This window comes from Anastrepha obliqua, chromosome 1 (assembly GCF_027943255.1).
Source record: "Anastrepha obliqua isolate idAnaObli1 chromosome 1, idAnaObli1_1.0, whole genome shotgun sequence".
NCBI lineage: Eukaryota > Metazoa > Arthropoda > Insecta > Diptera > Tephritidae > Anastrepha > Anastrepha obliqua.
Window position 1 is genome coordinate 104,224,354 of NC_072892.1, and position 229,337 is coordinate 104,453,690.

At 36.9% G+C, this 229,337-nt stretch overlaps 14 protein-coding genes across 25 annotated transcripts; 8 read left to right on the forward strand and 6 right to left on the reverse strand.

The window, feature by feature from the left end:
- The first annotated feature begins 6,825 nt into the window (after window positions 1-6,825).
- LOC129236336 (epidermal growth factor-like protein) lies at window positions 6,826-7,518 on the forward strand. The gene has a single exon (XM_054870674.1). The coding sequence runs from the start codon at window positions 6,826-6,828 to the stop codon at window positions 7,516-7,518; it is 693 nt and encodes a 230-aa protein (XP_054726649.1).
- An 18,548-nt stretch (window positions 7,519-26,066) lies between these two features.
- LOC129236342 (von Willebrand factor D and EGF domain-containing protein-like) lies at window positions 26,067-27,473 on the forward strand. Its single transcript, XM_054870685.1, has one exon. It carries the CDS (start codon window positions 26,067-26,069, stop codon window positions 27,471-27,473), a length of 1,407 nt encoding a protein of 468 aa, XP_054726660.1.
- Window positions 27,474-90,844: 63,371 nt separating this feature from the next.
- On the reverse strand, window positions 90,845-102,693 carry LOC129250794 (uncharacterized). The gene is made up of 6 exons (XM_054890388.1): window positions 102,231-102,693; window positions 96,366-96,611; window positions 92,055-92,164; window positions 91,843-91,983; window positions 91,563-91,769; window positions 90,845-91,395 (listed from the first exon to the last, which is right to left on the reverse strand). Exons 1-6 carry the CDS (start codon window positions 102,617-102,619, stop codon window positions 90,869-90,871), a joined length of 1,620 nt encoding a protein of 539 aa, XP_054746363.1. The 5' UTR covers window positions 102,620-102,693; the 3' UTR covers window positions 90,845-90,868.
- A 6,986-nt stretch (window positions 102,694-109,679) lies between these two features.
- LOC129253487 (nicotinamide/nicotinic acid mononucleotide adenylyltransferase 3) lies at window positions 109,680-122,891 on the reverse strand. Of its 6 annotated transcripts, none has more exons than XM_054891884.1 (8): window positions 122,801-122,891; window positions 122,507-122,641; window positions 122,252-122,409; window positions 121,951-122,190; window positions 121,775-121,876; window positions 121,557-121,708; window positions 115,369-115,759; window positions 109,680-110,275 (listed from the first exon to the last, which is right to left on the reverse strand). In XM_054891884.1, exons 2-8 carry the CDS (start codon window positions 122,619-122,621, stop codon window positions 110,234-110,236), a joined length of 1,200 nt encoding a protein of 399 aa, XP_054747859.1. In that variant the 5' UTR covers window positions 122,622-122,641; window positions 122,801-122,891; the 3' UTR covers window positions 109,680-110,233. The 6 variants fall into 6 exon arrangements, 3 of the variants coding, with proteins under 3 accessions (XP_054747859.1, XP_054747860.1, XP_054747858.1); XM_054891885.1 differs by having other exon boundaries at window positions 115,369-115,561; window positions 122,507-122,661; XM_054891883.1 differs by having other exon boundaries at window positions 122,507-122,661.
- Window positions 122,892-128,201: 5,310 nt separating this feature from the next.
- LOC129253488 (protein phosphatase Slingshot) lies at window positions 128,202-137,402 on the forward strand. 2 transcript variants are annotated; one of them, XM_054891886.1, is made up of 8 exons: window positions 128,202-128,399; window positions 131,098-131,141; window positions 131,205-131,397; window positions 131,471-131,946; window positions 132,013-132,078; window positions 132,140-132,334; window positions 132,397-132,666; window positions 132,730-137,402. In XM_054891886.1, the coding sequence occupies exons 1-8, from the start codon at window positions 128,289-128,291 to the stop codon at window positions 135,968-135,970; spliced, it is 4,596 nt and encodes a 1,531-aa protein (XP_054747861.1). In that variant the 5' UTR covers window positions 128,202-128,288; the 3' UTR covers window positions 135,971-137,402. The 2 variants fall into 2 exon arrangements, with proteins under 2 accessions (XP_054747861.1, XP_054747862.1); XM_054891887.1 differs by having other exon boundaries at window positions 131,098-131,131; window positions 131,270-131,397.
- A 1,041-nt stretch (window positions 137,403-138,443) lies between these two features.
- Window positions 138,444-142,677, forward strand: LOC129253489 (oxysterol-binding protein 1). Its single transcript, XM_054891888.1, has 3 exons — window positions 138,444-138,602; window positions 138,868-140,572; window positions 141,345-142,677. Exons 2-3 carry the CDS (start codon window positions 138,932-138,934, stop codon window positions 142,092-142,094), a joined length of 2,391 nt encoding a protein of 796 aa, XP_054747863.1. The 5' UTR covers window positions 138,444-138,602; window positions 138,868-138,931; the 3' UTR covers window positions 142,095-142,677.
- A 4,504-nt stretch (window positions 142,678-147,181) lies between these two features.
- On the reverse strand, window positions 147,182-150,036 carry LOC129253491 (uncharacterized). The gene is made up of 3 exons (XM_054891889.1): window positions 149,820-150,036; window positions 148,915-149,756; window positions 147,182-148,808 (listed from the first exon to the last, which is right to left on the reverse strand). The coding sequence occupies exons 1-3, from the start codon at window positions 149,906-149,908 to the stop codon at window positions 147,571-147,573; spliced, it is 2,169 nt and encodes a 722-aa protein (XP_054747864.1). The 5' UTR covers window positions 149,909-150,036; the 3' UTR covers window positions 147,182-147,570.
- A 1,123-nt stretch (window positions 150,037-151,159) lies between these two features.
- On the forward strand, window positions 151,160-153,011 carry LOC129253492 (3-oxoacyl-[acyl-carrier-protein] synthase, mitochondrial). The gene has a single exon (XM_054891890.1). The coding sequence runs from the start codon at window positions 151,400-151,402 to the stop codon at window positions 152,756-152,758; it is 1,359 nt and encodes a 452-aa protein (XP_054747865.1). The 5' UTR covers window positions 151,160-151,399; the 3' UTR covers window positions 152,759-153,011.
- Window positions 153,012-167,608: 14,597 nt separating this feature from the next.
- On the reverse strand, window positions 167,609-188,615 carry LOC129253493 (metastasis-associated protein MTA1). 5 transcript variants are annotated; one of them, XM_054891892.1, is made up of 13 exons: window positions 188,363-188,615; window positions 186,176-186,337; window positions 174,759-174,866; window positions 174,080-174,306; window positions 173,617-173,937; window positions 173,352-173,540; window positions 172,861-173,136; window positions 172,577-172,776; window positions 172,247-172,497; window positions 171,606-172,160; window positions 171,386-171,513; window positions 171,210-171,325; window positions 167,609-170,323 (listed from the first exon to the last, which is right to left on the reverse strand). In XM_054891892.1, exons 1-13 carry the CDS (start codon window positions 188,388-188,390, stop codon window positions 170,155-170,157), a joined length of 2,730 nt encoding a protein of 909 aa, XP_054747867.1. In that variant the 5' UTR covers window positions 188,391-188,615; the 3' UTR covers window positions 167,609-170,154. The 5 variants fall into 5 exon arrangements, with proteins under 5 accessions (XP_054747867.1, XP_054747866.1, XP_054747869.1 ...); XM_054891891.1 differs by having other exon boundaries at window positions 174,080-174,309; XM_054891894.1 differs by having other exon boundaries at window positions 171,615-172,160; window positions 174,080-174,309; window positions 188,363-188,614.
- Window positions 188,616-191,322: 2,707 nt separating this feature from the next.
- LOC129253494 (protein transport protein Sec23A) lies at window positions 191,323-194,676 on the forward strand. Of its 2 annotated transcripts, XM_054891897.1 has the most exons (6): window positions 191,323-191,730; window positions 191,792-193,041; window positions 193,104-193,257; window positions 193,350-193,898; window positions 194,114-194,134; window positions 194,373-194,676. In XM_054891897.1, the coding sequence occupies exons 1-6, from the start codon at window positions 191,452-191,454 to the stop codon at window positions 194,460-194,462; spliced, it is 2,343 nt and encodes a 780-aa protein (XP_054747872.1). In that variant the 5' UTR covers window positions 191,323-191,451; the 3' UTR covers window positions 194,463-194,676. The 2 variants fall into 2 exon arrangements, with proteins under 2 accessions (XP_054747872.1, XP_054747873.1); XM_054891898.1 differs by lacking the exon at window positions 194,114-194,134 and having other exon boundaries at window positions 191,324-191,730.
- A 1,072-nt stretch (window positions 194,677-195,748) lies between these two features.
- LOC129253495 (calcineurin B homologous protein 1) lies at window positions 195,749-197,770 on the reverse strand. Its single transcript, XM_054891899.1, has 3 exons — window positions 197,592-197,770; window positions 196,180-196,443; window positions 195,749-196,125 (listed from the first exon to the last, which is right to left on the reverse strand). Exons 1-3 carry the CDS (start codon window positions 197,656-197,658, stop codon window positions 195,887-195,889), a joined length of 570 nt encoding a protein of 189 aa, XP_054747874.1. The 5' UTR covers window positions 197,659-197,770; the 3' UTR covers window positions 195,749-195,886.
- Window positions 197,771-200,857: 3,087 nt separating this feature from the next.
- On the forward strand, window positions 200,858-202,478 carry LOC129253497 (mediator of RNA polymerase II transcription subunit 27). The gene is made up of 5 exons (XM_054891901.1): window positions 200,858-201,113; window positions 201,480-201,749; window positions 201,821-201,908; window positions 201,965-202,180; window positions 202,238-202,478. The coding sequence occupies exons 1-5, from the start codon at window positions 200,944-200,946 to the stop codon at window positions 202,373-202,375; spliced, it is 882 nt and encodes a 293-aa protein (XP_054747876.1). The 5' UTR covers window positions 200,858-200,943; the 3' UTR covers window positions 202,376-202,478.
- On the reverse strand, window positions 202,406-209,394 carry LOC129253496 (gametogenetin-binding protein 2-like). The gene is made up of 5 exons (XM_054891900.1): window positions 209,012-209,394; window positions 206,406-206,972; window positions 206,113-206,288; window positions 204,942-205,992; window positions 202,406-202,789 (listed from the first exon to the last, which is right to left on the reverse strand). Exons 1-5 carry the CDS (start codon window positions 209,111-209,113, stop codon window positions 202,568-202,570), a joined length of 2,118 nt encoding a protein of 705 aa, XP_054747875.1. The 5' UTR covers window positions 209,114-209,394; the 3' UTR covers window positions 202,406-202,567.
- Window positions 209,395-212,994: 3,600 nt separating this feature from the next.
- On the forward strand, window positions 212,995-217,687 carry LOC129253499 (DNA damage-binding protein 1). The gene is made up of 13 exons (XM_054891902.1): window positions 212,995-213,180; window positions 213,454-213,602; window positions 213,663-213,925; window positions 213,983-214,188; window positions 214,260-214,342; window positions 214,401-214,554; window positions 214,620-214,875; window positions 214,939-215,170; window positions 215,242-215,593; window positions 215,661-216,665; window positions 216,733-216,922; window positions 216,980-217,376; window positions 217,438-217,687. The coding sequence occupies exons 1-13, from the start codon at window positions 213,120-213,122 to the stop codon at window positions 217,516-217,518; spliced, it is 3,429 nt and encodes a 1,142-aa protein (XP_054747877.1). The 5' UTR covers window positions 212,995-213,119; the 3' UTR covers window positions 217,519-217,687.
- The last annotated feature ends 11,650 nt before the right edge of the window (window positions 217,688-229,337 follow it).

Consider the following 229,337-nt stretch of genomic DNA (forward strand, 5'->3'; position numbering starts at 1 on the left):
TAATCTGTCCCGACAATATTTCGAATTTACCTTGACGCCAGGCTCGATAAAAACGATTGGAGAACACCCATCTCCGGTTACAGCGGCCCAAGCCATTACGTGTGACGTACACATTGATAAGTCTAATGAATCACTAATTAAAAATGTTTTTAAAAATTATTCATAACAGAATATACAAGAAATGTGAAATAGTCAACATCGCTCCACACGTGAAAGCTGTTTTAAAAGTGTGTTAGGATTTTGCAGTGGCGAAAATGTAGCGATCGTTGGAACAACGTTACTCGATCAAGTTTTGCGTAAAGCTAAACAAAACAAGTACCGAAACCATTGGGCTACTCAAGGAGGCTTACGGCAATCTCTGTCCAGTACCCAAGTAAAAGCACAAGTCGTTCAAGGAAGGCCGGGAGGACCAGCGATCTGGAAGGCCTTCGACGACGCAAACAGACGAAGATGTGAACCGGGTTCGTGAATTTTTGAACACTGACCGTCGTACCAGTCTACGTGAGATCAGTGAAGAGTTAAATTTAACGCCTGAAAAGAAAGCTGAAGGGGAGGCGTTTCGACTCCATCGAGGCGATCCAAAAAACTGTGACAGCCGAATTGAATACGATTCCGGCGTAGGGTCCTATTTTGAAGGGTCCTATTTGGAAGAGTATTTTTTTCCATAATATTTTAATATAATCCGTTTAGAATATGTCAAAAAATTTTTAGAACGTTAATTTAAGTATTTCTTATATTATAGATCGTCAACCGTGACGACTTTATTCTTTGCGTTCGAGCGCTGGGAGAGGTATAGTAACGTTGTATTCAAACTTTAGACGCGTTTTTCTCAAAACTATATTTTTCGAATTGCTGTACACGATAACTCAACTTACTTTCTATGTGAATTTACAAGTTTTCGAACATTTTTCAAAAAAATAATTTTTTCGAAGCAAACAATAGTAGGAAAATTCGCCCCAAAATGATTATTATTTTTTTAAGCATTTTATTCCGCGAATTTTTTTTCATTTTTTTTTTATTCATATAGAAATTATGACATTAATAAAAAAAAATGTTTGGTTTTTTGTACTCAGGTCACTGATGCTACAATGCCCGCCGAATGAGAAGCCCGCCGCGACCTTCCTGGTAGAATTGAGTGTGCATCCGACATTTTAAATAATTAAAATAAATAAAAAATTTATATTATTTTAATGTACAAATAAACTCTGTGCCAATTTTGAAAAAAATATATTGACTGCTTCATTTTAAATAATTTTAATAAAAATCAGGGAAAATATGGCCCCTTAACATCTACTCTGAAAGAATTTTCCAGGAAGCATTACAACATTCGGATGTCGGTATTAAAGTAAACGGTATTAATAATAATAATATCAGATACGCTGACGACACTACCCTTCGAGCAGACAGTCTGAGTCAATTACAGACACTGGTCAGCATTGTTGCGCACTGTAGCAAGAATTATTGCTGGAAAATCAATCAAAAACAAGAAGTCCATGATAGCACAAGAAACACTAGCGTATACTTACTGGGAATATTTTCATTCTACAGCCGTTTTAGCAGGTAGATTCGTCCCGCGCGGCCTCAATGGTCGCATTATCAACTCTCAAAACTTTAAACTCATTTATCTCGAAACGACTTTTTTCGGCCTGGTGTTGTCAAAAAAAAAAACTATTCAACCGAATCGTCTGAAATTTTAATATGTTGTTCAAAACACCAAAGGCTATCGCCCGTACTAAAATCATATTATTATTTCAATTATTTCGTATTTCTTTGATTATAAAACTGAACAAAAAAAACCGATTTTTAGAGTGGAAAACTTAAAACCGCGCCGTTTTGTCAATTTTTTTTTTCTAGTACGCGGCATACCTACAGTCATACTGATTAACAATGTTTTTGGTTTTTGTGTTTCAGATACATGGAAGAGCCAAAATGGACGACAGCGTCCAGGTCCAATTTTTCGGAAGGATCAACTTCAGCGCCATTTTTCAAAAACACTTTAAAAAATTTATTTTTGTAAAAGAAGTTCAATTAAAAGCCTAAAAAAATTAAATATCGTTTTACATTTTTTATTGTAAAAAAAATTCCTGAAAATACCCTAAATTTTCGAGCTCTATACCAACGGGACCCCTTAAGTAAGGGGAAAGGAATGAAGTGGCCATTAGACTATTTGAGTACCGACATTAAAAAACTTAAGGCGTTCATAAAATCCAGTTCCGTAATTGGTCTTCTCACTACTTTCTTTCAAAAAGTATATCATGGACACTGTCAATTGGGGAATACATGCAAAAATGCTGTTGAACATTTCTTTAGTTTATGGTTGGTTATGTTCACATGCCTACTTACATATATATTTGCTTTTTTGCTTACAAATTTACGTTTCATTTAAATTGTTCGCGCATATGCATGCGATCGTGTTTTGTTTTAGCAAATGTTCTTATTTAATATCTGATTTGGTTTGCATTCTACCAACTCATTAGTATTCCAACACTCAACTTATGCCACTCTGATAACGAAATAGGTCAGCTGTTTGAAATTTTAAACAAAAACGCAAATTTCGCAATCAAGAATCTGCAAACATTTTGCAAAAACTCAGCAAACAAAGTTTATGGCTTAAAACTTGCTTGACACAAATGTAAGATTACATTTTTTAATTGAGAATGCGTAGCAATCGGGCATTCAGATCCAATCAAACGTCATATATGTCGGCATGTATGACATTAGGGTGCATCAGTCTCGATTCAGAAATCAATCGATTAAGTTTTTCCATCAGAACTGTAAAATTTATTATATTTGAAGACTTCCGCCAAAATATTTTGCAAAAATATTCAGATTTACGTGAGCTGGACCTATTTGAAAATACTTCCAAAAGTAGGGTTGTTCGTAATGCTTTTTAGTGTTGAAAACTATTTTTTCCAAAAAATCGCAGCAGATTATAAAAGAGACTTAACCGCTTAATAACCTAGAACGAGCAGCGCTCGCGTGGGGTGGACATACTCTAGCGCACCAACCCGACTGCACCTCGCAGGTTTCGACATATTTTTATTACATACGGCACATGAACAAATCGTGCCTGCTAATCGCTACTTGCCATTTGTACCAACTTCTGGATATGGTTTCTTTTCCTACATTTTATAAAACTTTAAGCATAAGTTTAGTTCGGAAAAATACTTTTATTGAATTCAAAGTACAAAATGTGTGAAAATAATACAAAATTAAGAATCAATTTACTTTTGCTCGGTATGACCACCTTTTGCCAGAAACGAATCGCAAGCTGCCCGAATGTGACTTGCAGATATTTTGGTCCACTCGCGGATGATGGCTTCTTTTAGCCCCCCTCCTTTAGTTTGGACCCAGCCCTCCAAAATGGTCCAAAGAGAATAATACATCAGGTTCGTGTCTGGTGAATTTGAGAGCCATTGTGTGGACATTATGAAGTTCGGAATGTTGTTTTTTAGCCACTCTTGGTTCACTCGAACTTAGTGAGACGATGCCGGTGTTTGTATGCCCACATCTTCAAAGCAACCTCCAGAATACTCTCCCGACAATATTTCGAATTTACCTTCACGCCAGGCTCGATGAAAACGATTGGAGAGCACACACTGCGGTTACAACGGCACAAACCATTACCTGTGGCGGGTGCTGCCTCCTGGTGGCCAATCGATGACTCATATGAACGGTCGGTCAAATAAGCCCCATCGTTTTGGAAGTTTACGAATTGTTTAATTTCAGAACTTTTCTCGCCAGAAAACACAATGTTTCGCTTCCGCCAAGCGAAGCAACTCCTTTGCTTTCTCAAGTCTGACTTGTTGCTGTTTTGGTGTGAGATCATGCGCCTTTTGGATCTTGTAACGCTTGACTGTGGAATCAGTTTTCAGTATGCGGCGGATGCTATGGTCAGATATTTTCAGTTCTTTCGTCATTTTATTGGCACTTCGTCGGGGATTTTCCTCAAGTCGCTTTTCACTTTTTGAACCATTTCACGTGACATTGCAGTCTTTTGATGATCACCTCCATGACGTTTCGCGATGCTACTAATATCATTATAACGAGTAATGGTGCGATAAACAAAAACTTTGTTTACTTTAAGGTGCTCGAGCTCCCGAACAATCGCTGGTTGTGATTTTCCAGCCAAATATAATGCAATCCCACTATTACGTTTGAAATCCATTACTGATTTTCTTTTTTCGCGTTTACTCTCGCCAAATGCTTCCACGCGCTTGTAAACAATACTCTGGACTGTCATTTAGCCAACTAACAGACAGCTAATGCCCGTAACGTTTACAAATCGTACAATTGGATTACGAAAATCGACGGTCTGTGAAAAGTGTTTATCGCGCGCTCAGACCAACTTCCGGTATTTTTGGCTTAATGGCTACGTCAATAAGCAAAATTGCCGTATTTGGGCGTAAGACAAAGCCAGTCCATTAAAAACAACCGTTTGGTGGGGTCTATGGGCTGGAGGAATCATCGGCCCATATTTCTTTAAAGGTAATGTAACAGTGAATGGCGAACGCTATCGCACCCGCGATCTCCACAACATTTGGCGCTACTTGCCATACAGCCCGTGAAACGTTGTATTTACTACGTTATCGTTTCGGTGAGCAATTCATCTTTCGTCTCGGACCAGTAAATTGGCCATCAAGATCGTGTAATATCACACTTTTGGACTTTTATTTGTGGAGGTATGTAAAGTCTTAATACTTTGTGGATAAACCAGCTTCGATTGAGGCATTTCTTGGAGGCAAGCCTAGATGAGTACAGTTATTCACGAGATGCCGATCGAAGTCCTCCAAGTCAATCAAAATTGGTGTTTACGGAAGGCCGAATCACGGCGCAGTTGCGGCCAACATTTGAAAGGATTATCTTTAAAAAATAAATGTAATGAATGGTTCTACACAAAAATAATAGAGATTGTCGAATCAATTTGAATTTTCGTTGCTTTATTTCACTTTAAAATTCGTAATCTCTAAATTGATCACCCTTTACTTGTTTTGGATTACCTAAAATATCCGAAGTAGGGTACTACTACCAGTATGAACTTTTAATCGTCAGATCGCCAGGGTATTTCCAGTTCAAGGTTGACCCGGTGTTGCGTTTTAAAAACTACACTGTCTGTGGAAACTACATTTTGCAAGATTGTACAAGAAAAGCTGAAACGACTTTCGCATTAAATTCAACAACAATTAAGCAACCAGTAAAGTTTTCTACTGATAAGAAGTTTTTTTTCATTTCGTAAAAGCAAGAGATTGTGAATAAATTTAGTAATCTGAACAAAATGAATTGTTGATTCATATTTTTTATATAGGTAGATGCACATGCGGCCGCCGTAGCCGAATGGGTTGGGGCGTGATTACCATTCGGAATTCACATAGAGAACGTTGGTTCGAATCTCGGTGAAAGCAAAATTAATAAAAACATTTTTCTAATAGCGGTCGCCCCTCAGCAGGCAATGCCAAACCTCCGAGTGTATTTCTGCCATGAAAAAGCTCCTCATAAAAATATCTGCCGTTCGGAGTCGGCTTGAAACTGTAGGTCCCTCCATTTGTGGAACAACATCAAGACGCAACCACAAATAGGAGGAGGAGCTCGGCCAAACACCCAAAAAGGGTGTACGCGCCAATTATATATATATATAGATGCACATGTGTACCTTGGCATTTAGAAAATAATGAATCAATGCTGGAATTATGACGCGATAATTGATTCTATCTCTTAATCAAATGTCATGTTTTTTAAACTAACATGATAAATTGGAATCTAAATAAAAGGGGCGCCTCTTAGTTTTACAAGAATTTCTTTAAGTAAATATTAATCTAATAAAATAATGGAAAGGTTTTTTTCGAAATCATTCTTTTCGGATTCTACAAAGAATACTAAGAAAAAACCCAATAAGACATGGGTAGATAATTATACTAAGTAAAATGTTTGAAGTAACATACCACTTTGGCACTCCCCGAGCAGCACTAAAGCGCCGTTTTGATGCCATTATGAGACCTCCATCAGGCAGATATCTACAGCCAGCCAGGTATAATGGAAAAGACTGATGGGATTTAGGTTGGCGCACAGGTTCAGGTCGTCAATGAAAGGACCACCCAGTCACTTTAATCGTCTAGCTGCCAGACTCACACATTTACAGAGAAAGTGCTCAACAGTCTCCTTCTGATAAATGAAATAATAAACCTGGCTTTTTCGCGTATGTACCGATACACGAATTTAGAAATTGAATGGCGTGGGGGAATAGGGCATAGCTCTGCGGTAATTTTCAAGCCCCCGCCAATTTTAAAATGAGCTATCTTTAATTAATCCAAAAATGTAGAGAAGTTATGGCTCTGAAGATAGAAAGTAAACAAAATACACCTCCTGTTGAAAGGAAAAAGAATCTAGAAACAAAATAATTATAAATACGTTGTTATTTGTAAAAAAAACACATAAAAATTAATGATTATATACAATTCATAACGATTTTTAGATGAAACGAGTTACTAAATTAAATTCCGAAGGTTGAAGTGCAAGATTTGAAGGGAAAAATTCAAGAAGAGTTCTAATAAAAATACTGCTTCTGTTCATTTGAAAGAAGTTTAATTTTACATAAATCTTTTTTATAAATTATGCATCCCTGAAATTTTCTTATCTGCACAAACAGTAATACAAACGAAAACCACCCGTTTTAGTTGTTATCGCACTAAACGAATTGGAACGGTTCGGAAACTACGAGTCGAATTCCATCCACTTAGTCATTCAGTGGCTGGCAGTCTGTGCGCGCATAGCGCGAGTGTAATATTTTTTTTAATTTTTAAATCTTCAATATAGAATTTTGGTATCAAAATGATGCCCCCACTGGTGCTACTCTCATTGAGCTTCGTTATCGTCCTACCGCTTTCACTGGACGCCGCATTGCTCACCTGCCGTATTGAACTAGTCGATGGGATGATCAAGAAAGTTTGCCGAAAGCTCGAGTGTCCCGTGGATTGTTCGAATGGTGTATGCGACATGTATTTAAAACGTTGTATTTGCCATGCAGGTTATGAATGGATGAACGGTAAGTGGATGCCTGTTTGCGAAATGCCTGCCTGTGAGGAAAATGAGCATTGCACTGAGCCAAATAAATGCAGCTGCAAAGAAGGATACTTGCGTAATGGTGGTCAATGCCAGCCAGTTTGCGATACAGGGTGTGGCGAGAGTAAATATTGTGCTGCGCCGAATAGCTGTATCTGCAAGGATGGCTACACTGTTGCAGTGGATGGTAGCTGCGAGCCTATTTGTCCCACGGGTTGTGGTAAGCATGGGCGCTGCAAGTCGCCAGGCGTATGTGAATGCGATGAAAATTACAGTGTAGAGGCTGGAGGTGAATGTGCACCGATCTGTGATAAGGAGCTGTGCGCCCATGCCGACTGCCTCGAGCCCTATAAGTGCATTTGTCATGAAGGCTATTCACTTAACTTTGAGAATGGCAAATGTGAGTCGCTGCTGGACAATACAAGTCTGTGGATCGATGTGCGTTTTGGAACGGACGAATGATGGCTATTGAAATTGAATTTAAGCATATAAGTATGTTAGAGTATGTTCATAAACGTCTTTTTTTATTGTAAGAAAGCAAGATGTATAATAAATATATAAAACTACGAAGAAAAGTTTGAAGTGAGCTGCATTGAAATTGTTCCATGCGAAAAAAATTTTAGCGGCGCATATTTTTGCAAAACTTCTGAAAGACGTGTTCCTGACTATACAAGGAGATAGCAGAGAAATGAGGAATAAGTTACAAGTAAACAATTGTGCGCCGTGAAAGACTCTAAAGGTTCGGATGCTATATTCACTAAAGAGCAATTTTTGTATATTATATTTACCCTGATACCTACATATATTAGGGCGGTCCAAGCTGCAGTAATTAGCATTTGTTGCGGCACATCCAGTCATGGTAAATGTAGGGAAAATTCCCTACATGTAGGGATATTTGCCGAAAAAGAAGGACAGATTTTTTTAAATTCTGTAAATGTAGGGAATTTTCAAAAAGGACAGAAAAAATTTTACAATAGCGGGAAATATTAAAAAAGTTCATTTAAAATAAAAAGCCGCAGTAAGATTTCATGCCAGTATTTTTTTCCTTATGACAACATACTTTTAAAGCCTTAATACGGCAACATTGCCATTTTTTCTTCGTTAACGCTAACGCGATTTCTTCTTCGCACGAAAATTGTTAGTTGTCCCGCGTTTTTTTTTTTAGTTTTAGCTTTTTTTATATTTAAAATTTATATATTTTACAGAAATGAGCTCCTCCTCTTCGACTGACTCTTCGGAGGAACACCAGGAGAAAAATTCAAGTATCGGAAACAAAAGTTCAATAACAAGTGGCTTGACGACGACAATTTTTAGTGGCTGGTTGAAAGCTGTGGCTAACGATCCATTCAAATGCAAATGCGCTGAGTGCGACAAAGTTTTGAACTGCGGCAATTCTGATTTGCAGAAGCACGCCGAAGCAAAAACGTACCAAAAAAATATGAAGGCAATAAAAAAGACACCTAAAATAAACAGTTTTTTTTAAGAAAAAGCCGAGTAATCCAAATGGTTCCAGAAATTTCGAAATAAGATTTAGCATGTTCTTCGCTGAGCATAATGTCGCGCTGCAAGTGGCGGACTGTTTTATCCCAATCTTAAAAGAAATCGTGCCGGATTCTGAAAAAATAAAAACTCTGCATTGATTTAAACAGAACTGAATGTAATGAAAAAGTGTAATTTTTAGTCTTTTTGCTGAATTTTTCTTCATATATGTGTTTATAATATAATAAATATGTGTATTTATATATATTTTTGAAATAAAAAAGTAAGGAATTTTTTTGGACTGTATAGGGATTTTTCAAAAAATCATTTACCATCACTGGGCACATCCCTTTTGATATTGAAAAAGGAAAGGCACACATGTTTTTAATTTTAAAAAGAGTTGGTATTTAATGGTGGCGCAAAGCCCATGCAGTTTCCATGTGTCGAGTGTTTTAAGCGCCATGAGAACTATCGATATCGATAACTATGATTTTACAACTGAGAATGGCTTTTCTGTTCAATAATGTTTGGCAGGTCATCATGAATCGTTTAACGCGAGAACAACGCTTCCAAATTGTGGAAATTCAAATATTTATATATATTTATATCATACTCTAAAAATAAATTAAGTTATCAATCAGATTATAGTAAAAAAATTCGTTGCAACAATACTTCTGTTTTGTAGTATCATTTTAAGTTCTCAAGCCCTAAAAAACACACTCGATATTTCAAATGGGAAAAAATTGTTTTCAAATCAGATATAACTGTTATTCAAAAATGATCAAACTATTAAAAATTATGAAACTATGAAATTGTGAGCTATTAAAAACTTATAAAAACTCAAAAAACGTATAAAAACTATTCCAATAAAAAATAGTTTAAAAAACTAAAAAACACGCTTTTATTGCTAATCGAACTAAAAAGTAGAAAATAAATTTTAATGACAAAGGGACCTATAATGAAGTAATAGCAAATCGAACGATCAGTCATAGTCAACTTCCTCAGAACAGAGTTATAACAAAAATTAAGGTACAAATAGAGTAATTCAAATTAGAGTTAAAAGCGTGGGATGCTTGATATAGTAAATATTAATAGGACCATGAATAAGTTCGTGCGGTTTTACAACAGATGGCGTAACTTGATTATTATTCCATCGATCCACATTTCCAAACATTCATTGGAGAGCTACTGTCGTAAGGCACAAACGTCAGTATAAGTTTTTTATTTGAAGCGTAAACAACAATATTTTTACCACACTTGAAAATGTCGAATTTCGTGCCAAATAATGTGTTTTTGCGGGGAATTCTTCTTCATTATTTTAATATGAAGAAAAAAGCAGCCGAAAGTCATCGTATCTTGGTGGAAGTTTATGGTGAGCATGCTCTAGCTGAGCGAACGTGCCAGAAGTGGTTTGCACGCTTTAAAAGTGGTGATTTTGGCTTGGAAGACGAAGAACGCGAGGGTGCGCCGCCAAAGTTCATGGATACCGAATTGGAGGAATTGCTCGATCAAGATCCGGCTCAAACGCAAGAAGAGGTTGCAAAAACTTTGGGAGTTGATCAATCAACCATTTCCAAACGTTTAAAAGCCATGGGAATGATCCGAAAGGTAGGCCATTGGGTGCCGTATGAATTGAAGCCAAGAGACGTTGAACGCCGTTTTATGGCATGCGAACAACTGCTTCAACGGCACAAAAGAAAGGGTTTTTTGCATCGAATTGTGACTGGCGATGAAAAGTGGGTCCATTACGACAATCCAAAACGTCGGGCAACGTATGGATACCCTGGCCATGCTTCAACATCGACGTCGGCGCAGAATATTCATGGCCTGAAGGTTATGCTGTGTATCTGGTGGGGCCAGCTGGGTGTTGTGTATTATGAGCTACTGAAACCGAATGAAACGATTACGGGGGATGTCTACCGACGACAATTGATGCGTTTGAGCCGAGCACTGCGAGAAAAACGGCCGCAATACGCCGATAGACACGACAAAGTTATTTTGCAACATGACAATGCTCGGCCACATGTTGCACAAGTGGTCAAAACATACTTAGAAACGCTCAAATGGGATGTCCTACCCCACCCGCCGTATAGTCCAGACCTTGCGCCATCCGATTACTATCTCTTCCGATCGATGCAACATGGCCTGGCTGACCAGCACTTCCGTAATTACGATGAAGTCAAAAAATGGATCGATTCGTGGATTGCGGCAAAACCGACCGAATTTTTCACAAAGGGAATCCGTGAATTGCCAGAAAGATGGGAAAAAGTAGTAGTAAGCGATGGACAATACTTTGAATATTAAATTTGTAACCATTTTACGTCAATAAAGTTTCAAATTTCGAAAAAAACCGCACGAACTTATTCATAGTCCTATTACAATCATTCTATTGGCAACTACCTATGTACAGAGGGTTATGAAAGTGAAGCAAAATGCATCCCACGCTTTTAATTCTAATTTGAATTACTCTACTTGTATCTTAAGTTTTGTTATAATTCTGTTCTGAGGTAGTTGACTATGAGTGATCGTTCGATTTGCTATTACTTCATTAAAATTTATTTTCTACTTTTTAGTTCGATTAGCAACAAAAGCGTGTTTTTTAGTTTTTTTAAACTATTTTTTATTTTTAGTATATGTAGGTGTTTACGAGTAATATACTATTACACAACCGCACACTAAATACTAACCCCAATGGTGGTGTGGAAACTAAAAATTTCCAATTTTTGTTTAAAAAAATACTCAATTCATGTTTCTACCGGTGTGGCAATATTGGCAAATGTTATAAAAAATGCACATTTTTCAGCGCTCTCACGAGAAAAAGAGTTTCCCATCTAGTCATCTATGTTGTGTGTTCCGAGTCGATCAGATTTTTAGAACCCAGTGAAAATTAAGCTCAAAGATTCCGTTACATTCATTCATACATACAACCCGAGCTAATAAAAGTGTGTTAAAAAAAGAAAATATTAATCCTGGCAATCCTAATAAGGATAATGGAAAACTTTTATCAAATTATTGCATTGTCATCGGTCCTTGATAGGTGTGCAAAATTCCAAGTCGATCAGATTCTTAGAAGCCAGTGAAAATTAAGCTCAAAGATTCCGTTACATACATACATACATACAACCCGACCTAATAAAAGTGTGTTAAAAATAAGCCCATTTCTTCCAAATGCGCCCTCTCATGGCCAGCCATGAAGCCCACATGAACTAGTTTTTGCTTCTAATTTCAATTGGATAGATAAATTCAGATCAAGCTTGAAATTTGGTATTTTGATAATGGAAAAACATTAGTATAATGTAACACGCTTTGAAAAAAAAATAAGGTTGTAAAGGTGGGATAAAAGGGTGTATCGCCATCTTAAAACTGAAAACCGTACCCTCCGGTGACTTATAGTTTTTAAGTAATTTATTGTTAAAGTTCTGTAATTTACCGAAAAGTTGGTGTTGCCAGACACCTCAAATAAGAACGAAGTTCTCATGCAGGGACGTTCAGTGGCCGCACAGTGGCAGAAATGGTCAATCTAGCGGCGCTTTAGCGAAATTTTTAAATTCAGAATTCTCCAAATTTTGTTTGTTTTATTGAAAATTTATTTCCTAATGGTGTCTTTTCTGGTTTCGTTTTTGTTTCGTTCCAAATACTCGCATATCTGTGAGCTTTCGAATTTAACACATGTTTTAACAAGTGCAATAATTACTATTTACCTATTTTTAAGTGCAATTTTGTTGAACTGAAAAACTTAAATATAAAATTTTTTAATAAGATTTGCGACTTAATTATCATAATTTGGTATGTGTTAAATAAAAAAAAAGTCTTTGTGGTCTGTTAATATATCTTTATCTATATCAAAGTGTTTTTATGTATGTAATCCAATGTTCCGTAGAAAATAAGTGTGGTGGATTCGATGGGATTCGATTCAATGTTTGTATAATATAATTTGTTAAAATATGTTGTGGGCTACGTCTTGTCAAACAATTGGCTGCAAGTATTTTGCAAGTTACTGATTTTTTTCCTTTTTTAGATACTATGGCAGAGTCCAAGCGCACCCTTTTTTTAATATGGCACAGTGAACCAGTACCAACAAAAAAATTTCTCATGGTTTAAAATCATATATTTTCTAACGTCATTGATCGCTCACAGTAAGTATAGTGAAGAGCAAACTCGCAAAATTCAAAAACAATTGAGAAATTTCATAAGCAAACTTGTAGAAAAGTGGAAAGAATGTCATAGGGTTATGTCAGTGTTCGAAGAGCGAAATAAGAAATGGTTGGATGAAAATATAATTTTTTCTAAGCCAACTGATCACCGTATACAAAAACCTTTTACAGAGTGTACAATGAAAACTCAAAAAAAAATCATCAATTGTTAACGAAACACCTAACCAAGAGTTAATGGTAGCGGCAAACGTAAGTCTTTACAAAGCTGGAAAAAGAAATGCTTCACAGGTTGTTTCAAAATTCTTTGCAGAAAGTTCGACTGCTTCAAAAATTCTTAAGTCTGTAAACTCTGAACAAAAAACCCCAATTCCGTATACACCTGAGGAAGCTTTATCTCTTTATATAGATGGCGGATACTCAAAAAGGTCGTACAAAATAATGCAGTATGGTACCAAAGAACGAAATCTTTTGAAGGTGTTTTGACTGTAGGCAATATTAATGACAGCATAAAAGCAATACATATTTAAATGGGGCTGTGACGGCAGCAGTGGTCACTCCACTTACCGTCAACGATTTAGTGCTTCTGATTGTGAAATAACTGATGAGTATTTATTTGCTGTATGTATTGTGCCTTTACAAATTAAAACAGGAGACGCTGTTCTATGGCAAAATAACAGGCCTTATTCAACTCGGTTCTGCAGATCCATTGAAATAATTTTTGAAAAAGAGTCAGCGGAGTTAGTTAAGGTTGAGATAGATAATATTAAAAGGCAAATTGTAAGCATTGTTCCGACAAAGTTGAGTTTTTTCGAAGTAGTACATGAATTCCATTTAACAATGATTGATGGGAATGTTTTTAACACTTTTGCGGGCTCATCATCGCTGGCCTGTGGAATTTGTGGAGCAACTCCAAAATTGATGAATAATCTAAATAATGTTCAATTGAGACAACACAGGAGCACTTGTATGAATATGGATTGTCAACACTTCATGCTTGGATACGGTGCTTTGAGAGTATAATTCATATCGCCTATAGGATACCCATACAAAATTGGCAAATTCGTGAAGAAAATAAAGAAATCGCTCAGCAAACCAAAAGCAAGATTCAACTTGAGCTAAAAGAAAAAATGGGTATATTGGTGGACATTCCCACGAAAGGTTCAGGCAATACAAACACTGGGAATACTGCAAGAATATTTTTCCAGCATTCAATTTTAGCCTCTACAGTACCTGGCGTAAAAGTAGAACTTATAAAAAGGCTTGGTATAATTTTGCGTACTATGGCATGTGGGTATGCAGTTAACATAGAGGCTTTTCGCATATATGCTTGAAATACAGCAGAATTATTTGTTTCCAAATAACCTTGGTATGCCTTGTATATGCCTCCATCTGTACATAAAATATGAATACACGGAGCAGATATTATTGAAAAAGTTTCGCTACCAATAGGAATGATGTCAGAAGAGATACTTGAGGCAAGAAATAAAGATTTTCGCAGTTATAGCGAATAAACTCAAGGTTGAATACAATGGAAGACTTAATACACACTCTTTTAGTTCCTTCAGATCCTATTATTACATCTAAGTCTAAAAGCACCTCCAAGTACTCCAAAAATCACATTGAAATAGATGATGGGTCAAAAACCATAAGAACATAGAAATAAATAATTAACACATATTTTTAGAATAAAGTAATGTATTTTTTCATTGTATTTAAGAAGCTATTTAGAAAGCGCCGCTAGATTGACCATTTCTCCCACTGTGGGCCGATTGCTTGTAAATCTACAGTATTTTTTGCTTTAGCTTGGAAATGAGAAACATTTTTGAAAATACATTCCGTCGAAAAAGTACCGGGAATTGTTCAGTAAAGCTCAAAATAATTGTTTAAATATTAAAATTTATTTTGTCGCCTTCAAAATAAGCTTCATTCGAAGCAATCATCAAAACACCTTTTAAACGCGCTTCAAAAGATATTCTTCAGCTCTTTCAGCGAATTCTCCTCAACGGCCTCTATCACTCAAAGCGGCATCCACAGAGTGGCAATTTAAGTTTTGGAAAAAGGAAAAGGTCACAGGGGGCTAAATTCGGTGAATACGGTGGTTGCTCGATGGTATTTGTCAAGTTTTTGGTCAAAAAAGTGTTCACAATATGAGCCTTTTCTTGCCACAAATCGGGTCCTTTTCTACGAGCATTCTCTCTCAAACGTCGCGAAGCATTTGTAATGAATTCCGAGTGCACAACACCATAATAATCAAAGGAAACGAGTAGCATGACTTTCACTTTTGACCGTCTTTGACGTGATTTTTTGGGTTTCGGCTCATGTGGATAGCACCGTTCAGCGCCTGACTGGTTTGCATGTCAAACTCATAAACCAACGTCGCATCACATGTTATGATGCGCTCAATAAATTTTGGATCCGAATTCTCTTGCTCAAGCATATCATCAGCCGCCTTCTTTCGAACTCTCTTGAAACGAGTAGAGCAGCCGTCTTGGCCCCTCATGTCCAATTGATTGTGTAAAATGTTGCGAATTAATTAGTGAGACACGCTAAGGTCACGAGCTACCTCCCTCAAATTTAAATGATGGTTTTCCAGCTCCATTTCCGTGACTTTATCGACGTTTTCATCCGTTGAAGACGTTGATGGGCGACCAGATCAGGGCGAATCTTCCACGACTTCTCTCCCTCTGCAAAAACCGTATACCACTCGTAGACCTGTGTTTTTGATAGAGCCCACTCGTCATGGGCTTTCTGCAACATTTTCAACCATTCGGCATACGAAATCCTGTTCAAAACACAAATTTTAAGACAAATTCTTTACTTCATAGTGAAAATCGCAGAGCCCACCTGCGGTTGACTGATATAATTAAATGCCAAAAACAAGCTAATTGACAGATCACGCTCAAATTCTGCAACTCAATAGAGGACAGTTGTACCAATATTTCAGCAAAAACAATTTAGACATTTAGACGCGCGCTTTTTAAATGAACAATTCCCAATATTTTTTTGGCAGAATAAACATAAAAACAAAAACGCCACAGGAGGAAATTTGGAATAAAAACCGTGCGATTGTCTGAATATAGTTATACACGTACTTACATAACTCATCGAACCTTAAAAACAACGATATTAAAGGTTTTGTAAATTTGTAGAATTTTTGCATAGAACTTTTATTCGCGTGTGCGACTGTTATTCGCGGCCGCGCTTCAAAAAACGAACCCTCTTCAGTCCAACTCCAGCTACGCCATTCAGAGTATTTTTGCGTAGAACTCCTTTCCACGTTAAAACCATTGAACCCAAAATTAAAACGTCATATGAGTGTGTGTAGTAAGGAGGCACAATAACCCCCATCTCATTATCAACACTGAACTGAAATACTTCATTTTTGCTCATATTTTTATTTTCATTTGCAGGCATCCGGCAACACTATACTGTTGTCAATTCCAATGAATTGTTCGCGTATTTAAATTGGAAAGTGATGATATGGGTAAATGCATTTTCATTTATTTTCAGTAAAATATTTCGAATACGAGTATAAAAATAAGTAAAAACACGCATAAATTTAAGTGAAGTTTTAAGTTTGAATGTGGCAAACTATTGGGTTGGTAACTAAGTAATAGCGAATTTTTTTAAAAAATCAAAGACAATTTTTTCATGGAACTACATATATAACTTAATTCTGTAATGTATTGCTCATTCTTATCAATGACCTTTTGCCATCTTTCAGGCAGCATCATAATCCCACGTTCATAAAACTTCTGGTTTTTATTAGCAAACAACTGAATCAGATACGATTTGACATCATCATCATTATTGAAATTTTTATCATTCAAGGAGTTTTGTGAAGATCGAAAGGTCAGGACTATATGGTGGATGTGGCAAAACATCCCAACCAAGCTCCAATAATTTTTGCCGAGTGGCCAAAGATGTGTGTGGCCTTGCCTTGTCATGATGGAATACAATACTTTTTCCATTTGTCAATTCGAGCCGCTTTTCTTCAACTGCATTATTTAATTTAGTTAGTTGGTCAATGTATGATAGACATCAGAATTGATCGTTCGGTTGGGTGGTAAGAGTTCAAAGTAGGCAATTCCTTTGTAATCACACCAAACCGATAACAAAACATTCTTTAGATTGATATCAGCTTTTAATGTTGTCTGAGTTAGTTCACCTGGCCTGCTCCACGATCTTTTCCGTTTTAAATTGTTGTAAACAACCCATTTTTCATCGCCAGTTATCAATCATCAGTTTCAAAATGGATTACTTTCATTACGTTTCTTTAGCAAATCACAGCTGTTAATGCGTTGCGTTAAATGCGTTTCTTTCAGTTCGTTAGGAACCCATGTGTCGAGTTTTTGAACATAGCCAAGTTGTTTTAAGTGAATTTCAATGCGTGTATGTGATACATGAAGCTTCTCTGCAATCTCACGTGTTGTACTGTGGCGATCCGAATCGATTATTGCTTTGATTAGGGCGTCATCAACTTCAACTGGACGACCAGAGCGTTTTTCATCTTTGAATGAAAAATCACCAGAACGAAATTTGGCAAACCAATTTTGACACTGCCGTTCTTTGAAGGCTTCGTCACCATAAACAGCACATAACTTTTTATGAGCTTGCGATGCGGTTTTCCCTTTGCGGAAATAAAAAAGCAAAATATGACGAAAATGTTCCTTTTGATTTTCTATTTTTCAACGAACGCCAAACGAAAACTACGCAACCGATCAAAAAACTTTTTTTACTGATTGACAGCTGAATTGCCAACTATCAAATAACAAAATGTGTTTTACATTTGTACTACGTCTGCAAACCGAAAAATTCGACTGAAGCCATCTATGAGTGAAATCGGCAATTACTTAGTTGCCAACCCAATGCAATGAAGTTCTCGAGGGCACTTTGAAGACACATAATTACAAAACTATTATTTCCGGAATAATTGGGAGTTATAAGGGTAGTGCCTGAACCACTCCCTAACATCTCCACCAAGTTTTATTAAATAAATCATTATCTGCCTAAAATTGCCCGTGTTACATCATACCAAACCCGACACTTGATAATTGTTTTCCAATAAAAACAAATCTATTTTTTAAACATTCTAAAGAAATTGTATTTAAAAAGAAAAGATATTTTCCCCATATACATAAAATACATGGGATTTCATAGGCTTTGAGGCACCTCATTCGACTTCCTATCGACTTTTTATGGACTACCCTAATATATATTTATGTAAACAACAAACACAATTGTGATAAAAATTCACAATTGATATAAAATAAAATAATATTCTGCAAAAATAAATAAAACAAAGCAAAACTTTCTTTTGGCGGACACTTAACGTCAGTCACCTTTTGTCCTTTAATTATATCATTCAAACAAAAATATTGATGTATTTTTTCAAAAGCGCATATTTCATTTATGTGAATAAGTGCATATAAGCCAATACGAAAAATAAAAATTAATATTATAGTATATTTCAGTCAATAAACTACAATACATAAAAGTAGGTACATATGTACATATATTAGATTGGATTTGGCTTTTCATACTTTTTAACAATTCGAAAGCCGCAAACAAATCGTTTTAAGTTTGAGATTGCATTCATTAGATTTTTCCGTAATACTCTCAGTGCCAGTACTAGATTCGTCAATAGTTTCTATGTGTTCATCAGTAAAAAATCCTACCCGAAATCTAGGTTTTCGTTCCATGTATTATCATCTATTGTTATAAATTCATCAGAATTTGAATCAGATATTAATTCAATTGACGAAGCAAACGTTGGAAGCGGCAAGTCATCTTGGGGTTCGAATCCAATTGACGCGTTTTTGATTTTGTCAAACCCTGCTTTTTGAAAACAGTCGTTTAAGGGGGGAACCTGCTTTAGAGGCTTCAAAAATCACTTTTTGTTTTATTTTCTTAGTTTAACTAGAAGCTATACTATACTAAAATAAAATTGTTTGGGGTTTTTGGTTTCAGATGAAAATTGCGACCTGCGTCTTTCGCGCCGCACAATACATGCACACTTAAGGCGCCTCGGCAAAATGCTTGTACCAGGCATAATATGACATATGTTTTAATAAAAAAATTTGTGAAGACTGTTGAAACATAAAACAACAAAACCTGAAAGTTTCGTTTTAATCGAATATTTCTTTCCTTCCCAAAAAAATCCACGAAAAAATCGATTTTTTTAAGCCTCTTAAGCAGGCTCCCCCTTAAGTTTCCGTTTGAACCATTTCCAGAGCTTTTTTTACGAAATCTTTTACCTCTAAGACATTTATAATTAATTCTTTTAATCGAGCCAGCCAAGATATGCCTAACTTGAAGGTTTCGATAAAAAATTTTCAAATTTGGAATCAGTCCTTGATCTAACGGCTGGCAAACCGAAGTCGTGTTACTACCATCAGTCATTGTGTCATCGCTTCACGAGTCATCAATGCCTTTCTATTTGATTGCCAATTTATAGGAAGTTGTTTAATATCCATTTGCGTCAGTGGGATGAGCAGCTTTCCCAATAAAAAGCGGTTTTTCTTTTTTCCAGTTCTTTTGCCTAAAATACAAGGTGAAGTCCAAAATAAACTAGACTGGCGTTTGTGCGTTGGAAAATATATCCCTAGCTGACTTCGAGTGAAAGCTTGGTGACATTCGGTTCAGTGTAAGCGAAGTTATTGCAATTCATGGAATCAGAGTTGAATATCTACAATACATCGATTTATCGCATTTTAACTGATCATTTGGGCTTACGAAAGGTCTCTGCACGTTTCATTGCGCACAAGTTAACTGGGAACCAAAAATTGCTCAGAATTCAACATTCGAAAGACCTCATTAAAGAGGCGAGAAAAGACGAGAACTTCCTTTACAACATTGTAACTGGGGATGAAACGTGGTGTTTCCAACATGAACCTGAAACTAAGCGTCAAAGTGTCGAATGGAAGGCCCCAGACGAGCCATCACCCAAAAACTCGCGTTTGGAGAAGTCAAAAATCAAGTCGATGCTCATTTGTTTTCACGATTCCAAGGGAATTGTCCACGGGCCACCGTCAGTGCAGTTTTCTATCATGGCGTTTTGAAGCGTTTGTTGTATTGCATTTGTCAAATTCACCTTGAATACCGCGAAGGAGGAAGCTGGCACTTATTGCATGATAATGCACCATCTCGTCTTTCCACTCTTGTGACTGATTTTTGACTAGAAATCGCATTTTAACCATCAATCACTTACCGCATTCTACCTATTCGGAAATTGCATTTGGCCATGAAAGGAAAACGTTTTGCGTTCGTAGAGACCATCGAAAAGGCTTGTACTTACATCTTGAAGGACATTCCGGTCAATGACCTGAAACACTCCTTCGAAAAGCTTTTAGAACGCGCTAAACAGTGTATCGTGGAGAGAGGGGACTATTTTGAATAAATATATTCGAAGTTATTAAAACAAAGTTCCTGTCGTTTTTATCATATTTTAGCTCAGTCTTGTTTATTTTGGACTTCAACCTTTCCTTTGATAATTTGTGAGGAATACCTGATTTTTTGAAGCTCTGAAGAAAAGGCCTATCTCACCAGTATAATACACCAAATGTAATGGATTTATTATTTTTTTTATTTGGAAAAATTATGATTGCAAGATTTGATTAGTAAAACTTACCTAGCCAGTAGGACAAATTGTTTTCCTCGTAAGTATTAATAATTTAAATTTTCCCCTTGGTGTGAAGATTTAATCTCCCCATCGCATTACAAGTATTCGCTATAATTGAACACAAATCAGTGCACAAAACAAACAAAATGTGGGTATGAAAATACATCACACTTTATACGGGAGGTCCCCTTTTTCCATTTTTTATATTTTTTCCGTGAGCAGTTCACGTCCGTTGAACAGAGGTTTTGCTTTGATTTGTTATAAAAAAATCTGAATGTCTTTGATAAGAGGTTCGCGTCCGCTCCATAGAGGTTATTGTGTCAATTTTATGAAAAATAACTGCCCGTGTCTGGCCTAGAGAATGTCTGCTTAAGAGAAAACAATTTGTTCCACAATTTACAGTTAAAACTTGATATAGAAAAAAATGTCCGCACAAGGGGAATGCCCACATTTTAGCGGTGTTCGTTAGGAGAGATTTCACTGTATTTAGAGATTCACTGTAGATCAGGAAATAAAATTTGATTCACTTCATTCAACATTTCCCGACTTTGTATGGACTACCCTAATATATATATTTAAGCTCAAAATTCTGGTAAAGAACACTATATTCTGCAAATAAAACCGCAAAAACGTTTTATTTTTCACATGACTCTACTCTTAGCTCGATTCATTCAGAGCCAGCTTAAGACTATGGGCGCCTCCATTAAAGTGGAGAAAAAGCTCGGCCAAACACCTATCGCTGTATGTATGCACGCACCATTCATATCAGAAATTCCCATTCCACTGCGAAGCATGAATTCCTTAATCCGCTCAAAATCAAAAATATTCATACAAATTTCAGTGATTTACCTGCTACAAGCATACAAACATAGCGTACGTCGGGGCACGCGCTGGCAATGAGAGTGCGACTTCCTTCAATTACTGTTTTCTCGCTAATTTGCACACTCACATACATCACAGTTTATTTTATATGCACAATTTTTTGAAGAACTTTTTGCTTTATTTAATTTTTCTAATAAAAGATGACGCACTAAGCCATACGGGGTTTTATCTTTCTCCTTTTGGGGTTGCGGATGTGCTTTTCATAACTTTTTTCGTACTTAATTTTATGTAAATAAAATTATTGTAACTTCAACAATACATGAATACAAAAATTCTAAGCACAATAATAACTGGTATCGTAAAGTCCGATTTGAGTATTTTTATGTTTCATAGGCGGCCGCCGTAACCGAATGGGTTGGTGCGTGATTACCATTCGGAATTCACAGAGAGAACATTGGTTCGAATCTCGGTGAAAGCAAAATTAATAAAAACATTTTCCTAATAGCGGTCGCCCCTCAGCAGGCAATGCCAAACCTCCGAGTGTATTTCTGCCATGAAAAAGCTCCTCATAAAAATATCTGCCGATCGGACTCGGCTTGAAACTGTAGGTCCCTCCATTTGTGGAACAACATCAAGACGCCCACCCAAAAAGGGTGTACGCGCCAATTATATATATATATATAATATATAAATATTTTTCTAATTCACGAAATGAACTCGCTTATCTCTGCCTATTATGTCGGTGAGCGCATACAGCCCAACATTCTGTAGTTCACCTTCTCATTACCTTCCGCCAAGGGTTAAACATGGAAGCAGATGGATTAAAAATTCACTGAAAATCAGAACTTATTGATTCACGAGTACGAACTCAAATTCAAAATCTTGATTATTAAAATGCTTCTTTCAAAAGAACATGCGCTAATTTTCTATCAGATCCTCATTAAAAGACGTTCTGCGAAAATTTTTCGTATTTTATATGAAAATGAGCACAAAAAAAATTCTTATATTAAATATAATGAAATGTTACGAAATTATATATTAAATATAATGAAATAGAACGAATAACTTCCTTTTTTTGTAGTAATTAAAGATTTCGTGCAACCATTTCAGGGATTTGTGTACACAAATTCACAAAAATTAGTTCACCCTCATGGTTTATAAAAGGGAAGAAAATTCCGCACCTTCACCTGGTCAAAAAATATAAAAGTTCGAAAAAATAGAACACAAATTTTATAGCTCTAACATATTGCGAGAAAAATTCCACCATTACTTTTGTGAGAACAGCCACGAGCATTTTTGTAAAAATGAAAAAAAGTGAGTCTCCTATGTTAGCAAAAATAAGAGGTTTATAAGTATTAGGAAGACCCTTCACCATCGATTGGAGCCGATCACTGCTGCAGCATGCTGGCCTACTCAAGTTGGACGCCTAATTCTGGTCGTTCAACAGAGGTCGCCACACACCGATGATATTGAAGGTTTAGTGAGTGAAGTGGCGCCTGGTTTGAGGGCTTATCACAAGCGCTTACACCCTTTTTGGGTATTTGACCGAGCTGCTCCTTCTTTTTATGGTGAGCGTCTTGATGTTGTTCCACACATGGAGAGATCTTCAACTTTAAGCCGACTCCCAACGGTAGGTACTCAGACCCGGAGGTTTGCCATTGCTTATCGAGGGGCGACCGCTATTACAAAAAACTTGTCTATCTATTGATGCTTCATACCCGGAGATTCGAACCTGTACACCAATCCATTCGTTTACAGCGGTTTCTAATTCTCATGATTATAATTATTTTACCATTAAAGTTCTGTCGGGATTTTACTTCTTCTTTCATCTGTATCAGTTTTTTACATTCGGGAACACACTACTAAAATTTCCTATAATTTTTACAGCAAATTTTAGTTCTCTAATTGCTTTTTTAATGGAGTTTCAAGACGCTAGGGTGTTAAAATATTAAAAAAAAATGGGTTGTTGAGATTTACTATAAGTCTTTGAAAACGGAGATTATATTGGAATCGTTCATAAAAAAAATAAAATTTTATTCTTGAAAAAAAAGATGGTGTAGTAGCGAAAAATCCGTTTGGTCTTTTACTACTAAGTAAGGTAACTACTAAGGAACTACTCTACTTTTCTAATAGCGGTCGCCCCTCGGCAGGCAATGGCAAACCTCCATGAAAAAGCTCCTCATAAAAATATCTGCCGTTCGGAGTCGGCTTGAAACTGTAGGTCCCTCCATTTGTGGAACAACATCAAGACGCACACCACAAATAGGAGGAGGAGCTCAGCCAAAGGGTGTACGCGTCAATTATACATATAGGTATATATATACAGTCGGAAACTTCAGCTTGCACAACGAAACATCCGGTAACTGTCAGAGGCTGATCGACAACGTTGGGGCCCGAAACATGGTAGTCCGCAGCACCAGATTCCAGCATAAGAGGATACACCAAGCTATGTGATTGTCTTCTGATCGAAAAACCCCAAAACCAGATCGATCATGTTGTTGTAGATGGAAGGCACGCTTCTAGTGTTTTCATGTACGTACGGCGGCACCAGCTAGAGGTAACAGAGGAAGACGAAGGTCTCCTCTGCGTTTGAAAGATCAGGTTGAGAAGGACTTGGCTTTGCATGGTGTGTCCAACTGACACCGGTTAGCACGAGAAAAACAACTGGCGCGCTTTGTAAAACTCGGCCAAAATCGCGTAAGTGGTTGTCGCGGTTATCCGCTGTACACAAATGGGTTGGAGCATAACTACCCATGCACGAGTTCGAAACAGCGGTCATGAAACATCAAATGGCAGAAACTTTTCTTCTTTTTTTAAACCTCCGAGTATATTTTTGCCATGAAAAAAGTTGTCATAAAAAACCATCCGCCATTCGGAAGCGGCATAAAACAGTAGGTCCCGCCATTTACTTATCAGCATCAGGATATGTAACACAAATTTGGTTTCGGGAAAAATAAATCCATTATTTTCTCGGTAGTAGTCATCGATATCTGCTAAAGTATCGATCAAACAATTTTAAATTTATGCTCATTGTAAAGGTGAAATTTCACATCAAAAAATTCTTTTGCCATTAGTTTGTTTTTGTTTGTTCCACTCAGTTGAAAGTTACAGGCTGTTAACAAAGGGAAAATTCGGTACATTTTACAGTTTTTCTTTGATAAAGACGAAAATGCAAGCCAGGTCGCACAGCCAAAACGTGCAATTCTCGTTTCATCGATTCCGTTCAGGCATTCTTGGTGTTAAAGGAAATCTCGATAATGTCGATAAAATCAAAGAAGTAATGGAAGTCAACTTTTTATTCATGTTAGTAGTCGTAGCATCTCCCAGGAGATCGACCATAAAATAGTTTCAAAACATTTGCGCAAAGCTGGATGCTGGTTTTGGGTGCCACACCAATTAATGCCAAAAACCATGACGAATCGAATTTCCATCTGCGATCCCTTGGCCAAATTGAATAAAATCGGTCCATTTCTTAAAAGGGAGGTTAACAGGAGATGAGAAATGGGGTACAGATGGCAATATTGTGCGAAAACGATCGTGGTCAAAACGTGATGAAGCAGCTCAAACGGTGGTCAAACCAGGACTAACGGCCAGGAAGGTTCTACTGTGTATTTAGTAGGGCTTGATAGGAATCATTTATTATGAGTTGCTTTAGTTTTTTCAAGTACTAAATTCAGATCTCAACTGTCAACAACTGGACCGTTTGAAACTAGCGATTGATCAGAAACGTTCAGAATTGGCCAACAGAAGAGGTGTAGGTGTTTATGTTTCGTTGTGTTCCATCAGGACAACCTTTTTCGCTCATTGTAAAACTTCCTGAATGACAAGAAATTGGGGTCAAGAGAAGATTGTGAAAATCGATTACTAGAGGTTTTCGCCAATAAGGACCAAGGCTACCTTTGAAGCTACCTTTAAAATCGCAACAAATTACACAACAAAACGGTATTTGACCCAAATCGGACAGCATTCGATATTTTTAACGTGAGTACCTCCCGACGACGGTCCGACACCAAAGTGCCCGAAAGTAACAACGAATCAATGCGTTGATCAGCACCCCAAAAAGGCAAAAGGCATTTAACAGTACCAATTGGCAGTGCGGAAAGTACACATTAACCTCCTTGGTGGGGTTCGAGGCCTATTTAAACCTCTGCCGTACTATGAGTCCGGCACCCGGTTGCAATGCAACTCCACATCGAACCAAAAAGACTCTAACCATATTTGGGTGTTAAACCGCAATCATCACGATACTCCCCGAAAACCTACCTCAAGAACAGGTCGGAGGGCTCCTGCTCCCCGTGGTACCAGATTTAAGTCTCAGGTCAAACTTCGTAGTTGAGCTTCCATACAGCTCTGGACTGGTGGTCATACCCCAAATCCCACAACAGCACTCACAAACTAACACTAATCAACTAAACGAATAAAAATTCCTTCGCCATCTAAAAACTTCACGCGCATACTGACCTAACAGTTCGACATTCCGACGGACAATCCGAAACATCTTAAATAAAGTTTTAAGTTTTACTCAAAAACAATGTATTTCTTTTTCCTCAAACTAATATGAGGAGGAGCTCAGCCAAACAGCCCAACCAAGGGTGAAAGCGCCAGTTATTATTAAGGCAACTAACTTTTGGAATATATATGCTTGCGACTTAAAAGGCTTCTTTTTTAATTTTTTTTTCTTTTTGGTATACGAATCCAGGCAAGCCTTCTATTGTACGCCCTCTTCAAAATTCTAAATCATACAATGCCCTCTTCAATATAACAATATATACTCCCAAATGTATGTATACATATGGAATAAAATATAACGGTAACACTGTTTTATTGTTATAAATTTACGCATTCAATAAATCGCTTTATTGAGTCATTTTGTTTGGATATTTAGTACACTGAAGGCTTTCAACACTCATAGACATAAAAGTGCTTCTATCACAATGCATAATTCGAAGTTAAATTCGTCAATATTTCACTTCATTATACTCACCTTCGTTTTTGTCAAACCTGGTCAGGGTAGAGCCAACTTGTGTAAAGCTCTAACAATTCGAGGAAAATCGCAAATAATTTGTCAAGCCATTTGTGACGAGAATTGCGTGGATGGCATTTGTGACTATGTGCCAAAGCGTTGTATTTGCAATAAAGGTTACCATCCGGAGCAAAACAAATGTCAGCCGGATTGTGCAGCAGGTTGTCCGTCAAATGCCACCTGCATCTCGGGCAGCAACAATTGTTACTGCAACAAAGGCTACGAAACAAACGACTTAGGCCAATGCTCGCCTCACTGTGAGGAGGATTGCGACGAAAGAAGCTATTGCGCTGCACCCAACGCATGCCACTGCAAAATGGGCTACGAACAGACCAACGATGGTTGTCAGCCAATTTGCGCCGAAGGATGTGCGGAGCACGCGCACTGTGCCACGCCCAATACGTGCACCTGTGACGCTGGCTATCAACCGATGGCCGATGCCAGCGACAAATGTCAACCCATCTGCGATGTTACACGCTGCGGCGGCAATGCCACTTGTCTGCGACCGGGCATATGTGAATGTGCTGCGGGTTACGCACGCCGCAATGACAGCATTGATTGCCTACCCCACTGTCTGGATGGTTGTGGACCAAATAGTGCCTGTATAGCGCCAGACCATTGTGAATGCGTAGAAGGTTATTTGCGTATCGGTGACGCTTGCCGCCCGAAGTGCACAAACGCATGTGGCATCAACGCACACTGCGCTCTACCCGAAGTATGCCAGTGCAGAGCAGGTTTCGAGAACAAAGCGATCGTCGGCTTTGAGCAGAGCTGTCAGCCAATTTGCTCCGTGGCTTGTCCGCTTCATGCATACTGCGCGTCACCAAATCATTGCCGCTGTATCGCCGGCTATACGCTCGTCGGCACGAACTGCGTGCCATACTGCAAGGATGGGTGTGGCAAGCACAGCAGTTGCATAATGCCCGACACCTGTAATTGTAATATCGGCTATTTGGATCAGGATGGCGAATGCGTGAACGCGGCGCAATTGCAAAAATGTTTGAAGGAAATGAAAATGCTGCTATTTAGCGTGCACGTTTCTTGCGATACGAGTTCCTTTGTTATATATTTGATATATGGAGCGCTGATTGGGCTACTACTGGCATGCACACTAATCACCTACAAGGGAGTCCAGCTTTTGAGGCATAAAAGCACAAAGCGATCCGGGAATCACACACAACCGCCAACGAATTACATAATCACTTATCAGCCACATAGTGGTGAAAGCGGGCAGGCAGTGACGAATGACGAGTGCGACATGGCTAGCGCAAGCTACAGTCAACCGCCCGCCTACAATGCGCTTACGATGAAATGTTGAAAATATTGTCGTTTTTTTGTTATCATTTGTACTTACATATAAATTAAATAAATATATTTACTACAATTATGTATGAATTCGTGTTTATCATAAGACTCTTAATTGATATTACCTTTGGCGCTTTCATTACGGTTTTAATATTCAATTCGAGTTTTTCAGAAACCCTTTACAGCAAGAAAGCCAGCCAGGAGCTGCCTTTTCCTAGCTGACTCTTTCGTGAGCTGTTTGCAGATATATAATTGAGGGCTACTAATATAAATTTTTTGTTTAATACATTTGCACTAAAAACATGCCTCCTCTACTTTTGGATTTTTTTCTCAACCCCGGGACTGCTTTCGCATTGCTTCGAGGTAGATGTCCAAAACGAAGTCGTAAGAAGGACACTTTCACTGACTCCCCCTGCGTCAAGGGTCGCCTGTTTTGAAAAACATGTGCTAAATGCTCTTCGGCAGAGGTTCCATTTCATGCATAAATAATATTCTCACGAAATTTTCGTGTGCATACCATTTTTCTTCGCATATCATCATTTTCTAGATTATTCCTTAAGGTGTACATACACCAATAGTTCGTTGCAGAGCTGTTCTCTCTGTGTTCCACCTATCGCATTTGAAGAAGACGGGCTCCGCATCATCGTATTCAGTATCTCCATAAATGCAATTTGGTAGGTTCACCTTTCCTATTCGCCAGAAATACTTATGAAAGGGCCCGTGTCCGGACAAAAACTGTCTGAGGTAACTGTTAACTTCACCGTGCTTTCCTTCTATCCACTTTTTAAATCCAATATTAGTCTCGCTGTCTATCTACGGTACTGTTCAGAGTTCCATCTTGTTTGCCAAAGTGTGAGCGTTTGAATTAGAATGTCGGAGAAGCATGGCCTTGGAATTTCTGAAATTTTTGCCTCCCGTCTCCGTGTGTGCTGTTGTGCTAGAAAATCTGGAAAGGGAATGGTTCTGCTGATAGCTAAAACCGCTACTTCTGATACTCTTCTGTAAGAAGAAACCACTCTGAGAGCGCAGGTGCGTTGCACAAATCGTAAAACCGGCATTTCGCACTTAGCGAATCTACCCACAATTGGCAGGCGTGTAGAAGAATCGAGTTCGTCGTGTGCATTAAAAGCTTCCGCTTGCTGTAAGTTGGACCTCGAAGGTATGCCGTGAGCTTACACATGCCGCTTACTTAGGCGAGAGCTGTATCAAGGAATAGTAGTAGTAGTAATACAGTGAGAATAACTGACTCTAAATGATTACTCCAAGATATCATTGTGCATTTTTAATGGTTAAGTTATCATATTTTAGAACTTAGAAGTAAAAAAATTAGTTTCATTAGTAAAAGCCTTAATTACTTATTATCAAAGCTAAGTTGCTGTTTCACCCTTCACATTTTTGCGCGCGAAAATAAACTCACCTAAATTGGAAGACAATACCACAAGTATCGTTTGCAACTAATACCGTTTACCCGACTAGAAATTTTAGTAAGGCGGTGATTAGGCGCAAATAAGGCAGACCGCATTTCAAATTTGCGCCTCATAAGGCAGCCAAACTAGGCCCAAGTCCCGAAAGGTATCGCCACACGTCTGCCTCATTAGGCGCAGGTTCGAAAAACCGAACTTCGGTAATACTCCGGATGCCCTTGAGAGACACTGCCACAGATTTTCGTGACCACAACCAAATTTGGTATTGTTCTGGTATGCCAATCTTTGCCTTGCCTAACGTGGGACTGGTAAGGTAATAGTGAGGCGTGCCTCAGTGAGGCCTGCCTAATTCGGGCCTAACTGATTCTTCAGCATGCCTCACTGTAATTCTAGTCGGGTGCTCAAACAATGCAGAGCTTACGAGTTCAAAGACATTACACTTCATAATCATTTCCTGGCCTTTTCCACCAACTTAATAAATTTACTTTTCTAAACAAAACGAAATAAATAAATAAATATCGACGAGTATTAGAATTCCAACGATAAAACCACAGACCAAAAGAAGAGTGCAAAATGATGAAGTACCCTGAATTTGGAATATTGTACGCTGGAGCATACTTCACGGTGGTTTGCGTAGAAGTACAAAAACTGCTTCGGGCAAAGTTCGTGGCATACTCATATTGACCATAAGTGTCGTCTCTCATTGTGCGATCGCATACTTAATTGCTTGCTTAAGCGCCAGTTATCTAACGGTTCAATTTGTTCGTAGCCTCCTTTTAGACAAAAATGAGATTTATGCAAATTTTAAGTTCTTAAGTTTAAGAAAACAGAGAAAACACAGAAGCGGTTTTTACCGCAATAGCCGGCAGTAAACTTACGATCAATTTATACTCATCAAAGACAAACACTTGATTGCAAAGCATTTACGTGCATAGATACACACATATTCACCGCAACAAATTGTGCCTTACTTGAGTTTTATTTTTTTTTTTATAAATGAAATTCCATGCGTTTTGTGCGTTAAATATTGTAAGTAAATAATTTGCGCTTATACTTCTGTTGGGTGTTTGGCCAGGCTCCTCCTCCAATTTGTGGCGTGCATCTTGATGTTGTTCCGCAAAGTGAGAGGCCTACAGCTTCAAGTCGAACGGTAAATGGTTTTTTATGAGGTGCAGAAATACACTCGGCTGTTTGCATTGCCTGCCGAAGGGCGACCGCTGTTTAGATATTCTGCCCTAAATATGGTTAGTCTGAGACTTAGCCGATCAAATAAATTTTATAAGGATCGTTAAGCGCAAATTAGCTTATGTTTTGGTTATAAGCATTTCTAAGATTCTGAAATTGGTTTTCCATCTGATTTCCTGGAATTATTTACACTCCGACTTTTTTGTATTGGCTTGTTCGGAAAGTAATTTCGTTTTTTCCGACAAAGGATTTAATTGTATTTTTTCACAGCTATACTTAAGTCGCATTGTTAGTATATATTTTGAAGGCTGATATAGCAAGGCTTGTGTGTGAATAAGTTCAATTGATTTTACGCAGTAGTTTTTGGTCGGTGCCCTTTTAAATATGGAGAGCAATAAGCAGCATTTTCGTCATATTTTACTTTTTTACTATAGAAAAGGTAAAAATGCTGTTTAAGCCAGAAAGAAATTAACAGATGTGTATGGAGAAGGTGTGTTGATAGTGCCAGAACTGGTTTGCAAAATTTCGATCCGGCAATTTTGATGTCGAAGATGCACCACGTTCTGGAAGTCCAGTCGAAGCTGATAAAGACGCGATAAAGGCATTAGATGCAAACTGGCGAATAACAACACGTGAGATCGGTGAGAGGTTAAATTTATCGAATTCAACTGTTTATGAACACCTGAAAGGCCTGGATTTAACCTCGAAGCTCGATATATCCATAAAAAAACGCAATTACTTTTCGAGCATCCCAATAGTTGTTTTACATTCAAGTCAACACTTTTTCGCATAACTCAAAAGCGACTTCATATATTTTGATTCCGTTGATTTCATTTTTTAAGAATTGATTACTCAATTCTTCGATTTAACAAATAATTTTTTATGATTTAATTCTTCTAGTATGTCCTTAGTAGCCTAAGATCATTTATAAATGAAGTTTTTAATGTTGCTGTTGTTGTTTCATGTTCTTTATTTCATATTAAATTCAAATAATTACAATATCATAATAATAAATAAAAGAACGTAAGACTATAACAAAAGATGTCAGTAATAAATAAAAATATTATTTTGTCACATAGTTAATTTTTTTATTTTTTGTTTTGTTTTTTTTTTTTATTTTTATTTTTTTGATTTTGTTTTTGTTCTTCGACATTACATATTATATTATATAAAATGAAAATATAAATTAATTACTACACCACAAATAACAAGCAGATTACGATAATTAAGAACAAGCACCCTGTATTTGAGGCAGCTAGATAAGAATTTGTACAGAGCTTTATAATCACTACCGTTCAAACCCATGTTACTATTTAAGACATCCAATGTATTTTCACCAAAATGTTCACAACGAAAATTTGTAATTGTATAGACAGGACAGGTACTAATGGCATGCTGAATATTTTCTGGACAAGCGGTTGAAGTTACTTTCTTAAAAGCTCTTGCATTTAGATTAAGCAGCCCTCCCTAGTACGAAAGATCAAACTTATAGCATAAGCAGACAAGTCGTCACTGAAATAGTTGATGTTTGGAAGTGACAGACCAGGATATAAATCGTGAAATGTAGATTTTTTGGCTGAGCTTAAAAATACCGAGAATTCTTAGGCATTAAATTTTTAAACTGCGGACTGTATGTCCTCAAGTAAGCAGAATAAAATGCATTTAGAGGCTCCTTATTCAAAGTTTGCGATAAATCTTTCTATTTTTTAATCCAGGGTACACCAAGGCGCACAGTTTTTTTAGCAAGGGTATGCGAAAGTTAGACATTCCGCATCTGCGGATTAAGGACGCCGAAATATAGGCTACACACAGCGGACTGTGAAGGTAAATCAAGGTCTTATATTATGGCAAAAACAGAACTAACCACAGTTATGATCCACAAATATATAATAGCAATTTATACACAACCACGATATGCTGGGAGACAGATGGTAACAAGTACCAGCTATCGTCTTTCTATATGGCGCACGGAGATCCAATACCGTCGAACCTACTAAAAGAGCTGATACTGGACAGCGAAGCCACGGCAACATACTGCTAATGGGAGGCGACGCAAACACCCATCACACTACCTGGGGTAGTTCAAATATTAACGAGCGAGGTGAGTCACTCTTTAATTTTATTATGAGAACCAAATTACTGCTGTGCAATCGCGGTAATGAGCCTACTTTTATTGTACGTAATCGTCAGGAAGTTCTTGACATTACGTTGGTTTCAGACTCAATTATAGATAGAATAGTGCATTGGAGGGTACTCAATGCACATTCATTCTCTGATCACAGATATATAGAATGCACACTCCAGGAAGAGGGCATTCATCCTAAGGTACTAAAATTCAGGAACCCTACGCAAGCAAACTGGCTAAGATATTCTCAAGAATTAGCAAAACGTTTGCCCACGGATCCCCCTTCCAACCCTTCTAGCATAGAGACATTAGATAACATGGTCAATAGACTGACTAACTGCTGCAACCAAGCCCTGCATAAGGCTTGTCCAAAAGCTAGGCATAGAGGGAAGAATAAGCCACAGTGGTGGTTACCCGAACTGAAAAAGCTACAAAAGAATTTCTGGAAACAATTCAACAGAGCCAAACTCTCCCAAAGCGAAAACGAATGGGACGTTTATTATGACGAACTAAAAATATATAAAAAAGAAATAAGGAAAGCCAAAAGGACTTCTTTTTGTGGGGAGATCGAGACTAAGGTAGAGGCATCTCGACTGAGGAAAACATTATGACTAAATTACGTCCCCCTAAGGTGGAGGGAAGTCAGAGTGGTTTTCATACCAAAGGCTGGTAGAAGCTCGCATACGAGACCTAAAGACTTCAGACATATTAGCCTTTCCTCATTTCTATTAAAGACGCTAGAACGCTTAATAGACGCGTTTATAAGAGAAAACTTGACATCGTCACTACTCGGGAATTCACAACATGCATACTCTAAAGGTAAATCCACAGAGACAGCATTAAATTCGAAAATTTCGGAGATAGAGAAATCAATAGAGAATAAAGAGTATTCTCTGGTAGCCTTCCTAGACAAGAGGGCGCTTTCAACAACATCCTACCGGAGGCCATAACAAGCGCAATGACTTATTTGGGTGTCACTGAGGGGCTTGTGAAACTTATAGAACAGTTGCAATTAGGCATGTTCGTAATTTGGACATTGGGCCCCTCGACGATACTCAGATCCGTCAAGAGGGGCACCCCTCAGGGCGGTGTACTTTCTCCTCTGCTGTGGATTCTAGCAATGAATCAATTGTTGAAGAATCTAGAGGAAAGGAGGATACACGCAGTGGCCTTCGCAGATGATGTTGCAACACTAATAAGAGGGAAATTCCCAGATACCCTATGCAACCAGGAAATGCAGGACGCCTATTCTAAACCCCCCTACCCTTAAGGGAATCACTCTGTCAATCAGAAAAGAGTCAAGCTATCTACGACTAGTATTAGATAGGAAGCTGTCGTGGAAACATTAACGATTAATGATAGAGTAAAAAAAGCAGCCACAGCACTCTATACATGCAAAAGAATTGTGGGGGCTGAATGGGGCCTAACCCCAAAAATAGTTCACTGACTATATACAGCAGGGGTAAAGCCTATCATGACATACGGTGTCTTAGTATCGTGACCAACACTCGAGAAAAGAACAGCAGTAAAATGCCTAGAAAGTATTCAAAGGGGTGCTAGTCTCTGCATAAGCGGGGCACTAAAGACTACGCCCACGGCAGCGATGAATGTCATGCTGCACCTATTACCGATTGAGGCCTACAGCAAACAACTGGCGGCGAAATCCGCACTTAGGTTAAAAGAATCGTCCAACTTAACCACTAACAGAAGAGGTCACGCAAGTGTCGAATACCCCTAGTCGAATACCCCTTCCTACATCAAGCGACAGACTTTTGTAGCTCAGTGGAGTTGCATTTAAACACATCCTTTACCACAACTTTCCCAACAAGAGAAGATTAGGAAAATGGGGTAATGGACAACGAAAGCGGAATCACCATCTATACTGATGGTTCCAAGCTAAGTGATCAAGTAGGCGGAGGCCTTCATTCTGAAGGAATGAATGCCAACATCTCATTCCGGTTACGGGATCACTGCAGCGTATTTCAAGCTGAAATATTGGCTATCAGAGAAGGCCTGCTAGCCCTAAATAAAAGTGTCCTCTCAACAAGAGATATAAAAATATATTCAGACAGTCAATCGGCCCTGAAAGCTTTAAAATCACCTAATATTAACTCGTTTTGACAGAACTATCACAGTACTTTGTAATAAACCTGCTCTGGGTACCGGGTCATAGAGACATAGAAGGCAACTGCAAAGGAGATGAACTGCCGAGATTGGATACCACATTACCGATCCAACCAGACAAAGCAAACCAACCTATACCTTTAGCAACTGGCGAGATGCTTATAGAGAAACACACTATCAGTGCTGCCAACAGGCTATGGTCTCAGTCCCTGACCTGTGCAACTAGTAGGATGACGTGGCCGGAATGGAACAGGGGCCGCACAAACCGACTGTTGAAACTATACAGGAAAAACATGAGAAATCTTCTCGGGGTCCTAACAGGGCATCATCTGATTGGCAGGCATGCCGGTAGACTGGGAGCGTCCTATAACAACTATTGCAGAAGCTGTAACGACATTGAAGAAGAAGAGACTATAGAACACTTTCTATGCGGGTGCATTGCTCTGGATAGAAGAAGGTTCAATATTCTAGGAAAAAGCTCCCTGAATAACTTGGCAGAAGGAAAAATATAAAAATAACAAGTCTTGTTAGATATATCAAAGCCACAGGTTGGTTCAATGAGGACGATGTAGAGTGAGGAGAGGGGATAGCCCTGGTGGTATCACAATGGGTCTACAGCAGGGCTAGGTGTGTCAAACGACAACCACCATACGTACCTACCTAGACATTTGGCAGAGAAAAACAATGCAAACTATAATACACTAGAGCTCTAAGAATATGCAAGTATTGCAGCAGCAGATTGATTTCAATGTGGCTCATGTAATTCGGCGTTTTTGCAGGCACAAAGATCAGTTTTTTAATAAATAAACGCGAAAGTCTCTACTGGCTTACAGTTTTCTACACCACAAACCTGTGCACAGGCACACATAATCGATTTTCAGCACGCATCAAAGATTTTTAGTTTTTTAGAAATGGAAATCTGAGGGTTATTTATATCTTTTAGCCTTTTATTGCTGTTTTAGAGTCGGCAAGCTTTAAATCCAAATACTTGGTGTAAGACAGGTTGTAGTTAATCAACAGAAGTTGTTGATATGAGCAAAAATCAAGAAGTTTTTAATGTAAGGAAAAACTTTTCTTTACTACATATGTACGTGAAAAGACTAAAGACAAACATTATTCTTTACTATGTATGTACTATGAAAGTAGTAGGTTAAGCTATTAGCTATAAGTTGCAACTCATTTAATTTTTAAGTTATTTAAGGGGTAAGACCGCTTTGAAAATATCAAAACATTTTTTGTTTTTTTTTTTGTTTAATTAATTTTAAAATACATATTCTTAAAAATACCTTGCGATGCTTTCGCGCAAAATATCTTAAAATAAGTACTTATAAAAACATTATTTACAGAATAATTTTTAGCAAAACTAGCTTCTATAGTAAATAAAAAAATGTTAAGTTCGCCTCATCATACTTTAGTTGTTTCAGACACTAATTTTGAGCCTATCATACCCACCATTAAGGAGTATCCTGTAAAAACTGTCTCAGGTGAAGCTGTGGCGATGATAACCATTGAAAATTCCCCTTTTTTGCAATACCACCTTGATCAAAAAGTTCCCGGAATATGTTCAGAAGATTCAAATTACAACTTCATTTCTCGTCTACTCCCCATTAACTGCAACGCCAGCTGTTAAATAGTATTCGTTTCGTTTTTGGTCAAAAATTCACGGATAGTAATGCCACTGTGCGACAATGAGTTATCATGGTGCGCAATTCCCAAAAAGTCTTTATTTTTTGGCGAATTGCTTCACGTAAATGTCTCATAACGTGCAAAATAATAGTCCTTATTAACTGAATAATCTTCAGGCAAAAATGTGTGGTCTACAAAACTATTACAATTCTTAAAAATCGTGAACATCGGCTTTTTTTTTAACTGAAACCGACGTGGTTTTTTGGGTTTCATTCCGAGCCTTGCACTCATTCGCCTAATGTTCAGATTGCATGTCGTACTCATAAACTCACGTCTTGTCTCCAGTGCACTTGATGAATGTTAAGTTGGTTTCAAGCGCAAACACAAATCATTAACTGCTATGCCCACAACGGATTCATAGGTAATATTGAATTTCTCTACCAGCGATTTTTGATCAACTTTTCTTTCACTTTTATATTTTCAACAGTTTTCGATGCCGACGACCTGCCACTGCTTTCGTCACGATCTCTTCTAAAGAGTTTATGCCACTCGTAAACAGCTGTTTTCTGTAGAATATCATTACCTGAAATAGTTTCCCTATATTTGCAAGGTTTTCGCACCATTGAATCCATTTTAGCATCCTTTATTGGGTGTTTGGCCGAGCTTCTCCACAAATGTGTAAGGTGCATTTTGTTGTTGTTACACAAATGGAGAGATGTGCAGTTTATGCCACCTGTAAACGACAAATGGTTTTCTATGAGGATCTTTTTCATAGTAGGAAGAAGTTTGGAAAGAAATTTATCTATCATTTGCTGTTTCACGGCGTCTCGAATCCGCGCACTTCCAAATGGTAGTCACGCACCAGTTGGCTACGGCAGCGCAATATATCTAATACCTTCGGCAAAAAAAAAAAAAATTATATGTAACTGCCAAATTTTCATGGTATCAGGTAAAATAAAATAATATCAGTTACAGCTTCAGGTGTTGATTTAAAATACTAAATATGCGATTTGAATTTCCGATTTCGATTTGAATAAAAACCAGCCAAATAATTTCGAAATGATAATCCCCCTAATTACTTATACGCATAGGTACATACCTATATGTTTATGTATGTAATAAAGTTTATTAAATGCTATTCATCCGCAATTCTAGTGCAACAAGTCAAAGAATTTCTCTTTTTATAATCGTGCCTTCTAAACTACAAAACGGTTGATGCGTTCTGAAATGCCCTCAGGGCAACGTAAGCGCAACGGCTACTTAGAATATAGCGTTGGGTTGTTTTTTTTTTCATCTGAAAATATAAAAACAAAAATACAATGCAGTAGTTGCGCGTCATTGGCAGTTCAACTGGGCAACGAACTCTTCCGATTAAGGTATTTGCACTTTAGCAAGGTGACCAAATGTGAGCAACGCACCAAAATCACTTAGTGCTCTTGCGAGTAAGCACCGCCAAACTTTTTTCAAATTTTCATGAATTTTTTCTACTTCTAACGAAACATCATTCAAATACACAATTTTGTTAATTATACGCCATATCAGCTAAGAATCATTTATTATCTTATAATCACTTATGCTAAGCAGCTCCAAGTCATCCCCTGCGAGATTTTATGATATCTTTTACGTGAGACTCTCTACACTCGCAGCAAAATAAAATTTTTAAATGTTGTAAAAGAAAAACAAAATCCAAATTCTATGAAGCATTAAATCTCACCAATAAGAATCACCAAGCAGAAGCCCCAAGCGCATTCATAATTCAAATTCACTAAATATAAAAGGAAAGCTGTATAAAAATCATTTAATGTGCGGAGCAATCAGAACTTAGAAGCAATGAAAGAAATGGAGCCCAAACTCACGATTCACTCTTAACATTCCTTGATTCCAAGGAACTGGCGCATGGCTCTCAGACTCGCTGACCACACGCATACCAACCGTCTCTGATTGTTATCATTATCGGATTTTTTAGTGCCCATTCTCGTTTAGCTGCTGATGTGTTTGGTTTTTCTTTTCCTGTTTTTGTTTTTATTTTCCATTCGTTGTTGTTGTTTTTTTTTGTCGGCATTATTATGGTTGTTGTTATTTAATAAATGTATATTTGTTGTGCTACTGTTGGCGTAGTAGAAGGTGTACAATTGCAGTAAAATTAACTCGCAGACAACAGCCGCTGTGTGTTTACACCGCCCAGCGCAAACTAAACCATATTTCAAGCTATTATTTAATGGCAGATTTTATAATTTAAGTGTCTTCACTTTTCCTTTTGCTGCCTCTTCCAGACGTGTAGTTGAGGAAGTGTGAAAATCTCTAAGTAAAGGCTTTAAATGCCGACGTTGCGCAGCCAAAGATTAGAAGTCTGTTGAGATGGGTTAGTAGAGAAAAATCATTTTCGTAATAGCAGCCAAATACAGGTTGGTTGAAAAGTATTGAAAGTAAAAATACCAGTGATGTGTGCGCCTATTCGTCATATATGTATTCATGTTTTTCCACAGATAGAGGGAAGAACAGTTTTATGTCGCCTCCGAATGGCAGATAGTTTTGAGTTATGAGGAGGTATTTTTTAATTTTTTTTTTTTAATTTTATTTATTTACAATGATTACAAGAACTTTACAGACTAAATAGATGTGTACATTTATGTAAAATTAATTCTTACATGCTGGAAAATCTACAATCGACCAGATATTCACATTACGCCAAGTCTTGGAAAATACCCATGAAAGGAGAATCGACACCATCATCATCATCATCAGTCAGTACTACAATCCGGGGCAGCTTTGGCTTGCTCTACTATTGCCTTCAAGGCTCCTCTATCATTTTCTAAGTAGTGAATGCCACTTTCTCACGCAGTCTAGCCATCTTTTGCGCGATTTTCCCCTTTTAACTCCGCTATCGTTGTGGTTGTTGTTGTTGTTTTTGTTGATATAATCCTAATTAGTGACCAGCACCGTTTTACTACCACTGTACCGTGTGATGATGTCTTTATTTTTTTTTTTTTTGTTCCCAAGTCAGATCCATTTAGTGAGGTCCAAGTATAACAGCAAATCCTTTATCTCGATGTCTGAGATCTACTTAATTTGCTGTAAGAAAGGCTTACCGAAGGAGCGAAGTCGTGCCCCAGCTAGCTTCGGGCATTCATATAAGTAGTGGAAAAGACTTTCCTTCCCCCCTTTCGCTTGACAGCTTCTGCAGATGGGATTAAAGGGGAGGTTGAGTCTGGCTGCATGCTCCCCTACTTTCCAGTGACCTGTAAGGGTTGCAGTGATGCATGAGATGTTTGGCCAAGAACATCCTAACAGGTGGTTAGTGCTTTGGATTTTGTATGACGGCCATGTGTTTTTTGTTGTAATGCATGTAGTTTGCTTCCATCTTCTTTCGGCTAAAGCATGATAGTGTGCAGCAATGGATGCTTTTAATGTGTTGAGTGGGGTGGAGACTTTCTGCTATTTCTAGTGTCGAGCCTTCTCTTGCTAGCTCATCCGCTATCTCATTACCCCCTATGTTCCAATGACCGGGAACCCATATCAGAGTGATTTCAAGCCAATGACTAAGCACTTCCAGCTTATCTCTCTCTCCGTAAGACTAGTTTGGATGAAATGGAGTTGGCCTTTATAGCTGCTTGACTGTCTGAGAAGATAGCTACTCTAGCACCAACTTCCTTGTAGAGTTTTAGTGATTTGCATGCTACTCTGATCACTAAAAGTTCTGCCTGGAACACGCTGGCATAATCAGGGCCGTAGAGAGCATATCTGGGTCCCTGAGGAAAATTGCAAATGCTGGCCCCTCTCTTGTCGGGCCTGGGCATAGTCATAAGTTAGTATTGGCCTTACAATGACTGTGAGGGATCAATTGGATAATTTTGGTTGGAGAGCCCATATTTTACCCAACATTCTCTTACACGTGTAAAGAGCTATATTCGCTTTTTTTACTCTGTACTCTACGTTGGACTTCCAGCTGAGTATGGTGAAGGATAACACCTAGGTATTTTGCCTGTTGGGTTAGCATGAGACTAACGCCGTTTAGGTTTGGGGGATCAAAGTTTGGTATTTTGGTTTTCTTGGTTAATGGCATCAGTTCAGTTTTTCTTGGGTTTACACTTAAACCACAGTTCGTGGCCCAATTGCTGAGTAATACCAGAGCTTCTTCCATAATCTCACTGATCTCGTCCGCTTACGCCACTACTTTAATTCTCTTTCGGTTGAATTTGGTAAGGATATTGTTAACAACTAGTACCACAACAGAGGGGATAAGACTCCTTCCTGAGGGGTTTCCCTGTTGACAGAGCATTTTACCGTGCTGCTGCCTGCCTCACCGATGATTATTCTAGTTTTAAGCATGTTCTCTATCCATTCGTTGAGACCTATGTCTGTGCCTAACATATTGTTGAACGCCTCTTCTATGTCGATAAAAGCGACTATTGAGTATTGTTTGTATCGGCTGGTAGTCCATAATGGTTTTTTGCGTACGAGTGCTTTCCTGCGATTTAATTACCTTGACTATGTCTTCTCCGTTCATTAGACTGCTTCGAAGCATGTACTCACTTCTCTCGTTTCGCTTCTCAGGAGAGTCATCACATATCATCTTTTTGCCGATTTTAAACCTGTATTCGACAGCACGAAAAGGAATTGCCTATGTGCCGCGATGTCTGAACTCGGTATACCCGCAAAACTAATGCAGCTATGCAAAATGAGGCTGCTCAATAAAAACAGCGCCGTCAGAATTGGGAAGGATCTCCCCGAGGCGTTTCATACCAAACGAGGTTTCAGACAGGGTGACTCGGTGTCGTATGACTTCTTGATGTTGGAAAGGATCGTACGAGCCACAGAACCTAATTTCTCCAGCACAATTTTTTACAAGAGCGTACAATTGCCGGCGTATGCCGATGATATTGATATCATCACATCACCGTTGACAGTTATGATTTCGAAGTTGTAAAAGACTTCGTTTATCTAAAAATCCAACGGAGAATCTCTCTTGCCAACAAGTGCTACTATGGAGTGAGTAGGTAACTGAGTATTAAAGTCCTCTCTTGACGAACAAAACTAACTCTGTACAAGGCTCTCATCATGCCTGTCCTAACGCATGGCGCAGAAGCGGAAACGATGACAATATCCGATAAACCGTCGCTTGGAGTGTTTGGGAGAAAGATTCTGCGGTAGATTTTGGACCTATGCACGTTGGTGACGGCGAGCATCGTAGGCGATGGACCAATGACTTGTATGAGCTTTACGACAACGTAGATGCAGCGGAACATACCATCCGAATGTATACAAACGCTCCAACTCTGAAAATATTCGATACAGTACCAGCTGGTGGTAGCAGAGGAAGAGGAAGACCTGCACTGTGTTGGAAGGAAGGAAGAAGGACTTGGCATCACTTGGTGTGTCCAACAAGTGTCGATTAGTGCAACGACCGGCGCGTTTTGCTAAACTCGGCCAAAATCCCTTAAGTTGAAGAAGAAGAAGAAGGATATAAACAATTTAAAAACAAATAATCAGCAATTATGCTTACATACACATATGTAACTTCTGCTCAAATATGAACGAGACGTTATCAATAAAACGGTCCGCGGATGACATATGACAAAAATAAATTTTTTGTTTTTTGGTAGGACTGTTATAAGCTTACATGGCAAATTTCAGCGTGATATGTCACATAGTTTGTTTTCTGTGCTACTGTAAACAAGTCACGCTGAAATTTGCCATGTAAGCTTATAACAGTCCTACCAAAAAACAAAAAAATTATTTTTGCCATATGTCATCCGCGGACCGTTTTATTGATAACGTCTCGTTCATATTCGAGTAGAAGGTATGTGTATATAGTATATGCTTACCTATACTAAAATATTTATTTTTAAAGAAATTTATAGCGAACCAACATCTTTGAAACTAAGAGCTTATATACCATGCACAAATATACTCATAGGAAATTCCAAATTCCAAGATTATCAGACTGTATGAATCATTTTTCGGGTAATCACTTGGATGCTGAGAAAGCAAAGCTTTGTGCTTGAATGATTTTGATTAATATAGTATTTAGGTACCTTTTTGTTTTGTTTTAATATTTGAAGTACATGTTTGCGTATGCAGTTAATTATATACATATGTCCATATTTTGCCACTCATATCAGCTGTTTGCAAATGAACTACTATAATTTGTACGAAGTACCAACAATCAAACTTGAAAGTACTTGTGCACACACACACACACATACACATGCATGCACGCAACAAAGGAGGGGCTTGTGGGGTTCAAAAAAAAACCACTTCTCATCGTATTTAACTCGACATCATAAATTGATAAAAAATGCATGCAAGCATTGATCAAAAAAATTATACTTCAAACAATATTAAATAGTGGCAAAAAACATACAAATTTCTTCTTAGACGTATAATAGTTTTTCCATTTGACAAAGCCACATACTCGTATGTTAACCAGTTCAGTTTTATCATATTTTTGCAGAAATGAATTAATTACAAAAACACTTACGATTTCAGAACCAACAATCGTTGAAGCACAATGTCGCATGTCTCTGTACTTATATAAGTATATGCCATTCTTAGATTAATTTCTACGCAATTTAAAAAATAGGACAAGACATTTTGAGAAAGCATAGATAGAATGAAGTCTTTATTAAAATAATAATATTACAATAACACTGTGGAACAGCATTTTTTGGTGCGCAATAATTCCAATACAGGATGAAAGCCCTAAACAAATATAGTAAGAGCTCAAAATCGCTTTGCATTCTTTGGTCGAGTTTATTTGATATGGCTATTTTATATTTTAAATACTTTGCCTAAGTGTTTTTAAAATAAATGAAAAGAAGAATTAAAATACATACATTTTGGATAAAAATATGTTGTTAAGGTGCATATAATGAAACTTTACGAGGAATAATTTTGTAGAACATTTTATCCCATTGTACGAAAGGGTCGTTTTGGTCCCTTTTTTAGAAAGTCTAAATAATATTGACACATCTTTTACGAGTGCGGAAACTTATTCCCATACCCAATAATTAGTAATCGTTTGGTCATTATCCTGCTTCTTCCTCCTTTTCCTTTACGGTTTTTATTTTTTTTTTTTTTTGCCCCCTCTGTTTTTTCTCTGTATGGCATTACAATGGAGTTTGACTCTTTGTTCCAGTGTGCCCTCATTTGGGCAACCAATTGTCCTGACCTAACCAAACCTTTATTTGTCTAGATCTTTCAGCTAGGGTTGGAATAAATCCGCCTCAGACAATGACCCTCCCATCGTTGCATAGTAGGTATAATTTGCAATATGAAGCCGAAAGAAAGGCCAAACACATTTATTAACAGCCATCGAACAGAGCCGAAAAGATGAACTGCAGAATAAATACAATTTATTCCAATTCCAATAATTATTTCCTTCAAAACTTGCGATAATGAGTACTCATAAGAATAAGTGATCACAAGAGATATTGCATGGGGCGGCACATCTTTGTATATATACGTAGATGTTTTACTCTCCGGGTTCGATTCTTCGGACATGAAACACCAAACTATAGAAAAAGTGTTTTCTAATAGCTATCGCCACTCGGCATAGGCATTGGCCAACAAGTGTATTTTTGCCATGAAAAAAGTTCCCCGTGAAACTCATTTCTCATCCGGAGGCGACATAAAAGTGTAAGTTCTTCCATTTATGGGGCGCACACCTGGCCATTATTATTCATTTTTATTATTTTATTTGTAAATATAAAAAAATTGTATATATAAAAATAACGACAGCCTATTATTTTTTTATATTATTATTAATTTTTTTCTTTTAGAACTCGGATGTGTTGTTTTTTTCTTTTATATGCATATTTGTGGTTAAGTGCCTGAAAATGTTTGTCTATTTTTAATTTTTGTTTACTTTTTATAAATAAAATATTATACGACAACATCTAAATACTATAAATAAAATAAATAATAAAAATAAATAAAACATAAACCACCACTAAAAAAGGATGACAATTCATGGGCTGTTACAAAAAAGGAAAAAGCGAAAACATTGGCAAATTACTTCGAAAAAGTCCTATCAAATGACGAAGAAAAAAAATCAACAACCAAATCAACTTCCACTATGATTTTACAAAAATAAAAAGGACGAATACACACGAAATAATAGCTTGCATCAAAAAAGGAATAAAACATAAAAAAGCACCCGGATATGACATGATAACAGGAAAAGCATTAGCGGAGCTACCAACCAAGGCATATACCTATATAGTTGCGAAAAGTTTTTAATGCAATGTTTCGCTTACAATACTTTCCGAAGCTCTGGAAAGTGGCAGAGATTATTGCATTGCCAAAACCGGGTAAAGATCTAACTACCGTATCATCATATAGACCAATAAGCTTATTTCCGACAATATCTAAAATTGCTGAAAAATTACTGCATGATCGAATAAGCCAACTTCTAGACCAAAAACGTATAATACCGGATCATCAATTTGGATTTAGAAAAAAACATTCGACTATTCAACAGATCCATAGAATTACAAATAAAATCCAATCAGACCTTGAAAACAATCGATACTGTGCGGCAGTATTTTTGGACGTAGCTAAAGCGTTTGACAAAGTGTGGCACAAAGGCTTACTCCACAAAATAAAAGGAAAGCTACCTTTTGACTACTATCTTTCTTTAATTGCTACGTTCGCAGACGATACAATACTATTCGCATCAGACAAAAGCTTAATTATCGCTACTGAAAAACTGCAGCGATACACAAACGCAGTTAAGGAATGGTTTGATAACTGGCACCTAAAAATAAATGGAGATAAAACCGTACAGGTTATATTTACTAACAAAACAAAATTTACCGCAGTTCCAATTAAAATAAATGATAAAGCAATTACAATAGAATGAACTACTAAATATCTAGGTCTTCACTTGGACTCCAAACTAAATTGGAATCACCACATAAAGCAAAAGGTCAAACACATAACTTCGACAACTTCATTGGTTAGTCTGCTCTAAATCCAGACTCACTACACAGAACAAGCTGTTAGTGTACAAAACTATGATTAAACCAATCTGGCTATATGGACTACAGGTGTGGGGAACGGCTAAAAAAACTCATATAGAAAAAAAGCAATCTAAGATTCTTCAAATTTTGACCATGTCTGACAGGTACACGAAAAATGATGACATCCACAGGACTTTTAATATAGCAAGAGTAGACGAAGAAATCAAAAAGATAACAACAAGTCACTTTGAAAAACTACACACACACAGTAATGCAGAAATCAACAAACTTTTTGAAAGGGAAAGAAACGCAAAAAGGCGTTTAAAGAGAACCCGACCAAGCAACCTAGTATGATAAATACTAAAAAACCATAAATATGTAAAAAGAAATAATTAAAAATAGTTAAAATAGTTGTAAAATGTAATCATGTAAAGTGAAACTTATATTGTATTATTGTGTATTATTTAATTGTATATTATTTCGTTTATTTTAATTTTATCGCGTTTTGACACATTAAGCGATGTATATAAATCCTGACCAAATTGTTAAACAACATACTTAATGTCAATGGACAGATGTATAATATAAAACAAAAACAATATTAATGATAGGATTTGATACAAAACCCCTCCCGAAACAAAATCCTGGCAGGCGCACATGCTTCCATGCTACAACAGCTGTAAATCAGCAACATTGGATAAATCAATCGGATCTACATATATATGTACATATGTATATATTCCTATGTACATAATTATATAAGCAAGCGTGTTTTGTAGCAGCATCAATGGCGCAACGAATGCCAAAACGTTAAATTCTCTCAATTGCTATTTGTCAAATTGGTATGAATAACTTATGTGGGTATTTATGTATGGGTAAGTATGTAGCCAACGCTTTGCATATCGCTAATCAGTTATTGAGTTAAAGCGACGGTTAGTCACTCCGGCGTACCATCTTCCCAAGCGCACAAGTGATTGGCTACAAAAACAAAAATTATATTTCGCGAACATCAACTGATGACTTCATAATTATTTTTACTAGATTTTATTATTTATAATTAACAAATTTCATTGTATTTACAGGTAGTAATGCTTCTTTTTCTTCTATAATACATACCTCACACAGCAACACATGCACACATACATATATTTGTATTGATGACTTTTTGTTTACGTTTTTTTACGCTTTTGTTTAGTTTTTGTACAGCAGTAAAAAAGAAGATATCTGCGTTTGAAGTTCCCAATGTTTCCGTATCAAAAGTAAGTGATGCTCCAACCAATGTTTAATGGTTTGGATGTATGTTTGTGTGTATGGCTGCAGATATTATTAGGAATACTTTTAACTTAATGTTCAGTCATTCGCGATGATTCAAATGAATTTTGTTTCGATAATTCAAACGGAATCTTGTACATATTTATATGTACCTGTATTTTGGCTAGGCTCCAAAAGCAAAAAAAAAAACAAAACGAAGTACGTATGTTTGTTTGTGTGCAGTAAGAAAATAAAATAAAAACTAGCAACGCATTGACGCAGACAAATAGTTATTAATGACGAAAGAATCATCAACATTTGCTATCATTAACTTCAACAACTCTTTGCATTTATTATAAACAAATCAATTTGAGTTTTCATTTATGTTTTCGAGGCAACATGAAATGTTTAGTAACGAATGTTTCATTTTGTTTCTATTTTTTTAATATCGTATTTTTAGTTTTACGTGCCACTCGAACTGCGAATAGCAAAAAAACAATGTTTTTATACTACGAAAAAAAGTAGCGTCGCAGCCGACCAGTGCCCAGATTCGAAGCACGGGGCATGAAACATCAAATATTAGAAAAAGTTATTTCTAACAGCCGTCGCACCTCGGCACGCAATGGCAACTTTTCGTGTGTATTGCTGCCATGAAAAATCTCGTCAAGAAAAACTATCTGCCGTTCGATTCCTCCATTTGTGGATCAAGACACACACACACTGCAAATCGGACGAAAAGCTCAACCAAGCAACAAAGAAAGCGCCAATTAAATATATCCGGCGTTTTGAGCGCTTGAGAACTTTATAAATAAATAAATAACGCTGTAATAAATTTTTTTATAATAATCTGGTAGATAATTTCTGGACATTTATATTTTTAATATGATATCGGACACACCACCTCGATCAAAAATCAAAAGTTATATTATCGCCTTCAAAGTACTCCCCATCAACTGCAGCTCACTTACGGCAGCATTTGATCCAGCTTTCGAAACATTTCTGGAACTTTATTTTCGGTATTGTCATCAGAGCCGTCTTCGATTTTTCCATTACTTCCTGTCTACTGATAAAATGCATTGCCCGTAGTGAAATCGATGGCATTCGTTTCATTCTTGATCAAAAATTCACGGATAATGATGGCACTGTGCGACTGTGAGTTATCATTGGAGCAAAATCCGCGGGTTGTTTTCCCACAAATTCTTTCTTTTTAACGAATTGCTTCACGTAAATTTCACAAAATTCCCAAATAATAGTCCTTATTAAATAGTTTTCTGACCTTCTGGCAGAAATTCGTGGTGTAGAATCCATAAAAACCGTGAGCATTATTTTCTTTTTTGATGAAATTGATTTTTTGACGTGGTTTTTTAGTCTTGGTTCATTCGGAGCCCTCGGTTCATTTGCCTGATGTCTAGATTGTGAGTCATACTCATAACCCTACGCATTGATGCGTTTAATGAATGTTAGGTCGGATTCAACGTTGGAAATCATATTTTAATGATATCCCTTTTTGCATGAAAATTCAATCTGAGACCAATTTTGCAGAAACACGCTGCAAACGTCATTCATTAACTACAATGTCCTGAACAGATCTATAAGCAATTTTCAAGTACTCTGACAGCTATCTGACGGTTAATTTGCGATTATTGATCAACTTTCCTTTTACTTCATTGAAGTTTTCATCAGTTTACGATGTCGCTGCGATGGCCTGCCACTACGTTCGTCATCCTCGATAGGCTCACGACTTTTCAGAAGCGTTCATACCACTCGTAAACTGTATTCTTTAGAGTATCATTACCGAAGGAGTTTCCAAAAATTTCATAGGACTTAAATATATATGATATTATATATAGTTATACGTATAATCTTTTAACTTCTATTGAAAGCCAAGGGCGTCAACTACTCCTCTTCGCCAACGGACACGGTTTTGTGCTAGGGTTCTTAGTTCGTTCCACTATAATCCAAAAGACTGCATTTCAGCTTCTGTTAAGCGCCGCCAGGTGGTACGCGATCTGCCAATCCCTCTACCAATTTATTGAAATAGATTCCAGCGCGGCGCTTGTTTAGCGACATAAGGGTCCTTTTTCCTTAGCGTGTAGCTTAGTTGACTCAGAGAGCCACCTGACGACTGTTGGGCGAACTTTTTAATCAAGGTGGTATGTCTGCTACGGCTATGAGTTACATGGTCCATTCGATTAATCCAATTTTCGAATACTTTTGCCAATAAATCAGGCCATATGGCGTCAATGGCGTATTGAGTATTGCAATAAATTAGTCGCAAATATCGTCGATGGCTAATGATTGTGAACAAAAGTTCAGTCCATTTGGCTCGATAGCGTTCGCCATTCACCGTAACGTCAACTCCTTCCTTATTTCGAAAGAAATTTATTTCGAAAGAAATAAGAACTGATGATACCGTCACTGCTCTATGAACTTCGTGAATAGATTTATTTTTGCCTTTTTTTGGTTTTTCAAAGCAAATTTCCACAATCTTGAATTGTTGTTTCAGCGTTAAACGAATCACGTTGGCTTGCGAGACCTTACTGAAAAAATATTAACACAATTTGCCATTCTCAGCTGTCGAACCATTGTTATCGATAGTTCCCACGCTGCTAAAAAAATCACACAATTTATGTATAGATAACAAAGTGCTGAGCCAAGCTTTAAATCTGTTCAACAAGTACCCGGAATTTCGTAGTAAAACGAGAACGCTTCATTTATTTATTGATATTTATTTTACTACTATCAAAACAAAGTTTGCTGCGTTACCAACACATACATACTAGGTAAGGACAAATGGCTGTCTTACAACACACCTAGGCCAATAGAGCCCTAAAGATACCACCGGAACTATGGTATCCTTACTCCCCTTGCTCCTCTTTAAACCATCCTGTGGACTTTATAAGACTTGTTAGTCTAGCTAATTTTATATATGTAACATCCGGGAAAAGCGATTCCAAGCAAATTCAACCTTCTTCTACACAGAGCCATGCATTCACCGCTTCCTTTTCTACATCTTGCCAGCCTCTGCAAAAGTCAAAATAATGTGCCTCAATTATACTGGCATGTCTTCCTGTTAGACAATGCCCAGAGAGGGCTCCTACTAATATTCTTTAGTCCTTCCTATTAAACTTACGTGAACCAGCATATAATAATATTCCAACGTTTCTTTGAATCTTCAAAACACATTTCATAGAACAATTTCTAAAACACCGCCAGCTCCTTCTGTGTATTCTTCTATAGGCTTATTCAATAGGTGCGCTTCAATTTTTTTCCGATAGGGAGGGCGAACGACGCAATATTTTTTATTTTTCGCTTGTCATTTGTAAACTTCATTAGTATACATTTCATCATGGAACGCTACACACTTGAGCAACGATTGCAAATCGTACAAATTTTTTATGAAAATAATCGTTCTGTTGCTGCTACTTTAAGAGCATTACGGCCATTTTACGGTCCATTTAACAAGCCGTCCCGTTTTGAGGTTATGTGAAGTCATTGGTCTACAGTAACAAGCCGGCGACGATTTGTCAGCTCAGAGCCAATATTGAACGCGAAATTGCTGGAATTTCGGCCGATTTATGCAAAAGAGTGGTCGAAAATTGGGTTCAACGATTGGACTTTGTAAAACGTGCACGCGGTGGTCATGCAAAAGAAATCGAATTTCATACTTAAATGTATATGTTCAAACTCGATAATAAAAAAAATTAGTTAAAAAAGTCAAACCGTTTGTGTTTTATTCAAAAAAGTTCAAAAGTTGAAGCGCTCTTACTGAAAAACCCTATACATCGCCTCATTTGCCGAAACTGCTTTATGGGGTTAGGAATAGTCAGAATTTTCAAGAAATTCAATTTTTTTTGTATTTTCTTAAAGTGTAATATCTTAAAAATATTGTGTGAAAATTTGAAGTGAATCCGACAAATACTTTTCGAGTTGTTCAACAATTAACAAAGGGCGTTCGGGCGCTCCGGTGCGTTCGTAAAACTTTCGTGCCTTTTTTTCAAAAATTTCGATTTTTTTTAACAATTAATTGTCGGTTTTTTCTCGAAAATCTGAAAAATATTTCCTGAGGCCGCCACATTGTTAATTTTGAAAAAAAAAACTTGCATCAGGCACAAGTGTTTCTCTTAATAAAACTAATTTCTCTTGTCCGTTTGATTTTAGATGAATCTCCAAGGACTTGAGGGACTTCTGGAGAAGCGGGCTCCACACAAACAGGTATAACTTTTACAATTATTATTTTTTTTTTTGTTTTTGAAATTTTGGTAAAGTCAAGTCGAAACATAATGTATTAATCCTATATTTTTATTTTTGTAAAATAAAGCAATTGATTAGCAAAAAAAGTTATTGCAAATCATGATTTTTTCGGGCCTCTCACTACCCCCAAGGCCTTATGCAAAGTGGTAACTTGAAGCGTAGAAATTTAATGGCAATGGCAATAGCAAATCATACTCATTGTCATAATAACCAAGGTTCATTATTTCCTGCTGGGAGGCATTGAAGTATGAATGAATGTGTAAAATATTTTGAGTTATTGGAAAATTAATTTGTTTCGCTAAATCAACTACGAAAGAATTTCCTCTTTGTAAGATTAATTAAAACAATAACTTGAAATTAATAATAATAAGAAGCTTATTTAAATTAAGAAAAATAGTTTATGGTTCGCATCCGATTGCAGCTAACTAATTATTGTTATTTTTTATTATCAATAACATTTTGCCTATCCATTTAAATTAGCACAACAAACAAACGGACATACAAATATTCCCTTCAATGTAAAAACCACTGCGCTATGAATTACATTGACATACATACATATAAACATATTATACATATATTTATGCATCTTCGTAGATTTTTACATCCAACAATCTTAAAACGTTAATAGAGAAAATCAAGTAGAAGGAAGGCTGTAATTGGCACGATCGCAGGCAAATGAGTCACGTTCGGCGGCTTCTCGCGCCACTCATCCCCAAAGTGCCTAGGCGCCTAGGCCGCAGACAGCCTCATCGACGGTTTTTTTGTAAGTTCTATAAAATAATATTAAGTAGGTATTATATTTTTGTTTTTATATATTAATGAGTTGAAGTATGATAATGAATACCTACTTACCTACATAAGCAAATATTGATGTGTAAATAAATATGCACACACTTTTTCATAAGTATAAATAAATATATTGAATGAGCCTATCAGTTTAATACCCCTTGAGCCCATTGAAAATGTTCTATGTTTTGTTGTTTCTTTTTTCATTTGTTTGAGTTTTCAGCCATAAATTATTGTGGTGTAATTACTATAAAAGCAACAAATTATAAACTTCCACTGGTGCCGGTTGATGAGCTTTGCATAAATAGCTCGTGCTTAGGCGGCGAATATTTTTATGAATAAATTTATACTAATTGTTGCTAAAATTAGAAACATTTACGGATTGTTTGTATTTACAAATACATTAAATGCTTTGAGCTCTCTCGCAACCATTAAAGCTTTTCATAGTTCTAGGTTCTTCGCCTAAGATCTCTTCTCTTCAAATTGCCTGCCACTGGCTAGTGATAAGAGGGTTTTGAGTTTTATAGCCCAGGTCCTATTATATGGCGACCGCCGTAGCAGAATGGACGGCTCTGTAATTAGCATTTAATAGTAAACACCGCGCATGAAATACCAACTGATAGAGGATTTTTTTTCTAAAAGTGATCGCTCCTTGGCAGGCAATGACACTCGAAGGTTGTGTATTTCTGCCATAAAAAAACTTCACATGAAAAATTAACTGCCGTTGGCAGACGGCATAAAACTGTTGGTCCTTCCATTTGAGGAAAACATCACGGAAGAGGAGCTCGCCCAAAAACCTAAAGAATGAAGTAGTAGTAGTAGTAGTAATTCTTTATTTATTTATAAATATTTCATCTTACATTACAATAATTTTTACAATAATTCGTTTAAATATACATATAAATACATAAAGAAAGAAATAATAAAATATTGTGGCAATAACAATGTTGTCTTTCACAACTCAAAAATTGAACTCTGCAATAAGAAAATTTCTATAGCGTAAGGCTGAGTATATAAAGCAAGTTAGTATTTTCCAATTGTGGCCATTAAGTATATCTATTACTTCTGCTTCATTTAGCTTCGCTGCGTTTAGGTATTTTATTCTGATCTCCTTCAGTACCGGACATCTTCCTAAGAAGTGCTGCATATTTTCTTCCTCGTTTAAATTGCAGAGGGTGCATATTTTCTGAGCATTTCCATACGTAGTTGCATTTAGCTTCAGTAAACCACATCTTGCTTTGAAAATTGTCGTAATATCAGCTAGCCGCATATCTTCTTTAATATATGATTCCCCTTTTGAGTAGTCTAAATGTTTATAAATTCGATTCGCGCTTGACTGTGTTTTTTGCCTTGCCATGTTGATATCTTTTACTCTCATTTCGGTAAGAAGTTGCACACAGCGATCTTGCCAGTCTATAGAAGTGATGTTTTCTTTAAACTTCAGACCGAACTCCATTCCCATGTCGTTCAGATGTTTAAGCCAAAACACATTTTTATTTAAGATGCCTTGTGTTAGTTTGTGTGGGAGTCTGTTGCAATTATATTTGTAAATAGTTTTCCAGATATACTTCATGTGTAATTCTAAAGAATACATGTGGCTATCTTCCATATTAGTTTCTAATGTTATTGCATAATTTGGAGTGAACTCGGGTAGTTTGAGGATTATTTTAATAAAGTAACGTTGAAGTTTATTTACCTCATCGAATAAGGCATATCCCCAAACTTGCGCTGCGTAGGTTTGGATCGCTCTGCATACCGCTTGGAACAGCTTCCATTTTGATTTTAATGAAATGAATGGCTTCGCTAAAAAATCGTTCCATGTGCAATTAATACTTGCTTTTGCTGAAGTATTTCTGGCTTCTAAGTGCTCGCCGAATGCCATTTTGGGTGTGAGAATGACACCAAGATATTTATATTCGGCCACCAATTTAATTTCTTTACCTTGGTACCACCATTTTTCAGCCTGGGAAAGTCGTCCACCTCTTCTAAAGACCATCATCTCCGATTTATTTGGGTTTACTTCCATATTCCATTCAGCGCAGTATTTCTCCAGGTTATTAATCATGGATTGCATGACTTTAGGGTTATCCGCTAGGAGAACAATATCATCGGCATAAAGGAGAATACGTATATTCATGCCCTCAACCAATAGTCCACCTTCTAAATAGTCGTGCAAATCGTTTAGATATAAAATGAACAATAATGGCGACAACAGACATCCTTGAAGAAGAATGAAGGGTGTAAGCTACATTTATATAAACACAAGGTGGCGCAAAATTAACCACCCTATAGGAAGATTTAAAATTTTTGAGAATGGCAAATTGTGAAGTAAATGGCTGCAGACAAGCGACAGAGCGGGTAAAGGCCAAAAGAAAGATTTCAATCAACCAAAACCATTTCTTTTTTTCAATTCCGAAAAACAATTATTCGAAAACAAAACTGGATGATTAATTTTGCGTCACCTTGTATATTCTATAACTTATGCAGACAAGCGGAAGAGAGGGTAAAGGTCAAAAGAAAGATTTCAATCAACCAAAACCCATTTTTTTTTTTTTTTCAATTCAGAAAAACAGTTATTCGAAAACAAAACTGGATGATTGTACATATAAGGTCACTCCATAAGTTCGTGCGTATTTTACCCATAATTTCACTTTTGTACGATTTTTGCATATAAAAAATTATTCGCGGAATATAACGGAATTATTTATATTTTCCTTGATATATTGAGCATTCAACAATTGATTTTAGTCGCGGATAGAAGCACGTGTTGTTAAAAAATAAAATGGAATCTTCGAACGCGTATAAGAGGCATATTTTGTATTTTTTTTATAAAAGTGGCAAAAATGCAACAACACTGTTCACGGAGAGGATACCGTGAGTGTAAGGACTGCGCAAAAGTGGTTTTCAGAATTCCGAAAAGGTAACTGCGACGTGGAGGATGCCCCGCGCGCTGGACGTCCTGAAGTCTTTATTGTAACTCCGACGCCTAGCTCGAACTCGTGGAAGCTGAGCCAAATTTGACAGTCGATATGATAGCTCAGAGGTTGAATTCATCGCATGGAACAGTTCACAGGCACCTGGTTCAGTTGGGAAACGTTTCAAAGCGCCTACCTTCAGCAGAGAGTGAATGTGTGTTCTCAGCTGCTGCAACGGCTTGAAAATGACAATGAAAGTTTTCTGAACCGTATCGTTACTGGTGAAAAATGAGTCCGTTGCAAAAATCCTGTTCGCAAACGCCAATGGTTAGATAAAGATAAAAAACCAGAACCGACCCCTAGAGAAGGCCTTCACCCCAAGAAGATTCTCCTGTATATTTGGTGGGGTATGGCCGGTATTGTTTATCATGAAATTCCGGAACCAAAAAAGACGATAACTGCTGATTATTATTCCCATCAGCTATCAAACCTGAATGAGGCACTTAAAAAAAGTCGACTGTCTTTAGTGAATAGGCGCAAAGTTTTGTTTCACCACGACAACGCAAGAGCTCATACCGTAAGGCAAACAATAGGCAAGCTGAACGAGCTCGGATGGGAGCTAATACCACATCCACCATACTCTCCGGATATTGCACCTTGTGATTATCTCCTTTCCGTGGACTTCTATCCCATATGGGTAACAAGAACTACTCCTCAAAAGAAGCTATAAAAAGCGATATCCAAGCGTATTTTGACTCCAAGGGCAAACAATTTTTTGAGTAGGGAATTACAAATGTGACTTATCGTTGGAAGACATTGTAAATAATGAAAGAAAATATATTATTGATTAATAAATACTTTAAACATATTTTTTATTAATTTTAAAACCACCTTTAAAAAACGTACGAACTTATGGACTGACCTGATATTTCAATACCCTTTAAATTCTTAAAAAAAAGTCGTCTTGGGAAAAGAAAAAACAATAACAAGCGAAGAAATCGCTCAGGTTCATGCTCAGGTCTACAAGGTCATTGGCATGTCTAACAGAAAAATTCTATTAAATTGAACGGCTCGCCCTCAGCAATACATAATATCGTAAAACTTAAGGGATCCCGGTGGTCTAGAATTTTCAAAAAAATAATTTTTGTTTTTGATATTTCTAAAGTATAGACCTTTACGAATATACTGTCAAATTTTTGGAGGGATGTTCAAAGATTTTTCGATTCTACAGCCGTTTTAGCAGGTAGAGTCAGATTCGTAACGCGGCGGCATTAATTGTCGCATTATCCTCAAAACTTTAAACTCATTTATCTTAAAACCATTTCTTTCGCACTGGTGTTGTCAAAAAAATTGAATGGTCTGAAATTGTTGAAAGTTTACAACGTCAATGGCTATCGCCCGTACTGAGAATCATATTATTATTTCAATTATTTCGGATTTTTTCATTAAAAAACTAAAAGAAACCCCGATTTTTAGAGTGTGAAACTTAAAACCGCACCATTTTGTCAAACTTTTTTTTTATTCTAGTACGGGACATAGCTACAGCCATACTGATTAATACTTTTTTTGGTTTTTGGGTTTCAGATAAATAGAAGAGCCATAATGGACAACACTGTTCAGGTCCAATTTTTCGGGAGGGTCAACTGCAGCGCCATTTTCACAATTATTAAAATAAATTTTTTTGTTTTCATTTTTGGTATGTAAAAGAAGTTAAATAAAAAGCCTAAAAATGTAAATATTGTTTTTAATTTTGTTAATTTAAAAAAAAAATCCTGAAAATACCATACATTTTCGAGCTCCAGACCACCGGAACCCCTTAAGGAAGAGTATAACACAAAGCGCTCAAATAAAAATAACCAAAAGTTATCTCCGCGACCAACATCCGCTATCTTTCGGGCTGGTCCGGAATAAAATGCAACGGCATCGAAAATTGCAAGCGATTTTAACTTACCTGCTATGCGACATTATAGATATTTTTTGGAGAAAGTATTGCTTCTTAATTTAATACTAAATCCGGTCCAGGTAAAAAAACAAAACAGAATTTCATACGCTCGTGATTATAGACATTTTGTAAGCTTTTTTATTGCATTAACAGCTGCATAGCCAATATATCCGAGAATAATAAAGAAAAAAACATTTATTTTATTTTATTTTATTTTTATTACAAAATAAGTATGTGTGTGTATGATTATTAGCATACGCGAGTTGCTAAATTAATAAAATGATGTAATTAATCAATGATGAGTCGATTGGCAGACAGCAGCGGCGACTTGTAAAAGCAAACAGCTCTGCTTCATTTTATCTTCATGCAAATATTGTCAGCAGCAGTAAATCAATTTAAAAGCGACATGGCACCAAGTCAATAGCAAAACATTGCATGAAGCCGTTATAAAAATAATTATTCAATGCGATGTGCTACGCTTTATGTGGAGGCCGTTGTGCAGTTTGCTGCTGAAGTCTTTCGTTTTGCAGCAGCTGTAAAATGTTGTATAAGTATTTTAATTATGGTTTGTTCGTTTTTTCCTTGATCAAAATTTTTTCGCTTTATAAGCTATTTTAAGTTTTTGAAGTCTTCTTTAAACAAATCAATTAATGCATAGTTTTTGAAGAATTTTCTTTGTTATTTTAATACAGTTTGCTACTTTAAGCTATTGAAAAAAGTATTATATGGAAAAATTGTTAATTGCAAGCCAAGGCTACTAAAAAGTAGTAACAGAACTGGCAGTTTTAAAAAAGTTTTTTTTTTTTTGAAGTAGATACAAAAAGCATCAGACTATATTACATTGCAAAGATTGCGATATCTCATCTTAATACGGCAAATTTTAATTTTTTCTCACATATGAAAAAATCGATGTGTACGCGATATCATATAGTTTTTCACCATCACGTGAAGATTTTTTTGTAGAACCTCAAAATTTTCAGTTATATTTTTTCACCAAAAAAATTGAAAAAATGTGTTTGGAAGCTTTTGTCCTTCAATATGCTCGAAAATATAAATTGGGGAAAAATAAATCCATTATCGATATATTATATGTATGCCGGTCAACTCCAATTACTCCTGTGATTTTATCGACATTTTCTTTACATCAAAAATGGAATCGATGAAATCACGTAATTAGCTGTACGTAATTAGCTGTTACAGTATTGACACCATAAACTGGCTGGCTGCATTTTCGCCCTTATCAAAGAAAAACTCAAAATGTACCGAATTTTCTCTTTGTTGGCTTCCGTTGTTCACACCCTGTAACTCACAATTGAATAGAAGAAACAAAAAGTAGCCAACGAATTTTTTAGTGTGAAATGTCATTTTGACAACGAGCATAAACTTTAAATTGTTTGATAGATACTTTACGGGATATCGACCATCTGCCAACTACCGAGAAAATACTGGATTTCTTGGGGAGCAGCACCTGCGGCAAGTTTTGGCGATGGACGTGGCCTAGAATTTTACTTGCCGCTTTTTTATTCAATATTTCAATAGTTGTGCTAAATTTATACCATTTGTATTGTTTTTTTTTTTGGAAAATTAAAAAACAAAATTATTACATTGGAGATGAGCGTGGTTATACACAGACTTAGTCCATTTTCAGTACCAACCTACCTTGAGGGACGAGTAATATTTCAAACAAATTTCATTGAAATGCATTAGCTTTTGCTCGAGATATCTGTACGGACAGACAGAAGAACCTGGCTAAATCGACTCCCTTCATATATCAGAGCATTTTAGTTTATTCTTTATATGCCTATATCTACTATAGCGCCTATACCCCTTGGCACAAGTGCGTGGGTATACAAATCACTACCACAACGTCCCCAGACTTACGCAGCGGTGGTTTGAGTGGTTTGAGTTTTGGCGGGAGAAGGTTATAGGTTTATAGTGTCAGGCTTCTAAAATAACACAAAGAAATCTGCATTTAGCATTTTATTTTTTAGTGTATCATCTCTGCTTGTTTTATTCTTCTTCGCTTCAATAATACACTGCTATAAATAACAAATAATTACATGAACTTTTAAGTAACCTCCAAGTGGTACGTCGGATACATCACGAAATTTAGTTAAAATCTTCGTAGTACTTTCACAATTTAAATTTTTAATGAAAAAAAAGCTTTTTCGGGAGGTTTCATACACCTATTAGTTTGCTCACTCGCTGTCATTCACGAGCTATTACTCACTAAAAGCTAAATTTTGAATATTTGCCTACGAACTCTTTTTTATTTTTTCCTCCCTTATATTTTGCTTTGTTCCAGCTACAAATAATCGGCTTTTACAGCCTAAATTACTAATTCCATTCATAAATTTCTTTGGTGTGAAATTTTCACTTTTCATTCTCCACTGACCCAATTAATAGAATTCATTGTGCTAAATTTGGAGGCAAGCACATCAACTCCCCAAATGTTTTAACACTGTGCAGAACAGTAAATTGGCAAATCGTAGAGAAAAGCCAGCCAACACAAATATAAAAACAAAGCTTTTGGCGATTTCTTGTAGTGTCCAACCTTAAATGGCTATTTTTAAAGACGAAAGAGATGAGTTTAGAAGAGAATGTGTGTTCTATTAAGACCACCTATTTTGAAATTTGAAAAAAACCGCATTGTTCTGTTTTTTTCCTGACGTTTTTCTTGTACATAACATAAGATCCTATGAATGCCCGCCTCGTGGCGCTGCCCACTTTTACGAATTTTTCAGTCACACTTGGACAAGGTGTGGATTCAATTTCATCAAGAGCGCATCAATGCTCCATCTATCACTTAAACAAATGTTTTAGTTTGATAGTCATACACCTTTCTTTCAAAAAAAAAAAAAACACAATACGTACTAAACGTACGACTATGATGGTCCCCACACTACGATGCGACGACATTTTTGACCTGTTTCCTCAAACCCCTATCAGTTTTGTTAGTGTATTTGCACAATTTTTTTTCATTGTGCGATCGTGCAATTCACCATAGCAAAATCTCAATGCTCACACGTGATCGCTATCACACAACAACTCTGCATGCTGACTCAAAAAATTTACGCTAAATTCAAAATAGGTGAATTTAATGGGTCACCACACACATACGTAAGTACGCACTCTTGAATTCATTGTGAATATGTATATGTATTAGTGAGCGCAATTGGCACAATTTCGCCATTCGATTGAATACTCATTAAGCGCACTCTAGCCGCCCCACTGCTCATATAAGTATGTATGTATGCTTATGCATATTCACAAGTGTTTATAGATTATTTGCATATAACTGCGGTTATGTTGAAATTTGTCCCACAATAGAGATAATCAAAAAATAAACGAACTCGTACATCTGTAAATATGTATGTGCTACATACTATTCATTGAAGATCTTACATGATAAATAAAGGGTAGTCTACGGTTGGCTTTCTTTTAGAAATTAAATGAAAATACCCTTCAATATTCTTCAATGAATATTTTATTTATGTATTTTTTAAATTTTTTTTTTATCGATTAAAAGTGCCATATAAGTCCACTTGATCATCCAAACAGCCCAATTTAGCGCCATGACTCCGATGATTTCAGTTTTTATTTAAGCAACCTCGCGATCAATATCGTTTTCAGTTACGTAGATCGTTTCATGATTGTCGGTATCATATCGATCTTTTACAGCCCAAAAAATGAGGTCTAACTCGACCGTTCCGTGGGTGTTTGAATCACCAAAATGACTGACAGTTATAGGAATTACTGCGCAAAAGATCGAACGTTTATCGATCGAACGTTTAACTTGTGCGGCAGGTGGTCGAAACATTTTTGACATTTTCAGTTTCGAAGCCAAATTGGTTATTAATACTGCAACTCCGAAACCCCAACAACTAGTCACACGATCAGAATGCAAGGACTTGCCTATTCTAGGTGTGGAGCCGCCAAGCCATAAATATGAAAAACTATATTAGCTTGTTAACGTAGGGCGTTCCTTCTATATTAATCTGAGACCAGGCTCATCTCTGAGCACATAAGCACTGCCTTCAAACGTTTACTAACAAATGCTATAGAATTATATGCCGCATTTTTCAGCCAAAGTCAGTATCCGATCCTGACATTCTTCCACTCACTGAAAACTACCCAATCAATCTTGAAATTAAGAGACGGAAATGGAACTAAATTGGGCATACTCTCCAGAAAGAAGACGACAATGTTGCCAAAATGGCTTTTCAATGTAATCTACTAGGAATCTGACGCAGAGAATGCTCACGACAAACTTGAATGCGTATAATCCTAATTGAGAGCTTTTACACCACCACTTGGCACAAAATTAGACATTTAATGGCTGACAGAAATCATTGGAGAGCCTTTCTTTTCGCACTACGGTTCGACTTATATTCGCTTCGGAGTTGTAATATTTGCAGAGAAATGTTGTTTTATTTATTAATTCTTTAGTTCTTCTTAAAACTGTCATCTTAAAGTATATACTATATTATCAAGGAATAAAAAAAAGAAGGTAGCCGGCAAGATAGAAAAGCACTTCATCTGAAAATATCACTTTTTGGCCGTCATTTTCCAACTGCTCCAAATCCCTTAAGAAGAAACTATATCGAAGAAAATTATCGTTTGCCTTTAGTTTGTGCACTGATTGAACTTTTTAAGTTAATGAGCCGCAGCCTTTATAGGGAATTATTCTGATGTTAGTGCAGTCCTTGTTGAATTGTTGAAATGTGGAACGAGGTGATGTTATGGAACTCATGCGCGCACTATCGAACATGAAGATAGATTTGTGAGCTGAATTAACCATTGAACTATGACCATTTAGATTAAGAAAATGTATGTGCAAAATCTTTACAAATAAACATAATTAAACATACTCGTATATAACCATTTCTCTAACTATGGTAAATTCCACGGCATGAATGATAGATTACCAGGTTTGACCTTCAGCTATGGGGAAAAAGTAAATTCTGAGAATAACTTCGGCTGCCACGTCACCTAAGGCTGATAGATTTACCGTTTTTGCTTTTTAACTATGGAGAAAAAGAAATTTGTGAAGGGAAATTCGGCTGCCACGTCACTTAAGAGATTCAGCCGAATTCTGCACGATCATTTCACACATATTCACACACTCGTCCAATCAGTCATTTTTCAGACGGCAACGAAATGTCATTGGTTAATTTTTTCAGATATCACCAACATGATCTCATTTTTTTTTGACGTGATAACGTCTTATAATTCGATTTAACAGGCTGCACGCACGAAAAAATGTGTCGTTACCTTGCTCATTAGTGTTACCTTGCTTGAACAGCATGTTATGTTATGTTGTGTTATGTCATGTTATGTTATGTTATGTTATGTTATGTTATGTTATGTTATGTTATGTTATGTTATGTTATGTTATGTTATGTTATGTTATGTTATGTTATGTTATGTTATGTTATGTTATGTTATGTTATGTTATGTTATGTTATGTTATGTTATGTTATGTTATGTTATGTTATGTTATGTTATGTTATGTTATGTTATGTTATGTTATGTTATGTTATGTTATGTTATGTTATGTTATGTTATGTTATGTTATGTTATGTTATGTTATGTTATGTTATGTTATGTTATGTTATGTTATGTTATGTTATGTTATGTTATGTTATGTTATGTTATGTTATGTTATGTTATGTTATGTTATGTTATGTTATGTTATGTTATGTTATGTTATGTTATGTTATGTTATGTTATGTTATGTTATGTTATGTTATGTTATGTTATGTTATGTTATGTTATGTTATGTTATGTTATGTTATGTTATGTTATGTTATGTTATGTTATGTTATGTTATGTTATGTTATGTTATGTTATGTTATGTTATGTTATGTTATGTTATGTTATGTTATGTTATGTTATGTTATGTTATGTTATGTTATGTTATGTTATGTTATGTTATGTTATGTTATGTTATGTTATGTTATGTTATGTTATGTTATGTTATGTTATGTTATGTTATGTTATGTTATGTTATGTTATGTTATGTTATGTTATGTTATGTTATGTTATGTTATGTTTTCTTTTGAAAAATGCAACCATTCAATCAGTATTTTCTTATGACGTTATCACGTTAAACTATCGTCAGTAAACCGACTTTACAGACAACCTCTTTTTTTGTAAACACAATTCCAAGTGACATCAGCCCATCAGCTGAGTCTGTCAAATTCAGTCAGAGCCGAATAACGGGCTGCTAAAGAGCACACATTTAAAAATCGTTTCACCACGGCCACATAACAGAGTCGTCAGCAGCCGATTTCTGCCCACTCAGTTCACACGTATTCACCCGGTCGTTGTTTAGACAGCAACGAAGTTAATTGTGTGCAGACTGTGTTGATTTTTTTCGTACATCACCAGCACAATCGAAATTTTTCGTAAACAAATCGCTGTCATGGCCCTGCTGGCGTCAGCTGGGGCTGACTTTTTCTATTCGCTGTTAGCCGGTTAACGGTCTGATTGTGGTCACACCTCTAAAATCTTTTCACGATGGTATGTAGGTAGCAGTTAAGCAAAAGCAATAAGATAAGCAATGTGTTTTGTTTTTGCGTTTGGCCCCAGTAATGTCTAAATCTATAAGCAAAGAGTAACAGTAATTTAAATAAAATTTGACTATATACACATAGCCCATAAAGCCTGCATACACCTTGCAAATATTTTTAAACTGATAAATAAATAAATAAAACCGGAATATGAATTTATAGTTGAAAATATACTTTAGTTATATATTCTTTCATTATATTCTTAAGTTACAAAGCAAAAAAAAAAACAAGATTCCTCACTTCATTGTTAACGTAACGGTAAGTAATTGCAGCAACATGTACATATAGCAACCAGAAAGTCTGCGTACAGTTCTAAAACACATGAAGAAAGCTTCATAAATAATATAATATACAAAAACGAAAATGAATATTTTTTTGGATAGCTACGATGTTTTAGGACTTCAGTTTAAGTTGACCAATTTCCTCAGTTGTAATCTTCGCCCATTCTGCCCGCATAACCCATCGCAAAAACACTTAATTTGTTATTACATGCTGTCGAACTCTTTTTTCTAATAGATCGCTCAGGTGCTCAATAGAATTTGTATGCGGCGTCGGTGGGAATGTATTGAGCAGTTTTGGAGCGTCGTAGAATAGCCACAGCATAGCGATCTCGGCTGAGTGTTTTGAGTATTTATCTCATTGGAACCCAAACGCTCTTGATAAGCCGAGATTTTCGTCACTCTGTTTCAAGTTCTCTTTTAAAATGTTCACATACTCCCATTTATCCATTGTCGATTCAATAAATTCTAACTGACCCACAAAACTTGTCGTCTTGCATTCCCACAACTTAAGATTTTGTTCCTCAAGAGCGGTGCCCGATTTGCGCCAAACAATTTGACGACCTCTTATCCCAAAAAAATAAAATTTATTTTCGCTTGAAAAATGACTTGTTTCCAAAACTCTGGAGGCCTACTTATATAATTATTAGCAAATTCAATACGCTCTCGTCCATTACACAAATCAAGAAAACGGCTTTCTTCCAGAGACTATACCATGGAATCTAGCTTTTTGTGGTTTCTGCACAAATACTTTTTTTTTAATGTTTGGTTAACGTTTTAAAAAAATTTTTAAGTAATAATTCGAGGGTCAGGCGCACTTCCAAAAGGTGTCAGAAGAAAAGAACCGGGTTTTTTTCTTGTAACTTCAAGATAAATTTCGTTCTGCTTTTTGCTGCGTAATAGTCCCACTCAAGGGCTATGACGCCAGTGCTAACTCAGGCTAGTGGTGTCCGAAACTTTCCCGTAAACGCAACCAAACAAAAATGAGTGAGAAGTACACGAAGCGTTTCGAGGCGATATTTTTATACACGCATTCGAAAGGGCCGAAATTATCTCATACCGCGGCTGCAAAAGTAATTAAAAATCAAAAAAGTTTGTTGTGTTGCGGAATCAGCTTTATAAGGTGTACAAAAATTTTGATGACTTTCCGAGCGCGGCTTGAAGTGACGACAAAAAAGGATAAAGTGATCGTCCAACTTTTTAAGTGGGACCCTTGTTTGTGACTACGCACGATCAGTTCTTGCTAAAAAGGTAATAGATGTGACTATCAACACTATCGAACTTCGAAGGAAGGAGGCAAACTTATCCTATCATCAAAGCCACTGTTCTCAGAAAAAAACATTAAAAAACAACAAAAGAAGAAAATTGCGTCAGAATATTGGACTGGCCTTCCCAGTCCCCAGACGCCAACCCAGAAAGCCAGTCCATAATTTAAAGCAACTCGTGCATCAAGTTCGCAAAATCTAGTCCTGTTTGTCGACGAGCTACGTAGAAAAGCTGGTTCAAAGCATGAAGAAGATGCCAGGCTATACTCGACAACGATGAAGACTACACGGCTTATTGAGTAATTGCGACTCGTAGTTTTACGCATAGTAATTTCATGTAAAAAAAAAAAATTAATATATTTCTTATATACTTCATGAATAATTTCCGGTACAGACTGTAGTTACTCAACAGCACATTTGGCTACAATTTAGAGACCAAATATATAGAATCAGCTGCTAAACTGCTGCAACCTGTTCAATTTACTTTATCACGACAGAAATTCGTTTTTGAAATTTGTAGAATTTTTGCAACACCCGCTTTGGAACTAAGTTTTCAAAATGTCGAAATATTGCTCAAGCTTTAGCTGCCACAACGCAATTTATTTTGCGATTTTCTAAGTTACTGAATTACTGAGTTTAAGCAACTGATGCAAAAAGAAAGCAACCGAAGACCCACCCTTTTTATATATTATATACATACATACACATGAATTTTTTGCTTTTCTTGTAATCGCATTCAGTGCTCGCTTTGTTGCTCTTTCACTCATCACCTCGCTCTTGATGCGGATGATGATTCTTTGATTTGATTATATTTCATGGCACTTTCATGCCACCGCCAACAATCACACAACATTTATGCTCTTCAAGTATCCCAACTTACCTCTTTCACTTGCGCTAACTACGACGGTCATAGCTGTGGGCGGCAACTGGCTCTTCTTTGGTCACCCCTTCACCACTGACTATTATTGTCTATTGCAGACACTTGGTTTGCTATTTTGTGCATTCTTGTTGTTTTCGTTGCCTGCAGGCTATTTGCTTACGCTGATTTTTCGCTTCATGCAACATTATTACAAGATACATTTTACCCAATTTAGGTCTCTTTTCTCGATTGGCTTGTTGGTCAAGCATACTTTTATTCCTTATTTCATTGCGGCTTTCTTCACTTCTTTTTTATTTTATTGTTTTATTATATTTAAGATTTTAGCTATCATTTGCTCTTTGATTGTCGCGTACGATTTTTCGCTGCGTAATGCTTCGTGAGGCGTGGCGTGAGTTCTACATCCACGTTTTCCTTTTAGCGATGCGACCGGTAAACGAAACTCTTTGCCGCCTTAAATAAAATGAATTTTAAGTAAATAAAACGAAATAATCAAAACAAAACATTAAGCGAAAGACAAAAAACAAAATAAAATTAAATTCAAATCAATTAAGAAATGTTTAAGCTCAAGCAAAATGGAGTTTTATGAACCCGACGCACGACTTTTAGATATGCCGGAAAAGTCGTCCGAGATACTTAAGAACATTATTATTAATATACAAAACTAAACCGGTTTCAAGATTTTCGATTTTAAAGATTACACAGGCCGACAAAATTTAACCAACATTCAGACCCAGAAACCAGACTATATATTTCCGAAGGTTTATGATGCGCTGAATCCAAATCTGGCCTCAGAATAGCTCTATCAGCTCTGGTTTTCGAGATATCCTAAACTAAAAGTGCCAAAAACACCGTTTTTGTCCATATTTGAGGTTATGTAGCCTTGCAGATGTTTTCTTTCACCATCCTTTAATTTTGATGAAAGAAAACATCTGTAAAGCTACATAACCTCAAATATGGGCAAAAACGGTGTTTTTTGCACTTTTAGGTTAGGATATCTCAAAAACCAGAGCTGATAGAGCAATTCTGAGGCCAGATTTGGATTCAGCGCATCATAAACCTTTGGAAATATATAGTCTGGTTTCTGGGTCTGAGATGCTGTCGGCCTGTGTTATTTTAAGAAAAATTATTTTTTGTGCTTTTGAGCAAATGGGCGTTCCTTTTTTATTATATTATATTTTAATTAATTTTTTAAATTTTTATTCAAATGGCGGGATGAGAATTCCATAACTCCAGAGTACTCCACCGTCTGTGAGATCACTGGTGTGTAAGGTAATGCTAAAACTCAATGTTAGTTTCTTTAACAAACGAAAGCAAATTTACTGAGTACTTCTCATTTTATATATAATTGACGTGAATACCCGTTTTTGGGTGTTTGACTGAGCTCCTCCTGGTATTTGTGGTGTGCGTCTTGAATGTGCAGTTTCAAGCCGAATAAGAGCTTTTTCATTACATAAATACACTCAGAGGTTTGTCATCGCCTGACGAGGGGCGACCGTTATTAGAAAAAACTTTTTCTTTTTTGTTTTGGTGTTTCACCGAGATTCGAACCTACGTTCCCTCCTGATTTCGGATGATAGTTACGTACCATTGATAACACTGATTTAAAGTCTTTATAGTAATCAAATAGTTTATATTTACTTCTTCTTCTTAATTGGCGCGATAACCGCTTACGCGATTTTGGCCGAGATTAACAAAGCGCGCCAGTCGTTTCTTTCTCGTGCTAACCAGCGCCAATTGGACACACCGAGTGAAGAATAGAGTTTATATTTACTCCTATTGGCTAAAGTCTCACAGAGTGAAAAACAAGGTGTGTATAAGAGTTTACCCCTCCGCACTCACACAGCTCCGAGTCGATGGCACGAATTATGTGTAAGTAACTGCCATCGTAAGTGTGGCTAATTTTTATTGATTCTGTTGATAAGTTTTATATCTTTAACATCGAACTTACAATTTTTGAACCCCGTTCTTGCTGGTCGCATTGTGAAAATTTGTACAGAAGGCGTAGGTCGATTACTTACATATGACAGAAAACCATCATCCCATTCAGAGAAAATGGTACTGCGAATCATTATCAAAGCTTCTTCAAAAGAGTATTCAACTTCGATGACAGTGCCATTATCTGCTGCTTCTTTAGCAATTTGATTTGCCTTTTCGTTAGTTGTTCAAACTTTGAGAGCAATACAGTAATTACTGGAACAATTGTTTCTTAAGAGCTCACAGGCTGTTTGGTTGTACGAGAAAATAACAAATTTGTCCGCGCCTGCCTCATGAGCTGCATTTAATGTGTTTAGCAATGCCCACAACTCTCCAAATGTGGATGATGCGCAACATTCTAGTTTAAAACCAAAACTTTCGTTTTTGTTCTGATACCAAACTCCGTAGCCCACCGAGTTGGCCAAGGCCGAAGCTGCAAAAACATCAAAGCCATCAACTAAATACTCATTTAATTGTATTGTGCAAGGTAGCTCTAATTTCTGCTGTGGTCACCTTGCTCTTAACGTACGGGAGGGTGTGGTTGTCCACGCATAAGTTTTCTACAGCCTCGAACGGATCACCAATCTTGGTGTGGCTGAAAACGTCTGAAATTGTTTTAAATATGGGTTTCGTGCCAGTACTTTTGACAATTGTGTCATGCATTATAAATGAATTGTTTTAGCTTTATGATTTCTTGGGCAGTGAGCTACATTCCTCTTCAGCTGTAGGGAGCTCGAGCGCGAGCACATTGAACAGCGCGACAGGAGTTGACGGGGGACACTAAATTTCTCCGAAGAAAAGAGCTTTGAAAAGTTGAAATTTTTTTATTTGTTGTTATCGCACTTCTACAAAACTCTATTTTTGTTGTTTGTTTTGCTTTTTTGTTGTTTTGCTTTTATTGTTGTCAGCGAATTGAAGAGATTAGAATTGTGTTTTAACTCCTCAATTACATCAACGTAGTGATCACTTACTGCCAAGATCGAGCTGATAGCTCTCCCTAAGAAATCAGCCAAATTATCTATTCCAGAAGTCTTAACGAAGCTACAGGTTTGTAAAATACTTAAGGTACGTCGGAATGAGAGAGATGTTAAACTTTTTCCGATAGTCAAGCCGCAGTCAAGGCTCTGACGGCACCATGAAATTGAAATTTGAAAAGATCGAGCCAAGGAGATTTGGTGGCTAAAGAGCCCATTGTATTTAAAGCTCTGGAAAGGGGGTAGATAGTCAAGGAGGGAAGGAGAAAAGTATCAGAGAAAGAGATAGGAAAGAATAAAGACAGAGATAGAGATAGTTAGTCCTGTGAGAATTTTCCAGATTCTTTGGCAAATCTGTAAATATCCTACAGTTTTATAGAACGAATATTACTCATTCTCATGACATCGGAACCCAATACTCGTAGCCGTGCTCTAGCAAAGGCAGGACACTCACACTCACAGAGAAATTGCCTCCTCCAAGCATGACAGGCATACCGGGTCCTCGATGATTCCAATGGTGGTCATATGCTGACCCCATGGGTTGTGTCCTGTAATGATGCCGACCATCAACCGAATGTCTTTCCTTCTAAGTTTTAGTAGAAAGTTTGACAGTTTTCTGTTCGGACTTGTCACAAAACACTTTGCAGCTCTGCAGCGTTCTAGACCGGACCATCGCTCTTTATGTAGATTGTCTAAATAATCGCTGATCCAATTCTTGATTCCTGCGGAACTGATTCCGATTATTGGCTCTGGCCCCTGTGGGGGCACCACTGATCTACGGTTGGACAATTCGTCGGTAACTTCGTTTCCTTGAACACCGGAGTGTCCCGGAACCCATATTAGTACAAGCCTGTTTTGTCTTGCGACAGAATTAAGCTTCTTCTTACATTCTTGAAAAATCTTTGAGGTTTGCTTCGCGTTCTCCAGGGCCTTCAATGCAGCCTGACTGTCACTGCAGACTCCAATCTGTTTCCCGCTCCATCTCCTCTCGATTATCCATTCGGCTACTTTCAGGATGGCAAAAACTTCTGTTTGGAAAACAGTTGCCATTCCCCCCATAGCATATCGATACTTATTATTATCGTTTAAGTACCATCCGGCTCCAGTCCCTATTTCATTCTTGGACCCATCGGTAAAGAGAATATCCTCCCTGCATGCATTCTGGATTGCTGACATCAAATTCCCTTCCAAATGAAGCTGTAGGTATCAGGTCATCTTTAGGTGCCAGAAACAGTGGATACTGCTCCGACAGCAACTTAAAGACTTCTCTGTATCCCGAAATTCCATCTTCGTGCCATAAACCATATTTATGGAGTCTACACATTGCTTTTATTGCTTCCTGTTGTATCTTAAGATCCAGGGGGAGCAAATCAAGCATAGCATTAAGGGCATAACCAGAGGTTGTACTCATGGCACCCGTGATGCATAAACATACACTTCTTTGCAGCCTGTATAGTTCCCGGATTTTGGACTTAACCATGCTCCGTCACCACCAGACCACAGAAGCGTAAGTGATGATTGGTCTGATAAGTGCTGTGTATATCCATAGGACCACAGCAGGTTTCAGACCCCAGGTTTTGCCAAAGGCTCTACGGCATTGCTGAAAAATCTTCAATGCACGATTCACCTTCAGTGAAACGTGTGTCTCCCAAGTCAGCTTCTTATCCAAGATTACTCCTAGATATTTAACTTCATTGGAAAGACCTAGTGTCACACCTTTCAGTGTTGGAAGACTAAGTCCATCCAATTTCCATTTTCTCGTAAACAAGACTATGGTTGTTTTTTCGGATTAAAGGAAAGACCTTGTCTCATGCACCAGTCATTGATTTTGTCAAGAATCCTCTGCACTTTCGTGCAAAGCCTCCTTAAGGATTTAAGCACCATGGTGCAAATCCAAACTAGTCAGCTCCTGCAAGGAGGAGATTAAATCTCTTGGACGTGGTGTAACATTTCTCTGATCTCTGTTCCAGGGCATACGAACATAGAGCGAAATGAAATTGCTGATGAGCTTACTAGGAATGGACGCCAACTGAATTGACCGACTACCCAATCATCGGCAACCCCTAACTGTTATTAAAGGTGATTTGCTCAACTTATTTCTCCATTTCTTCATGTGATATTTCGAAACCTCTTTGGCCCCAATACAATAGACAGAAGACCAGAACGCCATGCAATTTCCAAACTCGTAGCTGTGGTCATTGGACGATCGGCACACACGCAGAAAAGATAAGTTTACCATTTAACTCCCATTTCAGAAGCTGTGGGGACCTTTCAGAGAAAGAGACTGTTGAGTACTTTCTCTGTAAACGACCTGGCAACTAGACGATTCAAGTCACTGGGTGCTTCTTCGGCAGCCCTGCGACAGTGCTCCAACCCAAATACCATCTATCTTCTCTATTACATCAACAATTCTGGCTGGCTTTAGATATTTACTTGTTGGAGGTTTCATAATAGTATCAAAATGGCGCTCTAGTGCTACTTGGGGAGTACCAGAGTAGTACTTCAACCATTTCACCAGCCTACATATACCTCGAAGTAATGACTTAAGGAAGTCAAGCGGAAGGAGCGAAGGAAAGTACTTTCCACTACTTATGTGAATGTCCAGGGCTAGCTAGGGCACGACTCCGCTCCTCTGGTAAGGCTTTTCTTCCAGCAAATTAATGAGATCTCAGACATCGAGATAAAGAATTTGCTCCTATACTTGGACCTCACTAAATGGATTTGACGTAGAACAAAAAACAAACAAAAAAAACACCATTATACGAGGACGGTGGTAGTAAAACGGTGCTGGTCACTAATTAGGACTATTTCAGTGGAAATACTCAACCACTTCAACAACAACAACAACAACAACAACAACAATGGCTTAAACAAACAAGTGAGCTAAGCGGCTATAAAAAAGTCGGTTGGTTATCACAAAATTTTTGTTGCCTTCACTGAAAAAATTCTCGCTTAGCGAACAGCAGAATTCTCTAGCAAGCAGAGTAGGTATTAGTTAATCGAAAATGAAATGATAATATGATTTTACTTTTTCTTAAGAAGGCGTAGTAAATGTAAACCTCTAAATTTTCTGTAATTTTTGAATTTCCCAGTTATGACATTTTTCCAACACACGAGTGATGTAACTGCTTAGTCATTGCAATGAGCGTAAAAGTTGAATAAGCCACTAAAATGGCAAATCTGATCTCAACCCACAACAGACAAATAGCCCCAAATTTGAATCGAAAATTACAATGAGGCACTAGAATAGCATATAAAAATAAAAGTTCACCTATTATTAGATGAAAAACAATAAACGTGGCCATTACCTAGTATAAGTGCAAAAGCTATTTGAACTGCCAGGCTCTGCGTCAGAATGGAAATCGGTAAGGTAGTTCCACTTTAACTATTATTTACATTACAGCTGCCCGTCCATTAGTAAAATCGTTTCAAGCGTACAATGGGAGGGCATTTACGACCAGATAAATAAAATGTGTTATCTTTTTTTATTGGTTTATCGCTACTCAAAACCACCTGAATTCGCCTGTGTTGTAGAGAGATATCTTAAAAGTCCATTTGTGCAGAAGTCACTATATTTTTTATAAATAAGAATTTAATCCTTTATTTTCATTTTGATTTTTATTGTTATTAATTTAAATTTTTCTGTTTATACAATAACTTCACTTGTATTTATGATCTTTTAATTATTTTATGGGTTTCTTAAATATAGTCAAAAAACCATATAAAACCATTGTACAAAGCTTTCCTATTTGCCATTTGCTAGAATCCGATGCTAAAAGAAGTCAACGCAATTGCCACGCAAACTAACAAGCAAGTGCGTGAGCCCACCTCAAACACACATTTACATACGCATTCTCAAAGCCATTCATGTGTATTTGGAAGCAAAGTGGCCAGAGCAAAGCGAAATGTATGCAAAATAGGACATTGGTGTGCTGGATCTTTAAGGACGTTATTATTCAGTTTGAAAACTTAAATGATTTTGAGAACGTCTTAATTAAATTAAAATTAATAAAATAGCCGTGAAATTAAAAATTTACTTTGAAACAAAAGTGCGGATTATTTATTTTTTTTTTTTGCTGTAGGGTTTTATGCCTACATTTAAAATTTCACTTATAACAACGAATACGAACTCTTCCGCATTTTTAGCGAAGCGTAAGAGCTTCCTGCGCGCCCAGTACTGCACTTGCTTCGCGCCGTCGCACATTGCCTTCTGAACGGACAAAAATCAAAAATGTTGTTTTCCTAAACATAGACGTATTTGGTATTGTTGGAATGGTTCAGAAAGAAAAAATTGTAAACTTGACATAAGACTTACTTTCATCGAAAATATAAAAGCTATAAAAAACTAATTCGATGTTACGGTTCCACTAAGTAACACACTTTTCGCAAAATCCACCCAAGTTCCTATTTTCCTCAACTTTTTATAAGAAGCCGTAGCACCCGAAGTTTCCCGCCACTTTTATGATTTTAGGTGTTGTGAGCAACAAAGGACATGCCAAAGGGGTTGGGACTTCTTTACCTAAAAATTTCGAGTGAATTCTGCTGGTACATCGAGGTTCTAGAAACAGGGGTGAAGCCATGCATTGACAGTGTACGCGGTGACATATAATACATCTTTCACACAAAACGACGGCGAGAGAACAGTGGATGACTGAAAGTTTCTATGACGACATAACACCGAACTTATAACCTCCTAACTATTCAGACCCTAACACCCTGGATTACTACGTATGGGGCGTAGTCGAGCATGAAACCAATAAAAATCTTCATAAAACCATTTCTTCTCTGAAGACTGCAATTAATATACTTAGTCTTGCCACAAATTCTGTAACAAATTTTTCAATGCATACGGCAAAAACAAATTTGCAGAAAAAGTTTCGTTATTTTTGCTTGTGTTCGTATGCATTGTCTACTCATAAATTATACTGAGTTTCGTGGCAAATTTCGCTTGTTCACAATGGAGTGGGGAGTTAGGATCAATCGCATTGCAGTGATTGCATTACAAAAGTGTGGTAAAAGTGTAAGTGAGATTGAAGAATTGCAGAAAAAACTTAATGTTTCGAGAATGTTTGATTACCGCACGATCAATCGTTTTTCCAAATGTCAGAAGACATCCATGTCAAGACTAATTAGTGATGAGCTCCATATAAAAGCCTTCCGTCCCTCAACTGGTCATCTTTTGACAATGCGTTTGGAGAAAAATAGACTCGACAGATACCAGCAACTTCTTCGGTGGCACACGGTAAACTGCCATGAAAAAACTCTTTTCACAGATGAGAAAATCTTCAGTGTTGAAGAAGTCTTCAGTGGGCATAACGACAAAATCTATGCTTAAACTTCTAAAAACTGTTGTTCCAAATATTCAGCTTAGCATCCGTAATGGTGGAAGTGGCTTGGAGAGTGGCTTGTAAAGGCATTACATCTCTTCATCTCTGCAAAAAAGCGGTTAATACCGGGGCAAAAGTGTAACAGGAAGATGTCTTAGAAGGCGTGGTGAAGCAGTTGAGCAATGGAGAGCATTGGATCTTCCATCAAGATTCCGCTCCAGCCCACAAGGCAAAAACCACCCAGCAGTGGCTAAAAACCAATATTCCTGGGTTCATGCAACAGAAGATTGGCCGTCTGGAAGTCCAGATCTGAATCCATCGGACTACAATTTTTGGTCAGAATTGGAGAACATGACCTGTCGAACACTTCACAAAAATTTGCAGAGTCTCAAACAATCTTTGGTTCGAGCAGAGATGTCAATATCCATGGAAACCGTGCGTGCTGCAATAGCTGAATGGCCGAATTGCTTAGAGTTTGATATAAAAGTAAATGGTGACCATTTCGAATGAAAGTGAAATTTTGTTTTTAATATTTACTAAATCATGTAAAACTAACTTCATAGAAAAAAGTATTATTTATAATTTCATATCTATAACGGACTTAACTTGTAGAACTTATGGCAGGACAGCATATATTATATATAATATGTATATAACTGGGGTGGCGCTTACACTCTGTTGGGTGTTTGGTCGAGCTGCTCTTCCTATTTGTGGCGTATGTCTTCATTTTGTTCCACAAATGGAGGGACCTACAGGGACCGACTTCGAACGACAAATGGTTTTTATGAGGAGCTTTTTCATGGCTAAGGGTTGCATTGCCTACCGAGGGCAGACAGCTTTTGGGAAAAACTTTTTTTTTTCATTTTGGTGTTTCATGCACGGAGACTCGAACCTATGCAATTGCGAATGGTAGTCATGCCCTATCCATTCGACTGCGGCGGCCGCAAATATATATTTTTATTTAATTAATGCCGTTTCGGTTAATATGAGTAAGGAACTTTAGATTCGGATATGCAATCCAAGAGGTTATAGCTGCTAGTGGAAACTGTATTGAATGATATTATATGTAAAAATATAATAAGTTAATGTTGTGTAAAGAATGTCTACAGTTTCATATTACACTCAGTTAAAAAAAAAAGCTATTATAATTCGTTTTACCTCCAAGTTCCTCTCAAATACCGTGCGCACCCTATATTTAAAAACAAATGAAAAACAGTTGAAAACAACTACCTACGTTCACTCAGTTCTTATAATTCCGTTTTACCTACAGATTTTTTTTCTAGCACTTCGAAGTCGCTGAGCAATTTAATTTATCAAATAAGTGAAATTACAGAATTTCTGATTTAAAAAATTTTTCCACCAAATTACTAAAACCCAAATTTTAGTCAGATCCTAATTGTTAAAATTCTGCCAATACGGCAGCTCTGTGTGAAATTTATACAGCTGCCAAAATATGTAAATATGTATGGACAAATAGTAGCACCACAAGTCAACCGCATGCAGCCTTCATAAACATTTACGACTAGAAACTACGTTCGTCGATGCTTAATTGTTTCTTTTAGGCTACAGTTTAATCAACTGAAAGAGCTCATCTCCTACAAATATGGCTCTAAGGCACTAATTGACAGTAACATCAACAAATTACAAGAGCAGTAGAATCAACGACAAAGAACAACAATAAAAAATGTGAAATAAGAAATAAAAAAATTGAAAGTAGAAATATGAAAAAAACTAGCACGAAATGTGTGAGTGTCCTTGAGAAGTACGTCTTTAGTCACCGGAGACCAGATATTATTTGAACTTTGCATGCAGACTTCACAGCTGCGCTGCATCCCATCAGCGCCATCATTGTGACGCTGCACGCCGCCACACCAAGATGACCTGAGCAGAGCTGTGTAGAGTGGATCGGTGCGCTGAACTGATGTGAAATAGCACTTGTCCTCAAATAGCCAGTGTGGCTCAACCATCTTCATTAGCTTAGTTCATGTAGTCCACTGGGGATTTGGTACATCGCCTTCATTAAACTCATTTCACATACGCTTCTCAACCACCACGTACACACACCCATAATGGTTTTACCCATTTTATGAGCAGCGATACACAGCCTATTGTAAAAAAGAAGTAAAACTTTGGTCTTATAAAAATCGCATTATGGCATGCGATACTTTGGTAATTTCTTGGAAATGACAGCGCACTGGGGAGTAAAATGCATAGTTCTCAAGCAAAAAAAAGCCAAATAGTAGTTTGGACATTTGCTACCTGAAAGAGAGTTGTTAAATCTCAAAAGTCAAATTATGTATTTCTTGTTCTATTTTTACATACACACATACAAACGCACTTGGAATGATCAGAAAAACTTGCCTACAGCCATTAACTGTTGGAAAACAGCTTCCTGCCGGCCAGCAGTTGCACAAAAGCAAAAAATAAATATCTTCCCTGGCTAATAAAATGCAATAAAATATGCAGAAATCAAATAAATCGCTAAGGCGCCTAACTCCATCCTTGGGGTCTACTCGCCGCACATACTCGTACATATCGTAAGTGTTGGCTGGCCATTCAATATTCTTTTAAGTCTTAATTTAATGACTCCAAATCCGATGCTGTCACTGTTCTTACAAGCGCTTCCCTCTCCCAATAGCACTGCCGCTGACATTAAAGGATCACTCTGTTACTTAATATGAATATATGCATGTATGTAGGTATGTATGTGCGCATGTTTGCACACACTAAAGTGTTCGCATCAAGGCATTTTTACGACCATCTTTGGAATTTTCACAGAGCATTGTAAATCATCCAGCTATCTGCCTAAGTGTGTACACTTCTAAGGAATTTGCGAATGAGGCACTTAAATATTTCTTTACTACTGTAGCATTACAAATATCCAAGAGAAACTTGAAAACCACAAGTATTGATATTGATAAGTATAAGCAATTGAGTTGAAATAATTAGTGATAACCCAGATCTACATTTTTTGTGTTTAGTTTTTTTTTTTGTGCATGATTGCGACGATCAGAAGTGATGTTCAAGTTTTGATGTTTCGACATCAACCGACACAAAGTAAATAAACAAATTAATTTCTTTACCGCTATTTTGGAGTTCATTTCTTTTCCAGAAGCCAGTATGGCCTTCTACTCCGGCAATTCTCTGTTCGGCAAAATATGTGGATTCAAGGCACTGGTCGTTCTTTGAACGATTTTAATGGTAGGATGCCTGGTTTGGCGGCCGCCGTAGCCGAAAGGTTTGGAGCGTTACTACCATTCGGGAATGCGTAGGTTCGAGTCTCCGTGCATGAAAGAGCAAAATGATAGAAAGTTTTTTCTAATAGCGGTCGCCCTTCGACAGACTATGACAAACCTCCGAGTATGTTCCTGCCATGTAAAAGTTCCACATAAAAACTATTTGCCATTTTGAGTCCACTTAAAACTGTAGATCTCTCCATTTTTAGATCAATATGAAGACGCACACCGCAAATAGGAAAAGGAACGCGCCAGTTATTTGTTTTTTATGCCTGGTTCGAGAAGAAGCCCTTGGAAGGGCTATAATAACTATAATAAACTAGGGAGGATGCAAAAGACTTCATGCATTGGCATCACCAGAGCATGTAGAATTTGTCCCAGTGCTGTCCTGAATGTCATTTTTCAATAACTTCCCATCGATTTGTACGTTATTTCTATTTACGTACTTCTCTAAACTTCGTACAGATATCTCTAGTCGCAAACTGGGAATTGAGGGTCGTTGCAGGGCACATACTTTCCAAGCAGGCAAGGTTGGAACTAAGGGAAAAGCTGCGCAAAGCTGGTACCTCTGTCTTCACTGGCGACTCAAAGATGAAATTGAGTATCCAAATCAGTCAATTTATCTATTTCCTTAAAATTGCTAATATTTTTCAGGTAGAAGTCTTTGCAATCGTGCAGGCGTGCAAAATGCTTTGGGAGCATGGGAACGTGATGGTGCAGATCAAAACTAGTCAACTCCTGGAAGGAATTTCTCTGATCTGGATTCCAGGTCATGGGAACGTAGAGGAAAATGAAATTGTTGATGAGCTTGCCAGAAGGAGGTTATGACTAAATTAGTCAATTAGTCTCAGAGATCTCCTCCCCTGTTATTGGCATCCCCCTGATTGTAGTTAAAGAGGAATTGCAAAACTTATTTCTCAGGAAAGCGCAGAAAAGGTTGAGCTCCATTTCTTCATGTATTATTTTGAAAACCCTTTGGCCCCAGTACAAAAGACGCAAGACTCAGAGAGTAGCTGTGTTTACCGGCCGTTGGACGATCGGCACAATCAAAAGAGAAAAGTTAAGTTTACCATTTAATGCCCATTGCAGACGCTGTGGGGACCTATTCAGAGAAGGAGGCTGTTGAGTACTTTCTCTGTAAATATTCTCGCGTTTTGGCAGCTAGGCGCTTTAGTACTACTCAGGAAGTGCCTGAGTGCTACTTCAACCATTTCTCCTCTCTACCCACCTTCCTTCTCAAGCGAATAAAATTATTGAAAATTAGTAAAGAAAAGCAGCAAAATTTAAGAATACTTCAGAATCATCTGAAAACATTGAGAGCTGCCTTTCATCCTTTGGAAATTGATGACACTTTATAAAGAAAATTTCATGTGATACACTATTAAGTTCCTCTGCAACATTTTTCCAAAATCTGTGCACCTCTTCTTTTTAACATTTGGTGTAACATGTCGAAATTGTGGACATTTTTGCATTAACTGCAGCAGCCAATCGTTTAGGTGATTCTAAAAAAATTTCTTTAAGGAAACCATAAATTTTTCAATGTTTTTAATTTAATGCTCACATTTTTCTAATCTATTTTTCTAAATGGGTAAAATAAAAGTAGTTTATTCTTCTGAATTTATGAAACAACCTTAATCACGTACACCGCTAGTAGGAGGAGGAGCTCGGCTAAACATCCAAAAAGGGTGTACGCGCTAATTATAAATAAGAAAATCCTTCTGAATTTTATGTCGAAACTTTTCCCCGGCAATCAAAACACGTCGTAACAAATTATTTCAAAAATCTACGAAATGGCGCTACGATCGAACTCAGTCTTAGAATTTCAATTCACGGCGTAGTTTTTCGAACTTAGCGAAAATATCTAAGCAAATCGTGCTGTAACTGAAATAAAATAAAATTTATTGCAATAACTAAAATAGAATTGATGAAAAAATTCCTACGAAATGGGATTTTTCCAAGATAAGAAAGAAGAAATTGATTTAAAAACTCCTCCAATATGTGGCGTGTGTCTTGATGTTGTATCACAAATGGAAGGGCCTACAATTTTATGCCACATCCAAACGGCAGATGATTTTTTACGATAAGCTTTTTTCATGGAAAAAATGCAATCGGAGATTTTCTATTGCCATTGAAAGCCGCCAGCTATTAGAAAATACAAATTTTCATAATTTCGGTGGTTCATGCTCACAACGGGTTTCGGACCAGTACTCTTCCGGATGGTAGCCACGTATCCACTAATTCGGCTATGGCGGCTGTGGATGTAAAATACCTACATCGATTTGCAAAGGTGAGGGCACACGCGCGCTTTAAGGCGGCATAAAAAATGCTCTATTCTGAGTTCTGGTATTCACTTTCTCATATACATTTTTGGAATGTGAAAAAGAAGCTGTCTAAATCCCTTTAACAATAGTTTATCTCACCCAGCTCGTGAAGGGAAATCATTAGTATTATGAAGGTTTTCTTTTTTTTTTTTTGTTATTTAAAAAATTTCAGTTGCTCATTTGTACCCCATAAAAGTTTTTTTTAACAAAATTAAAAAAAAAAATATTTATTTTTGCCATCAAAGAATTGTAATGCAAAATAATTTAACGACTCACTATGTCTTGGGAATTGTCCAATTAATTTTAATTTAACGTAGTATCGCTTTTCGAAACATAGAATGTCTCTAAAATAATTTACTGCTTATTACTTTTACTTTCTTTGAGGCATAAAGTGCTTCTGAATAGCCGTCAACTATTCCCGTCAACTATTCCCTCTTCAAAATATTTTTAGCCCTGAAGTTCGCTTCCTAAGTCTTTTGTTACACGTCGCATGGATATTAAGAACCAGAAGAGTAACTTCTTAAATTAGCATATTTTAGTAGACCAACTAACTTTTTTATTTCAAAATCAAACAAACTTCCCTTTCAAAACTTATTAATTTTAATAATCTCTTCCACAAAAACAAAATTACCAGAATCGGATTATTTGGTCATGCTTTTTCCACGAAATGTAAACAATTCAGTTATTTAAAGTCATTATATTTTTATATTATCTTGTCTTCGCATGGTTTCCCAACTTTTTATTGTGGTTTCTCGCCACATTATCAAAACAATACTTTTAATTATCACTTTTACTAAGTTTTTCTAACAGCCATTCAAATGACAAACCCAGTCAGATTTCAAATTCAAAAAGTTGACACGCTCATTTGTAGCGCGTGATTTTTTTCATGCTAAGCCGTTAGAATTACACATTTGAACCCGGAATTGAATTGGAAATGAAAAATCTTCTTGATTAGTCACCCGCAAATAAAACATACATACAAACATATATGTAAATAGTAATAAAAAATTTAAAAAATAATACAACTCCTGAACGATAGTCAAAATTAAAAGTAAAGAAAATAAAATAAAATTAATCAGTTACGCAACGAGCCAATGTACCAACTGGTTGAAAACATTTTTTGTAACACTTTTTTTCGCTCTGAAATTTACAAGTTTTCTGTTATTTCACACAGAGTCAAAGGTTTTGATAAATTGAAATTTAAATGATTACACTATCGCCGATATAAAAATTGGAGAAAAAACCGCGTGGTATCCTCTAAGCATAGCACACATAACCGATGGATATATTTATGTATGTAATTCGTAATTCATGTGAACATGAGTGTTAATGTTTGATGGCTATAGAAGATAGAGGGCAATCTCACCTACAAGCATTAGGGCTTAGACATAATAGCGTAAACCTATTCACAAATTGCCAACATAAAAATTACAATACAATAAAACTACAACAACTACAACAAAGAAGAAGAAAATGACGTTATAGATCGGCGGCAATGAACTTTGTATGAAGTGGTAACAAAGTAAACTGGTATCTTTACGAATAATCTGGCATTAGAATGAAAAGGAAAGGTAAACTATCCGTTTAGTTCGATATTTATCATACTTCGGCAGGTTTACATGATAATTGAATTCTGAGACTAAGGACATGTGGCATCACACTAATATAATTCATGGAAAACGGAATTGTGTGGTGTAGGTGGTCTATAGTAAGGCATTGGTCATAACTTTAATAGATGCAGAAAGAAACGACATTATATTTCTTCTTCTTCTGCTTACTTCCTAGGTATTTAATGTGCTCGAAATTGAAATTTGAAAGGTCCAGCTAAGAAGCACCGAGAGATTTGGTAACTCCTAAAACACTCAAACGAACTTTGCTCGTTCTCATGACATCGGAACCCAAAATTCCCAGCCTTGCTCCGGCAAATGCAGGGCACTCAGAGAAAACATGCTCAGTGCCATCCGCCTTTTCTAAGCAAGACAGGCAAATCGGATTCTCAACTATTCCAATGGTGATCATATGTCGACCCCATGGATTGTGTCCTGTAATAATACCAACCATCAACCGAACGTCTTCTCTTCCAAGTTTTAGAAGGAAGTTCGACAGTTTGCTATTCGGGCTTGTCACAAAATACTTTGCAGTCTGCAGCGTTCTAAGCCGAATCATCGCGCTTTATGTAAATTAGAGTCAGGGTATGAAGGCTCTTCTTCTCTTTGGAGTTCGGCACTTTCTTCTGTCAGCAGCCAAATATACAGGTAAATATTCTATCGATATTTACCTTTAAGCAAGCTTGTCGGCTCAGCAGACTACTGGGGTGAGGACCTAATACTTAAATGGATGGGTAATGGAGTGGCAATTATGCATATTTATACATAGTTGACACCTATACCCTTTATTGGGTGTTTGGCTAAACTCGTCCTCCTATTTGATGTATGTGTCTCTATGTTTTTCCCCACAAAGGGAGGGTCCTACACTTCCATGCCGCCTTCGAACGGCTTTTTCATGGCAGAAACACACTTAGATTTTTGCCATTGTTTGGCGACCCATTGGGACGACCGCTATTAGAAAAATCTGTTCTATCATTTGGTTTTTCATGAACCGTCCAACTTTTTAAGCGGGGCCCTTCTTTGCGATTACGCTAAGCACACACAATTCGTGCTAAAAAGGTAATAGATGTGAGTATCAACACCATCGAACGTCAATTGAAGAAGGCGAACATATCCTATCGTCCCTCATCATCAAAAGCACTACTCTCAGAAAAAAACATTGAGAAACAACAAAAGAAGAAAATTGCGTCAGAATATTGGACTGGCCTTCCCAGTCCCCAGACGCCAACCCAGAAAGCCAGTCCATAATTTAAAGCAACTCGTGCATCAAGTTCGCAAAATCTAGTCCTGTTTGTCGACGAAGAAGATGCCAAGCTATACTCGACAACGATGAAGACCACACGGCTTATTGAGTAATTGCGACTCGTAGTTTTGTACATAGAACTTTCATTTAAAAAATGTTTAAATATATATCTTTTATACTTCATGAATACTCACAGTTCATTTTTTCTGACACAGACTGTATATCAAAATATAAAATATCATTATTCGATATCTGACTCTAGTTGACGAAACTGTAGTGGAGTGAAAGTTAGAGTGGCTACCAACCAAAGTCAATGCGAAATATTATCGGAAAAGTATTTTGGAGGTTGCTTTGAAGCCGTGGGCAGGCAAACATTTCAGTGGCAGACCATGGACGTTTCAACAGGACTCGGCACCATCTCACAAAGCTCGAGTGAACCAAGAATGGCTAAAAAATAAACGTTCCGAACTTCATAATGCCCACACAATGGCTCTCAAATTCACCAGACGCGAATCCGATGGATTATTCTCTTAGGGTCATTTTGGAGAGCAAGGTCCAAACTAAAAGATTCACCAGTCTCGAGGCGCTGAAAAAAGCTATTATCCGCGAGTGGGTTAAAATATCTGCAAGTCACAATCATATCTGCGATATTCTTAACGACTGAATAAATCGTCAGATCGCCAGCGTATAATAGAAAGTTTGCAAATGAAAATCAAGAACGAAATTTATTTATGAACAGAATAAACAGCAATGGACGCAGAATACTACCTTGTGGTACGCCAGAGGTGGCGAAAAAGGTTCATATTGAACATCATAAATCTATTTGCGTTATTGCTTTACTGTGTTTTCATTATTGCACGCAAAATACAAATGCCAATCTTCGTATTTCTACTTCAAAAACTTATAAAATAATATAGAAATATTTATAGTTTACTTATTTTCGAACTGAATTGCCGTGACTAAATTACATTACAACTTTTATTTATTTATTTTATTAATTAATTTTTTTGTTTATATTTTAATTGACACAAATAACTTCACAAAGCGAAGATCTATGTAATGTCCTTGCCCCACCTAAACATTACGAATTCCTTTTCGGCAAGCCCAGCCGGTATCCATGATCCACATATCTCTCACAGATCTGTTATCTGCTGTTGGTCACTGGCTAATATTTTCCAAACCACTAACGCATCACAATGTCATCCATTGGTAGGGAATTAGTCATATTTTATACTTCATATGCAAAACACTTACATATTCGTATGTATGTATGTATGACTGTATGACTGTACACCTTCTAAAGATGTCAATTTCGATATGCCGGCTCGTTTTTTTAATAGTCCCGAAATTATTTGTCAGCAACGCCGGCATTTTCCGGATTTGCGATAGAAGTTCGCTGCATGTGAAATGGAGGCAGAGAAATCCTCTTTTCTGGTAAAAAATCAGCATTGAAAATTACTTTGCTTTTACAACACTTTTGTAGTAGAAGTCAGCTGGGTGTTTGTGTTCAATATTGAACTCTTCAAATTACTGAAATATCACTATTCGCGATGTATCAAATAATATTCAAATAATATGAGTGAACAGTCATCCAGTTCAGTGATGCATACAAATAATAAAATTAAGTTCTAGCTTTATCATTTCCAGTTCAAACCTTATTGCACTAGTTTCTCCCACCAAAAATGGAATTAGAAGATTCATCTTCCGTTTTTTTTATGCACCGAGCTTAATTCGGCACTCGCTGGGTCCTAGCTGCACTTTTCCCATTCATATTCCTTGGAGAGAATAGTCGCTAATGTGCAACATGTAGAGACATAGCATGGCTAAGATGTTTACGGATGGCTCAAAGCTGCGTAGTAGGATTAGTCGGGAAGTATTCTGCGAGGTGGCCGCCTAACCAACCAGCGGAGTAACAGCAACCAGCCGATCAGAGATCTGAATGGTGCTTTGTTGACTTCCAATGATGACCAGATCCGCAGATGGAAGGAACACTTTGCAGCAACTAGCAACATATCTCTTAGCAGTAGCTAGCTTCGAAGTGGGCAGCACAACAACAACCAACAATCAAATAGCAACAACCTGCCCCAGCCTAGCGGAGATTAGGGATGCAATTAAGAAGCTGAAACTCAACAAAGCGGCGGGCGAAGATGGCATACAGCCTGAGCTAATTGCCGACCCGCAAATATCCGCGGAAATTCTTCATCCCCACATCACCGCCGTCTGGAGCAATCAAAAGCTGCCTCCATCCTGGAGAAAAGGTATCATAGTGAAGCTGCCCAAGAAAGGCTACCTGCGTGACTGCGGCAACTGGCGAGGAATAATCCTACTTAACACCATATACAAAATTGTAGCCGTAATCATACAAAGCACGCTCAAAGATATCGAACGCTCCTTAAGAGACGAGCAAGCTGGTTTTTGCCCTCACCGAAGCTGTGTTGACCAAGCCAACACACTTCAGATTACAGTAGAATAATCAGTTTAGTGGTGCTCCCTGCTCTACATGCTGTTTGGAGACTTTAAGAAGGCGTTCAACACTATCAAACGAGACGCAACACGCACGCACTGTCGGACTGGAGGTCAACATCACTAAGACCAAGGCCATGAGTAACCACAATAACGCAAGGCAGATACTGGTTGACAGATCTCCGGTGGAATTCGTTGAAAGCTTCTGCTACCTCGCCTGCATCATTACGGCAGAAGGTGGATCAGATGAAGATGTCAACTGTAGGCTAAACAAAGCAAGGGCGGCATTCGGACGAATGCATACGGTATGGGGGAGTGAGCAAATCTCCAGGCGCACTAAACTACGAATATTCGGCTAATGTGTAAAGGCAGTATTGTTGTACGGAAGTGAAACATGGCTGGTCTCTAACACCATCACACAGAGGCTACAATCCTTCATCACCAAATGCCTCCGCATCATCTAAAGGCGCACTGTAGAGATTAACGAACGAGAAACCCATTCTTAAGCAAATCAAATGCAGAAAGTGGCAATGGATAGGTCACACACTGAAAAAACCACTAGATAGCATCACGAGAATGACACTTGACTAGAATCCGCAAGGGAGCAGAGGTCGCGGTCAGCCAAAAAACACTTAGAGAAGGTCGATGCTGCGCCAACTAGCAGATGCCGACATCTCATGGGACGTTGCAAAAACAACAGCACAGAACCGTGTAAGATGGAAGAGTCTTGTCGAGGTCCTATGCTCCCGAGAGGAGTGAACAAGGAAAAAAAATTCTGCGAGGAGCTCCCCATCAAGCTCAAATGTAGGCTACTGGACGACTGTAGTGTTTTCTAAGTGGAGTTAAAGAAGCAGTAAATTGATTGTTTACTTCTATAATTTCTGTAAGGTAAATATCTACTCCAACAGCCAGGCACGAATTAGAGGTCTGGGCGCTTTGCCGTAAGTCGGGGAATGGCTAATTTCTCTCTCGATTGCATCCGAATAGTTTGACATTAAGATCATTTGGCTTCCCAGTCACAGTGGCACAGCGAGAAACCGCTGGGCTGATAAGCTGGTTAAACAGAGGGCCCTGGAGACGGTTTCACCACGAAATTAGAGGATAGGGGTCCCTTTGAGATCCTGCGCTATACTCCTGAAAAGATGGGCCTCCAACTCACTGATCTCTGGGTTAGTGTGCAAACGTGAAAGGTTGCGACATCCTTCTGGCCACGGGTAGTTCGGGCGCGCTCGAGGGAACTTCTAAAGCTAACAAAGCCGAAGCACTCGAATTTGGTGGGTGTCCTTACCCGGCATTGACCGTTAGATATCTATGCGGGGGGGGCTTGGGGTTGCTTGAAGTCCTTTCTGCAGAAGCTGGCTGGAGAATGAGGTGTATTCATCTCAGCACATTCATCTTACCAGCCCAGCTCTCGTCGGGCTAAAGATCAGGCATCTGGACTTCCCATTTTTGCGAAATAAGGTGAATTTCATCAGTAGCTTGAAGTGGTTAATACAAACTTAATTAGCCATCGTTGTTCATCATCCTCCGATTCAAAGCCCCTTCTTCCTTTTTCTCGCTGGTTGGTTCTTTGGTTTCCTTATGCCTTTCCTCTGTATGGCATCACAATGAACGAATTTTTGATTCTAAAATGATCCAAGTGGGCCGCTTTCGTGGGGAGCCATTTAGCCTAACCTACCTCGGCACGCCTTTGCTTTATCAGATATTTACACGCTAAAGTGTTATGAAAGGCATATAAATTCAACAGTTCTCTTTTGTTTTGTTACTTGAGAAATGAGTTTCACTTTAAATGAAAAAACTATATTTAAAATCCATTAATTTATTATTTATTATATCGTGGAAGAGCTTCTCAAAATATTGTGTAAGAATTTTTTTTAGCTAACATTTTCCAAAATAATAAATATAGCAACCGCGAAGCTATTCCCGAAAACCAGGATTGCAATAAAGCTAACCTGAAAATTCCGGGTTCATAAAATTCGATCAAATTTACATCTCTAACGCCATCACATCTTGGCCATTTTTTCCACACAAGTTTTGTCGATGACGTTATTTATATTTTCATATTAAAATTTTTATTAATTGTTTTGCATGTCTTTAATTTCAATTGAATTGCAAAAAGACAAAAGCAATAAAGATTAAATTAAAAATAAAATAAAATGTGAACAAATATTATATTAAAACGGCAAATCAAAAGAAATTTAAATAATTCGTATTGCCGAGAAACGTGATAACATTGTAACAGAGAATTAGCACGAAAGAGCAACAACAAATGTAATGTTAAAAAGCAGCCATCGACAGCAAAGCAAAACAAACCAAAAACAATATCACAACAGTGCCAGCAATTAAAAAACAGACTAAAAGCAAAGGCGGTGGCACCAACCGCTTCAAGCAACTGGCGCAATTTAGTTGTTTTTGGTTTTCTGACGGCAGCAAATCCGCAACAAAGCAACAAGTAACCACAGCTGCCGCATCAACTACACAACAACAATGGCGCGTCATCAGCACAACAGCAGTCAAGGACGTTGAAGGCCATTCATCAACATTTTACATTTGTTATGATTGCGGCTGTTGGCATTGTTGATGTTGTGACGATGAGCTTGTTAGGTGGTATTTTTTTTTTTTTTTTTGTTGCACACTTTTGTTAGCCATTTATAAAAATCTGAAAAGTCTGGCAAACTCACTCATCTTCATTATTTATATGCATGAGTTCGTAATTATGTATGTGTTAGTGGTTTTTAGGGGGTTTGCACGGAAGTGCTCATCTAATTTTTCACACCTAACATCGGAGGCGTAACTTAGAACTTGGGCCTGTTCTATTGGCTTATGTTAGTCTATCTACGCGTATTGGAGTCATTAATTGTGCCACAAGACAATATTTCATAATCAGATTATACATTTGCGAGTAGAAATCAATTCAACAAAAACTAATTTTTTATACTTCTCTTACTTGTTAAGAAAATAATATAGTAAAGCATGTTTCCTGCTTTTAAGTTTTTTAGAGTTTAATGCTTCAAATTCAAGCAAAAGATATAAAGAAATATTAATGTACAATGGCAAACAAATTAATATTGTGCGTATTTTCAATAACTTTGAAAAATATTAAAAAAATCATTTCAATATTTTATATGTATTTCCTTTCCATTTTTTATTACAAAATTATTAGATTTGCTAGTCAGATATGACTTCTGCCCCTAGAAAAAATGTTTAGCGAAATTATTGCACTTTCCACTTTCTTGGAACGGCAGTTGAGTCCGCAAAGCCTCCGAGTCTGACGCATCACCGCTGGCGGAACGATGAATGGCGCACTGCGTCATTTTCGGAAGGCAATATTTTTCTCATAAATGGTTGTCGATTAATGTAAATTCAGAAAACTATGTTAATACAAAGCAACACAGAAAATTCTAGAGGAAAACTCTCCGGTACCAAAAGTTTTCAAGATATAAATTCCTATAAGAATAATAACATTCACCGCATTTCTCTTCTATCCGCGAACTGGATCTTGGGGGTCGGGCCAGGGAAATATTTCCAACCAGGCAGGATTGGAACGAGGGGAAAATCTGTACCGACGCTGGTACCTCTAGTGAACACAGACGGCTCCAAGATGGAATCGGGAGTTGTAGCAGGGTTTTTTGCTATAACAGCCAAGTTCTCTTTTTTAGTGCTGAATGTTGCTAATGTTTTTCAGACAGAGCTCTTTGCGATCTTGCAGGCATGCAGAATACTTAGAGAACGCGAAAGCGAGGAAGATATTAATATTTTTGGCGATAGTCAGGCGGCTATCAAGGCACTGATAGCAGCATATGATCGAGCACTTACGAACCAGAGCTTGATATGAATGGCTATACCAGACCGATTGTGACTGTAAATAATTCCTACTTATGAGTGGTAACTATTGATAGTTTGCTCTCCTTTTTTGCGTTCATTAAGGGGTTACATCTAGTTAGAATTTTCAAAAAATCGATTTTTTTTTTATTTTATTTTTGTAATGTACATATATTTAAGTAAACACTATGAAAATTTCAAGTCATTCCGAAGATTATTTTTGAAGTTATACGCATAAATGTAACGACGCGTCAGAGCACTTTAAATTAGCTTTTAAAACTTTAACCTTGTTTTTCTCAAAACTATGTTTTGAAAGTCGGTGACCACGATTTCTCGGAAACGGCTAAACCGGTTAGTCTGAAATTTTTACACCGGCTTCTGAACTATATTTTCTAGTACTTAATCGAAGCTTTTTTAAAACCGATAAACATTTTTTTGTTTATACACAATTTAAGGCCAAAACTATTCCAAAAAATAGATTTTTTTTTTTGAGAAGCCGCCATTTTGTCAATAAATTTTTTTTTGCTTATTCCTTCGATTAATTACAAGAATATACAATACTTTAATCAAATCCGTTAGGTTTTTTCATTTCAGATAATCCACTTCGGAGATATAGTGGTCACCGTAAAACGTCTTTTTTTGGAGGGGTTCCTGGAAATCTGCTGTAGCAGCTATAAAAACTGTTATTCTTGCAAATAAAATTTTTTTAAATATTATTCAAAGTTACCATAATATGTATACAAAGGCTTAAAACAATTAATTCAGAAGTTTTCTCAGGAAAATTTTTTTAAAAACCTCATTTTTCAGGGCTTCTAACTAGATGTAACCCCTTAACACGGTCATCAGAATACAGAACTTCCACAATTTTCTCCAATCAACTCTTAATCGTTGAGACTGCTTGAGACTGAGATACAGAAATGATCCCGGCGACATATAAGGAGTAAAGGGTTTTCCAATAACAGGTATTACACGTGAATGGATTGGGCTATCGAGAGATGATTAACGATTTTGTATGGCCGGAATTGGATGGTATTGATGTGGACAACGTTTATTTTCAACAAGACGGTGCTACGTGCCACACAAGCAACGAAACCATTGATCTTTTACAGGAAAATTTTCCGGACCGTGTTATCTCTCGAGGTCTTCTGATTTAACACCTTGTGACTTTTTTCTTTGAGGCCACCTGAAAGAGAAGGTCTACGCCAACAGCCCAGGGTCGATTCAAAACCTCAAAGATGGAAGTCGTGAGGCTATCGAGGACATAGGGCAGCAACTTTGCAATTCGGTTATGGAAAATTTCATGAAAAGGATATTGTTCTGTAAGCGTGGTCGTGGTGGTCATATGCCTGATGTTATTTTGCACTATTAACGGCATACCTTCCTCTTTATAATGAAATAGACATCCGATCATTTATATTACAAATACCTTTTTTTTAATATCAAAATAACACTTCCTATTAGAAAACCCTTTTGTTAACGCCAAGGCCATGAATTAACTTACAAATTTGTCAAAATACTACACACAGAGCCGCAACAGCTTAGCATCTTATGTTATCACAGATGTCGCCACACGATGTGACATGTCTCAATACTTCATGTTAAGAGGCTCTAAACACAATATCTGATATTACCGTAAGAGCCGCCATAGCAGGTACCTGCTGGATTTAGTTCAGCGAATAAAGGTCTAGCATTGTCGTAGCATTAGCCGAATGGGTTGGTAAGTGATTACCATTCGGAATTCAGGGAGAACGTAGGTTCGAATCTCGATAAAAGACCAAAAATGTTGTTTCTAATTGCGGCCGCGCCTCGGCAGGCAATGGCAAACCCTTCAAGTGTATTCCCCATTGAAAAAGCTCAACATAAAAAATATCTGCCGTTCGGAGTCGGCTTGAAACTGTAGGTCCCTCTATTCGTGGAACAAGATCAAGTCCGGTAAAGGCATGTTTTTGCCTACTCAGAAAAAAACACAAAATATTTCGAAAATGTATCTATCTTTTTCTGGCGCACGCATTTCTTAATACATATTAACATTTTAAGTAGGCAGCTGATTTTCAGTGCGATCAACTCCCCTGGCAAACTTTCTTATGGAAGAAACGTAGCCGGCAATGAAAAAGGAAGATTTTTTGCGGGAAACAAAATCGGCAGCAGAAGTGTTTGGAATGTCCGTCAGCAAATGCAAAACCAGTCGATATAGAGTTATGTGTATTTGTACTTATACAAGGTGGCACAAAATTAATCACCCTATCGAAAGATTTATAATTTATTCAATCATTACTGATGATTCATTTTGCGCCACCTTGTATATACCTCCGAGCCGTTTAATGAGAAATAAAAGTTCAGGCAGTCAGTCACTTCTTATTACCTGATTTTGACGGAAAATTAGTCGCCAGGGTACTAAAGTGATGTGCTACACAAACACATGTATTTCAGTGCTTTCACCCTCTTTGGGTGTTTGGCCGAGCCCCTCCTTCTATTTGTAGGGTGCGTCTTCATGTGTTTCCACAAATGGAGGGCCCCACAGTTTTAAGCTAACTCCGAACGCCAAATATTTTTTTATGAGGAGCTTTTCTTGACAGAAATATACTCGGAGGTTTGCCATTGCCTGCCGAAGGGCCACCGCTATTAGAAAAAACTTTTTTTCATTTTGGCTTTCATGCACGGAGATTCGAACCTACGCACTTCCGAATGGCAGTCAACAACCAAGCCACCGGCTACGTTGGCCACAACACACAAACATCCAACTATAAAACCGACCAATCTTTAGAGTTTTCAGTTTAGCTCTCATTGCTCTAAAACCAAAAAACTAAAAACAAGAATACCATTTAAAAGATATGGAAGTAAATCTTTAATACTTTTGGTTTTTGGCAACATCTTTCGTCATATTGAAGAAACACGTCGCCTCGTAGCGGAAAAGATCAGTAATACTAAATACATTCAAATAAGTTGAAATTATAGTGGCCAATGCACCAAAAAGCATCACCGACAAAGACACGGTAAGATCGCATTTCAGACGATACCAACACTTCAAAATATGTAGCCAATATTTGCGCATACGCAGACGGCACGATAGTGGCACGCCATTCCTTTGTTGTTGTTCCAGCATCAATAACTGTTCCATGTCCGAATGCACCGGTTCGAAATTCAAATCGAGTGGTATGCTGCCATATGAAGACTCCGTAGCGACGCGCTGGTGCAGCCTTTCCATGTGACTAATACGACGATAGAGTAGTGGCGGTAGGATAAAGACCAGTGGCGCGACAATTGTGCCGCCTACTATATCCATGAGAACATCAAAATTAGGCACAAATTCGGCTATGAGCACTTCGAGGCCGACAACAGAAGAACGCAAAGCAATGCGCTTCCACGAAAAAGCTGAGAAAAAGAGAAGAGAAGAGGTGGAAAAATGTTATTTGTTGGTAACAGAGGAGATTGCAAAATGGCAGGCACAGGTATGTGGAAAATTTCAGTATTTTGGATTAATATTTGCAGTTGAGGCTGCAAAATAAATGTAAATAAATTATTTTAAATAATTCCTCTACCTTCTTTAATTTGTAGATAATTTTCAATTTGCAAAAACATCGCCGAGCTACCCACAATAATCGAAAAGCACAACTGCAGTGCGATGAGTATTAGCAAAACATATAACGGAACACTCTTCGGCAGAGACTCGAGCAGATTATCGGCGATCATGGTGCCGAACTTGTAAGCCGCAATAATGGAACCGAAAATAGCAATGGCGCATGTAACTGAAATAAGAACTGGTATTAGTATAGGTGCATATGGTATTACATATTTACGGGTATGGCATAGCAAACTTACTTGTGATGCCACTGAAGGCGGCCCAGTAAACTTGAGACTTGTGCTGCATATCGATTTGCAAGGTGAGTAGCATTGGATGAATGTCGAACTGGAAAGCCAAAATGCTGTAGCCATTCAGAAGCGCCAAGAACGATGGAATTTCTAGAGAATTAAAAAAAGTATGTCGTACTATAAAATAAGAGTCAATGAACGATTCTCACATTTGAACGTACCAAAGTTGACGCCTTCGAAGGGTTTACCCAACGGCATTGAGGCGAAGAGGCAAAACCACAAAAGAATCACAATCACAATGAGTACGAAGAGCGAGAAAATCGTCAATCCACTGCAAATAAAAATAACAGCTTAAACAATGCAAGCCGCAGGCATTAGAATGATATAAATGCGCACAAGCTTAACTAGTTATTGCATAACGTAACATAACATATGAAGCATATCATATAGGATGATTTCCGAACTAAGCGTTATTGCAAAAATAAGTGCTAGTAAATACATACAGCCCGGTTCACTTGATTAGGGGCAATATTTGTATGAAATTAACTCAAGAAGCAAGCATAAACTAAAATATTAAAAACTAGTTTGAATTGCCCTTGAATTGTAAAAGAAAGTGGGGAAGGCCGTCCAACAATAGATATGCAGCTGCTTCCGCGAAGCGCTCAACTGACGTGGCCTAATGGGCGGAACTTCTGAAGGGTCTATCTCTTAGAATTTTACTCGGATCGACTTAAAATTTTAGGAGAGTATTTTAATCATACTGTACTATTAAATGAGACAAAAAATCGATTTTTTGAAATTTTCAAACCCTCCTAACCCCTTAAATGGCTATTAAAGCAACCATATTTGATACACCTATACAAGAGGTTCTGATAATTCAAGTAAAGACTAAACTTTTCTCGAAAGTAAAGATGCATCAAAATGTTATTCCATCTAGAGTCTCTCTCCCCTCAATAGCAGGCACCCCGTTGACGCTCTCTGATAGAGTTAAGTACCTGAGACTTGTCCTTGACAGAGGGTTAACGTGGAAGCCTAACATTGAGGAGAGAATTAGGAAGGCAACAGTCGCCTTGTATGGCTATAGGGGCGCTATCGGCAAAAGATGGGGCCCTTTGCTGAAAGTTACTTTTGGGTTTTATAACACAATAATAAAGCCAATTCTGCTGTACGGAGTCCTTATCTGGTGGAACTCGCTGGAAAGTATAACATCAGTTAAACAGCTGGAGAGGGTTCAAAGGTCTGCTCTCATTGGAATCAGTGGGGCGCTTCGGACCACACCTACTCTAGCACTCAACGCTATGATGAATGTGGCACCCGTGGACATTGCAGGAAAAAATGCTGCTGCACGCGCCACAATCAGAGGTGTTCGGACCATAAGCTAGACTTAAGCTACGGACACTCTAGCATTCTGAACAACTTTTAGTTCATCCCCATGGTGCTGGATCATTGTACACCTTCGCTAGGTCCGAGCGGAACTTCTTCCATTCATATTCCTTCAAGGGAAGGGTGGGCGAGGTGCAACATTTGGAAACGGAGCATGGCTAATATGTTAACGGATGGCTCAAAGTTGCAGGAAAGAGTTGGTGGCAAAGTATTCTGCAAGGAGCTCCCCACAAGCTCAAATTTAGGCTTCCGGACCACTGTAGTGTTTTCCAAGGAGAAGTAGCCGCAATTAAGGAAACTGTGGATTGGCTGCTCGCTTCTGCAATTACAGTAAAGGAGGTAAATATCCTAATCTACCTAATCTAATAGTGTTTCATAGCAGCAAAAAGCAGCTGTAGCACTGTGCTCTAAGTGAATCTGAATGAATATGTATGTGGCTATAATTTCACAAAACCATTTGCAACTTAACTCATACAGTCGCTATATGTACTAATCTCATCGATTTAGAAATCTCTAATTTTCTTAATTGCGATCATTCATTCGTTCATAAGGACCGCCTTGAGCTGGAAGCATCAAGCGGCGACGCTGAGCCTGTTGCAAAATGTAAAAATCATGGGGAACGTTTTGACACTATGCGATCTGCTGAATTTATTCAACAAGCACAAGCGATCATTGTTGAGGATTCTTCGAAATCAATTAGGGCTCTTGCAAGAAATCTTAAAGTTTCTGGGGTTCTTATCCGTCGAGTTGTCGATGAAGAGCTCTGGTATAAGTCCCACATTATACACAGAAGACAGTTTATGTCGGAGCAAACACGAGGACTGCGAACAAAACACTAAACAAAATTAAACACCCTGATCCTCCTGAGATGTTGAAGTTTTTTCCTGACGAAAAAATGTTGACCAACACCAAAAGACGAACGGCAAAAATGGCAAATGGTTATGTTCTAATCCTACAAAGGTTTCTGTGTTCATGCACCCGAATTTTCCCGCCACTGTTGTGGTTTTAGGTGTTGTGAGCAACAAAGGATATGTCATGCCACCACACTTCTTTACTCAATGATTTCAAGTACATTCTGCTGCATGTATCGAGGTTCTAGGGGCAATAGTGATACCCTACGTTGATAGTATACGCGGTGGCAGCCCATATATCTTTCAGCAATACTCTGCTTGCTCACAAGATTGAGTGACTGAAAATTTCCATGACTACATAACTACGAACTTTTGGCCACCTAACACCTTAACACCCTGCATTACTATGTATGGGGCGTAGTTAGGCGTGAAACCAGTAAGCATACTCATAACACCATTAACATGCCGTTACAGTCAATATGAATAAGAAGCATTTAATTCGGGCAAGCAATCGTTTCCGGACCTGGAACGAGGAGGTTATTGCAGCTAATGGGAATTCTACTGATTTTATTCTTCTTCTAGCATCACAGTCCTTGGTGAACCATTGCTTCATTCATAACCTTGTGCCATCAAGCACGCCTCACTATTACCTTACCAGGCCCACGTTAGGCAAGGCAAAGATTGGCATGCCAGAACAATACCAAATTTGGTTGTGGTCACGAAAATCTGTGGCAGTGTCTCACTTAGGCATAAATTGGAATCCCTAACTAATTTGTAGAAGGGCATCCGGAGTATTACCGAAGTTCGGTTTTTCGAACCTGCGCCTAATGAGGCAGATGTGTGGCGATACCTTTCGGGACTTGGGTCTAGTTTGGCTGCCTTATGAGGCGCAAATTTGAAATGCGGTCTGCCTTATTTGCGCCTAATCACCGCCTTACCAAAATTTCTAGTCGGGACGCCACACGTTTAGCTTTTCCATGCCTTCGGACCATCTCTTCTTCAGCCTCCAACAGCGCGTAATTCAACTGTCTTTCGAGTTGTTCTCTCCTAGGACATTTTTAACACGTGCCCGAGCCATCCTATCATCTGAGATTTTATAAATCTTTTCACAGTTTCATTTTTTGAATGATTTTATAGATATGTAATAGCTTTATGTTGTGTAAAAAATTCGTGAAGTTTCATTAAATTTTGTTCTAAATAAAAGCTAAATAGTTTTACTCTTAAGTTGTCCTCAAATACCGTACGCAACCTGCACGTACGGGGTAAAACGTCTTGAGCACATTTCAATTAAGGCTCTTATGCCTCTTGAAAATATATTAAAACAGAGATTCCTTACTATGTTACACAAAACATCGATATCACACGAACCTCAGTATCTCAAGCATAAACTCATCACACCAAGTTAATCAGATCATCTCAACTCTTGCTCGCGAAATTTAAGTCATCAATATATTAACACAATTTTTTTGTATTCGCTATTCGTCTGTGGAATACTCTCCCACATAAGTTGATATTAAAAAATATTAAAAACTCACTGCGTCTTAAAAGGCAGCTAACTTTGAAAAAATAGGTTCATTTGAAAGAAAAGTTCCCTGGTAAATGCTTCGTTTGTGATATGTTAACTGCGAAAAAATATCATTATCGAATAGCAAAAAGTACTGCTCTAAATGAAGGCAGGCTTTGTCCCGCTAGCCCCGAGCCGCTGTTACATATGTGACCCAAAAATTGTCTCCTATATTTACAACAGAATTTTTGTTAGTCGCTAGCTTATTGTTAGCTACCTAGTAAAGATTTTTTTGTTGAGCAACTATCCAGCCGGCTGGATACCGGATAATAACTCAATGTATATAATCGGCGTTTACACCCTTTAATCGGTGTTTGGCTGGGCTGAAATGAGTTTTTATGAGAAACTTTTTCGTGACAGAAATACGCTCGGAGGCTTGTCATTGCCTGTCGAGGGGCGACTGCTATTAAAAAATACTTTCTATCATTTTGCTGTTTCATGTATGGTGATTCGAACCCGTACACTTCCAAATGGTAGTTACACACCAACCCATTCAGCTACCGCCCAATCGGTAAAATTTAATCCTGAAAAATCAGCATCTAATTTGGAGAATGTTCACCTTTTAAGCAACTCGAAATGGCTGTTCGTAATGGTTTCTAAGTCTCTGCCTAATTACTGTATGTAAATAATAATATCTATGATAAATATTTTAATAAGCAACATAAATATTTACATGCATTACGTAAATATCAAGTACATATAAAGGAATTTTTTCACGCTTCGTCGCCTCTTACCGCATATGTTTGGGACTGCGTAGCCACATCAGCGGACAACAAAATATACCAATTATAATAACCCAGTAGCAAAACGAAAATGAGAATTCATCGTCGGTTATACGTTCACCGACCAGCTCTAGATTTTGTGCAGCTATCACCAAACTTGGTATGGCTGTGGCGAAAATACTGATGTCGAGCAAGATGCGCACGAAAAGGCTGAGGTAGCGTCCGTATGCCAAATCGGCAATAGCTGCATAAGGGTACCTGTTAATTAAAATATTTAAAAATTATGAAATTGCATAAGTATACGTATTTATTGTTTTGTGATGGAATATATATAATATGTATTTTTATATTAGTACTCTTTGGAATGCTAACCTGCTCCCAGACTCGAACAAACAATTGATGGAGGCACGCACACCTTGGGCAAAGCCTTAATGCTTTGTAAAACCTAAATGCCTTGTGGATAAGGGGTTAGGAGTAGTCAGAATTTAAAAAAAAATTGGATTTTTTTTTGCATTTTCTAAAAGATATTACTTTGAAAATATTGTGTGAAAATTTGAAGTGAATCGGACAAATACTTTTCGAGTTATTCAACAATTAACAGAGGGCGCTCGGGCGCTCCGGAGCTCGATAGCAAAATTTCAAGTTTTTCTGTGTTTCTCAAAACTTTGTTTTTTGAACTGGTGATCACTGTAACTTAAAAACCGCATGGTAGATTTCAATAAAATGTATACTGCTATTGAAAAACATAAAAAAACTCGTGTCTGATCGAAGGATTTTTTTTCAAAAGTTTCGATTTTTTTAAACAATTAATTGTCGTTTTTTTCTCGAAAATCTGAAAATATTTACTGAGGCCCTCATATTGTTAATTTTGAAAAAAAGCTTCGATCAGGCACCAAATTATGTATTAATAGAACTCATTTCTCTTGTCCGATTGATTTTAGATGAATTTCCAATGACTTGTGAAGATCACCGCAAGGGACTCCTGGAGAAACGGGCTCAACACAAAAAGCCATAATTTTTTTTTTTTTTGAAATTTCGCTAAAGTCAAGCCGAAACATGAAGTTTTAATGCTATGTTTCTATATTTATAAATTAAAGTAATTGACTAGCAAAAAAAATTCTTGAAAATCATCACTTTTTCGGGCCTCTGACTACCCCTAACACCATAGACCAGTTTCAATTTAGGCATTGAAAGCCAACATTACTAAAGTTATTCACAATTAGATACCGACAGTAGTCCTCCAGCAAATCATTCAAAATTGGTGTTTACGGATGGTCGAATCACGGCGCACTTGAGGCTAACATTTAAAAGGGATTATCTTTAAAAAAAAAGAGGTTGTCTGTAAAGTCGGTTTACTGACGATAGTTTAACGTGATAACGTCATAAGAAAATACTAATTGAATGGTTGCATTTTTCAAAAGAAAATTTTAATTTTATTTGTTTGATAGATATTTTGTATGGATATAGAGAATGAGTTAACATTAACATAACATAATATATATTAACATAACATAACATAACATAACATAACATAACATAACATAACATAACATAACATAACATAACATAACATAACATAACATAACATAACATAACATAACATAACATAACATAACATAACATAACATAACATAACATAACATAACATAACATAACATAACATAACATAACATAACATAACATAACATAACATAACATAACATAACATAACATAACGTAACATAACATAACATAACATAACATAACATAACATAACAATATAACATAACATAACATAACATAACATAACATAACATAACATAACATAACATAACATAACATAACATAACATAACATAACATAACATAACATAACATAACATAACATAACATAACATAACATAACATAACATAACATAACATAACATAACATAACATAACATAACATAACATAACATAACATAACATAACATAACATAACATAACATAACATAACATAACATAACATAACATAACATATCATAACATAACATAATCACGTCAAAAAATAATGATAACATTAAAACAACAGGTATTATTAACAAACTTGGTTTTATTTTAAATTCTTCAAGTAAATCAAATTAATAATAATCAATAAGAAGGCATATGCAAATACAAATACGTGATTTTATATATGTATATATGCGCATATACATACACATATACGCTCACGTAAGTAGGAGAGAGCAAGATGTCGAACGTTGCCGTTCGTTTGCTTTGTTTGCTTTGTCGTTCGTTCCGCGCTTTCGCTTGCAGTTCATTCAAGGTAACGACATATGAGCAAGGTAACGGCAATGAGCAAGGTAACACTAATGAGCCAGGTAACGACACATTTTTTCGTGCGTGCAGCCTGTTAAATCGAATTATAAGACGTTATCACGTCAATAAATGTAACGAATGAAAATAATAAAGATTGCCCACTCAATTTGAAATTTCGTTGTTTTATTTCAATTTAAAATCCGATACCTCTAAATTGATCACTCTTTAAAACGAGAAAAATGGAACAATAGAAAAACGAGAACATATGTGGAAAAAATTCTCAGCATTGATTAAAAAAAAGTTGAAAGTTTTGATGGCAAATTTTCTTGATTTGTTAAATGTTTGTGAATTTGCACAGACTTTGAACTTTGACTTTTATGGTTTTTGTTATCGAATGCACTATACTTTTATAGAAACATTAATAAATACAAAAATATTTAAAACTTGAAAACATCAAAACTATTTACTATTATTACATCTTTTGCCTTCCAAAGTATATTTTGCGCACTCTTAAGTAAAAATATATTTCACGTAAGTACTATTTAAAAATGTGTAGTTTGGAAAAAGTGGCTCAGCACAGATTTATTAGTTTACAAATTATTTCACAATCATAGTGGATGCTAAAACTTCAAGTGTTAAATAAATTTAACTTAGCCAGCGGCTTTAAGGCTTTTTATTTGTTAGGTCACTTATTTTGATTATTTTTTTACGCTGACTATAAAAAAACTAAAATTAAAATAAAATCCACATATACCTTTAGTCTATTTTTTTGTTAGTGAGAAAATGAAGAACGAGCAACTCATTACGATTAAAAAGTGTCTACTTAAAGTTATGAATCTTCATCTGGATAGAGCAGGGTGTTGGCACAGAAAGTGCGGAACCATCGATCAACCAATTTGATTTTCGTTCAAATATGCCCTCTCTCTGGACAACCATTTCAACCTTCTTCGCTTAGACAGGCTTCTGCAGAAGTCATGTGCCTGCACTCCTAATCTCTAAGCGTGTCTGCCAATAAGACAGTGCTCCGTTGGCTTAGCAGAAATGTTGTGCACTTAGCAATGCAAAAAGAGATAAGCACAATTGTCAGGCGATTCTGCAGATGGGTTCGTTACACTATCTTTAATTCGCCATTCTTAAAAATTGCTCAAAAATAAGTAGGTTACATGTTCTAGAAGAATACTACAGGGTCCGGCACTCGAAGTGTAACCAATTTCAGACCGCTCGCGCAGCTGGTGCACGCCCATCAGCTGTCTGTTAGTTCGCTAAATGACAGTCCGGGGTATTATTTACAGGTGCGTGGAAGTATTTTGCCGAGAGTATACAGGAAAAAAGAAAATCCGTAATGGGTTTCAAACGTAATATTGGTTGGAAAATCACAACCAGCGATTGTTCGGGAGCTCGAGCACCTTAAAGTAAACAAAGTTTTTGTTTATCGCACCATTACTCATTACAATGATACTGGTTGCAACGCGAAACGTTATGGAGTTGTTTATCAAAAGACTGCAACGTCACGTGAAATGGTTCAAAAAGTGAAGAACCGTCTTGAACGAAATCCCCGACGAAGTGCCAATCAATTGGCGAGAGAACGAAAGACCTGAAAATATCTGTCAAAAGTCAAGCCTTACAAGCCAGCCAAAAGGCTTTCACACAATATTTTCAAGCCAGCCAAAAGGCGCAGGATCTCACACCAAAGCAGCAACAAGTCAGACTTGAGAGAGCGGAAGAGTTGCTTCGCTTGGCCAAAAGCGGTCAATTTCCGAACATTGTGTTTTCTGACGAGAAAATTTTTGCGTCAAGGCAAATGCGAAATATTATCGGGAAAATATTTTGGAGGTTACTTTGAAAGCCTAGGCAGACAAACATTTCGGTAGAGGACCATGGACGTTTCAATAGGACTCGGCACCGTCTCACAAAGCTCGAGTGAACCAAGAATGGCTAAAAACAACGTTCCGAACTTCATAACACCCACACAATGGCTTTCAAATTCACCAGACACGAATCCGATGGATTATTCTCTTTGGACCATTTTGGAGAGCAAACTAAAAGATCTCCAGTCTCGAGGCGCTAAAAAAAGCCATGGTCCGTGAGTGGGCCAAAAATACCTGCAAGTCACATTCGAACGAATCCAGAAAGTATTCTTATATTTCGCGTTGCGTAATTAACACTTTTCGGATTCTATCTCTACGTATGAAGTGCGATGCTTATTGATTAACTTAAAATCATTGCAGAACAGCAGAATAATTTTATCTTTGTCTTTCATTTTTCATTTGATCCATGGTGCTGTTGACTGTCCGGTGCTTCTTGAGAGGATTTTCTGTAATATTCCGACCAGAGTTCTTCGTAGTTCGGAGTTTTTCTATGTTAGTCTCTCAAAATCTCTTTACACTCGAAATTCACCTATTACTAGCGCTTTATTTGAGTTTAATAAAATCTCTAAATTTGTTGAAATAGATTTTTCATATTCAAAAGACAAAATTATTAAAATTTTTGAATATTTATTATAAATAGTTTATTTGTACCTTCATTGTTTTAATGTCTATTAACCTTGAAATATGTCTACTTAGCCTATAAGAATTTGATATATTCATTGGCTTAATATAGGGTTTTTCAATAAGGGCGGGTAGATGTTGAAATGGAATAAAATGGCGTTTGCTGTGTGGCACGTAGCGCCGTCCTGCTGGAACCACATGTCGTCTAGATCCATATGGTTCAATATGGGCCATAAGAAATTGGAAGGGCAACGCTTGCGTTAATAAACACTAATTTTGATAATAAAGTTTTATCATTTGAACGTGCTGTTCAATCGTGTAACTTGCCATGATGATTTGGCATAAACAACTGAATAATAAACAAAAGATTTGACAGATGTCACCAAAACAAAATGGCTGCCACAGGGCGCCGAAATCGACCCGCGCCAATTGAAAAACCCTTTATATAAATAAATAAATATTTACACACTTCGAGCAATCGTGAAGTTACTCATACGACACCTGTTCACTAATTGTCACTCCAAGACTACCACTTAACATGCGCATGAACATATTTTTATTTATTTTACATACACATTTATTTTTTGTACGTTGGAAGTTCACTAGGCAGATTAGTTTACTTTTATTATTACAAGCGTCATTAACAGGATCATTTCCCTTCACAATAATTACTCTTAAAAGTAGTAGTAGTAACTAGTAGTAGTCTTGACTAATTTTACACAGACCCTGTTGCGCTGTCTTTGAAAATATACCGCCGCCTTTTATCCGCTTCGCCGTAACAGAGCACTACCGTTCTTCGCTCTACCTATTTTCCCCTTCGTTCTACCGATGTTCGCCTTCGCTATCAAAACAGTTACACTCTCACACAATTAATTTTTGTAACTGTTCCACTCATTCAATAGCCAATAGTGAGCAAATGGAAGCAAAATTCCGCGGACATTTTTTTTAAGGAGTCAGTTACTGCTTATTGGATTCTGACTAGTGATCGGGTGTTAAGTTAAACACAAGTTTTAATATTATATATATTGAGAGATTTTAGTGAATTTCCCAAAACACACAGTACGGTTTTTCATTTCGCACCCGACTTCATAGATCCTCTCGCCATAACTCACCTACTCTTCTGTACTATAGATGGATCGAAAGACTCAGCCATAATCCAACACTGACTGAGTAAAAATGAAGTGTAGATTTGAAGCACAATAACCGACAGAACTAAGGGTATACCGAGGAAACCCAATTGCACCAACAATGCTGGCAGCGTTATAAATGGGAGTACACCAAATAAGTCGACGACATATAACACAGCAATGAAGAGTGTTAAATTCTCTTTTTCTTCGCCGATGGTTTGCAAATGTGGGAGAGCACTAAAACGCCCACGCAACAGAAATGGCAGTTGATCATTGTGTGGCTGCGTAGAAGGTGGCAATGATGGTGGATCATTGGAGTGATAATATGCCTTCGAAGGACGTAAGGCAGGCTTATGACGACGCTTAAAAAACATGGCGTACGATGTTTTAAATTAAATTAATATTTCTGTCATAGCGAATTGACACAATATGCAGCCAGTTGGCAATGCGACTGGACGATTCAACTTAAAAGAGGCAACTGAAGCCCATTTTGTATTAGAAAATTGTCGTAAGTCTTCATTCTCGTGCATTGTATGTAGCATTACCGTTAAATACACCTATCTATATGTACTTGTATTTACTTGTATGTTTGTATGTACAAATGTGGTGAGTGCGCTCGGCTAGCACGCACTGAGATGTGGCAACTAGCAATGTTACTGTGTGTACTCAAAGCAGTTGCCAGTAATTTGATCCTCCAGCAGCGATGCACGATTTTGCACTATAGTATAAGCCTGCAGCAAAATAAATAAAGGGTCTTTCAAAAGACGCGCCTAGATATTGTTTTAATAGAAAACATGTAAAAATTTAGATTTCACTACTTTTATTCAAAATACGACTCTTGACAATTATATGTGAAAGATTACATAATTTAAACATCCACCATTTACCTAGACGTAGTCCTCAGTCTAGACAAAACAGTCGGTTCATGAATACATAATTGTTTATTGTGTGGAGATATCGATGTTGAAGGTTGTCCAGCAACATTTTCTGCTACAGCAGCAATAGTCTCAGCAAAATTTCTACTTTTAGGTCTACAGTCCTCTGAGTCTATCCTCGACAGAAACAGTTTCTTGAAATTTTCCACCAATTTTTAAATTTCCCACTCGTTCGGACGATTATTTCCGACAATTTTCATAATAAGTTTCAATAGTTTTAACGCGTTGTTCTATCGTATAAAATTGTACATCTGTCTACTTGACAAATGTCAAAGACGGCATAAAAAGAGCGTCTCTCTTGAAGGACCCTTTTTATGTATGTAGATATTGGTGTATAGACAACAAAGTAAATGAAAGCTATAGCGGCTTATATAAGTAGAACTTACTCCACGCAAAGGTCAATAACACCCCCAGATATGTACAGTACAAAAAGTAGTTATTAGAAAATGTGGAACAGAATGCGTTCAAGTTTGTAATTCATTTGGAAAATATTTACTTAGAAGATAGTTGGCCACAAAATGCTGGCACTTATTCCGATACTGATTCGGAACATAAAGATTATAATGTAACTGGTGAAGATATGATACTTCAAAGTGTGGCGAGGACGATACCAAGCAGTAGATGAGATCAATTGTCAACTATGCAAATAACTTAGTATGTTGCATGAACTATTTTTCCTACCAAAAACCTTTTTTTTCGTATGGAAGATCGACTTTCCGTATTGAAAAGTCCTTTAAGCCATGACCTAACTGAAAGCTTTTATTATTTTTTGTTGATGAGTCTCCATTCGACCAATAACACCAAAATTGGACCAAATTTGATTTTCTCGGATGAGTGTAAATTTGAGCAACAAATTTCTTCGACGACTCGTTAGACAAAATAGTAATCAAATCTTCTTGAAGTGATTTTCTTATCACAGTAGTAACTCTAATAGATGAGATAGTAAACACTTTATGTATCGACGACTGTGGAAAATGTTATCCGTTGCCTGTTTGAAAGGATCGGCACTGTGACAAAATTGTAAGTATGATATATTGCAGTGGTAAGACCACTGGTACTCTGGTGTGGTGAACCGTGACTAGGAAATTTTTATACTTTGCGCCTACGCCAAAGGTTCAACGACTAGTTGCTTTTGACCTAACCTAAACGAACTATCATACACGGCATATGGACATAGCTTAATAAACCGTAACAATATATACAATATATACAATATGTACTATATGGCTCCGGTTTTTAAAGGGGTTAAAAGTTCAAGATTACTATCTAAAAAAAAGGATGACTTAAGGGCTTAGCTTCAAACGCAATGCACTAAAACCTTTATACGAACGGTTCTAGAATGACTAGTAGAAAAGGCGCTAGGATATATCGTCTTGAGTTAGCCCCAAGGAAGTCGTATAAGCTTCCAGATCACTGCAGCATATTCCACGCTGAGGTTTTCACAGTTGGAAAGGCAACAGATCTAGCTTGTGATACTACTGGGACCAACTCCAAGGTTTAATTTTACATAGATAGTCAGACAACCATTGAAGCAATTGCATTGCCACGAGATAGTAGAGGATATAGCGAAAGCGGGGTCCATCTATCCCCGGATTTCGTCAACGAAATGCCAAAGTCAATACCAATATTATACAACAAACTAGACGAAAACATGATCAGAAAATTCAGGACAAAATGGGAAAGTCTGTCCACTTGCAGGAATGCTCATATCAAATGTAAATATGACGACCATACTCGATTTATATTATCATGAACATGAAGAGACTGTAAAACTATATGTGTGTTGACGGTACATAGCCCACTAGCAGCGTATGCATATAAGATAGGAGTCTTCGACAGCGAAGAATGCTGGAAATGGAGCGAGCAGGGCTCAAGGGAAACTGTACGGCATCTCCTTTGCAGATGTCCCGTGTTATTCAAAACACATTTATAATGTCAGGGGGCATCACCGTTTGATGGGTTCGAAGATATCTCAGTAGTGGGCAGGAAATGTCTGCTTAAATTAGCAATAGAAACAGGCACCATGCGGGTAGACTATTTCAAAACACATAACTAATGAACTCCATCTAGTATCGCTATGGAATGAACCGGTCTATTCGTAACTGTCAATCAACCAGTTTAAGCTAAACTAACCTAGAAAATACAACAAAATGTTATTAATTAACTTTTTTCTTTTCGAGTATCGTCTTTTCTTATTTGTCATAAACAGGGATGTAGCCAATGGACTGTCCCAAACCCATACATAACCTTCGGTTTGGCCCGTTGGTACGAGCTCCTTGTGAACAATTCCCCAGGAATCGTAAAATCAAATGAGCATCGACTTGATTTTTGACTTCTCCAAACGCGAGGTTTTGGGTGGTGGCTCATCTGAGGCCTTCCATTCGGCACTTTAACGCTTAGTTTCAGGTTCATCTTGGAAACACCACGTTTCATCACCATTTACAATATTGTAAAGGGCGTTCTCGCCTTTTCTCGCTTCTTTAATGAGGTCTTTCGAATGTTGAATTCTGTTGGGCCTCAGTCAACTTGTGCGGAATGAAACGTGATAAATTTACGAACAATTTCGATGGAGTTTTCGGCGATTACTCATTTTTGGCGGCCCATATATTCATTGTCATTAATGTCCTCACCACCATCTCTGAAACGTGTAAGCCACTCATGAACGCTGGCACAAGATAGACAATCATCGCCATAAACTTTTTTCATCAATTAAAATCTTTCGGTAAACGTTTTACTCATTTTAAAACAAAATTTGATATTAGCTCTTTGTTCGAAACTCAGTTTTGTACCAATGACACAAACATACTGGCACTTTAGACGCAATAACTTCGCTTCCACTGAACCGAATGTCACCAAGCTTTCGCTGGAGGTCAGCTAAGGGTGTAACTTCCAAAAAACTAACTCCATAAAAAGATGGCGCCATCAAAGACATTTTTATGACGCCAGTCTTGTTTAATTTGAACTTCACCTTGTATAAGCAAAGTTATGTAAATATGTACTAAAAATGTGCGCAATCAGTCTATTTCTTTTTTCTTCTTAATTGCCGCTATTGCCGTTTAAGCGATTTTTACCACGTTTAACAAAACACTTCAGTCGTTTCTTCCTCACGCCAGCCGGCGCAAGTTTGACACACCTAGTGAAGCCAAGTACTTCTCCATCTGATCTTTCGAGCACAGAGGATGGATTCCTCTATTTCACTTATACGCGGGCCACCATTTGTATTTCTGGCCTGTGTCCAGACGAGGGTTAATCTTGACTTTTTCAAAGGACTACAGTAATCTTCTGCATGTGAAGAAAGCCCAACTCTCCATAGAATAGACATATTTAGAATAGTTGCAACGATCACGTGACGATGGTCGCTAGGAAAACAGACTGAAGCCAACATTAAATGGTGTAAGGCTAGAGGTAAGTGATAGCGCCAATTATTTAGTTGTAGCTCTCGACAAGAAACTAAATTGGAATGTAGAGAGCAGAGTAAGGAAAGCTACTGTAGCTCTATTTTCATGCAAAAAGCCCATAGGACGCAGGTAGGGTCTTTCTCCGAATAACACTCACTGGATATATAGAACCGTTATCAGGCCTTTTCTCCTCTACGAAATTATAATCTGGTGGACAGCTCTCGACAAGACTACAATTAGAGACAGGCTTCAGAAGGTGTTTAGACAGACAATAAACGGCATGTATCGGGAGACCGTCATCACCTTCCTAAACTCCCGACTACCGAATGCCGTAATCGGAATCCAACCACCACCTACAGCAGATGCAGAGCTCCAGCTCCGTTCTGGATATTGCAGCAGGTTAAACTCTTACTTATCCAGAATTGACCCCTATATACCAAACATATGTCCTACATGTGACACCCCGCACGACACTAACCACCTTTTCACATCCCCCTTAGAACCCACTCATTTAACACCCCATGTTTCCTGGGCCTACCTTTAGACTGGTCAAGACGACCAGTGGTATACACTACACTGACAGGATTTGTATTACTGCTACAACAACAACAACAACTATTGCTTGAGTGTACCACTACTTAATAGGTTATTTAGTTCTAGAATTCCAACTAGATGTGAGTGGGTTGACAATATATCTGGTCGGAAAACTGCCTACTGTCCTTTACTGATGACTCAAATCTTGACGATAAAGTTGGCTTTGGCTTGCCCAAAAGCAAACATTTCGGCTCGTCTTCCTAATCATTGTAGTATTCAGCTGACTGGTTAGGTAAAAATGTCTTAAGAGAAGTGTATATTTATTTTGATAGCCTAGCGGTGATTAAGTCTCTTGATGGAGCTTTCACTAATTCCATCATTGCTCGCAAATGCCGGGCATCTCTTAACGAGATGCATCCATTTGGACATAGTGACATACCAGATATTTGTTAGGCAGACAAATTAGCGAGAGAGTTCACTACTACTCGCCTCCCTCTCGGTATGGGGACTGTAGGTATACCCCTCTCAAGCTACAAGCTGTGTGGTGCAAGTTGCATTGTCACTTCAGCCAACACATGGCTTGATAGTCTGACATGTAATGCTACAAAAAGAATTTGGCCAAAGCGGGACGTCAGGCGCTCAAAGGCGCTACTTGTCAAGGAAAAAGGTCTCTATGCTAGTTACTTTGATGACAGGCCACTGGCTCCTCGGTCGACATACTCAAAGTTTGACTACTGACCTCATTTCGACTACTGCAGAAGCTGAAAGAATGGGAAGAGGAAGAGTCTGTCACACATCTTCTCAGGTACTTTCATGCGTGGCTTGTTACTAGGTTTAGATACTTTGCCTCATCGTTCTTGAATGGTACTGAAGAGCATGGGGATATGAGTGTCAGCCAGACCCTACCTGGTTGGTTAGAGTGGTGATTCATCCAGAATCCAACTAGCGCTTCCGCACCATTTTGTTGCCACATCTTCGTTACCAACTTGTTTAAGAGTTATAGACCCTATCTAGAGTTATTTAATGAGTTAGGGGTAGTCAGAGGCCCGAAAAAATGTGATTTTCAATAAATTTTTTTTGCTAGTCGATTGCTTTATTTTACAAATATAAAAACATAGCATTAATACATCATGTTTCCACTCGACTTTAGTAAAATTTCAGAAAAAAAATAATAATAATTGTAACAGTGATCGCTGTTTCTGTGGAGCCCATTTCTCTAGAAGTCCCTTGCAGTGATCATCACAAGTCCTTGGAGATTCATCTAAAATCACTTTGACAAGAGAAATTAGTTTTAGTAATAGATAATCTTGTGCCTGAACGAAGGTTTTTTTCAAAATTAGAATCAGAAAATACTTTTTCAGATTTTTGAGAAAAAAACCGACAATTAGTTGTTAAAAAAAATCGAAATTTGGAAAAAAAATTCTTCGATCAGGAACGAGTTTTAATGTTTTTCAAAAGTAGTATAAATTTTATCGAAATCTATCAAGCGGTTTTTAAGTTACAGTGATCACCAGTTCCAAAAACATAGTTTTGAGAAAAACGCATTTAAAGTTTTGCTATCGAGCTCCGGAGCGCCCGAGTGCACTTTGTTAACTGTTGAATAACTCGAAAAGTATTTGTCGGATTCACTTCAAATTTTCACAAAATATTTTTGAGATATTATACTTTAAGAAAATGCAAAAAAATCCAATGTTTTGAAAATTCGGACTACTTCCAACCCCTTAAAAAAATCTGGCAACATCGGATGCGCCTCGCCACCTCCTACCTGCGTACGCACTTTCTTATACACTTTCTTATACATATGTATGTAGGTTAATGTTTGCGAAATCACACCAGAAACATTTATAAATAAGTGACGAAAAAATACGTAGCTCACTTGAAGCCGTTGATAAGCCAACTTAACTGAACTCAACTCTCTTCTTATACAAATTTGCAACGTCATTGCACTTTTACCCGATGACAATTGAGAAATACGTATGAGCACTTACGCAGCGCATTGTAAAATTTTACTTTTTAAAGCTGGCAAAGAAAATTTAAAATGTTCTACATTTTAAGCGACCTTCAAAAACTTTCGCGAATTTATTTATAAAGTGACAAAGAAAAAGCTAAATAAAAGTGTGCCACTAAAACACGTTCGTTTTTTTTTTCACACAAAAAAAAGAGATTTAAAAAAAATTGGGTTATATTTTTAAGATTTTATTGTATTTTTTCTAATATGCGTTTGTATTTTGCAAATGCGAAAAATCTCTGCCATTCGATGATTTATTGATTTCATGTGGAACAAATGCGAGAATGCAAAGTCGACCAAAACTTAAGAGGAGCATAAAATCGATTTGGCATTAACGCGGGAACGCTAACGCTCATAAGCTACCAAAAGTGCGCCGAGATGTGCTCGAAAGAAGTGCGCTTTTGTGCGCATAGTTAAAAAGCAATTAAGCAACAATTGTTTAAATGTTTATTCTGGCGCTTTTCACCGCTTACATCGGCGAAGCAACAAACCCATTGAGAATACACTTTGCGCTAAATTCCCAAGCGTAACAAACGGCTTTAGGAATACAGATTTTTTTTTATTATTATTATTTTTTTATTTATTTGCCAATGCCAAAATATTTTATTTTACATTTTGTATGTGCTTATATTTATTATTTATGTTTGTATCGCAGAATGTCAGTTTAGCAAGAAATAAATTCGGAATATTGCACCTGGTGTACGTGCGCTTTTGCAAATAAACTAGTTTATGCTTAAAGAGATTTGCAATAAAAAGGAAAATAGCTTACAAACTGTTTATGCGCATTGCTTTATATACATACATACATAACTTATGCATTAAATAGCTCTTATAACATTTTAATATACATACATACACAGAATTAAGCAAATAAGCATTTTTGCAGGGTTTACAATTTAAAAACAATCGCAGCGCACACTAATAACGGAAAATTGATTTCAGATAAGCGTAAGCAAGTCCAAATTACTTTACTACAATAAGTTTTTCTTAAGTATTGAATTAATTTCCAGAAAGTACTCAAAGTCCAAAATATACTCGTTACAGCCTTTGTTGGATAGCATCACCATTTCTACGAATTTTCCTAGGGTCAAGGACGACTTTCTATCGCCGAGTTTAAACATTCACCGGAGCTGTTTTTTTCTTTTTAGCAACAGACTAGAAAATATAAACAGAATACATTCACATTTAGTATACATTATATTTGAAAAATATATTATTTATGAGTGTCAAAGCATAAAATGAAATCACCACACACGAAGCTTATGGCTATGGATTAAATAAGTATGAAATCAAAATTTAATAATTATTTTCTGATTAACATTTTTTGATCAAAGTATGAGAGACCACATGACCAACAGATGCCAACAAAATCCCATACTACATATATCGACTTTTTCGTCATAACAAATATCACAAAACTATGATCAAATCAGTGAAGGCTCCGATCTCAGCTCAGATCATTCCCCAATATAACTAATAATCAGCGCAGCAGTTGCCGAAAAAGACCAACCGTCAACCCTTTACAATGAACACACAAATTGGAAATTCTTTACAAAAGTCCTCCAAGGCAATACACATAATGACTGCTCGATCACAACCGAAGAACAACGAGAAGAAGTTTTCAAGTTTACACAAGAAATCCAACAAGCGGCGTGGCACACGTATTTAAAAAAAAAAAGTAATCAGATCTAACTATCCCAGAGAAATAAACCAACTCATGGCAAGGAAAAGACAACTTCGCCAAAAATGGCAATACACACGGTTCCCTGGATATATCATAAAACCACTCTTAGCAAAGCAATTCAGGAACTAAGACGAGAAATAAATTGTTCCCATGACAGTCGGTTCTATGTTACCGGAACGACCCGTATAGGGAACGTTAATGCTGCTACAACAACAACAAAGAGAAATAAATAACTTAAAAAATAGTAAATTAATCGATACTTATCTGAATTAACAGCTAATAACAAAAACCACAACTCTCTTTGCAAATGCACAAAATATTTTAAGAGACCAAATTGTCACCTCCCGACAGTGAAAAATGCAAATGACACCTGGGCGGTAACATTTGCAAAGCATCTATCCAACACCTTTCAACCGAACAAGAATCAATGCGATGACTTATATTGCTTTTTAAATCCAGAAACCCTCTAATCCGACACATAACTCTAAACGAGCTGAAAAAAGAAATCAAGCAACTAAATGGCAAAAAGGCACCAGGTGCACAGAACTAAAGATGAATTTCAAAAATCGTTCGAAAAGAAAAACGTATGCGCGGCAATTTTCGTGGAGGTGATGCAAGCATTCTGCAAGGTTAAGGCCTTATCAATAAATTGAACTCATGCATTTCACTTCAATGCAGTGCCTTTACGAAATCTTATATAACTGAACGCTATTTTCGTGTAAAACAAGGCAATGTGCATTCCAAAGTAGAGAAAATAAACGCTGGTGTGCCGCAAGCTTCCTTGTGCCCTTTCTTTACCTTCTGTGTATCTTTTTTTAAAGATATACCATTACCTTCAAGCACTATGATCGCCACCCACCTTTGCTGATGACACAGCAGTCCTCGCAACAGAAAAAAAAACGCCGAAGAAGTGGCAGCTAAACTTCAAACCGCTATAGACGCAGTAGAAAAATGTACGAAAACTTGGCGAATCAAATTAAACAGTAACAAATCAATTGAAGTGAATTTTACTAATAAAAAAGCAAACCATCACCCAACTAAGAGCTCCAATTCTATATGCAAACACTGTCAAATGACTTGGTCTAATCCTCAATGCTAAGCTATAGCTACGAGCAAATAAAAATAAAACGAAACGATGAAAATTTGAAAATAGTAAAAATGAACTGACGCATTGGACGAAATGCAAGACTTTTCATATATTACAAAATAATGGCATACAATCAAATTATGAAACCAATGTGGTCTTACGGTGCACAAATTTGGGGCTGTGCCAGCCAAAATAATATCAACATTACCCAACGACCTCAAAATGAAATTCATTGTCAACGCACCTTGGTACGTTCGGAATACAGATATTCATCGTGACCTCAACATACCCGCGGTCTTAGATGTTATTATAAATGAGAAAGCTCTCAAACTTCTCAACACCGAAAGCCTGACCCGACGACTACAGCGAAAAAACCCATGTATGGTATTAGGAAAAGGATACACTATACATTTGGATAATTAGTATTAATCTCCAAATTTGCTCCTAAATTTGATGAAAAACAATACAAACACCGTCGGCACCGTAAGAAAAAACAGGAAAAACATGCCAAAGGAACTTTCAAAATCAAAACTGAGATAAGAAGTTCGAAGTCTCTCCAGTCGAGTTTGAGATGGTGTGACAAAAGGAGTGTATATACTGTGGGCAAAAAGTAAGGTGAATTTGGTTGTAAAATGAAAAATCTTTATTTATTTTTGTAAATCAATTTCACCCCCTTCAAAATAGTCCCCTCTCGATGAAATACACTTATGCCAACGATTTTTCCAATCCCCGAAACATGCCAAATAGTCCATTTCCGGTATAGCCATCATCTTCGATTCAGCTTTTATCTCCTCAATCGACTCGAAACGCGTTCCCCGGAGTGGTCTCTTGAGTTTTGGGAATAGCCAGAAGTAACACGGAGCCAAATCAGGCGAATACGGTGGTTGCGGAACGATATGCGTGGAATTTTTGGCGAAATGGTCACGAAGAACGAGTGCAGTGTGAGACGGTGCATTATCGTGATGCAAAAACCAAGAGTTGTTGGCCCATAATTCTAGTCTTTTTAGACGAATTGCTTCGCGTAAACGACGCATAACGCTCAAATAATATTCCTTATTAACAGTTTGGCCAGGTGGAAGGAATTCATAGTGCACCACACCACGTAAATCGAAAAAAACTGTCATCATGACCTTTATTTTTGAACGACTTTGACGTGCTCTTTTCGGTCTGGCCTCGCCTTTGGCACGATATTCGCTTGATTGGTCGGTTGTTTCAGGGTCGTAAGCATAAATCCAAGTCTCATCTCCCGTAATGATGCAATTGAGCTTGTCCTGATAGTCTGAAAGCATTGTTTCACACACATCAAAGCGACGACTTTTTTCCAAGAAATTGAGAGTCCGGTACCAAACGAGATTTGACTTTTCGTAGGCCCAAATGGTCTTTCAAAATGGCTTTCACAGATCCTTCTGATATTCCGATCATATCAGTAAGGTCTTTAACAGTCAACCGACGATTTTTGAGCACTAACTCCTTCACTTTATTGACGTGTTGGTCATCTGTTGACGTCGATGGTCGTCCGGAGCGCTCCAAGTCATCAACCCGTTCTCGACCCTCTTTGAAGTCTTTGTACCCTTATAAACATTTTTCTGCGACATGGTCGAATCACCAAATGCCTTCTGCAACATGCTAAACGTTTCCGCAGCCGAAATTTCATTCCGCAAACAAAATTTGATGGCACTTCTCTGCTCAATCAAATCAGACATTGTAAAAATCGAAAAATGCACTCTTGGTCGTTTGGTAAACACAAGCGTAAATATATTACTGATAATGACGTTCACATGAAAGTTGGCCCAGATGTTATTAACAGTGCTGCCAACTCATGAAAAAAATAACTAGAGCGAAATTTTAATCCCGCGAAGTTCGACAAATAAATTCACCTTACTTTTTGCCCACAGTATATACTAAGCAGCAAACATTGTAATGCTGACATCGTGGATATGGGAATAAAGAGAAAGAGGAAAGATAGAGAATGTTTTAAAACCAAGTTGTTTAACGGAATGGGAGGTGTCGACAAAAATGATCAACAGTTGGCGTGTTTTCCGGTTATGCGAAAATATATGAAAGGATATAAGAAAATATTTTTCTACATGTTTGACATTGCACTCTACAATTCATATGTTTTATATAACAAAATCAATAACACCAACAATTTCGGAATTGGGAGCTTTCGACTGGACATAGCAGAACAAATCCTACAAAAAGTTACACTACCGGATTATAATGCCCGTGGACGTCCTTCATGTGGGGACACCCCGGCTAGGTTGCAGGCCAAACGATGGGACATATTCCAGAATACATTCCTTCAACTCAGAATAAAAGAAAGCCTACTAAGAGATGGCGTGTGTGTTACAAGAATAAAATTAGAAGTGACTGGCAGTGTAAACAATGCAGGATTCCTTTACACTTACCAAAGTGCTCTTAAGGGGGTAGTATGGTATTTTTTTTTTTTTCATTTTTTTTTTTTTTTTTTAAGTTATTCTATAACATCTTAAGATTATTGTGTGAAAGTTTGAAGTGCATTAGAGTAAAATTGACAAAGACACAAAGGATTAAGTATCTACCTCTCCAACCGGATTTCACGCTGTAAAAATCTTCACAAATCTTTAAACGCGTTTTACTCACACTTGCCTTTTTTACGGTCGGTGTCCACTGCAGATTCATATCTACTGCACCGATTCTTTTCAAATTTGGTTTTTTTGTTTCTTTACTTTATTCACGAGGTAATGACGTCGAGTTTTTTTTTTAAATTTTGTCATATTTTAAAACAACAAAGTTTTCAAGTTTTTTTATGAAAAATCGGTGTTTTGACTTCAAAGCGCTTTAAAAAATTAAAAAAAAAAAAAAAAAAAATTCGACGTTGTTACCTGCGAAACTTTATTAGCTGATGAAATCAATTTGGTTTTTTGATTTTAGTTGATCCAGTAATGAGTTCTGAGGGACAACTTTTTTATGAGACGTCCGCGAAGATTCGCTGCCACCAACTCATTTCTTCATAAAAATCAATGAAAATTTCACACAATATTCTTTAAATATGACTTTATAATGAAGTAATTTTAAAATTTTGAATAAATCAACTGTGTCGACAAAAAAAATTTCGAAAAATATGCTTGTTTTACACCGAATTAACCATACTACCTCCTTAAAAGTACCACACACTTGATGGCTATTAACTATATATGTACCTTATTAAAGTTTTGCTTAATTTAACCGTTTTTAATATAATTTAAAAATATATAAAACTGAATATTAATTAAGAATATGTAAGAATTATAAAGTGAGACAAGTTAAATGTAATATAAAAAAAATGAAACAAGTTAAATAAGTAAAATGGTTATTTCATGCACTTTTTTTCATTATTAAATCATACCGGAAGGGGTTAAGCAGCTTCCATTAATCGCTTCCGATATTCATCAACCCTCATATTTTTTATGAAATTAAGTTAATAATATTTATATATAATATTTCTTTGAAATTTACCTCGTCATTTCCGCCACTTGTATGGTCCACCACCTCCGTTGATATTTTGGTACCCGATTCAGTCGTTATCACTTGCACTACTTGCCCTGGCCCATTGCGACTCGGTAATAACTTCTTTGCTGCTGCGTTGGCCTCACTGTCGCCGCAACAAAAGACATTCAAACTTGGCGGCTTACGATTATCTATATTGAAACTATTCAAAATATTTTTAATGGAATAATCGCTCTCATCCATATGTTCAGCCCTTTCCGTCTTGTCGTCTTCATCGTCTTCCTCATCAGACGGCGAATTATTGACGGATGAGCTGGGGTTAGTATTAACTCGATTTAAATATAAGTTATTATATTTTAGTGGGAATGTTGGTAAACGAATTTGTCCAATCATATACTTACTAAATCCAATAAGGTGCCAAAAGCAAAGAAATATTATAATAAGTCGTTTAGTTTTCAAAGGGTATGTTAAAGTTTAAAAAAATTAGTTGTATTCAACATGGAAAAAGCGAAGAAGTAGTTAAATATTTTATAAACACTGCTACATTTGTTAAGGCTTATTATATTAGGTGAAGTAAAAATGTCTCAAAATTTTTTCATTTATTTCGACGATAAAATTAATATAAGGCCTCTTCTTTTCGCCAAGCGTTAGCAAGTGGCGAATAGATGAAGCAAATGGTATAAATAAAGATATCTTGGCAGCACTGGAATAGAACTGCCTAAAATTAGATTTTTTTTGTAAAATAGCGAGTTCTACTAGTTTTATGAGGTGCAACCATACTCGCTAGCGGCGAATCTTGCTCGATAACTTTGTTGTTGCTTTCACATGCAAATTTTTGGTCAAGTAATCCGAGCAGTGAGATAGCGAACAGAGCAGTGGCGAATAGAAAAGGCCTATAGTTATAATAATCCTTACGCAAATGGTTCCCAACAGTTTATATACTCACGCAACTGTGCCCAAGGCTATTATACCTATTTTTGATAGCGTAACGGTTGTGTGGAGTCGGCATAAAGCAATCGAGATAATCAAGATAAATATAGTCATAAATATACAAAAATGCCCCATGCTCAGAATGATGAGAAACGTCTGTTCGTGCGTTCGTTGTTGTTTTTGTAGTAGCAGTTCATCAAGCCCTGCCAGTACGGTGTAGTCACCGATCGTCATCATCTAACGGTATGCCCAGGAAAGAAGTTGTTTCGATGGATTGGGTCCCAGGTTTGACGAATTGTGGGAGGTAAGTGGATTCAAGGGGGCATATGAATAGCTGGTTGGCATCGAGCTCCGCTCGCATTCACATGCCGGGCATACTTGTATGTTGAGTATTACGCGAGACTCTCGGGGAGGCTGGAGCTCTTCGTCTGCAATGGGTGGTGGTTGGACTCCAATGACGGCATTCGGGGGTCGAGAGCTTAAGAAGGTGGTAGAAGTCTCCCGATGAATGTCGTTAATTGTCTGTCTGTACACTGTCCGATCCAGTAGTTGTCGGTCTGTTTTGTCCTGTATCTCGTTCGCGTAATGGAGGAGGTGCCTCCTGACGTGCCTGAGAGGTGGCTCAAGCTCAAGCAATTGCCTGCATGGGTGGGACCTGCGGTAACACCCTAACAGGAACTGCTTACTGAGCAGTTTACAGGGAGCATATGGGCCTCGTCGTGTAGATGCTGAAGTGGGGGCATCAAAAGACATCCTGTCGCAGTCCTAATGACAGTGTTTTGACAAGTCTGTAGCTTCGTCCATTGCGAATCACTGGTTCCAGGCGACCAGACAGGCGCAGTATAGTTTAAACCCGCCGGCCTATTGCCTTAAATATCGATAGCAACATTTCTTTGCCTTTGCCCCAAGTGCTGCCGGCAAGCGATTTGAGGACCTTGTTGCGATTTTGGACTTTAGTGACAATAGCGGTTGTATGCGCTGAGAAGGAGAGCAAACTGTCGAAGGTAACTCCCAAGATTTTCGGGTCATTAACAGTCGGAATTGTTGTGTCGTCGACTTTTTCGTTAAGTTGCAGTTTGACTTCCTTTGTCCAGGTGATGAAGAGGGTCACCGTGAACTTGGTGGGGAAAAGTGTAGGTTCCTCGCAGTGAAGAAGCGAGACAAGCAGGCGAGGTAGTCGTTTACCATGGCGCACAGGCCATGAATCTCATTGCCCGAAGCCATTATCGTGCCGTCATCGGCGTGGGAGACCATGCTCACTCTGGTGGCTGGGGGAATTTAGAGATATAGAAGTTAAAAAGCAAGGTTAGGAGTTTAGGAAGGTTATAAGAGATTTCCGAGCAATGCCGTTTAATGCTTGTCTAAAAACTGTCTGGTTAAGTAATTGTAGTTGTGCTCTGTCCTGGATCTCATCCGTGTCTCGTTCGTCCTTGCGTATGATAGCTCCAGCAAAAATTAATAAATTCCATTAATAAACACATCTGCCATATAACGGTAGTTTTCAAAACAGAAATCAACGTTATATGTACAGGAAGAAAGAAAATTTGGTGCAAATAATGAACACAAAAAAATAATAAATACGACTAAATAAAATTTAATAAAATGGGCGAGGCCTGGGTGTACCCGGATAAAATTAAAAAAAACTTGCATACACTTGGTAAACACCTCATTTCATTTCATTATTTTCAAATTCATTTTTTTGCGTACATTTTTTTTTTTAACATTTATGACGTTAAATACACACTTTTTTTAAAAAGCTATAAATTGCAAAATGTTTCGAAATAAAAAATTCGGCTCACAGACTATAACTACAACTTTATTTTACAAGAATTTTTTTTACAGATCCATCAACATTTTAAGGGGAAATAATGCAGACCGTGGAGCAACTTTTTTTTCATTGTACTTTTGGTCACGTGATTTTTTCTATACTAATTTTTGTAAAGAAAAATTTAAATAATTTTTTATAAAGTTTAAATACTAATAAACAATGTATACAATCCTTTTATATTTATTTCAATTGTTATCCCTTCTAAAAAAAGTTTTTCTTTTAACGTTTTTGGCGCTGCTGGACGTATGTAACCCCTTAACATCAAAAATGTGTGAACGGAATCGACGAAACCAAAATTGCACGTAATTGACTATTACAATATTGCCACCATTAACACCACTCACAATTCACTCATTCAGCAGCCTGTCTTGCTTTCGTCTTTATCAAAGAAAAACTGTAAAATGTACTGAATTTTCCCATTATTGACTTTCATTGTTGACGCCCTGTAATTCACAACTGAATGAAGCAAACAAAAAAATAGCAAACAAATTGTTTAGTGTCAAATGTCACCTTGACAACGAGCATAAACTTTAAACAGTTTGATCGATACTTTACGAGATATCGATCACTACAGCCATCTTCCAAAAAGATAATGGATTTCTCTTTCTCCAAACTAATATTATGGTAATCGGATAAATCCCAGTCCACTTATTCATATTAAGACTAAATTTCCGTCCGTCCGTCTGATGTTGCAAGCTATAGCTCTCATTATCTGAGAGTTTAATTCTAAAAATGAATATTGAGTCCCAATTAGATCTTATTAAAATGCGCTTGCGTATACATATATACATAGTTCGCTCCGCACCGAGTTTGGCACTTCCTTCTTTTATTTTGGAACGTTGTAACACACAACTGGTTTCACCAAATACAAAACTGTCAAAGAACTTGGAGTGAAGGGTAGTGTCACCTATTAATTACTGTATAGTATGATCCCATCCAGCGAATACATCATGAGATGTAGCTCACTTAGGGCATCTAGTGGTAAACACTCAGAACTTTTTACTTCACCTAGTATCACTTTATAAAGTAGTACCTAAAAACTGATTACCACTACCGAATTGCCAATTTTAAATATTACATATTTTATATCATAAACGAAACATTAGTTTTGCATGCAGATATATGGAGGCGCACAATGATTTTATAAATGCTAACGATTTATCATTACCATGCATTTAAATTAGTACGTTTATACGGATGTTAGTACATATAATTTTAAGAATGTGGAACAATATCTTAAATAATTGCAACTCACACTCCATGAAAAGTTTCCATTCAATTTTGACGTGTTGCTGTGTTGGCCCTGTTGATTTTACGCGCATACAATAATGTTTAGAACTGTGACTTTTATAAGTGTGACCACTATTTGTGGCTGTGCTAGGTCACCTAAAGCTTAGTTAGCGCAAAAAAAGGTAAGTAGACAGAATTTAATGTAATGAGTGATTATTACCGTTTTAAATTGGCTCAAATTATTTAAAAAATTGGAACTATTTTTTTTTTTGTTAATATGTTTTGATGCAATGATTTTAAAGCTTAACGGGCTTATTCGCGAAAATTAAGATAATTTTGAAATATTTTACAAAATTACATTAAAATACTATACAATTTTTCAATTTTATTAAAACCTAAACAGTTCTTTATGATATTTTTCACTAATGTAGTTTTTCGTGATGGAAAATTATGATAAAATCACTGTACGTATCCACGAGGCTCATGCGAAAAATTTCTTTAATTACCTTAAGGATATTGTAAATAAAGTAAGTGATTTATGGTTTCCAATACCGTACGCAATTGACTAAGATAATAAATCAAATTAAGGGGTTAGGGTAGTCAGAATTCTCAAAAAAATTAATTTTTTAGCACTTTCTTAACGTATAATATCTTAAAAATATTGTGTGGAAGTTTGAAGTGAATTCGACAAATACTTTTCGAGTTATTCAGCAATAAACAAAGGGCGCTACTTAAATCGATAGCAAGACTTTAAATGCGTTTTTCTCAAAACTATGTTTTTGAACTGGTGATCACTGTAACTTAAAAACCGCTTGGTAGATTTCAATAAAATGTATACATACTGCTTTTGAAAAACATAAAAAACAAGTGCCTGATCGAAACTTTTTTTTCAAATATTTCGATTTTTTTAAATAATTGTCGGTTTTTTTCTCGAAAAACAAAAAAAATATTTCCTGAGGCCGCCATATTTTTAGTTAAAAAAAGCTTCGTTCAGGCACAAGATTATCTATTAATAAAACTAATTTCTCTTGACCGATAGATTTTAGATGAATCTCCAAGGACTTGTGGTGATCACCGCAAGGGACTTCTGGAGAAACGGGTTCCACACAAACTGCGATAGCTTTTACAATTATTTTTTTTTTTCTAAAGTCAAGTCGAAACATGATGTATTAATGTTTTTATTTTTGTAAAATAAAGCAATTAACTAGCAAAAAAAAAAAATTTTTGAAAATCATCATTTTTTCGGGCCTCTGACTACCCCTAAGCCCTTAATTGCTTAATATTTAAAATATCAAGCCCTTAAGGGGGGACCCTCATTTAGACGGTCGAAAAATGCATCATTTTTGGGAATTTTTTTCTCAGGTAAAATAACTTCAAACGTTTTGTAATTCATAAAGTACTTTAATAAATGTCTTGACTGTCTACAAAAATTTTCGGAGAAGAAAAAAAACATTTTAAGTATGGAAATATACACCTCGTCCATGGCACCTCATTCTATCTGTGTACATTCTAGCGCTCTGAATTTTTTTCTGAAATAAAAAAACCAAATTTTTTTTAAAACTTTAGGATAATACCTTCGATGTGACATTTTGATTTAAAAAAAAATGTCGAAATTGATATTTTTTACCCAGTTTTATGTTAAAAGTGATTTTTCATGCATAAAAATTGACTTTAAAATTACAAAAAAATATGAAAATCTTTTTTTTTTTTTAAACACTTAATGTCACATTGAAAACAATTTAATTATCTTTAAAATGAGCTATTGTAAAGCCTGATTGGTTCAATACAGCGTTCTCAATTGTGTACACAAAATCGAAAAATGATGTTTCGAGAAAAACGCGTTTAAAGTTTTGGATACAGGCGATCAGGCCACCCGTCGCGTCCTGTTAAAAATTTTGTCACTCCTTCAAAAATACAGATATCGACTTGAAATTTTGAAAGTATATTCTTAAATAGTTGTAGAATAGATTAAAATTATTTCCAAAAAATCGATTTTTTTGACCCGATAAATGAGGGTCCCCCCTTAACGAGTTCCGAGTTAGCCAAACAAATATTGGGTGACACATAAAGCTTGAAAAATTTTACACTTTGCTGGTTTGCATCGATTAAATTAGTTAATTGCGTACGTTTACTGCAGCCACTCCTTAAATACTTAAATACTTAACTACAAAGCCATGCACTTAACGCTTAGTAAATCATAGTATCTTACGTTTTACAGTTGAATAGCCCTTGCATTTGAATGTAATCGATAATCCTATCATCGAGCAAATATTTTACAGACTGTCCGCGTGATATAAGACGACGTATCATTGTAGAACTGACTTCGTTCGGCACCCAATTCGTGATCAATGTAATATTTTTCTTTAAAGGACAAATAAATAACAAATATTCAGAAAAAATAAGAGCATACAATTGGTTAAGATTTACTTGGTATTTGGTCAACAAATCTGATTCGAAAATGAATTTTTCGGGATTAGCGCCATAGCGTGTGATCACCACAAGACCATGATTGCCCACAATGTCTTCGATCTATAGATAAAGTTTACATTTAAGACTTTACATCGATTTTGTTTAATTCTATACAGTTTATATAATTTATTTACATCTTTATCTGCCCACAGGCCTGGCACTGCAAACGATTCCAACAAGTCGGCACCGCACAACAGTTTCAGTTGCACACCGTCCTGCCGCTCACGTAAACTCGGCGGCAACCAACCAGGTAACGCACCATTAATCTCATTATCTGGCGGTGAGTTGACATAGTTATTCATATAGTTTTGATGATACTGCAAAACGGAGAGCGTGCGCGACCACTCCGATTGTTCAATTTCCCAGTTTGATGCCTTATAAAATAAACAAACAACTGTAGACGTGCAGTAGTATTTTTCAAAATAATATTTTTACCCTTATCCATGTTGATGATTGTAACGCCAACTTCAGCATAGCAAATCGATGTGTGCCCGCAACAAGTCCTTTTTTCTGATATGAATCATGAGTGGGAGATACGATGCCGCCAACCACAAGATGTGTACGTTGGGTAGTGAAATAATCACGCGCAATTTCTACAAAACGCAATTATTGATAAATCAATAATATACATATACATATATACTGTACTCTGTCATTATTTTATTGAATTTCACAACTTGGCGATCTTACCGAACATGCGAAAATGCATTGGAGTCGGCGGACTGAAGGAGCCACAAGCTATTAAGGCTATCCGTGGCAAAAGTCGCTGATTGTTCATTTGTTCGTCTTCAATTAGTGTCGACATTATGTATTTTTTATGTAATCCTTATAAAAGAAAATAAAAACTAAAAGTATGTATGTTTAATAAGTGCAATTTGACAATCGCAAAATAAACAAATAAAATTGCATCAGCAGAATTGATGTTTAAAAGATTGGATATGTCCGTTCTTCCAATGAAACAAAAAATTACCAACTAATACTTACTGTTTTAACTGCTCTAAAATGTTATTTATTGTATAAAAGACAAACTAAATTTTAATTTTAGTACCGTCCCACTGCGGCCGAAATAATTCAATATTTACGAAAATGTGGGAAGGAAAAAAGAGGAATGCCCAGGCGACACCTGCTGGCGCAGAGCATAGATAAGATTACTCTAAAGCGCGAAATACACCAAACAATCGGCCTGCCAAACTATGCAACAATTCCGGTTTGATCAAACTATTGGCGTAGTGTATGGGGTATTTTCCTGTTTGACAAACTGTTTGACGCTTATTTGACGGATTTTCTGGCACCCATCTTGAAGTTAAATCAAAACGCTTATCATGCAGGTTCTGTAATAATACGTTCACATATAAGTAGATTATCTTTTTTTTTTGTGCTTAACTCGCAATCCGTAATTAAAACGCGAGATTACCCATACTAAATTTCTAATTAACTATGCATTCATATAACAGAAAAAAGCGTGTGTCCGTAAGCGCTTGGTCGTCTTATTACTTAATATAAAATGTATTATCGAATTTCGAATGCGTATTCCTGCTATAATTTTTTGAAAACTCAGTAAATGTCGTTTACGGATTTATTCTAACGGTTTATTACTAGAGCCAATTGCGCAATTAAATTAGCTATTCCTTCTCCTTATCTTTTCGTCATATCGTTAATAATAATTAAACAAACCAAAAACTCCAAAATATTCCATCAAAGTAATTTCTATGAAGAAAAACCTTTCAGAGCAGTATTGATAGCTGATTGTCAATTTTGGAGCTAATCTGCCATATGTGAACGGGTAGATTAATTTTGTGGAGTATTATGCCATTGTGAATTCGTTATTCTCAATTCCGAGTGAATTTGCTATTCTAAAAAACAAATTTACAAGGAAGGTGTATTCATTAAAGGGGTGGTACTAGACCAACAAAAATAGTTTGTACTTTTGATTGTCAAAGAAAAGTATTGACAAAGGAGAAAACAAAGAATATATTCGCTTTTTTCACTTTGGACTGACAACCACATGGACACGGCGAAAGAAAAAAATCAGCTGATTTGCCGATACCACCTTTAATGGATTCGCCTTGTTTAAAAGAAACCGGTAGGTTAGTTTTTACTTCAATTTAAATTTATGAATTTGCAATACACACTAAATTAGGAATTCGACTGAGGCAAAAACGTGAGTAAATTTAAAATTATTTATAAGAATGAGAGAAGAAATTTTGTGGATCCCAATCACCGTGGTGCAGGGATGGATGCTTCTTTTAAATAGGAAGCGCCAACGTATTTTATTGACCCGATAGTAGAGGACGAACCTATTAAATTTTTTGTTAGAATAATTGAACTAGCAAATCTAAAGGATTGAAATGGTCGCGTAGAGTCTTTCTGTTAAATACTTCTTTTCTAGTATTCTCTTTCTATTAATATAACCGTAAATTTAGTAGAGGCATTAGTGTTTGTGGTTTTATTAAAAATGTATTACTTTGGTTAATTTCGACTGTGAATCAAAAACGAGTTCAAATATAAACAAATAATTCGTTTTTCATAACCCCTAAATTTCACTTTCACTCGGGTTCCACAACCTGCCTGTATGTGTTATGGTAAAAATTAGTTTCATTTGGTTGTCGAATGCGAGCCAAAAGAGCAAGCGGAATGCTCAGAACGCATTATTCTCTTCACTGATTATTGTATTTGCATCATAAAACTTCATAATTGTAAGCAAGCTTCTTTAAAGATTATATCTCGAAAACTGTGAGACATTTCAAAATATTAATCATGCTTTTAATTTAACTCATCGAATTTTACCGAAATAGGTATGATTTTTTTTTAATATTTAGAGTAATAACTTTATTTATTTATTTATTTATTTATTTATTATTAAAGTCAAAACATACAACCATAGGTTATTTTTACAATGATTGACCTTAAGAATAGTTTACATAAAAGGATTAACAGTAAAATCAAAATTAAAATTAAAATTACAGATAGTAGTAAAGAAGTATAAGTTGGAGAAAGTATTAAAAGGAAAGTAAGGTAAAAATAGTAGTAGTAGGAGTAGGGATTAATAGGAAGAGATTTAAATAATGTGGATCCATTAGAGTACATTCAGCAATTTTCGGCAAGATAGCGAAGCAATATATTTAAATATGCTTTTAAATTTTCTATTCCATTCCCATAATTAAAGTAGAAAACTGAGTTTATTTTTTCATATTTGTTTTATTTTTTATAAAAAAATTAGTTGTCACATTATATCTAGGCCACACGTTAAGATACGGTCGTCAAAAAAGCAAATTAAAATTCTCGCCTCACTAAAAGAGCTGCAATAATCAAATTCTATAGAAAAAGAGAAAAACGGAAGACGTTGAAAAAAAAATGTTGAGTGAAACCTCTATTAGTAAAATTGTCATTTAATTTTCTTTGTAAAAATGTATATTTCTGTACATTATATTTTTTTTATATTAATCATTGCTTCGAAATGACAAAGGATTCATATTTCATACGAACATGAAGAACTTTTGCTTAGTTCTAAGAATTGCAATACTTCACAGTTTTTATGAATTTTATTCACCATTTAATTGCAGCAGAATTTTTGTAAGGCGAAAATTTATTCAGAAGATTTATGGTCAGCTATTTAAATTATACGGCAAGTTTAAACATCTGTTAAATTGAGAGATTGAATACACTTGTTATTCCATTTTCGAATGTGTGAGAGTATATTGGCAAAGTCACTATTTACTTCACACATACAATCCAAGCTGGAATATGCCGTCTTTATTTATCATCAGTGCCACATCAATAGACTTGAATGCATTCAAAAGAAATTTCTTCCTTTTGCACTCAGATTCTTGAACTTTATTGATCCGATTCCTTCATATAAAGCAAGGTGTGCGTTACTAAACTTAAAATCGTTACCAAGTAGAAGATATATACTTTCAGTCTGTTGGAGTTTACTCCTTAAGGGGTCAGTCTACTTTGGAGACTCGAAAAAAAGGCTATATTCGTGATTTTTTTTTTGAGAAAACTATAAATGATAGTAATATAAAATTTGTTTGATTTATTAAATAAAGTCTTAAAATTCAGAAATAAATTTTTTTTTATTCAATTTTATAGTATTTTTAGTAAAAAAATAGCAGTGAAGCGTAACGTCTCAAACATGGGTTGGTGAGGCAGCTCCATCAGAACTCAAGAACGGCTTGTCTGAAACAAAAAAATCAAAATGTTTCAGATTCAGTAAGATACTGGCTACAAAATGACCCTCGGATATTAGGTTTTAATGAAGACAAAAAAAATGGCTGATAAAAATGGAAAATTTTTGATAGAACGGTTTTTTTTTTCGCATATTTAAAAAAAATATATAGTAAAAATTTAAAATTTCAAAACCCCCGAGCGTCAATTTGGTGCAAATTATGTCTAGAATAGGTGATCCAAATTTTATGAAAATCGGTTGATTAGTTTTTGAGATACAGTGGAGCTAGATTTTGAAAACGTTGTTTTGAGAAAAACGCGTTTAAAGTTTTTAATGCACGCTATACGCGCAGGTAGACGAAATGATGTTCAGGTAAAAAAAAAATAGTTAGAGTGCTCGGATTTTCTTAAAATTTTTACACAATATTTCTGGATATATATACTTTCAAATTATGCAAACAAAAAAAATTGAAAAATTTTAAAGTGACAAAGTAGACTAACCCCTTAAGAAACGATATATAAGGCCCACGGTATGAAAAAAATATGAGTAGTAAAATCGTGTGAATCACTGGCGTACACTGACGGAAGTGACGCATTGCCCTTTTTCTGTATTCTAGTGAGAAAAAGCACTGCCTACCTTGTGGCGCTACTTTGTTGGTGCAAACTTGTAAGAAATATATATTTCCTTCTGGTGGCTAATTTCCAGTGAGAAATAGCACTGCCTGCCATGAGGCGCTTGGTTGTTGGTGCAAACTTGTAGGAAATATATTTTACTTGTGGGTGCTAATTTCTAGTGAGAAAAAGCACTGCATATCTTGTGGCGCTTGTTTGTTGGTGCAATCTTGTAGGAAATATATTTTCCTTGTGGGTGCTAATTTCTAGTGAGAAAAAGCACTGCATACCTTGTGGCGCTTGGTTGTTGATGCAAACTTGTAGGAAATAAATTTTCCTTGTGGGTGCTGATTTCTCGTGAGAAAAAGCACTGCATACCTTGTGGCGCTGGTTTGTTGGTGCAAACTTGTAGGAAATATATATTTTCTTGTGGTTGCTAATTTCTAGTCAGAAATAACACTGTCCACATTTTGGTGCTTATTTCCGTTTCCTATCTAGTGCTTGTGCGTTCGTTGAGAACCTACATATACCAGTGATATCGTCTGAACCTTTGGAGGAGATTGTCTTCAAAAACCCTTACAATGGTTCATCTGCCAATTACACGCCAATGAACTACCGCTTAGACATTTGTTTGAATACATTGATGGCTCTACGTCTGAAAGCTTTAACGGTGAAGTAGAGAAAAAATTGAAGGATTGTGAGAAGCTTTCTTAAGTCAATTACAAACCAATTATATTCACACTACCAGATATATCCAGTGAAAAAGATTTAAGTACGGATCAAAAATACCTATTTGATATTTGTAGTGCTATTATAAGTGGACATTGCAACGACAGCTTAAAAAAGAAAAACCCCAAAAAAATTGTTCATTCCAGGTGGCTTACTATAGCGAATAGAATAAATAAATTTATATTTTTCCAGTAATATAGAAAAGGTCTTCATTTACTCCTTTTGCATATTAAATATATTTTTAAATATCACGGTAATCGCTCTTAAGGAGTAAACTCCAGTCGCGTGTCGGAGCTGACACACACACACCTCTTTTTTTCAATTTTATAAATGAGCCAGTTGACTCGCATTTACTCTTAGAGCGCAATCATTTTCACATAACTCGAAAAAATCTTCGGAGTAATGATTTTTTCTTCTTAGACCGGGATAAAACTCTTAACGCCTCGAAAGCACCTATAATTAGAACATTGGCTCTTAATTTGTCGCTTTCTAAATTACTTCAAATTATCACTTAATACATTTTTTAAATAGTTACGAAATATATATACATGTATATAAACTTTTTACAAACGCTGTTAGTTCTATGTAGTCTGTACGAAACGTTGTTAAAAAAAAAACAAATCGAATGAAAACTTTAAAGTGTAACGTTCATGCTATCCAGAAAGAGAGAGAGATATAAAAACGTGTATTTTTTGTGTTCTTTATTTTTCTTGCAATTATAAAAAATTCGAATCGATGTAGTGTCTCAAATTTGATAATAAATTTAGCGAAGCTATGCTCCTAAAACGATATTTCCTATTTCGATATCTTCAACAAGTATTACCAACCTACCAATGCTCCCTGCACTAGTGACAGACAAACTGACAGATAATTTTTTTGTATATTTGGAGTCAGCCGTAATTATTGCAATTGTCGTTCGTTGTGCAAAGAGATATAGTAATATTAAGTATTTAAAAATGAATTTATGAAAAATTCTGTTGGCGAAAAACGTAGGAAACTCCGCCAAGTGAGCATGGCATTGGTGACCGTGCAGCGTTCGCCTAGTGTTACTGGTTCGCCGCCACAATGTGGCTCGGTGAGTTTGTGTGTCCCACAAAGGGAGCGACTTCTGGTAGATGGAAAATATTTTTTTCATTTCCATTCTTTTTAGCAGAAATCAGTGCAAAGTTATAATTAGTACAAAAATATAGCGCGTAAAAGTATTAAAATGTGAAAATATGTGAAGTGTAATAATTGAAATTTATTTGCTTATACATTTGTAAAGGGGTGGAGACGTAACAATATTTGTGTGTGCTGGATTATAAAAGATTACGGCAATTCCACCTTCCTAAGAAATTCAATCGTAATGGATATGTGAAAACAATAATAATAAGAAGTAACTATGGAAGCGAAAAAAAGAAACTTCTAAGTACTTTCGATGATGGTGATACTTGTTCATAGGTTGCTGGCTTTTACTAGTGTGATCACTATGTGTTAGTTTGTTTGCTATTTTTTTATTTCTTACACATATTCCCCTTTGCCATTTCATCGTCGCTATAGTCATATTGAAATGTGCAAAAAAGGAAAAGTGCGTTGCGCAAATACCAAATTATTCACTTCTTTCATTTGTTGCCACCGCTGTAGTCGCTGACGTCGCCTTCAACGTCGTGATCATCCATCCAAACATTTGTGTTTCTGCTTTGGAATATACTTTATTTTGGTTTTTGTTTTGCTTTTATTTCTGTGCTTTCATTTTAAAGTAATACGCGCGAATCGTTAATACTAATTTATGATGGTTTTCAATTTTGTGCTAGGTGTGGTGCAGGGGACTTGAAGCAGAAAGCGCTCAAGCTTGATTTTATTTATTTTTGGCTTGCATGATTACTTATCAATGAAACCGATTATAATGTTTACTTTTAATGATATTAGTGCTTCCGGAAGTCGACCGTTGATTAGTCAGCCACGGTTATTGCTCTGTTGCACGATAAAAAACCTACAGATGAAGAACGTTTCAAAAAAAAAACATGCCTTCACGAGGACGATAGGCAATAATAAAATATGAGCGCAGCAATACTACACTATTTTTGTTAAAAAAAAACTTATTAGATAGTATTTAGTGACTTTCACATGTGCATATATATGTATGTATCATAATAACCCCATAAAAATAAATTTTCATCATACAATTTTCTTGACCTTGCTCTAAAAGATGCAGACGGGCACATCAATGCTAATCAACATACATGCATACATATAACGTATATATTTTTATACATATATGCATTTTCGTATATTATGTATTCAGATACCAGATAGGCGAATATCAATGCCGCAAATATTTTGGTTATTTCCATGAATGAACTCTTTGTTTTTATTCGTATAAAATATTTATTGCGTTTGCACGTGCACATATACATACATATGTATACATGCATTCAATAGTTGAATTTAATAGTATGTTAATGTGAGTTTTTTTTTGTTTTGTTATTTTTCATTTTATAAAATAAGCTTCCTTGTTTGGTTGCAATTGTTTGGTTGTTATGGAAGCGTCGATTGCTATCAAAACTTTTCGTTTTAAGTCTTGATTATAGCAGGGGTATATTATGAGTCATTCTTTTTATTGCCTCACAATTTGTCGTGGGAATGGTATTGATTAAGGGATTAAGAAAACGCCCGTTATGAACTTCATAGTTAGGAAACAAAAATAGTTTTTTATTTTTTTTTTTATTTTTTTTTTAGTTTTTTTTATTTTGTGCGTTTATAACTCCAAAGTAGGGGGAAATAAGTTAACTATTCACCCCTCATGAGACGCTCAGCAGAACTTTTCATTTATATAACCTACATGTATCCACTAATCTTCCGAAAACTTATAAGAGTTTGATGATAAAAAATAAAAAAATAAATAATTGGCGTTTACATTTATGTTAGGTGTTTGGCCGAGCCTCTTCTCCTTTTTTTAGGGTGCGTCTTTATGTTGTTTGAGAAATGGAGTGACCTACAGTTTTAAGCCCTTTCCAAACGGCAAATGGATCTTATGTGGAGCTTTTTCATGACAGAAATACACTCGGAGGTTTGCCATAGCCAGCGGAAGGGCGACCGCTATTAGAAAAAACTTTCTTTCATTTTGCTGTTTCATGCACGGAGATTCAGACCTACGCACTCCCGAATGATAGTAACGCTCCAAGCCATTCGATACGGCGGAATGGAATTTACATGTAATTCCGGTTGGATTCCCCTTAGATTCAATGACATCCCTTCATTATTTAGCACATATACGGGAAGTGCGTTCGATGTCTCAAATGCCAGACTTGTTGCAATGTAAAGGCAAAATAAATAGTTAAATGGTATATGAATGTCAGAACTACGACGAGCTTGTTTTTGCAATTCTCTTAGCTATATTTATTTTGAATATGGTGGCCTGTTGATCTGATGATCTGCTCACAGAAGATACAACTCAGTTAAGAATCATTTGGCAAATTAAAGGAAATATAAATGAGCCCATAGGGTGCTTGAATTCGCTCTTGTGTTTTCTTGGACAATACTTTTTTAATTAAAAAAAAAAGTAATAAAAAAATGTAGATGTTTTCATCGGGGACAAACCCACATTCAATGATTCATTTGCATTTAAGGTATGTGGCGAATATAACTCCGGACCGATCCGGTAAAGTAGAATCAATGCCGTCTGGGGATGCAGGCAGCATTATTATACATGTACATACATATTCATATTATTAGTTTATATTAGCCCTCTGCTCAAAAGTAAACTAGTGATTAACCAGATCTCATTTTGCCAGGAAGGGGAGGCTGAAGACGACGATGGCAACCGATCAGAGAAAAGGTAATGAGTTAATTTCTTCAAATTTTATATATATCTACAAAATCTCACCTATCATCTTTGCAGCGAATGCTTTTTTGCAGGAAAAGCAACTGCATTGGGTCTTACATTCAAGGATGTTCCAATAAAAACGAACGAACGTCGACCAAGCACAGACTCGGCAAAATCAACGAATAGCACACAAAGTAATAATTCTGACATACAACAACATTTGCAATCGATGATTGATCTACTTTACCCCGAGGAAACCTTGAAGATGGTAACTAACTGGAAACCAGTTATTGTAACTAAATATTTAAGCAACTCTTAAATATATATTTCACATATTTCAGGCTGTTAAATTGGAGTCTCAACGACCGAATCGCACAAGGTATTTAGTGATTGTATCACGTTGTTGTTACCGCCCCACAACCACCGATCGAAAAAATAAAATAATGCGACACAATTCGACTAAGGCAAGTAACGCTATAGCATCGGCAAATACCATAACTATGCGTCAATCATCATCTGATAGTATTCAGCGAACGCCACAACAACAACAGTCACAAACTGAGTCAAGCAGTGGTGGCGAAGAGTCTACGGATGCTCAAGAGAAGCGTTTATCCACCATATCGCTACCGACAAAAGCGTCTCAACAACATACTACTAAAAGTGACACTGAGAAAATCAGTGCCTCAGGCGATAGCAAAGCGTTGGAGGACGGCGTTGAAGAATCCTGTCTTCTGGGCATTGACTGCAATGAGCGCACCACTATTGGACTGGTTTTGCCAATACTTGCTGATACGACAATACATCTTGATGGCGATGGGTAAATTTACTAAATACTTTGTAATATAATATATTATTAACTGAATATTTTATTGTTACTTGCTAGTGGTTTTAGCGTTTCAGTATACGGTAAAACACATATTTTTAAGCCAGTCTCTGTGCAAGCCATGTGGTAGGTTGACCATTGCAAAGTATTCATAACGGACAAAAAGTTCAGTTTCTTTTGTTTCTAGGTCTGCATTACAAACACTACATAAAGTATCGCAAAAGGCTCGTGAGAATAATTTTTATCCGCGCGGTCCTTCGCACGAATGGGCCTCTTATTACGATAGTCATATCGCATCGGAACAGTCTTGCCTCAATGAGTGGAATGCAATGGATTCAATAGAAAGTCGACGTCCTCCATCACCAGATGCCATAAGAAACAAGTACGTGTGAATTAACCTCAATTATAAATATTTTTGTTCACCATAGGTTTAATTTAATATAGACCTACCGCAAAGGAGGAAACGGAGAGCGTTATCAAAATGAAATTGAAGGAAATAATGATGTCAGTAGATTTAGATGAAGTGACTTCCAAATACATACGTGGGCGGCTTGAAGAACTTCTGGATATGGACCTAGGCGAGTTCAAGTCGTTTATCGACGCTGAAATGTTGACAATACTAGGCCAAATGGATGCGCCAACCGAAATATTCGATCACGTGTATCTTGGTTCGGAATGGAATGCTAGTAATTTGGAGGAACTGCAGAAGAATGGGTATATTATAAACGGTTTCGTTTTTGAACGCATCAGATATTCAGGTTATTTATCTTCTTTTAGAATACGCCATATTCTTAATGTTACACGTGAGATCGACAATTTCTTCCCGGGTGTCTTTGATTACTTTAATGTGCGAGTTTATGATGATGAAAAAACGAATCTATTGAAGCATTGGGACAACACGTTTCGTTACATAACGCGTGCCAAATCGGAGGGTTCCAAAGTACTCGTTCACTGTAAAATGGGTGTCAGCCGATCGGCGTCGGTGGTAATTGCCTATGCTATGAAAGCATATAATTGGGAGTTCAAGTATGCGCTTCAACACGTTAAAGAACGCCGAAGTTGCATTAAGCCCAATAAGAATTTCCTCAATCAATTGGAGACTTACCGCGGCATGTTGGACGCAATGAAAAATAAGGAAAAACTGCAGCGCAGTAAAAGTGAAACGAACTTGAAGAGCACAAAGGACGCGCGTCTGCTGCCGGGCAGTGAGCCAACACCACTCATTCAGGCTCTCAACCAGTCTAAATCAAAATCGACCGGAGGCCATGAAGACGTGCGATGTGGTGATAACGTGGTGGCATGTACCGATGGTAGCATTATAAGTGGTAAAGGTGTCGGACGTTCTAAGGCGCCAACTGGCAATAACAGTGGCGGAGCTAACGAAGCCAAGCAACGGCGCTTGGTACGTCGGTCCAGTAGCACATCACCGCAGGCGGTGCCACACGTGCCACATATGACAGTCGTAGTGAAACAACAGAGCCAATCTCTAGAAAACCTTACTCCCGAAAGAAGCGTAGCAGAGGAGCCGAAAAATATGCGCTTCCCCGGAAGCAATGGTGAGAACTATAGTGTTACACAAAATCAGGTGCGACACATACAAAAGAACGTTCAGCCGCCACCCCCACCGCCGCCGCCACCACCAGCATCCACTGCACAACAAAAGCCACAGCAAAAAAAGCAAAAGCAACAGATTGCATCCGTACGTACACGTGTACAGGATCTAGAAACACACACAAATACGCGCAAGACGGCAGACGATCGCAGATCGCTTAACTTGCAATTTGGTCGCTCAGTGTCACACGACACGGGCACAACGGCTACGCGTGTGGAAATGTTGCCTTGCTACGGCGGTGACGGTACGTTACAAAGTGAGCACAGTCCCGTGTGGACATCATCGGCCAAACTAATTACTCAGACTTCCAACTTGAAAACTGTAGTGCCAGTCGATGGTGGTGGAGGTGAAGGTGTATCCAATCACAATGTCGCCAATGATATTAGCAGTGAGCCAATGGACACGCCGGCGTCTGAACGTAAAGAGGAGCAGCCATTCGCTACGGGCGCAAGGCGTCACAGTCGCAAAACTCATTCATGGACTGCTGCTAGCAGTAGTGCAAGCGACTTGGGTGGTACCAGCAGGAGCGGTGGTATAGTTTTAGATCGTCTCAGTGTGCTGGGTACAGGTACGTGTGCTAGCAGCAGCGGCAACAGCAAATTGGGCTCCAACAGCAGTATTGATTCGATCTCATCGAGTGCCGCGTCTTCGACCACAACCGCATTTGAGGAACGGGTGGTAGCACGGACGCACCGACACCGAGATTTGCCCTCACGACACGCGTCATGGGGTTCAGGAGACACGCGGTCTGCTGCACCTGTACGAAACAGTTCCTGGGCAGCGTACGACAGCAATCGCAACTCCTGCCAATATGGCGGCGAAGCCATACTCGAGGGTCAAATACATGAACTTAACATCAATAAGAGCAACAAGACTGTCACTCCCATTTATCAGAGCGCCTCCGGCTTACCCCAGTATCAACATCAACACCATGTGGGTACGGTGAAGCGCACGAAGCAGAAATTGGAACAATGTGGTAGCGCTATGAGCAGCCATACTTTGAAGAAACTGTGTTCAGAAAATGGCGAACGTTTGACTGATGAAACCACAGTCGCCAGCAGCGGAAAACGCAGCTCTAAAGGTACAACAAATCTGTTTCGAAGTGCTTCAGCAGCTAGTACGACGCGCATCCGGTGTTCCCCCTACCGCTGCAACAGTGTAGAAATTGTGCCCGGTGCTGCCACCAGTGCAGTCGGCGGCAGTAACGCCGACATATTGACGTGTCACATGACTATACGTCACAGCGATGGCAGCCGTCCGTTGCACAATGAATTTTTTTCCGCTTCCTCAGCTCCAGAGTCATATACAATTTCAGATATTGAGAACAAAAATATGCTACCAGAAGCTGAGGCACCAACAACTATGGTTGGTGGCGTAGACGTGGAAGATGAGGAGTCAGTGGTGCTGCGCGGCAATGTGGGCAGCGATAGCATTGCCGACCAACGCATCTCCGGCAGTGTGCAAATACTCAAAAAGAATTTTGAGGCCAAAGCAGGGAGCAGTGGAAGTGCAACTGCAAGCAGTAGTGGTAATGTTTTACAAATTCAAACTGCGACTATGCCTACGAAGAAAGGTCATTATTCACTGCCTTCTTCGCCAGTAGCACAACATGTAGATCCACATCATCTTCATCAACAGAATCTACACGGCGTTACTTTGGCTACACCCATTTTAGCAATAAGCTCTGCAACACAAAGTTTGACTGCAACGAATCTGTGCGAAGATGAAATACCTGCTGATATGGTTCACACAATTTCACACTCAGCCTCCACTGTCGCAACCATTACCAATGCACCGCAGATTATATCCACATCTGCTTCGACTTCATCAACGACAGCTTCATCTACATCGTCTACGTCGTCGTCGTCCACCTCTTCTTCATCGAGTATGTGTGAGCCGTATGTTGACCGCAACGTCAAGGTTCTGGTGCATAAATACCAAACGCCTACTTCGGTCACGTTCGCAACCAAGAGTGATAGTCCCATTGGCACTGTCCCGATATCTTCATATACGTCGTCGTCATCCGCTTCAACATCCTCTTCATCTTCAGTACCAACAACGGTTGTGCCTGTTGCTATAACTACGAGCCGCAGTAAGCCCCGGCGCCATTCTTATTATGAAAGTGGTGGTCATGCGTCGCACAAAACGACACTAATGGGTGTTGGCAGAAACTCCGCCGCTAGCGGGCGTTTATCGCATGAATATAACGAGAGCAGGCCACCACCTGCTCCAGCTAAATCCACACTGACATCACATGGAAACACCACTCAGTCGTCAGTGGCAGACAATGCACAACAACCGCACCACCAACAACGTCGCTTGCAGCAGCACGGCCGTACTCATCCACTAAGTAGGCTAACGCTACCAAAACAAAGCTTCAATGCAGCCGCTTATAATACCATGTAGATTATAAAATATCAGCGATGCCGCACCGTCCCCTTTGCCCAATTCTGTGTTAGGTGTACTCATACATATGAATAATGTTGTAAACGCACTTTTTCGCAATGGCACCCGAAAAGCGGAAACCCATACACACGCACAAGCTTTCTGGTGCATTCTTAAAAATAGAAATAGAAACAGCAATGAAAGATTCATGCGTAACAACTTACCGTGATTGACTAAGCTTAAAGCAAACTCCTACCAATTTCTATAACCAGTACACTCGTGCAAAATACTTCTCGCTTTAATCCTCGCGCTTTCGATTCATGCATTTTAATTATATGTACTTCTATCAAAAAAAGTATTTTTCTATAAGCGTTTAGTTGCTTGCCTGCATTTTTCTACAATTATTCCTTTTTTATTTAATTTATTATTGTTCACTGCCAGCGCGAAAATAAAAACTTGTTCGCTTTAAAATCGCGTAGAACTAAGGCACTATGAATGTACAAGTAAACTCCTGCGAGAATATGCGGTTTAAGTTCAAAAATTCTACATTTTCTACTTAGGTACATATATTTAGTTCGCGTCTGATTAGCTTTCATGTATGTACATATGTAAATGTAACCAGTCGATATAGTTGAACAGGATACTTCGCCTGCGCGTGTGTGTGTGTGTGGGAGGGGGGAAGGGTTTCTCGCGACTCCATATTACGCACGTCCTCAACTCCCCTCTAAGCAAGCTAAATTTTTTGTTTAAAGTTCTTGCTACGGCATGGCCATACGATTTGTGACCTTTTAATAATAATCGCTTACGACGCAATGAATGTTGCTTTTCATTTATGTTCATTATTGGCCTTATTTACGATTAATTGCTCGCATATTTTTTATTCATATGCCAGCACCCATATATTTGCAAAACTTTTCACGAGCATCACCTTTTCCGTACCTTTCACTATCCTACCCATATGCCTATTTCCTCTTTATTATTACTACGCGCTGATTTTAATTAAATCTTAATTATTTATAAACTTAATGATCGCATTAGAAGATGTAAGAAGCAGTTTATATGTATGTATTGCCGTACGGTATTTGTATTTTAATTATAAGCATTTGCAACAAAATCGACACGACCTAACAATAAACACCTATATTATCTCATATCCCACACTTACACAGGAACACAAGCAGTCACCCACAAAACCGCAATAATCTTTTGAGAATGAAAAACAAAAAACATTGCAAAAAATATAAAAATTTTAAACAAAACAGCATACAATATAAAGCATAAAATATATTAAAAAATCATCAAGAAAAAATCACAAATCATAACATTAACTATTTAGCCAGCAACAAGGAAGCAAATATTTTGTAAATATTGTAAGATTTTTTCTATTTTTATGTTTGTATGAACAAATGGTTTTTAAAATACCTATTAAAGCTCATATTGAATACGAAATATATTTGAATGTGGATTTATTTTGAAGAAGTTATGGAATACTTCAAGTAAATGGGTATGAAAATTCTCGAGAGTTTATATTTACAAATCTGCGCTAAGTAGGGAGCTGCAATTTGGAGCTTACTGCTACAGAAACAGCTTACACGCTAAAACTGAAGTGGATACAGATCTCGAAACATCCAATATCCTGATCAGAAAATTCATTGAGGTAATAAATACATATTTGAGGCAGCTGCTCCATAACGCTAAGGATTACATAATCGGAAAACAATAGGTTTGAAGAAATTAATAAGCAGTTAAGTAAATAGCGTTTACTGTTTAAAGTTCTTGAGAGTTTATATTTATAAATCTAATCTAAATATAGAGGAGAAAGTCTAATTTCGGAGCTTACGCGCTAAAACTGAAGTGGGTACAGGTCTCGAAACACCTATTGATTCTGTTCCAATTCATTGAGGTAAGAAATATGATACATACTTGATTGCAGCTGCTCTATTACGCTAAGGATTAATAATTGGAAAATATTAAGTTACATAGTCATTGCTCCATCACATCTTATTGGATATCAAAATTTAACATATCAAACAGAAAAATATTTCCAAAAGCATGGCTGAAATGAAATTGTTCCGTCACTCGATTTGAATAATACTTGAAGAGGATGTTCAGCATTAAATAGCCAAATCACTCAATGACATAACCTTTAATATACATTTTAAGATTATATGTAGTTATTATTATTTTTTGTTATTTTTTTATTAATAACAATTTTTTTATGTACAGAAATTACTCAGTTTTTCCCGACAATATACATAACCTTGTTAATCTTAGTAAATTTAAATTATTTAACCGTCTTTTAATATTTAATTTGCTTTCCAACTTTTTATACCTCGTGGATTAACTACAAGTCTATATTAAAATATATCTTTAGCAAATAAAGATAAGATACAACTTATTTTGATTCCTATGCAAATTCGGCCCGTAAATATAGCGCTGGCAACACAGACGTGCATTATGTTATTGGCATCACTGGCCCCCCACCAAACGACGTCACCTTGTGTCAAATTCTCGTTTTCATCTGTGACTGTAGTGGGATTTTTCAATTTTCGCGTTGAAAAATTGGACATTTTTTGCAATTCTGAAGCGTAAAAACTTGTGCCGTGAAGTTCCAATGCAATAATCAAGTTATCAAAATAACAAGGGAAACGGGGTAAATTTGAATTCATTGTGTAAAAAGAGCGATAAAGTTCTATAGTACGTGGCTGTAATACTGTGCTAATTTCTTGTTCCTATCTTTCTACTTTTCTTGATTTTCATATATTGCACTGCGTGTACGTTTGATTGTGTGGCGAACTTTACACATTGATTTGTGTGATTTGTGTTTTGTTGCTGGCGGTGTCGGTGGTGGTGGTGGTGGTGGGGTTTTGACGGTGTCAACGGTATTTGTTCAATTAAAAATTTGCGGTGTGCAAAAGGAAACTAAAGGTGCAAGGTGTAGCCGGATCGGTCGAAGGGGCAAGGGAAACGACAACCTTAACAATGTCGGACATAGTTCTGAATAAACCTACTCCCGAACGGAGTACCACGGTCAGTAAGGACCCCGAAATTAAGGGTTGGCTTATGAAGTGGACAAATTATATTAAAGGTTATCAACGTCGATGGTTTGTTCTGTCTAGAGGTGTTTTGAGCTATTATCGAAGTCAAGCCGAAATGAATCATACATGTCGCGGAACTATATCGCTTCATGGTGCTCTCATACACACAGTTGATTCGTGCACATTTGTTATCTCGAATGGCGGTACACAAACCTTTCACATAAAAGCAGCTAATGAGGTAGAGCGACAGTCTTGGGTGACGGCACTGGAGCTGGCCAAGGCTAAGGCCATACGCACTATGGAAACCGAAGAAGAGGAGGAAGTTCAGACAGCCCATGTTGTACCCAGCCAAGAAATCAACACAGTGATGGCCGAACTCACTGGGCGTTTGGAAAGCTTGCGCACCTGTTATGATTTAATCACTAAACATGGAGTTGCCTTGCAGAGAGCGCTCAGCGAGCTAGAAGCGAACGACGAAGAATCACTGGCTAGTCGCACAAAGATTGTGAATGAGCGGGCTACGCTCTTTCGCATTACATGCAATGCAATGATTAATGCATGCAACGATTACCTGCGCAGTGCTGAGTCGCAAGGCCACAAATGGTCAAAAATGGTTGAACACGAACGAGAGCAACGACAACGGCTGGAAGAAATGGTAGAGATGTTAGCCAAACAGCAAACTCGGCTCGAGCAAGCCGCACACACAGCCGCGCAACAAAATAAACCGTTGACAATAGCGAACGAAGGTTCTGCATCGCTGAATGCAGTTACATCAGATGATGAAAACGAATTTTTTGACGCGGAAGAGAACAACGGAATATTTGGAGAAAACTCGCCGAAAGAAGCTTGCGAATTTGTAATGACATTAGCTTCGAATATTAGCAATCATAAAAATGATGTCGAGGATGGTTCATTTATTATGAAACTGCAAAAAACGCGCTCTAACTCAGAAGAACAAGCCCACCATAGCAGTTCATCAGAAAATGAAGAGCAAAAACTTACAGAAACCGAGCCTCAGCAAGTGGTTGTAATTAGCAAAAACAATAACACATCTTTTGAGCTAAGTAGTTCAAGCCGCCAAAATGAAAATCAACAAATTCAAAAGAGCAATGAAGTTTCTAAAAAAACTAGGCAACGGCGTACACGTGTGCCAGATAAACCAAACTATCCGCTCAATCTATGGTCCATAATGAAAAATTGCATAGGCAAAGAATTGTCAAAAATTCCAATGCCAGTTAATTTCAATGAACCATTATCAATGTTGCAACGACTTACAGAAGATTACGAATATGCAAACTTGTTGGATATAGCTGCACGCTGCACTGACGAATGTGAACAGTTAGCATACGTAGCAGCATTCACTATTACCAGCTATGCAACAACAGCAAATCGCACCGGCAAACCTTTTAATCCACTTTTAGGTGAGACGTATGAGTGCGATCGAATGGATGATCTTGGATGGCGTGTGTTGGCCGAGCAGGTTTCGCATCATCCGCCCATGGCTGCTTTACATTGTGAGGGCCACGAGTGGACCTGCTGGCAGGAATTCACCATGACGAGCAAATTTCGTGGCAAATATTTGCAGGTAAGATAAATATATACTATATCGTGCATAATAAAATGACATTTTACACTACTATAGAATCTTGCCTGTAGTAAAACAAACCGTAATACATTGCATACTCGTGCATAAATGCATATTTTATGTATATATAGATTGCAAAATTGCCTCAATTAAATATCGTTGTAACTTATAACACGCAATTGACTTTCGGCGTGTTCATGCTTTTTTTCAATTCATTTAAAATTCTCAATATTTGTTGATTTAACCGTTCTCGGGTCTGATTTTGTGTGCACATATACGGCCAATAGTATCCCTGCAGGGAAATCCATCGCTTTTTGCTAGTTTCGTACTAGTTATAATTCATGTATGGCTAGATGGGAAAAATCAATGAGCTTCTTACGACCAATATCATGTGTTGTATCCGGTGAAGTCCGTAGGAAATCGTAAATAAACAATTAAAAATTTAATCTATACTGCTACGGCCAAGGATGTCAGAATGTCAGCCTGAAAATTTTCGTAAAATTTTTTAAAATAGATTTTATCATGTTAGAACAACAACATTGTTCCTAGAAGTAGAGTTCTAATGGATTTAATTAAGCGCGAACAGGTTCCATTCTAAAATAGGCTAGTTCCGAAGTAAATTGCTATGGTTCAATTTACTGCAGGGTAAACTCAATCTATTGACGTACATATGTTACTTGCTCCGCATATTTATTTGTGACCTTTGGTCGAAAGTTTAATTAATTATTAATAAAAATCCGCTAAATTGAACTGAACTTTCCGCCACTTTCAGGTTATTCCCCTGGGGAGCGCATTCGTAAATTTCCCCGCAACTGGTCATAAGTATACATGGCGTAAAGTGACGACGACTGTAAATAATATTATCGTGGGGAAGTTGTGGGTCGACCAACATGGTGACATGGAAATCAGAGGACTCAATACGGCTTCGGGGCTTGTATGCCACCTCAAGTACATCGCCTATTCATACTTTTCACGCGAACAACAGCGTCGCGTTAAGGGTGTGATCATGAACCGTAATAAAGAAGTGAAATGGGTGCTTCGCGGCACTTGGGATTCTTCCATCGAAATTGCGCCGGTGCTTTCCACTTCAGGTTCAGTTGACAGTCCAGTCTACCAAACCAATGGCTACAAAACAGTCTGGACGCGCCGAGAGCTGCCATCAGATAGTGAAAGATACTATAATTTTACTACATTGGCAGCTCAATTAAATGAACCAGAAGAAGGTGTAGCACCTACGGACTCTCGTCTGCGGCCCGATCAGCGTTTGATGGAAGAGGGCCGTTGGGATGAGAGTAATCGTGAGAAACTGCGTCTAGAGGAGAAACAACGCAGAAAGCGACGAGAGCGTGAGGCTGAAGCCGAAACCGCAGCGATTGGAGGTCGTCCATATCCGCCTTATGAACCGATTTGGTTTAGACGCGAAAAGGAAGAAGGCAGCGATAATTTGGTGCATGTTTTCAACGAAACCTATTGGCAGCACAAGCGAGACCAAGACTGGTCTAAATGTCCTGACATATTCTAAACGTAATTGATGTTTTTCCCAAAAGCAAAACCGAAAAAACAAACCAACAAACCAACATCAAATAATTCAAAAACTAAAAGTTTAATTGCGAAAGTTAAGTTAAAATATAATTACAACAAAAGTATAGCGAAACGAAACAAAATATTTCCACAAAAACACGTAGAACAATATAAAAAGACGAAAATGCACTCACACGAACACACTTACATAAAAAAGATAAAATAGAAAAGAGGAATTATACTACAAATAATCCTAAAACAGTGAAATTATTGTCCTTTCACATGAAATAAATTTGTGAAAAAAATATGAAAATATAAAAACTACTTAATTAAAACAAAAATATTAAATTTCTTACAAAGAACTTTAAGCATTTTCGTATGGGTTATTATTAACAATGCGCCTAAAAATATTGGCAAAGAGGACACAAAATTGTAAAGAAACACAAAGATATTATGTGTGTGTATGCACGTTTGCAATTCGAAAGTTTACACAATTCCCTACAATAAACAATAATCTCGCTGTTTGCTAGTTTTAGCAAATATCTGCGAATAGCTGCTGGCGTTTTGCAATATATTGCTCTAGATTGCTGTCGGCAGCGAACAATACGCCGTCATAAATACAAGTCCAAACTTACATACTTAGTATGTACATATATATATGTATATCTATGTATGCGCAGCAATATATGAATGTATATATTGTATGTATTTTTCTTAATAAAAATGCCAACTCTCCGTAAACACTACTCTACTTTACTTCCCACCCGTATTATTACATATTGCCTAGTTTGTATTGTAAATGTTTTCCTTTTCCTTCTTTTAATGTAAATAAATGCAAATACAAGCTTGGAAATGCATATGTTACATGTTAAATCAGAAACATTTATTATTACTAAAATTATTATATTATAGTATTATTGAAATAAAAAAAATATATAAAAATAAAAATTCATGGTTAAATAAACGTACACCTACAAATATTTACAACGTATTTGCAAGTGGAGAAACACATCTGTTCTGATACTATGTTATTACAAATTTTGCCAAGCGTTGCGATTGAAATCGTCGAAGAACGACAATTACTAAAGTACAATTTTGTATGTGTAACCACAGGCCACTCTACGCCTTGTGATTAATTTTCAGCTGCGGACTTATTACTGCTATTACTTTTTATGACTGATCATTTGAACACTTCCAGTTCGCTACTATTAGTAATCCGATAACAAAGTTCAATGCTAATCCGTAATAAATCATGCATATATGTATACACCTCGCGACAAAATGGTAGCACAACAACGCTTGACCACTTTTGACTATTTCCCCTATTTTTTTGTGACTATTGTTTTTGTATAAAATTGTGGTTCATTGTCTAGTTTGGACTATTTTTTGTTTTTTAAATGTTCATTATTTTTGTATATTATAAAATTCAATTAGCTATGATATAATAGCTAATTCTATTAGCTATGATCAATTTTTGTATAAAATTTGCGAATTAGAAGTGAGAAGTAAACTTTTATACAAAAATAATGAAAATTCAAAACTGGTCGAAATATTTTGCTGTCATTTATCGAAGGCTGTATATAGGTACATATGTATGTATGTGAGTGCGTATGTACCATGTAGGAAAATTTGTTGGTTTCGCAGCGACACGTTCCTAAAGTAGAAATTAGAAATGGGTCTTTGCGATTAGGGAGAACTATCTAAAATTACATGGAAACACACTAAACAGAACATAACCTAAACATTTGCAATAGCCAACAAATACAGTATGTTTTCCGACAGCGTTGAACATCAAAAATATATGAAGACGTTTGGGAATAATAAGCCAATAGCAAGCACAAGTGATTAAGCATCACAATCTCAAAATTTTGGGCGTCAACTTTGATAGTTTGCGAACACTAACGCAATTGCTACAAGGGTACAAAATCGCAAAAAAGTCCCCAAATCGCTTACCGGCAGTACTTGGCGACATTTAAAGCAATTGGCTGAACGGATCTGAATTATGTTGCGCTTCTCTAGTCGCCTGACGCAAGTGATTCGCAGTGGATAAGGCTACAGACATGTCAAAATACTGCAATCAGGACAGCTACGGGACTACCCCTGCAACACCTACACAATGTGGCATCAATGCCCCTTGACAAGGAGCACAATTTAATTCTCAGCAAGCAGTTTCTCCTTGCGTGCTACCGAAGTTATCACCCCTGCAGACACTTACTAGAACCTAAGCCACCTCCTAAGCACGTCAGGAGGCATCTCTTCAACTACTCTGACGAGATCCATCACAAAACATAATTACAACTACTGGACCCAACAGTATACAGACAAACACTAAACGAGATTCATCGGGAGTTACTTACCACGTTCCTAAACTCCCGACTTCGAAATGCCGTCATTGGTGTCCAACAAAGACGTAACTTTGGCCCAATAGGGTTCTGGATACGGTAACAGGTTGAACTCTTACCTATCTAGAATTGCCGCAATATATTCGATTTCCATAATATTTAGATATGTAACGCTTCTTTTTTGAAAATTATCGCCACATGGCAGGTAGGCGTGATTATTGACCGATTATGCCCATTTCCAATACCAATTGCCTTCAGAAAAGAGTAATATGTGTACCAAGTTTCATAGGCGTTCGGAGACAGCATAAAGCTGTAGGTCCCCCCATTTGTGGAAAAACTTCAAGATGGACACTCCTCCCTTTTAACCTACCATTAGACATCTTTTTTAAAACCTTCAGTTTTCCTTTGCCAAAAACATTCCTAGTCATATTAAATGCTGCTGAATACCTGTATGAAGCGGTGTCAACTCGAGCGCATCCTCCATCGTAGTTGTAGGACAGGTGCAAATCACTCCCGTTATGCACACACATGCTAAGTGCTGAAGCATAGTCAGGGCTGTCCGATGTAGGCTAGCCTGATTCAGAATAAAGGGGTGTCCACATACGGGGCAGAGTTGTTTGTTTTAAGATTAGTACCTCTCCCAGCTAGCTCATCCGCGATGCAATTTCCAGGAATGTCTCTGTGACCCCGACAACAGTCGTGCCATATCGCTTAGCCAGGCCATTCAGAATAGCTCTACATTAGTAATTGCTACTTTGGAGAAAGATTTAATGACAGCTTGATTGTCATGTAGCCGTAAGCTCAGATTCAACTGCAGCACTTCTGAGTGAATGCCACTACCGACATTATTATTTAACGTTGATCCAGTCAAGGTAGCCACTGACACTGGGTTAATGTCCTTAACCTTATCCCATTCAAATATTTAGTTTTTAAAGCAAAATTGTGGAAAAATTTGATTCGGGCTGACTGTTATTTTTCGGAATCAAACAAACTCACAAGCAATGAGAATATTGGCGGCAGCAGTTATTGTTGTTATACCCGCATAAGCATTCCCCATACGTGCAATTCCAAATTTTTTAACTCAAAATAATTGCACGCATCTAAATGTATAAATATCGTTGAAATCATTTTCAAAAGCCATAGCCCTGAGAAGAGTTCATCTAATTTTCAATTCACTTAAATACACAATTTTTCCGATTCTCGTCACTAATACTTCTTTTTATGGCGTTGATGACGAAAAAGGCAACTGCTTTTGATATAACCATAATTCGTGCTACTAATTTTCGGAAGATTTTTGACATGGTCAGTTTTTTTTTTTTCTTTACAAGCAAATAAAGATTTTTATATATTCAAAACGAAGATATATATTTTTTTTATGAGTAACATTATAGAGGAAAAAAATATCTTGGAAATTATAATACCGTTGAAATGTTTTCCCCTCGAAAGGCAATACCATTCCTCCAGGCCCCGGGTTACCATGACGGATTACAAAGAATGGATGATTACCCTTTTAAAGGGTAATCAGATAGGAAGTACTTTTTCTATTAGGGTTTTTTTGACAGATCACTCGTGACTACTGTGAAACTAAATACATAATTTTTCTCAGTATTCATTTACATTTCATCGTCAAAAGATTTACGCTTCAACAACGTTTACAAATCGTGCAATTATATTACGAAAATCGATGCTCTGTGATTGCCGTATTTGGGCTAAAGAGTAAGACAACGCCATTCCCGTTTCCACGACAGTCGGTTCTACGTTACCGAAACGACCCGGATTTATATCCGGCCAAGGACTGTCACTCCAGCAGCATTCCCCGTATGTATGTAAGTATGGGGAATGTTTATGCTGCTACAACAACAACAACAACAGCAACGCCATTCCTGCGATCCCCATAGCAGCCGGTTCTACGTTACCGGAATAACTCGGGTTTTTCCCGACAATGGGCTGCCGCCCCAGTAAACTTGCTCTGTCTAGTGTACCGTACCGTACAAAGCCATTCAAAAACAGCCATTACATCCATTAAAAACAACCGTTTGATGGAGCTTATGGGCTGGAGGAATCATCGGTATATTTCTTCAAAGGTAATGAAGAGTGAATGGCGAACGCTGTCGCACCCGCGATCTCTACAACATTTGGTTCTAACCAGACGGCGCTACTCGCCATAGATCCCGTAAAACAATGGATTTACTGCGTCGTTGTTTTGGTGAGCAATTTATCTCTCGTCTCGGACCAGTGGATTGACCATGAACATCGTGTCATATCACACATTTGGACTTTTATTAGTGAGGGAATGTAAAGTCTAAATGCTTTGTGGATGAACCAGCTTCGATTGAGGCATTGGAAGCTTAGATGCGTAAAGTTATACACGAGATACCGACCGAAGTCCTTCAGCGAGTCATTCGAAATTAGTATTAACGGATGGTCGAATTACTGGGCCGTTGCGGCCAACATTTGAAAGGGATTATCTTTAAAAAATGAATACCATGAATGGTTCTACACAAAAATAATAAAGATTGCCCAATCAATTTGAGTTTTCGTTGTTTTATTTTAATTTAAAATCCGATACCTCTGAATTGCTCACCCTCTACTGCCTTGTTGGGTAACAGCTTTTGTTGCAGATTTTAAGCCATGAAATCTTTTTTTAATAATCAGTTTCAACTATAATAACCATATAATATATAGGATGCATATAATTCCTCATCTACTCCGATTTTATATTATCCTTAAAAAAATCAAATAATAATAAAGTGGCTTACTAGAAGTTATTTTATTATCTTCGCATCACAGTGTACTCAAACACAAATTTGTTTTCGATATTATTATTCTGCATTTGTTTTGTTAGCATGATAAAGTGCAATCAATTGCAGAATGCAGCAGGTGGTTTTTTTTGCTTTGCAATCAAGCAAAAATGTAGATGCTTTCACGCAACACACATCAAATCGCTTGTATTCGTGTACCCTACAACTAGTCGCATTATAAGTAACATATTTTTTACGACTTGTACATATGTATGTATGTAACTATAAATAAAGAGAATCATTATTATTGTTCAGACAACGCTAGATTCACAAAAATATAAATAAAAAAGCGACAGTGAGCAAAATACATTTATCATTCTGCATAAAAGATCATCTACAATTCGCCAGTTGTCTGTGTTTTAATTAGTATGTTTAAAGACTTAAGTAGCGCCTCCACTGAAGGATCTCGTCCTCGAAAACGGCGAAATACCTCAGCCGTTGGTACGGAACCACCCAAAGCTAGGAAAGTTTCCTTAAAGCGTTTTCCCGTCGTTGTCAATTCATCTCCGGTTTTCCCTTCAAATTCGGCACTAATATCAGCGGCCAACACTTTCGAATAGAGATAACTAAATTGCGCTGCAGCCCAGTCGCCGGAGAAAATTTCCGTCATCGAACAAGGGTGTGCATCCTTTTTATCCAGCGGCATACAATGATACACGGGCCACAACTTTTTAACCACATCAAGCCAAAATGCTTCGGATTGATGCAATTCAATGTCTAAATCTGCCAAGTAAAGCTCTTTACACAAATTATGCCCTGCCAAACTCGTTTTTAACAGATGTACTTTTTGCAATGTATCTTCAGATAAGACCTCATTGCTTGCGTAGTGCTTGGAAAGTTTCTTTAGTATCACTGTGTTATCAAGAAAATTGCTCATCACATTGCCCGCCACTTGTGAAGCATCCCATTCGATATTAGAAAGGCCCGCCAAGTCAGTGTACGGAGCTTTAGTAAGTAAATGTTGTAAAGCTGAGCCAAAGGTTTTGAAGACCATGTTTAAATCATCAAAATTCAGTAGATATGGTGCACCTTGGGTCGGTTCCGTAAAATTAAAAATTAGAGCGCATAAGGGTGTTAGCTGGGCAGCTGGATTGCGATTTCGTATGCTCACCATCCACCCATTGTTTTTGCCAAACTTATTCTCCTTAGAGTAGCAATCAATATAAAAGCCACCAACTGGTGCTACACCGGCATCATTATCGAATACGTCATAATACTTTACACCCGGTTGCCAAACCTCTACATTTAACCGTTCTACTATACGGATATTAAACAGATTTTCGCTCAGTTTTATGAGACCTGCAAATACGTTTGGCAAAGGAAAATACTCGCGCAGCTTTTCTTCGTGCAACTGATGTATGGCATGTAATTGTTTTCGTTGCCAATAAGCGACATCGTACAAATCCAAGTTGTGTTGAAATCCACTATTGGTTGCAAAATTTTGCAACTGTTCAATTTCACTTGACTGTGCAGGTCCTGCAAACTTCAAAAGACTCGCAAAGATCTGTTTTAGATTGTCGACACTTTTAACCATTTTGGTTTGCATTGACATTGTCGCATAGTTAGGGAAACCTACAAAAAATAAATGTTAGATAAAACTTTTAAATCTAAATATCTTCTATCTTATAGTAATTTATTTTGGTATGTTTCGAAAGGTATATTTGAAAATATTACGAACCCAATATATTAGCTTGACGTTTCCGCAGAGATCTGATACCCTCCAAATGTGTACTGTTCTCTAGACTGCGCTCCTGTTGTCCAGACGCTTTACGAACATTTGCTTGCCACACATTCCAGCGCTGTACTCGGTCTGGGCAGTATTTTAGGAATCCTTCAACAATTTGTGGCTGCAATGTTATTTTCCATGGCCCCTGAGTTGGTGAAGTTGAATCAGTAGCCATTGCCTCCAAAAGACTGGCAGGAAAATCGCGAACTAGATTATAATCTTTAATGGCATGTCTAAACGTGTGCACAGCCATGTTTACTTTATTTTTGAAACTGGCACGTTCTTTGCCCAATTGCACGAGAACGGTTTTGAGGTCCTCGCGTTTATCTGCCGACTGTGTTAGGCCATTCAATTTGCCCTCCAATACAAAGCGATGCAACAACGGAGCCTCGTCACTTTTAGCATTTTCCATTTGTTGCGCAAGTTCATCATATAATATTTTGCTGTTATATTTGGAAGCTCGTGCAATTCGTGCGCGCTCGTGGATATTCAAATACGACTTAGTGGGTATGAGGGTACTATTGCCCAGATAGAGAGCTTTAGCAATGCCCCACGTCGTATCAAGAGGTCCAGCCACTTTATCCAATTCTGTGAAAATGTTTTGTAGAGTACATACAGGACCGTTCTGAGCTACGATTTCATTTTCAATATTCTTCACAGTTTTCTCCATCAAGCCTGCCTGTTGCCCAATAGCGCCCAGACAGTTTTCAATTGTAATATCATTAAATGCTGGTAGTCCATCTGGCTTCAATATTTCATCAGATGAGTGCGTATCCTCTCCGATTTCAGGTACTCTGCATTAAATTAGAACAAACACGTGAAAAGAGCTCCTAAAATCTAAACAGAAGTTAGCTCACAAGACTATGTAACCGGCATTTCGATGAGTGATATATTGACTTTGCTTTGCTACGCTTATTAGCCGAAATCTATGTAAAACTGTGTACATATTCAATTATTGCAGCTAAAGTCGCTAATTCTGGGATCTTTTAAAAAAAAATCGAAATAATACAAGTTGAAATTTACAAGAAAGGCGTTTACACAATCACCACTGAAATGTCAAAGGACAAAAGTACAGCAGCTGACAACAGTGCTGCCACTTTTGAATTTCACAAAGCACCAAAATTTAGAAAAGATAGCATTCTACCAAAGGCGCATTAACCTTGGGTGGACAGAATGCTCTGAAAGCAATTACAAATACGTATGAGCAGTCAAAATAAAGAAGAATGTGACATATGGCATGAGAGAATTGTGAACGCATTAGTAAAAGAGTGTGAATGCATTGTTATTGTTTTTGAAAAAACTGTTGATATCAAATTTTATTTAAGAACTGAACTCTCCGTCTAGACTGAACATTTTAGGTAGACAATCCTTAATAAATGCGAAGATCTTAGTTCTGGCGAAATCAAGGATTTTATCAAATTTTTGAAAAGACACACTAGTTTTAGGAGAGATAGGAACAAGTTCCGCACGCGGCATCACAATGGGTTTTGAGCCTGACTGTGTCCCACAGTGGACAACCGCTTCAACCTAGCCTACTCTGAACTCTCAATGCTTGGGATCAAAAACAAGTACAACATACATTGCTCTTGTTTTTGCTCTACTACTGCTCCCTGTTTCACGTGTCTGCTTTCTATCACACTAAAAGCACTATTTCCTTTCCAAATCAAAGAATTTTTTTTTTTTTTGCAAAAAAGGCAGTATTTACAAAATAAAAAAAAATAATACTAAATTGGACTCAACGCATATAATGCATCATATAATTCAATAAAACAAAAAAAAAACCGTTTATAATGATTCGGTAAAAAACTAGTCCCTATACATTGAAAATTTACATTGAACCACAAATTATTTTCATATTCGATTTTCTCATCATTTTCAATTTATGGCCATTAAATCTACTTTAGTTCTTATTTTGAATTTTGTAGAAGTGCTTACTCTGGATTTACACACAAAAAGACTCTAAAAACGCTTTCAACTTCTGCATTTGATTATGACAATAGCTGAATTGTGAAATTTGAAACGTTTCCAAATAATTTCAGATATGCTGTGTATACGTCTTAATTTGAACACCTTATAGTGCAATTAGATTTATTAATTTTTGAAAATTCAGTCTTGGTTCCGCTTTAAACATTCCAAATTATTTCATATTTTCAACCTTCTTGGCTCTAAGCCATTTTTTTGGCGTTTAAGTTCTCAAAAATCACTAAATATAGTGCTTAAAGCAAGAGTTGGTCACTATGAAAAAAGTTTACCCGAGAATTTTCCCGACGGAAGTAAATCAGCTGATGATCACCCGTTATCCATTATCCGCTGCAATTCTGTTTCGGTCCTAAGAGTCATAAACAGCTGTTTGATAGTAATGTTTTTTGATATTATGAGATAACGATTCCAATACAACCAAAATATACAGTCGCTGAAACGTGCTACTGAAACAAATATGGCTATAACAGCTTTTGCTGCCAGGAGTATATTCAACATAACGTTTGGTAGCAAACTTCGTTATTTCTCTACAGCCAACAGTGAATTATCTAGGCGAAGAGTTGTCATAACTGGCATCGGCGCAGTTTCCCCTTTAGCGAATAATGTATCGGAAGCTTGGTTACGTCTCTTAGCTGGGGAGTCAGCTATTTCAAAGTTAAATGATCAATATAAAGGACTGCCATGCCAAGTAGCAGCGCAAGTTGCCCGGGATCAACTACCAATCGAAAAGCATTTTACCAAAAGTGATTTGAAGATCATGAGCGCAGCCACACAGCTGTCCATTATAGCAGCGGAGGAAGCACTCTCAAATGCCAAATTACAGCCAAGTGAGTTAACAACTGAAGAACGGGAACGATTTGGTGTATGCGTTGGTATGGGTATGTTTGACTTAACGGAAGTGTATGGCGCTTGGCAACAACTACAGCGAGGATACAATCGTGTAAGTCCATTTTTTGTTCCTCGTTTGCTACCCAATATGGCATGTGGCCATATAAGTATGCGATATGGGTTACGCGGTCCTAATCACTCAGTATCAACAGCATGCGCTACAGGTGCACATGCCATTGGTGATGCCTTACGTTTCATACGTAATGGGGACGCAGACGCAATGCTGGCTGGCAGTGGCGAATCATGCATTGATCCACTCTCAATTGCTGGGTTTTGCCGACTGCGTGCACTTAGCACAATACATAACGATACACCATTGACTTCATCACGTCCTTTCGATAAACAGCGTGACGGTTTTGTCATGGGCGAAGGTGCGGCAGTACTGGTACTCGAAGAGCTGGAGCATGCACGTAAACGTGGCGCACCCATATTGGCAGAACTTCTAGGTTACGGATTATCGGGTGATGCCTATCATATAACTTCACCCAGTGAGGATGGCACTGGTGCCACGTTAGCAATGCAACGTGCAATAGCTGATGCAAGAGTGCTACCAACAGACATTACCTATGTAAATGCTCATGCGACATCAACACCAACAGGTGATCGCATTGAAGCGCATGCTATAGAACGCGTCTTCGGCGAACATGCATCACGTGTACGTGTATCCTCGACGAAAGGTGCTCATGGGCATTTGTTGGGTGCGTCGGGTAACTTGGAAGCAGTTTTTGTGGTGCAAGCCTGTGCGGAAAACCAACTTCCTCCATCTATTAATATTGAGCACTTAGATGAGAACATTAATGTATCCATAGTACAAAATAAATCAGAACCATGGTGCAATGATGCAAAGGCGCCAAGAATTGCGTTAAAGAATTCCTTCGGGTTTGGTGGCACAAACGCTTCACTTTGCATTGCCAATTATTGTGAATAAATTCCATGAGTAGAGTGTTGCATTTCGATATTTTGTTATAACTTGGGCGTGCTTTTGCAAAGCAATAATTATTTTCTAGTTATCTACATACATAAATTGCCTACGATGAATATATACATACATATGTAAGTAGAAAATGTCAATGTGGTATAGAAATTTTATATTTTATATAAGAATGAACGGTTGGAAGCATTGATTAAAAAAGACCAGCGTTTAAAAGAATGAATAAAGAAATTTAACTATTTACATAATATTTTTATTATAGCATATTTACATATGTACCTATATCATGGATTATACATTGTTAGTCTTCGATCACACAGTTAACTGTTCCCTCTACAGTTGGATTTACATTACCGGAACGATTCAGACTTAAATTCGGCCCATGACTTATTTCAGCCGTATTTCACAAAATCTAATGGGGAACACTTTATGAAGACATACAACAACAACCACTCAATTAGACATTCCGGACCGAGCTTTATTTACCCGCGATAATGATCCTAGATAATGAGAGTTATAGCATGGAATATCAGACGGATGGACGGAAATTTAGTCTAGTCTCTGGGTGTGTTTTCTCCCGATCTCAATAATGATTATGGCGAATCTAAATAAGTTGGGGAATAATACGTGTACCAAGTTTGGATGAGTTTTATTAAGTGGTAGCCGCCATTTCACCCCCGTAATAAAATAAATTTTTGCTCGAATTATCGTGCGCGTGGACGGATGGACGGACAGATGTGGCTAAATCGACTGCTCCCATCATTCTGATCATTTTCAATTTGTAATATATACATCAATATCTATCTCGATTCCTTTATGCTGTTACATACAACCGTTACAGGAACTGGAATGACGTCATTGGAGAGAGAGACTCCCGATGAATGTCGTTTAATGCTTGTTTGTCAAGTGTCTGAGCCAGTAGTTATAGTCGTATTTGAACCTGGATTTCGTCAGTGTAGTCGAAGAGATGACTCCTGACTCGCCCGGCAGGTGGCTCAGTCTCTAGCAAGTGCCTGCATGGGTGATTCCCGCGATAGCAACCGTTCGGGAATTGCTTGCTGAGCATCTTACTAGCTATACTGATGGCAGTATTCTGACAAGTGTGAAATTTTTTTCCAATACGAACCACCTTTGTCCTGGTGGTAAAGAGGTTCGCCGTGTATTTAGTGGCACCCGATTCTGCGTACCGTATTGACTCGGGTTTTTTCCGAGCAAGGGCTGCTGCCCCGGAAAACTAGCCGTGTCTAGTGCGCTGAACCTCACCCCTTCATTTTTTCATGGTTTCAATCGCTCCAGAATCTGGAATCAATTCACGTTCAACAGACGGAAGATATGGTACGCGTGGAGCTTCATAATACCTGCATAACTTTCCCATCTCCAACAAATTTTGTTATATATATAATTGGCGCGTACACCCTTTTTGGGTGTTTGGCCGAGCTCCTCCTCCTATTTGTGGTGTGCGTCTTTATGTTGTTCCACGAATGGAGGGACCTACAGATTCAAGCCGACTCCGAACGGCAGATATTTTTATGAGGAGCTTTTTCATAGCAGAAATACACTCGGAGGCTTGCCATTGCCTGCCGAAGGGGCCGCCGAGGAGGAAGGTGTTGCCAGTGTAGAGCACTTAAAAATGTGAGTAAGGCCTACTAGATTCTTCCGTTCTCGGTATGCAAAAGTATTAGGGTACGATTTCAAAAATTTAAAGAAGTCTGCTTAAAATGACTTTGTCCTCCATTATAGATATTTAATTCCAGCCTTGAGGAATGTGCAGTAAACTGCCTATATTAGCATGCATCATTTCTTATATTTATCGGCATATCACATCTACAACGAAAATATGGCCGCATTAGTTGGAGATACATTGTTGATCTCACTTACAACTGCATCGTGATCAACGACGGATCTCCCTCTACTCATACCCACCTTACTCATTACTTTTTTTCTATCGGCAAGAAGCATCGTGTGCCCTTATACTCGTAAATGAACTTCATGGTAATGATCACTGTCTTATCCTTATGCAAATTCTGCCCCAATATTCCCTTCACTCCATAATGAAAATCAAAACAGACTGGATGGGCTGGATTAAATCCGAACTTACTTGCGAATGAAATTCCAAATATCATAAAATATCCACAAAACAAATTCTATATTCACAAAGTATTCGGCAATGAATCCATTATTATGTCCTGAATTAAACTAATAACCCTAAGATAAGTCAAGCAACAAGGATGGCACAACTTCAAAGGCAATCGGTCCACCACTACGCTAATTCCATACAAACAATTAATGTTCACTTTGTCGGAAAATCAAGGCTACCAAACTTAACTTCCAATAAAATTTGGGCTGATATAAAAAATCTCTCTGGCTTATCCTGCAATTTCCCAATTAACTTATTCAACTCAATCCTTGACAACCTTCTATACCCATGTGATGTAGCTCAAGAATTCGTCAACCATCCCTCTCGAACTCTTGGCCGCTAAAAGTTCAGGTATTCATATCAGAGCTCCACTTTACCATGTCTATAGTTAAACTTCTAGAATCGATAAAACTCAGTATTCTGTTATTAAGCATCTCCCAACCTTGTTCTTTCGAGATTAATAGCTATCGGTCAATTTCCATGCTTAGGAAAACTATCGCTGCCAGGTTATCGTAATAAGCCCACTCACAGCAAAGTCGTTTTAAAGGCGGGAAAATGCACACCATCTGTGATGGGAAAATTTATGTCTGAATTTGTTTTAGGCATGGTCAAAGTTTTCACCCTTTTCACATTGTTATCAAGAATGATAGATTACCAGGTTTGCTATTTAGCTACGGTGAAAAAGAGCTTGTAAGGGGAACTTTGGCTGCCACATCACTTGGGAGATTAGGCAGCTGAACTCTGCACGATCATCTCACAAGCATTCACACACTCGTCCAATCAGTCGTTGTTCAGACAGCAACGAATTAACATAAGCGAGGACTGTGTTAAATTTTTTTTTCATATACCACTAACACAATCTTGCCAGCCGAAATCTTCAGACGATGTCAAATGTCAAATGCGCTGAGAGCTGGGTAACGGTCTAATATTGGCCACACCATCGTTTCACCATGTTTTCCAGACAGTTATCCGGCTCTCACCGAATTTGATAGAATCGGCCGTTGGGCTAACGAATCGGTGTGTTTAGAAACAGTAATGTGTAAGTGATATACGAAAAAAATTAACACAATGTCGTTTCGTTGCCGTCTGAACAACTACTGATTGGACAAGTGTGTGAATATGTGTGAAATGATCGTGCAGAGTTCGGCAGGCGAGTCCGAAGTTCCCCTCACAATTTTGTTTTTCTCCATAGTTATTAGTCAAGCCTAGTAATCTATCATCCTTTGCCACGTCTTTTGGGTTATTCGGCAGCCGAACTCTGCACGATGATTTCAAATGCAATCACACACTCATCCAATACGTAGTTATTCAGATAGCAATGAAACAAAACGAGTGATTTATTTTCGAATATCACTAGCACAATCTTATCGCCAGCCGAAATTTGCACTATCATTTCACACACTCGTCCAATCAGTCGTTGTTCAGACGGCAATGATGTGTCAATTGGTTGTTTGTTTTTCGTGTATCAGTTTTTTTTGTAAACACATCCCAAGTGACGTTCGCCCGGAAGCCTCCAAATTCGCTCAGAGCCGTGCACACCTTTAAAAATATTTTCACAATGGGTCCCTCCACTTGTGGAAGAACATCTAGACGCACACCACAAATTGGAGATAGAGCTCGGCCAAACACCAAATTAAGGGTGTAAGTGCCAGTTATATATATTAATTAACTCAACCTTTGTTCACAATCTGAAAATTGACAGTTTATTAATCAATAATTTTTATGCCATATATGTATATTAGGACGGATCGATTTGTTCCTCAAAATATAACCGAATTTGTTTCGATGACTGTAGCATTCTGCTAGCAAATCTGAATAAAAAATAAAATGTCTATAGCAGCACAACTCTTAAGCTAAATACACACCAGGCAACCGTTGCAGCAACTCGGCCATGTTGAAGCAACCGTTGCCTCGTGTGTAGCTGTGTTGCCAAATGGTTTTCGTGTTGCTGCAACCGTTGCCTGAAATATCAAATAAATTTGATTTTTGGGATAGGTTGCTGCAACCGTTGCTTCGTGTGTATCATTGTTTACTGCTTTTACTCGTTCAGTTCGTTGAACACAAGCAAAGAAGAAGGTTCGTGCGGAGTAAAATAAAGTGAAAAAGGAAAAAATTGCAATTGAAAATAATGAAAATTATGTTAATTTTATTAACGAATATAAAAATTTGAGAGAGCTGTGGGATATAAGTAGTGAAAAATATAAAAATAAAAATTTTAGAAAAAAAGCATACGAACAATTAAAAAATGAATACAATAAAATTGATAAAAATTTCAAGTCCGCAAAAGCGTTTCCTGTTGCAAGATAGCGCAAAGTTATTGCCAGTCTAATTTCTGCTGATATTGCCTCTCTCATTATGGTATCTTGTTTCGTTATTTTGGCCTTTACGAAGTCCAACAATTTTCTAAACAGGGCTTCGTCCATCCTCATGTAATTTTTATAGTCCGCTGGCTCATTTTCCTTCAGTTCTTTCAGCAGCCTCTCGTTCGAAAATTCGATTTTTTTAAAAGCCAATTTTTGGACCAGATTTTTTATCTCTTCTTTTGTTGCATCTCTTCTTCCTCATTTTCGTACAAAAGTTAGTCAATTATAATAAGAGAAGTAATTTTACGCATTTCGTCGATCATTTAAAAAATTTAATTTTACGTATCTTCCACTTGTACCTTTCCTGCACCACAGTTATACACAATACTGAGATTGAAGCAACGGTTGCAACGTGTTTCTTAAGCAAAGGCAACACGTTGCTGCAACCGTTGCTTCAACGGTTGCCTGGTGTGTATTTAGCTTTAAATATATTTCGAACCTCCTTATTTTGAATTTTAATTATTGGCCCCCATTATGAGTTAGATTCGATCTTCGATATTCGTTGGTTGTCGAAGATCGAAAATCGAATGTCAATTTGGTATTATGAGCGGTGCTGTCGAAATTTTCGTTGTATACCGAATTTAGAGTCGAATGCAATTTTGCTTTCGATTGTGTAACGTATTGTGGGAAAACTTGTTAAAATGTAAGTTGTTTGCGATTATTTATGGTTTTATAGTAACCATGTAATAAATATGTACTAATTTTGTTAATTTTATGCAGGTCGAAAGTCGTGAGTACCAAACAACAATTAGAAAGGCGAATCCACAATTCGCAAAAGGGATTTGCACCAAAGTTCAAGCAGCAAAAAAATGGGAGGAATTTACAACGGAGCTGAATTGCTTGGGACCACCAGTGAGAACGGCAGCAAAATGGTTTAAGCTTAATAATGGTTTTTTTTTGTGTGATGTTTATAGAAATACATTTTTATTTTCCCTTGGCAGGTATGGGCTGAAATACGTAGAGGAACTGAAATACAGTTCGAATGACGAATAATTGAATAACGAAAATAAAACAGAAGCTGTGGCGTAAAGGTTTCTATTTAATACTTTTTAGATTTTTCTATAATATTCTCAAAATTTCATTTCTTATGTTTTCTACTTCTCCGTTATTTGACTCCACTTCAATATCTTCAGCATCATCGCACACAATGGGTTGAGCAAGTCCTAGCATACCTTCATTACCCATACTCAATTGGTACGATCCCTGAGCACAAAATCGCAGAACTGTGTCTAGCTTTAAAATATTTGGAATGGATTTGGTTCGGGTGCACTGCTGCAACTGGTTTTCTGTACTGGACAGTAGGTTCATAAACGCCTCTTTAGATAATCTAAAGTTCTTTAAAAAACTGTAAGGAAATTTCTGTAATATTAAGTACGTCAACACATTTTGAAAATACTAAACTTACTCAGTGGAAGCCATTTCAAGGGGGTTGGATGCGCCCCTCAGCTGTTTTCTACATCTAGCTAGTTCCACTAATCTTTCATCGACCGATGAATCGTCGAACCACAACTCCGTTGTACTCATTTTCACAAAAAATACTTTTTTTAACTTTTAAAATTGTTGTTAGCAAAGAATAGTCAATCACAATAGTCCTATTCTTCAACGAATGAGCACCATAATACCAAATGAAAATTCGTTCGATCAGCACTTTCGACTACAGTCGAAGATCGAATGTTGCTCATAATAAGGGCCATTAATCCCCGATAAATGATTTGTTAGCATTTTTCGAAAAAAAAAAATGTATGTATGTGGTTTTTGGGGTCGAAAAATAAAACTGTTGATGTTTATTTTGCCTAGGCCCTACGCTAAAGGAAGCCAGTTAAAACCTGCTGTTTTTCAAATTAATTAAACTGTGATGCAAATATGCCAGTTGAGGTCCGTGGCATACTCGTTTTCGAATTTTTCAATGCCTCATGTACAGATGAAATGACAGCTCGTTAGAATGCAGAGAACACAACAACCAATGTGATAATAGTTTTAACTATAGGGTGGGCCATGTAAAATTTGCTTTTTGAATCGGCTATAAAAAAAAAACTAATCAAAATTTTATCAATCTTTTTTTTTATTTTGAAGATGGAACATTGTCATTTATGAATGAAAAATAATATCGTTCAAATGACTGCCACGACTGGCTTTACAGTAGGCCATTCGATCAACCCAATTTTTAAGCACATTTTCGATTGTTTGGGCTCCAATTTCATGAATGGCAACTTCGATTTCGTGTTTTAAAGCATCAATCGTCTCTGGATGGTTCGCATAGCATTTGTTCTTAACGGCTCCCTACAAAAAATAGTCCAACGGGCTTAAATCACAGCTCCGAGGCGGCCAATTGATATCGGAATTCAAAAACGGTAGCCAAAAGTTCGAGTGTAACTTTGGCAGTGTGACAAATTGCACCGTCCTGTTGAAACCAAATGTCGTCCATGTCATCCTCTTCAGTTTTTCAATTTCAAAAAAAAAAACTACGGAGATTTGAAAGTTTACGTCTCAATTTGATTTTAGGGAGGGTCAAAGTTTGCTCCCTTTTTTACATTCTTATGTTAAATCGGAGTAGGAAACTAGGTGAACCTTATATTTTAGATGTATAATGTTTATATGAAACCGAAAGCAGAAAAGTGTAAAAGCAACGGAAAACATTTAAACCTCTAATTTGTCTAATGAAATTAACCTTTAAATACATTTTGCGTTTTTACTTATTTCTGCCGTTTACATTGAATTTTCATCTTTGGTCCAATACGAGACTTATAATTTTATGACAAATATTTTTGTGGCACAATATTTCACCCGCTATATCACACTTTTGATGAAGAAAAAGTTTCAAGTATCTTCGCTGAGCCTAGAGTAACTCGTGAAAAATAGAAGTAAAAGTAGTTTAGTCGTGTATAATGTTAAAACGCTATCCAAAATGAAAAAAGGCACGAAAATGTAAACTTTCTTATGTTTTATCTTCATCCTCGGGTATTCTTCTTGATTGGCGCGATAACCGGTTAAGCGATTTTGGCCAAATTTAACAAAGCGCACCAACCGTTTCTTTCTCTAATCGGCGCCAGTTGAACACACCTAGTGGAGCCAAGTCTTTCTCAACCAGATCTTTCCAAGGCAAAAGAGGTCTTCCTCTTCTTCTGCTACCACCCGTCGGTACCGCATCGGATACTTTCAGAGTCGGAGCATTTAAATGCGTTGGCCTAGCTGGATCTTCATTCACTGCGCTATGTCTCAATGTGTCAATTAAAAACTTAAAGTATGTAGTTTTTTTCTACTTGACGAAGTGGTTGGAAAAGTATATAAAAAAAATATTCAACAATTAGAGTTAATGGAATTATTTTTTGAACAATCTACTGCTAAAGTTTTTATTATCAAATACTTTTATGTTGCTTTATACTTAGTCCTGCCATAAGTTCTGTCACAAGTTAAGTCCGTTATAGATATCAAATGATAATACTTTTTTTAATGAAGTTAGTTTTTTCATGTAAATATTATATTAAAGAAAAAAATTTTAAATTTTTATTCGAAATGGTCAACATTTGCTTTTACACAAGCCTGTAAACGATTCGGCCATTCAGCTACTGCAGCACGCACGGTTCCATGGATATTGACGTCGCTGCTCGAACCAAAGATTGTTTGAGACTCTCCAAATTTCTTTGAGGTATTCGACAGGCCATGTGGAGTGGAGCGGAATCTTGCTGGAAGATCCAACGCTGTCCATTGAAGAGAGTACTGCTCAATTGCTTCACCGCGCCTTCTAAGTCATCTTCTCGATACACTTTTGTCCCGGTATTAAACCCTTTTTCGCATAAATGAAGAGATGCAACGCCTTTACAAGACACTCTCCACCAAACCATTACGGAGGCTAGATGGTGGCCACGCTGAACCCTTGGAACAACATTTTTTGCGCCCTTAGATGTTTTAGCATAGATTTTGTAGTTTTGCTTATTGAAGACTTCTTGAGCAGTGAAGATTTTCTCATCTGTGAAAAGAATATTTTCATGGCCGTTACGCGCGTGCCACCGAAAAAGTTACTTGCGTCTGTCGAGTCTAATTTTCTTCAAACACGTTGTCGAAAGATGACCAGTTGAGCGACGGAAGGCTTTCATGTGGAGATCATCTCTTGACATGGATTTGGGAAACACATTAATTTCCATGGACATGATATTCTGCTTTCTAAGGGGATTTCTGCGAATTCTTTATCGAACAGCTTTTATAGCTACACCAGTTCGAACCACGTCTGCCACTTCAGACGTTTGGGGAAAACGATTGATCGTGCGGTAAACAAACATTCTGAAATATTATGCTTTTCAGCAATTCGTAAATCTTACTTGCACCTTTACCACATTTGTAATGCAATCACTCAACGCGATTTTCCTTAGCTCCCTACTCTATTATTTGCGTCAAAACTCGATATATTATTATTATTATTTATTTGTTATCTATAATTAAAATTATAAAATAACTTTTTAGCACAAGCTACCAAGGCTATCGGCTTAGTCATATGGTTATAATACTTATTACTAGAGGTTTAAATTAAGTGAAACATTTCAATATCTTTTAGAAAGTTAACAATTAGTCTTATATTAGATTCTGAGGGGTGTCGTAGGATTAGCGGGAGTGTGTTCTGTGTTTGAAATGCTTGAGAGCGTTGAGCGTGAAGATTTGGGCAATCTGATAAAATATGCTGAATTGTTAGGTTGTTATTGTTGCAGAAGTGGCACTTGGGTTGAGATTTCGATTGCAAAATATATTCATGCGTTATAAGTGTGTTCCCCAATCTGAGGCGTATGAAGCATCTGTTGGCCCATGTTGAAGTGTTGGTTGGAAGTTTGATCTGTGCACCGAGAGGGTTTATATCTTTGTATGGATGTGTGTAAGTTGACCATTCCTCATTAAGATGTTTATGTAGAGCGTTAGAGTAATAGGTTTTTAGTGACTTCACATCAAATGGTATGAAGATGTGAAGACAGTCTTTTAGCGAGGATTTTGCAGCTAGGTCTGCTTGTTCATTCCCCAAGATGCCTGAGTGAGATGGAATCCACATCAGTTTTATTTTTGGTGATGCGCTCATAAGTAGTTGTTGCACCGATTGTAATGGGCTGTCTCTTATGTGAAATTTTTGGGAAGCTAGAAATACCGATTTGTTGGTTTCTTTGGCCATTTGTAGTGCCGAGATTAATCCCTGTAGTTCTGCGTCAAATATGTTTGCATATTGTGGTAGTAGTCCGTGGGACTGTGTTAGACCATTCTCGTCTGTAACAGCAAATGATACACCGTCTTTTTGTTTTGACCCGTCGGTAAGCAGAAAGCTCCATCCTTCCTGCTTTAGTGGAGTAACGATGCTAGTGTATAGCTTTTGAAAATTAGATTGACATGTCTTGTCTTTGTGGTGGAGTGTCAACTCATTGATAAATATCTTGCTGTCAAGCTCCCATGGTGGGACTTTTGCTGGCGTAAGTTTTGGTGGGGAAAAACTTAATTTGAGAAATTCTGCAAGTTCCTTTATCTCACACAAGGCGGATTTTCTTTTTATGTCCGTTTTTCGTTTGTTAAGTAGTTGGATTTCACGACTTAGTACGTTTGGTGAGTAGGAGTAGAGTTTGTAAATTATACGGCTTCTGAGATATTTTATTCTGGATTCGATTGTCTGAAAGCCCCCTTCGGTTAGCAAGTTCTTTATTGGTGTAGTTCTAAATGCTCTTAGGCTTCTTCTCACAGCAGAATGGTAAGGGCCTTTGATCATCTTGAGGTGATTTTTAGAGGTGGATCCATAGATTTGTAATCCATAGTCTATTTTGCTCAGAATTGTTAGTTTGGTGATATCGATTAAGGTGTTAGTATGTACATAACTTTTTTTTGAGGATAGATATTTTATAATATTCAGCCTGGTAGCTAGTGCGTTCCTTATATTAGAACAATGATACTTAAAGTTATATTTGGAATCAAATGTTACACCTAATATTTTCATATTATTATCGTTAGGTATAGTATAGTTGTTATTTTTGAGATTTATTTTGCTACAATTTCGTTTTTTGCAAATATGCAAATGTTTGCATTTATTTAAGGAGATTAGGGCGCCTGATGGTAGTGACCAGTTGTGTATGGCATTTAAGGCGTTATTGAAAGACACTTCAATGTCTGAGGTTTTTGTTTGGGTGGAAATGAGGTAAAGGTCGTCGGCATATAAGCAGTGCTTGATGTTACGGTGTTTACTCATAAGTCTGCTTATGTCGTCGAATGCCACCAAGAAAAGTGTGACCGACAATGGCGAGCCTTGGGGAATTCCGTTGTGGAGGGGGAATGTTTTGGAAAAGGTGTCATTTGATTTACAACGAAATTTTCTCTTTGTCAGAAATAATTTTACATATTCAAAAATTTTTGGGCCGATTTGCCATTCCTGTAGTTTTTGCAAGACCACGTGACAACCGATGTTGTCAAATGCTTTGGCAAAATCTACGGAAAGGATAGAAATGTGATTCTTTTTTGAGAGATTTTTACATATGTGGTGATCGAGAAAGAGAAGTGCATCTAAGGTGCTTTTTCCGGACTGAAATCCTACTTGGAATGGAGATAGAAGCTTTTTGATATTTAAATACCACATCAACCTTGTAGCGATTATTTTTTCCATCGGTATAATTTATGAGTAGACAATGCATACGAACACAAGCAAAAGTAACGGAACTTTTTTCTGCGAATTTGTTCTCGCCGTATGCATTGTGAAATTTGTCACAGAATTTCTAACAAAACTAATACTCTTTTTAATAATTCGAAATGGAATAATTGCATTTAAATCGTTTGTATCACCGCGCGAAATACGTGATGTACTATATCTACAGTTAGAATTTTCAAAAAATCGATTTTTTTTTGTTTTTCTTAATGTACATATATTTAAAATACTCACAGAAAATTTAATATCGTTCCAGTGAATATTTTCGAAGTTACACGCAAATTTGAAAAGGCGTTTCAGAGTGCTTGAAAGTACAAGGCCGGAGCGGCAGCGCTTACCTGGAACGCTGTCCCTTTTATGCACCTGCCTATTGTAAATGTTCCCTTCTAATGTATTTAGATGCGTAAAGCAACAGTGTGTTACTGCTTTTTTTATACCTGAAAGTTAAATTTTTATTTTTCCCTCCCCAAACTGAAAAATATTTAAAATACCTTGCGTCGACAAGACTTTTATTGTTTGTTCTAATGAAAAAGTGTGTTTGTTTTAATGAAAAATGTTACAGCATTACCAAAACTATTTTCCTCAAACGTAAAAAAAAAAATAATTTACTAGGGATTATTCCGCTCTTGGTGATAAAAAAGAGTTTTTCTTCGCGGATTATTCCGTCGGTTGATAAAAAAGGTTTAAAAATTTTTTTATTTATGTAAAAGTTGGGAAATTCGATGTTTCTAGCGGATGGTTTTAGCAAAATAAACATCAAAAACTAATTTTGCGTACCCAAAAACCACACACACATATTTTCTTCCGAAAAATGTAAAACCAAGAACAAATGATTGGGGATTAATAACTAGATTTCAAAATAAGAAGGCTCGAAATCCATTTAAGAGTAGTGCTTTCATGGAATATCTTTTGTTTAGAATTGCAAGTAGAATACTTTAATCGCCGAAATAAAGTAGAGAAAAAATTTAACCCGTCCTAATGTGCATACATACAGATGTAAAATCAAAAGCATTTTCGACCGTATTTTTTAGGAAAACTTTTACTTACAATTTATTTGGAAAACTTCAGTAAAAATGTGTACATGTAAGAATGTATTTATGTTGTGAAGTAAATTAATTAAACTTGTTTCTATATTTCATATATTTTATTTATTTGACGCCGTTTTGGAATTCTCTTTTCGATTACTTAAAATTATTTATGTTCACCTTCTCTATGCAGCATTTTCTTGAAGCTGGTTTCTTGTTTGTGGATGCTTGCTTTGTTATGTACTACATATTTATTTCTTTCATATTTATAGCTTTATCAGTTTTAGTATTTCCTTAATGTGTGCCAATTTCGGAGAATGTGAATGTGTATAGGTTTGTATGTATGAATGTTGAGTTTTGCAGCAAAGGAAAAAGTACATAAATACATACATACATTTATTCCTACATTATTGCATTCATGCTTTCTATTATTTTTATGTTTTTAAGTTTTTCAACAGCGAGTGTTGGAGTTTTTGTGTGGGATGTTTTCTGCAGTCTATTGTGGCACTATTAAATACATATGTATGTGGTGTGTATGCAAGCAGTGTTGCTTAAAGCAAATACAGCATCGGTCATTAAGATGTTGAAAAATATATAAAAGCTGGCTATACAAAATTTACGGATTGATTTGCTGAAAACAACAGTAGTACACCGTGAAATGAATTGTTTGTCAGTGAATTTGAAAATCAAACTTCTATTCCATTTGCATCGCATTTGTTGGGCAGAACACTGCATTTTTGAAATTTGGTTCGGTGGCCTTTTTATTATAAATATATGTGTATGTATGTCGAAAAGTAAATATTAAAAATAAATTTCAAAACTTTTTTGTATTGATTGGCTTAACGCAGTAAATTTGTACCAATAAATAAGACCAATGAGGATATAATGTTCCATAGTTAAGTGATTTATTGAAGTACTAATAATGAAGTAATGCTACACACAAACTAATACAAACTTTAAGATAAAACTTGTTAGCGAAAATTTTAATAAAAAACATACATAGATATATGAACACAAATACTTCGCGATTGAGAATAAATATGTTGCCTCCAATTGCGATTTACATTCAATGAATTTTCCTCCTTCCCATGGCAAATTCGATCAAAAACCGCGAACACCCAAATTGACATTCACAAAGCCAGGGATAATTTTGTACACGTAGTCAGACAACAATAGTCTCTACCCATTGATACATATATGTAAAACCTATGCATAAGTTAACGATCTCTGGCATCCTCGGCGCGCGTTTATTTTCTAGGCAAAAGCCGAATTCATACATAAAAAAAATGATAAAAATATATCAATGTCTAGTTTATGCACCTTATCACCAATTTTAGTATTTATATTCGCAAAAATTCTAATTAGTAAATTTTTTCATTCGTCATAATCGAATAGGAAGAGAGTGTACATAAGGGTGGAGTGAAATTTTTTGTTTCAAATCGCTTTTGGCACACTTCCACAAAGCTGCCTTTCTAGCCCAGAAATATAGGTGCAAAATATTATGTGTGTATGCATAAGTTGTCGATCTTTGGTGCAAATTGATTTGTTACGCTCTTGATTTTCACGAGTGTGGGCGAATTTCACGTTATTATTGTGTTTGAAAACAAGTTACAGCCATAAAACTTAAAGTTCTGGTCCAATGCAGACTTGCTTTGCTGGCCTGTTTCTGATCTGCTTTACTTTTTCTGCTATGGCCAAATGGTAGTTCTAAACGCTATCAGAATAATAGGAAAAAACGAAGCGACGATGAAATTGAAATGTCAAAGACCGAAAAAGCGCTGCCAAATGGAGCATTGCGCTATTCGAAACATTGAAGCGCTTCAAGCGACTGGGCGTCTGGTCAACTTTCATACATTACTGTACATTTCTATTCTTTTTTGACAGTTGTCGAAGCAAAGCCTGCCAAGAAAGCATGCATTGCATGCGGTCCGTTACAATCTTTGATATATGAAGTATATCAACAGCTGTCCAAAATATCATTAATTTTTCTAAATTTGATTTGGCTGGAGGCACCTCAAAATGTTATCCTAGAAAGATAATACTCTGGGATTTCTATTAACTTTTATAAAGGTAACTTTTCATTGCTATGCCATTATAAAACAAAACCACAAAAAATTCCATAGATTATCGCTCCACCCTACTGTACATACATATTTGTGCTCACATGCTGGGCAACTTTGAAAGCAGTTTAACACAAGGATTTATTCTAACGCCAATATTCTAATTTTTAAACATAGTTTCAATGCGCAAAATTCACAATAATGCTTCCAAAATTCAGTTGATTTCTAAAAATAATTTTCTTTCAATTGGAACTATGCAACTCAACAAAACATACACACCATACATCGATCCATCTGGCGACACTTTCTTAAATTGCACATAAAAACTATCACAACTATTATCATACTTTTGTAAAATTATTAGGTTAGAAAAGGAGCAAATGTCAATTATTAAAAAAAAAGATAGATTTTTGCAAATTATAGCTCGAAAAAGTATTCATACTCGTACATGTGTTTGAAAACCCCATTTTGAGAGCAAACGACGAACACATTTAAAGCTCCCTGTCCTTTTTTAGTGCATATTTTTTGTGTTTTTTTTTTTTTTGGTTTTTCACTTGTTTTCTCTGTAGTTTTCCAGTTAATAATTTCAATCAATATTTTACACGCCTTATGATATATTATATATTATTTTTATTATAATTAAACCGTTAATTAATTCATTAAAAAAATGCTTACACTTAGAAATATTTATTACTTTAAGTTTCGAACTACACTAAAATTTTTTTCGGCATTACTTGACGTCATTCTCACGCGCTGCATTGCGCTTCATCTGCTCTTGTTAATTTTATTGTAAAGTAAATTTTTATAGTAAAATATATATATTTATATATATACGTACACTACAAATTACAAATACGACTACATAAATATGTATATATTTTAATTATATAGTTTTTCATATTTATAATGTTAATTCATTACATTACATTTTTTCTTGTTTGCTGTATAAAATCCTAACTGAAATCTGCATTGCGGCTCCTTCGTACACTTTTTCTTAAGATTTAAAGTGCAAACAACTTTACGCCGTACTTCAAACATAGTATCCTAGTCTCAGTTAGCAATAACTCATCACCTCTTCCTTCTTTTAACGTACAAACAAAAAAATATTTTAATTAAATTTATTTTGATTTTTCCTATACAATGTTTTTACTATAGTCTAGATCTTATGTTGATGTGTTAAGATTTAATTTTTCATGCGAATATAATGTGTATTTTCCAACATTATTTTTTTCTTATTTTTTTTTTTATATCCATAAAGTGTAATTAACAATTTTGAGGCTTAAGGCATTTAACCGCCTCTTATTTAGCAGTAGACTGAATTGGTCAAATCGCCTTAAAGTACGTATTTTCGGTCAATTGTTTCAAGTAGTTAAAGTGCTTGCATTTACATGAATAGGTCAGGACTGTCTGTATATATGTATGTAATTAACACGATTTTTAGGTTTATTTAGTTTTTTAAATAAATTTGATTCTTATTGTGTTCTTGGGTATTACTGTGTTATTTATAGGCTTTAACTTTATTCAGTTCTGCGATTTTACAACACATAAATCACATACAAAAAGTGAGTTCAGAAGACATTTTTCGAAACAAACAAAGAAGTCAGTATATATGTATGTATATTTTATATAACTAAAGATGCTAAGAAAAATAGATACAATCTAAACAACACAAATTTGGAAGAGTTTTAACCGCTTGTTTGTTGTAAAAGAAAAGTCCCTTTTTAAGCAATATTTAGCGCATGAAGTTTTTATAATGCAATCGACAATAAAGCTAATTCTTAAAATATATTTCGTCCAGTTAACAAAAAAACTATAATAATACCATACTAACGACACGAAGGATCGAAACAAGAAGTTTGAAATTGTTCATGAAACTCAGTTGACGTAGGATTTAATGATAAAATGTTAAACCTACAAATGAAATAAAAAGGGTGCACTTTTCTTAATTGACAAATCGTATATAACAGAAGTTATATCAGTGATCAGTGGAAAACAATTTACCATTTTTTTAGCTTTAATTTAAAAACACATTCAACATTACGTGTCACCTGTGGCAACACTAGCAGCAATTGTACAATACGATAAATCTAATATCTTAGCATGAAATGAACATTGAATACTTATTGAACTAAGCAGAATAGATGAAATAATTGTAAAGGCATTTACACTTCATGCAATAAGGTACTTAAACTAAAAAGTTAAAAATAAAAGGCCAATTGTTTGGAGAGCAGGCTATTTTACGCAGAGCAGGAGAAGGCATATTACAACAAAGTCAATAGGAGGATTTTAGGTTAAGCTATACAAAATAGAAGCTAACGAAAGTGAACAGAATAAATTTACAATAAAATGTATGTGTATATAATTGTATATATGTATGCTTTTTTTTTGTTTTGTGTTTTTGTTTGTTTTGTAAATAACTACACGGCTATGCATGTACTTACGGATTTAACTTTAAGCTGGGAGTAAGCTATTTTCCGTGAAGACATATCAAATCAACATATATTCAAGACATACATGCGCCATGCATACGTATTTATATGTGGTGATGATTTTGCTTAAGTGTTAATATTTTATTCTTCTATGTATATTTTAAATATTTAATTACAAGCTATTAAAGTTGTAAATATGTAGCTGTATCGTTGTCCATATTTTCTTTTCACCGTTGTTGCCAACTTTCCCATTGATCAAATTATTTATGTACTATCTCTAGACAATCGTTTTAATTGCTTTCTTTTCTATATACACACACACATTTCGCTATTGCCAATGCAACTACGCAAGCGTAACTAGGTGTTTAAGTAATACGGAAGATTTCCGCCCTCTCAGTAGCCTCACCTTAACATGGACATGCACAAGACTTGTATTCCCATGTATGTTCAAAACGCTTTACACACACATTTAATTTAGCAACGCATCCATCGTGTATGGAAATGGTGGCGGGGTGCGTTGTGGTGGTGTGATTTTGCTTTGTTGTTGTAGCTGTTGTTTTTGTATTTGTTGCTGCTGTTGCTGTTGTTGTTGCAGCTGTAATGGTTTTTCATTGCGACTCATTGACGTTGCAACGGTTGTGCCTATTTCTGTAGATGTCACTGCGGTTGATATTGCCACTGCTGTTGTTGTTGTGCTTGTTGTGATTGCTGTCACTGACGACGGTCAGTCGAGTATTACAACTTGCGATTCGATTTGTCTGCTCACCGGCACGGCCGGTGCTGTAACAACATGTGCCATCTGTGCAATTTGTTGTGCCTTGAATGGTAGATCTCGCCATGGTTTGCGTGCAACACGTCGCAGGTCGGCAGGGGAAAGTGTCTTGCGCCATTTTCTGAAAAAACGTATTTTAATTATTTGTACTTTGCATTTAAAAATAGCAGATATGCATTTAAAATAGTAGATAATTAATAATGAGTCGAATTCAGTCGCGGTTAGAATATTTGCTAATAAATAATCAACAAAACAATATGAGATATGATTTAAACTGATTTAATGGCCTCCACATACTTAGTTTCCGTATTTTTATTTTGCGAGTCGGCTTAACAATAAAACAACAAATTAATTATTGCTACGTATAATTATATTAATTTGATGGCGGTCACCGTAGCCGAATGGGTTGGTGCGTGACTACTATTCTGGAGTCGTGGGTTCGAATTTCCATGCATTCCCACCAAAATGATAGAAAGTTTTATCTAATAGCGGTCGCTCCTCGGCTGGCAATGGCAAACTTCTGAGTGTATTTTTGCCAACTTTATATAGAATTCCAAAATTCGGAATCCCTTAATTTAGCCTAACTTGGAAATATTTTTCGGTACGAGCAGAACTATTTTTCTGGTATTCATTTATGCAAAAGAATGAAAAAATAAAAAAAAATTTATCACCAGTGCAGCAACGTTACTGATTTCTGCCCTACTTATTTAATTTACTAATTTTCCTAATTAAGAAAATCAGACGGTACATCTTGCCCTAAAGAGATTCATGTACAGAGATGGTTACAGCATAGAAACCTTGTTTAGTAATGCTAGCTCATCTCCCCATACGCTGTGCTGCAGTAAAATATTGAATATAGAATGGGGGCACCCAAATGAAAATATTGTCAACCGATCTATAATATTTTATCTATTGTAAATATCTGCATGTAAATTATAAATTGCAATAAATATTTTTATATGTGAATATGTGGAAATTTTATAAAAAGTTAGCTCAACTTGACTTACTTGCTGCCATCGGTAGCTCTAAAATAATAATCATCTGGTGCATCTACCCAGCTTATGACTTGTTTTCGTCCATTACCGGTACGTCCCATTTGTGCTAGTTTCGGTTTGCCGTTTAACTGCAAAACAAAAAAAATCTAAGACCAAAAACAAAATATTATAGAAAATTAATTAATTACGTGATGTCTCGTTAAGGTATGACCCGCAGCGGCCATCATTGCGGCAAATTGTTCATTGCTTGGACGATGTGATGGCATGGGATCCTTATTCGGACGCTTCGTTGGCGGATATACAGGGTAAAGCATCCCTACACAAAAGTTAAAAACACAAATAGATTATTTACATGTACAAATATTTATATAGACCTTCATGACTGTGTAATTTGTTTACACAACTCACACTCATTACCATCCACGGCTTCATCATTCCGGTCACGACCGCGCTTGCGCCAACAATCAGTACGGCGCGCTGCTGGAGCTCCGCCGCCTGTAGCTGGTGCTGGAACTGGCTGCAAATCCTTGGTCACTCTAGGACGATCTGCTGCTGGTTTTGGCGCTGATGCCACTGTATTGGTTGTTGTTGTTACCTTTGAAGCTGGTACTGGCGAAATAGCAGGTACTGCCGCAGGTAGTACTGCAGCAGCAACAGGAGCTGTTACTACCGGCGCTGGAGTTGGTATAATGGTTAAATCTTTCTCGACCTCCACAATTTTGTTGGGTACGCGCTCATACAACAAACTGCCATCGGGTGCCTTTGGTGGTTTGGGAAATGAGACCACATCGGGTTTTGGTATTTTGTCCTTTGGTGTCAACACTAACCATTCATGTGGTCCATTGCCTGGTGAACCCAGACGATTTGCTATTTTTGTAACACTGCCGCGTTCTCGCTTTTTTCTCTTTATCAGCAAAATTTTCTTGATGTCGGCAGCAGTTTTGTCATTTATTCGATTGGTAACTGTTTAAGAGTTATAAAAGGATATATATATATATATCAATGACGTTTAGTAAACTATATTGCTTGCATTTTTTAAATAAACTTACATTCCTGCTTCACCAATTGCGTGTTGATCGCAAACGATGTTTGGCGTGCTGCTTTCTTGGTTTTTATACAGTTTCGACAAAGAATACGTGCCAGTCGCGTCATTGCATTCGTGTGCAGATAAAAGGCGGTGCGAGTTTTCATAATGGGACGTGGGGAACCCGAACTTATAGCGATGCCATGCGCTTGATCGAAGTGACGCGCCAAATGAGTTTTTAATTTAAATTCTTTCCCACAATTAACCATCGGACATCTAGGCGAGTGGGGAGAGGGGGGAAATATAATGTAAATATTAAATACTATATTCATAAAGAAGTGATTTTTGTACTCACTTTTGCATTTGGCGATTGGACAAATCGCTTACTTTTTCGGTGTCGATAACCTCAACTACAACTGGAGCTGCTTTCTTTTTGGGTTCATGCTCGACTTCGGTTTTTGCGGCATTTCTTAAACCGCCATACTTTTTCCAATAGTCCCAACAACTTTGACAAAGACGGCATGCACCGTGACCACTACTAGTCCATGGATACCACTGTAAATTATTTATTTTCGATAATTTATTCAGTTTCATTTCAAATAGAAATTAGAAATTTTTAATGTAGACATTTTTGTTTACCTGTGACGATTTAACTGTTGAGCAAGATTCACATGGTTTGCCATTATTGGAAAGATCAGCACCACCATTTGTAGTGCCATTATAAATATTGGCACCTCCCTTTATTGAAACCCCACCACTGCCACTCTTATTTACTTGATTATATTGCGGCACATAAACCTGTTTCAACTTTAGTTCCGCCTCAACAGCCTTCACACGTTTCTGTTGCACATAGCGATCGGTTGTCTTCCACATATAATAATATTCTATTATCTGCTTTAGGGTTTTCCAAGGAAGCTGTAATACATAATTTTCGTCATCAATAGGACCACACAAAATCAAGTATTAATCTTTTTACGATAAAAATGTATGTCATCAAATAAATAAAATAAAGTTTTGTTTCACATTTCGTTAAGTCAGAAGTATTAAATTTATAAAACAAAAAATGAGCTTTTGCGTTAAATATGTCATTTGTAGATGTTAAAAAACTTGCATCATGGGCAACTACTTACAAAGTCCTGTCGAATGTCATTGAAATCTTTGCCATATTTGTCCAACGCCTCTTCGAATAGATTTGCCTCTGCGGCACTCCAGTCTTCAATTTCGTCGCGGCAGAGTACTGGCCCAGTGGAAGGAACTAACGAACACATCGCCTCTTCAATAGAGTAATTGTGCTTGTGCAGCGTATCCATGGCATGGAACTAGTTAAAAATAAATAAAAAGTTACATTACATTCAAAAACAAAATATTCTGATCCAACTATTTGAATCTACATACCAGTGTTATATCACGGCTAGCTGCTGCGGCAGACATATGCAAAGACGGTTGCTTCACCGAACTACTGCAGTCCAGTGCGCGTGCGAATGTGCCTATCGAGCGCGATACCACCAAAAACTGATCAATTTTTCGATCATTCAGGCTATGCTGTGTTTTCCACACCAATGTTTCGAGATCTTCTAACTTGCGCTCATCGCTCGAGACATCTTTGAGTTTCGCAGGGATTTCACTCTGGTAGCGACTACCTACACGTATTTCACCTTTGTCGGCGAGCAGTGTCTTCTGGTTAGGATCGAAGACTAAGCAGTAAAAGAATGTGTCCTGTATTTACATAAGGAAATGGAAAAGGTTAAATTGGTTAGTGATGAGGTGCATACAAAATACTTGTTTGCATATAGGAAATAAATAAAGGCCTAAAGTGAGGGCTAAGTAGTTAGTGTACGATGCGAAATTTACGACTCACGTCTTTACTGAGATAGCTTTGCAGGGATTCCGTTTCGTTCAGCAACGTAACCGAGCATTTGCCACGAATTTGTGTGGCGGGCAGTGCCTCGACTTGACGTGACAAAAACAATTCACGATGTTTGATCTGGTAGCGTTGTTTGGCTGTTAGTGGTTCACCTTTATCCGTAGATGCTGTGCCACCGCCAGGGCCATGATGTATAGGACTATTCAGTCCCTCATCCAGCGCTGCTATAATGACAAAAAATACCGAAAAAAATTTCAGTTCGAAGTATAATACATTTACATGTGGGTGTGTGTGTATACATGTAATATAATAACTAAAATATTACTTGCATAGGCAAATAGTATCTGTGTGTGATCCAATCAGTAGAAAAGATACAACCGAATCTAATAAATATAATTAACAAAATAGTCAATCGAAAAGAAAGAAAGCAATCACAGCGTATCGAAGTAAAGTGCCAACTTTAAACTAAATTTTTCACTAATACACATCAAATCAAGACATAAATAAGATGCTACGAAATTAGGAACTGTAATTGTTAGCTATTTTTTACGTAAATACATACAAACATACATAAACCATTTTGACATTTTCAATTTTCAATTTTAGTTAGATATTTTGGTAAAAAATTCTATGATACACTACTATGAAGTTGAGTGATTGAATTAGTTGGTACCTATCGAAGGATCTAGTACTGCTTGTGCGGCCTGCTCTTCGCCTACTGGTGTTCTAAGCCATGTTTTCTTCAGCTTCGTAGCCAGTGGAGAATCTTCAGCGGTTGCCACTATGATCGATGAGGATAAGGAGGAGGATTTAGTGAAAATGTCATAACATATTTTATGTGCATTGTGATGTTTTTAGTAATATTTTTAGGTTTATGTTAATTTTTAATTAAAATTACTACTGCAATACTGATAGCTAGAAAATTTAAATCCACACTACTTCCTACGATACAGCAAAAAGGTGTCAAAATTAATGTAATTAAAAGTATTCGTGTGAAAGTAATATCAATTGGCAGACATCATATTTTCAATAACACTGTGGAACAAACATTTCAGAGCCTCAACCAAACCAGTTACAAATGGTAGTATCCACGCGTAGTAGTGAAAGCCCTATACGATTTACCACACCAACGCAATTTTCTTACTCTGGGTTAAAGATTAATGCATTTAGCCAAAAATGCCTCTGTTTTACTTCAAATATTATGTAGAAATAGAGTAGTAGTGGTTACTCATCTTCAGAGATCTGTGATACATTTTAGCGAACTATTTTTCGACAGAACGTATAAAGCGCCTAACCCCTACTATGTGAGTCTTTTTGACCTTCTTTTTAGATAGCTTATTTTGAGCGAAAAATTTTATTAGAGGCAAACGAAGATGAAAAACTTCTACAGATTAAAGAAGAAGCGTAAATCGTGGCGGTGCGAGACTTTAATAATATGGTTATTCGATGCCTTTTTTCCCCAATGGTAGCACTTCCTTCACATTATTTGTGTTGTTGTAGCAGTTTGCAAGGGCATGTTAAGTGCAATGAAGTTTCCGAAGTTTGGTGTAAGAGCGATCGCCCCTCGGCAGGCAATAGTAAAGCGAAGTCAGATAGATGGCACCACTGACGCGTATCGAGATTTTATTTATTTAGTAGCATCTCTTGGGAAAACACTCTCCAAGGTTCTGCCAGATCGGTATATTTCTTTGTATTGGACATTCATTTAAATCGAGGAAGTCAAGTGACTTTCCTTTTTCTTCACGACAACGCACCAGCTCACTCATTAGTAGTTGTGGTCGCAAAATTATTGGAAATAGGTTCTCAACTCATTTCACATCTACACTACTCTCCAGACTTGACTCCCTCGGATCTCTTGGACTACTACTTGAAGGGATCGAAAAACTAGAGCAGCGTTGGACGAAGTTTATAAGCCTAAAATGAGACTATGTCGAATGTCGAAAAATAAAAAAAGTAGTTTTTATTTTTCCACTTTTCAAACGACCCCGGTATGTATAAGCAATGTATTTATTCAATTGACAAAGACGGTAACTTTGTCGAGCGTAACCAATTTATTTATATTTATTTAGGTCCCCAGTAGCCAGTGTGCTAATTAAGTTAGGGTTATATTGCATATGTCCCCTATAAATAATAATAATAAATATTTATTTATTGTTTTAAAAAAGGTCTAAGCTTTTCTGATTTATTCTGAGTTAACTGAAGCTTAGGAACAATGAAGGAAAGCTTTTTCCGTGTTATCAGTATCGGTTTACTGTGATCAGGTGATCCAGGATAAAGTTGTGATTGCTTTATCATGCAATTGGACATGTTAGTATTTGGTCGAAACGTTGCTGGAATTTAGCAATGGTAATGTACAATGGGGACAATGAGGTTTCCAATTGGTTTAATTGGGGCTCTAAACAACAACAAAAATTGTTCCATAGTGTAGCATAAGAATATTTAAAAAGTTTTTTTTTTAACTATCTCAATTACATGAAGAACTAGTTATGCACAGTGATAATTCATTTTATAATAAGAATATTTAAACAAAACACGTATTTTTATATATAAAAACGAAGAAATTTTCTTCGAGACAGCATCACTCAAAAACTCCTGCCTCGTTGGAAGTCCTATAGGTCGCAAATATAGGGTTGTGGAATAAGACGTGTTATTTTGATATTCAAAGAAAAATGCTTTTTTAATATAAATGATCGGATGTTTATTTCATTATAAAGAGGAAAATACGCCGTTAATAGTGGAAAAGAACATCAGGCAAATGACCACCACGACCACGCTTGCAGGACAATGTCCTTTTCATGAAAATTTCTATAACTGAATTGCAAAGTGGCTGCCCTGCATATGTCCTCGATAGCCTGACGAACCCCATCTTTGAGGTCTTGAATCGACCCTGGGTTGTCGGCGTAGACCTTCTCTTTCACGTGGCCCTAAATGAGGAAAAAAGTCACAAGGTGTTAAATCACAAGATCTCGGTGGCCAATTGTGATCACCTCTTCGAGAGATAACACGGTCCGGAAACTTTTCTCGTAAAGATCGTTGGTTGTGTGGCACATAGCGCCGTCTTGTTGAAAATAAACGTTGTCCAGATCAATACCATCCAATTCCGGCCATAAAAAATCGTTAATTATCTCTCGATAGCGCAATCCATTCATTCATAACACCTGTTATTTGAAAACCCGTTTTGTTTGTATACTTTCTGCTCAAATATGAACGAGACGTTATCAATAAAACGGTCCGCGGATGACATATGGCAAAAATAAATTTTTTGTTTTTTGGTAGGACTGTTATAAGCTTACATGGAAAATTTCAGCGTGATATGTCACATAGTTTGTTTTCTGTGCTACTGTAAACAAGTCAAGCTCGAGTGTGTTCTTCGAATTTAACGATGGAAATTCAAGTTGAACAAAGAATTTGTTTGAAATTTTGTTATTCCAACAAAATTTCGGCTTCAGACGCCTTAAGAATGTTGCAGACAACCTATGGGGACTCTGCTCTATCGCGTGCACGTGTTTTCCAGTGGTACAAATCGTTCAAAGAGGGCCGTACATCGGTTGAAAACTTGCCTCATGAACGTCGTCCAGCAACATCAGTAAACGACGAAAACATCGGAAAAGTAAAGGAAATTGTGCTTGAAAATCGCACAAATCGCAAAATCGGTTAACGCTGAATATTATTTAGACGTTTTAAAGCGTTTGCGCGAGAACATTCGTCTTAAAAGGAAGGAATTGTGGGACAACAAGTCATGGTTCTTGCATCACGATAATGCACCAGCTCACGCATCACGTCTTGTTCGCGATTATTTGAACAAAAATAATGTTAATATCGTTCCGCAAGCACCGCATTCACCTGATATGGCTCCATGTGACTTTTTCCTGTTTCCCAAGCTCAATTTGCCGCTCCGTGGAAAACATTTTGAGACAATTGAAGTCATAAAAGAGAATTCGAAGAACACACTCGAGCTTGACTTGTTTACAGTAGCACAGAAAACAAACTATGTGACATATCACGCTGAAATTTGCCATGTAAGCTTATAACAGTCCTACCAAAAAACAAAAAATTTATTTTTGCCATATGTCATCCGCGGACCGTTTTATTGATAAGGTTTCGTTCATATTTGAGTAGAAGGTACAACTCATTTTAGCCACCTATTTGTATTAAAACAATTTTTGATTTTAATTAAAATGGCGGGATGAAAAACCACAAAACACCAGGGTATTCTACCGTCTGTGAGATCAAACTGTTTTTTGGCGTAAAACTACATATATGTGTATGTTATTACGGCAGCTTCTTGATTTTTATGATTTCTATCATCCCATTTTTTAAATTTTATTGAATCAAAAATATTACACAAATATTATATTACAGCCAAGGCGCATTCATTAAGGTGGTGGTACTAGACCAACAACAATGTTTTGTACGTTTAATTGTCACGGTATTGGAAAAGTAGAAAACAAAAAATTAATCCGCCTGGTTTCATTCTGTGCTGACAGCCACATGGACAAGGGGGAAGAAAGAAGCTGATTTGCCGTTACCACCTTCAATAGATTCGGCTTGATTTTTTAAGATTCGCCCAGGAATCAATGCGAATATTAAAAAAAAAATCTTTTTGAAAAACAATTTTTTATAGCGTTGCCAACTGAATTTTATTGCAAAAATAGCAATTTATTACACATTCAGTTGTATATTAAGATATATGGAGGTATTGAAGGAAAGGTGTTTAGGCGAGTTTAAACAAAAATATTTTTAGCTGGTGTTGCCACTTATTTCTTTGGAAATTACGAAATTATTTACTAAAATGAATTAATTGTTTTAAAGTATATATGTACAGATACATATATATACAGCGTGCGCCATCTCGAGCTTCGGTATGGAAATATTGAATAACTTTAGCAACTAGCAAAATTGAATGTTTGTTGGAATTTTTTTATTTGATTTTGTCCTTTACAATCTGTTTCAACTGCACTTAGAACACAACATCCAACAAATGACCACCTTTACGAGCCACACAATATTGTGCTCTTTTTTTCGAATTTTCCATTACTTTTGCTAGCATTTCGATTGATATTGCCTCTATTTCAGATCTAATATTGGTCCTGAGCGCTTCCAATGTAGTGGGCTTGTTGGTGTATACTCTACTTTTTAAATAGCCCCACAAAAAAAAATCCGGCGGCGTCAAATCCTTCTAAGAGTGGTTCCTTTTATGTTTAGCTGCTGGGCACGGTGACGATATGACAGATTTGGGCTTTTCAAAACACTCTGCTTGACAGTTTCAACAATTTCATTGGAGCGTCTTTTACGAACTGAAACACGTTGATGATTTGCTACAGACCCCGATTCTTCAAAATTTTTAGTCAGATTGCGTATGGTGTTATCAGAAAGCACTTTACGACCGCGGTATTTTCGACGGTATGCACGTTGAGCAAGCACAATTGAACGACCATTTTCCAAATACATGGTCACAATTTCCGCGCGTTCTTTAGGTGTAAAGTTATTCATCGTTAAAATTGTACTGAATTGACGTTTCCAAATTATTTTTTCTCAAGTCCTTCTGACAATGGATAGCAAAGTATTTCAATATTTCCATAGCGAAGCTCGAGATGGCGCACCCTGTATATATATATATCTATATCAATGCTTAGCTTTAATCCAGCAATATTATCAAAGGACGTCATCGAATTAAACAAAAAATCAAATTAGTTAGGTTAGAACATTGTATCAAACAAAATGTGTTCAAAAGAATGGAAAAAGCTTTAATAAAAACTGTTTGTGTATGGCGATGCCACCTAACTCTCTAAATGCAAACGGTAAATAATAGTACATATGAATTAAGTATTAGGATTTTAATACAAAAAAGGCAATACCACTTATTTTTTTTATTCAAAAGGTAATGGATTTGTATGTGCACTAAAATAATAAAAAAATTTCAGAAAATTAAAATTTGGCATATCTCCAAAACTGTTGTCCGTTTCGTCGTTTGATCCTTACTATTACCTTCTTAAATATTTTACTTTAAACCCTATATTTTGCTTTCAGAAAAACAATTACTTCCAGGGAATTGAGAAAAATATGTACAGGGTGATCCATATAGTGCTTTCCTTTAAAAAATTCCAAAAAATTTACAAAAATTAATTTGTATTTCGGTTATTATTGGTTGCTTAAAAAAGCACACATTCTCATTATTTTGGAACACGATTCCATTCCAGTGTCTGCCCCAATTGACTTCGCAGTAGCGGATCCAGTTAACCCAGTGTTCCAAGATCTTGGTGACAGTTTCTGGCTCTACCTCACGAACGGTTTGCTCGATACTCGCCTTAAGGGCCTGAATTGTTAATGGCATGTTCGCTTAACTTCGGCCTTCCACGGCATGTTAAGCGCCAAAGTGTAACGACGCCAAATCGCAACTCCGAGATGATCAATTGACATCGCCGCGACGACTACCGACGACAATAGCACGATTACCGAACTTGGCACACACACTAGGCAGCAAAATTTTTAAATAAAAAAAGCCAATGATGTCCCTGCTCCAAAATCCGCATACAACTTTCACTATTTGAGTATGTATTTGCTTCTCGACGATTACGTGAGAAACGAAAATTTGTTGCGTCAAAATGCGTATTTTCAACAAACGTACACCAATTTTTTTATTTTTTAAAGAAGTTTTAGACACCACAAAAATATATGATTGACCTTTTTTTGTAAACAAATTTAATTTTTATGAAGTCTGGTATTTTGTGCACTTCTGCCCGTGCGCCCCCAAACGCGAGTATTAAAGTATATTTATGGTAATTTTTTTGGACAACACAACAATTTGTAAACAAACTCAGCTGATATGATATAACTTCTTCTACCAGTTTTTGCCAGTGATGGCAATTTTTCCATTCATTAAATTTTGGGCTTTTTCTTCAATTTGGGATAGAATTTTCGGTGACGCTCTTGATTTTGATAATGGCTAATTTTGTTATCGAACACAAATCTGCCAAGATTTCCAGCGGTAAAGAGCTGTACTGTCAAAATGCCATACGATTTAAAAAACACTTTATGGACACAATTTTAATTCGATAGGCACGTACATAAATAAATGGTTTTCGACAATTTTTTTGAGCATTTATTATATTGCACACAAAAAAAATTGGCATAAATTAACGCGATGCTAAAATTGAATAGGCCATGAAACAGTATACCCAGATGCCTTCTAAAGATATGAAAGTGGTTGGATTGGAGAAAGGCACCTTTCTCTAACCGATTGACCCAAAGTGAACGTTTTTGACTAATATTTATAGTTTGAAGTAGCTTTTTGGCACAACGATGAGCGACTTTATTCGAAATAAAGCCAGAAACTCTCAACAAGATATCTTTTGGGAAAGCGCTATTAAGAAGCCCGCGGAGGCAACGACATGAAATAAAATCAAATTAAAAAGGGTGTTGCTTGCTCTTAGACCTTAAAGTCCTTTCACCTACTCATAACAGTAACTAACCCAAACGCAGTTCCCTCAATAAACTTAAGATGGAAATGCGTTGAACTGTACTAGGCCGATATGTCTACTCCTTCTTCTCGTTATGGCATCGTATTCAAAAAGACGGTGTACTGTGGTTTCTGCGGGCCATTCTCAAATTGTTCTTAAGGCTTAAAATGCTTTAACCATTTTTGACTATACCCTCGCAATAAAAACTTCGCCTCGCGTAGCCTAACAATTAGCTTCCAGCTTACGTCTCGTAGCTTCTAATCTCTTCTTTTTTGGTATGTTGCCCTATGTCAAGGCCATACTGTCGCTCAAAATGGCAATTCGCTCGTTCCAGAGATTTTTAGCTAAATTGATCTCTGCACATGTATGTACATATGGCATACGCTTACGCTGCGAAGATGCTAGGAAGGCATAAATAGCTTTGTTTTGGTGTATTCCAGCGTGTATGCCTTCGTGTTTTTGAAGCAATCTGTATACTATTGCAGAGTACAATCACATAGTTTCCTTTCGAAACAGGTGTACTCCAGTTTGCTTACCCGTCCAGTTCGAACCGAAATTTCCACATCAATGAAACATTGGAATATAACTCTCATAATGAAACAAAAGAAAATTACATAAAAAATACTTCTCATCTAAGGGCAGTTATGGGGCAACGTTTTTGCGATAAATCTTATGACCGTTATGTATGTCCCTACTCTCAAGATGAATACCGGTATTACTTTAAATATATCTCGAAATCTCGAGATCAAAATTTTCCACTAATATATATATGCATCCCTAGTAGAGCATTTTACGGGCTAACGCATTGTTCAGGATATGTTAATTTTAAGTCGACCTTCTTGTAATACGGCGCAATTTTTGTACACTAATTTCGAAAAATGTAAACATAAAATCTATATTACTAGTTTTTAATAATTCATAAAAATTAATTTTTGTCCTAAAAAGAATGTCTGAAACTATCGAAATATAATATTTTGTGTCTGCGAATTAAGACGTTTATGCAGTAGTCTGGTAACTTTCAAGTGAAATAAATATTTATGTTTGATCAGGGAATTAAATGAAATTATTTGTAACCCACAAAGTTAGAGCAAACTTTTTATCAAAGACCGAAACCAAATAACGCTTTAATGTCACCTGGCGAAAATGCCATAAAGTAAGCCTTAATGTATCTGCATTACTTTAGAAACAGAGCAACCAAACCAAAGTGGAGATGGGGAACGGAAATGGATTACCACCAACAGAACCTACAAACTTACGAACGATAGCCGAAAAAAGAGGAAGCGCAATGTGATGCAATGGCGTTGAATTGAATAGGGTGGAAAAAAGGAAAACTGATTGTGGGATGAATTGGAGTGGTGTTTCGCTCAGCAAAGATGTCTGAAGTTGCCGGTTAGCATAGTAGGTATGGAAAATGGTGGCGGTGGTAGTGGGAGAAGGCGCACACATACAAGCACACATCCAAATGAAAATGCATGAGCCCGACGGGGCCGCGAACTGTAGAGTAGAGCACTGTGCAATGTACTGAGGCGGCGGCCAGAACGCGTTTTGTGGTATTTGCCACCCCCGCTTATGACCGCTCGAACAGGCCTCGTGTGACGCGTTTTTGCGCAGGCAAACGATTGAAAAGAAATGTATACGTATGCACATACAACGGCCGATAGGACGGGGCGGGGGCCGCGTATTGTGTGTGTATAGATATCCATATGTATGTATGTAGTAGTAAATTTTGATTAGTTTTAAAGCAAAACTTCCGGTGGATAAAAAAGTGTTGAATTATTATATTGTAACAAAATTAGTGGTTAGTATTTTTATTCAACACCATTCGTCGCCGTTGTAACCATTTTAAATTTATGTTGGTACATTTTCGCTTGACCTGGGAGGGTACTTCGTTCTGCATTGATAATATACGTATGTATGTGCATACGTAATATGGTTATGGTACTCCTATTTATATGAAATCAACAGTAAGTCACATCGCATATTGACGATATAATGGCATGAGGAAGGCGATACTTTACCATCCAAGTGAATAATTCGGAAACCGCGACATTTGGCGTGTTCAACTTGCAACGGCAGGCTCCCATTGAAATTGTGTGGATGTGTATGTAACTGTGTGTATTGTGTGCGTATATATGTACATAGATAAGGTTTGCACCGAAAATTCGTATGATCTGGTGGTTGTTGAAATGGACGAAGCGTAGTCGGTGTTTAGAATTTGTTGTTATTGTAGTCAAAATTTGGTTACGCACACATACGGAGACATATACAAATATACGTGAGTATATATATTCGCACTTTGGTAAAGGGTGTAGGTGTATTTCAACTGCAGCCTTTAGCCTCATTTTCGTGCGTTCATACACACAACCACATTGATAGACCACCGACTGATAGTATACACCTAAGCATTGACGTATACACATATCAAGTCATACATATCATACATACATTGTATATTTGTATTTACATAAATACATAGCGCTATGCCAACAAGCATTTTCAAGTATATTTGCGCCCACCTTTTGGCCATCAACTGAAGCCCCTTCCCACCCCATTCCCTACTAACATCCTACACAATCCCTAACGGTATCGAGGTACTGCCGCAATCAACAACCTAAAGCGGGTAGTTTAGACAAAGTTACGCAGGGAAGCAACTCAGTAGTTAAGTATGTATGTTTGTACATATATATATATATGTATTTTGTTTTAGATATGTATGAATAAATGTAAGTTGTGGAGCCCTCTCAGCCTCAGCTTCGGCCTCAGTCTCAGCCTCTGCAGCTGTTATTGCTGCTACTTGATGACGTTGTCGCTGAACGTTATTGCAGTTGTTGTTGTTTATTACTCGTTGCTCTGCTCTTGTCGGTTGGCTGGCTGACTGAATGACTGGTTGGTTGGTTAGCTGGTTAGCTGGGACCTCCTGTCTTGTATTAGGCATCGATGCAGATGCGGATATTCTGAACGCTGTTGCTGGCCTTATTGTTTCGCCTGTTGTTTTTACTGTTGCTGAAACTATTGCCGGTTATTCGCTGTCGGTAATACGCTGGTTAGCGTAGACAATACCACTAGTTTCTGGTTGCAAATCATGCATAGGTACATATGTGCATATTTATGTACAATACTAGTGAATGTTCATAATGTGAAATACTCGACCCATTGCGATCTGTTTCTACGTATTTGTATGTATGTGTGTATAAGTTAGGTCTAAAGTTTATGTATTAACGAATGACCGGCGTTGTACCTGCATACATAATTGTCCACACAACCTGCGACAATCCCGGATTACATTACTTTTTAAGTTCTGAATAACTTTCACATTATATTTGCATGATACGAGAAGTAATAACCCATTGTAGCCATATTTATTAGCATAGGCACGCCAACAATTTAAAGATACTAGATGTTTCTGTATTTAACGCTCTGAGCAAGAATTTGTATAGGGTAAACAATTATTGCAAAGATTTACAAGGATTTTCCGGTGCTCAGGAATCGAAAACAAGTAGTTTAGCGATGACCAAATTTTATTTATAACTTGGTATGTACGTATAGCCTAATTCCCACACATGTACGGAAATGCTGCTGGATTGACGATTCTTACCGGATATAAATCCAAGTCGTTCCGGTAACGTAGAAACTACTGTCGTGGGACCGATGGGTGGATTGATTTTATTACCGTGTGTGATAAGTCTGATTTGAAGGTAATTATCTATGCAATTATATATAGCTCAAGGTCTAGTAGCTAGTGCTTTAGTATATAAATGGAATAGGTAATTATTTATAATTATTATTTTCCCTGCTTGGTGCGATAGCCGCTTAAGCAATTTTGGTCGAGTGTAACAAAGCGCGCAAGTCGTTTCTTTCTCCTGTTAACAGGCGCATAAAATGCATAAAAGAGGGATTCCTCTTCCTCTGCTACCACCTGCTGGTATCGCATCCGGAGCGTTTGTATCCATTCGGACAAAATTACCTAGCCAACTTAGCCGCTGCATCTTTATTCCATGCACTATGTATATGTCCCGTAAAGCTTATACAGCTCTTTGTCCCATCGCCAGCTTGCAAAGGTCTAAAAACCTTCCGCAGAATCTTTCTTTCAACACTCCAAGGGGCGCCTCATCATCCAATCTTCTCCACCATATAATAAAACGGGCATGATGAGAGATTTATTTAATGCTAGTTTTGTTCGTCGGGAGACGACTTTACTACTCATTTGCCTATTTAGTCCAGAACATGTTGGCGGATGAGAACTCCGTACTCTGATGATCACCCCGGCAAATTTCTCATAAAAAAATAATTTATCCCTTTATAGGTATGTTTCTTCTATTGAAAGCTATACAAAGAAGTAGGTACAGTCTAGTCAATTAGGTAACTAAATGCAGAAGGCTTCGATAGACAACATTTAATATATCACACCATTAGAACCATTAAAGCTGTCTCATATACTCATACATACTACATTTATAGTATGTAGATCAATGATATACACAGAATCAAGCATTAATGTTCATAATACAAATAATAGTGTATGACGACGATAAAAAATAAATAAAACTCTTTTAAGCATTTGCTTCTATAGATTCTTTGCATAAACATACATATTGGAGGTAGGTTTAGCGAATAGAGTTATTTAACTTACGTTGATGTTTATCGGCCAACTGAACCAGAGGATTCGGCAGATCGCGCCTTCTGTAGAAGCACATAACTTTTGCTTCCACATTACCAGACTGATTTTTATTTAGCTCCTCTATGCGTCGTATTAAAAATGGATTACTTGGATTCGTCTCTACGTAAACATAGTCTGGAAAACGGAGGAAAATAAATTTATAAATAAGGAATCGAAATAAATAGTCTTAATACAAAAAAATGCATTTGTTGCTGCTGTGTTGAGGGGCATATTCAAATCGGGGGCTGCTTAGTAGTTTCGCGTTTTAATAAACAATAAACTAAGATCAAATAAATTGGACTCGGTGGCTCGCTCGCTACGTTGATGAAAGGATACGAAATTATATAAACACTGATGGCAAAAATGTTTAAACCTTTTTGGCTTCGCTACATATTAAAATGTAGCGTGAATCTATAATAGATATTCTTGCTTAAGCCCACATATATTAAACAATATAGCCAAATCGATGTTCAAAATTGCTACTGTAGTAGCATCTTCTTTTCCCATCTTCGCACGACACTAACCTCCTATTCATGTACCCACTCAAACCCAATTACCCAACCCCTCTCTCTTTAGATCTTTCCAGGACCCTTCCGGAAGAAACAGCAAGTTTTTTGGCGATGACGACCAAGGCTTGGTGAATTGCTACAACAAAACTAAAACCAAATTGTGGTTGCATTTTTGAGTTGCTACAATAATAACAACCAAAACAAATTAGCAAATAACTTTTCAACAAATAAAATTAATACAAATACCAGGTCCATCATAAACATGTACGTCAAACCTAATGATCAAACATCATAACGAAAAACATCAGAATCGAAAACGAAAAAAGAAACGAGCGAAAGCTGCATTAACAAACTAAGCAACAAACAAGTGGGAAAATATAAATTAGTCTTCCCGCTGCGGTTATAATCATACGTACTTAAACACATACACATGCACTCTTGCATATATAGTCTTATACACATGCACAGATGCCACATGGCATAATGGCAGCAAGAGCTACGCGATGCATTAACTAGCAAACTAACCAATCGACAAAAGATCGGAAAGACTGATGGCCGAAAAATTTACTGACGGCAGCATTTGCTTTATATAGAAGGCTGTACATAGAATCAAATAAAGACAAAAAAAAATTGGTAAAAGAAGTAAGAGCTCTTAAATTAAACTACCGGTATGCACTTGTTCCATTTGGCTGTATTTAATGCTAAGGTCAGCAATTCCTCTACAATTTCACATAAATGCACCGAGCAATTTTAAAACGAAAACCTGTTTTTTGCAAAATGTTCTGCTGATCTTATTGAATAATCAAACAATATGTTATATATCTAACTGATAATTCACTAAGATTTTTTATTCTAATATAGGTATAGTTGAAATTGACCACATTCTTGTGTATATGTATATTAATACATATGTATGTATGTATAACACAAACTTTCTCTATTTATCTATGCTGCATCGCTTGATGGTAGGATCGGCAGTGACTGGACCGCAGAACGCATGAAATATTGAACAGCATTTGCCGAAAAATTTCAAGCTAAAATTAATATACTCAGCTAGTTTATATTTATTCATGCGTACTCCGGCTAGTTCACATATAATCTTGTTAAATCTAATTAAATTAATCTTAGTAAGGAAATGAGCAAGTGCATATGATTTGAATTGTTATCTCAATGCTAGCTTAAGTTTGTAGCTGCACCTTTTCAATGTCGCTCGAATAATGTCTCAAACAAATCTCAAAACCTTTTCAAATATTATACTAAAACACATTTCCTCCTTAAAGCTAACGAGTTATGACAAAGTTTAGACGCATTTACCAACATCTGATAGCACGATAGAGTATGATTTTAATATGCCATCTCCTTGCACATTTCTTATTTAATCTTACAATACAGAATACAAATGCAAGCCATAAATGCAAAATGCAGTTTTGGACGTCGCAGACGAAACGAAAGCTGCGACGTGACAGCGATACCAACATAGGCCAAAGCGAACGCAGTGCACCACCGCGCAACAGCGGCAGTGGCAGCGGCACCAGCAACCGCGACAGTAACAACAGCAGCACCAAATGCGGCGACGGCAGCAACAAAAGCGCCAGCGCCGAAAGACACGAACAAGGTGTAAAACGCAGAAGAGAAAATGGAAAATTTTTACCTCCAACCCGATACATATTTGTGGCCATTTTCACTCAATTTTCAACCACAATTTCACACAAAAAGTGTTTAGCACTTCTTTAATTATTATTTTTCACAATTTTCATGCAATTTTTTTCACATTTAATCGCGTTAATTTTAATTTGTTGTGATTACATTCACAAAAGACGCGTTTTTTTCGTCGCCATCTTAGAAACACAAAACGTCAAATGTCAAAAAGTTTCGTGGTGGAATTTTTGCAAGCCCGTCCTCTTCTGGTCGATTACTAAATGTTGACAATTCTCAGCGTCATCTTAGGTGCGAATTCCTGTCGACCAAACTTTATTGGATCAAAACCTTGCTTATGAAGTTGCCAGACCGTAATGTCAGTAAAACATCTATTCATCAACAACTCATTGTTTTACGATTGCTTATAATACGGTCCCATATGCATTAATCACCTATAAGTCCACCAAATTAATCTACCCGTTCACATATGGCAGATTACCTGCAAAATTTATAATCAGCTGTCAATACTGGTTGTGAAAGGTTTTTCTTCATAGAAATTACTTCGATGGAATATTTTGGAGTTTTTGGTTTGTTTAATTATTATTAACGATATGAAGAAAAGACAAGGAGAAGGAATAGCTGATTTAATTGCGCAATTGGCTACCAGTAATAAACAGTTGGAGGAAATCCGTAAACGACGTTTACTGAGGTTTCAAAAAATTATGGCAGCAATACGCATTCGAAATTCCATTTTACATTTCATAGTAAGTACACACGTTTATGGACACACGTTTTTTTTCGGTTATATGAATACATAGTTAATAATACCTAACAAACATTTTATTAGAATTTGTCTACAAACACGTTTCCAAACCCGCATCATATTTTGTAAAACCGATAACAGTTTTTGGAGTTATTCCATTTCTCATAGGCCAGACCTACAATATCTATTATAAAGGGTGGTTAAATTTCAATGGCCGATGTTGAATGTGAACCACACCTAAACGTCAACGACATCGTTGGACTTCTTTCTTTGGTGTTATTTGAAAGAAAAGGTGTACGTCGATAAGCCAGCAACAATTCAAGAGCTAAAGGATGAGATAATTCGACACATTAACGGCATAGAACTCCAATTATGCCTCAGCGTCATCGAAAATTTGGACCATCGGATGGAGGTGTGCCGCCTAGGCCGCGGCGGCCATTTGGCCGATATTTTGTTCCATACGTAATTGAGCCATACCAATACTATCATAATAAAGAGAAGTGATAATAATTTTTTAAAATAACTATATTTTATTCAAAATCAACACCGGCATTTGGTGGTCTTTGAAGGTGTGCCGCCGAGGCCGCGGCAGCCATTTGGCCAATAATTTGTTCCATACCTAATTTAGCCATACCAATATTATCATAATAATAATTTCCTAAGAAAATTGTATTTTATTCAAAATCAAAACCGGTACTTGAAACTTAACCACCCTTTATTCTAAAGTTCAAAATTACTGTCACACGGTGTTATTTTTGACTTTTCTATCTAATCGGATTAAAAGAAGTAGAAAATATTAAAGGTTACGAACACTCCGGTACCCCTGTCCGACTCTCAGGGTCTGTTCTCAATGCTAGGTTGGCTGTGATAAATTTTTTAAACTAAGTTTAAACCTGAAAAATTAGACATTTAAGTGTATGGTGTTTTCTTTTCACGTAATAATGCGGCATTTCTTCTCTGCGCCAGGACTGTTAAAATTCCGTTTTCTTTTCCCAAACTGTTGCACTCTGGCCAAGCAAAAGAGATAGGATGATCATTATTCAGCTTCTTTTAATTTATCTGTGTACATAAGTTTTTCAAAATAGCATATATATATATATATATATATATATATATATTTATTACAAAGAACTTATTTCTTTCTATTTTCTTCTCCATTATCTTCCTTTTTATAATTATAACTACTATTTTATAAACATATACATACGTATTTTTGTAATTGTATTCAAAAGTTGACTTTTACGACACTCTCGACAACAGTATACTGGTTTGTTTTTCAAAAAAATTGCACCTCATTATACAGTAATAATACGAAAATGTTGTATATTTTATATGAGAACAGAACAAAAAATTCAACTTTTCTCCAAATTATATATTGCATATTACTTAATTACTAAATTTTTTACGAATTAAAGCTTTCGTATAACTACTTTTTCCAACTTCTGTACACAAATATATTATTTATTTAAATTAAAATCAGTTGGACAACGCTCATTCACAAATTTTGTTTGGGGTAAAAAATATTGCACTTTTGTCCGGTTGTAGTGCAAAAGTTAGAAAAAGAACACTATGAATGAAAGAAATACAAATTTTACAGTTCTGGCACACGATAAAATAAATTCTGCTAATTTTCCACTTCCAACTGCAAACAATAACCTTTGAAATGTGATGCTATAGAAAAATTATGAAAATAAACTCGACCGACAAAGTATCAAATGACTGATGATAAATAGGATCCAAACTTCAATGAACATGCTAACGGAAAAAAGAAAACGGAAAAGAAAAGTCGGTAATTTTGGATATAGTACAAGAGGCAACAAATATATTTTTTTCAACTTCTGGTACATGAAAAAATTGGAGGACGAAAAGGAATTGGCAGGAAAAAGTGACTTGGCTTGACAACATTCGCGAAATAACAGTGGCAGCGAGAAACAAAATTTAATGACAGAAGCAGAAACACAACTTTAATGAAATCATTAATAATATGACCATACAAAAGTATGGCTATGATCAATATATCGTTTGTATACAATCGTGTAATCTGTCATTTTATTGTTTTATATTTTCTTTTATATGCATTTTTATTTTTTATTAAATTAGATTTTATCATCAATCAACATGATTGAGCAATTATTAATTCCATCATGATCCACCAGATATTTGTCAGATATTTACCCTTTGTGTGGCCACAACGGTTCAAGTTGTCAATACTGTTACTTGTCACAGAATTAGTGGCAACTCGATTGCTTGTGACGTGGAAGCGAAAAGTTTTTTGGGAAAAGTCCAATTGATCGTGAATAATTGGAAAAGTAGCGAAAAAATAACCGCACCCAGCTGTGATGACGACGTACGAAGAATTCATTCAACAGAATGAAGATCGGGATGGTGTGCGACTAACGTGGAATGTATGGCCTTCGAGCCGCATTGACGCTGGCCGTCTGGTTGTACCACTTGCGTGTCTCTACCAACCACTGAAGGAGCGTCCGGATCTGCCACCTATACAGTATGAACCCGTTTTGTGTACTCGTACCAATTGTCGTGCTATTCTTAATCCTCTTTGTCAAGTCGACTATCGAGCTAAGTTGTGGGTGTGCAACTTTTGTTTCCAACGTAATCCGGTAAGTTGATAATTCAATTTGCAAGAATATTTGTTTGAACAATCAATATTTTTCCATAAAGTTTCCCCCACAATATGCTGCAATCTCCGAGCAACACCAGCCAGCCGAACTAATTCCTGGCTTTAGTACCATTGAATACACAATAGCACGAGCTCCATGCATGCCGCCTGTTTTTATATTTCTCGTTGATACTTGTATGGATGAAGAAGAGCTAGATGCTTTGAAAGATTCTTTGCAAATGTCTCTAAGTTTATTGCCTCCTAATGCGTTAGTCGGACTCATAACTTTCGGAAAAATGATTCAGGTGCATGAATTGGGTGCTGAAGGGTGTTCCAAGAGCTATGTATTTCGTGGAACTAAGGATCTTACTGCAAAACAAGTGCAAGATATGTTGGGCATAGGTAGACAAACAGGTGCACCAATGCCCGGTCAACAGCGCGTGCCAGGTAGCGTAAATAGTGCTGCTGCTGCCACACCTCCAGCGAATCGTTTCCTCCAACCTATTAGTAAATGTGACATTGCATTGGGCGACTTATTGAGCGAACTGCAACGCGACCCTTGGCCGGTACCGCAGGGCAAGCGTTACTTGCGATCTACAGGCGCTGCATTAGCTATTGCCGTGGGTCTGCTTGAATGCACTTATCCCAATACTGGCGGCCGCATTATGGCTTTTGTAGGCGGACCTTGCTCCCAGGGTCCCGGCCAAGTTGTTGACGATGAGCTCAAGCATCCAATTCGTTCACATCATGACATTCATAAGGACAATGCTCGCTTTATGAAAAAGGCAATCAAACATTATGATGCGTTGGCTTTAAGAGCCGCTACCAATGGTCACTGCATCGATATTTACTCATGCGCGCTAGATCAGTGTGGTCTCATGGAGATGAAGCAGTGTTGTAATTCCACCGGCGGCCACATGGTGTTGGGAGATTCGTTTAATTCATCACTTTTCAAACAAACATTCCAACGAGTGTTTGCTCGTGATACTCGCGGTGATTTAAAAATGGCATTCAATGGCACACTGGAAGTGAAGTGCTCGCGCGAGCTGAAAATCTCGGGCGGCATCGGCTCGTGTGTGTCGCTGAATGTGAAGAGCTCGTCGGTGTCGGATGTGGAGATCGGCATGGGTAACACGGTACAATGGAAGATGTGTACATTGAATCCAAGCTCGACAATGGCATTCTTCTTCGAAGTTGTTAACCAACATGCAGCTCCAATGCCGCAGGGAGGGCGGGGATGTATTCAGTTCATAACTCAATATCAGCACGCAAATGGCCAACGTCGCATACGTGTAACTACATTGGCCAGGAAGTAATTAAAATAATTATATTTAAGTTGTTAAATATTAAAAATTTGTGTCTATCTGTATTTAGCTGGGCAGATGCAACAACAAATCTACCATATATAAGTGCTGGATTTGACCAAGAAGCGGCTGCGGTTATTATGGCTCGTATGGTTGTCTATCGAGCTGAAACAGATGAAGGGCCAGACATATTGCGTTGGGTGGATCGACAGCTTATTCGTTTGGTAAGTATTTGGAAGTACTCATTTTTGGGGTGTTGTATAGAATGTGATGGTTTTCTACATGCACCAAACATAATTTATTCTCTCTATTACAGTGTCAGAAATTTGGCGAGTACAGCAAGGATGACCCAAACAGTTTTCGCTTGGCACAGAACTTCAGCCTTTTCCCGCAATTCATGTACCATTTGCGCCGTTCCCAATTTTTGCAAGTCTTCAACAACTCGCCGGACGAGACCACATTCTATCGGCACATGCTAATGCGCGAGGACCTCACCCAGTCGCTAATTATGATACAGCCAATCCTATACAGCTACTCCTTTAATGGTCCTCCAGAACCGGTGCTGCTTGATACATCTTCCATACAGCCTGACCGTATACTGCTGATGGACACGTTCTTCCAGATTCTCATTTACCATGGTGAAACGATTGCACAGTGGCGAGCACTCAAGTATCAAGAAATGCCCGAATATGAAAACTTCAAACAGCTACTGCAAGCACCTGTTGACGATGCTCAGGAGATTTTGCAGACACGTTTCCCGATGCCGCGATACATTGATACCGAACATGGTGGCTCACAAGCTCGTTTCTTGCTTTCTAAAGTAAATCCATCGCAAACACACAACAACATGTACGCGTATGGACAGGTGAGTGCTACAAACTTATGAGCAAACATACATACATACCTATTTCAATATGCAATAGCTAATTTTATTTGTTTTATGTTGGAGTTTGTGTGCAATGTTTTGTTTATTAAAGTTTTAATTTGTTTTTATTTTTCTTTTGCGTGTGTTCGTTCGTCTCTGTTGTTGAATTGTGATATCCAATGGACTGTATGCTTGCAAAAATGACAAAAATATAGCCGCCAATTGGCCAGTCTACGGTATTTATGACTTTTTTTTTTGTTATAAAGTTTGCTACTCTATGGTCTTCAATAGTCATTTATTTGGCAAAACAATTAAATTTGTTGAGGTGTGCGGTGCGATTTTAACGGTGTCTTGTAGCGCTTTTTTCCCTCTGCTTTTAACACACTATTATGCTATGGTTTTTTAATTATTTTATTGAACTTTTTAAATTTTTTGATTTTATTTTTATAATTTTAATATAAAATTTTCGTATAGGATGGTGGAGCTCCAGTGCTGACCGACGACGTATCACTGCAACTTTTCATGGAGCATCTTAAAAAACTCGCCGTTTCCTCAACAACATGAATTGAGAAATGTTGGATGCGCCTTATGTCATGTTACTTAAAACTTAAGACGCTCTGGTGGATGTTCTGGAGAAGCAGTCTCTTTAGGAATATATAAAAGATGCTATCAGCATTTGTCGACATAATTAAATAACGACTGTAGTTATATTCTATTATATTCTATAGTTTTTAAAACTGAGTAAAAGAAATAAAAAGTTAATAATATTATTATCATAGATGAGTATACTTTTCACAGGAATTTTTTTTTAAGTCATGTTGATTACCAAATAATTCTCGAATTTGTTAGACGGTGTGGAAATCGACATTTCCCAAAAAAGTTGCATATACGAAATGAAAACTTGCTACTGCCCCGCAAAATGAAATGCCACTATGTGCTTCTTGCAAGTTTTTTGGGTACGAAACCCACAAAAAGGGATCTAACAATTGTTACAAATGATTGTGTAGGTGAATACAACAATTTCATATTCACATATAAAAATGCTAAAGTTGCATACATTGAAAAAATTGCACTTTTAAATGAAAAGTCTTTAACCCCCCGATGAGCGCCCGGGCCTGGCCAAACTGGCCTTTTCGACTTGGGTGTGAATTAAACATATTTCTATTTTAGTAACGGCCTACGCTTCCAGGTAAATCCGTAAAATTAATATAACCTTTTAAAAAGGATCCTCGAACAGAACGAAAAAAGGCCGGGCCCGGGTGCCCAACCAAATGTTTTAAAAAAGGTGTACATCGGTACAATCTTAACCGATTAAATCTCACTTTTTCGTCCAATTAGTAATATTAGTTTTTCGGTTCAAGATTATACTTTAGTTAAACCAAGTTTACTTAAAAGAACTTTAAATTTGGATGCTTTGTAGAGAAACACTGTTTTTTCTCCTATAAACGAGCTAGATAACGTTTGTTTACTCATTCCTGGGCATGATCGACAAAAAAACTGCTTTTGGGCGTTATATAATTCGTGCCTAAACACATAGCACTTATTTTTTATTAGTTTGTTCAATTTAAAATTCACAAATCTTAACAGCACAATATTACCAAGTCATTCACTGAATATTTACAGACAAGTACATTCCCTTCCTTTTGTTTGATTTGTTTACGTCTACAAGTCGTCAAAATCGCGAAAAATAAAGTGGCGGTTTTCAGAATGCGCCACCTCTACTATTCTGTATACCGTGATTTGAACCCATTGAAATTTTTCAATTTGACATTTTTATTCTATTATTATTGATCGGGAGCGTCTCAGCTGCTAATTTACAAATACCCAACAAATTGAAAACTACAATAAACTAATTTAAGTTAAATGCAATTTAATATACTATAACAGCTATTACAGAGAGCGAACATTAAGTGTAGGCCACTTTCCCACTATTTTCGTATACATGCACAAGAATGTATATATAATATATAAATTAAACGTGTTCTAATTTAATTGAGAAAACGGATCGACATTTTTTGTTCCACATCAGTACGTTCTAATGCTTTGCAGAAGTCCTCAAATGAAATTTTGCCTTGACAACACAAATCTGCCTCCAGAATAGTGCGTTCAGCTATGCTTATTAGCTGGTCCTGACTGATATTTGCTCCAACCATCATATGCAAAATGCTCAATAGTTCATCGCGGCTTATAACACCGTCGTCATCCAAGTCATACATTTTAAATGCAACTAAAAATAAAATGTGATTATATTACTGCAAAAAAAGCACTTCATAGTAATTACACTTTAGCTTCTCTTCACGGCTATTCAAACCGTTTTCCTTTTTCGAATTTATTGGCCGGAAATGTGCAAGCACATTCATGAATTGGCGGAAATTCACACGATCATCGGTACTATCTTCAAAAAAGGCATGTACAATGCGTTCACAGAGCGGATTGATCGCTAATTCAGGAATGCGCGGAAAATCCTCACGAGACAATGTTCCGCAGTCACCACGATCCAGAGAGGTGAAACGCGAATAGAGACGCTCTATTTGATTGGGCGTAACTGTAAGTACAAAATATATATTTTTTAATGCTATACTAAAATATTAAGCAGTGTATTGATATTAATCAAACAGCTAAAATTAACATTCCGGTTAATTGCTTTTATCACGTTTCTCTTTGAAATGTCCAATTAAAACGTTGGTTGATCATAACTCTTATCTGCACGGTTAATATACAATACAAGATATGGGTAAAAGCAGCGTAAATAATGATTTTCACATAACTATGATAATTACTTGCGACATGGAAATTGAACTTTGCCAACCTGTGGCCAATAACTTAATTGTATTGTTGTTAATATTAGAGAATGGATATAAAAGATGTTAATATATGAGTATTATGTATGTATATGTATGCATATATTCGACTATGTAAGTCAAAATACTGCCCTTTTTCTTATCTCAACGCAATAGAACTTTTGTCGGCATTTAAAAGGACATTCCAAACTTTAAGAAAAGTATCACGTCTTCCCATTAGCACAGAAGAAAGGTGCCATCTTATGTATTCTATTCGCCTTATGGGGAGCCGTTTGAAAATGCTTTGATTTTTGTCAATAACTTTCGAACGGTTTCAAAGAATTGCGCTCCTTGGAATACTAAAATTCATGGATCAGTAAGGTGGGTTATTGTGAGGTTTAAGATGCCACGTTCTCGCAGCATCCTCCCAAAATCAGTGGGTACTTAACTTAAAATTACCCAAAATATTTTTACACTGGATGGGGCAAATACGGCATAGAGTGTCGTATTGTTGTAAGTCGTAAGCTTTAATCGACTAAAAATATATTTAGGGTGCTTGTAAAGTACCGTACAAGTCGTATTATGATTTTCATTTATTTAACAGATAAAATCTCTAGACCTCAAGGTAATGACACTTACGACACCTAGCCAATCACCTAATTGTATGCAAGAATGCATTGTTTATTTACATCACATGATAAATACTGTGTATACTGAAAGCTAAATTTTATGACCAAATGAATTTCCTTCAAATCGGTACTAATTGGGTATTTATTACGAGCCGAGAAATTATGTCGCTAAAACACGCCGTACATAAATACTTGCTCTAATCTTCGAATAAATAAAATAATTTGGGCCAAAACTGTGATACTCTTATGGCATTAAACTATTCCTAAAAATTGTTTTTACTTACATCCCGTTTCTTCTTGAATTTGTCCAATCTCCTCTGGGCGAAGCAACAGTGACGATTTATTCCCCATTTTAACTATTCAATTGCGTTTTCAAAACTAAGAGAATTTTTATTAAATAAAGCAAAAAGAAGATTTAACTCAACAAGGCAAATCTATTAATTTGCCTTGCCTAATAATAAGAGGCCCACTTTCAAGGCGAATATGTAAGTTAGGGATGTTCAAAACATACCGGTTCTAAAAACCGATTTCTCTTAATTTGGTTAATTTTTTTAATTTCGATATTAATCGTTTTTTTTTTTTTCTTCTTTTAAACCGAAAATTCGAGATTGGATTTAATTTTTATCGTAGCTAATAAAAATTATATGTGAATATTTGAGAAGAACAAATCTCTATTCAAAATAATCAAAATTATGACACCTACAAAAAAAATAAGTTTTGTATGGCCCAATTCACAGTGGCGCGTTGGTGGAATTGAGAAGGGGTAAATCGAATTTAAAAGGTCACCAAGGTGGAACAGAAATGCAGTGAGCCAGAAACCCAAATGAGGAAACTAAAATCCATCAATGGGTCGAGAAGCATTTCGCGGCACTATACCAATACTTTCATGAGATAGCAATACGTACTGTCACAAAACTTCTGCAACAATAGCAGCGCCACGTGTCCTGTCAGTAAAATGTAGACAATTTGATGGACAGCTTATTAAGCGGGATATAAAAGTTTTCCCTGCAGAGTTGAAATGAAAGTACATTTTATAAATATTACTTTGAAGCTTTATTACGTTTACTTATTATTTTTAACGATAAACTATGTTCTTTTGGAACGATTGCTCCATACTTCCAAACACCACGTTTGGCATAAAATAACATCAGTAAAACACTCTCAGCTGGTTTCCCATAGCTGAAAACACCTGATTCCAAAACGATATTTTATTTAACATGGCTGCAAAAAATGCACACTTAAAAATCACACACCTAAGTGCCTGTCAAACTCACATGCATTGGTGCCTGTCAAAAAAATACTTGTATTTATGTACAACCGTTTATACAACCTGTGCAATCATTTATTCGGTATTGTTGCCAGACGTTTCGCGAAAGTTCATGATTCGCAGTATTCTTTGCCACTGAGACGAGCTCAACTTCCGCTTTTGAATATGGGGCCTAATTGCCAAATTTGCCATATTTTTAAATGGATTTATATGAAGTTCTGAAGCAAAAATAAATGTTTGAACTTATTTGCATTTGAGATTCAAAAAGAACACCAGACACTAAACCAATTTTTTTTGGGATTTTAATTTTCAAAAATCTATAAATCTAGTGCATTGTACAGATCAGCTGATTCCAAAACGGTCTTTTATGTAACATGGTTTCATAAAAAATGAATAAATTTCATAGAAAATCGTATCAAAAAGTCAAAAAAATGCAGTAAAATTTCAGATATTTCTCAGTAAAATGCATTATTAAAATTACGAAATATTTTATAAATATTTGTTTTTGTAAATTTTCCAAGTTAAAGATATTATTTTGAATTTTTTTGTGGCGATATTCAATCGTTTTAATGTTACCATACAAATTTTAATTTGGTACAGCCACCCTGCCAATACGCCCAAGCAAAAAGAATAAGCACTCACACCATCACACACTTGACTATGTGTCAAACTCACACCAATAAAATAGGAAGAAGTCAAGGTGGATTTATTAAGGTGACAGCCAAGAATGATAGAAACAAGATTGCGCCCATCAGAGCGTACGTGACGTCACGTCTGCTGAGTTGTGCAGTATTGCCAACAATTTGCTCTTCGCAATAAATTTAGTGCTTTTTTATACCGAAAATGCGACAATTTTTATGTTTGGTGTTTGTTTCTTTTTGTTTTTAATTTAAGGCTAGCGAAACTTTAGGTTAAAAAAAAACTGTATTATTATACAAAAGAAGTTTAAAAAAGGCCACTCTGAGAAGATTTTAGTGCTAATGAAAATTTTTTTACTCCTATAAAATTTGATAATTTGAAAGTGCAAATTTAATTTTTGGCTCCATTTAAGGCTATGCAAAAATATTAAATGCCCCTCTCTCAACTCTTCTTAAGATTGAAAACCTTTTTACACATTTTAAAAAGCCTTTGAATTTATTGAATGCGAATTAAAACCATAGAGGTGTAATCGTTTCTTCCGGTCATCAATCCTTAGTGAGACATAGAGCATCAAGAGGTGTATTCATAGTTAAAATAAGCAACAAAATACCAGAAAATACTAAAGAAACCATACTGACATTTTTACAAAAAGAGTACCTTATCTAGTTACATAACCTCAAATATAGCAAATAAGTCGTTCCCTTAACAAAAGAGTCTCGCTTGACAAAAATAACTTATAAATTAAATTGTACATAAGCATAACACATTTATTTAAAAAAAAACGCACATTCTAAAGACAATTTGTCACGCATACAAAGTTCTTTAAGTAACACAATAAAAATTTCGTGTTTTATTTTCTTTAAATGGGCATTTAGTGCATTTTTATATCCAAAGCTAGGCAACTCTGCAGTTGCGAGAGAGAGATTTGACTGCCGAAAGCAGAAGAACACCAACAACACCGGCAATCGCGGGCAATGCCACCAGATGTTAAAAAAAGTAAAGCTAAATAAAACTTAGTGAATTATTTAAATAATTATTAAAAAATGTATATTTTACAAAATTATAAACATTACTTTTAATTAGAATAGGCTAGAAAAATGTCATGTGGAATGAACTAAAACTCCGAGACAAAAGATAATAAAAATAACAAAAAAAAAATGCTAAATCAAGTTACGAAAATGGTAATCTAGCCATACTGGAGCTAAAATCACGTAACTAGTTGTCAAATTCGCTGAGCGCAAAGTAACGGGACCACGATGGGCGCCATCTCATTATTCTTTGCATCATGGGTGACAGCATTCACCCAGCTGAATATTTCACCGTAGGTATGGCTTACGGCAAAATGATATGCTTTGTTTATATGTATTGGTATGTTTGCATTCGCATGCTTACATTTGCTTGCTGATTTTGACGTGATGGTTGGACCAAACGCAACAACAAATACATGTATGGTTTTACTTATATGTGTTTGCTGTCACCTGTAATAAATTCGCCTTGGAAGAAGTAGAGAGTTTTTACTTGTATTTTGTACAATAATCTAGTGCTTAAGGCAGTGAGTTGGCAACACTGTCTGTACTACTCTGTTTATTTTCGTTTGTGGTATATTATACATGTGTGGGATTATTTATACTCCAACCAAAGCTTGAGTGACAACAAATCCGTCTACTATTCTGTCGGAATCAGAAAATTTAGCCAAGATTCAGAACTTACCAAGCTCTAAACTGGATAGGATGGAGAAGTTGAACTCCACGCTGGGCGCCGTGAGGTCACTGCGTTCCAGCGTTCGGCATTGCTTCGAGCACTTGGCAGACGGCACTAACGCCGAATTGGCTGAAGATAGTCGCACCAAGTTTCTTCTAAAGTTTCAGGAGAACTTTAATAATATGAATGCTCAACTAAGGTAAAATTGAATACGCAAATATTTATGGCCGCTTCGCATCATAGTGCCCATCACGGTTAACTTTCTTTAAAATATTGTCAAGGAACAATGTCATGTCAAACATGTCGTGGCATCTTGCCCAGCATCCATACTATCCGTACGAATCGATATTCGGTCCCATTCCGTTCCAGTCGTGAGCGAGACCGATTTTGGAGCGGCACAATCTCTAGTGCGAATGCAATATAGCATTACAAGACTGAATCGTGTGATGAACATCAAATTTTACCAAAACTTGAACGAACCGTGATCGGCACTGTGGAGTGCAGCGGCTCTTTAACGTTTGGAATAACTTTTACTTTTTTTTTCTTCTGACTTGCATCAAAATAGAGAAGTCGAGAGCTTAATAAACGGCTTACAAGCCCCACAAACGCCATACTGTTTGGGCCAAACTACGTATCTCGCACAAGAAACGTCACCGGATAGGCAAGCGTTATATTCACAGCTGGTTAATAGCTATAAATGGATCGACAAGGTACATGATCACAGCTTTCTGGCATTTAACAATCTCAACCAAAACAATCTGAGGCGATCATATACATATTGTTCGCAAAAACGGGGACGAATTCCATTTACATCGTGTAACAGCATCGATCCAGAGTAAGTCTATTTTCCATTGTGCATATTCTATATAAGCTTGCAAATTTTCAAAATAATTTATATTCTTTTAGTCATACAGACAAGCTACTGAGTGAAATAAACCTACCTCTCACAAGCTATCAAGTTTGTCGTCCATTTGGCTCCAACGTTGTTGTCATTGTAAGTAGATTTAGAGAAGGAAAAAAAAAAACATTTTAAATTTCCACCTTCTGCAGGTCACAATCAGTCGCGTGCTTAAGGCAGCTATAGTCTGCAAGGGTGTGCTCATTGAATGGGTAACAGTTAAGGGATTCGATGAGACACTTGATCCTGATGATTTGTGGACAGAATCGCGCTATGAAGTTTTCCGGAAAGTGCAGGAACATACCCACATCGCAATGTTGCACTTCTTTTCGCCTACATTACCTGATTTGGCCATTAAGAGTTATATGGTAAATTGAACTTCTTACTTTTTATAAAAATGTGTGCTTATTAATCGATGATTTTAGACTTGGCTCCACAGTTACAGCAAGCTCTTCTTGGAAGCGTGTAAACGTTGTGGTAAATTCGTTTCAAATGGTTTGCCACCGACTTGGCGTGATTTACGTACACTAGAACCTTTTCACGAGGAATGTCGCAATTGTTAAATAAGAACGAAGCGAAAAATAATATACGTATTTGCATAGTTTTAAATAATTTCAATATATATTTGCAGAAACAATAATAATTTTTCAAAAATGTATGTAATCATTCTTGAATTGCAACACATTATGTATTATTAAGGACAGTTATGCTGTTTTCAGACAGCTTCCTTCTGAGTGCATAATTTTGAGCAGTATTCAGATGCAAGATTGTCCTGATGTGCTGCACTTTGCATCTTTGCTGTTCAGTAGCTTAACATTTTTATGCTGTTTACACAAACGCGCAAAATTCTGCTTTAGAGTTTCGCGTAGTTTTTTACGTTGCAGATCAACCTTTTCGCGCTGACATTGGTACTCCAAAACCACTTCTTGTGGAATGTAACAGTTTTCTTCGTCGTCATCGTACTCGTCGACATTTTCCTATGAAGATATGAGAGTATATTTTTAATAAACAAGAAATATTTAAAATACCTATTGCAAAGGAATATAGACAAGTAATTCACTCATATGGTTTGCTACTTGGTATAATTTACCTAACTGGACTTAAAAACAATAAATCCACGTACACTTGATGACCCCTAGTATTATTAATCATTCAATTATATCATTAATATTTTCTATAGGGACTTGAGATCATACATTTAATAGTGAATAGGATAGCAATAAATTAAACATCCCCGGAAAAGAACAACTATTGAAATAATGCAAAGTGCCAGCGATGAATTTTTAAGATTACACAAAAAATGGAGTTAAAGTGACGCCTGGACCATAGCAGTGATAATCCCGATCAAATTTCGCCATTGCTTAATGTGACGTACAAGATATTCGCTAAAATATTAAGCAAAAAGTTATGTAATACGCTGAGAGAGTACTACTCGGCTGCTAATGCAGTTTCCGACCTGAAAGGTCAACTATTGAGCAAATTTTTACCGTAAAACAATCAATGAAAAAATGTTACGAGCACAATATATAGACCTCCACTTGCTATTTATTGACTTTGAACAAGCTACTTACACTATAGGCAGCAAATTGCTGATACCCTAAGAAGGCGACGTGCTCCAGAAAAGGCTACTAGAGTGGTGATGATGACGTTGTATAACAAAATACGCAGAGTCAATATTCAAAATGAGAGTTCCGAAGAGTTTGCCATCAAGACGGGAGTAAAACAAGGAGATGGATACCATCGACTGCGGAAATAAAGACCTTTATATATCTGGGAGTAACCCTATGTAACGACAATGTGATGCAACCCACTATCCCTGTGAGACCACATACTCCATACATGCACCAATAAGGAAAAAATGGAGTGGAGAATAAGAACCAACGACTAGATTAAGGATTTAATACAAGAGGAGCACGTAATGAGATAAGTAAATTCCCAAAGGATTAGATGGATAAGTCATATGACGCACATGGAAGCGGATCAAGTGCAGCAGAGATTACTAGAGGTGAAGGTGACAAAATTATGAAGTCTAGGGTTATTCATTGGGTGCGCTTCAACTTTTTTCCGATAGGGAGGGCGAACGACGCAATATTTTTTATTTTTCGCTTCTTATTTGTAAACTTCATTAGTATACATTTCATCATGGAAACGCTACACACTTGAGCAACGATTGCAAATCGTGAAAATTTTTTATGAAAATAATCGTTCTGTTGCTGCTACTTTAAGAGCATTACGGCCATTTTACGGTCCATTTAACAAGCCGTCCCGTTTTGGGGTTATGTGAAGTCATTGGTCTACAGTAACAAGCCGGCGACGATTTGTGAGCTCAGAGCCAATATTGAACGCGAAATTGCTGGAATTTCGGCCGATTTATGCAAAAGAGTGGTCGAAAATTGGGTTCAACGATTGGACTTCATAAAACGTGCAAGCGGTGGTCATGCAAAAGAAATCGAATTTCATACTTAAATGTATATGTTCAAACTCGATAATAAAAAAAAAATTAGTTAAAAAAGTCAAACCGTTTGTGTTTTATTCAAAAAAGTTCAAAAGTTGAAGCGCTCTTACTGAAAGACCCTATAGTTGTTGTTGTTATAGCAGTAATACAAGCCGTGCTTGTGTAGTGTATGTCACCGGTCGTCTTCGTCTAGCTCATCAGAAGGTAGGCCCAGGAAACATGCTGTTTCAACAAGTTGGGTCCAGATGGAGAGAGGTGTTAGATGAGTGGGTTTTGAGGCGCATGTGAAAAGGTGGTTAGTGTCGTGCGGGGTGCCTTCACATGGCGGAAGCGCACTTCGACCTCATGGTCTTTTGTGCCCTCTACTCATTACAGTACCGCATCCAGACCCAGTTCCCTTATTAAAGTCAGAATAGAGTTGGGTTGGATTGAGCGTATGTGCCTTTCCTCTGGCTGCAGTTGGTCGAGATGTCTCAACCTTCTCCACGCTTTAGCGCTATATTCAAGGAGAAGGTGCATTGGCGTCTTCTGGGATTAGTCGCATAAATGACAAGTGTCAGTAGGCCATATCGCGATCAGTAGCGCCAAATGAAGATTTAATAGATAAAGTTATTGCCTAATGTCTTTTTAAGTGTCGTAAATAAAGATTTTAAGACACATTTCAACATACATACCAGCATTTGTTGCAAGCTCAGCCAGTTCGTACCCCCATACTGTTGGTTAAGTGAACTGCTCCTCCACATATAGGTATTGCCTATTTCATACATATGGTGTTGATGTTCATCGTCCAATCCAATATCTTGTCCATTTTCATGATTACAGAAACCATCAGAACAGGATACTTCAGAACCTTCTGGTGTAGTGGTTGCACTAGAGATAGGCGAATTATCAGGCGTTAAAAGTTCACTGCCATAACCAGAATCGCGTACATCGTTTTCGCATGGACACTGGTCCCCTGCTGATAAACACATATCACATTTCCCTGCGGTGCTAACTGCGTCAATGCCCAAGGAGCTGCCATAAGTACTACAAATTGCTGATGACGTTTGCTCGACCGTAGGCACTCGCTGCTGCTGTTGCGGTTGTTGCTTCTTTTTGCTGCCACTTGTCTGTTGCTGATCTTGTTTGTGCTTTTTTTGCTTCTTTTGTTTGCTTTTCTTTTGTGGTGGAGACTTATATTCCACCGCTGATGGCGATTCCTTCTTAATACCAGCGCGCAAATTGTTATCCATAATATCTACCAATTTATTTAGCTCTTCGTCAAATTCATCTGACAGATCGAGCGCCTCATCCGACATTTTCATTCGGACTTCTTTATCTGCGTTTTCCTCTTCTTCCTCATCTGGCTCTACTGTATCAGAATCGGTACTATCAGTTCCATTGCCATATTTTCGGCATAGCTTTTCCTTCTTTTCCATTTTCTTTAACTTCTTTTTCAGTTTCTTCTGCTCCCGTCTTAGTTCTTTTGCTCTTTCAGCGCGGCTAATTTCCTGGTAAAGCAATTCTAAGTTACTAATACCTTGTTTGCGTTCCACAGCCATATCAAAACTTCGACTTAGCGCATGCACGCCAACCGCTGCTAGCACCTGACAGGCTCTCTCTTCTTCGCGCAGACTGATATAAATACGTCGCAGCCGCTCATACATTATCATACCAACGCAGGTTAGCACTTCCTCCTGCGCAATTTCAAGAGTTTTGGCATGACGCTCCCGCTGTTTCGAATAACTGCATACGAAAGTTTACACGAATGGAAATATTTTTTTAAGTAAATATCAAAATATTGCATGAATACAAGAATATCTGGTGTTGGTACACGTTAAACATAATATAATAAAAGAAGCTCACCTGCCGTTAACTTCTGGTTCGGCGCGCCTTATCAGAGCGTCGAGGAAGTCAACTTTTTTCGTAATAATTTGAATATGCTTCTCGGATTGCGGTTTTCTAATGTTCGCATACAACGCCGCATCGAATCCTTCTTTGCAAGTCGTTTCGTTTACGAGTATGTGGTATGCCTTCTCGATCTGTACAATAAAACGATTAACGAGGAAAAATAATAGCACGTAAAGGTGTATTAGACAAATGTAGATTTGATCAGACAGATTAACAAAAACAAAAAATTCAATTATTAAAAAACATACCTTATTGCGACATCCTTGACAAAACTTGTGCTTTTTTAAATAGTTTTCCAGCACTTCGTGCAGTTCCCTTGTTTCTATGGTAGCCAATTCATCGCGACAATTATACTTCATTGAGAACCACACTTCCCGCCAAACCTCCGAAAAGGGTCTCGAACGAAATGCATCCAATGAATGCAGCACACATCGCGTTTTGTTTCGTAGTTTATTATCGAGTAGATTATTGAGCACCTCGTGATGACGATAGAGCAGCGTACCTAATGCTTGTGGTGCAGACATACGCTCCTCACGCACAGTAAGTGCACACGTGTCTTTTATTACCAACGGATCCAGAGTTGGATGACCTGACAGTGTTAGCTGATAGAACAAACGTTCAACACGACGTCGGCAGCCCACACATGGCACACACTGATTCAGTAGGGAGACGAAAGTGACGCTGTCTATTTCGAGCGATTGTCTTAGTTCTTCCGCTGATAACAATTTAAACTTGCGTGTAAATATTTCAAGCTCTCTCCCACGTATTTGTGGGTTATCTATGCACAAGCCTTTGCTACTCAAGTCCATTAACATCTATAAAAACAGAAATAAGATTTCGAAAAAGTTTGAACGAGTGCGGATTCGATTTTTACACCTTTTCATACAAATGTTGAAATTGGCATGCACTTTTCAGCAAGTGTTTAGTATGAGGAGCTGTAGCTCATATATAAGTAGATATAAATTCAACAAGTTATCTAGAGAGACATTTACCTACAGTTTCAAGCCGACTCCGAATGGCAGATATTTTTATTAGGAGCTTTTTCATGGCAGAACTACACTCGGTGGTTTGCCATTGCCTGCCGAGGTGCGACCGCTTTTACAAAAAACTTTTCGGCTACGGCGGCCGCCGTCTTAGCAATCTTTTTTTAAGAAGTCTAAGGGTACATCTAATAGTAGCGAATGTGTGTGATCCGCTAATAAGACATAGCTTTGTCGTAACATAATAAAAAATTCTACATACATTTAGGTAAATCCTGAAGTTTGAGAAATACTGGATTGACTGTCCTTGACCCCATTGTCTTCTTGAGATGACATCAAATTTAAACGGAAAGCGCAGCGATATCTCTGCGGCCTGGATCAATTACAACGCAAATATTATAAACTTAACTCTTACTTTTCTAGGATTGATCCTAATATTCCTAACTTCCCCCGTTTGTGAAGGAAACTCGTACGAGGCTAACTCATCTAACACCCCTTTAAACTACGAGAGCTGCTGATCAAACCAAACTGGCAATATGCGCGCAAACATCTTAATCCTATTCCCTAAGAGGTTAAATCTTATTTATCAGGTTGCACCTACCAGACACCAGGAAATATTTTACGTAAATTAGGATGCGGATTTTGCCTCTTATGTGTATTGGATGTGGATTTGAACTAACGAGAACTGTGCACTGAATGCCTCATTGTTCCAGCGATACCAACATATATTTTCCATAACCTACCTTGATCCTACAAATTCATTGGTAAAAAAATCTCACTAAACTAGATAAGCTGATTTCTGTTACAGTTATCTACGAAGAACAAATACATTATAGTCGCCTAAATTAATATAAATTCATATATGCATACATACATACTCTATTTGATATCTTTTTGCTTAAACTTGGAAAAACAGTAATAAAAGTGAGAAACGAATTGATGAAAATAAATAAAACCTGCGTGCTCTTATAAGCAAATTAGGTTAGAAATAATGATAAGATCAGCATTGTTTAGTGCAAGAATTCAACTAATTTTCTAATTTTTAGCAAGCACTAAATGCTACAAATAAAAAAAATATAACTAAAATGTTATTCATAATTGTAATAACAATAAAAGAGAAAACACTTAATACAACATTGAAATTTCACGCTCGGGGAATGTGGTGGGGTGTGAGATAAATCTAAAGCCATTACTACGTAAACAAGTTGTGCATAGCAAATAATTCGAGCCCCTACCATGCGAGTGCTTGCAGCTAATGCAACTGCAATCAGGCTACATAAATAATACTGAGAAGATATATGTGCATATGTATTTCAGTTTGAACCTGTTTTGGGTTCGTCCGCTGCGTACAACTATAACTTAATGGGCAATTAAAGAACATGTGCACTTTTTTAGTTTTCTTAAGGCTTGCCTTTTGTCTTTGAAATAAAATAATTTGGAATATTTTGCAGACGAATTAGTTTCACGGCCCCAACTAAAGAGGGGGTATTTCGGTAACATCTAAAAATCGGCCTCCAAAATTAGTATACGTAAATAATTGACGGAATTGAAATTGCTTTATGTGTCAAAATATTGTAAAAAAATATGCCTTAGCACTGGATGTATCAACAGGTTCAATGGTTCATAATCAGCTGCTTACTGTGTTCATACTTTTACTACGGAAACACTTTCTCCAAATAAACCTATTGCATTCCAACTTCATAGTATATGTGGTGGTAATCAACATTCACCCTTGAACATCTTTCCTATTCAATTTGGTGATAGTCTCTTCTTCTTTTTATAAGCCAACCTTACTTTGCATTGGAGATTTCGTGCGTGCGTAGTGAATATCGAAGATATTTTGCCTATATCGAAGCTTGATAGTAATAACTCACCATTAATGAAGAATCATCACCGGATCCTGCCACCACGGGTATTTGCCTATATCCAACGTCGATCACGTCCTCTGCTCGGTATACATCCGTGAGTTTAGCCATAATTCTACCCCAAAAATTTCCGGAGCACCACACGACAAGGAAGGTAAGCTTCAAGTTTCGTCCTTCGTCCCAGCAAAGGAAATCACAATATTCTATTTTTTTAATTCTTGTACAACGATTAGTGGTTCGAAAAAATTATTCGAATGTGTTTAATATCTATAAAGTGAAATAATAAAGTCTTCGTAATTACAAGACACCGAGAAATTATATGAGAAATTGTCAAACACGTAGTATAAAACTGGAATGATTCCACCTGCACTGTTGCACAACTTCGTAGCTATTAATTGCCTAGAGAGCCCAGTTCGCAAATATATGCATATCGAAAATTAGGACTTTTTTCCTATGACAGCGCACTAATAGTGAATGAATTACTAAAATAAGCATAACATCTTAAAATGTATGGGATTTAGTAGAAAGAATGATATTTGTTTCAAAATTTAAAATATTAATTATTAAAAGAGCCTACATTTACGACTTTCAAGTGCATTTTTCAAACAGAGTTGATTTCCACACCTACATAATTGTTAATCAAAAACTAGTGATATTTTTTGCAACGCTGATTTCAGTATGAACATCGGAATGTGGTTATAGCTACGGCTACACGCTCATGCATTTGCTGTCCAGCAGCTTATATGTGGGCGTGTAGGGTGACACATGTACTTGTTTCGTGTCACATATACTTGTTATCGGCTTTTACATGATGAAAATCAAAAATTTTAGATTTTTTCGAGGGCAAGCGTCATGCACTCGACTCGCACACATACAGGGCCCGCCATCTATCGTTACGGATTTGAACTAGGTATTATTTGAAGAATGGTAGCACTTAGCTGTCATCTGATATGACAGAAAATTAGTTGTATTCTTCCGCTGAACGAAAATGGTTGCGTATACGCTCAAAGAACGCTGGGAAATATTGCGACATTACTTTGAAAATCAAGGTAATGTTGCGGAATGTGTACGAAAGTTACGTACGGCAATGGAAAGAAGAAAAGCACCGAATGAAGCGTATGTGCGTTACTTTGCCTCGGAGCTGCGATTTGACGCCGTTGGATTATTATCTTTGGGGTGCCGTCAAAGACCAGTATTATGCCAACAAACCAGCAACAATTGATGCACTGAAGACAAACATACGCGATGTCATAGCTGAAATACAGCCGCATACAATCGAAAATGTGTTGAAAAATTGGACCGATCGTATGGGATGGTGCATGGCTAGCCGAGGCAGCCATATGAATGAAGTTGTGTGCCATCATTAACCGGAAGATTGTACTTCAAAATAAAAAAAAACAGTTTGGAAAAATATTGAGTAGTTTCTTTTTTATAGCATTTTTAATTCCGTAAAGTTATATGGCGGACCCTTTATAAGCTGCTGGACAACAAATGCATGAGCGTGTGGCCGTAGCTTATCTTTTGTTATCAAATCATTCATAATTATTGTTGCCACACATTTTATACATCACATTAAAAATTGTGCTAATTCGTATAAATTTTAGATTTCTCCCACATTACTTAACGCCCCAATGTTTATAATTCTTGAATTTATTAAACATGCAAGTAAATGTATACAAAATAAAGCACGGTATTAAGAATGTACTTTAACTTTTTTCTAGTCTCTGTAATCTTCGTATATAATATAAGTCATATATATATAGACCAAAGGAGTAAGATATAATGAGAACACGAAGGCTGATGCAATTAATATTTATGCTCAACAGAAAAATTGGCGACAAGTGTGAAATTTTTTGTGTAAAATTGTAATCGCACACAAGTATTTATTTTCCTTAACTTTAATGTTGATTTCTTAAGAGGGGGAACAACCTCTTTTAGTAATGTATCATAATTTTGTTTAAATTTTAATATTTATTTCTCAGTATGCTCTTTGCTCGAATTTTTACACTCCTCTCGGGCAATAATGCAACATTTTTTACCCTCTACAAAATGTGCGGGTGGTAGTATAAATACAAGGAAGACGAATCTTGATAGCGTAACGACAAGAAAACTTCCCTTGTCTTAAAATGCAATTTTAAGGCAACTTCTTAAATATTTTCAAAACAGCGGCATAGCGGCATCTTTGGTGTAAAAAAAGAGGTTGTCTGTAAAGTCGGTTTACTGACAATAGTTTAACGTGACAACGTCATAAGAAAATACTGATGTAATGGTTGCAATTTTCAAAACAAAATTTTAATTTTATTTGTTTCATGAATATTTTGTATGGATATAGAGAAGGAGGTAAATGGAATCGCAATGGAATAGGTCAAGTTACATTTACACAAACGTGAAAAATGACGTAACATTTATCAAATTCATGAAAGATATGTTCAATTTCTGCATCAGACGTTAATAAGTCAACAACACGGAGAGGCTACATCATTGATTTGCCTTTTTCAAGACACATTACACTCGAAACACCCCATTTCATTTCCTACTTTTCCTATCATCGTCCTATTCTCAACAGAGAAATGGTTCATTACCATGCACACAGGAAGAAAGCATATGCAAGTACAAATAAGTGAATTTATATACATATGCGCATATACATACATATATATGCTCACTCAAGTAGGAGAGAACCAGATGACGAGCGTTGCCGAACGCGGGGGCCGATTGTGCTCTTTGTCGTTCGTTCCGCGCTATCGCTTGCGGTTCAAGCAAGGTAACGGCGCGTGAGCAAGATAACGACGAATGAGCAAGATAACGACGATTGAGCAAGATAACGACACATTTTTTCGAGCAGCCGGCTAAATCGAATTATAAGACGTTATCACGTCAAAAATAAAATAAATTGATTTTTTGATTAAATAACGTTAGATTTTTAAGTGGCAGCACTGCAACTGCTCATTGACGCCGGCAATATTAAGCTACGGCAACACGCTCATGCATTTGCTGACCAGCAGCTTATATGTGTGCGAGGCGAGTGCATGACGCTTGCCCTCGAAAAAATCTAAAATTTTTGATTTTCATCATGCAAAAGCCGACAACAAGTATGTGTGACACGAAACAAGTTTCAATTGGTGACGTCGGCAATTGCTGTTATGCAGCCGAAATGTCGTACTGTCGTCTAATTAATTGGAGGCGCGCGTTTTTACACAACGTTATATTTATTTTCTGTACTGACGTCACTAAATTCTGAAATTCTCCAAAAATAAAGTACAGTCTTTCAGAAGGTCCTCTGTATTCTGTCCACTATGTTTGGGAAAGTTTTGAACTTCTGTTGTTCTATGAAATATGCAACATTTTCACCAGGCGTACAACATTCGGCCACTGTAGCCGCCTCGTAAAATATGTCTGCCTTTCGAAGTGGGCTTAAAACTGTGGGCCCCTCCATTTGTGAAAAAATATCAAGTCACGCACCATAAATTGGAGGAGGAGGTCCGCCAAATATTACTGAATAATCATGAGTAAAAGAATACTTTTAATTTCGATAACCGGATAACGTCAGTATAGAAAATAAAGGAACACTTCCTTACAAGTTACTTGTGCGTTAATATGCAGTGATGGTTGGTTGAATATTTTGATTTTTTTAATTAAGTAAAATAATAAAAATGAAGTGCTGTTTGTTAAATTTTGAAAGCACATATTATAGCAATACCACCAAATGCGGTTTATTGCTTTTTTTGTTGATAACTCCATTACAAGTAAGTATGTTGAGGTATAATTTTGTCTTTGATATTTTTCACTTGTTTTCCTTTACTCTTCATCTTCTTTTTGGTTGTTAACTGTCGTTAAAGCAAGTGTGGGTGCTCAATCACAAGGCCACTCTTGTTGCTCAATCTTCAACTATATCTTACTTTCTGTATAAGGAGATGCCGTTTTTGTTTCTCAGATATTAATCTGGCAACGTTATAAAGTTGAAATTCTAGGTGCCAGAGTTGTAATTAGTAAACCTAAAAAAGAAGAAAAAGTGCTAGGCGAAGGCGAGCTGGTAATATCTGTCCTGTTGAGAGAAAAATTATAATTTTTGTTATTTGAAACGAATTGGAGGCAATAGCACCATTTAGCGCGAAAAATGTCACATCATTATGTGGTTACGGCACAAAAGCCGACAGCGGTCGTTAGTTGTGTGACCGGTAAGTGGACCTCCTATGGTATTTTTCGAGGAATTGCCGCGTCTCCGACATGCTATATAATGTTAAAGAAAAATTATTGAAATATGTTCGAACTTTCCTCTAAGAATATTAATGTAGCCTGTAGAAAACCAATAAGTTGATATATTTCTCCCGCCTAGAAACTGCTATACTTGGCAGACCAATGGGCAACCGGCATGCTTTCGCAAATAACAACAATAGTCTTTAAGGTCTATCTTAAAGGTTTTCATTAATTTGTGTTTTTGTTCACACCAGGAAATTTTACATCGCCAACTGATTTAAATTTGATCATCGCTCGCAACAGTCAGTTGGAAATTGATTTAGTAACACCAGAAGGTTTGCGGCCGTTGAAGGAAGTAAATATTAATGGACAAATATCCGTCATGCGTCACTTTCGCCCTCAGGTTAGTTGAAGCAATTTTGAAGAAAGCTGACTCTTAAAAAAACTATTTTTCAATTTAAAGGACAGTAAGAAGGATTTGCTCTTTATACTTACCCTACGATACAATGTCATGATATTGGAATGCCGAATGATAGGCGACCAAATCAGTGTTGTAACAAAAGCGCATGGTAATGTGTCCGATCAAGTAAGTATACCAACCGAGGGCGGAGTAATCGCCGTCATTGATCCAAAGGCACGTGTTATCGGTATGTGCCTCTACATGGGTCTATTCACCATAATACCTTTGGATAAGGAGACAAGCGAACTAAAGGCGACCAATTTACGGTATGTTCTTAATATTTTTCAAAATTACCGTGTGAAATGTAATATGAATATTTTTAGTATGGACGAATTAAATGTTTATGATGTTGAATTTCTATATGGTTGCATAAATCCCACGATTATTGTTATACACAAAGATGTTGATGGACGTCATGTAAAGACACACGAGATCAACTTACGTGACAAGGAGTTTATGAAAATAGCTTGGAAGCAGGACAATGTCGAAACTGAAGCAACAATGTTGATACCAGTGCCAACACCTCTGGGTATGGAAGAGTGTATATCATAAAATTATTAATTGAAAAAATGACTTAAATTTTACCACACCCACTGTTAGGTGGCGCCATTGTTATTGGTCGGGAATCGATTGTTTACCATGACGGAAATAGCTACCATGCTGTGGCACCTTCTACCTTTAAGGTGAATATCGAAACGTATTCTGCTGTTTCTGAGTTAAAATTATTAAATATTTTATTAGCAAAGTACCATTAACTGCTATGCACGTGTAGATAGCAAGGGCCAACGATATTTGCTGGGCAACATGTACGGCCAGTTGTTTATGTTGTTCTTGGAAACCATCGACAATGGCAAGGGTGGAGTGTCCGTCAAGGAAATAAAAGTTGAATTGCTAGGTAATTCACAGTTATTGATGAAATTTTTGAGAAATTCATAGTATTTGTTTGCCTGCCTTTTTCAGGAGAAATTTCCATACCGGAGTGTATAACATATTTGGATAACGGATTTCTTTTCATTGGTTCGAAGCACGGCGACTCACAGCTAGTACGTCTGAGTACGACTCCAAATGAAAATGGCTCATACGTCATTCCGATGGAAAATTTTACTAGCCTGGCACCCATCCTTGACTTAGGTGTAGTAGATTTAGACCGACAGGGACAAGGCCAAATAATAACTTGTTCAGGCAGTTTTAAAGATGGATCACTTCGCATTATTAGGTAGTCTTTCCTCATTGTTTGTTGCATCTTCTTTATTTAAAAAATATATATCTTATTTTTAAGAATCGGTATTGGCATTCAAGAACATGCTTGCATTGACCTGCCCGGTATAAAGGGTATGTGGTCGCTCAAAGTAGGCATCGACGACAGTATTTTTGAAAACACATTGGTGTTGGCATTTGTGGGTCACACGCGCATTTTGACGCTTACTGGGGAGGAAGTTGAAGAAACAGAAATACCTGGATTTATTAGCGACCAGCAAACGTTCCATTGCGCCAATGTGGATTACGATCAGGTAAAATCATGTGCTTTGAATTCGTTTCGAAAGGAAGAGTTAGTCATCAACTGCCCTTTTTGCTTTTATAGATAATACAAGTAACGCCCCTAACTGTGCGCCTTGTGAAAAGTAGCACCAAGAGTTTGGTGGGTGAGTGGCAGCCGCCAGATGGTAAACGTATCGGTGTCGTATCCTGTAATTCGACTCAAATTGTTGTCGCCTCGGCATGCAATGTATATTACATTGAAATTGAGAACTGCTACTTGGCTGAAAAATGTCACAGGGCATTAGAATATGAAGTTGCTTGTTTGGATATTACTCCACTAGAGGAGGGTAAAAATAAGGCTAATCTCGTTGCAGTTGGCTTGTGGACAGATATATCCGCTGTGGTCTTATCACTGCCGAAGCTGGAAACTATGTACACTGAAAAACTAGGCGGTGGTAAATATTTGAATTGAATAATTTTTATTATTTTTTTTTGCATATATCTAATTTTCCTTCCACGCAGAAATCATACCACGCTCCATTTTAATGACCACCTTTGAAGGCATACACTATTTGCTATGTGCATTGGGTGATGGTTCTATGTTCTATTTTATTTTAAATAGAGCCGATGGTCGCTTAAGCGAGAAAAAGAAAGTTGCGCTGGGAACACAACCTACAACTTTGCGAACTTTCAAATCATTTGCGACTACTAATGTTTTTGCCTGCTCCGATCGTCCTACAGTTATTTATTCCTCAAATCATAAATTAGTATTTTCAAATGTGAATTTGAAAGAAGTAAATCATATGTGCTCATTGAATGCGCAGTCATACCCAGACAGCTTAGCTTTAGCCACAAAGAACTCGGTAATATTAGGAACCATCGATGAGATACAAAAGCTACATATTCGCACAGTACCTCTTGGCGAGGGTCCACGACGTATTGCGTATCAGGAGAGTTCACAGACCTTCGGTGTGGCAACGCTACGTGTTGATGTCCAAGGACGAGGCGGACCCAAACCGACAAGACCAAGTGCTTCGACTCAAGCGCAGAATATCACCTACGCATCGAACATTGTACCCAAACCGGGTGGCGGTAATACAGCAACTACAAATGCAGAAATTGGCCAAGAATTGGATATAAACAACTTATTGATAATTGACCAGAATACTTTCGAAGTATTGCATGCGCATCAATTCATGCCATCCGAGAGCATAATTTCATTAATGTCTGCTAGGTTAGGTGATGACCCCAACACGTATTATGTGGTTTCAACCGCCCTCATTTATGCCGATGAACCTGAACCCAAAGTAGGTCGTATAATCATTTTCCACTATAACGAAGGAAAACTAACTCAAGTGGCTGAAACAAAAATCGACGGTTCATGCCACTCACTGGTTGAGTTTAATGGCAAAGTGTTAGCCGGCATAAATAGTTTTGTACGCCTTTATGAATGGACAAATGAAAAGGAGTTACGTATGGAATGCAATATTCAGAATAACATTTCTGTTTTGTATCTAAAGGCCAAAGGTGAACGTTGACTTTTTGGGAGTAAGACAAAAAAAAAGTTAACATGTCAAATTTCCTACCATTGCAGGTGATTTTATTTTGGTAGGCGATTTGATGCGTTCAATGACGCTGCTACAACATAAGCAAATGGAGGGCATTTTCGTTGAGATTTCACGAGATTGCGACCCGAAGTGGATGCGTGCTGTAGAAATCTTGGATGATGACACATTTTTGGGGTCCGAGACCTATGGCAATCTGTTTGTGTGTCAAAAAGATAGGTAATTATTGCAGCAAAATAATACAAGCAAATACTTTACTATTTTTTGTTTACTTAGTGCTGCCACTACAGACGAAGAGCGTCAATTGTTGCCTGAAGTCGCACGCTTTCATTTGGGCGATGTCGTAAATGTGTTCCGACACGGTTCGTTGGTGATGCAAAATGTAGGTGAACGCACTACACCCAATCAGGGTTGCGTGCTGTATGGCACTGTAAATGGCGCCATTGGTATTGTCACACAGATACCGCAAGATTTCTACGACTTTCTGCATAGCCTTGAGGAGCGTTTAACGAACACAATTAAATCGGTGGGGAAAATAGATCACTCTTATTATAGAAGTTATCAAACGACGCAAAAGACGGAGCCATGTGAAAACTTTATTGATGGCGATTTAATTGAAAGCTTTCTTGATTTGAGTAGAGAAAAAATGAAGGAAACTGTAATGGGCTTGGAGGTAAGGCAATTTTAGGATATGCAAGTTTAGAAGCTTTGAATCAAACTGTTTAATTTTACAGCTAACCTTGAGCGGTGAAAAGAAGGAAGCTGATGTTGATGATGTTATTAAAATTGTTGAGGACCTTACGAGAATGCACTGAAATGCTCATTTCAGTGCTAGTTTGATTTTTATGCTATTGCAATGCGCCTATGTCTATAATACATCGATATACCAAGGTTTTCGATCTATTAATTGAATGAGTTGTTTAATAGACACGAAAGAGAAAATAAATATTACTTGTACCCGCTCGTTAATATTAAAACTCGAAAGTTGTCATTTGTTCTTTATTTCTTTATTTCCTATGTTTCGTGTGCAACATGATATCTTCTATTAAAGATGCATCTCCATTCTATAATTATGGATTTTTAGCTGACGCAGTTCTGGAGTGGACACGGCTATTTGAAAACATATTTCAACCGCGACGACAATCCCTTCTGCGACAAAAGCATTATAGAAGATGTTCACCGCTTTTCCGTTCTATAAGAGAAAAACTCTACAGGACCTTTGAAGAATCTCCTTTGGCAGAAACATTCGTGCAACATACGCTGCGTTCGAAGTAAATGTGGAATGCTGCATGACTGTTTGGTAAGACTGAGACACAGCAGCGGTGGCTAATCACGCCCTCTCCCGCGATGCAATACTCGACGGTAGACCAGTGGAGAGAGGAGATTGGAATATACATATGATAAAAAAACAATTTACGGTGACATATGTAACTAATCAACAATTAGGAATGCAGAGTGAATCGCATTAATTCACATATCATTTGCTTAAAAATCCTTTATTTTGGCTGGGCTATATAGTATACATATCTATTCATGAATCAAATAATTTATAACAATTCTTACAAATGATCAAGTTTTGGGGTTCATGTACCCAAAAAACGTGCCAAGTAGGGGAAAGTGAGAGAGAAAAATGACACTTCATTTTGAGGGGAAGTTGCAAGTTCTTACTGGATACATTTTTAAATGTAGGAATTTGCAAGTGAGAAAAACAGCTGATCGCAAATTAAAAATATTCAAATTTGCGAATAGAGCCAAAGTTCTAAATTTAAATAAAAATTGTAATTAAAATTGAGAATGTAAGTAAATATATTTTAGATAATATCTATAAAGTTTATTTAAAGTTATATATTAAATAGGCATCGGCCAATAATATAAAGGTACTTTCCACAGCCTCCAGTAACCGTTGCTGCAGTTTCCGAAACACAAATCGGAAGCATTGAAGGTATCTTTTGTGTTTTATGCTTGTACTTTTTGGTTATTAAAAATGCTGTGATTGCCACAACAATACAATTGCTTATGGAGTGTTCTTCATCTGATCGCGACGATGAAATGGCACAAATTATTGCGGATAAAATAGGATCTTGTGATGCTAATCGTTATTTTGCGTTTTATAGGTTACTTTTTTTAAATTTCATACGAGGTAGCCCAACTGAAACATTTTTTTCTTTTTGTGGTTTCTCCCGCCAACAATTTAATCAGCTGCTCGAAAATTTGCAAATTGTTACTGGTTTTGCGTTCATGTACTTTTTTCGATATTTTTCTTTTTGAGAGCGAATTTTCGGAAATTAAGTTACTGGCAAGTTACTAGATAATTTTTATAATTAAAGTCATAAATAATTTTCACTTTTGCCTAGTTGTAAAACTGATGATATGACCCCGCAAAATAGAATTTTTTTTTGGAATCTTTCTGAAAACGTGTTTGAAAAAAATAAAATTTCATCATGATTAAAGAAAAATCTTAATCGTCTTAAGCTCCTTCAGAAATGATAATTTGCCTCTACTGAACTACTTTTATACGAGTATTACAGCGATTTTCAAGAATAAGTACAATACTAAAAATGGTACGTACTCTCAAAAATAAAATATATATACAGGCATGGTCATATAAATAGGACATTTTGACTTTGAAAGCATATAGTTGAATATGTTTTTAAATAATTATTTTTTATTGGGGAAAAAGCAACATAAAAAATAAAAAACTTATTTACTTCCACAAACAAAAAAATTGTCAAAAAGAATTTCAGTTCTGATTTAATTTACGAGAACGTTGATAACTCACGAAACCTCCTGGACACATAAATAGCATATATTATAAAAAATCCAAATAAAAGCAAATATAGTAAATAAATCAGATACTAAAGTAATAATGTTGTTTTACCAGATTAGTATTTTGTACTATATCCACCGTTTTTGATTACCTTTTCAAGCCGTCGCTCCATGCTTTCTACAAGCTTGTGGCATCTTTCCTTTGAAATCGAGTACCAAGTCTCTTCCACAAATCATCAAAATTTTTAACATTTTTGTTAGCGATTTTCACCTTAACGTCATTCCACAAATTTTCTATTGGATTGAGATCAGGGCTCTGCGCCGACCAATCCAGTTCATTAATTTTTTCTCTTCTGAGCCATTGCTTCACTGTCTTTGCAGAATGCTTTAGTTCATCGTCCTGCATAAATGTCCAATTTGATGGTATAAACTCAAACACAAATGGCTCCATTTTATTCTGGAGTATATCCACATACTGAAATCTATCCATTTTACCAACCACGCGAGCAATCGGCCCAACACCATGCCAGGAAAAAGCTCCCCATACCATGATGCTTGCGCCGCCGTGTTTAATTGTCTTTTGTGTGAACCTAGGATTTAGCGCTTGATTTTTTGGACGACGTGCAATAGTTTTCCCATCTGGTCCCATCCTATTTATTTTGGTTTCGTCGGTCCAAAGTACGTTTTTCCAAAACTGAATAGATTTGCCTTTGTGGGCTTTTGCAAAGGCAAGCCGGTGTTTGATATGTCTTTTTGAGAGGAGTGGTTTTTTTCTGCTTATGCGGCCAAACAGCTGCGCTTCGTTTGGTTGTCTTTCCGTTTTTTTGCTTAGATAGGATGAATCTTTCTTAACTAAATTAAAAGCATTATAAACCATTTTTCCAAATTTCCAACTCCATTTTATAACATGCATGTCCAAACCATAATCACGGCCGTAGAGAGCATATCCGGGCCCTGGGGGAAAATTGCAAATGCGGGCGCTTTCCAATTATGTCTAATTCATATAAATACGTATAAACTCGAATCCGGGCCCCTCTGAGAACTCCCGGCCCGGGGTAAAAAGCCCCCGATCCCTCCCACTCTCGTCGGGCCTGACCATAACCATTATGGGGCTTGAACTTCGTATTGCACTCGCGCCAAATAAGTTTATTTGTACCTCGTCTGCAAAAAGCTTCGGTCTTATTTAGATGGCCAGGCGCAAATGTTGAAATGGGAAGCGTCGGAACCGAATCGAAACCCAATAGATCGACCAAAAATACAAAATGTCGAAATGTCAGGGCCAGAGAAGTTGACCTCAGATCCCATCCTATCTAAAGAGCCAGAGATCTCGTCACCAGCGATACCCACGTATCTCGAGACCCATGTTGGCATCAGGATATTATATCTACCGACATAGTTCAGCTTGGATTTACAGGATTCAACAGGAGACATGCAGACCTATCTCTCCGCCTCCTCTGTTTTCCACAACAAAGTTCATCGCTTCGTGAACAGCACGCATCTCCGTTTGAAACACAGACGCGACTCGTGTACTTAATTGCTATAGAATACCTCGAAAGCTGAGGGATTAGTTTGCGCGCATGGATTTGGCTTAACCGCATTAGCTCGTCGTTCAGATAATATTTTTAAGGCCTTATGTCTGTTTCTTCTTGTACATACCAACATCGGTATGAATATTTTTGTCAGAATGTGAATATTTTTGTTAGAATTTAAAGCTGTTCTGTTGTTGAATGTTAAAAAAAAAGAGGTTGTCTGTAAAGTCGGTTTACTGACGATAGTTTAAAGTGATAACATCATAAGAAAATACTGATTGAATGGTTGCATTTTTCAAAAGAAAATTTTAATTTTATTTGTTTGATAGATATTTTGTATGGATATAGAGAATGAGTCAACATTAACATAACATAATATACTTTAACATAACATAACATAACATAACATAACATAACATAACATAACATAACATAACATAACATAACATAACATAACATAACATAACATAACATAACATAACATAACATAACATAACATAACATAACATAACATAACATAACATAACATAACATAACATAACATAACATAACATAACATAACATAACATAACATAACATAACATAACATAACATAACATAACATAACATAACATAACATAACATAACATAACATAACATAACATAACATAACATAACATAACATAACATAACATAACATAACATAACATAACATAACATAACATAACATAACATAACATAACATAACATAACATAACATAACATAACATAACATAACATAACATAACATAACATAACATAACATAACATAACATAACATAACATAACATAACATAACATAACATAACATAACATAACATAACATAACATAACATAACATAACATAACATAACATAACATAACATAACATAACATGACATAACATAACATAACATAACATTACATAACATAACATAACATAACATAACATGCTGTTCAAGCAAGGTAACGACGCATGAGCAAGATAACGACGCATTTTTTGGTGCGTGCAGCCGACTACATAGAATTATAAGACGTTATCACGTCAAAAAATAATAATAACATTAAAACAACAGGTATTATTATTAACAAACTTGGTTTTATTTTAAATTTTTCAAGTAAATCAAATTAATAATAATCAATAAGAAGGCATATGCAAATATAAATACGTGAATTTATATATGTACATATGCGCATATACATACACATATACGCTCACTTAAGTAGGAGAGAGCAAGATGTCGAACGTTGCCGTTCGTTTGTTTTGTTTGCTTTGTCGTTCGCTCCGCGCTTTCGCTTGCAGTTCATTCAAGGTAACGGCAATGAGCAAGGTAACGACAAATGAGCAAGGTAACGGCAATGAGCAAGGTAACACTAATGAGCAAGGTAACGACACATTTTTTCGTGCGTGTAGCCTGTTAAATCGAATTATAAGACGTTATCACGTCAATATATGGAACAAAACTTATCGTGAAATTTTTGTTATTTTACATTTTTTTGCTTCCAAATTTTATTTTCGACATTTTAGGTTTTTTAATTATTTTATTTTCGACATTTTTTTCGGTATTTTTAGTTTTGACATTCTAAATTTCGATATATTGTATTATAATTTTTGATATTACCTATATTTCAATAATAGATGGTTTGCTCAGTAAGCAACTTTCTCGTTCTCTCTTGACAAATCGGCTCCCTTAGCAAGATAATGAGTTGCAAACTCTAGAAATTTTGAGTAAAAGAGGAGGCAAAGGGTGTGCTTATGAGCAAGAACTTGCTCGGGATGTCCAGGACCAGCACGATATGGAATACATCCTGACATACCGCTTAAATCAGGATAGCATAGGGCTTTTTTTGGGAAAGGCGCCCGTAAGATGGACATTCTGACAATCAGGGCCCGATGCCTTTCAAATATACATAGGTTGCGGAAGTACTTACTAGGTTGCTTTAAAAATACATAAGTTACCAACAACAGTTCATTCAGCAATATGTAATTAATCATAGCCCACAACACTGCAAGTTTTGCTGCTGCTCGTGGTAACGTGCAAACTGATGCAACCGAGCATTTAACAAAGAGCCAAAAGAGGGAAACGAGTTGGATAGTCTCCAGGAGGACGAGCGGGAGTATATTGCAGACTTCATTAAAAGAAAGCTTGGATTGACGGAACAGGTTTCCAGTATTCAGAGCACGCGAATGCTAGTGGCGATGTCAATAAGCTTTTTTCAAAGCAATAAAGCATTTACACAAATCAATTCGAAATAAAGGGATTATTAAAAAAAACCTCTTTAATTATAATAATTAATTTAAGGTCTGATCATGTAAAAACTATCTAGTCACTTGCCAGTAACTTAATTTCAGACAATTCGCTCTCAGAGAGAAAAATATCACAAAAAGTACAGATCGCAAATTTGCACGATTTACGAACAGCTGATTAAATTGTTGGCAGGAAAATTCACAAAAATTAAAATTTTTCATTTGAACTATCTCGTATTTCCCCCCGCGGGTTAGAGGTTAGAATTTGTCCGAGGTAACGGATGCCTGTCGTAAGAGAGCTCTTGCACCGCCACCTGGAACGAAATGAGACTTATAGCGGCTGGCAGAAATCGATGGAGAGCCTTTGTTTCCGCTTTATGTTCAGACTACGGGCAATAATTTGAGCAGAGAGATTTTTTGTTTTTATAGTATAATCTATACTAATATTATAAAGAGGAAAACTTTGTTTGTTTGTTTGTTTGTTTGTTTGTAACGAATAGGCTCAAAAACTACTGGACCGATTTTAAAAATTCTTTCACCATTCGCAAACTACATTATCCACGAGTAACATGGATTACACTTTATTTTGGAAAAAATAGGGTTCCGTAAGATATTTGGATTTTTCGGACACAAACTGAAAAAAATCGTATATATAAAATAAAGTCAACTTTTTGTGTGTGTTCGCTAACCGGCCGTGTCTGCACCGAATTAAACCAAACTTACACACATTGTTAAGAAGGTATTGAAGATGGCTTCCGTATAGTTTGGATACCTATTGGTGGATAGGGTTCGAGATATAGGTCAAAACGTGGACCCGGGTAACCTTCGGATGTGTATGTACAATATGGGTATCAAATGGAAGCTGTTGGGGAATGCTTTAGTCCAGAGTATTTTTCATGCCGCTCCATGACTGGGGTCTCGAGATATGGGTCAAAACGTGGACCCGGGTAACCTTTGGTTGTGTATGTACAATATGGATATCAAATGAAAGCTGTTGATAAGTGCTTTAATACGGGGTAATTTTCATACCTATTGATGACTAGGGTCTCGAAATATATGCCAAAACGTGGACCCGCCGTGTCTTTGCACCGAATTAAACCAAACTTACACACATTGTTAAGTAAGTATTGAAAATGGGTTTCGTAAAGTTTGGTTGTAATTCGGAGCAGTGGCAACGGGTACAGCGTTCTTTTGAGCCAGCCATAATGTCGCTTACTTTTTTAACGCTTGGGGCGGAACTGAACTGTCAAATTGGCAGTGTGAGTTACAATGTGTTAATATTTCTTTCTGATTTGGATGCCATAAGGAAAAAACGTAAGTGCAACATGTAAAAATTGTTTGTGAATGTTTTTGGAGTGGATTTTGGAACAGTGAATAATTTCTTACGAAATTTGAGAATTTAATGTGAAATCCGAATGAAATTATGTGTTCGTGGAAAAAACAATTTTTTTGTTTTTTTTTTTTTTTGAAAAATATAAATGGATAATGGTTAAAAAAGCTCCAATGCTTAATAAAACATATAAATTGAAACGAAAAATTCATGGATGATCAGGAAAAAAGACGATTGTTTATTCATATGCGTTGATTTGAAATTTAAAAACAATCTTATTTTTTCCTGATTTTCAATTTATATTTTATATTTACTCAAAAACAAATAGAAAAACAAAAAATATTGTTTATACCAAAGCGCTTGAATAAAGAATAAAGAAATAAATAATATGAAAACCATATATTTTCTGTTCTAAACCATATCTATTCTATTTTAGTGTGCCCAGCGAAGGGGGCCGGGTTTGCTAGTTGTTTATAAAAGTATATATGTATATATGAGGGTGGTTCAATAAATATCCGTGTGTGATGGCAGAGGGAGTTTCTGAGGGAAGTTAGTGTTAGCATCGTGTGCTGCCATCTATTAAACGACAACGGCAAAACAAATTTTAGACTGATTGAAAAGTTTGGATTTGGCAGCTATGCGAGTAAGATGTGGTTCGTGATTTTCGTTAAGATAAAAAAGAGCAGTATCGTTTGGTAATTCGCTTTTTGTTTTTGGATGGGGAAAACTGCGAAGGGATAGAAGCAAAGTTGGATGCTGTCTAAGGGGACGCTTCACCATCTATGACCACAGTTAGATATTGGTTCAACAAATTTAAACGTCGGTGAACATCCGTTTTTGATGAGGAGCAATCAGGACGCTCGGCAGACGTGGTTACCGAGGAAATCATTCAAAAAGTACACGGCATGATTCTCGCTGATCAACGAACGAAAGTGCGTGAAGTGACAGAAGCCATAGGTGTATCGACCGGAACCGGAACGGCAATTAATATTTTACATGATAATTTGGCGATGAAAAATTTTTCGGCCCAATGGATGCCCCGATGGCCGGTGCGTTAGGAGAAGTGTATCTTTCTAAAAATGTTAAAAAAGAAATTTTGTTTTGCGAAAATGGTTCTTCATTTCCAACACGGGTACTTATTGAATCCCCTACTATTATCAAGGAATAGGTGGGAAGTAAAATTACTTGAATATACAGTTAAATCTCTCAAAACTCAACCCCCACAGCTAAACTATCTAATGATGCAACCGCTTCTTAGAGAAAATGCTTTACTCAAAAAAAGCAACTGTTCGGTTGCGTTTTCGGAGAGATTAAAATTTCTGGTCATTTAAACAGCATTTGTTATGTACATAGTAGCCCCACATTTTAATGAATTTATTTGTTCGGTGCACTGACTGTGTATAGCGTGTCTGCGGTGTCTGCTTCACGTGTTTTGTTGTTAGTTATTATTTATTTTATTTTATTAGTCATTTTTTTTTATTTCGTGTTACAGGGATTTCCTTTTATATTTTTTGTTCCTCTTCGAACAACTTTTATTGGATTAAGCTCGTCTTGAAACATCCATATTGTCGATTGCTATTTTGTTTCCGGCTCATATATGTACAGCTAATTAGAAACGACACTTATTTCAAAATAAGTTTTCCATTTTCCTTTTAAACACGTATTTTCATAACTTTTTGCAAATTCTATTTAAACATATGATAAACTTAAAAACTAGTGGAAAACAATTTAATCGCAATTCTTTATTAAATATATATATATTTTTTTTTAAAGCATGTGAAATGCACGATTTGGATAGGGCACCTTTTAGAAACAGTAATGTATTATCAGATCAACATAAAGATTATGTTAGTATTTGGTTCCATAACCCTTTTGCTTCAACACTGCCTCACATCGATTGCGCATTGTCGGAATGAGATTCTGGCAGCGCGCCACAGGTATTGCTTGCCATGCCGTTTTTACTTCGGCAAAAAGGACATCCATATTTGGGATATTTTTGGCAATCACGGCTTTTTTAACGTCACCCCAGAGCTGCTCTATTTTGTTTAAGTCCGGACGGATGATGGCCATTCCAAAACATTGATGGAATTTTCGTCGAAAAACTGTTTCGTCAACTTTGCCGTGTGCTTTGGATCATAATCCTGTTGAAACTTCCATATAACAGGCAAATTTTCCTCAGCCCACGGCAACATTACATTTTTTAGTATATCGACGTATTTCTTCTTATTTAAAATTCCATAAATCCTATGGATTGGGCCAACACCATTCCACCAGAAACATCTCCACACCATGGTTGATCCTCCACAATGCTTCACTACCCGTGAAACATAGCGAGGATTGAATTCTTGGTTGATTGGCCGTCGAACATACCTTTTACCATCTGGGCCTATGCGATTTATCTTGGTTTCATCGCTCCAAACGATATATTTCCATTGATTTGGAGTCCATGACCAATGGGATCTCGCAAAGACTACTCGCCGTCTCCTTTGTATCTTGGTTAGAAGGGGCTTCTTGCGTGCTGCTCTGCCATGCAGTCCAGATTCGACCAGACGCCGAGCAATTGTCCTCTTGGATATTTCGAAATTATATTGATCCTGAATTTCCCGTTGGATGTCAGTGGAAGTCTTTTTTGGGTCTCTTTTGGAGATGATTGCTATATTGCGGTCAATTTCTGCTGAAGTTTTCCGCGGCCTTTTCTTACGTGGAACATTGTCAAAAGTCTTAAAAAGTTGGATATGCTTTAAGGCATTAAAAACCATTTTTTTGAGCATTTGACTTGCTTAGAAATTTCACTGTACGACTTTCCAGCTTTACAAAGGTCAAAAATGGAGCTCCGCAGGGCAGGTGTACAGCTGCTGCTTTTTCCCATTACACATCTTGAAGACGAATATTTTAGTTGCTTTTAAATAACCAATTTAAAATATATACATACCAAAAAGTCGATTATATTACTATTAAAATAACACAACTTGCCGAATATGCTTCCATTGAACAACTGTTTCTAATTACTCGTTTCAGTTTATTTACCTTGAACTAAGTAACCCATGCACTGCGTTGGATAATATTAACGGTACTTCAATTTCACAACTACAAAACTAGGCGCATTGGGTAGTAAATAGAGTAACAAAAGCAATGCAAATGATTTTAAGAGAAAAATAAACGGTAAATTTAAACAGTTTAATATTATGCTCATCAAGCGTTTATCAAAAGGGAGCATTTCTAATTAGCTGACAACAGCTGTATGTACATAGATCAAAGATTCGTCATCTGTTAGGATTGCATAGACGTGCTTTCTTTACATCAATCGACACGAGTCCTCTGGGCAATTCTTCAAGTATGCGATATCTAACGAGAACAAATCTCCTTGACGACCAAATTTTTTGGCAAATTTGTATGCTGATCCCACAAATACCCACGGATCTCGCGACATGTCACTCGATAATCTTGTGTTATCAATTGACCCCCAGCATCGATTTTTTTCTGGCCCAGTAACCGCTTTTGGATGGCCTTCACGAAATTCATCTTGCAGGGATCGACGGCCACGTCTGAACTCGTTGTATCAACGTTTCATAGTGGCTAAGTGTGATGCTTCAACGCCAAAAGTCGAAGTAAGTTGATCAATGTACGTCGAAAATTGTAGTAAATTATCGCACGAAAATTTTTATGAGTTCATTCCATCTTTTGGGCGGGATGAATTTTTCAACTCACTGAAAAAGAAACAATTAAATCTCGTAGGAAAGTTTATGCTAAAAAATACCAAACTTTTCGTTAAAAATGTCAAATAACAGATCATCACACGTAGTGTTGGAAAGGCTCAAAATATAAAAGCCAACCCTTGCATAACACTTAAGAGATTCAACTGTATGTATGTACCTATGTATCTATGCACATACATATGTATGTATGTATGCATTGTTGGCAGTTATTAAGAGCGACTAATACAAATTTTAATTATACATTTATAAGCCTTATCGTGAGTTCTGTGTGAACAAAACTCCTATAAATGAATGCAGAATATAAAGTAAATACTTAAGCGCAGACGTAGGCCTAAAGAATTTGCACGTTTAAAATTTTTTGTATATCGCCTTCCTTAAAATTTACCAGAGTTCAAAATACTGTCCACTGAATGTGAAGAACTTCAAACGAATAAAATTCGGGAGTGCTGATACCATAGGCAATTGGATACCTCAATGTTTTCCGATCGTAAATGCATGTACATATGTACGTATGCACATATGAGTTTAGTATGCATAAGTAAATTCATGTATGTATGTATGTTTTGGTACATACACGCGCAGATAAAAAATTAGACGCACCCACACTTTTAATCATGAATACCTGTGTGCGTGAAGTGTGCCAACAACCCCCATCGCCAACGTCGGCGCCAGCGTCAGCGTCAGCGCAATCAGCAACGCGTTTATAGAATTTCCAGTGTAAGCGAATGATTCCTTTCCATCCATCCAGTTGCAATAGATACGATACTGACTTCGTTCGCCACCCTCAATCATACTCGTAAGCTACGGCATGGTGCTCTTTATGTGTGTGCGCTTGTATGTATGTACGCACATATTCGTGTACAAGAACAATAAAATGTGTGTGTGCGCGTTTTATGGGTCCAGGTTTCGCCCGGCCGCCATTGTATGCACGCACCAATCCCACCGCGATGCTTGTCTACTTCGTGGGATCGTTGAGACTTGATTTGTTTTTATTGTTATAGTTGTTCTCATCACTGCTGCTGTTGTTATTGTCGCTGCGCTAGTTGCT

Coding starts and splice junctions, on each gene's coding strand:
- LOC129236336 (XM_054870674.1), top strand. CDS start 6,826: ATGATGCCCCCACTGGTGCTACTCTCATTGAGCTTCGTTATCGTCCTA.
- LOC129236342 (XM_054870685.1), top strand. CDS start 26,067: ATGCATAATTCGAAGTTAAATTCGTCAATATTTCACTTCATTATACTC.
- LOC129250794 (XM_054890388.1), bottom strand. CDS start 102,619: ATGTTTTTTAAGCGTCGTCATAAGCCTGCCTTACGTCCTTCGAAGGCA. Junction 96,612..102,230: donor TCTATAGTACAGAAGAGTAG/GTGAGTTATGGC, acceptor TTTAATTAACAG/GTACCCTTATGCAGCTATTG. Junction 92,165..96,365: donor CGCAGTCCCAAACATATGCG/GTAAGAGGCGAC, acceptor TTTTATTTGCAG/TGGATTGACGATTTTCTCGC.
- LOC129253487 (XM_054891884.1), bottom strand. CDS start 122,621: ATGTCGACACTAATTGAAGACGAACAAATGAACAATCAGCGACTTTTG. Junction 122,410..122,506: donor AATGCATTTTCGCATGTTCG/GTAAGATCGCCA, acceptor TGCGTTTTGTAG/AAATTGCGCGTGATTATTTC. Junction 121,877..121,950: donor GCCTGTGGGCAGATAAAGAT/GTAAATAAATTA, acceptor CTTTATCTATAG/ATCGAAGACATTGTGGGCAA.
- LOC129253488 (XM_054891886.1), top strand. CDS start 128,289: ATGAAAAATTCTGTTGGCGAAAAACGTAGGAAACTCCGCCAAGTGAGC. Junction 128,400..131,097: donor CGCCGCCACAATGTGGCTCG/GTGAGTTTGTGT, acceptor TCATTTTGCCAG/GAAGGGGAGGCTGAAGACGA. Junction 132,667..132,729: donor GAGGAACTGCAGAAGAATGG/GTATATTATAAA, acceptor ATCTTCTTTTAG/AATACGCCATATTCTTAATG.
- LOC129253489 (XM_054891888.1), top strand. CDS start 138,932: ATGTCGGACATAGTTCTGAATAAACCTACTCCCGAACGGAGTACCACG. Junction 140,573..141,344: donor TTCGTGGCAAATATTTGCAG/GTAAGATAAATA, acceptor CGCCACTTTCAG/GTTATTCCCCTGGGGAGCGC.
- LOC129253491 (XM_054891889.1), bottom strand. CDS start 149,908: ATGTACACAGTTTTACATAGATTTCGGCTAATAAGCGTAGCAAAGCAA. Junction 149,757..149,819: donor AATGCCGGTTACATAGTCTT/GTGAGCTAACTT, acceptor AATTTAATGCAG/AGTACCTGAAATCGGAGAGG. Junction 148,809..148,914: donor ACGTCAAGCTAATATATTGG/GTTCGTAATATT, acceptor TATTTTTTGTAG/GTTTCCCTAACTATGCGACA.
- LOC129253492 (XM_054891890.1), top strand. CDS start 151,400: ATGGCTATAACAGCTTTTGCTGCCAGGAGTATATTCAACATAACGTTT.
- LOC129253493 (XM_054891891.1), bottom strand. CDS start 188,390: ATGGCCACAAATATGTATCGGGTTGGAG. Junction 174,310..174,758: donor AGTACTAGATCCTTCGATAG/GTACCAACTAAT, acceptor TTGTCATTATAG/CAGCGCTGGATGAGGGACTG. Junction 173,938..174,079: donor AAAGCTATCTCAGTAAAGAC/GTGAGTCGTAAA, acceptor ATGTAAATACAG/GACACATTCTTTTACTGCTT.
- LOC129253494 (XM_054891897.1), top strand. CDS start 191,452: ATGACGACGTACGAAGAATTCATTCAACAGAATGAAGATCGGGATGGT. Junction 193,042..193,103: donor GTAACTACATTGGCCAGGAA/GTAATTAAAATA, acceptor ATCTGTATTTAG/CTGGGCAGATGCAACAACAA. Junction 193,899..194,113: donor ACATGTACGCGTATGGACAG/GTGAGTGCTACA, acceptor ACAAAAATATAG/CCGCCAATTGGCCAGTCTAC.
- LOC129253495 (XM_054891899.1), bottom strand. CDS start 197,658: ATGGGGAATAAATCGTCACTGTTGCTTCGCCCAGAGGAGATTGGACAA. Junction 196,444..197,591: donor AATTCAAGAAGAAACGGGAT/GTAAGTAAAAAC, acceptor TTGTACTTACAG/TTACGCCCAATCAAATAGAG. Junction 196,126..196,179: donor CCGTGAAGAGAAGCTAAAGT/GTAATTACTATG, acceptor TTTTATTTTTAG/TTGCATTTAAAATGTATGAC.
- LOC129253497 (XM_054891901.1), top strand. CDS start 200,944: ATGGAGAAGTTGAACTCCACGCTGGGCGCCGTGAGGTCACTGCGTTCC. Junction 201,114..201,479: donor AATATGAATGCTCAACTAAG/GTAAAATTGAAT, acceptor GCATCAAAATAG/AGAAGTCGAGAGCTTAATAA. Junction 201,750..201,820: donor TGTAACAGCATCGATCCAGA/GTAAGTCTATTT, acceptor ATATTCTTTTAG/TCATACAGACAAGCTACTGA.
- LOC129253496 (XM_054891900.1), bottom strand. CDS start 209,113: ATGGCTAAACTCACGGATGTATACCGAGCAGAGGACGTGATCGACGTT. Junction 206,289..206,405: donor GTCAAGGATGTCGCAATAAG/GTATGTTTTTTA, acceptor TTTATTGTACAG/ATCGAGAAGGCATACCACAT. Junction 202,790..204,941: donor TGAGCTTGCAACAAATGCTG/GTATGTATGTTG, acceptor ATATCTTCATAG/GAAAATGTCGACGAGTACGA.
- LOC129253499 (XM_054891902.1), top strand. CDS start 213,120: ATGTCACATCATTATGTGGTTACGGCACAAAAGCCGACAGCGGTCGTT. Junction 213,926..213,982: donor CTAAAGGCGACCAATTTACG/GTATGTTCTTAA, acceptor GAATATTTTTAG/TATGGACGAATTAAATGTTT. Junction 217,377..217,437: donor AAACTGTAATGGGCTTGGAG/GTAAGGCAATTT, acceptor TTAATTTTACAG/CTAACCTTGAGCGGTGAAAA.